Source organism: Condylostylus longicornis, unplaced genomic scaffold (assembly GCF_029603195.1).
Source record: "Condylostylus longicornis isolate FDR11 unplaced genomic scaffold, ASM2960319v2 ptg000085l, whole genome shotgun sequence".
NCBI lineage: Eukaryota > Metazoa > Arthropoda > Insecta > Diptera > Dolichopodidae > Condylostylus > Condylostylus longicornis.
In genome coordinates this window covers 1,012,745-1,257,926 of record NW_026578053.1, presented here as the reverse complement: position 1 = coordinate 1,257,926, position 245,182 = coordinate 1,012,745, and the positions used below count along the sequence as shown (strand labels likewise).

At 24.4% G+C, this 245,182-nt stretch overlaps 2 protein-coding genes across 2 annotated transcripts; both read right to left on the bottom strand.

Moving 5' to 3' along the window:
• Positions 1-21,197: 21,197 nt before the first annotated feature.
• On the bottom strand, positions 21,198-158,795 carry LOC129613661 (cyclin-dependent kinase 14). The gene is made up of 11 exons (XM_055527817.1): positions 158,757-158,795; positions 158,646-158,683; positions 158,473-158,573; positions 156,929-157,147; positions 89,913-90,088; positions 76,117-76,208; positions 49,391-49,565; positions 49,030-49,291; positions 40,661-40,873; positions 39,951-40,130; positions 21,198-22,972 (listed from the first exon to the last, which is right to left on the bottom strand). The coding sequence occupies exons 1-11, from the start codon at positions 158,793-158,795 to the stop codon at positions 22,908-22,910; spliced, it is 1,560 nt and encodes a 519-aa protein (XP_055383792.1). The 3' UTR covers positions 21,198-22,907.
• A 40,751-nt stretch (positions 158,796-199,546) lies between these two features.
• Positions 199,547-200,899, bottom strand: LOC129613668 (tubulin alpha-1 chain-like). Its single transcript, XM_055527823.1, has one exon. The coding sequence runs from the start codon at positions 200,897-200,899 to the stop codon at positions 199,547-199,549; it is 1,353 nt and encodes a 450-aa protein (XP_055383798.1).
• Between the last annotated feature and the right edge of the window lie 44,283 nt (positions 200,900-245,182).

Genomic DNA, 245,182 nt, shown 5'->3' with positions numbered 1-245,182 from the left:
AGCTTGCCTATTACAAAATTATAATAATTATCTTATAAATAATGTATAGTAAAGCATTTAACGCCTAATTTAATATGTTAACGATAAATAAATGTATAAAGCTTTAAAATTATATGGGTGTAGGTATTTAAAGCGAAAAATCTTGAACTTGAAATTGAATATGAAGACGAAATGATTATTATTTCACATACTATTATGTATAGGTCAGCTAAATGTAAGTTTAAGAACCCATATACGAAAACCAGTATAACCTTTTAAATAAACTCTACCTTTGTATGACTGTGTAGCAGATTTTAAATATTCAAGGTTCTAATAATAGTTACAGCATTTAAATTATTTATGAAAAAAATTACTCAAATATTTTAGAATAGAATGAATGTAGTTTTTAAAATTAAAAATTAAAATTCAACATTTTATTTACGTAATTTCAAGTATTAATTAACGTAAGTACATATTTAAGTAGGCTAAGTAATGTAAATTCTAATGACCTCATAATTGGAACGTTAAATATGAAATTAAAACTTAAACTTGCTACTAATAATGCGGTCAATGATATAGTAACTCTTTCACTTTGATAAAGTCAAATCAAAAATTTAAAATTCAGATTTAGCGAAGAACAGAGTGACGTCCAGACAGTCTGCTCAATGTTGATTTTGCCTTAGACAATCTGTGTTCGATATATCTTGGTGTTGCATTAACCCGCCACATTACATCATTGAGAGCCACCACGAAGAGGAATTGCGAGAGTGGGCATCCTTGTCTGACCCCTGATTTTATTTTGATAGGTGCGGCCGTGTCGTGTTGGATTGCGTATTTTCATATATAGTCATAATTATGTTTAAAATATTTGTTGGGACGCGTTTGTGATTTAATGCATTCCAGGATTTTCACTTCTGCTTGATCATATCAAATGCCCTTTCAAAGTCAACGAAGGTGCAGTAAAGGGGCTATTCCATATATTTGACTTCTCTATTATGATTCTTAGCGAGTTAGAGAAATTTATGCAGCTTCTGTTTTTGCGGTATCCTGCTTGTTGCTCCCTCAAATTATGTTTCAAAAATTTTACGTTGTTCGAAAATATCTCGATACTTTTCTTGGAAACTAAAAGTTAAGGTAATTGCTAAATTTAAAAAAAAATCAAAAAGATTATTATAAACCTTTGTTACTAGTCTCAAAGTGGACTTTCCAAGAATTTTGATATGACGTAAAATAATAAAAATCTTATTGTTGCAAACTTTTTTATGTAAATATTTTCACATATAACAACTTTTCAATTCATTTGTCATTCCATTGAAAAAAACTCTTTACAAAAAAGTGGAAAGATTTACGTTAAATTCTAAATTGCGTATACGTATTATTTATTTGAGCAAAAAAAAAAATGCAGGGTGGCCTAAAATTTCTATTTTTAATGAAATTTCATCATTTTATGTAATTATATTTAAATATATCAGATTTATATAATCACATGTTCGGTCAATCATTTAATATTTTAACAAATTAATTTTATAACAATTTATTAAAAACTTATTAATGCTTGTCATGTTTAATATGTTGCTCTTGTAGGTGATATTTGAATGTCTTTTATGTTATATATTTACATATTTTTTTATTATACACATAAGTACAGGAATATTATTATATACACACGCAAATTAGTATATAATGTGTACCTATTATATGTTCATAAAAGGCTTTTAACAATGAGGTGTGGTGTAAACAATAAAGCCGGCTCATATAACAATAGAGTTTTTATAGAAAATTAGCATGCGCAATTAGTGATATTTCTATTGTGGCATAAGTCTAAATATCGTCTACTAAAATAAGACTTATTCAATGTTATTTTTTTTGTTATATTTGCAAATTATGTCATCAAAATGTAAATTAAGTTAATCATATATGAAATATAATATTATATAAATACGAGCATAAATACATGAAAATGATTAATTCTATTTAATAATACTATAATTAATTATATTACTAACAATAATTAAGTGTTTTATATTGCAACATATAGTAGATGTGTGTTTTATAAAATTTAAAGTCGAAATTATAGAGTTAAGGTATCAATATCCGGATTTCGAAATTCCGTAATTCATTCGTTTTTATAAAATTCGAAATTGCATTAGAGAATTATTCGAATTTCTACATCACTCGTTTTCTCCTTTCCAGAATGAACGATTTCGGACGAAATTCCAGCAAGTAACGATTTATTTGAAAATTTCTAGCAATATGCCTATGCTATGAGTAAAGGAAAATTTATGAATTTCCTTATAATTTGTTTTTTGTCTTCAACTTTTATTTTGTGTTGGATTGAATTTAGTCGTCATTGTTGTTAAAACGGAAAATATAGGTCAAGCATTAATATTACCGATATTGGATAATTTTCTGTATTTTTTTTATATAAAATATTTTTATATATACATTTCATTTCCCTAACTGAATTTGACTAAAATTCATAACTAAAAATTAAATTTTATTTAATTTAAAATATTTTAAAAAATTACTTTTCCTTTTGAATTTTTTTTGCAATAATTCTGGAATTATACCGGAATTCCGGATTTCATTTTATGTAATTCCGAAAATTTTAGATTAGTACAAATCGGGATTAGTACTAATCCAGAATCTAGTACAAATTGGTAATATTCTGGCTCACTCTTTTAAAGAGTATAATAATTGTTTTAAAACAGTCAAAGAAATAGATAGGCGGAAACTGTTAAACTAAGATTTTTCTTAGGTTCTGTGTAGAAAATTCGTTAAGAAAAAAAGAGGTAGTCATAACAACTTGAATTTCCTTTTCTATAAATAAAAATTTACCTTATATATTATAAAATATAAATACAAGGTTATCATCACAATATCTTAAACTATGTTCTTTAAAGTTTGGAATGCATTATGTTTAACAGTCTTTAACATACTAGCGTGTATACGATAATGTTTTATTGTTATATGAGACATGTGCTTTTTGTACATGACATTTATCTTAAAACAATAGATTAAGATTGATTGATTTAAAATTTAAGATATTAATAAAAAAAAAATTTTTCAATTTTTACAAATTCTATTTATAAAATAATTTCAATAATATTATTAATCAATCATTGCTATCTTTTGCTAATAACGAATTAATTATTATAAAAAAAATATTTTGATTTTGGTTTGAGCCTCTTAAAGTCTTGTTAATATACAAAATGATCAATTCCAATTGATACTTTGTTTTTGTATCATCATCAAAAATCATGTCTTTGTAAAAATTGCATGAAAATATTTTCTCTATTTCATTGCGATTCTTTTGCGATTGTTTTGTTTTTTAAAGAAACGTGAATTTTTTCTTTTAAATTTCCTTCAATTGAAGGCATTAGATAATTCATTTTTAATTAAAAATGAATTATCTAATGCTATTTATGAGATTTTTAAATGAAAAAGACGATGCACAATGAACATTAAACAAAGATTTTTGCTTATTTATCTTAAATGTCGTGATGCCTTTTGTATTTTTTCTTTTAGTTTTGTTAACCTTTCGATGTCATTTAATATAAAAATTTACGAATTGCAAGACGAGTTCAATTAATTTTTTTTTGTTAAGATACTAAAATATTCTGTTGACATCATAACTTCCTTATGTTATACAATTTTAATATAAATATATAAGTGAATCCGGTGAATCTTAAAAGAGGTATGTTTCTTTAAAATTCGATTTATGGTCGGAATATAAGCGACCGGTTTGTTTATTTTTATAGATTATATTCCCAATTATGAATAAATCTATTCTTACTACATTGGCCAGGGTATTGCACATAAATTCACAGAAATGTATTATTAATACACGTATTTCAGATTTCACAAAATTGGAACCTTTTTTTTGATTCTATCTATTTAATATCCATAATCTATCTATTTACCATAATTATTATTTAAAAATTTTGTTTGTGTTAGTTTGGTTACTCAACTCTAAATGCAAATTTTATCTAAATATTAAATAAACTTAAATGCAAATTTTCGTAAAAATAGCAGAGAATGCACAGACGAACAAAACCGATAAAAATACATTTCGCTAAAAATAGTTGCGTTGACTTTATTATAAAGACAAAGCAAAATGTTTGTCAACGACACGATTGATTGAAACAACAGTTTGCATCGACACACAAAATTTGAGACGATTACAATACCCCCATTATTGTTTGCAAGGCGGTTGATAATAATTGTTAATTTCGTAATAGTATTTTTGTTGAATCTTTTACAAATATGTAAAAAACGTATTTTTTATGTTACAGAAAATATATATATACTTCAGAATATGTTAAATATATTGTTTAAAAATATATTGATGTTTTAAAATTATTAACAAATTAATTATTGTAGATTTTTAAGCACATTTCGTAAAAGAAAAATAAAAAAAACATGCCAATTATTTTTATCTGTTCCTCTTTGCGTTTGTTCCATTCCATGAAAAGGATAGAAATTCCATGTAAAAATCGAAAATTTCACATACAAGTTTATGTATGTTCTTTGCTTTGAATATAAAAACAAAATGTTATGTGTGTACCAAACTAGTTGCAAATGCCTTTTGTTATGTTTTGGGTAAAGTATGCCGAATTATTTTCTTTTTCTAAAAGAATATTGTACAAAAAACCATAGAAGTCTGCCTCAATTATAAAACCGTAATTTTACACTTTCCAAAATAACAATTGCACATTCATTGTTTTGGCTAAAACGTATATTATGTAAATGTATTCAAAATTAATAAAGAAAATTGCGTTTTCTATAAGAAATATAAGAGCACTGGAATAGTTGGTTGTCGAATCTCTACTATGCCATGTGAGTAATTACAGTGGTATCTATGTAATTTACATAACTCGAAATGTAGTATACAACTACTTGTAGTAAAGCTAATAATTTTAAGTAAAATTTAGAAATGTAAAATTTTCCAAATCGACTCTGATAATTTATCACGCTGCCAAACTGTGATTTCTTTTCTGATCTTGACACGTTTTTTTTTTTTTTTTTAATTTATTACAATCTTCTTAAAAAAAATTTTGTGTTTTTTTTCCCTTTTTTTTCGAATTTTAAATGGAATGCTGCCGTCATCACTGTTTTTTCTAAATTTCACGCTAAAATATCACTCTTACAATAATTTGTACTCGTACATGTGGTCGCTAATACACTTATTTTGTTTTTTTTTTTTTTTTGTAATTTAACAATAAAACACAAAATATTTTCTATTTACTTAAAATTTTATTAAATTTTATTTTATCATTTTTTTTTTTTTGTTTTTTTTTTTTTTAATATGTTATTTATTTTTTCATTTACTCTTCAATAATTTTTATAGCTAAATTCATTATTATAATTATTTATATAATAATATTTATATTTTAATTCATATATATATATATATATTCTACATATACATATATATATATATATATACATATGTATAAGGTTGTTAATTGTTTTTTTTTTTTTATTTTTTGTCTTTCTTCAATAAAAGTTTACTTAAATCAATTTCCTTAAATTCACTTTGTGTTTTTTTTCATTTTAATATTTTTTTTTTAATTATTTAATTTTTATAATTAACTTATTTTCCATCTCTTAATTTCTTTTATTTATTTTTCACAATCATAATTTTCATTTCTATCATTTTAATTTTAAATTATAAATTAATTACTTTAATAATAATAATTATAATAATTTTTTTTATAAACAGTACTAAATTTATTTACAATTTTTATTTAATAAAATATTTTTTTTTTTTTAATTTTTATTCTGTTTTTTGTTTTGTTTTTTTATAACTTGTTGATTTTTCAATTTTTTTTTTACTTTATTTTTTTTTTTAATTATTTTTAACAGTTTCGTTTTTTTAATTTTTTTTTTTTTGTCTAATTAATTTAGTTTTTTTTGTTTTTTAGTTTTAAATATATTTTATTTTTTATATTTATTTTTAATAATTTTATTTACTTATATAAACATATTTTTATTCCCACATTTTTTTTTTATTCTTTCATGCATTAGAATCATCGCATTTTATTAAATTTAGAATTAAATAACAAAATAATTTGAAAAAAAAAAAAAAGAAAATTTATATTTATAAAAATTTTATAGAATAAATTTCAATCTTTTGTAAATTTTAAATTAAGAACGAAAACCTCTATCTAATAATAATTTGAGTTTTATTTAATCAAATAAAATATTAATAAAATAAATTGCATACAGATATTTTTGTTTTTATCTGTGTACCTTAATGATATTTTAAATAAGCAGCTTTTTGGATTTCTTTAGAGTTAAAATAATTCGAGTATTTGCGGCAATTATTTGAAAATGCGTGAAATGAAATATTATTATAATATACGAAAAAAATGTCTAATTTATTTTAAAAATATATGAAAAATGTGCTTTATGTGCAATAATAAAATAATTAAATTTTATAATTTAATGCTGTAAATAAAAAGACCTGAGCCATTGAATCATAATATACTCGTACTAAATTTCAAATAAGCAGAGTAGCATTACATGACAAAAGAAAAATCGTTTGCCAATTTAATCAGCTGGCTTATATACTTTCGAAGAATTGGCACATTTAGTGTAAGCTATATTTACACAATTAGAATTAATATTTTTGTATGATTCTAAATAAAATTATAAATAAAATAGAAAAACATCTACAAAATCAAATATTTCGTAAAAGTATAAGATATTAAGGTAATCATTTATATTAAATTTGATTTTAAAATTTTTGAATCATAAGAATTGAAATTTTTTTGCAAAATTTTCCTACATAGTATAGAAATATTACAAAATTTTTAAATTTGGCTTCATTTCTTAAAAAAAGACTAAAATTAATTTTTTTTTTTCTAAATTAAAATTTACAAAAGTGCGAAATTTTTTTTTTAAAAAGAAAAAATTAAATTGAAATTTTAAAATTTTGTTTTTGTTTCGTTCTTAAATTGTATAAATTTTAATTTAGTTTCTCTCTCTTTTTTTTTTTTTTTTTGGTTTGTCAATATTTTCCCTTTTTCATTTAATTGAATTTTAAGTTTTAAAACATATAACTTTTTTTTTATATTTATAATTTTTAATATTAGAATGAAAAATTAGAGTGAGAAAAAGAAGCAAAATAAAATATTTTTAGCTTTTTCTTTCAGTATTGATTCAAAAATATTTGTATAATTAAAATTTTTGTTATATTATTTTTATTTTAATTTAAAAATTTTAACCAAGATTTCTTGTGTTATCAAAAATAATTGTAAATTGTACTAATTTCAAATAATACAAAAAAAAAACGCTATAACAATATTATTAGAGCGTAATTTGAGCGAAATAATATAAAAATTTCGCCGAGCTACCAACCATCACAATTCAATTAAGTTTCTCAATTCCATTGAGTAAAATAATATAAATCAAGATTATTGAGTACTTAATTTAATGAAATTTTATGGAGAACATAAGGTCATTCAATGTGCTATTGCATTTTTAATGTAATCAGATTTTATTGAGTTCCGACTTTTTCGATTGAATTCTACTTTTAGCTCAACTTATTCTTAATTGAAGTGTTTACACTATGCATTTAACTTGAGTTTGAATTGCTTGTAAATTTTTACAAATATTTTTGATCAACAATAATTAGCTAGCTAATTATTACCTAGCTAGTTAGTTAAATTGGTTTTATGTGCAAATGTATATGTAATAATGTTTACATACTGTTTATATACAAAGGGATTAATAATACAAATTAAATAGAAAATATTTCCCAAAATTAAAAATTTTTTTTTTTTACCTTTTTTTTGTTACATTATTATTCTTATGTTATTTTACATAATATACATTATGTAAAAATAAATTAATGTATACAAATATTAAATTTTGTATTTAAAATAACAAACAAGCAAAGTGTAAAATATCTAAAATTATATTATACAAAGCTGTATACAAATAGAATAGTACTATAAGTAAATATAAAAATGCTATTATTAAAAATTTTAACATTTTTTAAATAAAAAAATTTTTTGAACTTAAATTTGTATTTCAATTCAAAATACAACAACAGAAACTAAAAAAAAAAAAAAACTAAAAAATTTAATTTACGCGTGTCTTAATAACTATGGACGAATTTTCGTTTACGGGATGGGACGTGCAGTACTTTTTTTTTCTTTTTATTTTATTTTTATAATTAAATTTTTTATATTTTTTCAAAATTATTTTCATGCATTGTTTTTTTTTTTGCATTCTTGTTCTTTTCCATTTTTATATAGTGAAATAAATTAAATTTTAAAAAAATTATTTTATTCTTTTTTTTTTTTAAAGATATTGCTGTTTAAGTTTCGTTAAATCTTCGTTAAATTTTTAATTAATTTAACGAAATTTCTTTTCTGTTTTATTTTTTTTGTGTGTTAATTCTTTTAAAATATAAATAAGAGAAATAGTTTTGTATATAAAAGTAAAAATGAAAAATAAAATGTTATTTTGGTGCTTCGTTTTGCAATCGTGTTTGTATACGAAAATTTTAGATGTAACATATGACGTGTATGTGCGTTTAAAACGTACAAAAATGTTATCGATGATTTTTCGTTAAAATTTTTAATTGTTAACCTGATTTCTTTTAATTTTGTTTTGGTTTTTTTTTTTATTTCACTTGATTCATTTTTATTTTGCTGTTAAGTTTTTTTTTGTTTTTTTTTTCTTGTAGAATTATTATAACATTTTGTGTTTGTTTTTTTTTTTTTTTGTTTAGTTAAAGGACGAATTCAGTTTTAGTGCATCTAAATTATAAATAACAAAAACAATTTAATTTTAAATAATATATTTTAATATTAGTTTTGCTAATTTAACTATTTAACGAATATTATTCGTTAAATGCAAATATTTTGCATGTATATATATAATAATGATAATGCAAAATAATTTAAATACATATATTAAAAAGTAGCGAAAAATTCAAGCGAGTGCTAAGCTTTAAATGTTTTTATTTTGTATATACATTTATACATATATATATAATTTGTATATATATAGAGGAGGGAAATATGTTCGTTCAATAATGCTTTTTTTTTGTTTTTTTTTTTGTTTAGGTATTTATACATTTTAAATAATAAAATTTAAGTTTACAATTAAAAAATGAAAAATTTTAATTTTTGTTCTTGGTTTCCTTTTTCTTTTTATACAAGTACAATATAGGTTTTCATATCAAGTTTATCGAAAAAATGTTTTTAATAAAATTTTTTTATTAAATAGGGAATGCGGACTCTTCTATTACAGACACTGATTAAATTTGTTTTTTTTTTTCTTCTTATAGCCTTATTAATTTTTTTTTAATATTTTAAATATTTAAATATGTGTGTGTGTGTTCCATTCATATTTTCTTTTTTCTAAAATTTTCATTTAAATTAATTCTGTATTATAATTTTAATTATTTTGTTTTTTTTTATTAGGATCTACTATAGAAATTAACAATAATCGTACTTTCTTTAATTTTTGTGTTTTGTTTTTTCCTATTATAGCTTTCTATTAAATAAATTTTTATTTGATATTCAGTTTTTAATAATTTCTGCCATCTAAATTACAAGGATAGAATATTAGATCAAATTGGAGAATGGAAGGGTATAATAATTTTCTTTCAGTTATCGTGTATACGAATAAAATATATGTAAGTAAGGTATTACAAGTTGTTACAATAGATTTAGGCTGCAATAGTAAATGTTAACTGCAATATTGCTACGAAAGAAAACTAATTTTAACATGTTAATCGCCATGTCAGTCATATTATGTGACCCTAAGAAGTTCTACATGAGCAATGTAATTCATGCATTATGTGTGACATAAAAATTAGTGTTTTTCCGGGAATTTTGGAAAAAAAAAATTTTCCTGTGATACATTAAGTTTCCTTGATACATTTTTAAATAAATTACCTAATGAAGTTACCATTGCTCATGTGAACATTTTTCTGATATTATCGTGTTGATTAATGTGTTAATAGTGTATCGGTGGCTACACTATTAATATAGTGAAAATAAATTTTAAATTTACAGTTTAAGCACAATATTGTAGTTGATTCATTTTTTCAAATAATTATACAATGATTATTTTGAAAGCAATATTCGGATCATGTGGCACTAATTCAATCTTTGCAATATTTTGATGGAGATTTTATTAAAAAAATCATGTGCATTGAAATTTTTTCTTTTGATTTTGTATACAAAGTTCTATGTTTTTTTTGTTTTTGTTCTCTATGTTATTGGAACGATAACAAACCAAAAAACTATTCTGGAATATTTCTACTATTTTAATTGTTCAATTATTCATAATAATTCTAATATTCTAAATTTACTTTTTCATAAATTTATTTTTTTGTTTTACAATTATAATAGTTTAAGTTTGTAGGTAAAAAAGTGTTTTTTTTTTTTTTAAATTTTTTTTTTGTCTACTAATTATTTTGTCACGTTTTGTTTGGTTTCATCAAAAAAAATTTTTTGATTTTCTTTATTTTCAAGTATTTTGTTTTGGTCATTTAAAATTAAAAGAAAATTGAATACCATTAAAGTGATTTTGAAAATGTTTTTAAGAAATTTAATTGATTATTTTTTAATTAAAGCAAATAAAATTCAATTTCTATAAATTCTAATATGAGAGTAATTTCCAAAAACAAAGTTCAAATCTAAGAAGAACAATCAATTTTATAATCAAAGCAATATTATTTTTTGCATATAATTAGGATGAATCGAGAATCGATCCTCAATTTAAAGTTTTTTATTCATATCGGATCTTAAGAATTATACCGCAACATCTCAAAATTGTTAATTTTAATAATTGTAAGCGTAAAATATTACTCTATATTTTTCCCCTGAAATCATATAACCAAATGTCAAAAATTACCGCTTTTATTTCGGACTTTTTTAAGAATGTGCTGCTTATTAAATTTTATACAATATTTTGTGATACTAAAACTAAATTTAATATTTTAAATTAATACTGCGACATATTGAAATAATATACGATTTTCTCAATATATTGAAATAGAACAAGTTTTATAAAAGAAATTGAGATTTAAATTGCTCAAAAATATATAAATTAATAAATGTTGCGGTATTCTAAAGGTTCAATATGTAATTTATAAGAAACATGATCAAAAAAAAAAATCTTTAGTATTACAATTTTAATTATTACAATCTTAAAATTTTGAAAATATTACAAAATAGCTAGAAGCTATTGAAAATGTAAAGTAAAAGTATTCAATTTCCAATGCTATCAAAACGCTTAAATACCAAAATACTTAAAATTTTAAATTTACACATAAGAAGTTTGACTTTGAAATCAATATTTCTTTTTGCAAATATTTTTTTTATTTTCAATAGGGATCAATATTTTAAATTTGGCTTCTAAAGGTTTTTGATTTTTTTTTTGTTCTAATACGATCTAATTGTTAAATTTTCTTTGTTTTTTGTTTTTTTTTTTAAATATAAAAAATTTTTCTAAAAAAAGAACCGAAATTCGAACTTGAATTGGGTAAATTGTTTTAAATTTTTTTTTTTTTAGATTTTTAATATATTTATTTAGTTTAGTTTTTAGTAAAAATTGTATATAATAATATTTTATTGTAATATTTTAATTTATTTTCATTTTTAAATTTTAATTTCATAATTTTCTGTTTGTTTCGAGATATTTGTTTTTTTTTTTTTGATTATTTTATAATTATCTTTTTTATATAGAAAAACTTCAACAATATTTTGTTTTTTTTTTGTCTGATTAAAAAATTTGTTATGTTAATCATTATAAATATGGTGTTAATGTACATAATTTATAATATTGTGTTTTTTTTTTTATTATATAATAATAATAATTTTAATTTAATTCATTTTTTTTTTAAGATATTTTCATATTTATCTAAAATTTTGTTCTAAAAATTTGATTTTGTTAATGAAAACAAAATTAAAATAAAATTTTTTATTAGAATTTAGTTTATATTTTGAGGTTTCTGATATTTTTGTTTTTCATATTGAATTTAGAAATTTTTTTGATTATTTTCTATGAGTAAGTTTTAATTTAGTAGTGGAATAGATATAATTTTAAAAAAAAAAAATAAGATAGAAAAAAGTAAAAGAAGAAGCTGCTAATTTTAACTTTTTTTTTTTTTTTGTAAAATTTTTCTACAATATTTAATTATATTTATTTTAGATTAATTTATTGAATAATTATATTTTAATATTACAATATTAAATAGTATTATTATTTTTATATTAAAATTATATTATTTTTTAATATAAATTTCATATAATATCATGATTGGATGTAAAATGGATTTTTGAAGTTTGGTTTAAGTGTTAATTTAGTATTTGATTGTTGCTATAATAGTTTTGTCATTTAGAGTGTATACAATTGAAATAAATCAAAAATATAAAAGTTTTTTATTTATTTTGGAAATTTTTTTTCTTTTGAATAAATTAATGCAATTAATATTCTAAAAACTGACAATATTAATTAAAATTGGTTAAAATTAAGTTAAATTTTATTTTCAGTTGTGTTGTTGATTCATTTTAAAACAGTTTATCAGCAAAAAATGGTGGTATTACGGTAATTTAAATTCAATGTAAAGTTAATAATATCATTTCTACAAAAATGTGCTTTATTGTATTACATTCTGCATTTTTGATAATTCAGTTCTAACTTGATACTACATATATAGTTAGTTTGACAATAAAGAATTGCGAGCGTTACTTAAAATATGTATTTGATAATGCAGCACACAATTTCACAGTTTGTTTTAATACAACAACTGCATGTTAAGATTTTTAAGATATACGCGCAACAACAAATCAGTTTTGATTTTATTGCAGCCAAAACTATTTTGTACTAAAAACAAATAATGTCGGATTTACAGGATTTATTAGAATAAATTTCTTTTAAATATTGTTATTACTTTATTAAAAATTTTAAATTTCTATTTCAGTGAACTGAAAATAATAAAATATTTAATATTGTGGTTTCTTTTTTGAAACTTTAAAAAACACATGAAAATTTTAGATTTTTCAAACTTTTTTTTATACTAATGTCAAATTTGTTGTATTAGCGTGTCTTTCTGATATCGAAGTTATTTAAATTCTAAGTTAGAAATGCGAAGACATATTGCTTTATAAAAAGCATCAATTATTAAAAACAACTAAATTGCAATTATAATTAAAAATTAATTTAATTACATAATCTATATTATTCGCTAAATTAAAATTTAACTAATAAGAGAATGAATTTTCGTTATACTTTAAATACTTATATGTAATATGTAAGTATTACGGTCAAATCATTTTATTTAATTGTAGTATTTTAGAATATCTATTTTTTATATTTTTATTTTTTTAACTACTAAACTAATTATAGCAACAATCTTTTTTGAATTAATAATTAAAGAAATATGTAACTAGTTTACATATTTTTGATTTTTTAATTTTTTTTTAATTTGAATATTTTTAAAAATATAATTATAATATTATTTTATAGTATATGTATATACTGAATTTGATGTGATGCAATTTAATTTTAATAATTTTGTTTTATGTTATTTATTTTATACTATTAAATTATTTATAAATTATTATTGTATATTCTATTAATTTATTATTTAAAGATTTTGGAGGAATTTGGTTAATTTAAAGAAAAAATTTCTAATTGATTTCAAATAATTTTTTTTTTTAAATAATAAATGTAATTTTTATAATTTTTATTATATTTAAATAATAATAATAATAATTTATTATATTTAAATAATAATTTTTGCTATTAATGATGGGACCTTATTCTATCACACATATTCTGTTAGTTGTATCACTTGGCGAATGAAAATTTTGTGATTTTTTGGAATAAAATCAATTTCGAAATTTGAAATCTTGAACTGAAAATCATAATACTATAATTATCTATCATACCCCATTATCTTAAGTGATGTGCCTAACAGAATATGAATGTATATTTCATCTTTTTATGTACAGAATGAAAGGAAAGTAAGAAAGTATACCGTATTAGTAATTATTTTTCTAAAAATTTAAGTGACTATAAATTCATTCACTTGTATTAACAATGTAGAAAGAGTTGTCTGGTTACATTGAAATTGTCTTACAATAATACTAATAGAATTCTAACAAAAATTTGTATAATACGAATAAAGATTCTTATTTGAAAATAATTAACTTAACAAAAAGATGAAATACAGAATGTGCCTCATATAAATAAATAAAAATATATAATATTTTTTTCAGAATAGTGCAAATAAATATTTAAAAAGATTTTTTCAAATTACAAACAAAAATATTCTTATTTAGAACAAAAATTATGGTTGTTATTTTTTTTTCAATTTACAAGGTGTTTTTTTTTTCTTATAATTTTCTTTTTCTTAAATCAAATTTTTGCTTCGGCTCTCGTGTTTCTTTTTGTAAGTTTTAACTTTGTTTTTATCGTATAAATTTGTTCAAATTTTCATTAATTAATTTTTTTATTTCTTTTTTTTTTTTAAAGACATATCACATTTTAGTTTTTAATTCAAAAAAAAAGATTAATATTTTAATTTTTAAAACAAAAATTGTAGTATAGATACTTCGCCTTTTAAAATATAAATTTTAAATAAAATATAATAATTTTTTGGTTAAATTGCAAAAAAAAAAAAGAATAAATTAAATTTAAATATTTTAATTATAATTAGGATTATTAATTTTTATTTAAATTTAAAATGTTTTATTCAATATTTATAAATTTTGTTTTTTTTTTTTTTTAAGTTTTCATTTAAACAGTGCCTTTCAAAAGTTTCTTAGATATATGGTAATTATGTGGTGGTAGTTAGTTATTTGTAAAAAATAGTTTATATTTTTTTTTTTTTAAATATTTCGGAACAAATACTCGTATATTGTTTTAATTTTTTGTCTACTTATTTTGGGTGTTTTGTTTTTGATTTTGGATTCGCATTTAATATGTGCATAATATATTTTTAAAGAAGTTCATAATATGTGAAATAAAAATTATTAAATTAATTAAATAAAAAAATAAAAACTAAAATTTGATGTTAAAATAAATAAGATTGTTTGTGTATTTTGAATATTTTCTTAATACATTGAAATTTCAGTCGAAAATTAATCATAATTCGATGTTTTAGTTTTAATATTCTTGTTTTTTTTTTTTATTATAAATATACATACATATAATGAATTTTTTTTTGTGCACAAATATATATAATTATATAAATTCTCTTTTAAATTTAAATTTTTGCTTTTGATTTTTTGTTTTTTTTTTTTTAATAATTTTACATTTTAATTATGTTTTCTTTTCTTGTTTTGCTCAGAGTTCCCTAATTTTTGTTTTTTTTTTTTATTTGAATTTTGTAAATTTAAATTTTAAATGGGTATTTTATTTATAGAGAATATAATTTAATATAATAATAATTTATATATAAATAATAATCTCTTTGTTTTTGAAATTTTTTTTATTTTTCAATAATTTTAATAAAATACAATATTTTATATTTTGTTTTTTTTTTTTTTGTAATTTTAAAGTCGCTTTTCTTTATATAATAATTGTGAATTTGTGTGAATTTCTAAAATGGAAATTTCATTTTTTAATAAAATTTTGTTTCTATTTTATTTTATTTTTGTTTTTCTGGTGTATAAAACTGGTGCAAATTTTCCTGATTATTTTTTTATATAGTTATAAATATATTTAGTAGGTATTTTTTTAAAAATATTATATTAATTAATAATTTGTATTTATTTTTAATATTTTGTTATTTTGTTGCATAATTGTTCAAGTTAAGAATCTTAAGGGAATTTTTTTTAATCGATTCTAGAATGATGATTAAATTCTATTGGAGACATAATAATTTTTTATTTTTAAAAAGGGAATGAAACATTATCACTCTCTAAACATAATCGCCCACGATTAAGTATTCGGGAGAATGAGAATAGAATCGAAATTTTACATTCTTCAGGATGCAAGTATGGTGTTCCAAAATTTTCCCGAATTCGGATGCATTACAAATTTGATTAATAAAAAAAAAATATAAATATGGATCCAGTTTTGTTTTTATTTAATGAAGAAAATAGATGAGTGAAAAATAAAAAAGAAGAATAATTTTGTGTGAAATTAGAAGAATAATTCTGTGTGAAGAGGCAAATTTTTAGATCTTCCTGATTCCATGAAAATTAAATATTTTAAGAAAAGTAACTTCAATATAAAAACATTTTAGAATAAACAATAAAATTTAAACAAACTCGTTTAACTTTATATTTTGAATGATATTCGACATAAAAAGAATTTAATCCGTTACAAATTCCCAAAAAAGAGAAATACCGGAACACCATTATTTATTTTCGAAAATTTCATTTTCATGGAGAATACGTTTATTATGCTTGAACACCAATATTCCTATTCTCCTGTCATAGTCTCACTTGGATACATAATATTAATTTTTAATTTAATTTACAATGAAAAATAATAATAATAATTTATTATAAATTGGAATTATTACAAAATTTTAAGTATGAGAATTTCAATATCTATAAGAATTACGGTAAGCAACATATAAAGCATAACATATCAAAGAACTAAGAATAAAAATGTAATTCAAATCAAATTAATTAATATTTTCTATTAGAATGAAGATTTTTAATGTGCTTATTGAAAGAGTTGCTGGTTTGTTTTGAATTCTAATCGGGGTTTGTAAAATACTGCAGAATGTATAAGTATTTATGATTTGAAATATTTTCTACTATGTATTTTAATATAATTACAGTATTATTCAATATAATTAGAACTACCTAATTATTATTTTTTTTACCTAATTATTTATTCGGTATGTTTAATTTTATTTAAAATTTCTGTAATTAGTTAAAATAATTTTATTCTGTTAATTTTTTTTTTTGTTTATTGCGGTGTAAGGTTGATAATATTTTTAGTTTATGTTTTTGTTATCCTTTTTTGTTTTATTTTTGATTAACGTTAATATTTTTATTTTAATTTAATAGTCCTGTTTTTTTTTTTTGCTTTTTTTGTGATTTTTATAAATAAAATATATTGTGTATTTTAATTTATATTTTTTACTTTACCAGATATTAATAATATATATTCACATTTTTGATTATAAATATAAATATATATATATTATATTAATATATACATAAATATATGTACATATACCCATAGATATCTATATATATACATCCATATATATACATGTATATCCATATATGTATATATTTATATGTATATATTCATATGGAGATAAATTTAATATTCGCATACATATATATATATATATATATATATATACACATATATATAGGTACATATGCATATGCATATATACATATATATATGGATATACATGAATGTGTATATATATATCATATATATATATATATATATATATATATATATATATATGTGTATATATATATCATATATATATATAAATATATATATGTATATATATATCAAACACATAAATATATATATATAAATATATATATGTATATATATATCAAACACATAAATATATATATATATATATATATATATATATATATATATATATATATATATATATCAAACATTATAGTCAAACAAATATGATTTTATTTTATTGGGAACTTTGATTTTGTGTTTCGTTTTTGAAATCCATTATTGTTAATTAAATTTACTTTTCTATATAAATTTTTTCAATCACAATGTTACTGTTGTTTTTAGAACATAAAATAAAATAATATTATACAATAAAAAATAATTTAAAATAATTTAAAAATTACTTATAATTTAAATTAAAATAATTTACAAATAAAAATTTTTAATTTAATTCCTAAATTAACATTTTAAAAAATATGTTTTTCTATTATCAAATTTTTACGGTCTGCCGAATTGAATAATAATCAAATTGAATTTGAAAATTTATGAAGATATCGGGGCCCAATTGTAAAACAAACATCTTTATTTCTACTTCTGCTAATACTTTTTGTATTAGTATGGTTAACCATACTTTTGACTCTTAGTGCAACAAAGAAATTACTATTTTTTGTATAAACAGAATATGTAGTAATTTTTATTATTTTAAATGTGGATTTGATAATGTTTGATTGATGAATATGTTAACTGTTGGAATGGCAGTGATTGGGTGAGGTTTTATATTTTTTTTTCCTTATACAAAGAAATATACATAATAATGATAAGACACTTCACAATAATGATATTTTTCATGAAAATTTGAACCAGACTCAAAGGAAAAGGAAGCATTTCAATTGAATGAGTTGAAGCTGCTATGTTGTATGCTTTATGATGACATTTATTTTATGAATAACAAAAATATATTGTCCTTTTTAGAATTTAATCTAGTATTTTTCGGATATAAACCAGTTAATATTTTTTCAGCATCTTTTGATATTATAATGAGTGTGTATTTGGTGTCTTTGTAAGTGAATTGCTGAACTTTTCTTTTTCTTGAATTTTTTTTTTTTGAATTTTGAAAAACTAAAAATAAAATAAAAATATTAATAAAATAATATTGAAATGAAAAATTTAATAAAATTATAAAAATAAAACAAAAATTATAATTTTCAAAAAATTATTTTTATTTAAAAAAAAAAAAAAACATTTTTTTTTTTTCACCTTCTTATCTCATTTTTTTTTCTCTCTTTTTCTCTCATTATTCAAATTATAAATTTTACATATTTTAATTTTTTTTTATTATTATTTCAAATTTTTATAATTACTAAAATTATTACTATTACTATTATCAGTTATATATATATATATTTTTTTTTGTTATTTTTATAAAATAAAAAAAAAATTTACTATACAAACAAAAATTTTACAATAATTTTTGAAAAATTTTCCACTTATTGCTTAAAAAAAAACGAATTAAAAAAAATTTTTTTATAATATAAAACATTATTAAATTCATTGTGAGAATTGATTTTAATTTGAGGTTTATAATTAAAATTATTAAATAAAAAGCAGAAGAATTAAGAAAATAGAATTTTGTTAGTGTTGAGTTTTATTCTTAATTTTAAAATATTCTAAATAACAAAAATTTAGTTTTAATTATAGTAATGTACAAAGGTGTTAAAATTAATTTTGATATTTAAATTTTGCATCACAAAAAATTTAGAATAGAAAATTTACAACACTTTTTTTTTTTTTTGTAATTTAAAATAAAATTCTACTTAAAATATCGAACTATAAATTTAAAAATCAATTCTCATTACTAGATTATTTATTAAAATTATTATTATTTTAATTCATTTTCAAATTAAAATAGAAAAATTTAAAAACAAAAACTTAAAAAAAAAAAAATAAACACATTTTTATATTCTATGGTACTAAAATTAATTGAAATTAAAACAAAAAAAAAAAAAAATGTTACAAATTTTTTTATTAACATTATTTAAAAATTAAGACAAAAGAAATGATAATTTTTTTTTTTTTAATAATTATACTCGTACTATCAAATTTAATAGTTATTAGTTAGAATTTCAATAATATTATTTTCATATATAGTCGAAATTCATTAATATTTTTTGTTTTTTTTTTTAATTGTTCCTAATTATTGTAAATAATAATAATTTCCAAAATAATTAAAAATTCAAAATAAAAATTAACAATTTTAATCGTAAGCCTAAATAAAATTTTGTGGGTATAAAGGGTAAATATATAGGGCGTATTGCTTTTTTAGTAATTTGAATAATATTAAAAAGCAAATAAAGTAAAATATTGTTATTTTAATTTGATTATTTTAAATTAGGTAATTATTTCATGGGTTTCAATTGTATATTAAAAATTTAAAATCATCGAAGAAATTTAAAGAAAGAAAAAATCATTAATTTCATAAATTTGAAAAAAAAATATTTATACTCATTCAATTCCCTTTTATTCGGAAAAAAATACTTTTAGTTTAGATAATGTAATTCGTGCACAACATACGCACTTTAACAAAGCTAATTTTCTTCTATGACTCTAATATTAAAAAACTTTCAGAAAATTTGCAGTTAAATTATGCACATAATTTTTTGTTTTTATTACAATTTGGGTCAGTATAAAATTCAAAAATTTGTAAGAAATATAAGGTTTTACACTGAAAAAAAGAAAATTTTAAATAAAAAAACTAATAAATTGTGTAAAATAGTCTGGAAATAAAATTTTTTTAAATTTTTTAATTAGAGAAAAATAATTTTTTAGTTGTTCTAATAATAATTTTTAAATCTGTTTTAAAATAAAGAGCAACATTAATTGTAGTTTTAATAATAGATGAACTTTCATTAATTAAATTTAATGAATGAGTTAATCACATTTATTCATATTAAAAATTTATTTGAAATTTATTAGAGCATAAATTCAAGATTTTGCTTATTAACACCAATGAACTATTGAATAATGATTAAATTATGAAATATTGAATATTATTGGACAAAAATAATAAATTGGTCAAAAATAATCTATTTAATTTTTAAAGAAATTAATATTAATTCCATTTATTTATGTTTATAAAATGCATACATATTTGATTTGACTAAAAAATATTTTATTTTTTTATTTTAAATTCAAATTGATAAAGTAAAGAAATTGAAATTCAATTTATGTAAATTAAATAATTAAAATTACAGGAGCGACTGGAAAAAATATATTAAAGTCCCCTAAAAGTATGCAAATTATAATATCACTAACAAGAAAAATTAGGTACAATTTCTGCTGATAAAGAAAATAAAAGAATTTTTTTGTTATGGTCTCTTTTTTTTAATAGCTATATTTTAAAATAACAAAAATCGTGGAAAGAATAATAACAAAAAAAAATAAGAAAAAAAAAACAAAACTAATTTTTTCTTTAATTTTTTCGAATTGCGAATCACTTGGATATTTTTGTTTTTTTTCTTTTTTAGTATTTAAATTTTATACATGTACTTTATATATCTTTATATGTATATATTATATATAATATAATTTTTTTTTGATTTCTATTTATTTTCTTTTTTTATTGTTAAGTTGAAATTTCAATATATTTTTTTTATTTTTTTGTTAATTATTTTTAATTAATATTTAAAAATTTAGTTTATTTTTCTCTGTGTATTTTTGTTCCTATATTTTTGTTTTTCTGTATTATTATTCTGTTCACACTTGTATATATATATACGTATATATATATATATATATTTATATTTTATAATTATTTTTGCAATTTTTTGTAAATTTTTCTTTATTTAATTTTTTCTTTTTTTTTATAATAATTGATTTTTCTTCCTTTTTTTCATATTTATAATTGTGGTTGAAATTTTTTAATTATATTATATAATTAAATAAAAATCTTCTATATTTATATATATGTATGTATGTATGTATAATGATGATACCATATTTGATTTCATCTTTTCATCTGTCTTTATTCAAATTTTGTGTTTTATTATTTGATTTTTTTATAAATTTGATTTTTTAAATTTTTGTTTGTTTGTTTGTTTTTGTCTTGAACAATAATTAATAATAATAATAATTACAAATATATTTTTACATAATATTATTATTATATAATATGTAAGTCTATACATACGAGAAGTAACTAAAAAATTTTTACTTTATAAATATAAATTGAAATTATATATATATATATATATATATATATATATATATGTATATATATTTATATATAATATAAAAAAATAATAATTAATTTTTGTATTTTTTTTTTTTTTGCTTCTTTAATTTTATTTTCGAATTTAACTAGAATGTTTTTACTATTTTTTTGTTTCTTTTATTAATTTTTTTTTTATGTTTAAAATTTTCTTACATTTTTTTTTTAATTTTTTTTTAATTTTTTATTTAATTTATCGCTTTATTCCTTTATTTTAACACTATTTATATTTTATATTTACTTAACCTCATCACTAGATGGCATTTTAATATTTTTTTTTTGTTTTTGATTTATTTAAACTTAAAAATTATAAATAATATGGTATACAATGGGTTTTTTGTTTTGTTTTCAAATGTAAAATAAAAACAAAAATAAATTTTTAAAAAATAAAAATTATATTTTTTTTTGTACCTATATTATAAAATTTATGATGGATTTTCTTGAATTTACTGTATTATGATTTGTTGGTGATTTTGTGTGTTTTAAATTTCCCAATTTACTATTAAATGTTTTCCTAATATGCATATACACACAGCCAAACTCCTTTTCCTCAAATTCTCTGTATGTAATTTTAATTATTCATTAGAATCCAACAATTTTTTTACTGACTTGGCTTTTTTAGTTTTGAATTTTCTTTATTTCAAAATTATTTCAAATATTTCGAAACTATTTGTGAATAATGCAAGTATTATTGAAGTTCTACTGCATATACACATATACAAAAACTGTATATATTTTTATTATTTTAAATATTTTTATTTTTTGTTTATATTTTAACATTTGAATTAAATGCAAATAAAAATTAAATTAAATATTTTGTAATTAAAAAAAAAAAAAAATTATTTAAAAAGTTTTTGTTTTTTTTTTTTCTGTATTTTATTTTCCAGTAGTTGATGTTGTCTTTGTCATTAACTGTTATTCTATCTTCTTCTTTTTCTTCTTATTTGTGTTCCATCTGTGGCAATTACTATTTAATTTTTAAAATCGAGTATGTAGTAGTGTTTAAAAGTAACTTTATATATTTTGTATTCCTTAATATTGGATTGATGTAAAATGTCAACATTTTAATATTTTGAACATTTTCCGTTTTTTTTTCTAGTTTATGTTAAAAACAAACATAAAAAAAATTATTAATTATTTTTTTTATTATTATTAAATAATAATAAAATAAGAATTTTTTTTTGTTTTAATTATTTTATAATTATTGTTGACATTTATATATAAATGACGGTTAACAATAGTGACGGACACCATCTAGGGAGAGAACTTGCTTTAATTTTCATTGTTTTTGTCGATTTGGTTCTGGACATAAGAATATGCCTTCTACACTAAATATTGACGTTTCTGAAATTAAAAAAAAAAAAGAGAAAATAAAAATGAAAATTATATAAAAAATTTTTTATTTTATTATAAATATAATATAGAATTAGTTATGTTTTTTTCCTTTTTATTACTTGGGCAAGAAAATTCCTCCACCCCAGCCACCATATCCCACTTAAAATACCCAGGTCCCAAGCAAAAACCCGAAGATATCTCTCAGGGAGCTGGATGTGAGCGCTCCCATATTAAGGGAGCTCCTCCCCAAACCATCTGCATCTCGTGACAGCCAGAACAGAATGTACATGGTTGTCACCCCGCCCTCCTACCAGAACCTACACAAAAGGGTGTCCGATTTACCTAATTTGTGCAAATGATATTTTACCGCACAGTCACCAGTGAAGAAACCAGTAATTGTACGAACTCAATTTCGGTCCACCCCAAGCAATTTTGAGCAGCCACTTTCTCAGCAAGATAGAAGGAATAGTTTCACATGACGACATCCCTCTGTAGCCCCCCACTGAAGATTTGATTTCTCCCCAAGCGGGGCGTCAAGTTTGCTCCAAATGGCAGTCCACAGAAGGGGACGGGTCGAACGAAAGGGATCTCAGATGTTACTATAATTAATTAACATATTAATTCGCGCTATAGATCCTAATTGCTTATAGACTTATTAAGCAATTACGATAAAAATTTGGAAAATATTGTTCAATTTTTAATTTATTATAATTTTTCCTGACATTCGAATATTTTTTTTTGTGTAGTAGCCTTTTATACTCGTAACCTAATGGAGAATAACATAAATGGAGAAAACAATTATTTACTGTGATATCAGATGTTCAAAATTACTGCTCTAAAATTTCAAATCGTTTATTATGTTAAACATTTTTAAATAATTAAATTTATTTTGAGAAATTTCGTTAATAAATTTTAAATCAATTTGCTTTAAAGTCAAAGCATTTGTAATTATCTTCGCTAACTCTATTATAATGTCAATGTATTTGACATTCCATTAGCAGCAAAATTATAAATTTTTAACCATCAATAAGTAATTACTTGAGTTTTATGTCACAAACCACACATTATTTCAAATATCCTTATACATTTTTTTTATAATTACATTGAACAAAGCTATTTTCTCTTGCATAAAATTATTTTGGTATCACATGTGTTCGTTCTTAAATTGCATTTCTCAATTATTTATCAAATTTCCTAAATAAATGAACGTTTATCCGACAATAAAATGTAGCCAATAAGTCAAGTATTATTTGTACTAGAAGTGGAAAATTTTTATTCTATACATACATACATAAAGTGAGATCATAATATAATTTTTAGTAGCATCATAATATTTAATCACAAAAGTACATATGTGTTACATTATTCACACAAATATGCAGTTATATATTATGCAAATTCTGTGAATAATATCAGTATTATCTATATGGACACACTTTTTCAGAAAAACACTGGAAAAAAGAGAACAAAATTATGTAGGTGAATAATAAAAGAATTTATTTTGAAATTCAAATATGAGATATTTAAATTTACATATTATGCATTTGTGTACGTAAATATTTATTTCAGCTCAGAAGATTAAATGTAATTTATAAACCTAAATAAAACCCAATACTGCCAATATAATAAATAGTATGCAGGTAGAAATTGCATAAGAGCGAATAAAAAAAGAGAAGAACACTCTTCAATATTTTGATAGTGGTATTTTTTCATTTTAAAGCTTATAAAGAACACAAATTTTCATAGAATAATTTTAGAATAAAAATTGTTGTAAGTTTGAGTTACCAGTTTTGAAGTGGTACATATTTTAGTATTCCGAAAAGCTATTTCTTGCTCATATGTAATACCGGTTAGATTGCAGGAGAATTCCTTCCGATTACTAAAGACAAAGAGGCGAACGGATTGGCATATTACGGATAACTTAAATTGCTCATATAATTTTAGGGACTGTCTTCTTTCTGCTACAAGTTGTCTCTTTATGATGATTAGGCGGCAGGTGTCAATGTTAAGAGTCGACGATTGAAATTTATTTACAATCAATATTGATTGTAAGAAGGAACATTTAATAATTCGATCAAATATCAAGTTTCATGATACCTATGCAATTGGCGTATTATCTCAAGAAAACGCTTCAAAAATTGAGATAAAATAAATATTTGAAATAAATATCCATACTTCCAAAAATCAACCCGTAAGGAAACAGTATTCCAAAAAAAAAACGATGCTTGTTGATCTCCTCCTTTTCTGAGTTCTCGCTTCCTTCGCTGAGTTCCTATTGTACTTCTTCTAAAGAATTCTAACCTTCCTCTAATATGCTCCATTTTATACATGATAGTTATTTAAATTGCTAATAAAATTAAATATCCTGGTTGGTGTCACTCAAAATGTTTACAATAAAAATTGAACACAAATTTTTGTCCAATATTTTTGTATGTGATAAAGATTTCTTGCAAAAAAAATTTTTGTTTTCGAAAAAGTTACAAAAATTTAAAATTAAAATCGATAAAAAAAATACCATAAAATCTTTTTCATTCGATGACTGTGGGCGTTTATATTAATTCGATATATATGTTTTTTTATATACTGCAGGACATATTGGACATTAAAATGTACAATGACAGATTGAGTGTAGGTGTAGTTACATGTTCATATTATTATATTGAAACATCTCTACAAATGCTATTTTTATTATTTATATGTATACCTATCTATATAAAACCTGTAAAACTACATATATACCCAAATTATACTTATATACATATATACTCGTATAAATACAAAATGCATATAAAAACCTCATATGTTCCATTTTAAAGTTTCCATTTTCAATATACCATAACATTATATATAAAAAAAATAATCATAGTAGCTATTAAAGGATTAAATATAGTGGATAATTTTAATAATGGAAAATGGAAGCGTGTAGTGGTTTGGTTAACAAAAATATGGTTAATATTATATTATATAATATAATAGAAATGATGGGGTTCAGATGATATTTTTAGAGGAAAATGTTTTAATTAATAATGTATAATGGTATAATTTTGACATTGGTTGTTATTTACAAGGATGATTTAATTTACTGAAAAATTTTCATATCTAGTATAAAAATTAAATGGAGTCGCAATATCAGTCAACTGATATACATAGATAAGTGTACTACAATAATTGAAAGTATGTATATGAAGTATGCATTCAATAATAATATGTTTTTTCAATTCTAAAACTTTAAACAAAAATTGGTTAATAAAAAATTTTATATATTTTATAACCGAGAGCATTTGTTACATAGCTTTTTAATTATTTAAAGGCTTAATATAAATTTTATTATTATTAATAATTATTGTAGAAGATTTAGATTAAATCTAATCAGATATGAAAATATTTAAAAATTTGTAAGTAAAATTCTTAAATTTCTAATCATATAATCTTTTAGTAATTAATTTATTAATGCAAGTATTAAATTTTCTTGCAAATTCAAGAATATTTTTGTACTATTTTTAAGAATTCATATTTTGATTAATAAAACTTCATTAATTTACATTCACATTTCTATAAATATATTCCAATACTTGTAACATTATGGTAAAATAGAAATATTACGAATAAAATTTTATAAAATAAATACTATAACATATTATAAATTCGGATCAAATCAATTATTTGTGAAATAGCACTTTTCTCTTAAACGAGTGAAAATAGTTTTTCTAAAAAAATAATCTACTTGCTAATTAAATTACACACATACTTTCATTAATATACCAAATAATATGGAAAAGTTTTTGCATACATTTAGGATGATAAAACAATAAATTGGAAAAGACTCCAACATAATGAGCGAGTTTGAAGGTTAAGTAATTGAGTTCAAATAAAAAATTGTATTATTAATGACATGAAATTTGCTGTTAGTTTTTTGCTTTTATAGAAGTTTGGATAAAAGCTTGCAATTTCGAAAATATAAGACGACAAAAATTCAAATTTAATTAATTTCGAATGCAGCAGATGGAAGTAGAAAACATTTTAGACTAATAAAAACAAAATAAATTTTTATTAGTGTGAAAAAGCTTCTAAAATAAAGTTGGGTCAAACCAATGGTTTGTATTGTAGCACTTTTCCCTTCAACAAGTGAAAATTCTGCTTTTAAATACAGTCTATGTATACCTATCACACTATAAAAATTATTTTCATTCATATACAAAACTATTACTAGGATTGCATATATTTAGGATGACGCATATATGCAGTCTTTGAAATAAAGCAAAAATTAACATAAAAAGGGGTTAACATAATGCTCGATTTTAAGGGTTAATTGTGTGAGTTAAGAAAAATAATTATATTTTTTAGTGTCACGAAATTTACCGTTAGCTTTTTGCGTTTATAAAAATTTGGAAAAGCTTGCGGTTTCGGAAATATAGGGTGTCAAAAATTCAAATTTTACGATTTTCAAGAGGTGATAACTTGAGAGGGGGTGGAGATGGAAAAAAAATTTCTTCTAACGAAATGAACTATTTGTTAATGTCTAAAAGCCCCTAAAATTTCAAAGTTCTAGAATATAGGATCTAGAAGAAAAACGACATCAAAAATTTGGAAAAAAAGGACTTTAGATAACGGTCAATTTCAACGGCCATTTTGTTTTTCTAAAGTTTAACTATAGTATACCGCGCTAGGGGAAGCAAGCCGCTGCCTTTCTGCGTTTGCAAAATTTCAAAAATACTTATGGTTTCATTGCAACAAATATTTAAAAAAGGCCATTTTTAGGGTTTTGGGGGGGTATAACTTCTAGAGGGGGGGAGATAGGTAAAAATTTTGTTCTACGAAAATAAGTTTCTAGTAAAGATCTATGTATATATAAAATTTCAGCTTTCTATCTTCAAGGGTGTAGAAGTTTTGTAAACAGACACACGGACAGACGGACGGACGGACGGACGGACGGATGGACGGACGGACGGACGGACGGACGGACAGAGTGAAACTAATAAGCACTTTTTTCAAAAAATTTTTTGGAAAAGTGCTAAATTATAGACTCCTAAAAGTTACTAGAGTCCCCAGTTTTTGGTTCCCAAAATTAAAGAACTTTAATGGTAATTTTGACCAAATAAAAAGATAAAAAAAAATAGCATTTTTATTATGTACATTAAATTTTAGCTAAAATGGTATAGAGGTTTTGGAAGTATGGATGGACAAAAATTAGTTAGCAATTTTTGTCCAATTTATATTAGAAATGTGCTCTAAAACCATAGGAAAAACAATAATGAATGGAAAATCTTTACATTTTCAATTAAAAAATATTGAAAGTAAATTGCAAAAGTTTTTCTAAAATAGCATTAAAATAATAAGTTTTTTTTTTATTTTATTTTAGAAAAAAAAAATAATTAAAATAAAAAGAAAAATTTACTTAAGGAAATTAACTTTTCCATAATTAAAGAAAAATAATATTAAAAAAATTTTTATTTATTGGAAAATATTTATTTTAAAAATTGAAAAAACTTTTTATATATTGACAAAATAAATTTTCGAATTGATAGCACTGCAAGTTTTATAAATTTGAAAAAAAATATCCCTTTGAATTTAAACCGGAAATAACTGAGAAAAAAAAAGAAATTTATAAGGTCGACGGCACATCAACTTGTCGCATTTTATAAATTTTTCTGTACTATTTAAAAAATTTTTTAAAAATGGCTTTTATGGTCTTCTTTAAAAAAATTAAGAAAAGCAGGCGTTTTCAGTCAATATAGGTAATAAAATATAAAAATGGCTATGTGAAGGTTTTCAAAACATTTCCGAATTTAGTCAAATAAAATTTAGAAATAGAAAATTTCATTAAATTTCATTTGTTATTTTCTTAGATATTGTGTAAAGAATCTACCATTAGTGAAAAATTAATTTTAAAGTCCGGATTAGCCTGAAAATTTTTTCTTTATAAAAACTTAAACTTAAATTTTGAATTCCACATAAGAAATACTTAATAACTATCACTCAGAATTAATTATTCTCAGAATAACAATTTCCGTTAAAAATATATCAAAAATTTAAAGGATTTTATAAGGACTTGAAGGATATTTGTAAATAAATAAGTATTATTATCATATATTATATAATATTGGAAATATGGTTGTACACTTTACCACGATTTCTTAGAAATATTTATAATATCTACATGCAATATATATACATATATATATAAATATATATATATATATATATATATATATATATATATAATATATACAATATATAAAGTGCAGATACATCGATAACAATGGTTTTGATAAATTGAACGCCTAAAATTTTTAATGTGTCTATTTAAATTTCTTGATAAATTGACCGAAAAGGGAAAACTTTTTACTCATATTAGTCTTATTAGAGAATCTATTGTTATAGGAGTATGCGTTCCTATATTTATCAGTTTACATTCAGAGCCCAAATTTCTTTAATTTGTAAAATTATTGAAAATATTTGAATTATTGTTTCAAAATCAACTAAATTCTAAAAAGTAAATATATTAATAGATATTTGCTTTACGCATATGTTAATATTTTTTAACCGTGCTAAGTTTTTTTTTGTTAGCAAATTACGTAGCCCCTGAAATAATGTAATCATATTTTTAAATATAACCTATAGCTTTTATATAACAATTTTAATTGTCGGCTTTATGATATTTTATTTAAATAACTTTAATTATAAAATTTCTTAATCCTTGGCTGCAAAATCTATTACTAGCCCAATTAAAAAATAATACTACTATTTCAAAAAATATGAAATATTCCAATTGAATTAAGCCTTTATTTTCAAAATATCTAAATAGTTTTTGAAGTATATTAGTTAATTTGTTACAATAATAATAAAATAATTGATTATCTAACAAATTGGTATATTTTGATAAGTTTTACAAAAAAATCTTTGAAATTTTCGATTCATTTAATTCACAAAATTTATACAAAAAAAAATATATATTAATAATACATGAATGATTACTTTGAAAAAATTTGAATAATCAAATGTAAATAAAATCGAATTGAATAAAATCCATCTTATATAATCACAAAAGCTAGACAATTGTACAATATTCTATATAGTTAATAGTACTTTAATAGTACTCATATACTCTAAAGAGTATTGTATGGAATTCAAAAACAAATCAAAATAAAATTTTAACAAAATGGAAAATATTTTAATAACTATATTGTTTAATTCTTATTGTATATAAGATTTGTAAAACCGACAAGAAATTAAACTCTTTTAATATCAAATCTCTAGAATAAACAGGGTGTTCGCGATTCAATGTCATTCAGGGTGATAGAATGACTTCAGATGAATAAATACAACTGCTGACATTTTACTTTTTAGGTCCTTGTTCTCGAGTTGTTGGGCGTCAAAGTTGGAATATATGAAAACCGTCTAAATTTTACATTTTTTGTTTATATTCCGGGAACATGACAGATAGAGTCAACTTTGTATGATAATTTTCAAGCTAATGAAATTCTTAAGAACAATAGGGCCCAAAATGTAAAATATCAGTGGGTATTTTTTATTCGTCTAAAGTCATTCTATCATCCTGCTTCGGGAATACCATCGAGTATCGGGCACCTTGTATACCATAATTATAAAAACTATAGCTATATTCAATTATTATAAAATTTTGAATTGTTTTTCAAGTTTAAAAGATGCAAATATAATTAAATTATTTTCAAATTTACAATTTTTCTTAAAAATAAAATAAATATTACAGACGATAATAATTTCGATATAACTATATACATTTTACGATATATATAGAGTGAGTGCATATAATATCCTTTATTTCTTATACATCCTTTCAAAATTTTCTTCTTTTCTTTTATAATATTTTATTGTATTGCGTTTTTTTTTCAGTTTATCATAATATCCAGCATTAAATGATTGGAAAAATATGATGAAGAAGAAACTTTTAGTCTGCTTTATACAGAAGAATTTTCTTTTTTTTTTTCCAAAAAAAAAAAAGTTATGATTGAAAATGAATTATGAAAGAGAAAAGGAGATAAATGAGAAGAAAAATTTTGATTATATAATCTTGAATTTATGGATTTAGTTGCATGTATTTTATATTTTTAGCCCTCCTCAAGTGTATTAGAATAAAGATGCACAAGTTACTTAAGGCATGGAAAGAAAAGTTTCTCTTTTTTTTTTTGTAAAAGTTTTTAAAAAATTTTCTTTATTGTTTTATTCGTGTTTTGTTTTAGTTTTGTTTTTTTTTGGGTAAAAAATTCTTTTGTCGATTATTTACATAAGTTCATGAAAATTTCATGACTGATTTTAATTAAAAAAAAATCTGATGTGGTCAGCACATAACCGACCGCATTGTGTATTGTCTAGTTAAATGAAAGTGTTACAGAATATTATAAAAATGTCTGTTAAATACTTCTTTCCAATTTTTAGGACATTAGTAAGCTTATAGTTAACATACTTAGAAAAATGTAAATTTTGCTCTTAGTAGAGTTTCGCTTTGTGCTACCCGAATTTCCTGAAATGCTCGCCAGTTAGTTTCGGTAACAACCAGAACTCAAATATCAAATTTCAAGAAATTCCATCAATTTGTTCTGTGGATATGGTGAAAAATGTAAAATCGGCCCGCAAATCAGTTCTCGAGCCCTGATCTTTCCAAAAAAGTTATATGTTCATTGGTTTAATATGAGGAATTCATATATTAAATTTCAATGAAATCGGTTGATTATTTCTCTTTATATACACAAAAGTGTATGTTTGGCCCGTAGTAAAAGTCTAGTTGCCGATGCCTGATCATTCCAAAAAATTTACATGTTCATTGTTTTAATACGGGTAATTCATATATTAAATTTCAATGAAATCGGTTGATTATTTCTTTTTATATACACAAAAATGTATATTTGGCCCGTAGTAAACGTCTAGTTGCCGATGCCTGATTTCTTCCAAAACATAAGAAGTTTTGCGGACGGTCGAGCTGAGCTTATATATAAAATTTCAAGTAAATCGGTTGAATATTTTCTTCAAAATGTTCAAAAATGTAAAACAGGCCCGCTAAAAAGTGCAGTTCCCGAGGCCTGATATATACCAAAAGTTGATCGATCCGTGCCATGGTGAAAACAAACTTACATATAAAATTTCATCAAAATCGGTTCAGCCGAACTTGAGATACACGCGTGCACACACAGACCGACAGACGGACAGACCGACAGACCGACAGACCGACAGACCGACAGGTTGCTAAAAATAGTTTATTTACACTTCCCTACTATGGAGAAGTACGTTCCCACCGAAAACTCGATATGCAAAATTTGTTGCCATCACATAACCTACCTATTGTTTACACAATACGGTCGGTAAAAAAAAATTAAAATGAAAACGAAAATTGTCATTTAACTTTTTTTTTTTTGAAAATTGTCTTGAAGAAAAAAAAAAATTTTGTTAAAATTGTAAAATTTTTTGACTTTTTTTTTTTTATTATTTTTTTCTCTTTTTAAAATTGCATTTCTGTCAAGGAAGAATTTAAAGTTTTTTTTGTAAATTTTTAAAGATAAAAATTTTATTTTTCATTTTATTTAATAGAGAATTTTTATAAGAAAATGGCATCACTTTCGTTTAATAAATTTTGAATTTGATTTCCGAATATTATTCCTGATTAATTAGTAATTGACAAGTTGTAGCAGGCTTGTTCAACTAACGATTATAAATATCGGGTCTTCATTTTAAATATCATTAGCTTAATCTTATTCAAAATTTGCAATACCTCTTCTTTTGATATTATTAATATTTAGGTGTTAATACACCGTCACAAATTTTAAGTAATATTTTGATTGGAGAGAAATGTGGTTATAAATTTCATTTTAACGTCTTTGTTCTTTTTTCTGGCGATTCATGAATATAAATGATGAATTCTTAAAAGAGCTCACCCTTCAATTTATTTCTTGTCATAGTAGAAAAAAATTTTCTCTGTGAATTGTTCTCTTTTTATGTAATAATAGACAATTCCAAAGTAATAAAAAATTAAGAACATCAAATTTTCTCTTAAATATTATTTCGGAATCAGCCATTAATAATATTAGCTGTTTGTATAAAGATTTTTCACAAAATGAATTTTTTTATTGAATTTATAATTTAAGAATTTGTCCAATAAATTTTTAATTTTAATAAATTAAATCAGGAATTTGGCAAAATATTTTTAATATAAAAACATATCAGTTTTAAATTGAATTCGAATCAATGGCAGGATGTTGCTTCCAAAAATAATGTGGTCCTCTAAATAATAGTCAACGACTTAAAAGTGCTGAATATGTGAAGGGAAACAATATTTTTCGTATAAACTTTAAAGAATAAGTCTACAAATTTGAGGTATATTTAAGGTAAACAAATAAACAAACAAATAGAGCGAGAAACTAGTAAGAACACCATTTTCCAAAAATTCTTAGAAGTGTTAAAAAAAATTTAAGGTTAATTTTGTAATTCTTTATTGTTTACCTTAATTGGAATTGGAATTGAATTCTTTATTGTTTACCTTAATTGTAATTGGAATTTAAAATAAAATTAATGTGGAACTCACAATGGAACTAACTGATATTTCGAATATATGGTAAAGTTCTTACCGTATATGTATATGAGAAAATGAAAAGTGTGATTTCTCTAGAATAGAGTTACATATTAATATAGGATTATGACAAAATGAATTAAAATTTTAATACTGTGTAGCCTGTAGCGAACCGAATATACTCCTAATATTAAATGCAAATATAATTTCTTATTTTTTCTAAATTTTAACTTGTTAAATACAAAAGTACCGTTATTAAATTTGATTGGTAATAATATTATGAAAATACTTGCATGAGTGACGGTATATGCATAGATTGAGCCTAATGAACAATGAAAAGTTTATGTTATAACATTCGTGTAATAAAAGTGCTGCAAATTTATTGCTTTTTAGTATTCTAAATCTAAAATATTTAAAAATTATAGAAACTCATACAATAATGCCTTTAAAATAATTTTATTTACTTTTTTTTTTGTTTCATAATTTGATGCCTAATTGTTTTTCTGAAATGGAAAGAGAAGAAAACCAAAAATTAGCAACAACCAAAGCCTATACCCAAATTTCATCTATTTACAATATAGATTCTTTCTCTCTATTTTAAAATCACATACATTTTATGCCAACTTTTGCCTATTATATGGTTTTTTTAAGTTTTCCTCTTCCATAGAATAATTTTTTTTAAAGAAATTGGTTAAAAATGCATGTAAAATAAATACAAATTGTTTTTCTTTTTCAAGCCTGAAATTTTTATGCACTTCAACTAAAGTATAGTAAAAATACAAAAAAAAAATAATTCTGGAAATCAAATTTTTTTTTTGTAAAAATATTCTATAAAATGTGTTTTCTTTAGACACACCAACAAAATGTGAAAGACTCAAAGCATTACAGATGCATAAAATTTTTTTTTTTAATATTTTTTCCTTTTGTTCAATTCTGAAAATATACTAGAATGCATTTGTGTGTAAAATTTATTGTAAATTACATAATAATATAATTATATTATATTGTTAAAAAATTTATACATATACATACACAAAAAGAATAAAATAAAGGAGCAGAATCCTTCTATTCTTCGATTTATGTTTCTAATATTTAGAAATTATCCTTACATGAAAGAGCATATACGATATAAAATAATATTATTACGTAATTCTTTAAATATGTATGTTAGTAATACTTTGACATTATATTGGAAGTTAATAATAATAGGGTTACCATATGGTTTGTGTTTTTTTAAAACCCTAGGTTTTAAAAGTTATAGCAAAATAATCGATTTTCAATCTCTTGGAGTATTGTTGGAAATGTATTGGTCGAATCTATAACTTTTGGTCTAGGTTCAGGTCTGTGAAGCAAATGGCTCTAACAAAGTGGTCCAAAAAAATATTTAGTATATTAAAATTTAAAATTTCTGTAGGTTTAACAAGAATTTTGTCAGGATTCACTTTTGAGATCCCCAGAAAATTTAAACATGAACAAAATTTTTGTATAATCATGTGGCTATAAATGGCAAAATCTCACCATGTTCAAAAAATTCGTGAAAACTCTAAAAACAAAAATGAATAAAAAAACTCCACTTCCATTCTTCTTATACCGCAGCAACACACGACAGGTTAGCTAATTTTTTTATAAATTTACTAAAACAGTCGTAAAACGATTGAAATACGAAAGATGATTTTGTAATAATTACCTTGGATATATAGGGTTAAAAATTCAAGAGTGTAATTTACTGATTAATTGAATATGCAAATTAAATTATTGAATTTTGTTGTTTTAAGAGGAAAATTCATGTACAAAACTACAATATTTTTGATAATGATATTCACTACTATTACACCCAAAACTTCCGAGACACCAATAAATCTATTGAAAACAGATTTTAGAAAAAATCTATGTGCAACTCCAATTATAAGATGGCAACTCTTTTGTGTATTCCATGTTATGTAAAGAAATTTAATAATGTAACTAAAAAATATTTCTATTGTAAATCTATATAATAATTCCTATATAAGTATATAGCTTATTTATTCTTATATACATAGCTGTAATATTTAATAATGTAATTTTTCATCTGATTTACTCTTATAAAATCCTTTAAAAATTCATATTCTTAAATCAAAATGTGCATATTTTATGTAAATATGAAAATTTTAAATATAATTACATTCTTAGTACATATAGGTATACATACTTAAATGTATGTATGTATTTTGAACATTTTGAGTGAGTGCAATAAGATATTTAATAGAAAATGCATTTTTGGATATTGTGAACCCTTATTTCTTGAACTATTTATATTATAATTGATTACATTACGTATATATGAATTCTTTTATACTTGAACGAACTTATATGCAATTGCAATACGCCACAAAATTAACAGTAGAACACAAATCATTCGATTTAAATCTAATTCAGAATTTAAATTTAATTTTAAAAAACTTAAAGCTTTGTATATTTTAATTCTTATCTTGGAAATTCGAGTAAAATTAAATTTGACAGGAAATATATATATACCTAGAAGCGAGCTTTCATAGCGCCATTTTGGAATAAAATTAGTTTGTTTTACAGAAACACAAACAGCACACAAATTTCGAATTAGCAATTAAAATAAAAACTACCAAATTCAAATTCAGTGCTCGAATTTATAAAATTTTTCGTTACATCGATATACAAATTTGAGTCACTATTATACGTGTTGAACTAGCGAATATAGGTGTCATAGGGTTAAATGAATCACCATACTTTTTGTGTTCGTATAATGTACTTAATAAAATTTGCCTTATAAAATTTTAATAAAGTCCAAAATATTGAAAATTTTTGATGGAATTATGCAAGCAAGAATTCAAAATTCATAAAATGAGGTTTTTTTTTTTAAATTCTAATATTTATGCCATAACTCTCCTTTTTAGCACTTTTCCAAAAAAATTTTTGAAAAAAGTGCTTATTAGTTTCACTCTGTCCGTCCGTCCGTCCGTCCGTCCGTCCGTCCGTCCGTCCGTCCGTCCGTCCGTCCGTCCGTCCGTCCGTCTGTCCGTGTGTCTGTTTACAAAACTTCTACACCCTTGAAGATAGAAAGCTGAAATTTCATACGTACATAGATCTTCACTAGAAACTTATTTACGTAGAACAAAATTTTTACTTATCTCCCCCCCCTCTAGAAGTTATACCCCCCCAAAACCCTAAAAATGGCCATTTTTAAATATTTGTTGCAATGAAACCATAAGCATTTTTGAAATTTTGCAAACGCAGAAAGGCAGTGGCTTGCTTCTCCTTGCGCGGTATTTTATATTTAAACTTTAGAAAAACAAAATGGCCGTTCAAATTTACCGTTATCTAAAGTCCTTTTTTTGCAAATTTTTGATGTCGTTTTTCTTCTAGACCCCAGCCTGTAGAAGCTTGAAATTTTAGGAGCTTTTAGACATTAACAAATAGTTCATTTTGTTACAAGAAGATTTTTTTCCATCTTCACCCCCTCTCAAGTTATCACCTCTTGAAATTCGTAAAATTTGAATTTTTGACGCCTTATATTTCCGAAACCGCAAAGTTTTCCAAATTTTTATAAACGCAAAATGCTAACGGTAAATTCCATGAAATTAAAAAATATAATTATTTTTCTTAACTCACACAATTAACCCTTAAAATCGAGCATTATGTTAACCCCTTTTTATATTAATTTTTGCTTTATTTCAAAGACTGCATATATGCGTCATCCTAAATATATGCAATCCTAGAAATAGTTTTGTATATGAATGAAAATAATTTTAATAGTGTGATAGCTATACATAGACTGTATTTAAAAGCAGAATTTTTACTTGTTGAAGGGAAAAGTGCTTCAATACAAACCATTGGTTTGACCCAACTTTATTATTATTGGAGTATTATGCATGGGATGCACATTTAGGATTAAAAAATTATAAATGCAAAGATTTTTTTTTGTTTTTTGTATACCAGCAAAAATTATAATAGAAAAAGTTTTTCTATTATTGGCATAAAGCCAAAAACTAAGTGAGCAGTTCATATTTTGCTTTCTCGTTGTTCTTCCATTTTTGTTCATTTTTAAATATTGTTGCCAAATTAAATGAAAATATTTTATACACATTATGTGTATATGTATGTAGGTATAATGTACAAAAATAACAATATTTCCGCAACATTTTTTAATTGAATTGTGAAAAATTTTGAATTTTTATTGAATATTTTTTATTTGTTTTACTTGTTTCAGAGTCACAAAAAAAAGAAAAAAATTTATCAACTTTTAACCAACCCAGACTTATTTGTTTTCCTTTTTCTATTTTTAGGGATAATAAAAATATAATAAATTAAAGTAACATCCACAATTATACAAAAGAAGAAAATGAGAAAGGATTTATTTTTTATAGAAAATAGGAAAGGAATAAAAAAAATTGTTGAAAATAATTAATTATTAAAAACACATTGAGGGGGGCAGGGGAGAATTTGTATTTGTAATAAATTAAATTTGAAATTTTATTTTGCCATCGGAATATTTTTGAAGAATGAGTTGAATTTTGCTACAAACCAAACAGTTTCTCCGGTTTTTTTTTTTTGGTTGTAATTTGTTTTTGTTTTAGTATGGTTACTTATTTAATATTGATATATTTTTTTAACACCATTAATAGCACCATACAGATATTTCAAAAATACAAAAAAAAAAAACAATAAAATTTATTTTGTTGGAAAATTTGAATAGAAAATTGAGGTCATCCACATTATCCAATGTCCTAGATATTATTGAAAATAAAAATTTAATTTTTTTTATTTAAATGGTAAATTTTTTTTTCTTCTTGTAATAGTAACCAAAACCATCCTACTGTTGTATAAATTGTTATTGGAATCGGTTTTTAAATAATTTATTCTTTAAATAATTTTCTTGAAGTTTTTTTTATAACTTAAGACAGATTTTATGGGAATCATCGCCGGATCTACTATATATGCAAAATAAGCATCTGCAACGGGTGCCGGAAAACGGGGCCGGCTAAAAAAAACTAAATTTTAAAAAACAAAAATATTTTTTCAATTTTTTTTATTACATGATGTCGAAAATTTTTGTTTCTATTTAAAGCTAAATCAACTGGATATAGCATCTTTAAACGTAACCTATATACAAACATTGCAAAATATGAAATTTTAATTGAAACCTTCAATTTTTTGACTAATTTTACATTCAGTATGATACAGTTACAAGAAAGTGATACGCAATGTGCAACTTCTATCAAATATTGTTCACTGCTTTGAAAGGGGGAAGGAAGTGTTTTTTTGAAAACCACGTAAAGCACTTAACAATTTAGAGCCGGGGTTGATAGGAATAGACAGATTTATTAAAATGAAACCGAAAATTTTACGACCTTCTTACGATTTATGCTTTCTATAAGGGCTATGAATTAAAAGGAAGTGACAATTTTTTTATAGCTGTACGAACGTACGAACGTATATAGACTCAAGTGTATGTTTTTGAGCCGCGTCGAATTCTGAGTTGATTTAGCAGTTCACCAAATTTTCACAAATGATTTATTGTAGTAAGTGCCAGAACCCTATTTAAATTGGACATGATCGGAGTACCGATTCGGGTAGCTGCTATAAAACTTCCTTCCTTAAAATTCCTTAAAATTGCTTGGTTCTTTCTGGTAGCTGCCATACAACTTCAATAGTAATTTGGCACACACAGTATTTTGAAAAAAAAACAGTACTGAAATTTTGCATAAATTAATATGGTTCTACGGCAACTTAAAGTCATAGTCTGTCCCATAGTCTGTCCCATTCTCGTTTTGATTTGAAAATAATAGTTTGCAAATTTGGAGTGTGTTTACAGGAACTAATTAAATTTTAAGATTTTTATTTGTCTTTCATGAATTACAATTAAAATAAAAATAAAATTGAATCAAAAATAAAATACAAATTGGGGACTGTAACGAAAACGCAGTGCACATCTTTTGCGACTGCCAGGTACTGGCTGTCCGATGTTAAAATTGTTTGAACAGGGTCTCCTAAGCATTTGCAAGCAAACCCCCCGGTTCACCTGAATTTTTTATCATGCGGCAAAAATAGCATCAGAACAAGTAGGAACACAAAAATTATTTTAAAAAGCCACAATATTGAAATTTATTAATTTAATGAAATCTCATTTATTCAGAATATTTTGAGTTAAAATTTATTTTTTATTTGTGACACGTGTTCCAAAAACACAAATTTATATAAAATAATATAATTTTCTATTTTACTGAAATAGTCACCTAAATTATATAATAGAAAACACGAAAAATATCTAATTCATTAATCAAAAGTTGAAAAAAATAAAAAATAAAATCCTTTTCATTAAATTTTAATTGCATTTCTCATTTCAAATTTCCAGTTCATAGTACATACGCAAAATTGCTTGTATTTGTATTTAGAGCAAAAAATAAAATAAAAAAAAAACAAGTTGAATTTACTCACCATCTGGTAATTCATATAATTTTTTTGGCAACTGTGCAAAATATGGATGTCGTAACGCTTCATCAGCTCCTAATCTTTGTTCTGGATTTAATTGTAGAAAAGCACTTGCTATCGCCTCACCCTCAACAATATCATATAACCTAGGAAAACTATGACCTAATTTACGTGGTCTATAAAAACCTGTAAAGAAAAATTTGGAACACAAAATTATTATTTATTTATTACGAAAATGTGTGTCATTTTGTATGTGGCACAATATGTATAAATTGAATTAAAATTATGTACGCGTTTTTACATATATCAAATAATAAATAAATCTATATAGAAAATAAAATTTTTTTTTCTGGAAATGCATCCCACATACACATGTATGTATATGCATATACCTGTTGTTGTAATAATTGTGTACTTTTTTGTGAGGACACAATTATTGCACAGGAATAACATGAAAAATAATATGAAAAGCATATTTTTTTTTTAAATAATGGGAAAATATGTTTCTCTGTTTTTTCATAACCCAAATAATAACCAAAGTATTTACATACATGGCAGCCATGCACCACCGTTACACATATTGTTTCTGATGTTTGTACATAATAAATGTTATGAATATAAATTCAATATTTTTGTGTACATAGTATAAAACCAAAGTATATATAAAATATTGTAATTATTTCATGCAAAAAAAATAACATAAAAATATTACAAACCTAATTTATGCGGCTTATATCCAGGCAAATGTGTTGATCCCGGCCATGTATCTTCAGTTGGTGTACCCAATAATTTAAAAATTTTATCAAGTTGATCATATGTATCACGTATGCCAGGGAATGTTGGCATTCCAGTAACCATTTCAACAAATATACAACCTACACCCCACATATCTAACGACGTTGAATATTCTGTACTACCCAGTAAAACATCTGAAAAATTAGTAATTAAAATTGAAATGAGAATAATTATTGATAAATTTTATATTAGAATTTTATTTTAAAAAATTAAATAATCAGATTTGACTTAATGTTGCAATATTTTATTGTTATATAAATTATTTAACTTTTATACAAAATTTATTTTATCTTGCAAGATTTTCTAGAAATTAAAGTATCCTATATAATTACATAAAAATCATTTACGCTTCCCTATCATTAAGAATGCATTTCAATCGAAAACTCTTGATGCCATAACATAATCTCCCTCATTGATTGCAATGCGGTCGGCAATAATATTTTTTTTTGGTTTAGATAGCATTCTTAAATCACAATATGTAAATTAAAATATGCTTTGCATAAAAAAAATTTTTTTACCACAAAATAAATTTGGAGGTAGGTTAACCTCTAAAAGGATTCATCAATACAAATTCTTGAGATTTATGATTTCCAAAAAAAGAAAATCAGATTTATAATTTTTTCTCATTATGTTATGTAATAATTTTAAAGTGCTGGCAATACTATTGTCATTATCTAAAACAAAGTGAGTTTATTTCGAATATTTCCAGAGTAAGAACGGGAAACGTAATATTGGAAACAATTCCTTCTAACTTGAAAATTTCATTATATGCAATATGCACTTTCATATATCCTATAAATTGATATTCAATAACTTTTTTCTCAGTCCGCGTTTGATGAATAGAGAAGGATTCCAAATGAGACCTTGGAAACTATATCTTAACTACAGAGATTTGGGCATATTTTCAACGGTGTAATATTCTAATATAATTACAAATAATTTCTGTATAATACACGTTTAAGCCTGTTAAAACTATGAGTTCCTCATATCTTAACTACCATTAAATTTAAATTGATAAATTTCATTGAATTTATTTACTTAATTAATAATTTATTTCGGTAATACAAAATATGCGTCCGACAAATTAAATAAAAAAAATTTATTTACTTAAATGAAAAGTTTATTCCAATATTCTTACAAAATTTATAACTACATACATACATACATAGGCAATTTTTAATGAAAAATTTATAGCCATTTAAATTGAAATTTGTCAAATTAAAAATGAAATGAAATTCTTTTCAACTCTTTATAAATATTTGAAATTTCTAATTAAAATGAATTTATAAATATATATATATATATATATTTCCTTACATACATATTGCAGATATATATATTTTCCTTGTGTATATGTATATTGTATATCGATTTATAATTGGCACTCTTCACAAATAATAACTTTAACATAAAGAAAAATTGTAATGAAAGAGAAATTGAAAATTTCCTCAAAATGACCTAAATAATAAATAATTAATTAATACAATTGTATTTTCTTATAATACTGGTGTGTTGTTTCCACCATTATAAAAATTAACTCAGATTTTTATTATCAATTATATAATAATAGAATGATTTGTGTTTATTAGGATAATGATTGTATAACAATAATGGAAACAAATACATTTACAAATACATTAAAAAATGTGTTCCAATTTCTGAGAGAAAAAAAAAAACAAAACAGTGCAAAGTACTTATATACATAGTATATATTTTTTTGTTCTCTTTAAATATTAATTCAATTCAAATTAAATTAGAGTATAACAAACTATAGTAGGTATAACAATTTAAATTTTTATATTCCATTTTGATTCGATATTTCTACAACTATATTATAAAATATCCAGATCTATATTTAAAACATAATATAACAGAAGCACATAACTATTATACAGAGAATAGTACATTTTTCTTGATCTGAAAATCTCATTAATTCGCCCTATTTTTCCTACATAAAGCAGTTTACTTTTTAAACAATTGGATGTTTTTTTTTTTATTCTTTGCTCGTTTTTCATCCTTTTTTCTTCTCGTTTGCTTATTATTTCTGTTTTATTGTTTCTTTTAAAAAGGATAATAATAAAAGTTAGAAGACAATAAAAAAAAATTTTTTTTTTTATAAAATAATTTACATTACAAAAATTTTGAACTTTAGACTTTCTACCAAAAAAAATAACAAAATATAAGAGAATTTTTAAGAGGAAAATTCAAAAAAATCTGCGATACATAGATATATATATATATATATATGGTGTAGATATATATATATATATATATATATGATGTATATACAGTAATACCCCGCACTTACGTACCCTTTGGGACCGGAGCGTGTACGTAAAACAAAAATGTACGTAGAATGAATCTACTACTTTATTGATGAATAATATGTTTGAAACAAACTAAAACAATAAATATATAAATAAAAAGAAAAAGAGGGATATTATGTATGCAGTTTTATACTTTTATTTCATACGTTTTTATACTATATTTAACACTTAACGTGTATTAAAAAAAACAAAACAAAAAACAAATGCATATACATATATAAATATCAAACAAAACTGAAATATAAAACATAAACTTCAAAATTCATCAATACATAATTTAAATATAAATAAAAACACGTTGTTACAAGTGTACATTCTCAATTTGGTATACATAATTTTTTTTTCCATAAATTTCAAAGCCAGAAAGAATGTACTTGTACGTAAGTGTGAATCATTGTACGTATAATGGGCAATTGGGGACAAAAATGAGATGTACGTAAGTGCGAGGGTACGTAAAACGAGCGTACGTAACACGGGGTATTACTGTATACACAATGTACGTAAATAACTGTTGGGTTCCATTAATAAAGAATATTTGAAAAAAAAAAAATTTTATTTTAAAAGTCATAGTATAAGAGAGCACTGCTACGTAACTCTTACGTTGTTATACAAAAGAATTTTTTGAATATAACAATAGGAATAAGAAGAAAAATTATGAATTTTTAAATTAAAAATAAAATTTATAAAAAAAAATATTTTTTGCAAGAAAATATTTTTTTTAATAACTTCATTTTTTTTTTAATAGGTTCTACTAAGCATCTATGTATGCTAGCATCTATCTAGCGCTATTCTAATTGCATATTTTATTAATTTTATTCTATATGTTTAAATAATTGTTCTAAATAATATTTTTTATTTTGAACTTAAATTGTTTCCTAAAATAATAAAAATTTCATTACATTTCATTGTAATTAAATAGTCAAAAACAGAATTGCTTCTTTGATATTTAAAAAAATGCGACAAATCACGGCTAAAATTTGCCAACAATTGCAGTACATTTTTGTTAAATTTTTGAAATTCATTTAAAATTTTAATATTACTTCAATAATTATATTAGAAATTTGAATTTTAAATATTAATACACTTTTGGATTCGTTTTAACTTTTTAGTCGTCAGATCACATCGGAAACGGGATATTTTAAAAGGGATATACAAGTATATATAGTACGACAAAAGCACTTTTTCAACTTCAAGATTGTACTGCGTATACTAAAATACTAACATAGTATTTTAATATACGCAATACAAAATTTAGAACATAAAGAATAGAAATATTAAATGAATACATAAAAGTAAATTTAAAAGTTTATTATTTTGGAGATTAATGACTTTGTAATGGGTGCTATTACAAACTCTTGACACTCTGGACAAAAACCATTATTTAGATCAATATGATTAATGTTATATATTTTTAATACAAGTGCCATTTAAAAGCTACTATGAAGGGCAATATTCATATTTTAAAATTTTTTTATAAAATTAATTTAGTACAATTTCCAAAGTCTTTCTAAAATACATAATTTATATATGTATTAATGTTCATAATGATGTTTCTAATTTATAGTTCATAATCCAAAACAATACAAACACTATATGAGTGTCACATACCCTATGCACCTTGTACACGTAAAATTGTCAAAAATGTTTAAGTAAATTCACAAAGGTTATGAATATTTGCAAAACTTTTTATGAAATTTCCAAAGTTTTTTTTAAAGTTTAAATATTTTGAACTTCTGAATTCTTTTCAATATAGTTTTAATTTAAAATATTTTTCTTTTTTAATTAATTTATGGAAAAAAAAATGAATAGAGAATAATTTCTTTTTTGTTTCCTTTCTTCTCTTTACACAAACAATTCGCACGCTTTGGCGCATTTTGACAAAAGATAAGAATTTTAATTATAAAAAAATTTATGAAATTTTTTATTTTAAAATAAGCGAACAATAATGAAATTTATTTCATGTAGCTGAATAAAAACTTAAAAAATATTTTAAAAATGCAATTTAATTTTCACAATTAATATTCATTAATATTTTAGTACATTTGCAATTGTAAATCATAATAATGTAAAATTAGCAGTATGAGTACATTGTAGTGTAATGCAACATGGAATAAAATGGTATCTATCACTCTTACAAAATTATTCATTAGATGACAATACCAGTAAAGTTCGAAATAAAATAGACTCAACTGGAAATGTCAATAAAGTAATAATATTTACTTTTTAATTTATAATTAAATCATTGTTTAGTTTTATTGAGTTGTTATTGAGTTACTTTCATTGTTCAGTTTGTGTTATAACAGTCCATGTTATTGAGAGGATACTATTTACGTATTAATAATGGATAGTTATGTGAAATAATATTAGAACGAAATTTATTCAAGAGAAATATTTTTAAAACAGGAGAAAATCTGCAAAAATTCAGTACTTTTTCGTAAGAAATTTGCTTAAACCATGGAGTTAATTTTTTAAAGAGAAGATTATTTTCCATAATTCTCTCATAAATTCACGGAAAAAAATTATAATCCTATTTGAAATATGTACTCAATTTTTACGATTTAAAACCTTGAATTATAAAAATGTTATTCAAAACCCAATTAATTATAAAACTTTTTCATTATACCTCGTATTCTAACAACAAAATATACATTAATTTAATAGGGCACTATTAAATTTACAAATGAATGGTACCAGAAAGAAAAATAATTTTCTTTAACAGAATTTTTATTTTTTATAATAGCAACTAAAATTAGAATAAAAATCAGTTTTTTTCCTTTTTTAAGGTTAAAGTTCGAATTTATCAACAGGAGTGAGACATTTAAATAACAATAGATGTTATAAGAAAGGATTTGAGAAAACAAAAATAAAAGAGAGAAAAAATCTTTTAATGCATTTGTCACATTCTATCATCAGGCACATTAAATATTTAAAAAATATGTTAATTTACTAGTATAATTAAATCAATTCAATTCTTTTCAATTTCCTTACAAAACGAAATAAATAAAAAACAACAAGAAAATAAAATTTAATAAAAAAAAAAATTTATATTTGCATTTAAAAAAAAAAGAAGTAAAACTGTTATACTCATAAATATTATAATGAATTCCTATTCAACTTTTATAAATTATAAGATACTGGCCCACATAGTTTAGGTACTTTTATGTAGAAAAACATTGAAGAATATTAAGGAATATGTAAATTTTTTTTGGAAAATATACGAGTTTGAAATAAGATATACAAAAAATTATATAAAGTTTATTTACAAAAAAAGCTATAAAAATTGTGTGGGTTTATAAAAAAATTTTTTGAATTGAGGAACCAAAATTTCGTCAGTGAATTTTTATGAAATATTAAACATTATAATGATTATGGCATTTGATCATTGGTGCAGTGGTTATGGCACCGGTCCTTTATCCGAAGGGTCTCGACCCCGGTCAGGTCACTATAAAAATTATATTCAATATTATTATAACTTAATATACATTACTAATAAATATTATACAAGTAATTTTGAAATATTCATAATATTCGATATTAAAAAGAAAAAAAAACTAAGAAAAATAAACAGTTAATATTAATAACCTCAAAATAATTGTAATATAAATAAAACTGCAGCAGGCTAGTCACCTACCTAGGTAAACTGTATGACGCTATGAAACTAGTGCATGATATCATGCACAAGCCCTATGCTCCCTCTAGGAGTGAATAAGGAGAAAACAAAAAAAAAATAATGATTATGGAATCAAAATATATGTACAATGTAGAAATTGAGAGAGAGAGGTAGAACTAGAACACTGTCTAAAAAGCAGTACTTAAATATTAAGTAAGTTGCGTTTCAAAAAACATCTTTTAATTAAATCTTAACTATTTAGTTATAATATTTAGTTTAGTTTATTCAAAATGCTTAGCAACAATATTAGTGAATTAATGGGAATCGATAAGAAAAAAATAAGCTGTGTTAGTTAATATTCTTCTTCTAATTCGAAATCCAAAAAAGTAATTTAGGAAATTTGCATTTTTAACTTGATATAGAAAAAATTTGTTTTATATTTCTTGCTACACCACACTGTATTCGATCCACATTGGAATAAAAATTTTGGCAAAACTGAAATACCTGAATGTCATTTTCTCTTATACAATTCTTAAGCGATATCTCTCTCAGAGAGCTGGGGTTCATATTATAGCATTAAAAGTTTTAAAGGTGTTTTCATTATTCAATTGTAAATGTATTGTATACAGCTAACACACACGAACACTATATCAGTATACGTAAGAGTTAATTGTGTCAATGGCAAAATAAAACAAAAATTGAATTTATGTATTGGGCAAGACATTGTAGGGCTTAAAATACAAAATTTTCGCATGATCAAATGTTATAGGAAACCAACAACACTCATAAGGTTAAGAAAAAATATTGCAAATCTTATAATAGAGTTATGTTTAATATTTTTTTAAGCAAATCTCAAAAATTTTAACATAAATTTAAAAATTTTAAATTTCATTAAATTTAAATTTCAATGTCAACATTAAATTAAAACTATATAGGGAATTATTTAAAAATATTCATGTACCGTATAAATAAATTATGCATGTATATTTAAAAATATAACTATAATAAAAAAAAAAAAATTAAAAAAAAAAAAAAAAATCACAGTTGAAAAACTTTTATGAATTGCTGTTAAAAATGGCCTTGCCAGATTTTTGTCATCGTCATTATCACTAATCATCATCATCATCATCTCATCATCAGTAAGCAAATGAATTTCATACTAGCACAACACACAACCCAACTTATGTGAATTGCAAATTCATATAATTTAGAAATGATAAAATAAAAAAAGAAAAGAAAAACAAACACTCAAATGTAAAATATGTATGTATGTATGTATGTATGTAAAAAAAAATTAGAGAAAAACCCGTAATAGCATAAAAATTTCTCATTGAATAAATTTTTCATTAGAACGCAAATGAGATTGTTATGCTCATAAATATTATAATAATAATAAAATAAACATGTATGTATGTACGTATGTATGCTTGATAATTCAACAAACAACTACAATGTATTCTTATATCCTTAAATATGTATAATATGCATGTATATTAAAATAAATGCATTCATAATCTAAGAAGGGCTATTCATATTTATATACATATGTAATATGTATGTGTATATACCTACTTAGAAATGTAAAAGGAAGATAATATTTTCAAGTGGGATTTGTTTTGACTACGATAATAAATTACTCATACTTAGTATTGTTATTATTGTTTCATCCTAGCTGCTTATAGCCCTTCGTATTTTTTGTTTTTGTTTTTCTCGGAATTCAGATGTCGCCTAATGATATGCAATTTTTTTTTCTTTGCTTTTTTTTTTCTCCATTAGAAGAGAGATTGTTTTTCTATTAGGTGTGTTTTTTTTTTTTTGTTTTCTCTTATTTTTGAACAAAAAATTCTAATTTATAAATTTATTGTACGTAAATGATAAAAAAATATATGAAAAAAATTTCTATAGAAATTTTTTGTAAGGCACATATACACCAACATGATCGTGTTTATATTTGTGCATAATGTTAAACACAAGTATACGACTAAAATTTTGTTTATACTTTGATAAGAATTTCATTTAAATTTTCGAGGACCTATAAAATGTAAATATAATTTGAATATTTAGCCTTATGTTTAAACTTGCTGTTGATTATTAATAAATTTTTGACCAATATTGCCTCTGCATCATATTGCAAATTTTGTATTTAAAAATATAATGTAAATCACAGAAAGAATGAGGTTTTAAATAAAAAATATGAAGATTTTTTAATTTATGGCTTATTACTCAAGCTCCTAAACAGTTTTCTCAAAAGACAAAAAATTATAAAGTTATTGCAACACCAATATTATTAAATTTATATTTATATAGCAATATATTATATTATAATTAATTTTTAATTAAAAAAAAAAATTACCTGGTGGACGATACCATAACGTTACTACTTCATGAGAATACGTATGGCTTGGAACACTTTTAGCTCTTGCCAAACCAAAATCGGCAAGTTTTAATTCACCTATTTCGCTTATAAGTAAATTTTGAGGCTTAACATCACGATGTAAAACTCTTCGTTTATGGCAGTAGGATAAACCACGTAACAATTGAAATAAAAATAATCGAACATTTCGAAAATCTAAACCACCAGGATGCTTTTCCATATATTGCGATAAATCGGTATTCTATAAAAGAAAATATAAAAATGTAAGAAAAAAAAAATGTTCAAAAGAATTGTGAATTGTATAAAGAAAAAATTTAAAAAAATCTGAGAAAATACTTACAACATATTCAAAAACAAAAGTTAAAGTTTCGCGGGTATGTACAATATCATGTAATGTTACAATATTTGCATGTTTCAGTTCTTTTAATAGCGAGGCCTCACGGATTGCTGTAAATGGTGCACCTTCTTCCTCTTGCAGTCTAATTTCTTTTAAAGCAACTACTTGATGAGTTAAACTGAAAAATATATGAAAGAAAAAATGGAAATTGAATAAGTTAAAAAAAAAAATTTCATTTCAAGAGTCAAGATCGATTAAATTATTTGAACTGAAAGGAAGGATTTCAAGATTGATTTCCTAAACCGAAATCAGTACAAATATATTTTGAAAATTAGTTCAAGGAATTCGTAAGCAAAACTCTGAAAACTCATTGCAATGATTGAAAATTAACCTAATCCGCACCTGAATGATCATAAACACCCAAAACTATTCAAACTGACTGATCATTAGTTTTGCTGTAGACGCGAAAGTGCTGTCATAGCACGTTAGGCTTAATCGAAAAGTCTCGTTTGGTTCGGTCTTTTTATTTCAATTCTCTCCCTTATAGGCCGAAAAGCCTCGTCATTTACATACTGTTACAAACTCGCAATATTTTTCAATGCACAGTTCCTTATTTCCTCACTTACTTGGTTTGATATTGAATAAAAATTCAATTTAAAATTTAATTTAACTAACAAAGACAAATTGATGAATAACGAAGAATAATAATAACAATAAAACAAAAGTTTTTATTCAAAACATACTTAGATAAAACGAAAATCCTTGCACACATACATACGTAAAAAAAATAATTCTGAACCAATTAAATTTGATTTAAATCACTTTATGTAAGTCAATAAAAAACGTGATCAAAAATTTAAATAATCTAATGAACGCCATTTATATTTTACCAAAACACCTGATGATTTCTTACAGTTTTTTTGTTTTTTTTTTTTTCCCCCTCTGCTTTACAACAATAAGCGAATACATACATTATTATTATAATATTAAAGTCTCTTCCTTCTACCATACTTTCGATTCGATTCTAGTGTGTTCAATAAATTTTTAATGGGGCCATAAAATTATATGGCAATTACAGGTTAACTACATATATAAAGAAAAATATAAAATATACACGCGCCTTAATATCCTTATACACACATTATAAAATTCTATGTATGCACATACAAACAAACATTATTGTTTGTACAAAATCAGAGATTTCCTTGTGCTCCGATCATATTGTGCGTATTGTATGTATGTTTCAATGAAAATTTAAGGAATCGAATATATTTCCAATATATTATTGGAATTTTGTTGTTGGTAACATTTTGTAGATCTAACCAGTGAATTATAAAAAAATAAACAAATAGTGATAAAGTTTTAGGAACTTTTTGTGAAACCACATAAACAAAATCAGATATAGTAATTTTTTTTTGTACTTTTTTGGTTTTACATAGAAAACACAAACAAATAAACTTTACATGTATACGAAAATTATTTAATCCTTTTTAAGAATAACAAATATGTAAAACAAAGAAAAAATTTACCCAAATCAAAACCAAATTTAACAACACAAAAAAAAAAGTTTTTCCAACATTTTTAGTCCTTTCAAAACCAATAAATCAATTCATTTTGTTATTTTAATATTTTTTATATTTTTTGGAACAAATATAATAAGTTTTAGGTCATTCTATACTCAATTCATATAGACAGTTATATAGAATCAGGACATTCGAGTGGTAGATAAAGTGAACTGAAAGTTAAATATAAAATTATTGCCTTCATATAAACTAAATTTAATTCAATGAATCTTTTATTACAAAAAATATTTAGTATTTGTAAGTATTATACACTTTTGTTGGCAATAACTTTGGATAGAGAGTTTTGATTATTATAAAAATGAACAAAAATCTTTTGTAATAATAATTCGGCCGAAAGGATTCACTTGTTTTCAACATTTTTTATTTCTAATGAACTGAAGTCACACAATTGAAGTATAACTTGAATTGAAACTGAATTTTCTATTTAACTGAAAGTTCACAAAAAATCTAGATATTTTGGATTTGAAATAATCAATGTAGCTGTGTTTAAGGTAATCATACTTTAAACCTGGGACATTAATTTGATATGTGCTATTATTGTTACGGTTCTGAAATTTAATATTAACTTTGTCAATATTCTTTCATTTTCTCGTTCATGTAATCTCTCTAATAAAACAAGAATATTTCAATTTTTCTTGGTGATTAAGGCTTAGTAAGTGTGCGCACTTCTTGAGTATATCAATAAAATTTGAAGAGCATTTTAAATTGACAATAGTTTGGAGACCGTAAATGACTGTATGACTGTATACACTGTTGAACAGTTTTAATATTATATTCAATAGAATGTTGTCAGTAGAACTTTTAAAAACAAAAACCTTATAAACTTTGTAAAATATTATAAACTACATTTTTAGTCATCTGCTCACATTAATGCTAAATAACATGTTCTTGTATTTCAAATCCTGCTAAACGTAAATTAATTTTTGATAAGGTGAAGTTTTTGTTACTCTTAATTCTTAATAAACAAGAAAATGTGTGTATATATTTGCGTAAATATATAGAATCAAAACAAATACAATTAATACATTTAACAATGTTTTTAAACATCATATTGTTTAAAAACACATACTTTTATATATTAAAAGGTATAACAAATTTTTTCCTAAGTAAATTGTTCAAAGCTCTTTTTCATCATTTTTCAATAGTCCCTGTTTCAAATTTTCAAAATTTTTACATTGTTACATTTGATATCCTTATTGTTTGGTCTCCACTTATTCTACGTTAAAAAACCTATATTTTCTAATTTTCTGCATTTTATACAACGTACTTATACAGGGTGTTTCCACGCATAAGGTGAAAAATAATTTAAGGGATGATTCTTTAATCAATTTCAAGCAAAAAATTGTATGGCTGTGGAAATTCTGACTTTGACGAACTTTATCTCAAAAACTATGACTCAAATCAAATTAATTGTAAAACTGAAAATTAAGAGCAATGGATTGCCTGTGAAACCAGCTCCCGATGGCTACTCTATGTCGTATGTTTGTGAAGTTATAAGAATTTATTTACATACACAAAAAATGTGGTACATTTTTTCGCACTCCCCTGCCGCCAACCCATAAAATTTCTGAGTCGGCACAATATACTGAGATATATAAACTATATTTGTTTACAAAAAATATCCTGCAACTATTCTTATAATATTTGTATGTACGTAGCCATGTATTTAAAAAATATTTTATTGTATTTGTTGTGTAAGTTTCGAAGATTTTTTAAATATTTTACTTGTTATATGTTAACACACGTATACACATTTGTATGTGTAAATTTGGAAAGGACAAAGTTAAATAATAATATAAGAGATCAGATAACTAATGGTAACGGAACTTCAAATATTTATAAAAAATATATGAGTGCACAAACACATATTCACACATACAATTTAGGTTTGTACACGTTCTTGTATAAAAATAAAACATTTCCGTTTTTAGTTTTTCACTTTTTTTTTTCTTTTACCTTAGTTTTGTTTTTATTTTTTTCCCAATAGAGAGGATGCTAGAGATTTGTTTGTACAATACATTTTTCTCTTCTTTTTTCTTTTGGAATTTCTCTTTAATTTTTTTTGTTTTTTTTTTCCTAAAATTTCGAAAACAAAATAAGATTGGAAAATAAAAATTAATGTGGAAAAATTTATAGAAAATTTAATAAATTTATTTATTGACGTCAGAGAGGATTAAAAAATTTATTGAGAGTATATGGAGGGAAGAAACAAAAAAAAAATTATAAGTTCAAATCAATGGTTTGAAAAGAACGAGAAGAAAAAATAAAACATTGTTTTTTTTGTAATTCTCTTTAGGGGTTATTAATTGTTGAATACAATTCTCTTTAGGAACATGTTTATGAAATATGGAGTGAGAGAGAGAGAGATAGAGAAAGAATATAAAATAAAATATTCGACAGTGGTATGGAATGAGTTTCTTAGAAAAACATTCTTCGTTTCCTGGGGCTTTTCTTTAAAATAAATAATATAGAAAAAAGTCAAGAAACAGTACCTTAAAATTCTAAGAAAATTTATGACATTATGTCCTTTGTATAAAGAGGCAGCAGCAAGTATGCCTTCAAAATAAATTAATTTTTTAAAAAATAAAAAAAAAAATTCTTAAAATTAAAACAGTTAAACATCATAATACTGGGGGCGATATTTTTGGAAATATTTTGGAAATCTTATATTCTATTTCAATTTTTAAAAATAAAAATTTCAAAAAAAAAAAAAAAAACACGAATAAAGGACGGGACGGCATTTAGTCAAACAAGAAAAATTAATTAATTTTCAATTTTTTCAGTTCTGTCAAAAAAATGTGATAAAAATTTTTAAATTAGAAATTTCTTTACAGCCTGTACTTATACCTTTATATCCCCCCCCCCTTTTTTCGTTTTAAGTTTCTTCGTGTTTTGATTACACTGCAATTGCATTTGTAATTTTAATTCCTTTATATCGTATAATCCAAATTGATTTAAAAATTATTGCATTGGAAATTTTGTATTTAAAAAAAAAATGTCATGAAAATTGATTGATGGCGATTACATAATATTTTTGGATTTTTGTTTGTGTAGTTTAAAAACTGTTTGCCATTAATTCCAAATTCAATTCACGTTAATTTTTATTTTTTTTTTGGGTATACATGATTTTAAATTCTGCTTCAAGAGAACCCGAAAATTAATTTCAGTTTTTTTTTTCAATAGCATTCATTTTTGTTAATGCACTTAATGTCCTTGTACATAAAATTTGCATATCACGTGATTTGTATTTTAAATTAATTTTAAATTTCATTTTTATATTGTTTATGTACAGATGTATGTATGTATGTATGCATTACAAAATTTGAAACAAATGGAAATGTAAATTTTTCGTTATTTCGTTTTTAATATTGGCATTTAAGTTTAATATTTATGAAGAGGGTTAGAGTTTTAGTTAAAATAAATTCGCCAAAAAATAAATGCGTCATTGCGTAGGGTATATGAAATGGGAGAGAAATTGCAGAAAATTCCAGAAGAATATGATAAAACATTTTACAACAGGAATATGCGTATAGTTTTTTAAAAATCTTTCAATTTTTGAGAATTTTCCTTTTTTTTTTTGATAATTTTTGAGTATAACATGAAAAAATTTCTGTCTGACACAATACTTTACATAATCTATTTGGTAATACTTCATCTATAAAATTGGAAGAAATTAGCTTTAATCAAACAGTTATTATAAATTTATTTGTGGAGTTAAAGAAAATCAATTTGTTACCGACCGTAACAAAATTGAACAATTTCGAATGTCTCTGGTATGGAAGCGTAAATAAACTATTTTTAGAGTCTGTCTGTTTGTCTGTCCCTTTATTTGTCGCGATTTTACATTTTGAGCTTTCATATCTTCTTTAATAACATTTAATTTAATAAGATTTAGATATTTTTTTAAGTGAGTTGAAAAATTTAAATATAAAAAATTTCTATTCAAGCACTAAAGAAAGCATATTTTCTAATGAAAAACGCAATTATAAAATATTTAGAACTTTTGCAATAACAAAAATTGTAGTCATATTGTTTCGATGATTAACCATCCTGTTTCAAGCCAATCATGAAATAAAATACCTTAGGTATGCTTTTCTCATACCAAATTAACAAATTATTCGATTAAGAATACAATTTCTAAATAACACAAAATTTCAATCTTAAAAACTATACGGAAAAAAAATTTTCTCTATATTCTTATAGTTTTTCTATTTATAAAATTTTCATTGAAAATAATTTATCTATTAATTACCTAAATTAACCAATATAACCAAAAGTATTTATGTATGTACAGTGTACATAACATACTACAAGTATAAAATTGAACAATTTTCACAAATTATCCTTTTTAAGGAATGCGTATCAAAGAATATATACAAATGCATAGTGAATAGAGAGAATCCTTTTAATATTACAAAATAACCCTTATAAACTTTTATAAACATTGTTACTATATAAACAAGAAGAGAACAAGACACAAAAAAACATTAAGTACCTACATTAATTTAAGGGCATCGATTAATAACAAATACAAAAAAAAACATAAAGGATAAAAAAAAAACTTCAACTCCATTCAACTCCTCTTTGTTTTTCTTCCCATTTTTTCTCTTTCATTCTTTTGTATTAAATGAAGATTCTTTGTTATAACAATAAATTCAAATAAAATCGTTTGTTTCTTTAAAACAAAAAAAAAAACAAAAACAACCAATATGTAGAGAGAGAGAAAAACGAGAGTACATAACTTTCGATTATGATCCTTTTTTATCCCATTTTATCCTTTTATATATTAATATGGATTTCAAAACTTATTCCATGTAATTTCCGCCCTATACTCTCTCTTTTGTTTTTATAGAATTTTTTACTTTTATTTCTTCCTTTTTTTTTCTATAATGGTGTTCAATATTTTTTGTTTTTATACTTTGATTTTCTTTTATTTTTCTAAACAAAAAAAATTTCATCCTTAAATTTAATTTTTCTTCTCTTCTATATCTTAAAGTGGTAAATGAAAAACAAATAGAAAAGAAAAAAGGGAAAAGACAAATGAACGTGATTTTTATCCTGGTTTTTCTTCTACATTACTGTTTTTCTGTTTTTTTTTTTTTTGTGTTTTGTGAACATCCTTGATTGTGGATAAAGGAATTTAAGAAAAAAAGGAAAACTAGAAAATTATTTTTTCACTTTTTAACTTTATTGTAAGTACATAAAAAAAAAATTAAAATTTGACCAATTTCGAATTTAGTTTTTCATTTAGAATGTCACAATTTTTAAGCAGTATTTTGGAAATTTGAGAGAATTCTGGTTAGGTAAAGGCAATTGTACTTATTATTAATAAGCTAAAAAAATTTTTATTTATCCTACTTTGATACTGGAGGAGGAGCATAAGGTTGTTGCATGATATTTTCGATAATCATATGAACCAGTTTCTTATGTCATTCAGTTTACCCATCACCTAAGTGACGGGTTTATCGTAAAGAGTAGATAACAAATTTTTTTCATTATAACCGGTGTATCGTAGAATTTTGGAAGGCGAACTTGTTTTAAACGTATTCGAAAATTGTAGCCATTTAGTGGAAAAATTTTGTTTGGAGTGAAAACAAAAACAATATGATTTCGAAGATAAAATTCAATAGTAAAACCATTATATTACATTTAATATATTGACTCTCTTAAATCGTAAATCAGAAATTTTATATAAATTTTATTTTAAAGGTAATTGAATGATTTAGAGACGGTAAATACCAATATGAGGCCAAATATCGCTTTTGCTATTTTCTTCTGTACGTTATGCAATAATAATATGTACATATTTAAATTTATATATAGTTTGTTCTTGCAACAGCTATTCTTATTCGAAATTCGGAATTATACGTTTTGAAAGTTACGATTTTAGGCTCCTCATATGGGTAATTGTGGGTAAATTTCTAAATGTAGGTAATTGCGGGTAATTTTGTTAAAAATGTGTGATTATGTGTGGGTAATTGTGAATAATTTTAAACTAAACCTAAAATTAACAAGACCAACTTTATTTTCAGTTGTAATTTTTAATAAAAGATCAGGGCACGAAAATTCACAAAAAGACCGGTAAGTGGAATGATAACAGTAGAGGAAATTTAAGAAAAAGAACAAAAATAAAAAATAAAAAACTAAATAAAATGGTGAAGTAATAATTTAATTAGAAGAAAAAGCAGAGAGAAAAAGACTTTTTAGATTACTTGAAAAGTTTAGAAACAAAAATAAGAACGTAAATTTTTTCACGTAAGAAAACTTTAAATTTAAATAAAAATTGGAAAAAAAAAACTTTGTTTATTTAAAGAAAAAATTTTTTTTTGTTGTTGTTTTTACTCATCTTCTATTTACAGCGATTTATTCACAGATTTTTTTTTTTGGGTCATTTTTACTCCAATTATTTTCGTAACACAAAAGATACAAAAAAAAATTCACTTTAAAAACTCACTTGTTATCAGCTATATTGGAGTAAAGAAGGTGGAAATTTAAAATTAAAAGAAACTTTTTTTTTTTCATATATTTTTGTGTTTTTATAAAAACATCAACTTTTATTTTAGAGTGCTTCTTTTTATACAAAAATACACATACAAGTAATATAGATGAAGATACACGACTGCACTTAAGAATAACACAAAAAATTTTCAGTTCAGGATAAACAAACTTTTTGTAAATATTTACGGTCTGTATGATATTTGTTTAGATTTTTCGACTAATTGCTATATATATATATACATATACAAAGGTATTGAATACTTAAGGTGATTATTAATAATTAAATTTAGATATTATGAAAGTTATAAAAGATTTTAACAAGAATTATCGGTAATAAGTAATCAATTGGGTAAAAATATTTTATTTTAAAAGAAAAAGGGAAATTTTGTTAACATTCTTAATTTTTCAACCATAAAAGAATTTATATATATAGTGACTAGGAATAATAAAAATTAGATTTAGATGATTTTAAAAAGTAAGCGGGGTATTAATTAAAGGGGTGGTCGCCTAGAAAAGAAAAATTTTACAGGCAGTGTTATGGTATTAATGTGTGTGTTTCAAATTCAATCACCGTAAAAATTTTCACCCTCATTGCCCGGGCTAAATGTGTAAAAAAACCCGATATTATTTTAAAATTTATTGAACTATATTGAAACGCCTTCAATTTTACCCAATTAAAAGAATATAAAAATTACCATTGCAGCACTGTTGTAAAATTTTTAACATATTATTTGAATCACGTGCAAAATCGTGAATCATGTTCACGAGATTAAAGAAAAAAAACTGAAATATTACATAAAAAAAAAACTCAATTTCCAGGAGGAAATTAATTTTTTTCTTTTTTTTTCTTAAATATTGATTTCTTCAACAAAAAACAACAAGAATGAAAGTGAATGTAGACTAGGTATATGCGATTTTCTTTTGACAAACCCCATTATATTTTTCAATTGCATTTTGAACCTTATCAAGCTTCTTGGTCATAATTTTTTTCCCGTGTTCAAAGAAATCCACAAATTTATTTAAGTTGTTCATAGGCGAATCACTTGAGGTAAATTTGATAATATTTAAAAGTATTGAGATTTAAAAGTGTAGAATTGCAAATTCGAAAACTAGTTTTATTGAGAAATTTACAAAATTTTTCTATCCCAAACTTAAATATTGCTTTTAGAAAAAATATGAGTGATACTCTGTGCTCTCCACTTCTACTTTGAAATTATTTTCTTTGAAAAATTTCTCTCTTATCGCTAAGTCCTAAATATGTAAACATAATGTGAGTAAAATATAATATAGCAGAATACCATAACACATTGGAAATCTGATAAGTTTCAAGAATAAGTCAGTATCAGGGATCAATATTGTATTGTTATTATTTCGCTATCATTCAATACTCACTTCAGAGTCTATTATGTTTAAAACAGAGGAGGAAACTGTCAAAAAAAATTATCTTTGAAAAAAATGTGTAACAGGCAGTCAACTGGTACTGATGTGAAGGATTTAACCTCCATAAAAGTTTTGTAAACTGCTCCCCCGTGGCTAAAAACAATCAAGAATCAAAAACTCACTTCGAAAAGACTACTTCATTTGTATGAGACCTTAAATCATTTAGAAAAACTTAGCATTAATTTTAAAAAATCTGTAAAATATTCAAATATTTTGATTGCTTTAAATTTTAACCTTGACAAATAAGATAAAAATGTTGTTTTTAAAAATTTATTATTTTCACAATGTCAGAAAAAAAAGACAAAATTTTTAACAAATTGATTTGTTTCTTTTTTTCTCCCCACTTCCAATAAAAACAGGCTATGCAGACCTATACACATGCGTATATATTTGGACCATTAATTTTACATTATAATATATAACTAATTTAAATTATAAATGAGTATGTTTAAAAAAATTATTCAACCATACTTAAGTATATACACACATTATATACATTATATACATTGTATAATAGTAAATATTTTGTTATCGATGGAAGAAATATTATCCTGACAGTGTAAATTCACATAAATATCATTTTTAAATCCAATAAAATATACCTAGTGACAAGTAAAATGCTTCCGACAATCTATTTATTACAAAAGTGTTATACTTTATTATATTTATGTATATTTATGTTTGTATATGAGTACAAGTACATGTTTATCAGAATTACATTAAATATATATATTTATTTGTTATATAACCAACCCAAAAATTCATTTCCTATAATATAAAATATAAATATAATAAAATCATTGTATATGATTATTGAATTTCTTTACAATATTAAATTATATTTTCAATATAACAAAAGAGAGAGAGAGAGAGACAGAGAGAGATAACAAATTCATAACCAAGATATTAAATTGTATTTTAATATCATGATTTATTAGAAATTTGATAGAATATGTAAATGACTATGACAATCTTTACATATGTATGTATAAAATACGAGTATATGTACACAATATATTGTATAGAGAGATCCTATTTATTTAAATTATTTTCATCGCATTGTTGCTATTGTATTCCTATGTTGTTAACAGAAATAATTTTCAGAGGAAAAAAAAAATTAATATTTTTTTTATTTTTTTTTTCAATTTTCTAAAAAAAAAATTAAAAAAAAAATATATTTTTCTTGTTTTTAAATCACATATAAAATTGTGCGAAAATATTGTTGTTATACAGACACCAGAATATTAGACAAACATTCACATTTATAATATTAGTATGACACAGCTAGGCATTATAAAATGAATATAATAAAACAACGACGGAAGTTAAATGACATGTTATCCTTGAAATTTATACAATAAATTTTTTTTCATACGAGTATAATATAATAAAAACCACACGAAGAAATTAATATTTCAAAATAGATTATATTTGAATATACATTAGAAAATTTTATTGAAATACTGTTATGATTACTGTTATACCATAACATTTAATAATATTGTAACAAGTATACATTAAAAATTTAAAGCTTTCCCAATTATCTATTGAAGACTTATTCATTTTTGGTGAACAATAACATTTTAATATCGTGTCATACATTTTATTAAGTTTCCAAATTATCTTGGTATTCACGCGTAAATCTAGGTGTATACAGATTATTTTATACACTATTTTTAAAAAATCAACACAATTGAAATCCAAACCAAATAATTTTTAAATCATTTTTTTATTATGTTTTAATTAATTTATATTTAAAATAATTTAATAAAATAATTTATTGTGCCTACATGTGCAGGAAGATTTCGTTGGTATTGTATAAAAAGGACATGACACATAATTGACAACGGTTATTTTGAATATTATGAAATTTTATACTATATACTCATGTATATGTAATAGTGTTAATAAAATATTTTAAAGAAAAAAAAAATTTTATAATATCTTCAATATTTATTTTATACAGAGAATTACACAATGCTAAACACACAAACTTATAAAATTTTAAATTAAAAAATCAAGTCTTCTTCAATTATTCTTGTTCGAAAAAAGAGAACTAAACAATATTTCAAGTAATGCCGCACACGATCGTGGTGCGGTATTACTTGAAATATTGTTGCACTACGATCGTGTGCGGCATTACTTGAAATATTGTTGCAATATTTAAAATGTTTATGACACTGCGGGAGGCATAAAATGACTTAAACCCAAAGAATTAATATTGAAATCAATTATTAATAAATAATAAAAATTTAACGAAATGTACTATTTTTAATTTAATGGGTAATGGTTAAGAAATTTTATATATGAATAAAACGTTCCTGAATTAAATAAAATTAAACATAAATAAATGTAATAGAAATTTTTGTAAAAATAATTACTTGAATTTCTTAATCAGAAATTCTTAATAAGGTTTCTAATTGTGAAATAGTAGCCAATTAAATAGTTAATTAAGTAGCAGCACAATTATAAAAGTGGTGCTCTCATGCAAAAATTAAATTGTTAAATTATTCCCATATTAAAGGCGTAAGTATAGTATGTATTTACTCAATTAATACAAATAATACAAAAAATGTTTAAAATATTGATATGACGAAATACTACCAGAAAATTACTCTCTTCTAGTAACTCACTGACAATATTGTTCTCTTTTATCCGCGCTTATACTGAGAATATTCTATCCATACTATAAAAAAAACTGCTTATTTGTGTTGTGAAAAATCTCAATTTGCTTACATTTGCATGCAAGTAATTTTTATATTGTCACTTTTCAATATTAAAATTATTATTTGATATTTAATGAAGGAAATTTTTACTATACACTCGCTAGTTACTCTTATAATATGTCAGTGTAAATAAAATTGTGTATTCAAGCTACAAAAATAAAACTTAAATAATTCAATTACAAAATTGTAATTAATTAAATTTTAATAAATTTATTTAAATATTTTATATGCTCATATTCTTATATAAAATTCGAAGTCAAACATGACAGAACATAAAATCAATAATTTAATTGTCAAAATATTTGACAATTTTCATAGCAACATACTCAATGTAAACATGTAACTCAATTTTTTATGATATTATCTCTATAAAACACGCCTTCAGAGATGTACAATTAGAAAAAGCAAAACAAAATGATGAGAGGTACAAGTACATTAAACATGCTAGTGAACAAAAAAAGTTTAAGAGAATGAATGTGTATTGAAATTATATTAATAATAGCCTAATATAATTAAAAAAAAATCTCATTCAGATTAATATTATATTTTTACGGTATGATTGCTGTTACCTCAAATGACTACTGACACTTTAATATTTTTGATTTCTGTATACCAATAATTACCAATCAAATCGTGAACTAAAATAATATTAATATGCTTACGTTACTCATTACATATTTATTCACAGTAACATATTATATGCGTATATCATGGTAGGCATACATATATAATTTACAAGAAAAAAATATTGACAATCTCTGATTAATATTTTTTGGTAACAGAAATGACATTTTATTTATAAAGAAAATATTAAAAAGACAAAATTGAAAACAAAAATTAAAAAAAAAAAATTGTAATCAAATAGAAAATGGAAAAAGAATCCTGTAATTTAATAAAAGGATTCAACAGAATGAAATACACGTATATGTATGTATATGTATAATATACATGTATGCGCACATACTTATATACATGATTTAATTTTTATTTTGTTCTTTTTATAATATGTACATACATATTTTCTTTGACAAATAATAATAAGATTGATTGACATTAAATGTCAGTCAAATATACGAGTATAGTATCCTTGAAAATTAATTCCCATAAGGTTGTCCGATACATATACATGAACTCATCCAGATATATCGTGTATATGTACATGCATGATTGCTATATCAATGTGAATTCATGAAAAATATTTTTTGGATAAATTTAAAAGAAAAATAAAATTAACTTTAAGAATCAATCAATGAAAAATAAAATTTATAAAGGACATAGAATATTCTTTTGGACATTTTTATTGGTTTGTTCACATTACATGTGTTTATAATGAAAACAAAAATGTTAAATTTTCGGTTTAGTTGTCTTATAATAAGTACAAGTATTTGATTGTTCTCGTACTACAATTTAATTAAGGAATATGAGAAAATCTTTTGATTTCTTTAAATTATAATCGATTTAATAGAAATATGACATCTTAGTCATATTGTTAAATTCGTCTCTTGTAGATTCGGTAACTTTTGCTTGTAACCATAATCATATTAGACTAACATTGAACTGTTAAAAAACAATGACTTTAATTAAGATCGCCAACCTTACGCATAATTTTTTTCTCACTGAACTCTTGAAAAGGTCATTGTTCCAAAATATTTCTCTGATAACTTGAATGATTTCAGTAATTATTCCTCAAAATATAACTAGGACAAAGTAATTAGAATAACGGTTAAAAATAACAGCAAAATAAGAAAAAGTAGAAAAATATCGATTAAAAAATTTATCCGAAAATCCTTTTTCATTTTATTTATCTGTCATTTTTCTCTCTCTCTCTCTCTCTCTTTTGTTATTCTTTAATTCCTAGATTATTTTCAATGAAATGAGACATTTCCTTCGGTTTTAATCAACAATACAAAACGATATAAAAAAATACAAATCTGTTGTTTAGTCTGTTTTTAACTGTTAATTCTCGATATTTTCATTATATGAAATGCGATACTCTTTAATATATAAGTTTTAATGATAGAGCAGAGAAGAGAAGGAGAACAAGAGGAGTAAAAAGTGCAAAAAAAAAAACTGTTTTTCATCTTCTACTTTATACAAAAACTCTTTTTTTTTATTATTCTACTATTTTTTTTTATTGCGTTTCTCTATTATTGTCCAGCCCAAATTCTTATTTATTTTGTTTTGTCTCAAAATTTTCAAAAAAAAAAAAAAAAAAACAAATCAATTTTGATTTGGTCGATATTTTACCCAAATTGTTTTTTATCCTTCGGTAATAATAAGAAAATTTCATTTGATTAAAATCAAAAATTAAAAAATTGTTTATCGAAGCAGAAATTTAAGAAAATATCCAGAAAAAAAATAAGAGAATAATGGAAAAGTATAAGGTAAGAATAAAAAAATTAAACAAAGGACAACAGCAGAAATTTGAAAAAAAAAAAAACAATGAAGGTTTCTAAGAAATGTAAACAACACACAGTTCTAACACAAAAGTTCTAGCACAAAAGTCAAAGCATGAAATCTGAGAAAAAATTTAAGAAAATAAAGAAGAGAAAAAAAAAACATCACTCAATTAAATCTGATTAAAATGTCAAAAATTAAAACAAAATAAAAAATTTTGATTTTCCTTATTCCTTTTCGTCCTATTCTTCTGTTTTTGATATTAAAATGACATTTTTTTTTTTTGGTTTTTGTTTGAAAAAAGGACAGGAAGCGAAAAACGATGAAAAGTTAATGAACTGTACAAAATGTTATGAATTTTCTATTTATAAATTAAATAAAATAAAACATGAATCGTTGTAAAATTGTAGAATTTTTTTCTCTTATTTTTATAAAAAAACAATCAAAAACACAAAAAACTTTGTTATAAAAAAATTTCCACATCCTAAATTTTTAATAATCAAAATTTTTAACAAAAAAAAGAATTGAAAATTCCCTCACAAATTGAAATTTCTCTCACAATAGAAAATTAAATTTCACAGCCTTTTCAATGAACAACGGTTTGCAGTACAAAAACTTAAAAAAAAACATAATTTAAAAAAATGTGAATTGAATTTTTAAAAATTAAAATTTTTCCTAGAAAAAATATTTTTAATGATTATTTTAATTATGACAAATTTTTTATAATTTTGTTGTTAAAATTAATTACAATTTTGATTAATTCCCAATTCGTTTAATATTTTCACAATTTCCTCCTTATATAAAAGAGAAATTTCTTATACAAGAGAGAAATATATAGTACATAACTTACTACTCCTATATTTGATTTTCTCTCATCAACATCTCTTGTTCAAGTAATAGTAAGCAAATGAAATAAAATTACTGCTACTACTACATTACTGCTACTGCTACATTAAAGTCGCGATAACACTATATTATAAAACAATTTTTATTTAATAAATTTTGTAGTAAATAGAGACTATTATCAAAGAATAAAGTAAAATGCTTCTACTGTATGTACACTATTACAATGCCTCTCTGTATAATGTTGTTCTCTTTGTAAAAATACCATCATGCTGAAATATTATCTTCAATGTAAAAAGTTTTACTTTATAGCAATTTTCATAATATTGCGATTTTAACTTTTTAATTTCATATTTAAATTTACTTTTTCATTTTTATTTTAGTATTAATATTAAAGTACAAAAAAAGTACACATGAACAATAAAAATTAATTTTTATTCGCTTTAAAACAACAGGAAAACTTTTAATAATGAAAATTTTTTATATTTTAATTTTTTTTTATTGTGAATTTTATGAACTTAAACACCGTATAAATAACAGTGCAAAATTACTTCAATAAGTTAACCAATAGTGTACAATAACAATAGTGTGCAGCAATATATGACTTATATGAGATAAAAATTCAAAAAAATATGGTTTCATAATAGCCAACATTATGGTTTCCAAGAGTAGAAGGTTGCCAAGATTAAAAGAGTTTTTTCTAATGAATTTAATCTTACATGTAATGTGAATTACACTGTGATGCCATACTCACTCAAATTCCACTCACTTTTCAGTGTGTAAAAGAGTAAGAATGAGAATACTTAAGTATAGTGTGAAAAAGGCTAAGAATTATTAAATATGTTTTAAATTATAATTTCATAATTACATGCTTGATTTCGAGATCTATAATTATTAATTTGAAAATTTTGAAGGATAACACTTCTCAATTTCTGCCAACTATAATTATTCTAAGTATAATAAAGCAATTGGAAGCAATAGTTGGATGCAAGCTCATTTTGTTATATAATAAAAATATTGTGTCTATAATAGGATTTTCATGTAGAGCATTCCATTTACAAACTATTCTTAAGTATTGACTCAACAACTTATTTCAAGTATATTGAACGGAGACTACATACATCAATTTTCTGGTTGATTAAATCTACACTTTTTTTTTGAATTTTCGATCCGTCACTCAATTTCACATATACATATAAACAATTAAAATCATAATGTCTATTCAAATATAAATCTATAATATTTTTCTGTAAATATGTATGTAATATTGTAATAGTCATTATTCGTTTCGTGATGCTCTCTTTTTGATATTGAAAAATTAAAGAACATGTCGAATATCAATTTGTACCGAATACCGATTATATACTTAAATATATACATAATATATACATAACTTGTAATATGTATATAAGCTATTGTCATAATCTATAACAGTACATTCATTGTATTTATAAACTCACTTTTACATATTTATATTTTAATAGACATAATTTTTTTTCCAAAAAAAAAAATTCACCACACTTGAAAATCTAAGTTCGTTTGTTATTAGATCAAAACAAAAAGGAAAATAAAGAAAACCAAAAGAAAAAGAAAGTAAATAGAATGTGATGGAACCGTGTATTTCGTGTAGGATAAGAAATTAGAGGAGTATAAAACGAAGTAACCGAAAGATAAATTGAAAGTGCTCATCTATGAGAACGTTTTTATGAAAGCAAATCGGATATGATGTGAATACATAAAAAGGAATTCAACGATTTTTAGTTTTTTTTTTTTTTTTTTTATAATTTTCTTTTGTGGTTTCAGAACATATTTTTCTTTTCGTAGCTAAAATATTGATTTTATTTTATTATCTTTTTTTATTTGATTTTCTTAGCTCTGTTGAAATATTGAATAAATTTCGTAAAGATTTCAAAAATGGTGCAAACAGCAAATTGAAAGATTTATTATAGAGAAAATATTTTCAATGTTGAGCAAAGAATTAAACAAAAAAACAAGTACAAGCTCCATAAGTTTTATCCACAAGCATGGAAGGCAAGAAAATTATTAAGAAAAATAGCACTTATTTCTTTTTGTTCATTATAACAATCAAAAACACTTCAAATGGATTTATTATGGCACTTGCATTTGATTATTGTTCAAATTTATTGTATCTATAATTATAAGATTATTTTATGGATTCCTTTATGAAAAAGGAACTTAATTTTGTTAAAATAATTTTAGTCATTTTTGTCAATTATTTTTTAAATATTTGGTAAGAAGTTCGAAAATATTGTACACAAAAATTACCGGAAATAAATTTAGGACACTCTAAGAGACTCTAAGATTACTAAGGTAAAAAATCTATTTTGATTAATTAATAAAATTTATGCTGGTAGTCAAAACTTTAGAGAAAATTAAATAATAAATGTGTGCATATTGTTCAGCAAAATTATGATTCTTCCGCTATATGGTGTTCAAGTCATTACCACTAGCAATATGTCAGCGACACATAAAATTTCACTCAATTTTTAAATTTTTTCCAAATTTTTAGAATAATTTTTTTAGAAAATATTCGATTAGTTTCGAATGGAATTTTTTATCAATATTAAAATTGGACCCAAGCTTAATTAGACCAACACAAAAAAAAAGGATATTAAATCTTGAATCGCTGATGATATCGCCATAATGTCAAGAAGTAAACGTGATTTAATTGAAATACTTACAAGGCTTGATCAACAGACTCGAAGAATTGGATTGAAAATAAATGAAAATAAAACAAAGTACATGATAGTATCGAGATCAAATACAAGAAGAGTGGCGCAAAATATTACTATTAATGACTACAATTTCGAAGGTGTGAATAATTTTATATATCTGGGTGCACAAATAAATTCAAATAATGATATCCACAAAGACATAAAGCATAAAATATTGACGGCCAATAGAGCATACTATACAATTTCTCATCTATTGGGATCAAGATTACTATCAAGACAATGTAAATTACAGATATATAAAACAATCCTGAGACCAATTCTAAGTTATAGTTCCGAAACTTGGACATTATCACAAAGTGATATAAATGGTCTAAGAATTTTTGAACGAAAAATGTTGCGAAAAATATTTGGGCCGAAAAGAAACGAAAATGACGAATACGAAATTAGAACGAACCAGGAACTGATGGAATTAATTGGCAATGAGGACATTATTGGATATATAAAATCCCAAAGACTGCGCTGGGCGGGACACTTATTCAGAATGAACTCTGATAGAGCTCCAAAAAGAATTTATGACGCAAGGCCCCTACTCAACAGATCTAGGGGCAGACCGAGGTTAAGATGGAAAGACGATGTGATAAACGATTTAAACAAATTACAAGTTAACAACCTAAATAACGCAGTAACGGACCGAGCAGAATGGAGGCGGATAGTCAATCAAGCTAAGGCTCACATCGGGCTGTAAAGCTACTAAAGAAGAAGAAGAAATCTTGATTTTAAGTAAAACAAGAGTCTTTAGTGGTAAAACTGCTAAATAGTTGCTGAAATAGTTGCTATAAAAACATCAACTCCATCAAAAGAAGAATTAATAAATTCTAGCCTAATAAAAATAATTTTTTGTACCAATTAGTTTTGCATATTTTCAGGCGAAGTAAATTCAAAATTTTCACGTTTTTTTGTATATAAAAATTTCCTTTTCAATTTATTTCAATTTGCCCCAACTTACACCTACTTCTTCCTAAAACAACTATGGTTATAAAATATTTGAATGTATTTTACTTTTATTTTTCAATATTATCAAGAGATAGGAAGTTAAAAATAAATTATTTTTAAATAAATAGAAAAAAAGAAAGAAAAGAAAAATCAAAACAAATTAGAAGGAAAAAATATCCTTGTTGTGGCAGAAAATTTATTCGCTTCTTTATTTTTTTTTTTTGAATTTCTATATACACACTTTTATTTTTATTATAGCTTGTCAAATAAAAAAATATTATGAGGGTGTTGTTTTTTTTTTTCATAACTTGAAAGATAAAATGAAATGTTGAATGAGTTTTGAATTCAAATTAAATGACATTTATTATATTTCATTAAGTTTGATTTAAGATTTTTGTTGTTTTTTGTTTTCTTGTTGTAATATTTAAGATGAGAGGTACTTGCAGAAATAGAATATTAAAATTTTAGAAAATCGATAAAGTAATTTTTGATGTTATCAAAGTAATTTATTTGATAAATTTTGATATTAATTTATTATGATGTTTAGACATTAATTTAGTTACAAATATCTATATATAGAAAATTGGCATGCTTTTCGGCGTTATGCAACATATTTTTATTTTGTACTATGAGGTTTAACACATAAACTATTATGATGAATAATTGTTCCGAAAAATCTTGCAAATTATTTCCCGAGTTTCATTTTTCGAATATCAAATTTTTAATTGGCAATAAATTTGGAATTAAATGAATTTTGATTTTAAATTATTCAATTATTTATGATATTTGAGAATTTATTAAAATAAATTAATATACAATGATTTTTGAAAGGCACACACTTTCTAGGATTTATTCACAATTCCTATATTCCTATATTGTATATATAAAGCTTATATAATATCTTCGGTTTGCTAATAATAATGGTTATAAAAATTGGATTACATCAGGTTCTGATCAATAAGAATTTTGTCTCGAAAATATGCAAGCTTAAATGATAATTTTGCTTATAACTATTTTTAAAATAGTGGTCATATTTTTTGACATAAGATCTTTAAAATAAAAATACATATAGTACTTACATAAATAGTACTTCAAATATCCGACAAGCCCAATAGAGGATTTAACTCACTCCAACTAGTTTGGTAGTATCATTCGCATAAGGAATGGGGTGGATGAAGATATCGAGAATAGAATATGGAAATCGGCACACTTGGCCAGATCAACAAAGGCGGGAATATTCCATAGTTGTATCAAGTCAATCCGTGAGAAAAAATGACATGGAGCAACTGCAAACAATGCGTAACAAACAGTTGCGACTTATCTACAATATACACTGGCCCAAATGAATAACAAACGCGGAGCTCTGGGTGATTACGAGTCAAAAATCAGTAGACTCCACTATAAAAGAAGAAAATGTAAGAACTTATACTCCGAAGGGAGTCGAATACGAGAGCGCGATAGGCAATGGAGTGGAACCCACAAGGTAAAAGAGATGTGGAAAGACCACAACTTACATTACCTGGAGAAGAATTAGAAACAACTGGAAAAACGTGTGCAGAAATTTAAACATTGGTGTAAATTAAATGGAGAAGGTTTATGGAAACAGCATGTAAATGAAGTAGGAAAAAAAAGTATTTCAAATCGAGGTTTTTATTATATGGAGTGTGCGTTATACTAGATATACCAGAGATTCCATTATATTAGATATTTCCGGTCAATTCAATTAAAGGTTATAATTATTCAATATTCTCCTTATTAAATTTGTTAATTTTAAATATTCTCAAACTATTTAAAATTTTATACATTATGCAGTTTTTGTTAAATTTCAATCAATAGTACCATACCGTTTCATTCAAAAATTGTGCATCCAAGTACAAAATTTGATAAATTTCAAATTATTTTTTGTTTTATTTGTGTACAATCGCATCTAAAAATATTCTTTAAAACCATATTTAAATTTATCATTATCGTAAAACTATAGTACAATATTGTGTCAGTCGATTTATGTAACACTTTTTTATTTAGAGCATAAATTGAATATTTTAAGTGCACATTAAAGTTAAAAAATTTATATCAAATTTTTCATTATGTCCAAAATATTTTAAAATATTTTAAATAAATTTGATTTTCTTTCTATTTTGTTTTGCGCAAATTCTATGAGAGAAGAAATCGTTTTTAAAATTTAATAAATATAAATTTTATATACAAAAGGCTTGGGTGCCTTTAAAATACACATGCTGTGAATTATTTTCAAAATATTTATTTTCCAAGTCAAAGAATAAATTTTAAACAATTTTAAAAATAATCATTCTATAGAGAAAATAGAAAATTTTAACTATTTACAAATATACCTAAATAAATATATAAAAATTTTAAAATTATTTTCATTCTATACATACTTGAGTATAATAAATAGGAAAAAAATTAAATGTTTAAATGTATTGTTGGTGTTTTTTTAGCACATTTGTAACAAACTTGAGAAAAAAGTGCTTACTAGTTTCATTTTGTATGTGGGTCCAGTAATTTTTGAAAATTTATTCAATTTAACATCTTAATCCCATAAATACCGTAAACACAGAGAACGTTCTTGAAGTTCCTGAAATTTTATTGACTTCTAGGTACTTAATTAAGAAAAACAAATTCATTTCGTCAGAATTCTTCAAAAGAAATTTTTTATCTTCTTCTCCCCCTTCCAAACCCGGACAATTCGAAAAATATTAATTTTCGGCACTGTATTTTTTCAAAACTCTTAAGAATTTGTTAAATTACTATAAGCAGAAGAAGCTAAGAGTAAAATATATCATAATTAAATGCTACTAATTTAAATTATTCATATTAACTAATTAAATTAGCCATCGAATGTGAAAATTCTATGCTAGTAAATGTTTTATTGCCTCTTTTAATTTTTGTTCTCATCCTGAAGGTATGCAATATTTAAGGAATATTTTTTTTATTTATTTGGCATAATGGTCGTTTTCGTTTTTTTTTTGTGCTCTGAATTTGCAATAGAGCAGTGTTTAGAACTAAAAATTCGTGTTCTTTTTTAAGCTCAGAGCGTCCATAGATCGCGCCATACATGCATAAAGAAAATTTTTTTATTTCACCAAAAATGTTAAGTCACAGACCTATGCGTTCGTTTTTAAAATTTCAGTACTTAGATTGTGAAAAAAAGGCCGCCCAGTGAGAATAATTTGAAAAAAGCCAGTGAAATTCCCATCAAAAATTTGTGTAAAAGTGCTACTTTACAAATCATATTTTGGCTCCAAATTTATTTTTATTTTTTTGGTATTCATGGAGAATGGAGCGTAAGAAGGAAAAAACCAACAAAAATAGTTCATGGATTTTAGTTCCAGCAAGCAAGCAATTGTATATTTCAATTTCTTTCACCATTTTTTTTTTATTGTTTGTTATTTATAACTAACTGTGTATAATGTGTGTATGTATTTAGAATTTATGTATTCATTATGCAAATATAAAAATATTATAGAGCATTTTATTTTTAATTTAGACATTTTTTTTTTTAATGTGTGCATCCTTATTTTTATAACATTTATTTTTCTTGTTTTTCCTGTTGGTTTTCTATAAAATGCATTTTCGCTTTTGAAATTAAAAGAATGCAATTGTTATGCCCTTTTTAATGGAAATTTTGGGTTTTATTTCTATTTTCCAAATAAAAAAAGAAAAGAGAAAATTTTAAATTTCAAATAAAAAAAATTTTTTTTCTATTCTCAAAAAGTTAGAGAAAATTGTATTTCTCTTTTTTAAAGAGAATGCATTTTTTTTTTCGTGCAACAAAATTAAATTTAAAATGCATTGTGAATGAAAATTTTATTATAGACAAAAAAAATTAAAATAAAATCTTTATTTTTTTTAAAGAAAAAGAGTTGCCAATCTAAAGATGACAAATAATTTTTTATAAAGAAAATTGTTTCTAGTTAGTCGAGGCCATAACAATGTTTATCGTTTTCCACTTTATAAGATTTTCTATATATCTACAAAGAATTATTTATTGTTGTGGAAAATCTTGACCCAAAAAAAAAAAAAATAAATAATTTTCTCAAAGAATATGTTAATATTCCAATTTTCTTCTTATATTCTGATAAAGATCTTGAACTTAACAAACCATAATAATAGCAAAATTTGCTTTGAACCATAAAAATATTAATAAATTATAAAATCTGGTGCATTAAGGTTTAAAACAAAGAAGAGAAAACAAAAAAAAGAAGTTCATAAATAGTTAAGGTCATTAAATTTAATTTTCTTTTTTATTTAATATCATAATAAGGATAATAATATGTTTATTAGCATGTATTCAAGGAAAATAATAAAGAAAATGAAAATATTATTTGATGTACAGGGTGTATTTTTGTTAAAAACATTTCATTTTATTAAAATTAAATTGATAAAATGTAAATTTTGTGCAGATTTCAATGAAATTTTTTGAATTTACAAGAACTCTATAATATAATAGAAGGCTTTCAAAATTTGTGAAGCCTTTATAGGACAAAGTATAAAAGTTTCGATTTAAATTAAGTTAGATTTTATTATTTGACGGAAAATATGTGCCAATAGATTAGAAACAAAATCTGATTAAAATTAAATTTAGTGCCCAGATAAGTGATACCTTTGCTAAATTTGCAATACAGTGTTTAAGGTCTTAAGTTTTAAAATGGAGTAAAATTTTGAGATTTAAATTTATTAAAAGGAAAGTCATCATTTGCTGTTAGAACTTATAAGTGAAACGTTTATTCTATAGGTGAGTAACTATAATATATTTTTCAATTTTACAATTTCTCGCAATTTTTTTGATTTTAGACAATTCAAAATTTTTTTAGAAATAAAGATTTTTGTGAATTTTTGTGATCTTTTACACAAATTTTCTATATAAAAGTTAGGAAATTCAGGCATAATTAGTTTAAAAAATTCGTGACTTATGCGTTCTGTTACATCATATAATATCATTCATTATTAAATAAGATTCCGTAATGGGTTTTCCGAAATTTACCAAAACTGGCTTAAAAGCGCTAAATGCAATCTTCAGGAAAACGCGTCCTCTCAACTTCCAATCTTATTTACATGTCAATTAGTATAATACTTTGCCATTTTGTTGACTTTCGAAAAATTTCACTAATTATTGCAAAAATATGTATATCGTAAATACTTCACCCTCTAACCCTTTACAATTCAAATGAAAACATTTGATATTTTTCAGTTCATCCTCTTTTTATTTATGAATCACCTAGATTTCAAGTTTTAATACTCTCATTAATTTATACAGAATAACTTTTGAAATATTTCTTTTTTTTTTGTTTGTAATAGAAAGTGGAACATCTAATTTAATAATAATCTGGTAATACCCGCGTAACAATAATAAAAAAAAGTTCCACTTTTAATTCCTCTATATTTATATATACATTTCATGATAGAAGTTTATTTTACAAAAAGAAGAATAACAAAAACAAAAAAATAAGCACAAAAAATATGTAACAAATTCTCTATCTGGAGATCCTTTTCTTTTCTATTATCTATTCATATAATATCAGACATGCCCACTTAACCCCTTCCATCTTAAATGCTAAATTATTATTTTAGTATTTCTTTTATATTTTACTTGGTATATTTTATGTATATACAAATATACGTACATATATATGTATATATGCGTAGGTACATACTCACACACATACATTTTTGCGCATCGTTAATGGGAGCAAAATTTTCTCTAGTACCATTTTCGAATATTTCGATAGTGTTCTTTATATAAGAAAAAAAAAAACATAAAAGTAGGTCAGTGGCATGACATTTTATTTTAGTTATAAAAAAATTATTATTGCATACATACATACAAGTTTTTCATGTCCTCTTTTTGATTTTCATTTACAACTTAGATAAATAAGTAGGAACCCGTTCATTATATCTTTTTAGTTATATGTAAATGGCAAATAACACACAAAATACTTAAGTTTTGTAAAAGGTTATAGAATATACGACACTCATTCTATACGCTTGTTAAAAAAATTTACTTTATGTTTACATCAAAAGCCGAAAAATTTAATTTGAAAATAAAGGACACAATTCAAATTTACAAGAAAATAAAATTGTATGATTAATGCTGGTATGGATGAAAAATTACACTGTGTAGCTGTTAAAGAAGACTTACAATAACTTAAGAATATTGATTTATTCAAAAAAATAAATTAAAAAAGAATTCTATAAGAAAATTATTGTCTCCTTACATAAATTTGTCACCAAAGGATGTAATTTTAAAATTTTTAGATTTTTATTACGAAATGTGCTTTAAATGAGCTTATATTAAAAGCAAATTATCGATTCTATCCGATTAAAATTTATTAATATTTGTAAATTACGCAGAGCATTTATCTTAAATCGATTCGTGAAGAAGTTAATCTTCTACAGAAATATTCTAAGGGCTACAAGAGTCAGCTTTTATAATTTTGTCTTATTACTGGATTCTTGATGAATTTAATGCATATTGTTTGAAAACACGTTGTTTTATATAGTGTGCTTATTACAAGGACAATTTGTAATTTCTTGACCAATAGATTATTTCAAAATTTTTTCATTAAAAAAAAAAACTTTTATTTTATTCAATGACAATTGCAATTTTGTATTCAAGTAGTAGAATCCCTTTTTAAATTTAGATTCCACAATATCTAGTAAAATAATGAACTTTTGTGTATAGTTATTATTAGAATTTCAAAGGAAATTCCTGGATAGCACTGGATAAAAAAATTTTTTCATTCAAAATAATTTTTTTTCCCCTTTTTCTTTCTTTTGCTACTTTTAAAGGATAACGAAGAAAATATGCAATTTTTTTTTTCTTTATTTCTGCACAAATAAAAAATATAATTGCATTACAAATTCCTCCTCTATACTTTCTCCCTCTTATTTGTACTACAGATGGTAAAATAGAAAAAATTGAGGAAAATTTGAAAAAAAAATTTCCTCTTTTTTTTTTTATTTTTGTGTATAAAGCCGTAATTTATTAAGGTAAGGTAAATATTTTTAAGGTATTCTATGGACATTTCTTCTTAATTTTTACATTTTCCACTCTGCAACATTCTTTTGAAATTTTATAAAAATATTATAAATTTTAACGAGGTTTTATTTTATTGCTTGATTTTTTTTTTTTTTGTTTTAGTTAAATTGAGTGCTGATTGCATTTCGAATTTTAATGGGATTGTCATAAATTTTATTTATATTTAAAATTTTTTATTTTATATTTTTACATTCAAAATATGTAGATGCATTTTAATTCTTTATGGACAAAATGACCCAATTATTCAAATATGATTGTACTCGTATCTTTAGTTTTCGATTTTTTTTTTTTGAATGACCAACTATACATGAAATTATTTTTCGTAATTATTTAAAAATTTTTCAAATTATGTTTTAGAACAAAAAGTTATTCTGGTTTTTTATCAATTTAGTTGTAATGATTCCAAGGTAAAAATTTTATTTTATTTTAAATTTTTTAATATTTTATTATTTTCAATAAATAGTTAAAAAAAAAAAATAAATACGATACTCACTTGCTATAACCCTTAAAAACAGTCGCATAAGATCCTTCACCAAGCTGTTCTAATTTAATATAGGCATCTGATTTACCAAACGGAGAGTCCGCCTAAAATTAAATTAAAAATTAATTTTTATATCTGTAAAAATATTAATTTTATAATAAAATATATACGAATAAAAGAGTTCAAAAAATCCAATTCAATTTTCAAATTGTCAAAGAAATTCTGTTTTTATAAAAATATTTATAAATGATTAAAGATGCAATTTTAAATTCAACAGTATTAATATAAGAATTCAAATTTATTTAGCATAACCTATTCTCAACTCCAGAATATTTTTCAATTTACGTATGTACTTTGACATTATCCAAAAATATGGGTTAAAATATTCTCTCCGTTTTGAAACAAGGAAATATTACAAATGAATTGATTTGATTTGAATTTTCACATAATATCTGACAACATCTTTCAATCTGACCTTAATTTTGTAGAGCACTAAGAAAATGTGAGAATTATAGTGAAACAAATAATTCTAATACAATTATATATACGTTGCTTCATTAGTTATAATTTAGGAGAGAAAGTAACCGCTGGCCAGCTACACGACGCCAATGCAAATCAACAAGAAAGCGTATCAACAACTCTTATATTTAACACTTAACAACTCTCTTTACCAAACAACATCTCAAACAAAACAAAAATCTCCAAGCTATTCACTATAAGGAGGGTTGTTCTTCTTTACAGATTTCAGAATCCGGATCAAAATTTCCCCTCAAGAGTACCCCCAAACTATCTAAGAAAAGAGCTCCCAAAATATTTCTCCTCTTCGACATCAGAGACGGGCAGGCACAAGAACATGTTCGATGTTACCCACTTCCATGATATCCTGATGTTCTCGACAGACATCCATTGCAGTAATTCTCAATCTTTTGACCATATTTTCCAAGAGACAATTCTCCAAATGCAACATATATCTCGAGATCACCAAACACCCCCAAACAAAATGTCGAGATGTACCCTATACTATATTTCAACAATATTGTCTTCGTCCTCTTAATTTGAGCTACCGGCCACAACACCTTACACTTCCCTTTCAATTTTTTTACCTGTTATATTTCACGCTACCATATTACAAAATGATTGATTGTAAACAATAAAAATTATAACGCAACACTCGTCCTTATTTAAAATTAATTGCAAAGTTTAAGTGAATTTCATTTGGTCACTAATATTTTAAATTCAATCAAATATTTTTTTTATACAATCATGTAAACCACACCCAAACCTCAATTTATAAAAAGCAGTATAATAAAAATTCAATAATTAAAATAATTTTTAAATAAATAACAATTTTTTTTGTTGATTATTTTAATCGATAACTAATTTTTTTTTAATTATATTTACTTTTGTTAATTTATCATTATTTTTATTACAAAAATTTTTTATTAATTTGATAAATTAATAGTATTTTGTGTTCTCATATCGCATTCATATATGCATAAAATCAATTAATATCCAAAAAATAATTTATGAACTAATAAAATATGCAAATAATTTTGTTGTTAATTTAAAATAATTTTTCAAATATCCTTTTGTTTTACATTAAATTGAATTTATAACAATGTTTTGAATAAATTATAAATGATTTTGTATCTATATGTAATGAATAAAAAATATTAACAAACGAGAAAAAATAGAGTTGATCGTGTCAACTCTGTGATACTCGTACGAATTTGTTATCCTATGTGCGAATAAACGTGTCATAGCTGACTAAGGGACAAACTATGACTTTAAGTTGCCATACTCTCATTTCAACGACTTTTATCAAACATATTGGCCCTACCAATATATTCGCTTGTGTGATTTCAATATCACAGCAATATTATAGTTTCTTAGCTCAATTAGTTTTTGAGTTATCGCTGAGGCGGACGGACGGACGGACAGACAAGGCTAAATCGACTCAGAATTTGACACTGATCAAAAACATACACTTAAGCCTATATCTAAGACAGTTATTTCTTAGCGTTACAAACGGTAAGGCAAATTTAGTATACCCTTCGAATATACGTTCATACGGGTATAAAAACCAATGAATAATTGAAAAGCATCTACATAATATAAAAAACAAGGAGAAAAAACAATTAAAATAAATAAAATAAATCAATTTATTTTAACATAATTTATATTATATAAATAATATTAAAATTTATAAACACCTTAATTAATGTTATTTATTTTGAAAATATTTATCGTAAATATTTTTTTTGGTTGTAAATGTCATTCACCACTTAATTTCCAATTAAAATTGAACATCCCAATAATTTATATAAACATTATGCAAAATAATCTAAATATAAAATCAGAAAAATGAACTTTGCTTACAGTCTATGGGATCCTATACTAATATTGAAAATTATTATTATAGACAACAAAATGATATAGAGGGCGAAACAAAAGATATTTAAACAATATTATCTAAAATATTGCGCTATTTGTACAATAATATAGAAAAGAAATCTCATTGTCAGAAAACGTCTTTAACAAGGGTTTAGAAAAATTTCGAAAATTTTCAAATAGTAAGTGAAATTATGATTATACTATGTAGGTTCAACTGTTATATTATGTAAGCAATTACATGTATTATAAACATTTTCTTGAGTGAACACTTTAAAACTCTGTGATACCCGTACGAATGAATGATTTTAAGTGCTGTGTGTTGATTGCCACACTGTTCCATAAGTGCTTCGGGTTTTTTAATTCGTTTATGCAAAATTTCAGCACTGTAATTTTAGTAGTTTCCATAATATAAAACCATAAAAAAAAATTTTTCATAAAATATAAGAGCCCAAATAAAATATTTTCTTACGTGAAATTTCAATACTGCAGGTTCTATAATTCCTGGGATCTAGCCAAAAAACTTTCGAAGTTTTAGGGCAGCTATCATACGCATTCAAATTATCTTAACAGTTTTTACCGAAAATTATGACCATTTTACCATATTCGTTTATGCAAAATTTCAATATCGTAGCTTCAACAATTTCTAAATTATTATCAAGTAACTTTTGAAGTTGTATGGCAGCTACCAGAACAACCGTACCCATCACATCCAATTTAAATAGGGTTCTGGCATTTTGTATTATAAATGATTTGTGAAAATTTGGTGGGTTTAACTCACTTAGATATCGTTGGGATGGACAAGCGGACGGAGATACATCGTTACATCGACTCAAAATTCAACGCTGATCAAAATCATATAATTTTTTGTCATATAATTTCAATTTTAATGAAAATACTTTCAAAATTTCGCTCTAATTAATGTTATATTCTAAAAATTTAAACTATACTGTTAAAATTTTAACAAAATTAACTAAAAATATTCATTGAAATTGTTCAAATCCGCCCATTAACAATGTAACAAAATATTATATAACAATCTATATAATTGTATAAAAAAATTTTTTGTAACTTGTTCAACATACTACATACAAACATACATAATCAATTTTAAAAACATGAAAAATATTGTTTTAGAATATAATTTGCATAAATAAGGAGTAGAAAGAACATTATGTTACATTTTAGTTTTTCAGCATCGTTTTCATACATCTACAATATACATGTATATACTCGTAATATACAAAATGTACATTATACTCGTAATATTGTGGTTATACAAAAATATTTCATTAAATTTTCGGTAAATATTCAAATGAATCTCTAATATTGGTTTATTTAATATGAATATTTAATGTTATTAAATAAAGCAATATATATACATAATATGTGTATATATATTATGCGTATACTTGCATAAAAAACATAATTAAATCATACACTTACAAGTCAGGTTACAGGTGTTATACGCGTATTGAGAATAATTAAAAAATTTTTAAAATTTCTAGAATGAAATCATAGAAATTACAGCTAGTATTTTATTTCGTCCTTAAAGCATAATTTGAATTATACGTTATTTGTTGTTTCAGCTTTTGATTATGTCGTGACTAAATTGTCGTTTGATTATGTCATGACTCTTTGCATATAGATTTCGAAACTAATAGCTATGGTACACAATAGTGCATTGATTAACATAAAAAAACTGAGAAAATTTTACATTTTTCGGATAATTCGCTTTTATCAAATTAAGCTAGAATTATAGTGAAATTCTTAATTTTGCTATTTCAGTAAATTTAATCTTAATTTAAGGATTTATGTGAAGATTTAAAATAAAATTCTCAATTGAATGTGAAATAATCCCGAGATTTTTAATTTAACTTCAACATAATAAAATTTACTGGGCGATTGTACTGTTTACAATTGTACTGTTTACAATTGTACTCAGCTTATAATTTTCGTTCCTTTTATAAAATTACCCTGTAGGAATTTAATATTAATTTTTAAGAATATTTATTTTTGATGTAATTAATTTTCGCATTATACTTGTATATCATTTTAAAAAAAAATCAAATTTTATTGGAATTATTGTGTGTTTTACAGAAGTCAATGTATAAATTTAGTGATTTGATCACAAAATTTTTCAGAGTAAATAAAAAAAGTAAACAAATGTTATTTAATTTTATACTTCAAACACTGATATGTTCATATATATACATACTTAATGTCAATACATAAATTAATTTGTTTATGTTACGTAATATGTAAATACATCAATACATACATATACATAATAATATATTGTGTTTAAAAAATTGTGGTATACCAGAAAACGTTTTAAATTTTTATAATTTTCCTGGTACATAAAATATCAAATTGGAAAAGTGATAAAATGTGGTATGCAATTTTTGATTTTAAATTAAAACGAGAAAAAAAATAGAGTTGACCTTGTCAACTCTGTGATACCCGTACGAATTTGTTATCCTATGTGCGAATAACTAATGTGCCATAACTAACTATGGGGCAGACTATGACTTTAAGTTGCCGTATTACCATATTAATTTATGCAAAATTTCAGTACTATGTGTTATTCAAAATACTGGTTGTGCCAAACTACTATTGATGTTGTATGGCAGCTACCAGAAAGAGCCAAGAAATTTTAGCAAATTTTATCAAGCACATCGGCCCTACTAATATACTCACTTTTGTGATATCTCAATATCACAGCTTTTATAGTTTCTGAGATATAGTCAAATAACTTTTGAAGTTGTATGGCAGGTACCAGAAGGAGCCAAGTAATTTCAACGACTTTTATGAGACACATTGGCCCTACTAATATATTCGTTTGTGTGAAATTTCAATACCATTGCTTTAATAGTTTCTGAAATATAGTCAAATAACTTTTGAAGTTGTATGGCAGGTACCAGAAGGAGCCAAGTAATTTCAACGACTTTTACCAGACACATCGGCCCTACTAATATATTCACTTGTGTGAAATCTCAATATCACAGCTTTTATAGTTTCTAAGATATAGCTAAATAACTTTTGAAGTTGTATGGCAGGTACCAGAAGGAGCCAAGTAATTTCAACGACTTTTATGGGACATATTGGCCCTACTAATATATTCGTTTGTGTGAAATTTCAATAATATAACTTTTATAGTTTCTGAGATATAGCCAAATAAATTTTGAAGTTGTATGGCAGCTACCCGAACCGGTACCCCAATCATGTCCAATTTAAATAGGGTTCTGGCACTTACTACAATAAATCATTTGTGAAAATTTGGTGAACTTAGCTCGATTAGTTTTTGAGTTATCGTTGGGACGGACGGACGGACGGACGGACGGACGGACGGACGGACGGACGGACGGACAGACAAAGCTAAATCAACTCAGAATTTGACGCTGATCAAAAACATACACTTGAGTCTATATCTAACACCGTTATTTCTTAGCGTTACAAACGGTAAGGCAAATTTAGTATACCCTTCGAACATACGTTCGTACGGGTATAAATATTTTATAACATTTAGGGTTTTTATACCCGTACGAACGTATGTTCGAAGGGTATACTAAATTTGCCTTACCGTTTGTAACGCTAAGAAATAACGGTGATAGATATAGACTCAAGTGTATGTTTTTGATCAGCGTCAAATTCTGAGTTGATTTAGCTTTGTCTGTCCGTCCGTCCGTCCGTCCGTCCGTCCGTCCGTCCGAACGATAACTCAAAAACTAATTGAGCTAAGTTCACCAAATTTTCACAAATGATTTATTGTAGTAAGTGCCAGAACCCTATTTAAATTGGACATGATCGGGGTACTGGTTCGGGTAGCTGCCATACAACTTCAAAATTTATTTGGCTATATCTCAGAAACTATAAAAGTTATGGTATTGAAATTTCACACAAACGAATATATTAGTAGGGCCAATATGCCACATAAAAGTCGTTGAAATTACTTGGCTCCTTCTGGTACCTGCCATACAACTTCAAAAATTATTTGGCTATATTTCAGAAACTATTAAAGCTATGGTATTGAAATTTCATACAAACGAATATATTAGTAGGGCCAATGTGTCACATAAAAGTCGTTGAAATTACTTGGCTCCTTCTGGTACCTGCCATACAACTTCAAAAGTTACTTGACTATATCTCAGAAACTATAAAAGCTATGATATTGTGATTTCACACAAGTGAATATATTAGTAGGGCCGATGTGCTTGATAAAATTCGCTAAAATTTCTTGGCTCTTTCTGGTAGGTGCCATACAACAACAAAAGTAGTTTGGCACAACCAGTATTTTGAATAACACATAGTACTGAAATTTTGCATAAATTAATATGGTAATACGGCAACTTAAAGTCATAGCCTGCCCCATAGTTAGTTATGGCACATTAGTTATTCGCACATAGGATAACAAATTCGTACGGGTATCACAGAGTTGACAAGGTCAACTCTATTTTTTTTCTCGTTATTGTTAAAAGTTATATACGAATCTACATATTATAGAAGTTCAGTTGATTGTATAGTAGATAAGTGAATTTTATATTTTAGAAGTTCAGTTGATTGTATAGTAGATAAGTGAATTTTATAGCAAACAATTTCTTAATTTAAAAATATTTATTTAGTGATTAAAGTGTGTGCACATGAACCGTGCAGAATCACATGGATTCCTTAATTCAAAAGATTTAAAAATCATGTCAACTACAAATCGGAAAATTTTAAACATGAAAGATAAATTTGAAAGTCTCGTAAACTAAGTAGTTGGACATAAGTATGTCAAAAAAAGAAAAAATTGGTAAAAAGAATAATTTCTTTTCAGATTTCATAAATATGCAGAAAATGTCAATGTAATACAGTCAAAAAATTAAACTAATTAATATAAAAGTGTAAATCGACTGAAAATATTGTTATATAGAACTAATCAGGTATTTAGTTCCTTACACTAGTAAGTAAGGAAAAATGATTCACATCATTATGTATTTGTATTATAAGCACTCCTTATATGTGAAAAAAAAAACCAAAAGAAATTAAGATTTCTTAAGAAAAGATATTATGTATTGCACGTATTCTCACAAAAATATAAGAGCAAATATGTCTTACTCAAACTGACTGATTTACTCAAAATTTAAAAATGAGTAAAAATTTTACTGTTAAGAAGAAATAAGATGGCTATCTAATTGAAAATTAATGACAAATTTCATTAAGAAAATGAGAATAGTTGATTCAATATTTTATCCCATCCCATACTGAAAGGGAAACGAAGTACAAAAACGGTCGCAAAATTTATATAAAATTCTAAATTTTGTTTTTTTTTTTTTTTTTTTTTTGTAAAATTTATTTTGAAAAAATTTGAAAATATCTGTTTTTTCTCCCTCTATTTATTCTCTCAATTAATTCGTATTAATCGAACGCAGGTTCTCAATTTTTCTTCTTATATTGCAGTTTAGTTTTGTAAAGCATTCGTCTACACAGCAACAAAGTGACTGGTTTGAGTTCAAGATAAATTTTTTTTTTTAATTTTCTTGGAATTTTTTTGGATGTCTCTATTCATCGGGCTGTATTGCAAGTCATCTTTCACTTAAGTAGTATCTTAATTTTCCTTTAGCAATTAACTGTAAAAATAAGTCAATTATATTACAGAGATTTTTTGAAGTTTTTCCGTCCATTGTAATTTTTCAATTAATGTCTTTAAAATTTTGAAATTAAGAAGCCATTTATTTTAGTATCAAATATTTGATAGTTCAAAGTTTGAACTTATCTTCAATGTTATCTTCAAAGTTTGCTTTGAATTTTAATAAAATTTACTCGAAAAATAAAAAATTCCTAAAACATTAAAAAAGAAACTTGGAAAAAAAAGCTTTGATATCCTATTATATAATTTTAGGGTTGATATACAAATAAAACGAAAATTATAAATCCAATTAGTTTCCCCTTCGTATACAAGTATACCAAATACAAAGTCTTCTAAATCGCTGTGATAAATAAAAAAAACAAAAGCGTTTCTCTCTCTTTTTTAAACCTTCTTTATTTCATATAGCATGCATTTTGTTTTTTTTTTGTAAAGGATTTAGTTTCTCGTCCCCCCACATTTTTTTTTTGGAGAGCAATAGGTATTGCCAAAAACAGACGCCAAAAATAATATCACAAACGATTTTATAATATCTTTTAAATTTTTTTTCGTTTTGTTGAACCACCAAACTACCTCATAAAACAAACATATATTGCTGAAAACAAGAGAAAAGAATAAAACAACAACAACAAGTTAAAAGCACATAGAAACACCTTAAAAGAAGATTTGAGGGATAAAAGGATTTTTTGTTTTTTCGTTTTCTTTTTCATTATGTTTTTTGATCTGTTTGAAGCGATAGTTTTTTTTTTCTTTGCTTTGTTTGTTTCCCTTTTGAAAAATATCCTCTTTTATTTTTACTTTTATATTTTTAACAAGAAGTGTTGTTATTTTTGCTTGTTTTAACGAAATTAGCAGGTCCTTGATAATTTTCAAAGTCGAAAAAAAAAAATATTAAATTTCATTTGTTGCGGTTTAACCTACACTAAATTGTACTATAATACAAGGATTGTCAAGGATTGGATATTTTTTATTTTATTAAAAGAGTTAAACACGGGCGAAGGGTTGAAATACTCGTAATAAAGTCGAAGAGAAAATAAAGATAAAAACAAAAAGTACAAATCATTTTTTTTTTTTATTTTTCCATTTCAAACTCCACTAACCTTTTACTTAGATGACAATGTTACCGAACAATAATATGACTTTGTTTTTTTCAGGAGTCATAAATTTCTATTTTAAAAATATCAAATTATTTTTGTATTGAATTGAATTTGTTTTTAAAGCAAAAGAACAGAAGAGTTTCAAAAGTTTTAAAAGTGTGAACAGTGTGATTTTCAATTCTGAAAAATTTAGCTTTTATTAATATTTAATTTTGATAAATCGAATTTTAGAATTTCATGCTTGGTTTTCAAACTTCTCAGTTTATTAATTAGTTACTGAATTAATTAGTTACTTGCGTTGATAATTGAATCTAACATATATAAGAATCTATAATAAATAATATAGTTTTCATTCATGAACTTATTGTTGGTAAGGTGGTTGCTTTGTAACTTGGCTTAGAATCCCAGTAACTTAAGGTTACCGGTGACGCTTATGTCGCGCGAAATTAACTTGTAAGTAAGAGAGTGCTTAAAGTGAGACTAAACAGTAGCATTAAATTTGTTTAACGCATTTGTAATTTATGAGACGCTTTCTATTAACTCGTCGTACAGTAGTTTTTAGCAGTACGTACGTTTGTTTTTAGCTGTTTAAATTTTAATTTACTTAATAATAATGAGTTAAAAAAAATCTAAGAAAATTTATAAATTCTGGTGAACTTTTTAGGAGCACATACAAATTTACAACTATTTTCCTTTTAGAATCCACTTTCAATTCGAAATTTTTTATGTACTCAATTCAAATAACTCAATTTTTGATTTGACAACAATTCTTTTGAAAGACGTATATCTGGTCACCCTATTTTGCACTTAACTAAAAGAAAATTTTATTATCGTAAATTCTATTATTTTCTCTAAGGAAAAGATACAATCCTTTTTTTTATTTTTGTTGTTGTCACACTTACAATATAAAATGCAGTCTCAAGTTTATTTTTATTAACTTGAGAAGCAAAAAAAAAGAGATTTAAAGTTGCAATCTAAGTTAAAATAAGTTCAAAAGTACCTCGTATATAAAAACTGTTCTGTTGTTTGGTTTCTTTTTTACAGCTTTCTGTAATATCCTTTTCTTTCATACAATCTATTCAATAATGTAATAATAGAGGGACTTTTAGATGCAAGGATCTTATTGTAAATATAGATTTAGTTTTATATTGTGGTATAGAATATTGTAACAACATTTTGATATTAGAGAGCTGTACAATAAAATTCAAATTTAGTTTAAGGTAGAAAAATTTTAAGTTAAGTAAAAAATTATGTAAGATGATGGTTAAATTTACAATTCAAAACAATATAATTAAATTTTTTAGCACTTTTCCAAAATTCATTTCGTTGGAAGAATTTTTTTTCTACCTCTACCCCCCTATAAAGTTACCGTTTCTTGAATTTTGTAAAATTTAAATTTTTGACACCATATATTTTCGAAACTGCAGGCTTTTCCAAATTTCTATAAATGCAGAAAGCTATTCAATGCCATTAAAAAATACAATTATTTTTAATAATTTATGCAATTAACCCTTAAATTCGAGCATTATGTTAAAATTCTCAATTTTTTTTTGTTTGTCTCATCCTAAATGTATGCAATCCTTGAAATATTTTTGTATATGAATGAAAGTAATTTTAATAATGTAGTGTATATCTAGATTGTTTTTAAAGCAGTATTTTCACTTGTTGAAAGGAAAAGTCCTACGTTACAAACCATTAATTTGACCCAACGTATTTTATGTACACCGTACACTTATACCAAATGAACTGCAATTATTTTCGTAAATTTTTAAGTCAAACATTATTTTCATTTGAAATGAATATTTTTCGGCATAATTTACAAGCAATATTCAAAAATTGAAAATACAATAAGCATAGACAGGGGGGTTTCTAATGAAAAATTTGAGTTTTTTTTAAATTTCAGTTAAATTTTCAGTAATAAAACTAGATGCAATTAATTAAAAATTGTAAAAAATTTGTTGTACTAAATATTACCAATATAATTTTACTTTTTTATTGCATCTATTTTCATTTAGTTTAAATTAAGGTTCAAAATTTAATGCCAAAATTTTATTACAAAAACAAAATATATAAAATTTTTATTATTTAACTTTTGAATTACCAATAAAAATAATAATTGTAATTTCAATGGAAAATAGAGAATTTTATTATGTTATTAAAAAAATTTTCACCTAAAATCTGAGTAAGTAAAATTCTCTTTTTCCGGATTAAATAACTATTTTGTATATATGTGTGTGTTAATTATTCAGAAATTTTATTATTATATAATGAAATTTGCCTTAATATTTGAAAGTTAATTAGAGAAAATCCTTGAAATTTTATTATTATATAGAGAAGTGAAAGAAGAACATAAAATTTGAAATAATTTTTAAATTATTGTAATAATATAGAAGTTCAGTGTGGTTTTAAATTTTATACTATCATTATTTTTTAATTAGAAAAGTACATTTCTCTTTATTATTTAAGGATTTATTTTTGCATTCAATTAAAAATTTTCTTTTTTCGACAATTTTTAATGTATTTTTTCTCTTTCGCCGGCGCCTGAAAGTATGCAATTTTACTTGTAACAAAAATTTTAAATTACATTTTATCAAAAATGTTTTTGGGGAAAAAATAATTTCATTTTGGCTTACATAATGCCTATATACCGGCTTCAAAGCTACCACCAATTTTATTTCGTACTCTTTAAGGGCATAAAAACGTACGAATATTATCAATATTTTAAACTTCTAAATTCCATAAAGTATTTACTTTTTGCATAATAGACTCGAAAATTTTATTTAATCCTCTTCTTTGTTCCGTATTGTAAGTATAGTTTTACTTAGTATTCTTTTAGAACTGCAGTTGAATACATTAAAATTATTACAAGGCTTATTAAAATGAGATACAGAGAGTGTCTCGTATGAAAATGTACTGTTATATACCATTGTATAAGCTATTAATTTTTGCATATGTAAGGGAAAATTGGTTGTAAAGTTAAATATTGGCATAACAGAAGGAAGACACCATTTTGAACGATTGTTGCACATGTTTTTAAATCATTAAAGAAAAACTTTTGGTACAAAATAACATTTGCAGTACTTTATTGTTCTCAATAACTAAATTTCGTGCTTCAAGGTCACGTGATTCTGAATCTAGTAGATAATCATGAGACAGCCCTTATTCTGAGGTTTCCAAATCATATATTATTTGGATTTGGATATTATCACAAATCATTTGATAATGTGCCTGTCTGAAACAAGCACGAAGTTATACTTAAAATCTCAAAAAGTAAAAAAAAAACCATTGAGATTGACTTTATGCCCCTGTAACTCCGAACCTGTTGGGCAGTGAGCATCGTCTCCATACAAAAATTTTGTCTATTCATGACACTCTATACAAATATATATAGCAGTGCACTTTAATAGGACACATCCTATATAAACAAATATTATCTATTTTTTGTAGAATCGCTCCAGAAATCAAATAGAGCACTATAATATTACACTATTATTCTCTTTATTATAATATATAAGTCAAAGACAATTAGGTCTGAAGTTCAAATAATTGAAAAAATTTTAAATCTATTATATAAGCGAATATATGAATGAAGAGCGAATATGAAAACCGAATATAAATTTTCTTTAAACCCTAATTACCTTAGACTATATTTCAAATTCAAAAATTTTTATTATTATTTAGTAATAGAAGAACAATACTGACTAACAAAAAGATAATTAAAACTTCCTATAATAATATGATTCTCTCTCTCTCTCTTTATATAAATTGTTTCAAAAGAGAATTTCTAAGAATTCTAAAATTTCAATGTTCTTCTTCTTCTTCTTTTTTAAAATTCCTTTTTTTCATTTTCATTCATTTTCATAATGCTTTTATTCCTCATGTATCCTTTTTGTGTTTTGTATCTAATTTTTGTTTTTTTGTTTGGTTTTTGTACAATAGGAAACTTTTGAAAATATTTTGACAACGGGAAACTTTAAGAAAAAGAAACCAAAAAGGAAAAATGTGTCTTTTTTTGCTGTTGTTCCTGTTGTCTTTTTTTATTGCTATAATTATGCAAATTTTCAACATTTCAGTCTACATTTGATAAAATCTCAGTATAAAACAATAAATTAGTCTATTATACACACATACACATTATCAAAAATATTATGTGTATGTGTATAAATTCATAATATAACACATATACATGTTTGTATAACAAATAAATGTTGTACTTTGTTACTATTGTTTTTAACATAAATGGCATATTTTTTAACAATATACAAGTAAGACTAAGAAGAGAAAAGAAAAGAAGATTCATTAAAGAAGATTATGGTACTATGAACCGTTAAGTTTATTATGTAATTCCTATTCATAAATATCCAAAAATTATGGTGTAATTTTATAATAACAGAAACCGGGGAATAAAAAAAAGTGAAGAGGAATGAATAGAATGGTTTCTGAACATTGTATAATATTTTTTTGGTATAATCAAATTCTTGTCTGTAATCCTTATATACAGAATTGCTTAACAAAAATGCCAAATTATATTTCGAAATTTGTGTATGTTATGTATAGGAAGGGAAGGTCTTGAAAGTCTATTATTTCAAATATATGCATAAGTATGGCGAATGTAAAAAATTAAAATTCTCAATAATTGTGCTGAACTTTTAGATTTTATGCTTATAAGCTAAGTTTTTATATTGTTTACTTACCCCGAATGCACTAAAACGTTTTCGTCTTGGATGCAGGTCCGGTTTATTTAAAAATACTTCTGATTTAGGTCTAGGTGGTTTTTTTGGTCTCATTATGACTATTGTTTCTTCTCTAATATCGTCATCTAATAATTTACTATCTGATGATACAGATAATTGTCTCTGTACCTGCCAATCTGAAATAATTAAAATATAAAAAAATTTTTTTATATATTTTTGCAATTTATAAAATTTAAATGTATGTATTGAAAATAATCTTGATAAATTCAGAAATTTTAATTTGTAAAATAGATGAAATACCTAGAATTTGCGGTGGGAACTTGTAAAATTTTCCACTATCAGTTAACAGGTGACATTAAGTATATAATGTATAGTTAAATTGGCTTATATTTAAACTATTATATTGACCTAGTTAATCTCCAAATTATGCGAATTGATCGAATATTTGAAATCCTGCTATTTCAAAAATGGTTTTTCTAGAAATTTCTTTTAGATGTTTGAAGTTAAAAACTTCATAATTTCAAATATGACGAAATTAATTTTCTGAATTTATCTAATAATTTATTGGCTTATTCTACAATTTTTTGTCAGTTATTCTTGAGATTCAATATTTTCGTCAATTTCGTTTACTGTTACATGATCTTAGACCGAAGATTGTGTACTGTGATCCAGAAACAAGCTGAATCTGATTGAGACTATTCAATTATGGTGCTTTAAACACTTACTCGGAATCAATCTCCCCCAAAAATTTTATAATCCTTTGTAAAATAGAATTCAGACTCTTTTTCCTAGGGAAACTATTAATTAATTGAACCTTCACATTAGCCTAAAAAGAACAACAAAACTGTTTCCTCTTGTCTACAGAACATTCAGAGATATTTCAAATTTTCAGTTCTCAATAATCAGGCTTTCCCTAAGTCAATAATGCCCGCTTCATATGAATCCACAAAAATTTTTACTTGATTTTTCTTCGTCTCTGTGATTCGGAATGTACAGAATAGGCCAAAATATTTTATTTAATATTGTCAATAGATCTATTGTGTTTTCAAATAGAAATTGTCAACTTAACATTTCTTCCGTCAATTTACTTTTTTACAATAAATATTATACACATAAAAATTTGGGAAAAACAAAAAAAAATTAATTTCCATCTCAAATTTTATCGATTCTTTTGCACAATTTATAAATGGAAAACGCAAATATTATGTGTGCACGTATGTGCTTCGAATTTCAAATCTAATAAAATTTAAAATCTAATTAATTTGATTTTTATTTACAAAACTTTTAAAATATTAGATAAAAGAAAAATTAGTATAAAATTGTAACTCCCACACATTTTTGCTCTGACATAAAATCCGGGGAAAAAAATTTTTTTAAAATAAAATTTAAACATGTAGAGTAAATAATAAAATTAAAAACTAAATAAAAAAGAATTTTAAGAACAATGAAACCTACACCCATAAAACTTTTTTGTCACTTCGTTTTTAATCTGGCAATATATGAGTAGAAAATGGGAGTAAAGAGAGGGAGAGCGTATAGGAGTTGAAAATTATCAAATAATTTGCATATGATTTTTAGACTTGCGTTATTTAAGTTGCTCGACAGCAAAATTGCATATGAAACGAAATTTATATATGGAAGATTATTTTAAGTTAGATACATGCGTATACCCGTGAAAATATGTGTAAAATATTTGGAAACGTAAAAGTTTTTTTTTGAAGAAAATATTCGGTGAAAATTCTTTAATAAGAAAAATAAACAGAAAATATTAGAGAAAATGAGAAAAGTAAAAGAAAAGTTTTCTTTTAAAATTCGTGAGTTGTAAAGAATTTTTATTTTTTGGTTTAAGTTTTTACTTCCTTAACTTGTATAAAATAGAAATACGATTTTATTTTAGCAGCATACCAGCACACCGGAAGATTTATACGCAGTTTTTTAATCGAATTCAAATTTTTAAAAAAATTATTAAGACTCACACAACAAAAATATTTGAGTAATTATTGTGATTATGACGATACGTTGTTCTCACATGAGATTCGAGCTTTTCATTAATACATTCCATTATTAAAACCTAGCAATAAGTCAATGCAGTTAATTTAAAGTTTTATTAGAAATTACATACATAGTTGAATTTGTATGATTCCAGCGATTATGACACACGCATATCTCTCAAAAATAAGGTATTATGAATTTCGATTTAAATTAAAGAGAAATGGAAACCATAAATTTAAGATTTAAAGCAACGGCAATACTGAATTCGCTGCGTATATATCACATGAACGACGTATTCAGCTGATTTTACTTTTAATATTTTTATAGAGAAATGTTATTGCGGCTCCTTTTTCATTTTCTGTATTTTACTACAGACACAAACAAAATAAATAGTTTGTCCATTTGTATAACAGTTATAAATCGTTTTATATCGTCTACATTACAGACCCGAACTTACAATTATTACAATTTTCTGTAGTTCAAAAAATTTTGAAAGGAATTTATCGTTTTACATGGTAAACTAAATTTTTTTTTAAATATTTGCTTTAAAATATTGCACGAAATTTTCGGTCTTAATCCGAAAGTAACTTCTCAATAACGAATAAGAGTATTATTAATGTTAGTAAATTCTGACCAAAAATGGATTTGTAAATTATTTAAGCCTGAATTTATGTTTCAGCTTGTATGGATCAACATCAATTCGTAAAGTTTATAACATTACAAAATTGAATACCAAATTTATGAGACCTTTAAATTCCATTTTTTTTTTATTTTGATACTTTTGCTTTATAAAACTTTTGTATGAAAAATAAATAGAAAAAAAAAAGAAAAATTCAACAATAAAACAACCATTTCTTCTTTTATGCGTAAAATTATCCCTTAGAGGGAGGGTTGGTTCCAAAGAATATAAGAAAAATTAAGTAAGTACATAAAATAGAAATAGAAGAAAATTGCAAACAAAAGAAATCGCCACAATTTTCTTGAATATCGTATATAAGGGCGTATATTTTATTCTATTAAACTTGTATTATATAATATGACACTCTCTGCCTCAATGAATTTTGCAAAAACTTTCATACTGGAATTTGTAGAATAATTTTTTAACTTAGTTTTCCTTTTCCTCTCCTTTTTGTTTTTCTATGTGTTCTAAAACTTTTTCTATAATCATTATCATATGTCATCATAGATTTTTCACCGTTTCACCATTTTTGTACATCATTCCTGCTTCGAAACCTCTTTCTGCCATAAATTTGGTACTTATAAATTAAAGATTTTTGTTTTTTTAAATATATGAGAGTGAAAAATATTGTTTGCGCCATAAAGCAATAAATTGTATATTATGCACATAGGTGAAAGTTAGGTAAAAAAATCATAAATATTTCTCACTACTCATACATAATATGAACTCACCTCATTTTACAGGTAAACAAGAAAAATTATAAAGAAGAATGAGAAAAAACAAAAATTTCTTTTTCTTATTTAATTTCAAAAGGAAACTTAAATTTCATTTCATTTTAAGTTTTCCTTTCAAATAAAACTTTTTTTATTATGTGTGAGTCGCACAATATTATTTTTAGTCTATAGAGATTTAAACTTTAAGCGTCATAAGTGACATCTTGTACGTGAATACGTGTAAATCGTGTTTTCTTCTTAAACTGTATACACTATATATACGTACGTTCATTTAACAAGGAAGAAACTTTTTTTATACAAACTTACAAGTTATTTGTTATAATAAACAGAAAGATTTAAGTTTAAATTTATGAGAACAAAAAGTCAAATTAAGAAAGTAAACCAACAAATTACCCTATAGGATATGTACGTTTATACATATACATATATACATTATGTTATTACTCTATATTTAAATAAATTATATAAACATATAGTATGAGGTATAAGATCACATTATACGGTTCAAACTGCATTTGTTTTTGCATGACAAATTTTTAAAAAAAAAATTTTAATAATTTTCATAAGTAATTATTCGAAGCAACAAAGCTGCATGCCTACATATAGTATTTAAAATGGTTCCGATAATTAACCTTTTCTCCGTCTACAATAGAAAATTGTTAATCCAGCAATCAATTTAAATGTAAAAAAAAACAGATGGAGCTAAATTCCCTCACGGAATTGCCCGCCCTCACGGATAGTGTACAATTTTTGATTTATGAAAATTCTGATGGAAAAAAAGCTTAAATATCATATGTATCCTTTGCGACTGGCGGATTGAATTTGGTCATACTTGGTCGTCCAAATTTATGACTATTGGTGGATACTGCCTGTCGATGGTAATTTGAAACGGATGGGCAGAGCGAAGGACGGGATCTGCCGTATATACCTTGAGGAGGTCGAAACAATGGAGCACTTATTGTGTAAATGAGAGGCGGTGGCATTGTATTAGTTTAAATGTAATCAAAATTAATTGTGAAAATATTTCTGTTTTATTTTACGTACGAATTATTAAGTGCGTTATTACGTAAGCACATTCTACAATACCGGAAATAAAATAGAACACATTACCTTACATAATAAATCAATATTAATATGGTAGATATACAATAATATAACATTAAGAATTTAATATTTAATATTTAATATAGCAGATAATATTAATTCCAATTGTTATAATAAATAATTCGAAGCTGCACACTTAATTTAAATTATTAATTAAGTGCATTTTCAATACATAACATGTTCGATAAATAAATATTTTAATTGTTTGCGTAATTTTATGTATATACATTACATAATATGATCATATATGTTAAACCATAAAATTATTACCATAAAATGAGTTTTCTTACTTCTTAACGTTATCAAGGTTAAGCACACAAAAAATTAAATTAAATTTATATTACAAAAAGAACAATAATAGCAATAATTCAATTAATATTAATTAAATTGGAGATATGCATACCTATTTTATGCATATATGTAATAAATTCAAAAATTTTTTGAAAATGGCTATGTTAAATTTTATAACAAATAAAACGCAATAACATTTCACATATCATTTATTAATAAAATTGCCTACTTTTAGGCAATTCATTACGGAATTATGTTTTTACTCTCACTTATTATTAATATATACATAAAATGGTCCCCTAATGGGAAAAAATAACATAATATATATATATATAAGTATGTATGTATAATTTTAAAATCATACACAGAAAAATTTCCTTTTAAGAGAGAGAGAAATAAATAAAAAGTATAATAATAAAAAGGAAAATCAATATCCTTGTTATTTAAAATTTTAAACCGATGACAACTTTATTATGCATGCACATAAACTTCTAAATATAAATATATACAAAATGGTCGTGTAATTACACACTTATACATTAGAACATTAAGTAGTGCATAGCTATATATATGTATATATCACAATTCATTATACATTCCTTGAAATACATACATACATAACAATAATAAATACTTCAGAGCGTAACACAAAATAAAAAAAAATAAATTCATTTAAATTATGTAAAATTAAAGAATATAAAAACAAGCAAACAATGTGATGACATTCTTCTTTTACCGTCAAAACATTCATAAATATTAATGACTTGGCCCCTAAAGTATAAGTAAAGGAACGTTAATATATCATTGGTATAATATATTAATAATAAAGAAAATCAACCACCAAAAAATAAGAAAAAAGCAAGGATAACCAACAACAAAATAATTTAGTATAATAAATAGAATAGAACAAAAAAAAAAACCTTTGCTCCTTAACCATTTCATTGTCATCAAAACTTTTTAACATATTACAAAATAATAAAAAAGAGAAAATTTCTAATAAGACAAAAGGAAAGGACACACAAAAAAAAATTGTTTTTCTCTTATTTATTTATGAGAGCTTGTGTTTTAAGGGAGTTCAGAATTTTATAGATGTACGTATATGAGTTTGTATGTATGAAGATGATAAAATATAATGGCTCATTCATGACATAATGTGACACGGCAATAAAGAGAACATTATAACAATTTAAAATTTTTTCTACATTTTTGTTTTTTAGATTCTCTTCTCTTTCACTCTGATTTTCATCACTCTGTACAATAACAATGCTTTATAAGTGGTTATTGTATAAGCGTAAAATTATGTATGATACGATATCATATATATATATCTATACAGGTATATATATATATATATATATATATACATTATGTAATACAAGAAATAATAAGAATAATAAAAAATAATAATGACCTAGTTATTTTTTTATTGTAAAAATTTCATGCACGTTAAAAAATATTTTGATGAATAATAACTTTTTTTTTTTTGAAATTTAAAATTCTTTACGTTGACTGTGTAAACTACAACAGTTTACAGAACTGGGAAATTTTAATAAAACAACTTTAATAAAGTTATTTTTTTTCCCCCTAATAAAAGTTAAAATTAAAGAAGAAAGACCGTTTTCACATTATGTAACAGAAATATGCTTAAATTGTTTAAAATTTTAAAAAATTTACAATGAAATATTGTTATATAAGTTAAATAAAATATAAAATAAAAATTTTCGTATATGCCCTCACACCACTCAATGTCCTATACTTGTCTTTTATTAAAAATAATAACCTTAAACCAAAAGAAGTGTAAGTGCTGCACGTAATATAAAAGAAATTTTTTATCACATTTATTTTTACCGACCGTATTGTGTAAACAATAGGTAGGTTATGTGATGGCAACAAATTTTGCATATCGAGTTTTCGGTGGGAACGTACTTCTCCATAGGGAAGTGTAAATAAACTATTTTTAGCAACCTGTCGGTCTGTCGGTCTGTCCGTCTGTCGGTCTGTGTGTGCACGCGTGTATCTCAAGTTCGGCTAAACCGATTTTGATGAAATTTTATATGTAAGTTTGTTTCCACCATGGCACGGATTGATCAACTTTTGGTATATATCAGGCCTCGGGAACTGCACTTTTTAGCGGGCCTGTTTTAGATTTTTGAACATTTTGAAGAAAATATTCAACCGATTTACTTGAAATTTTATATATAAGCTCAGCTCGACCGCCCGCAAAAATTCGTATGTTTTGGAAGAAATCAGGCATCGGCAACTAGACGTTTACTACGGGCCAAATATACATTTTTGTGTATATAAAGAGAAATAATCAACTGATTTCATTGAAGTTTAATATATGAATTCCTCATATTAAAGCAATGAACATATAAATTTTTTGGAAAGATCAGGGCTCGAGAACTGATTTGCGGGCCGATTTTACATTTTTCACCATATCCACAGAACAAATTGATGGAATTTCTTGAAATTTGATATTTGAGTTCTGGTTGTTACCGAAACTAACTGGCGAGCATTTCAGGGAATTCGGGTAGCACAAAGCGAAACTCTACTCAAATTTACATTTTTCTAAGTATGTTAACTATAAGCTTACTAATGTCCTGAAAATTGGAAAGAAGTATTTAATAGACATTTTTATAATATTCTGTAACACTTTCATTTAACTAGACAATACACAATGCGGTTGGTTATGTGCTGACCACATCAGATTTTTTTTTTCTAAATTTATATTGCTTTATGGGAACAAACACCTCTAATATGAGAATATATGAAAATTACCACCCTATAACTCTTATTGTAAGGTGAACATAAAGAAAATTTTTTATAATTTTTTTGTCCTTTTTATTAAAACAACAAGTTATGGAATAAGTGAGACATGATTATAGTACGACACAATATAGAGCACGAAAAATATATAAAAAAGAAATATTTTATAATAAAGGACCTTATTAGAATAAAAATGAAAATATTTTAATGTATGAAAGAGAAAAAGATGTGATTTGGTCAGTACATAAACGAACGCAATGTTCTTTATCTAGTTAAGCGAAAAGGTTTAAAAATTTATGCGAATGCCTTTTAAAAACTTCAATTTCAATTCTGAGGAAATTGGTAAATTAACATGCTTAGAAAAGTTTAAATTTGTTTTTAATAAAACATCAACCCCCAGTTCTATTTCCGACCCTTGATCTTTTCAACAAAATTTACAGATTCATTGTTTTAGTATCCCATATTTAAATATTAATTTTCAAGGATATTGATTATTTCTCTTTATATGCGCAAAAATGTAGAATTCATCCGAAAAAAGGGCCAGTTCCCGAGGTCTGATATATTCCAAAAGTTGATCAATCTGTCACATGGCCAAAATAAATTTACATATAAAATTTCATTAAAATTTATTCAACCAAACTTAAAATACATACATGCACACAAAGACCGACAGACCGGCAGACCGGCACCTATGTAAAATTGCGTTCCCACTGAAAACTCGACATCCGAAATTTGATGCCCTCATACAATCACCCTTATTGTATACGCAATGTATTTTACTTTGTGGGGTTTCAAACTTTAGAACACACTTAGTTATTAAAATAAAAAAATTAAATAATTGTCTTAACTGTTAATGTAGCATTTTTAATTAAAAGCTTTAATACTGTTTCATTTAAAAATTTAAGTGGAACGAAGACGATAAGTGACGGACGCGGAAAATTTAAAATATGTTATATAAAACGTTTTGAATCCCCAGTTGAATCCAAGTCTAAACAAGTAAAATAAAAATTTGAGTCGAATTCTCATATTTTTCAAATTTTAATTATTAGTTATCCACTAACAACAATTTAGAAACTACTTTGTGTGACTCTTACGCCTCAGAATATAACTTGATTTTCATGGACTGCAATTCTACATTTAAAAATACTCGCGCTGTTATTATTAGCACGAGTGTTGGCGCGATTATTATTGCAATAATAGTAGTAAAACGTATTGCTTGCGCTTCAAAATTCCAGGATAAAAATTATTCAAATTCTAAAGTGAAATTCATAAAAAGAATAAATTATCCTTAAAATAAAAGAATTTAAAAATTATATTTTATCCTTATGCTTTTTATTCTACTTTTCTTTATTTTTCTTATTCAAAGTTTATTTTTTAAGCTACGTAAAACTCAAATAGGAAATGAATAATTCTTCAAAACATTCTAAAATTCTCTGAAGTACAAAAAATGCAAAGAAAAAGAAAAAGAATAAAAAAGGAAAAATGTTTTTCTAAGAAATTTTATTTGTTCTAAAAAGTTTTTTATAAGTGGAATTTTTAACTTTTTGATAAAAAACGAAAGAAAAAAAGGAAAATGTTAAACAGTTATGCGCACAAGGAGTAAAAATATTAAAAATGGAACCAAATTTAATTTCGCGTGGTCATATAAAATAAATTGAACTTTACCTGAAGGAAATAATAAATTTAGCGTTGATCAATTGAACTTTGAAAAATCTAAGTGAATTACAATATCCCACATGATTTTGGATATATTTTTTTAATATCCTACAACAAATCATGCACAGAGAAAAGTAAAAAGAAACATGTAGGCAATGCTGATTATTGAGTTATCACGTGAACGATCATCTTCATTTTGCGAACTACACCTTCTAGTATAGTTTCAAACTCCACACAAAAGTTAATATACCTTCGCAGGAGTGTAGGCTGTATGTAAATATAGTAAATATATTTAAAACACTTAATTTGGAACTCTTAAATTTCCTATTAAGATTTCAAAAAAAATAAGCTGAATATATTTATAATACTTTTGCATCTTCAAAGATTAGCTACGCAACACGAGAAAGGTGTCGTATTTTTAACTATAAGAGCATTCCAATAAACACAAGAAATTCCTCTCATTACCAAACCATAACGTAAATGGTCATTTTTAAAATTAAACAATGACATAATAAACACGACAGAATATGTGAAAAAAAAAACAACAACAAAATCAAAAAAAAAAAACTCTGTTACACTCCATAATGAAAATTTATCACATATTTTCCTTTTAATTTTTTTCCATATTTATCCTTAATTACATATAAATGTTTACACTTTGAATACATACATGTATATTAACACTTTACAAATAAATTTTGTCCGGAAAACGACCAACACAAAAATTACATTCACAATATTACTATTAATGTCTAAAAAGGACACCTTTCTTTCTCACTATATGAAACCTCAATTTACGCTTACTTATGTACATAATATGCTATATATTTCTAAACATAACATATAACTTGTATATAAGGTTATTTATAGGTAAGACATTTCGATTTGCTGAAAAAAATATAAGGACAAAAAAATTTGAAAATTTTATTCTTTACAGTCAAGGATACAAAAACATGAGCTTAAATGACCTTTTATGTCAAATGATTAAAAAAAAGGACGTAATAAATAGCAAACACACACACACACAAGCCGCAAATGTAAAAATAATTTTAAATAATATTATGGTTAACAGCTAACTTCAATTTAATATTAAATAAGAAAATAAACTAGGGAGGAAACAAAGAACAAAGTGTTCTAAAATAATTGCGACCTAACCTAATATAATTTGAAATGGAAAAGCGGGAAAATTGTAACAAACTGTTATATAAAATGCATTTAAAAAATTTTCATAAAATTCAGGTGAGTATTATAAAATTAATATAAATTTCATGATTAAGTTTTTATGAGAATGACAAATTGCAGGAGGTTCAGACGCTATAGTACTTTGTAAATAGTTGAAATATCTAAGATTTGTACTTGGGTACCCTCTCAGGGTGCATACAAGTTACTACTAGTTTTACATATTCTTTTTTATTTTATAACTAAATTTCAATGCTCTTTTTATGGACAGAAAGCAAAACAATCAGATGACTTCATTTAGCAAGACAATAATATCTGTTATTGAATAAGTCACAATAAAATCCACGAGACCTTACTTATTCAGCTGACTTGGGCAAAGAAACAATACTACAAAACATAGAACACATTTAACTTTTAATCTTACACGAAAACCAAATGTTTCACTATTATTTTTTAGACCAACTTATTTTATACTTGGAACAGTTTTTTATACTTGAAACAGGGATACTATAGGCGAGAGCGTAGAGAGACTACAATAAGTCGCGAATGAGACTACAATAAGTCACACAATTCCCTTGGAACCTACCATTCTAGCAATCTCCAGACCCCACCCGTGTTCTATCAAAAATGTAATGTGTTTTTCTTTTTATACTTTTATAAATTAAGGTAGTTTTGATACTGCATGCTACTTATGATGAATTCTTTCATCTTTCTTGATGCGAATTGAAAACAGCATCAAAAGAAAAATGAAAATTTCAATTTTCTTTCATTTAATGTACTCACTGCTCTAATTTATAGTCAGAAATGTAATTTAAATTTTTTATTTGCAAAAAAAAAAATTATATAAAGCAACAACATAGTTAAGTACTAGAAATTTTTAAATTTGTCTTCTTTGTGAAATCTAAATTAGAAATTTCTCCAAAAATCCAAAAAAAAAAAAAAAAAAATTATTTAACATCATACTAGGAATTTTTTCTTCAAAAATTTTGCAGCAAAGAAAAGTGTGTCACCACTTACTCATAATGCAAATTTAAAAAGAAAAACAAAATAAAGACAAAAAATTAAAAAAAAAAATTGCATAACTTTAGGCTACTCTTTCACTTACCTAAATAAAACAGAACGAACGAAGAGAAATTAGGAAATAAATTTACAAAAAAAAATAAATAAAATTTATGATCATCCCTGAAGGATTTCGCAATACGGTAAATTTTCAAAATTAGTTTACAACTTTGTTGCATTAATAATGTTTGTGAGTGTCTTTATAAAAAACAAGTCAAAATATTTAAATAATGTGAAAATTATAAGCGCAGCATTTGTAAAACTTAAGCAAAATAGATCCAAATTTGAAAAAACAAATAGTAAAACGGTGGGGTATACAATATTATTGTGTGTTACTAGTGAACCCGTACAGTATATGAGACGCTCAGGACATTAGTGGCCTATTTGCAAAAATTATATTTCGAGTAAATTGCAATTGTAATATTTAAATGAAACAAAAACGAAGTTATTGATATAACATAAGATAACAGAACAATTCTTATAATAACAGAACAATATAGAACATTTCTTTAGGCTATAACAGCTCTATTGAACATAATAACTTATTTTTTGCAAAAATGTTGGATATGCCACTAATGTACTTAGCGTCTCATATGTAAAAAGTATTATAAGTTGAAATACTGAAATTATAAATTTTTTATTTCATTCTTGCAGTAATAAGAACAAAACACACCTTATATAGGTCAAGGAATAATTTCTAATTTTAATATTAAATCTGAAATTTTTGATTTTAATTTTAAAAATCTTGTTCAAATAGATGAGCATAGCAATTTCCTAATTTTTAAATTGTGATTTATCAGCTTAGAATTTAGTAAGCTTGAGGATCTTCATTATTTTAAACGAGTAGATTTATTTGAAAGTAATATTACTTTCCGAATATTTTTTATAATGTTAAGTGTTCATAATTTTTTAATTTGGAAAGTAATTATGAAGTGATTGCTATATATTGCTGTTAACTAATTATTAGACATGTTAAGTTAGATATTTCCAATTCAAAGCGATTGAATCTATTATAGTTTACCACTTTTTGGACCTTTTAACTTAAAACCTTGTGTCGATGCGGTATCTAACCAGAAATTTGTCAAAAGCATGCCAGAAGTTAAAGGGTACTTTTTTCAATAATTTAAACCTTTAAAAATTCGAAATAAAAGAAAAATTATTTTAATTTCATATAGTTGATTTAGTAGGATGAAAAATCCTAAAAATATTTCAAAATTTCGAGTGAAAAACAAAATCAGATTAAAATTAAACACAATAATAGAATTTTATTTTTTATATAGTAAGAGAAAAATGGGTACGGCTATTTTGTTAAAATAAAGACAAAATTTATTAATATTTTTTTGGTTGGATTTTACGAAAGAATTTATAATTCGCACATACACACACGAATGTAAATAAAATAAAATTTTATAAGAATACAATCTGACTGTACACATAATTAAAAATGACTCTCCTTAATATTTAAATTATTAACCAAAATATTTTTGTACATATCTACACATATACAGGGTGTTTAACATAAGGTGACAAATAATTTTCGGGATGATTCTTTGATCAATTCCCAGCAACAAATTGCATGGATTGGGGGCGGATTCAGTTATGCTCGTTTTCGAGCTATAGTCTTTTGAAAAAAAAGTTACCGGATTTTTCCTAACCATATGATAAAGAGTAACGATCAGGAACTTGTTGTACAGGCGGTTGATTGCTCCTTAGTCTCAGAACAAATTTTATTTGAGCCACAGTTTTCGAGATAAAGCTCGTAACACTCGGAATTTTTGTTTTTTTTTTTTAATTTTTTTTTTAAACCCCGAAATTTTTCTGAAAAAATCATAGAATCACCCCTGAAATTATTTGCCACCTTTATGTAAAACACCCTGTATAGGAAAGCAAATTTCAAATATTTGTTTAAGAGGCATAAGAATTATAATATTTAGGAAAACAGGACTTTAGAAAGAACAATATTATACGTAGAAAAATTTTATATCCTAGCTAACCTAGTGTGTTGTTGGCACGTGTGAGTTGTAACATAAAACTCAAAATTATGTACATTTATATACATATAAGGCATACATATTTTGTGGGATAAGTATTTTATATAATTATTTAATATTTTAATCACATAATAAAATATGAAAATAAAAAAAAAGTAAAATATTTCCATGTTCTTAATAAATTAACTGTTATACAGTTTATTAAATACATTAAAAATATAAAATCCTTACAAAACATGAGCAAAGCAGTTGAAAAAAGGACAATTTTTATAGCATTTGTATAGGGGCGCAACAAACATTATACATTTGAATTTCAAGTTTAATATTACTACTTTAATTTAGGATTTCTTTTTTACTTTCCACAAAATATTTTAGGAATTAAGAGAGTAAGCACTCAATATCATAAAATTATAATGAATTTGAATTTATTGTACAAGGTATTTTGAAGAGGATGCATCGAAAAAGTGTTTACGTAAATTAATTTTAGTACTTTGTAATAAATTGCTTTGGTTTTAATGGGTTAAGTCCAAAAGATTTGGTGTAAGAAAAAAAGAGACCACTAGGAATCATGAGAGACCCTTTTAGGCCTCCGGAAATCTTAAAATTTTAGTGTAATTAGTGTAATAATTACGAAAACCGCTATAGAATAAATAAATAAAAAAAAATACAATTAATTTCGGCAGAGATCGCAGCAACACGCGATTCGTTAGTTAAATTAGAAAGGAAAAAAAAATCGAAATAATATTAATTTCCATTAGAAGAAATAGAAATTCGAAATCCGCTAAGGCAGGCTTAGAGATTAAGAATTTGTTGCGTATAAGTTTATTAAAATTAAGAACAAATGTGTACAATTTCAAAAAATTTGAATCTTTAAACAGAGCCTGCGTTTTCAACCCTCCCTTTATTGTTAACCTTAAATAATTACAATCTTAAAATCTGAAAATTATTGTGTAATCAAAATAAGTGCATTTTGGTTTTCATTAATTTTATGGCTTAGGATTTTGTTCACATATATTCTATTGTAATACAAAGTAATCAGCATACAAATAATTCAAGGATATTATTTCAATTAATTCTAATAGAAAACAACTCAAATGAATCAATATAGAGCATCTTCTAGAACTAAATATTAAGTAAGTCCTAAAATCTCATTAAATTTAAGAAAAATTTTTTATTCCTCGTTGGTTGGTTAATTAATGAAATTTCTTTTGAAAGTCATATTTTCATTTTCATTCACAAACTATATATAAAAATAAGGATGATTATTGAAGTACACTTTTCCTAAAAAAGAGAAAACTTGTAAAAAAATTCAAGCCTAGCTATATGCATGATATTTGTTAATGAAATTTTTCTTTTAAAAGTAAAATTAATATTCAGAATGAAGATTTTCATTTAAAAGCATAATTAATTTTGTTTTCTTCTTTACATAGAAGTTAAAAGAAAATGAAAAATAAGAAATCAAAATTCAAAACAAAATTTTCATCAAAGGCAGCCTAAAATTATGCAATAATTTCAAATAATTTTCATGTTTAGTATGTGAAGAGCACTTGCTACACCTACAAAGGTTTACATATAAAAATTCTTAAATTTTCAATGTTACATAATTTTCTCTTATTTATTAAAATATTTGCTTTAAGTATTTTAAAGAGCATACAATGAAAAGAATCTCAGTCTAATTAAAAATTTCCTTCAATTCCTTTACTCTTTTTCGGCTTCTTAAAATGAGACGTATAAGTGAATTCGAAAAAAAAAAAAAATTTGTGAAAACAGTGAAAACAAAATCTTCTTCTTTTTTTCCTCCTTATTCTTCTTTTTTATTTTTCACATGTTTTCACATAAATTTTTCACTTAATCCTTTCTAACTAATACCCTGACATATTTTAATCATATCGTTTGTGAAATTTTTCATAAGTCATTAATTAAAGAATAATGTACATAAAATATTAGATAAAAATAATATGAGAGCATAATCCAAATAAAAACCATGAGGCTTTAAAAAGTTAATAAGATTTTATCAAACGAGAAACATAGAAGATATTCCCTTTTTTAGAAAAATAAGATTTACTTAAAAGGATCTATAAAAATACCAAGTCGTATAAGATGAAAAAGATGAAAAAAAAAAAGATGAGCTCATGTCATCAACAAATCATATTTTGATATGGTTTAGCATCTTTTTTTTTTGTAAATATTGCCATCATAATAAATAAGATTTCAGAGAAGTTCAATGTACAAGAATTCATTCGAAGTTGATAACAAAATTCTGAAACAGATTTAGAAAAACCGCACCAGCAAAATGTCTAACATTCTTAAATGTACAAATATTAAAAATTTACCCATGGGTAAATATTTTTCAAAAGGCACAAAAATTTATTAAAAGAAGATTATTAAGATTATTTTATGGTTTCAATTTGATAAGTTCAACACAAAATTTATTGAAGTTTACCAGTACATTGCATTTATAAAAATCAAATTCCGAAATCAAAATATAATCTTCAAGACAAATTCAGATAATTGTTTTAATATTTTAACAACTACATGGTAAGATTTAGATTTTATTTTTTATAATATTGTTTTTTATTTGTCATTAGTGAAGGAGAGGGTCTTAACCATTATTTATGGTCTTTGTTTTTTTCCTTCCGAAATAATTCACGGAGGCTTACCCGTCAATCTTTTATAATAAATTTTAATCTATTTGTAAAAAATTTGAATGATTCATGTGTAAGTTTTGTTGAATAATTTATTAAATTTTATAGGTACATTTTTTTAGGAAATCAGAAAATCCCAGCTATTTTAATGTCAAGAACTTTTTAAATAAATTATTAATTAATCGTTTTTTCAAAAAATGAATATTAAAATATTGTAGCAAATTAAAAAATTTACAAAATGTGGGGCCCTGCTATGTTATACAATCATATTTGCACAAATGGTAAGGTAGTAGATCACACAAATTAATTCGTACAACATTACCATTAAAATTCCGAATACGAAAATCGTTTCACGAAAATCGAATTACACATAGTAAGGCACCTGTATTGTCAATTGCATTTTCTACAATTAACATAATTCCTGAGTCTTTCATATTTTGTGTTACAAACGTGTAATAATAACGGAGTGACAGACAAACTTCTCTTTTCTTTCGACTCAATAGAATGACAACTTAAAAGCAAATAAACATTAACCAGATTAAAAAAAAATGAAAATTAATAATAATATGATTATTTTTTTTTTCGGTTCTCATTTTAACTGCTTTCATTTTCAAATAACTACTTTATAAAAAAAATGTGAGCCCAGATAAAAACAAAAAGGATAAAAAAATCTTCTTTCCTTTATTGAATTAAAAAAGTAATTAATAAAAAAAAATAACCGAAACATTAAGACAAAAAAAAATTTATGAAAACGTCATTGAAAAAAACAAAACAAAAAAAAAAAATTTTTTTTTTTTTTTTTTTTTTTTTTTTTTTTTTTTTTTTTTTTTTGAAAAAGAGTAACTAAAATTCCATAGCTAATTAGTTTAAAAAGAGAATTTTATTTTTTTTTTTTTTGGTTTTCATTTTTAATTTCTTCTTTGATCCTTTTCTAATTATCTGGCAAGATTCAAGTGGAGCATCCTTTTTAATAATAAAAAAAAATTTTTAGTTGGTCTCATTTAATTTTAAAAAATTATTTTTCATCTACTGTATTTCAAGTTCCCCCAATCAAAAATTTTATAATGATGTCAAAAGGGTTTCTGTATTTTTTTTGTTTTTGTTGATTAATGTTTTATGACAATAGTTTTTGTTTATACAGGATGATTCACTAATCAGGGCTTTAAAATACACCATCGTTTAATTTTCAACATCACTTGATCTTAAGGCAATAACAATGAGTTAAAATTTTTGTTTAAACTACGCGTGAAACCTGAATGGTTTTCTCTCTTAATTAAGAAAGAATGAAAACCTTTAAACGATTTTTCAAAAAATTTCTACTTGCCCAAAGTCTTCTTAATTCTAACATGGGTTCCAAAAGAGATAAAAGCTTTAAACAAACAGTTTTTGAAAGACCGAAATAAAGAGCTTGAAATACTAGTTTATTTTGTACTTTATGAACTTTTGAAGTGGCGAACACTCTAATTTTTTACTTTTTTTCTTCAATTGAAATTTTTTTGAAATTTCAAAATTTTTTTTCTTGCTATCTACAATTTAATTTAGCCCATCCCTATAGCCAGTTGATCATTAAGACACCTAGTTCCTAAAAAAAAATTTTAATCATTTTTCATGCCTTGCGCAATGGTAATGTAATGCCATGACTGATTCACCCTGTATGTACGTATTTGATCCTTTGTACCAATAAAAATATTTTGAAAATAATTTTTCTAAATAAATCTTAAATATTTTATTTCATTTTTTTTTTAAATTGTGGTTTATTTTATTAAAAAAAATTATTTTAAAAATTATAATTACTTTTGTCTGTCTCTTTTCTAAAATTTTATAAAATATTAAAGTTGTCCTAATAGTTAAACAACTCTGTATAGCAGACATTTTTGGGTATACTTTAAATTAATGTTAAGTGTTATACAGTATTTATATAAAAGCATGTATATAACTAATGAGACATCAAATTTATAATTTGTAAGGCAATAAACATAGCTACATAGATATAATTTTTGTATTAGGAAGAAAAAAAAAGGATTGATACTCTTAATTTGTGGAATAGTAATTTCAACTCATTTGCATAGGTCAACCATCGGCGAACTTAAGTAGGTTATGAACAAATGTGTACTATGTGAATATAAGTATGACCCACTCAAGTTTCTTATATTACCTATTTACAAGAATCTATGATTGAGTTCTTAAATTTTTTTTTTGAAAAAAACTTTCCAAATTTTAAGAGTCATAATCGAATATTTTGTTTTTCTTGCCAGCCGAATGATAGGTCGCATTTTGAAGTTGAATGCATGCTGTTCATGGACCCCACTTTACCGACGGTTGGCATAGGTAAATAGTTAAAAATTGGAATATTTTATTGAATAAAGAATTGTTAAATATATCAAAGTATAAGTTGTGATTGTATCCACCGGCATATTATTTACAATTCAATTCGATTTAATAAAAATAAAATTTAAATTTATTATAATAATAGTGAATCTGAAAATATTAGTTAATGTATTTTTGGTATTTCATTTAGCGGAAAAATCATTTTCAGTGAGTTATTAATACTATTAACAAACTGTAATCACAGAAAATATAACGTAATTTTATGTCAAATTGCTTTGAACCACCTCTATTATCCTTGTATGTTTAATTATAGCAATTAATAGTTTAATATTTGAAAAATTTATATTTATTTAACTTGAAAATAATTTTGGAATACACATGATACAATTTAGACTAGTTACTTCTTAATAACAATTCCGATATTAGTATACAAATTCATTTTAAGTGCACATATACGATGCAATAATCAAATTCCAAATAAAAAATAAGTTTACAATTACAATAAACCAATGAATTTCTGCTTTACAAAGCAAAAGTTTGAATTATTAAAATATTTTATTAATATTAAATTACACACATTTAACCTTTAATATTTTTCACCATCTTATATTTCATTAATAAAATCATTCTTTTTGTGAAACGTGCCTTATGACCTTTAATCCTTTTATATATAAAATAATTTTTTTTAATTTTACAAAATATCCTGATTTCTTTTCGACTCCCTTCAACACCTTTACAACAAAAATCTTCAATTCTAATATTTTTTTCTTTTATATAATTTTATATAATTATTATTTTATTATACTTGTATTACATAAAAAATTTTGTATAAAACTTGTACGTGTGCAAATATTTAAGTATTCACTACTTATACTTGTATACTTAATTTTCTGATAAAACTACTAAATTCATGAAATTCACTTCAACTATATTATTAAATTTCTTTTAAATTATCATTAAATTTAAAAATTTGCACGTACATTTTTATTTTTCAACCTGCAATATACATACGAGTACATACACACATAATTTTCTGCTGAAATTTCACTTTTCAAATCTAATTATATCAAATACAAGTCTTGTACATTCTGAACATAAGATAATATCGTAATTTTTATTGGCACATTTTGTTTAACACTTAAATTCATTTTATATTTTTACTCACATATTCCTTTAACGTATACATTTATGTATGTTGGTATAAGAATGTGTATATAAGGTAGATGTCAGAGAAAACGTCAAAATAAATTTTGAGTATAAAAATAATTTTTCGGATTTTTTATTTCTTATTTCAAAACTAAAATAATTATGTCGTAAAATGAATGAAATGAAGTTGCACTAAAATTAAAAAAAATTAAATATTTCTAGACTAATAGAAATAAGAGAAAATTAAAAGAGTAGCAGTAAGAGAGAATTTAATTTGTCAACACTTTTGAGGTGAAAAGCTTACTCTACTACTAATACTAATAAGTTATAAAAATTATTTTTTGCTTGTATGGAGTTTGAAAACAGCCCATTAGAAAATTCAATAATAACCGGTCTTTTAGGACATTACCCGCGAAATGTAATTCAGGAACTGCATTGTGGATAACCAGAAAGGTAAAAGTGACTGCTTACCAAAAACTAGTTGAATAACTAGCCTGCGTGTGATGACAAAATTTCCCACTGGGAGATGGCTCTTATGTATACCTATGTGATTTCATTTGCAATTTAAGAGAAATGTTACTAGCCAGCTATTCCATACTAGCTTTTCCAAGCGTATATGAAATTCATGGAAAAATTATTTATATTTCATATTATTTTTTTTTCATATACATTTTTTAATGAGAAATTCATTTGATTTAAAATCAAAAATTTATAAAAATTCTAAATTAAAAAATATTTAAAAAAAAAGGTGTGAGAATAACAGATGTTATATAATAAAATTTTGTAAATTCATGAAATAAGATTAAAAAATTTTGTAATATAAAGAAGGAGAACACAAGGATATTTTTATGAAAATTTTTTATTGGAAGAAAAAAAGTTATTATTTCATTCTAAACCTTTATTTTCACATTACATATATTTTTTTAGCTGCATATTAGAATATTTGATTTAAAAATCAAAAATCTGATATAGAACCCAAAGGATACATAGATTACAATATTATATATGTATTTATATATATATACATTATTATATGTAAGTATGAAATATTTGTGAGGATTTTATTAACATTACAATGAAATTTATTTCATTAAAATCCCTTTTAGTAAAATATCCTTATTTCATCATAAAAATATATATATATATGTATTATATACAAAATAATATGTATCTTGAATGAGCATAATTTAAATATTTTATTAGAGAGAAAAAAAATATATGTAATGTATTTTTTCCTTTGTATTGCTCTCTCTATATACACAGGATGATATAATGCATTTTATTCATTTTGTATTAATAAGTCAAGTTGGGTTTTGATCTTGACGTGAGGTGAATATGGTATTAAATACATACATAATATAAGTATATTACAATCACAATTTAAATAATTGAAATTAAAAATTTTATCAGCATGAAGATTTATTAAAAATTATTGTTATAAAATTATAAAATATTAAAATGGCTGTGTTGACGTAATGCAATTTATGATTTGTATTTAATGGTGAAAATTATCCATAATAATATTTATTTTATATCATATAAACGTTTATATTAGAGCATTTAAATTTATTTATTTATTTTAGGCTCTAGAAGAGCCTAAACTCGCACAGAGTGTCTTCCATTTATTTATTTATTTTTAATTTCTTATAATATAAATTTGAACTAATAATTATTGTATCACAAAATAATTCAGTAACTAACACTTATAAGCTCAATTTTACAATAATACTTGAACAGTAACAATATTATAATATATCGCAACTTAGGTGTCAGAAAATATCACAAATTGAAAGGACTTGAGACCTTACTACGTGATTTGATTTTCGTGAAACAATTTTCGTATTCGGAAAAATGCCAAGGTACTACCAATCAATTTGTACAGTACTTTCTTACAATTTCTGGAAATATGAAACTTGTTTCACGAAAATCGAATTACATGGTAAAGCTCCTGGGCCCTATTACATCAATTGAGCTCTTATTTTAAATCGGTTTCGACATTTTTCTACAACAAAAAAACAAATTAGCAAAATTTATACTTACACATGAGAATAACACGATGTATGTTAAAAAAGCAACCATAATTACATCCATCATATAAAATTAATTGATAATAAACTTTTTTTAAAATTTCTAAACATTTTAGACCCATTTTTAATCTCGAATTAAATTCAAATTTCCTCTATTATTTCAATAAATATTCAATTATTTGTATATGAGTTTTAAGAATCTACTGTTTTCCACAAATCAAATGAGAAATATTTATAATTTTCATAGAATCTTAATAGATTTTTTTATCTCAGAAAAACAATTATTAATTTGACATGAATTATTTTTATCAATATTTTTTTTTTTTCTTATCTACATTAAGATATTCTTATCATTTTCTCAAAATTTAAAATGTTTTGGGACCATAAACTTGCATTGTTTTCTTAAAGAAGTTTTACCGATGCTATAAAATTGTTAAAATTTAGTGTACTTTTGAATCGAATATAGTGAAAGGAAGTTCTAAAGTGATTTTCTAAATTTTTATAATAAATAATAATAAATTTTAAAAATAAAAAATTCAATTAGCTATAGAATTTATAATTTCAGAAAAAATAGTAGAGTTTTTTAATACTTGAACAGTAAATGTTATACTCTCAGAACAGAAAAGTGTCTCTTGAAAAATTAAAAATTTTAAATGTTAATCTTTGTTAAATTAATGAATTTTGCTTCATTTTCAGAGTAAGTTTTATTAATTTTTGATTTTAAATAATAGAATAAAGAAAATAATTAAGATAGAGAAATATTAATTGTGAAAAATCTTCGAAATATTTTTCTCGAATGAATGAATATTGCTTTGTTTTTATTGTAGTAATGTGAAATTATTAACTATTCCCTACAATGGGGTTAATTTTTAAATTTTCTTATATAAATTAAAATTAATTTCTAAATATTATTTTTCAATTTATATGATAATAGGGGATTTTTATTACGGATTAAAAATTTAAGAATAAAATTTTTCTTTTTGAAAATTATAAAGTTACTTTTTAAGCAGATTATTAGAAAATGTGCATGAGATAAACATTATTTCCAAAATTAGCTGCCCTAATTAAATTCATTTAGATAACAGTAGTTCATTTAATAATTCGAAGAAATAGAAATAATTCAAAAGAATTTATAAACCGATAACGATTTCCAAAAAGTTTGTGAAAATAAAAATTATTAGCAAAATTTTCAATTTGTGAAAAAAAACACAATATAACCAAAATTTTCGCCTAAACTTATGCAATTTATATTGCAAAAATGAATCGAAATATTATTATTAGAAAATTAATTAAATTCGAGAGTCGAATTTTATTCTCTCTCAAAAAAATATAAAGAAAATTTTTCTATTGAAAATAATTTTTTTTATTCGCTTGTTTTTCTCATTTTTGTTCTTGTTTAATTACGATTAAAACTTAATAATTTGGATTTCTAGTAAAACTTTAATTTTCTTTAAGTATTAAAAATAAACATTCAAGCATATGTGAAAATGCTGTTTGTGTGTATGAATGTGAATGGCAATCAATGAGTGATTTTATAATTAGAAATCGATTGCATGACAATAAACGATTTGTTTCAATAAAAATTACTTTTCTATAAAAGAATAAGAATTTTAACATGAAAATTACTATTATTTTTTAACATATATATATACAAACATGGATAGAATAATAGACATTTCGGTACATTAGACCGAAAATATTAGATTTCACATTAATTTATATTAAAAATTTATTTTTTGTGGGTGGGTAGGAAGAGGTAATAACAGAAATGTTCCTGTCTTGAATATTTTACTTGCGTTATATATAAGTATATACATACAATATATTTTGTCTATCACTTAAATTTATTATATAACGCTTATTATAATTATTTTTTTATTGGAAATGATGGTTGAAAACAAAGAAAAACCAAAACCTGAAAGGAAATTCTTCTTCTTTCCGTAATTATCTAGTCGTATACCTTTTCTAATTTTCATTGTTTTTTAAGAAAAATAACAAGAAACAAGATATTTATGTATACACACAAGTATATAGAAACTCACAGAACGCTCATATATGTATATGGTAGGTACTTAGATCTTCTATTCCTTCCCATATATAATTTTTGATACTAATTTTAGATATCTAATAAATTTTGAATTTATTTTTGGTTTCTACACAATATTACACCAAAACAAAAAATAGGGTTTCTTACTTTTATTATATTAATGAATCGGTAGGATTCTAGATGTATGAAGATGTTAGACGGGGGGAAGCATATTATACAATTACATATATAATATGGCGTAACTGGTAATATTAGATGAAAGCTAAAAATGTTAAAAATTTATCCTTAACTATAAAAAGTTTTACTTTATTTACCTACTATTTTTAGTAAATTTATAATATTGTAAACTTTTTTATATCTTCTTGCTCTTAGTCTGTGTACATGTATGTACTTAATAATTTTTCACCTCCAACATTAAGTATGTATGTACGTTGAGTTGTGTGGAAATTTTATACATTTTCCTGTTTTAATTTTTTCGTTTTCTTTGGTTTTAATAAAGAATAAAGATAATATCAAAAAAAATAAAATTTTGTAAGGATGCTGCATGGTATTAAGCTATAAATACATATATTTTATTTTAATGTTATTTTTGTCTTTTTTTGTTGTAAATTGAGAATGAGTAGAACCGCATACAAGTAAAAATGTATGGTTTTTAAGTACATAATTGTAAGAGGAGGAGTATGAACCGATAAAAAAAAAAGAAAGCGAGGAAAAATTAAATTGAGTTTGAAATAAGGAAATTGTACATACATATATGCGATATTTTATTAATTATTCTTGAAAATTATTGGAATACATAAAATTTAATTGATAATTTTATTCGTCTACTTTACATTACTTATATAGCATATTTATTTACATTTATTACCATAAGAGATAAGAGGAATAACTTATCAAATAAATAACATAGAAAATGATAATTATAGTAATTCTTTCCCTTCCTCTTTTTGTTTATTCCCATATTTTAGATTCATTTCAAGGAATTCTGATTATGATTATTTATATGTACATTAATTTTGTTGTCATTCCAAAAAAATTCAAATTAATAAGAGCATTAATATACCAATAAAACCAAAATTAAAATCTTTAATTTTTAATTTATTAATTTTCTTGTTAATTGTGGAAGTTTTTACTTAATGGATAAATTATGAGCATATTTATAAAATAAGATATGTATTGAGTGGTAAAATTTAATTTTGAAATATACATATATAATAATTTATTATATAAGGTTGGCAATAACTAAAATTGGTACTATAATTTATTTTTCGCAATAAATTCAAATAACGTACAGTGCAGTAATATATTTTTCAGTATTTTATTTTTGGATTTCATACTTTAAGTGACATAGATCATTGTCATTATTCAATTAGGTTCAGGATTTCTTTATTGAAAAATATACACCTCAGTAATGTTATATTTGTAAATCTAAATTATTTCAAGAAAATTATTTTATGTGTAACAAGAAACACCTAGATCACCTAGAATATTATAATTTTTTAAATTTAAAAAAAATTTTTTCTAATCAGATTAATTTTAGTAATTTCAGAAAATTTAATTTTTATTGGTCTGTAATACTAGATTATAGAGATAAAGTTATATTTTATAAAATTATCGAAATTTATCAATAAAATTTGGGATCCCCAAATACGCTCCTGTGAACATATTAGAAGATACTGCTAAATACTATTCCATACACACATGCATATGTAATTATTGTGTTGAATATAATTTAAATTTAAATATAAATTTTTCTTCTTCCTCAATCTGCGTTCTACATTTTTATTTTAAAAAATTTATAAAGCACAAAATAATTAAAAATTAATTATCATGTATAAAACTTCATTTTAAAATAATTTTATAATGGTGTAATATAAAAATCTTAATAAATATTTGAGTAATATTATTAATCATTAATGATACTCAAAACCAATTGTTATTTTATATACGTAGAAATAATTTATTAAACAAATTTTCACATCATAACAAAACAATTAACATAAAATATTTACTTCATGTTAAAATTAATTGAAATATTTAAGATTAATTGAAATTCTAAATCTAATTTCATCTAATAAATTTATATCAAAAATCTTAAACTTAATTAAAATAATATGCAAAAAAAAATAATAAATTTATTGTATAAATTAAATATTATATAATCTCAATTAAAAATGACTGAAATTATTTCTTAACAACATTTTATATATTAACAATTTTGTAATTTTAAAATTTTAAGGATAAAAAATAATTATAACGAAAGAATTAATATTTCTTAATTGTCCATAATATTGAATATTTTAAGAATTTATAAATATATTTCAATATATATACCAGTACAATATATATATATATATATATATATATATATATATGTATGTTATGTGCATATACATATATTTGTATATAAAATTATAATAATAAAATAATCATCATTATCCTTGAATTTTACCCTAAAGCATCATTAATTAGAAATAAAGAAAAAAATTATCATAGGAGCACTGATTCAGCAAAAAGAGAACAGTAATGAAAAAAAAATTTCAGTTTTTTTTTAAGTGAAAAAAGAGAAGACAATTAATTTATTCTCTTTGCTCATTACCATTTTCTTGATATACGCGAGAACAAAAGTATGTATAACAAATTTTAAATTTTCTTTAATAAATAAATTTCTATTTTAAAGATTCTTTCTCTTTTCCATCAACATTAATTTTATGAATTATGCGTACAAAATTATAATAATTTTTGATTTTTTTTTTTCTCAAAAAAATTCTACAAATTAAATTTTTTATTGTTATAAAAATTTTCAACAATAAACTTTCATAGTCATTTGGAATTTGATTGATTTTGCGAATTTTTTTGAAATCCGATTATTTTCCAAAACGGCAACTTTTTTCAACGCTATATCGCTATTCTAAAATATAAATATATTAAAACTTCAATTAGCATCCAAAAAATTAAGTAAGCCGATAAGGTTTTCCCTGCTCTACTCCTCTCGGCAATACAGCCTTCCAATAAAGCTTTTTCAGCATCTTCTGTTGTGAGCTAAAGTTTTGACGTTATTCTCTTTCTCAAAACATTCTTCTTGGCCAAAGTATTTTTCTTGACAAATATTTCTCAACACATTTTTTCATTAATATCTGTGGCCTATATGGATCGTGTTGAAATCCGATTTAAATTTGCGTAAGACAAACTCTTTTACGCTAAACAATTTTAATAAAGGTAACTCTTTTGTCTGCTAATATATTAGCCGTCATAATTATTTAAAACAGAAAAATCGAGGACGTATGTCATATCCAAAAAGTTAGTTCAATATCTTTGAATTTCATTTGAAATTCATTTAAATTCTAACACTGAGAATTGTTTTTCGAAATTCAAGTTACTTTTTATTAGAACAATTTTTTTTAAATTCTTTCATCTTTTTCTTCAATACTATAATTGTTGTTGTATTAGGAAATAACAAAGTGAGTAGTTTCGGATTTCATTCGAATTATAATTAATGAACTTGATGTAAGTGTAATCTATAAACACACACTGATATACAAGAAAGTAATACTAAACATATTCCCAACTTCATACTATCTCTATTATACTTGGGTACTATGTACAATAAACATACTAAATTTTATGAATTAAGGATAAAATTGATAAGAAATTTCAATATGGATGACCCAATATTTATACAGTATATTGAATGAAAGTCCAAGAATTACTACTCAAACTTAATTAAAATATTTTTTCTTAAATATAATTTCACTCTCTACAAAAAAAAAATTCTTAACTTCAAAAGTGACTTTATTCCGTTTTATTCCTCTCTCTTTTTGTTTATCTATTTTTGTGATTTTTCTCTTTCCTTTTAAAGGGCATTAAAAATTATTCATAATTAGACATTTTATGAATTTTATTGCGATTACCTTGAGATAAAAAAAAAGAGAAAAAAATTTTTATATTTTTTTTTTCTCTAATATATTTTTTCTTCTTTTTATCTTCATTAAACAGTTATCTGAGCCTGAAATTATACTAAGCACCATCTGGTTCATTTAATTTCAACTGACATTTTGATTTTTTTTTTCTTATTCTCTTCTTTTCTTTTATTTTTCTTGTATAAAGCTTATTTTGTTGCTTGTTTTGTTCTTTATTATTATTGTTCTTAATATTTTATTTATAAAGAGAATTCTTAGAAGAATAGAGTATGTACATATAGAATAAAGTACACACATAAATTATACATAGTAGTAGAATTAAAAAAAAATATATAGGCAGGATTTTTCTAGTTTGACGTTTCATATTATTTTGTTCCCGTTATTCTTGTTTTCTTTCTTTTCCTATTTCAGGATATTAATTGGTATCAAATTATTATTTAAAATATACTTTAAGAATTCTTTTAAAATAAATATTTTGTAATTATTTTATTAAATATACTTATGTATTTCACTTTCATATGAATGAAATTTAAAATATTTAAAATATAAAAATGTAAAATTAACTCATATAAAGTTGGATCAAACCAATGGTTTGTAATGCAACACTTTTCTATTCAACAATTAAAGAGCTGCTTTTAAAAACAATCTGTGTACTACATTATTCAAATTAATTTCATTTTTATATGAATAAATTTCAAAGATTGCATACATTTAGGATGAGTAATCTTTCAGATAGGACAATAAAAAATTTACATATGCGTTAAAATATAATGCTCGTATTTAAGAGTCAATTGCCCTTGTTAAGAAAAATAATTATATTTTTTAATACCGTGGCATTAACCGTTAGATTTTTGCATTTATAGAATTTTCGAAAAGCTTGTAGTTTCGAAAATATAAGGTGCCAAAAATTTTACAAATTATGAGTGACGATAACTTGAGAGGGGGTGGAGATGGATAAAAAAAAATTTTCCTAACGAAATGAACTATTTATGAATATCTGAGAGCTACTTAAATTTCTTACTCTTACAATCTGAGATTTGGAATAAAAACGATATCAAATATTTGGAAAAAATGGATTTTAGATAACGGTAAATTTTGACAGCCATTTTGTTTTTCCAAAGTTTAAATATGGTATGCGGGGGTACAAGAAGCCAACCACTACTTTTCTGCTGTTGCATAAATTTTTATAGGAAGAGATATGTAAAAATTTTCTTCTACTATCTTGAAGGTCGTAGAAGTTTTGTAAGCATGTCCATGTTGGACGAACAAACAGAGTGAAACTAATAAACACTTTTTTTCAAATTTTTTTAGAAAAGTGCTAAAAACAAAAAAAAATCCAGAGAATTTAAAAAAAAAACTGAAAATGTACAGTTAAAGACTTTAAGACGTAAAATTTAAAAAAACAAATTTCACTCCTAATTTTTTTTCCTTCTCTCCCTCAAATATTTTTTTACTTATTTGTATATCAAATATAAAAAAAACAAACGATTTCTCTTTGTATTGCGGTTAAAGAGCATTAAAAATATTTTTAAAGATTTTTTTTTTTTCTTAAACAATTATTAATTTATAATAATTAAAGGGGAACTGAAACAATGAATTGAAGGGAGCCCAGGTTAAGTATATAAAAGGAAAAAAAAAATTAACAAAGTATTATTAATGACAGAAAATATTTTGAACAAATGAGTTTCATTTATATAACAAATAAGAATACGGTATAATCTTAATTAACCCTTTGCTTTGCTAAATGGAAAAAAAGTAATTATAAGAATAAAAAATTATAAAAGGAAATTTTTTTTTCTTTGTATTTGGGGGCGAATTTTGTTGTGTTTTTCGATATTTTTTTTTATTTATAAAAGCAACTTAAAAACAATAATTGTCATTATTAAAATACGAAACCGTAAGATGAGGGTATACAAATTCCCTCAATTTTTTTCTTAATTTTCTTTAAAAAGTAGCTATTTTTATTATCTTATGAATAACATTCTTACAGGGGAAAGAGAATGCATGTGCATAAATATGAATTTATATAAAATAGATTAAAAGAATAAGAAAAGCAAAAATTCAAAGTTATTATTCATTACCTTGTATCAGGCACAAATATTTCTAATTCGCTTCTTGATGCATTTGAAAAGTTCATAGGATTTTCAAAATTTAAAAAAAAAAAATGAGTAGTCTTAGCGCACTAACGGTTAATCAAATAGCTACTACTAACAATAATAAATTTTATTTATTGACTAATTGTATTTCCCCTAAAAGTATGCATTTAATCAAATAACTATTTTTTATTTCATACTTTTTTAATGCAAATTTTAACGATTTAATGAAACTTGAAAATAGCTGTATATAATAGTCTATTTTCATTTTATGAAAATATTTAGTAGAATAATAATATTTAACAACAGTTATTAGTAAACCTTAAACTGAACGCCTATCATAATAGCAATTGCAAATCACAAATTATTAAAATGGAAAAATTAATGAATGAGTTTATCCCATAACGCCTCTGATTTAGTAAATAAAAATATTACACATAAAATTTCTCCTCAATCAGTACATAAATTATCATTCATTCTTACTATAATAATTACTATAATACTAAAATATCAAATTAAGTACGCACAAAATTTATTCTCAATTAAATTATATTTGTTGGAATGTTGCTCTACATATATTATCTTTCACATATGTATATAAAATGTAAAAATATTCTAATTTTATTCATTAACATTATTTTCATTATCATTGTAGTATCATCATCATATAATCATCGTGTTCATCATAAAATTGAATACAAAATAATATTGAATTTGTAAGGGCCATATACCCTATAATATAATTAACGCCTACATTATATTATACGTATGTATATATTACAATTATGATATAAAAATTAACAATTCATTAAATTTTATTAACATTAATTTTGTGTAAACATCTTGTGTCCAACACATGTAATGGTAAGTTTAGTGTGATGGGTAAAACAAAAAATATTCAAGAATAGTTTATAAAACATGAAAATGAATAATTATTGGAATATTTTACTCGTTCTATACTAACATATTGTAGGAAAAATAGTTTTCATTTAATTAATTTTCAATTTCAAGTGAAAATTAATGTGTATACGGAAACATTACGTTGGTGTATCTTCTAATTAAATGTACACAAATAACAATTTTCTTGTGCACAATAAAATAGAAACAATTTCGTTAATTTTGTTCTATGAATAAATTTAATTATGCAGAAAATTGTAAAATAAAGAAAATCTGATTTCGATTTATTAAAGAAATTCCTGAAAATAAATGCAGGTTTTATAATAATTTCATATATTGCTAATTAACGAGTGTTGCTTAAAAATTTTTCAAAATTAATATTTTTATTTTCAACTTCACAATAAAAGTTTATTTAATTTCTCAGTTTCTGAAGCACAATATAAATATTTTCAAGCTAGTATTGTTTTAGTTTAAAAATTAAAATTTAAATGGTTATTACTATAGATGCACTGTTAATGAACTGTAGAGACAGGATGTCCCGTATCAAACTGCACTGCGATATACCATTGTATATAGGCGCACATCAATAGACAAAACTTTTATATAGAGACGGCGTTCACAGCTCAACAGGTTGAGAATTACAGGGGCCCAAAATTAATTTCGAATGATTTTTTTACTTTTTGAAATTTTAAGTTTTTAAATTAAACTCTAGGCCTGTGTAAGACAGGCGGGTTATTAAGTATTATTTGGAAAACTCAGAATAAGAGAGGACAGGAAAATCTCCATAGTTAACAAACTTAGTCAATATTATTCACACAAAAAATTTCCCAAAACCCTTATGATTTTCATATAAATGTGGAAATTATTATTGTTTTACTCTCTGAGCTAGATGGTCTGATATAAATTTATGGGCTAGATGGTCTGATATAAATTATGTCCTGTATTTGGCATTTGTTTCAGTTTATTTAGTATTCAGTGAGTTTAAAGTATTTCTTTTAATATTATTTTAAGATACGAATTTTCACTACAAAAACTTTATAAATTTTAAATTGAAAAACTCATGGATATTTTAAATATTTCCCAAGTTCTCAAAAATATTTGTTTTTTTTTTTCTATTCTCTATTTATTATGCTAAATTTTGTCAGTTTCTTCAGTGATAATTACACATTTTTTAAGCAAAAACTTTTTAATCGCAAATTGTTTTAAAAAAAAACTAAAAAAGCTAGCAAACCGAATCCAAGTATATGACAAAGGACACCCATAAATTACCCACCATAATACAAAAAAGTTATGTATATTTATAGTAATGCAACTGGAGCTCCTATATATACTACAAACACAATATGTTACGTACCACATATTTTATGTAAAAAATTGTACACTTAATTAAGAAAATAACAAACTAAAATTTTTGAGTTTTAAATTAAAATTACTTTATTTTTTTTTTTTTTTGGTTTTTTGTTAAGTAAAAAGTAAATTTATTGAAAAAGTTTTATGTACAATTTAATTTTCAAATCTTAAATCATATTGTAATAAAGAAGTCAATGGACGCTTTAAATCAAAAGAAAATTTTCCCAAACTTTTATACTAAGATGAAAATATGAAAAGAAACTTGCAAAATTATTCAAAAATTTTCCATTTTTTTTCTTTTACTCTTAGATCATCAAATTATGAATGAATTTAGAATTATCAAAAAAGTTTTTCTATTAATTTAATATCATCATAGAGAAAAACTTAATATTATCTCAGAAAAAAAAGGACAAAAACAATAAGTATAACCTCATAATTCAGTATAACATCTGAAGGACTAACTGTATAAAAGTTTTTCGACAACAAAACTAATCTATGTATAAAAATACCTATATATGTATTAATATTAAGTATGATAGTGACGTGACAAAATATTTGAGTATATCACAATTTCATAGAAACTACTATATCCAAATTTCGAACTTATCAACAAAATAATTTAATTTCAGTAGAAAACTTTATAGTGATTTAGGTCTTATGACCAAAAAGTTTACAAAATAAAGCCAAAATTTCTTCAAATTTTGAAAATATAATTTATATTTAGTAATGTTACAACATATAATTGTTTTTGAAATATTTTGAATATATTCTTCCCAAAAATAACAAAGGCAATATAAAACGACAATATGCAAGATGATCAGATCTGGTATTCGTAACGGAGGAATTTTAAATTGCAATCAAAGATAATCGTGAGACTGATTAAACGTGATTAAAACAGCAGTAGAGAGAGTAGAGTACTGAAATACTTTGGCGGCAATAAATAGAGCAAAGTCCATTTGAAAAAAATTAAAGAACTAAATACGACGGCAAAATATCATAGACAAAATAGAGCAAACAGACCTGAATTTCGAACAAATCAATCAGATTTGATATTAATATTGATTTTGAATTTTATTCACCGGGGAATAATGGAAGATCTGTAGGGCTTATGTCTAGGGAACAAATAATTTTCAGGGAGTGTTTTTTTTGTATTAAGGTGCGTTGTTATGAAAATTACTCAATAATGAATTCCACGCACTATATATTTTTTTGAACAAATTAATCGCCTTACAAGTAAGTAACATTACCTTAAGAAAAAACAGAAGCACTTATTTTTATATTCAAAATTTTTATGCCACCAATTACAACATTAAAAAACTCAAATGAATATTAAATTTTCATACGGTACAAATTTCCAATAGTACTAGTAATAATTACAATATGTCCCTAATAATTGTCTCCTAACAATCGGGAATAATTTTGATATCATGAGAATAAAAATCCAAATATATGTACACTTAAATTACAATAATTAACTTTCGACTATTCGGAAGTTAAATAAAACGTTTTTGACAGCTTTTGTAATTTATACATTTTATATACTATAATTTAAGGAAAAAAAAAAAATAGATTGTTTTTGCTTAATTAATTTACAAAACGCAACATTTCTACATTCTTGTATAAAATATTCGGTTGTTCTTCACTTATTTTAATTTGGTCGTAATAAATTATTTAGATATATTATTATGTTATATGGTAAAACACATATTTATAGCGAGTATATAAAATATTTGAAGAAGGGATGAAGGAAAAAAATTGAATTCTTTATCTTATTTTATTATTCTCAAATAATAAATTCATTCTTAAATATATTTCATGACCAAAAAATTTACTATATATATGTAGTTGTATATGTAGCTAAACTAATTAGCAGAAATTTTAACGGTAGCATTAATTGCCACTAAACTAAAATGTGAAGCCCAATTATTTGTTTTTAATAAGAATATAAAAAGTATGTTGATCCTAGTACATAATTTTGATCCAGCTGAATTAAATCTATCTATGCCGAAGCTTTTTCATTTATGAGCTTTCTAAGCCTGTTAATTTCTAAACCTCTCTTATAGTTTATATTATTTGGTGGTCATGTCAAAATTTTTTGATTCAGAACACCAAACACATTATTCGAAAAATCTGTTTTTCCATAACTTCAATTACTTTCATTCAAAGGTTTGGCGCATACTCGTATCATCTTAATTAGGCTTAAAATTGTACCACGTAACGCAATTAAAGTATATAAGTGAGTGTAATCAGAAAATTCTTAAACATCTTCAATGTAATTGTGAGGCTTATTGTCATCACAATTAAAAACAGTTACACTACTTCCCAATAATGGCAGCAAATTCACACTTACACTTTTTCAGTTTACAAAAGTCTCAAATATTTTCTAGTTTTAATTTTTATTAGCACAAAAAGCAAAAACAGGACAGAAAGTCCAACAAAAATATTGACAATCAAATAATTTTTAAAATTCTCTTCCTCTAGAAAAGAAATTATATGTGCCCTTAATATATTATATATATATACAAATTTCCATATATATATATACATATTTTTAAAAAGTAATTATCCTTGAAAGCCGTCTCAATTCAAATGTCATCAAATTAGTTGAGACTTGGCAAAAAAATAAATTTCATTTCCAGTTCTTGTTTTTGTTTTAAGTTCTTCTACTCCTTAATTTTAGTTAAAGTAGGAAATGGTGAAGTGTAGGCAATTGTATTACTCAGTCAGAATAATAATGAGAATTAAAAAACAAAAAAAAAACAAATTTTTACTGTGTCCTGACCTCAACATATCCTCGTATTTTCTTCCATTTATGTATAAATAAAAGTCAATCTAAATATAAATAGAATTTTCTACGTATTCAACATTTTCATATACGCACATTGTATATATATACACATATACGTATGTAGACTAATTTATAGGGATTTATAAGTGTAGATGATATAGAAAATTACTATTGTTGGTTATTATAAAAGAATAAAAATAAATGAGAAGAAAAATAAGAAAAAACAAAAAAATAAATAAATAAATTATAGGTCTGATGATAGAATGGCAATGATGGTAACACTTTTTTTTTTTTTTTTTTTTTGTAATAGATCATATCGCCATTTACAGTTATTGTCGTGCTCAGATTACAGATAAGTTTTTGGAGAGAAAAGAATAATATTATGAGTAGAGGTGAAAAAACTTATTTTTTTGGTGCTCTCTCTGTCTCTCTCTCTCTCTCTCTCCATTTTTAAATGCCTTCCTTATAAAAGTCTCTACGTTTCTATTTCCGGTTTGGCACAAAAAAAAAAAAAAAAAAAAAAAAAAACAAAACTATAAACGAAAAATTCCTTTTTATCCATTAAGATAAAATAAAATTGCCTTAAAGGATATTTATGGTTGTACGTGATTTTTATATTAAATTTTAGCTATGACAACACTAAATGATAAAAAAAAACAACCGACAAACTAAATGTATTGTGAGTATAAAAATAGAATATTTTTAAGGAAAAACTATCGAATCCTTAATAAAATAAAAACAACTTTTAGTCTGAATGAGATTTTATTTTTGAATTTTCTATTTATTTTCCATTTTCCATTAAGATTTTTCTTTTTTCTTGTGCAATATAATAAATGCTGATCTTAATTTTTATGTTGATTTGTTCAAATTTTCTTATTGTTTCAGAGCTCAATTTTCTATATCCGCACATATAAGTATACGTGCAATAATATTATGAATTGGGTATTTTGTTTTTGGTATTTTATTTTTTAATACCAATTAATAATAATAATTTATTCTATATTATATATACGTATATTTGGTATTATTATGGAAATATTTCGAGATTATTATAATATTTTCATGTCTGTTTCCTATTTATGTGTCATGTTTTGTAAGTATAACAAGAAAACGTGAAAAAATATACAAAAATGAAAAAAAAAAAATATTTCCTTAATTTCAAGGATCTTTCCTATAATATAAATGTGAATGAATATAAGTAATTAACGCTAAGTGAATTATAAAAGAAAATCCTTTTTTTTTCAAGCATAAGATATAATATAAATATTATGTCTAATTCCATGTATACAGAAATTTTTGATTTTAATTAATGAAAAAGTATATTAATTATATACAAAAATAAAACAAAAGTGTTTACATAACACTTTAAGATGATGATTTCTAACAATATTGAGAGCTTAATATTTTATTTCATGTCTGTTCTTTACAATATTTCTTATTTAATATTTAAAATTTAAAAAATTTTCTTTCAAGAAAGAATTAAATTGAAGTGATCACAGTAACTCTGTTCTTTCTACATATGACCAGAAATTTATCATTTAATAAAATTTGGAATAAAAGTAAATTAACGCATTAAAAACATACTGTATCCGTTCTTTATTCTTCAATTAAGACGAGTTTTGTTTACATTTTGATGTTACAGAACAGGCTCGTTTTGGTCTTTAGCAGATCTTTAAAATATTTTCAGGCAAAAATTAATAATAATGTACCTACATATTTATTCAGCTTTATTCTACTAGACGCTTCGTACATAAAAATATTTGATGTGACAGATTTATTATTCTACTAGATGAGCGTATAACTTATTTTGATTACCTTATGTTATTCTGGCTAGAGGCATTTTTAAAAATTGTCACATTTATAATGATAATTGTCACAGTTACGTATATTTTGTTGTTGACGGAGATATAAAAGTTGCTGACTAATTGATAGGAATTTCAAATTTTAATTGTGTTGATGCAAAATTCATTTTCTTAATTTTTTTCTTTTAACTTTTGCATTTTTACATCTTCTGTCACCATTTTATTATTTAAAAGCAATTTTCTAACTTCTTAACATCAAAAAACTTCAAGTCTCGCTTCTTCTGTTAAATCACATTCGGCGTTTTGTAGAATACCAATAAAAAATTCGAAATATAGAATACCAATAAAAAATTAAAATAAGACTGAATACTTGTGTTCTACTTGAAATTTAAAAATTACATACAAATTTTCTTTTATTAATTTTAAATTTTCAAAAAATTAAGTAAAAATATCCCATAGTTCTTAAATTTTTTCACATTCTTCCATATTTTTATACTCTGACCCTGTACGTTTACAAAGTAATACAAATTTGATTGCGTTCTCATAAGATTAAAATATTTCTGATTGAATCAACAAATTAAATTTTCATTTACGCAATCCACCAAGCAATATAGTCAACATTAAATTATAAAAAATCGCAAAAAAACAAATTGTTCTGTTTAAATTTTTTTTTTAACATTATCATTTTTATATTAAATTTTATTATTGTTATTTCTGTTTTTCTCTTTTAATTCAAAATGAAAACTCTCACTAATATTATATTCATTGCATGTGTAGATGTATGTAATACACTTACTATAAAATTTTATTTTTATTATTTCAATTTTTAAAGTTCATTTCTTTGAAATATTATGAAAGAAAACAAACCATAAAAAAAAAAATAAAAACTCACAATAAACTACACAAAACTACTCAATGAAATCTTATTGCAAACAATAAAAACTTATTACTCTTAATAGTATAAACTTTAACCCCAAGCCTGCCAGAACTTTATTATTACACAATATAGGTACTTTTATAAATACAAAAATATGAAGGAAAATAATCAAAAATAATAAAACAAAACAACAAAAATGTTATTTGATTCTAAAAACAATTGAGCCTAAAATTACCTATTTTTTTTTTTTTTAATACAATTTTCAATAACCTTTAAGTAAATAAAGTACAAAATTACAAAAGGTAAAATTTAATATACAATTTAATATTTACATATTTTATACATATACATGAATATATACAAAGCAATATTATGGAATAAAATTACTTCATATTATAAGGTACAAGTTTTTAGTACCTTTATTCATAATATCATTTGCATACGAACATATGCATAATTTGTATACCCTTACTTATGTCCTCATATACATGCATACAAAGAAGTACATATAATGTAAAAGCAAGAATCAATAAGAGTTAATATACGAAAAATATAACAAATATAATATACTTATATAACAATAGGCTATAGAAAACGAAAACATCCGTTTAACAGTCTTCCAACGTTTATTAGTATAACAGGCAAAACAAAAGAGAAAAAAGCAGAAGAAAAATAAACACATATAAAACCCCATATTGATAATATTCAAATTTAGTTCAGTTTGTTCTTGTTATCATTGTTATTGTTTTTCTTATTTTTTTATTTCTTCTCAGAGCTCCTCTTTATCCATAACCCAATAAAAAATTTAACCTTACAATAAAAAGGAATTTCCTTATCATTTTTATTATCTTTTTTTTTTTTTGTTTTTCTTTTCTTTACCTTTTTCTTTATTATTGCTTTTTATTTTTTTGTTAACCTTATTTTCCAAATATTTTCAAAGCTTTCTGTTTTATTTGATTTTTGTTTTGTTTTGCTTTTCCATAAGAGAAGATACCTACACTTGTTTCTCATAATAATGATAAAATTCAAAAATTAATGTAAGCAACAAAAAAAAATTGAAAAAAAAAAAAACAAAGAGAACGAAAGAGAATAAAAAGAGGGACATTAAAAATATATGAGATGAGCACATAATGAAAACAAAAAATGAGAGTAAAATTTGATTACAATACAATTGGAGTGAGAAAGTAAATAGTTGGAATTGAGCGGAGATAAAAATGAAGCGTCACAAAAATAAGGTTTTACTGTCTACAGAGGCCAAAAAGAAAATATTAAAAAATTTTATAATTTTAGGTAGTAAAGAATAACTACAACTAATTTTTCCTAAACTTCTGTTTGAGAATGAAAAATTTTTTGTTTTTTGATTAAATTGAAATGAAAGTAATTAAATTAGAGTTTGAATATCTTCGAATTTTTTAGGTTCGTTCGAATTTAATTAATATTAAATAAAATTTTTTTTGTTCCAAATAAAATGTGTATGAAACAATGAAGCACTCGAGAGTTCTCAAAATTATTCTTTAAATAAAACTTATTTTTACTCAAAGTTCACAATAGTACTTTTAAAAAAATGTTAATTATGGTTACTAGTTAAGATATTTCGGACGATTTCGTGAGAAGAAACCTATTTATCAGGATTATAATTGTAAAAAATTATCTATTTTTAGCTATAATTAGATTTAAATCTCTTATTATACATATATATAATTATATAAATATATATAATACTTAGTCGTCAGCAGTCGACAAAGTCAATCTTAATCGTTCGGTGTATTGGCGACATATGAGAGTTAAAACACACATATGAAAACATAAGAGAAAAACTAAAAGAAACTGTCGAAGAATGGAGCTAATTCAATTCAAAGAAAACAAAAATAATAAGAATCAATTCCACGAATGCAACAAGATTTGAGATAGAAAACTCGTTGATAGAAGAAATGGATAAATATAACTACCTGGGAAGTATAATTAGTACCTACGAAGGCACACAATTGGATATTGAAGACAATCTAAATAAAACCAGGACAGAATTTGCAAGCCCGTGGAAAATCTGGGAATCCACACAAATATCGAGACGAACTAAAATTAAAATCTTCAATGCCTATGTGAAATCCATCATGCTATACGGGAGTGAAATCAGGTTAGGCAACAAAAAAAACATCGAGAAGTTACAGATATTCAGGAATAAGTTCCTCCGGATCATATGTTAAGTGTTCTGGCCAAATATAATAACAAAAAACAATTTATGGTCAGTATGTGAACAAGAACCAATGAAAAAATAAATAAAGAGAAGTAAATAAAAATGGGAACATTCTATAGTAAGACAGCAACAGAATAGAACCCCCAAGGTCTAAAAATATCCGAAGACCAAAAAATATTTGAAAGAGAAGTGTGCTGAAAGAAATCGCAGAAGTAATTAAAATATGGGTCCAAATTGGAGCGCTAGCCCAAATTAGAGATAGATAGAGTGGCTTCGTTGAAGTTCTATCTAAATTGGAGTAATAAAGAAAAAAAAATTAAAATACTTAATGGCATTGAAATATAAATTGAGTGTAGGATAATCACTTATTTCTTAAAACCTTCTCTATCTACAATTAAATATGAAATCATGATAAATTGATTGAAATCGTAATTCTAGGAATATTGTATATGGTTTTGTAAAACTATATTATTTTAATATTTTTCCTAAAATCAGATTTATATCACAATTAACCGCACTATTTCAAAATCTGATTGGAAAATTAGAATAATATTATCATTTATGATTCTTCTTTTTCTTTGATAGCTCTACAGTCCAGGATGAACCTTGACTTCCTTCACTATTATTCTCCAGATATCTCTGGTCTTCGGAACTACTTTCTAGGTTGTGATGTTCATGATTTTGAGGTTATCTCTTACATTATCTAGTCAACTTTTACGAGGCCGAATTTCAGCTCTCAATCATTTATGATTAACGATAATAAAAACTGTTCGAATCACTGTCATACCGGCCAAGTTTTCCCATAAATAACTTTTACTATATACTTTTAAATACTTTCTTCCCTTTAAATTTAACAAATTCTTTAAAAATTTTCTTCATTTTTAGGAAATTAAATAAATTGAAGAAAATGTAAAATTGTACCCATTCACTTTAAATCGGTATTGCTCTACAACATAATTGAATTTAAAATTCATATTCGTGTATTTGAATACATTTTCTAAAACAACCTTGAAAATTTTACAAAAAAATTTGGGACAAAATCACAGTCATATTTTTTCAATTTGCCAAAAAAAAATTCGTTTTTCTTTTTTTTTCCTAAATTCAAAACCATTGTTTCAATTCTATAAAAAAAATTCTATATGTAATCTTTTGGAAATCTCTTGAAAAAAAACCCTTTTTTGCACAAAATATAAAAATAAAAGGTTAAAAACAAAAATTTGTTAAAAATAAAATTTTATGATATTTTAGATATTTTCTATTAATCGGTCTCAATGGATATATAAAGGACACGACAAGTAATATACATGTATACATTTAACATTTATATTATAACCTGATAGAAAAACAATATATATGAGATAAAAATGTTCGAATTTGTTGACCTAATTTTCAAGCAATCAAACACTTATTATTTGTTTGATATTTGCTCAGATAAGAATGAAATTTCAAAGGATAAAATGATAATGTGCAAAGAAATGTGTTGCTTTAGAAAGTTATCCAAGATGTCTGAGTATGTACTGTTCAATATTATAGCCAGAATATAAAAAAAAAAGAGTTTAAAGTTAATTTTCAGTATGTTCATGGAAATTAGTAATATTGTATGTAGATGAAACAAAATTATTTTCAAATTATGAGTACGAAATTCAATATCCATAAAAACATTTATGTACAAAACGTGTGTATAACAAAAATATCAATAATAAATTTGAAAATATTTTCATGATAACAGTAACATTAACAGAACAATAACTCCCTCTTATATTATGCTATTTTGTTATATTAAAATACAATACAATTAAAATTATTGCCTTCATATAATTAAATCATAAAAAAAAAAATTCCGGAATTCCAAAAAAGCTTTAATATTAGTATGAAATTTTGGCATAATAGGGAAAAGTATTCGAAAATTGGCAACATATGCATTTCAATTAAATATCCAATAAATTGTACTGTGTGCTTCACAGTAAATTATTTAATTTTCAAGCGTTACCATGTAGTGGATTTTCATAGCTATATACTAAATAAGTGATATGAAGTTTTTAAAATTAAAAATAAGTATTTGTCCCAAAACTTTGAAAATTTCTCCACCTTATTTATACAAAAATACGATAAATTTTCCTTAATATTAAAAAATTCCTTAATAAAAATAACTGTAATGGAAATATCTTCATACAACTGCAGAGAAAATGAATTACAGAAACGAGTCAAGACAGAAAACTTTTATTAAAAAATTTTTTTCTCCTCGAATTCTAGGTGGTACTATACCCTAGTACCCTACCAAATGAAATACAGAAGTTTGAAGAAATTATGTGCAAATTTTTCTTGACCCGTTCACATTGTCTTGACCCGTTCCTTCGATTTCCATTAGTTATTCTTATAAGAATTAATAATGAATATAAACAACTACATTTTCTTTTAGTAATTAGTAAAATTCTTAGTAAAATTTCATGCTGCAAATCTATTATAATATAGAGAACATCAGTTAAAAGAATCATAATTATTGTGGTGCGAGAACAAAATGCTATTAATTTTACAGTTTTAATTAAAACACAATTCTTTTATACTTTGTCCATAAGAAAGTCATTCAACCACAAATAAAATACTGTATACACTGTTTAACTTTATTACTAGAATAAGGTCCTGGACAACCATGAGTTTTAAGAGAATCACTTATGTATAGTGAATTTATAAAGTTTGAGAAAAGATTACAAGGAAAAAAATAAAATAAAGAAAATAAAATTTTAATTTTGAATGCAATTTAAAACTGTTAATTTGTTCGGTTATATAAGCATATACGAGTACACATATGCAATCTTTTATTTTCCTCTTCAAAACTTTCTCTATTTAGCAACATAACAATATTTTTTTATTAACTCTTGTATGTATATGAATTCGTTCTTAAAACTTTACAATTAACAAATAAAAATTCATTTTAAACTCCTGAAAAAAAAAAAAAAACATTTTCTAAACCTACCACGCTCTACCTTCTCGTATTCTGGACAGTTATTTTGGGCAATTTTCATTTTGTTTTCGCATTTTAACTTAATGATGAAAATTTTTATCACGTGCTAACTACTGACTATTGCATTCCAAAAGTTTTTCAAATACACAGAAAAATATTTTTATTCCAATTGGTTTTTTGCTTTTTTCAACGTAACCCCAGTAAAATTTACAATAACCGGATATACATCCATATGTAATTTGTTTTACATTGGTTTTGATGTTCAAAAGTAAATACGAAAAACAAAACTGTAAAAAATCATACTAAAATTAAACTCATGTAAAATGGGGTAGATGACCATAATACAAGGGTTACAAACTAATGAATATTTTGCAATAGCCAAAAAAACTTCATAAAAGAGCAAAACAAGAACAACAATTCTACTTCGAAAATTATTGATAAAGAACGGATTAAAGTCAGCGTTCCCACTTGGATACAATTGTATCCATTTGGATACATTTTTGCTTTAAATTTGAGCTTGGATACAAAGATACTCAAATCTGCTAGAATGCCGAAATTGGCTACATTTTAAAATTTTTCTGAAATATGGATACATTTTTTTTCAAACACTAAATAAATATTACAAAACAGTTAAAATGCTGCTAATATTAAATTGCGAAGTTGCTTTATCATCAACAAATGTTATTTGCTGGCTATTCTAAGCAGGTTTCCGAATTTTTTACAAGAAAGTAAAAAAGATACTTTATTAACTGCCTGTTCCTGTATTCAAATTTAGAAAATTCATACAAGAACGTACCAAAAATATTTTAGTGTTAGCTAGATGTAATAGAAAATGCATTGGATGTACATATTTTTTAAAATTTGTCCGTTTTCATAGTCAATCGTCTTTACCGCATAGTTCAACAACTACAGAAGGCATATATGCATATGTTTTTTCTGACCTTAACTTTCACATTTAAAATATAATAGAAGTTGTATGTGATTTCTTAAAGAATTTACTATAAATAACAAAACTCATATTGTGGAATAAAGCAAATTAATATTAGTTATGGGTTAATTTGTACAAAATAAGACGACTTATTATAATAATGCTATTTTACGAGGTTGGATACATTTTGGATACATTTTTTTCTCGAAATTGGATACATTTTGTTTTTTCCGAGTGGGAACACTGATTAAAGTGGAAAACTAACAAAATAAATTGAGAGAGAGAGAGAGATAGAATTAAAAAAAATAAAACATAAAAAACATAAAAAATGTTGTAAGAGTCGAAAATACAATTTCATTGTTTGCTAATTGTCTGAAACCTCAGATATACCACATAAATTTTGAGTTTGTTTTTTTTTCTGTTTTTTATATCCTGTGCCTTTTTATTAATGTATTTGATGTATATGTATATACAAAATAATCTATTTGTTGTATTTACAGTACATGATTGGAATTTCAAAAACAAGAAGCAAAAAAAAAAAATTAGGGCACATAATATAAAATATTAGCCTTCAGTTGGGTCCAATTCCTTTGCGTATAAAAAAAAACAAAAAATGCGAATAAAAATTTTTAAGAATTTTTTCATGGTTACCGCGATTTTTGATTAGTAATTTATTGAAAAAAAAAAAAAAGGTTTAAGACTTAAGGTCAAATTAACCCGAAATGAAGAGAGTGTAATGGTGTCTATCAATCAATACAAATGTAATTACATCAATAACAACTGTAGGTTTTTTTAATAATATATTTAAAATGGACGCCAATCTTGAATTTATTCAAAATTTTATTAAAATTTTTCGCATAATTTTTAAACTTAACACAATTTTCTTAGAGCAAAAGGAGCAAAAGGAAAATTTAATTATACTACAAAATCGTAAAACAAACTCCCAATCTCGTAAAATCTTAAAACCTCTTATAAGTTGGAAAATTGCAAATTCCAAATGATTGTATAAAATTTAATTTTTGAAGGCTCTTCTCATCTTCTCGGAATGTTCATTATCAATAATGACATCAATAATTAAATTTTTGGGAACAATTCTTTACGCTTAATTCAAAAAAATTTCTCTTATCCATGTGTATATAAATGGAAGTAGAAACGTTCATCCAAATTACATACACGTTTACCATACCAATAAATAACACAATACCAATAAATATGTGAAATTAATTCATATGTATGATGCACAAGCATCCTATAAATTATATTTTACTCTTTTACACCGGAATAACAACGGGCAAATATAATAAGCGTAATATTATAATTTTTAACCTCATTAAATTTCATTATTTTGTAATTATCATTTACATTATACAAAAAACTGAATGTTAAAATAACATGTATGACATGTTATATTTGTTCATTAAGAATTTCAATCAATATTGTCATCAACACTGTTTGTTAATGTTGTAAATTAAAAAGTGTACAAGACTTTTAAATGATATTACATTGCATATTTTTTCCCCTCAATTCTATTTTAGATGATGTTCATATATAACTAAATCATAAAACTTATACGGCTTGCAACTATGGAATTGTGCCATATAGACACACATGAAAGAACTTTCCCATGTACTTGTGCCATGTAAACACAGATACAAACTTTCGAGAACGAAGTCAAACGTGATATGGTGGGTACACCTTGATATGTCCGCAATAATGACATACGTAAGGATATGAGTATTCCCCGAGTAAGTGAGGGATTTTTGTGTCAAGAAGCATGTGAAGCCTCTTGACTAATAGGAGAGAGCTTTTGCAAAAAAAAAACCTTCCTCCGCGGACTGTAGACACAAAAACAGGATGGAGCAAAATTAATGGTTACTCAGTTTGAATAATTTTGAGGGTTTATGACTATTCAGATGCGTTCTCGGTTGGATTTGAAGTTCCCCACTATTGATAGGCCTGATGACAGTTTGTGTCCGCCTATTATTGTCTTTTAATGATTTTTAATACATGTATTAAAGAAAAATTTCTTTTAGATGTGGCAGATAGCTTCTTACACATATACTTTGAACATGTTCCTTTAAATATTTGAGTTTACAATATTTTCCATATTTTTATAATATTAAATAAAAATGAGACTAATTTTCAGCGGCAGTAATTTAATTTAATTAACAAATAAATATAAAATAAAAGCTTTGTCTTAAAGCATGTTTCAATTTATACGCTAAAAAATGTGATTTTTTATAGTCCACAATATTCAGTGAACCAAAATTGTATTCCAAATCTCATTTATATTTGATCCTTTTCAAAACAAGAATATAAAAAATTTAATAGTTTTTTTTCATATAGAATTAAAATTTTCTAACACAAATATTCTAAAATTTTACATTCTTAACTAAAACATAAACTTCACCATATCCTTATTCTGATTCAACATTATGAAGTATAAGAAGAAAAAAACTGTTATACTCTTATATCATAATATGCCATGAAATTTCAAAATTCTAGTTATTTTTTGTATAGGTCAAAAAAAAAATAAAAAAATTACATGTTTTGATGACATTTTACATAATAGAACAACTTACTAAATTGAAAAAAACAAACCACATTCATCATTGAATTTATTTTTTTTTTTGTTCATAGTAACATGAATACATTGCGGATACGGTCAGTTGCATTTCATAAAATTAATATTTCGGTACAATTATTTTTCATAAAAGAAGAAAATGCAAAATATTTTCATAAAAGAGAGAGAAATGAGAATTATAAATTTATTAAAATAAACATACATGAATATTTGGAGCACAATATTTATATAGAAATTATTGTAATAAAGAAAAACCTAACAGGATCATAAGCAAGAAAATACAACAACATCTCAACAAAATCTTTAAATCCTGTCTACTACAGCTTCTATACATATAATTATAGTCACATAGTATCCTGTAATACAATTTGAATGAAAAAGATTTTAGGTCAAAAATTCACATTTTGTTTTAAACTGTCATATTTTATAATAATAATACGAAAATAAACTGTCATACTGGAAATAAAGTTACATCATGCTTTTATGTGTGTGCAATATTTATGTAAAAATGCATTGGAACTAAATATAAAAAAATTCAATTAACTAACCAGAAGACGAAACAATTTTTCTCTAATTTTACTGGCAAAATTCATTATGCTTATGCAAAATTACTAAGTTTTCTTAAGTGGGCACATTACTAAGGTTGAGTTTTGCACTTCCTAATTTAATTTCATTTATGAATTTTCCATAATTTAATTCAAGTAATTTTAAAGTTAATTTTGAAATTCGAAAATTATTAAGTTGAATTTAGGTATTAAAATTAATTAAAGCAAAAAATTTTTCCTTAAAGCCGTAGATTTCATATGACAATTTCATACATTTTATTAAAAAAAAACTGTAAAGAAAGTAAAATTTCATAATTTTATAAAACTATATTCTACAATATTCTTGTAAATTTAAATAAAACTTAACCTTAATGAACAGTAAAATGTATAACAAAATTCAGTAAAATTGCATATCATTAGGGGCAGCTTATTAGAAATACTGACATTGTAAAGCGCAACAAATAATTTCCTGTAGTATAAAAAGTATAGGAAGTTATAAAACTAAAATTCATTGTGTTCTGACTACCTTGGGTCTCAGGGCTCTAAAAATGTATTTGTGCTACAAACTATGTTAAACTTTTACCATAACATTACGTAAAGTAAAAGTTTGGAAGCGCCTTTAAGATTACATTCAACTTCCAATGCAATTTGATTAGAATTAGCACTTATATACACTATTTTTCAAAAATTAAACCAAAATTTCGTATTGCATGTTTGGAAAAATTGGCTCTTATGTTTTACTTAATATTTTATTACTTAAAGAAATCTTAAAGCACGAAATCGACGTTTACTTATAAAAGAATTCAAGAATTTTATGAAGTAAAAATTTTCTGAAGTCAAAATTAAGTATACACATGTATAATGAATTGCGAATCCTTAGCAAAAATTTCATTTATTTTTCTATTTTCTTTAATGAATAAATAAATAGCGGCTACGTGCATTAAAATAGAAAAAATACAAAACAAAAAAATTTTATTTGTAAATTGTTATGCAATTTTTTGAAATTTTTCTTTTGTTTCCAGTGCATTCTATATTGTGTTAGTTGCACTTTATGTTATATAAATTGAATACTAATGAGAGTATAGAAAAAAATTTTTATTTTTTACTTCTTACTCCTCTTAAATCGTTTTAAAAGAACTTAAATTTCGTGGTATAAAAAAAAAAAAAAATTGTCATATGAATTTTTGATTTATTTGAAATAGGTGCACTCATTCTTTAATATGCTCTCAAGTATTTCAAGAAAAAATGAAGTAATATTGGAAAATAAGTGTATGTATGCTTAGTTTTAGTAACGTTATTCCATTTACATTTATCATATTACCACATTATTATCTTAAGACGTGATTAAATTGTGTGCAGGCATGATAGTTTTTATATCGCAACTAAAAAATACAAACAAAAAAAAAGTTCCATACAATTTTCATTTCATTTTTTACTTATAATTTTTTTTTATTTTCTGTTTACTCATAGAAGTAACATAACCTTTTATAATAATACGTGATTTATTCAAAGAACATGCCTTTTAATTTTTTATCATATATAGATTTTGAAAATTTAAATAATGACTTTAACGTGTGTAATTTTGCAAATATTTAAAATTTAATGTTGAGTTTTTAAATTTAATTTTTTTTAAATATGTTATTGGTATTGAAATCGAAACTTCTAAATTTAAAATTTTAAAATTTTATTTTATTAAAATATAAAATTTATGTGTGCAGTTTTGGTTCAGGAAAATTTTGGGGAAATTTCTTTTAGAAAAAATTTCAGTAATAGAAAGGAGTTTAGTAGTATTTAGTAGTATATTACGTAAAAATTTTAAAATCCGTATGAGCTTGCTAGCTATACGCCTTCTTCAATTAATCAAATTAGTCTTCAATCTATTGTCAAGATATCGGTGAGGATTCTCACCTGATTCTTGCCCAACCCTATAATTTTCGTACATTGCTTTTGGCCATAATCTCAAAGAAGCTCCTTGGTCTGCCGGAGCCCAGAAAAACTTTTCCAGCGCTCCGACCGGCTAATTAAATCTAATTCCTTTCTTAGTTCCCAACGAATATTATATGGTCCGATTCCGCATAAGGACTCCGGGCCAAAGAAAGGTGTGTTGGCCGCCTCGTTTCCTACCACATTCACATTTCCAGGCACTCTGCACAGGGTAGCTCGGTTGCATCTACTCAATTTGTTGAGCTTTTCAATGCAGCCCAACACCGCCACGGAGGACACTGAAAATGAACTCAGCGCGCTAATGGCACCCTAACTGACCAACATGATCAAGATTTCTTGTCCCCGATATCGTCTTTCAAGATTGTAGTGCGTCAATGATGTGCATACCTTGGCAATTTTTAGAAAATTTTTTAAAATTTTGAACGACCTCCTACCTAGGAAATTTTTTGAAATTTTTTTAAAATTTTGCACGACCCCCAACATTGGCAATTTTTTTTAAATTTTTTAAAATTTTGCACGACCCCCAACCTTGGCAATTTTTAGAAAAATTTTTTAAAATTTTTTAAAATTTTGCGCGACCCCTCACCTTGGCAATTTTTTGAAAATTTTTTAAAATTTTGCACAACCCCCTACCTTGGCAATTTTTTGAAAATTTTTTAAAATTTTGCACGACCCCCTACCTTGGCAATTTTTTGAAAATTTTTTAAAATTTTGCACAACCCCCTACCTTGGCAATTTTTTGAAAATTTTTTAAAATTTTGCACGACCCCCACACCCTGGCAATTTTTTGAAAATTTTTTAAAATTTTGCATTATCCCTTACCTTGGAAATTTTTAGAAAATTTTTTAAAATTTTGCGCGACCCCCTGGGATACCAGCGAGACGCTGGGATACGTCCGCATGGGTTCAAAGAATTTGATTCGTGGCCCAAATACCCCAGTATCCGTTCCCACACAGGTCTTTGATTCTTCCATGTAAAACATGATGGGTCACACGCCAACCGGGCAATGCAAGAAATTAGTTCATATTCACAATGTTAAATTAATTAGAATGGGCATTAGAAACATTTAAAAACAATAATGAAAAATATCCGTCTGTTATTCATTAAAGAATTCTTAAATCAAGTTTAAAATAACAACTTCTTCATCGAAATTTAGCACATGCAGCAATGGAAATTAGAAATTAAATAAAATCAATTTTAACCTCTAGTAAAGTACATAAACTTGACGATTCTTTCATTATTACCCACACATACTTCATCCAATACTGATTTATGACTTTTTACTTTCTTAATTTTTTCATTTCATCAATTTAAAATAATGAAAACAAATTTCCATTATTTTCCAAATATTCAAAATTAACTTTAAACTTGTAAAAAAAACTTTTCTTATTACAACAACTTTTTGATAAATTCATGTTTTTTATGTTTTGCTCTTTATTCAATTTATATTTTCTTTTCTTATAAAATCATTTATCGCATATCCTTTATTATCCTTTATTTTACCCATAATATTTCTTAAAATTATATTAATTTTTAATATTGTTTCATATTGCTCATTTCCAGTTCTTTTTTTTTTCTTCAAAATGTCTGAAAGTCAAACTTTCAAGTTTAGCTTCTGATTAAAACGAGAAAATATGAAGTTGACCGTATCAACTTTGTGATCACCGTACGAATGTTTTCTATAGCTCCTTTTAACATCTTTAAATGTTAAAATTGTTTAAGTTTAAGCACTGTAGCTTTCTTGTTGTATAGCAGCTACCCGAACACATATTTCGTTTCGAAGTCAAATTATAAAAAAGGGTCATTCAATAACTTTTATCAGCATTAGTGAAAATTTGGTTAATCTAATTTAATGCGTCCCATTTGAGTTTTCACTTTAGCGAACATACGAAAGGACAGATATAGTTAAGTTGACTCAAAATTCGTCACTGAGCAAATATACATAACCATACGGCTATATTTCAGATTTCTATTTGTTAGAGGGTTACAAACGTGGTACTAAATTTATAATATATCCACTAAACATTCGTTTGTACGAGAGTAAAGAGAAAATATAGTTTCATATTATGTTGGAACTTGAAATATGAAAAAGTTTTCAAAATTTTAATTTCGCTTTTTGGTCGCACTGGAATAAAAAAACAATAACAAACAATATGAAGAAAAAATCAAATGGATTTTATAAAATTTTGAGTTTTTGGGAGGAAAATAAAAAAATTTCTTCATTTTCCCTTATTTCACTTATTTATGTTTGTCTTAAATAATAAAAGCTATGAAAGAAAATAACAAAAAAAAAAAATAAGTAATAACAGAAAATCGTAAGGAAATTCTAACAGGATACTAACATGCTAAAAAAAGAAACAAATAAAAAAATTAAAAAATAAAAACGGGAAAATTGTGAATTTTCCTGTCAAGTACCTTTTCTCTCTTCTAAAAATCTACTTTATTGTTATATCTGCAATCATAATTTTTTTTTTTTGTTATTTTGTTTGCTATACATTCGGAAATACATACATAATTTATTTATAATGTAAGTATAGTCGACCGGTCATAATTTCCCAGAGCAAAGTGTACAAAAGAACAAGAATACAAGAAAGAAAAATTGAAAAATATGGAAAAATATCAACGATTTATGAGTCATAAAGTCAAAGGTAACACAAAAACAAAAAAAAAAAAACAAACAAAAAGAATAATAATAAAAAATTATAGTATCCTTTAATGGACATGTTTCGTACAAGTTGAAAATATGGGTAGGCACTTCAGTTGTTCTGAGATTCCATAATTTTTTATACTTTATATATTATTACCAAGTTATGGAGGGCATAAGTTATGAGCATTTATATAGGCATAAGAAAAAAACAAAAAAAAAAACAAATTTTTCCTTTTCATAATAACAACAATTTTTCAACGAAATAAATAACAATCCTTTAAGGAAAAAACAAAAAAAACAAAACAATTTTTTCAAAGTCAAAACAAAAAATTACAATAAAAAAAAATATTTATGAATGTATAGCGCAATATTTTTTGTTTCTGCTCAACTTACTGCATGCACGTTATTTATTAAATAAGTTACTTTTATGTATACCTTTGCATATACTTGTACTTCTTGTACAACACAAAAATGTAAGAAATGAAAATAATCACGAATATTATAAAATTCAGTTTTCTGCATTATAGAAAAAAATTTTTTGGAAATTTGTTTTTGAAGATGCCTGAAGTAAACACACAAATGTTATGTGCTTGGAATTTTTGTAAGTTGTGTTTCGGACGACATGAATAATAACAGTTATAGGCACAATAAACCTAATCAATGTCATAATTTCATTTTATTTAAAATTCAAACGAAAGGAAATTGTAATATTTTGGGTATTGAATATGAGTTTGGAGATTTTTCATAATTGTGTTCTAACTTAAGTGTTATTACAAAGCCGAACTGTTAAATCTGGAAAAAAGCATGTTCGAAAATGGCAATTGTGCGCTTAAGAAATTCGAATACCGAAGAATTACTTGTTTTTTTTTTTTTTGTAATTTTTGTGCTGTTTTCTAATTAACATACGATAATACACTACAAATCTGCAAAAGTGAAATATTCAATTTTTGATTTTAGAAACTTCGCAATTTTCAAATCGGATGGCTAAAATGGAAATTGGAATATTATATAAAATTTTCAGTTTCTTTTAAAACAACGCTTAAAAGGTACTACTTTAAAAACGGGGCTCAGATTAAATAAATTTTTTTTATCAGTCATTTAAAAAAATACAGTTCCTACGAACGGGAAGTGAATCAACTCTGTCGCCAACGAATATGAAGAGAATGGTATAAACCAACCTGACCTATCGTGTTGATCTTCTAAACTTTTTACAATTGCAAATGCCATAAATCAAATTTATTATTTTTTCTCCGGTAACTTTTCATTTATTCTCTCTTATAATTTGTAACAATAAACTGCTACAAAAAAAAATTAAAATTTAAAAAAAAATTTTTGAATGACAACTTGCTGCAAAAGCTAGCTTATCCCTGCCTTTAAAATTTGTATTATACGAATATTAGTGTTAATGATTAAAGTTATTAAACTATCTTGATTCGATTATAAAAAAATAATTTTATTTCACACAATGTCACAACTATTACTTAAAAATTAAATTTTACAATTACTTAAATTCGAATTGATAGTTTAATTATAATATTCTATTCTTATTAACACCAATTTTAGACTAAATCATATCTTAAAATCTAACAGTATTTATAGTAATTAAAATTAAGTTCGTTTCCGGCCTCGTGCAAAATTATAGACGTTTCGTCAGCATTTTTGATGGGAACGATAATTTCGTAATTTCTTCATGTTTAAACATGTTCGATTGCAGACGCTGTGTCAGCAATTTTCATGTGAACAGAAATTAGTATCGTACTGAAGATGTAATTTGATACCACTTGAATATGTAACTAAAGACGGTGATAACTCCTCCCCCTTCAAAGATCTGCGTCCCGTAGATCAAGCTGGAATTTTGGTGTGCTCGCTTATGTTCGCTCTCGATTATGCTGAATTTCCTTTCCTCTAGAGCTACGTCTTCCACTATGCTTTGCGTTATACGGATTTTGAATCTGTTAAAGTGATCCTTAAAGACCTTCTGCAGTATGCGGATGTAGCATTCTGGGATCTTTATTCCATTCACGAGGTTAGGATTTAATCTTTCTTTCAGTATTTTCGTGAGGGTTCCTTCATTTATTTCTGGTAGATCGATGTAATGCCTGTGGTACCTTGGATGTGGTTCTTCGTGTGCTTCTATGTATTTTCCTTGTCTTATAATGATTTGATTCTGGAAGACATTTATCGGCGTCTCGCAGTGGAGTATGAGATCAGAACTGTCCTCCTCGCCACTATGTGCTGTTTCCGTTACGCTGTCCTCATCTGAACTGCTTGCCGTTTCGGTCGAGCTTGTTGATAAGCTGTTTACTTCGGTTGGCAGCCTGGATAGTGCATCCGCGACAACATTTGTTCTCCCAGGCTTATATATCAGCTCGTAGTTATATTCCTCAATTTTTGATTTCCATCTTTTGAGCTTTGCATTATGATTCCTATTACTCAAGGTGAAAGTGAGTGGTTGGTGATCTGTAAGTATCTTGATTTTGTTAGCCCCATACAAATAATTTCGCAAGTTGTCTAATGCCCATACTATCGCCAACATTTCCTTTTCATTTGTGGCGTAGTTTTCTTCCGTGGTATTGAGCGATCTGGAAATGTACGTAATTGGCTTATCTTTTCCAATCTCACCTTGTGATAACACCGCTCCAATAGCTGTGTCGGAAGCATCGGTTGTTAGGATGAACGGCTTCTCGAAATTTGGAAATATTAGGACTTCTGAAGATATAAGTAATTCTTTCAGCCTGTTAAATGCCTTTAACTCTTCTGCATTCAATTTGATTCCAACTTTCTTAGATTGATTGGCCTTTATTTGTGCGTTTTCGCCTCTTGTTAAGCTCGTTAGTGGTTTCGCCACTTTTGCAAAATCTTGAATAAATCTGCGATAATATGATGTGAGTCCCAAGAATGATTTTAGGTCCTTCAAATTTGTCGGTGGCATGATGTTCTGAATGGCCGCCACTTTTCTGGGATCGGGTTTGATTCCTTCGCTTGTGACTATATATCCAAGAAATTCTGTCTCGGTGTTGAAGAATTTTGTTTTTTCCAGGTTGACCTTCAGGTTAGCTTTTTCCAATATGCTAAAAATCGTTTCAATGTTCCTTAAATGTTCCTCCTCCGTTTTTCCATATATGATAACGTCGTCGATGTATACGTAGCAGCTTTTGCCTATCTGATCCTTTAGAACATCATCTATCATGCGTTGGAATATTGAAGGCGCATTCCTCAGCCCGAATGGTAGTCTTAGGAATTCGTACTTTCCATTCATTGTTGAAAAAGCCGTCTTGGGAATGTCCTTTTTGTGCATCATGATTTGGTGGAATCCGGATGTCAGATCTAATGTTGTAAAGAATTTGGCCTGGCCTAGGCTTGCTAGTGTGCTTGTAATATCCGGTATAGGATATGTGTCTGGTACCGTTACTGCGTTAAGTCGTTTAAAGTCGATAACCATTCTATACTTCTTCACACCTGATGAGTCGGGTTTCTTGGCTACTACCCAGATCGGTGAGTTGTAAGGGCTTTTCGAAGGGCGGATAATTCCATCCTCTAGCAGCTTTTTGATTTGTTCCTCTACTTCCTTCCTCATATTGGCTGGGTATGGATATGACTTGGTGTATATGGGATCATCAGTAGTAGTTTTAATTTCTGCTTTCACTTGTGTGTCTATTATTTCCCTGTCGTTTATTGGGCCAAATATTTTCTCGTATTTCCTTATTATTCCCATAATTTTTTCTTGGATTGCCTTCGGTAAATGGTCTGCCCCGATTTCGATGGTGTTGACTTGAGCTGATGCCTTTGCCTTTAACGGAATTTTTATATCTGGCTTGATCCTTAAGGTGTTGTTCTTTCTGTCTATAATGGCTTCGAGCTTCTTAAGCGTGCCGTCTCCAATTATACCATCAAAGGTCTTCAATCCTGGCAAAACAAAAAATTCAATGAAGGTGTTGTTTCCCAGACTCTGAAAAAATCTTCCTCCGATCTTCTTGGTGATTGTTATATCTCCTCCAGCTGAACGTATCTTGAATGGTTTTGTTGTTGGTTTGGCATTTGTCGCGATCTCTTCTCTTACAAAATTTTTATTAGCTCCTGTGTCGACTAGAAATTTTAGGAGCTGGTTGTTTTTTGTCTTGAATTCTAAGTAAGGAACGCTTGAAAGGCGTCCGTCATAAAATTTACTTCTTGAACCTCATCATCTGCATATGCTGGTTCTTCGTCATATTCGCTGCATTCTTCTGGGTGGTCATCTACGTCGTCTTCAAGTGTTTCCATATTGAATAGCCTTTGGTGCTTATTGCTAGGCATGTTGCCTATTGATGGTGGCCTCTTGTATATTCCCCTGTAGTTGTCTGGCCGGTTCATATAATTAACCTGACGTGTTTGTATGGATCGGTCAACGTCCATCTTCTCTAACGGTTTTGGCGGTCTAGGTGGAGGTTGCGATTCTCTCTGATGTTGAATGTTGTAAGCCAAGTTCCGTTGTTCCACTGTTAATGGCTGTTCTGGTTGATACGACCTTGGGTTCCCAGCACTTGGTTGTTGTCGTTTCATGGACATTTTGTTGAATGGTACAGTGATTCTGTTGTTATCATTCCTGTTGTGTATAGCGAAGTTTCGGCAACTATAGTTCTGGAGCTCTAGACACGTTGAATATGCTTCTGGCAGAGTTGACGGTTTCTGAAGCATCAAGTACCTGGACAATTCCCCATTGAGCCCTCGGATAAATACGTCCAGTGCTCTGTTTCTTTGTGATTCTATCAGTACGTCTATAGTTTCTTTTGTATAATTCTCGGTCTTGATCTTATTGATTATGAGGGAGAATTGATGGTTGACTCTGGCGTAGAATTCATCTATGGTTGATCTTCCCTGTGTCAGTGTGCTCATTTGGTGCTCCAATGTGCGTATGTCCCGTTTGTCGGCATAATGCAGGGACAAACACTGCTTGATTGCGGCCCATTCTTCGTCGAACAGGTTGTACGATATTAGAGCTGCATCTGCTCTACCTCTAATTTTTCCTCTAATAGCTTGTAATATTGCTCTGTATATGGGTTTGTTTCTGACAACTTCGTAATCTCGTAGAATTGATTCTACGCTGTGCACCCATGATACATACTGCACTGCATCGCCATCAAAGGTTTGTAAATCTTTGACACAGTCCGGAAGTCTCGATATTTGTTTCAGGTCGTCTTCACTTTTCGGTGCTGCCAAATTTGTTACCTGCGGTTGTGGTGTATTGAACTGAGCCTCTAGTTTTGCTAGGCGAATTTCAAACCGTTTGCTTTGTTCAATTTGAGCATTGATGGCTCCATTTAATTTTTTGAGCTCTTCCATTATTTGTTCCATTTTTAACTTTTTATTAAGGTAATTTCACTAATTAAATTATTCTATTACGCGGTTTTAAACTTTTAAATTATATTTTTCTTTCAAATTTTGTCGATTAATTTCAAATTTTTTGTTAAATTTAAGTTTTTAGTTGGTTAATCTTATTAATTTTTCACTGGTTTTATTTAAATTTCTGATTACTTTTGTTTTATTTTTTAATTAAATATTTCTTGGTAATATAAAATTTAATTGGTTAATCTTATTAATTTTTTACTGGTTTCATTTAAATTTTTAATTACTTTTGTTTTATTTTTTGTATTAAATATTTATTGGTTAAATTTTAATTTTTCAATTTATTATCGGTTAATTGATTAATTTTTCAAATTTTCAATTTAATTTTCATTTATCACTTCAATTTTTTTAAATCTTAATTTTTTTAAAATTAACGAAGCTTCTATATTTTTAAAGCTTATTCAGTGAGATGCAGTTAGTTTCCCTCAGTTAAGTTTTTAAGATTAAGTATAATGAAAAACTACTTACAGGAAAAAAACGTAATTCATCTGTTTGAGTCTTGGTGAGTAATGCGAATAGCGGTTGAGTTGTGTTTGTCCTTTTTAGACGTGAACTTTTATTCTCGTAAACGTCCTACTGCGGCACAATCTTCAACACTTTTTTGTAAGTACGGTTTGCTTCAGTTCCTTTTTCTTTTTATTTCACTTCGGATTTCCACAATACGCGCACTATAGTTGGGTACACTTTTATCGCGATATGCTTATTTTTCTTCTTTTCTTTTAAAATTTAACGAAGAGTTTTGCGATTTCACGATTCAAGTCACGTTGGGCGCCAGTTATTAAACTATCTTGATTCGATTATAAAAAAATAATTTTATTTCACACAATGTCACAACTATTACTTAAAAATTAAATTTTACAATTACTTAAATTCGAATTGATAGTTTAATTATAATATTCTATTCTTATTAACACCAATTTTAGACTAAATCATATCTTAAAATCTAACAGTATTTATAGTAATTAAAATTAAGTTCGTTTCCGGCCTCGTGCAAAATTATAGACGTTTCGTCAGCATTTTTGATGGGAACGATAATTTCGTAATTTCTTCATGTTTAAACATGTTCGATTGCAGACGCTGTGTCAGCAATTTTCATGTGAACAGAAATTAGTATCGTACTGAAGATGTAATTTGATACCACTTGAATATGTAACTAAAGACGGTGATAACTTTAATAAGTTCCACTACAAGCTTCACAATACAATAATAATAATTAATCAACCCTCTGTTAATGTTTAAAAGTGAATTTGTTACAACAATATGTTACAAAATCAAATTCAAACTTACAAATGTAAGAAAATAGTAAAATTTGTTAATCGAAATTTAAAATCTTTGACATCTCTGGTAACAGCTAATGATTATAAATTAAAGGGATTTCTTTTAACATTGGAACTTTTGTTATCCTTACAATATTCTTAAAGTGGTTTGGTTTATTTAAGAAATAACTAAAACAATTTTTCATTCAAAACATGTTTTAGAGCCATTAAAATCTGATCTTAATGTAAAAAGTTTAAAAAACAATTAATTATTCATTTCAGTATATGTTTATGTTATTATTGTATTTATTATATCGTAAAGTAACTTTATTAGATTCCACACTATTGTGTATATATTTATATATATAGTTGTTAATTTGTTGTAATATTTTGCTTGTAATATCAACAGGTTTAAAAAAATGTTTATACTTAATAATATTAATTGCTTCCCGTTTTTTTTTCCTTAGCTTAATTTATTTATATTATTAAAAACATAAATTGAAGCATACTTTTAGGCGAATTTTATTTATTTTTTCCCAATTTTAATGCTATAACTTTACGATTAGCAATGTGAATAAAAATGAGTTAGTGTTGTTCTCTTTTAATTTATACTTAACACGCTAATGAAATTTAGGTTTTAATAGGAAATTTAATTTTTTTTTATAATTCAAAAATATTTGTGTCGCAGTGAGGCAGAAGTCGGAGTAACATGATTTTTATCAGTAACATAAAATATATAATGTTGTAATTTATAATCCTATAAAATTTTGTTCAAACCGGGCAATTGCAACAGCTCGGTAAAAATTAATAAATGTTGATGAAAACTGAAAGCAGACAATTTTTTTTACAAAATAACAAATGCAATGCAGCTCAATGGGTAATATTATTATAACTTAAATCCTTCAAACCCTTGAGATTCTTTAAACTCTTACTAAAAATGAATTTAACCCTTTAAAGTTGATTCACTAATTCTAACTAATTTATGATAGTAAAGTGTTTGTGCAACAATGAATTTAGCGTTATTGCGACAAATTCACATTATTAATCATTAAAGAATACTTAAATTTAGCTATTTGAAAAATAAATTATTGCCCAAAGCAATGCTTTTATTGCCCAATGAACGTGAGTATAATTTTAATACAATAAATTTCGGACAGTAAGCAATTTATTACTCCGAATTTAGGCATTTCTACTGCCCATTCAAATTATTAATTATTTTTCACTTACATGCAAGCATTAATTTTCACTTGAAATTTTTACAAAATTTTTACTAAAATTTTCAATTAATTTACTAAAATTAATAAATTTAATTAAACCTTTTTCAAAATTCAATTTTTAATTGATCAAAAATAGAAAAATAATTGAATATATTTAAACTCTAAAAATTTTACAAAAAATTTTTAACGTAATTTATTCGGAAAATATGAAAATTTCAAATCCAATATTGATTTTCCGGCAATAGATTATTTCCAAGAAAAAAAAAAATCTCTTCATATACAAAAATACAATTTAGAGTTCACTTTTCTTGTAATCCTTTTGTTCAATCATCCTAAAAATATTATAAAGAGCTTTACAAAATAACCAAGACAAAAAAAAAATTTCATAAAGATTTTTTTTTTCCAAGAAAATATACAAAACGGTTTATTTTTTTCCTTTTTCAGCATTTTTTTGTTTTGTTGTTACATGTAAATTTAATAAAATCACATAAATACCCCTTCAGGTTCTTTGGATCCAAAAGAAAAAAATAATAAAGAAAATTTTATTATTTAAGTACGGTAAATTAAAGAATTTTACGTTTCTCTTTCAATTCCAACTAGGTATATACAACAAAAAAAAAAATTTCATTCTCAAAAATCTACATGATATTTTTCTTTTATATACTTAGGTTATATACGATCTTAATGTTTTTTTAAATGGGAGGAAATTCTGTATTTACCTTATGTTTCAATAAAGTAATTTCCACATACATATATAAAATATATAAGGAAAAACAAAAGGAAAAGATTGAAAGAACGAAAAAAATTTTGAATAATTTATTGTCCTAGCCTTTTCTACATATATACATACATACATACTCATATATAACAGAGTACAATTTTCAATACGAAACGAATTTCCATCCTTATTATTCAGCTTATTGTATAACTTTCTTTTTTATACCATAATTTTTATACATCCACTATATAAAGAGGAAAAATATTCAATATGGTTCATTAAGTTATCTGATTTGTTATAAAACTTGAAAATTTAAGAATTTTTCTTAAACTATATACTTATTCCCTTTATATACGTATATGTTTATGTATGTACATAAAATGTAAAGAAAGAAAATTTATAAGAGTATAACAATAGTGTTATACAGAGAAAAATGTTAAGATTGAAAATTTATTGCTATCCATATAACATTAATTTTTTATGTAAGTCTATGAATATTTTATACAATGTTTAATTATACATATACATTCACCTATATATAGAATATTAATGTATAGAAATTAAAATTTAATAAATTTTTTTGGTTCTTAAGAAATATTTTATTAAAATTAAATTGGAAAAAAGGGCATAAGGATTTTTGTTTTTTTTTATATATTATTCTAGTAATTAAAATAATGAGAGCATGAAAAAATTCATTATATGTGAGAGAGTAGATGTAGTTACATTCTGTAATACATGTAATTTTTTAGTTTTCATATATTTTTTTGGTTGATCGGTTTGTGGACCGTTTTGTTGCCATTGAACGTATGATTAAAGATGGCCTATCTAAACCGCTCAGTAGGCTCGTCACCTACCAATTAAAATCAATGACATAAGAATATGGTGTTCACGGTTATCTACGGTATCGTACACTAGACCTATGCTCCTCCCAGGAACGAAGTAGAAATAAAAAAAAAATATATAAACAGCCCGGTTCTATTAAGGAATTTATGTAAATTTCCAAAGCTGATTTTTGATATCAGTCCAACCACACTTGGTCTACTCCTCGTGACCAATCTGTCCTCGCCTAAAACCGGACACTCGCAGAGATAGTGAAAAATACTTCCTTTGCAACCGAATTTGTTTGATTTTTTTAATATAAATTTTAAATCTTCCCTATATTCTTAGCTATTTAATAACAAATTATACAGTATGTATATTATTTATATTAAAATTTATAAAATTATTATACCCTCAATACTACAAACGTTAACAAACTTAAAATAAATTGGTTCATTTTCAAGTATAGTCTGGTTTTAAAATAGATAATAAAAAAAATTTTTTTTTTTAAATTCTTTAATTAAAATTTTAAAGGATTTTATAATCGCTTCATTAGTATTACTACATTAAGGGTAAATTTAATGTTTTTTTTTAACTTTCCTTTTGTTTTTTTGAAAATTGTGTTTTACAAAAGCGAAAAAGGTCACAACTACAAATATACATAAAATTATATGTATACAATAAGTATCTATAGAAATCTAATCAAATAGAACGTAAACAAATTTTTACAGTACATATATTTTTTCCTTCACCAGTTTTACTTAATTGTTTCTAGTCTAGTGAACTATTATAAAGTATACTTGTAAACCTATGCTCATACTACATATATTTAAAATTTTTTTATTAAACTTTTAATGTACAAGCTGAAATATAAATATATGCATGTAAATTTATATTTTGTTTTGGAGGGTAATTACTAGAACAAGTTCAATATTTTCACTTTATTGAGCAACTTCTCTAATTATTATGAAAAATTAAATGAGCTTATTGAAAAAAAAATCAACTTGGTTGGACTTCTGTTTCTTGATTTAGGTAACATGTTACATTCGTTTAGTTGAAAAATGAGGTTACATTGAACCGGTGCAAAATTACACCTGCCATAGTACGTCTTGACTCAAAAAACTTTATAATTGCCGCACAAGTAATTAAAATTCGGGACAATGAAATTTCAAATGAGAGAATCATCTTCAAATATTTCAATATGTGAAATCAATAAAAATAAATTCAATTTTCACACAGAGAATTCAATTAAGACGATTTCGTATATTTTATTTGATTACAAACATCAGAACTAAAAGACGACTTTAATACTATTCATAAACAAAGCAAGATACAGCAATTAGAATGGTTATTTGAGACTACCAAATGATCAAGCCATCATTTATATAAATTTAATTTTCATAATTAAAATCGAATCTATAAAAATTCATTGCGGGGGTTTGTCACTGAAAATAAAATTTTGCAATTCTTGCATTTTTTATTTCATTTCCCATCATACGGTGGAAACCTAATTTACATACAAAACAAAACTATTTATAAACAATTTGGATGAGATGAACGCGGTTAGTCCGATTAAAGAATAATTCATTACATTTCCTGTTAAATATAGAGGAGTTTAAATAATTTCAATACTGTTATCATACACCAACAAGTACCAATATACAATGGCAATTGGTTTGAAAAAATTATTCAAAATATTTTTAACCACAAGATTATATTATCACGTATTCATATATAATTTAGAACACCACTATCAAATTATGAATCTGCACGTTATTTTTACACAAATACACACATACATAGATAAAGATTAAAATTAATTTCTGCTATCACCATTAATTTTAAAATTTTTAAAAATTTTAACGTGAAGCATAATATGCTGTGGTTTATTATGGACTCTCGTGTATATTATACTCGTATATATATATATATATGGAAAGATGCGTTGCCCACATCCATTCGCTAATAAATGTTTAAAAAATAAAAGGATATTTAGCAATATTTATTGCATTAAGAAATTCGAAATTATTGATTATATCTATTTTATCCACACATAAGAATATATGGATGCAAAATAAATATAAATGGTTAATAAATATATGTACATTGTCTGGACATTAATTGGAATTTATGAGAATATTTAAAAGGTTTTTATAACTAGCAATTTTTTTTTTCTGTTTTTTTTTGTATATTAATAGATTTTTGAAAATTTATTTTTATTTTATACATAAATTATTTTTGTAGTATTTTTAATATTTTATAAATATGTACTTTCAATTATTCATTCGAAAGTTTACATTTTAGCTCAGTATTCAAATATTTTGCATATAATTTATTTTAATAAAATAAATTTTCGGAGAGCATTGTCGTGAGACAACTGAATTTATTTTCTTCTAAAAACAAAATAAATTAATTTTAAAGTTTTTAAAATACTTAAATTTTAATTCCTTGTATACTATAATAATCTCATTTATCATAACAATGGTCAAAATCTCTAAAATGGAGTTAAAAATTCAAATTTGAAGATTAATTCGAAATCAAGCAGAAAATAATATTTGATTAAGAGAACCATATCTATTATAATAATAGCCCAATGTTGTGTGTGAGTTTGCTAGTCGGTCGGTCACACTTTTGATGATTATTGAATTGCTCTAACATGAAAACGGGTTAACGAAGAAACCTTTGCACAAAGTCACTTACAGTTTGAGTGATTTTATTGAGTGATTTTTTTTTAATGAATTTTTTGAGTGACAATTTTGAGAGATTTTTTTAGTGAGTGTATTTTTCTTAATGCATTTTAAACGGAGTTTTTGAAGAAACTTTTTGAATGACTTTTTCAAGTGATTTTTTCAGATTAAACGGCTTAATGTATAAAGCTGCGATCTGAACCTTTAGACACAGCCTTTCGTCGGAAAGGTTTGAGTGACTTTTTGAAGAGATTTTTTTGAGTGCCTTTTTTAAAGGATTTTTTGAAGGGACTTTTTGAGTGTCAATTTCAAGTGATTTTTCAATTGATTTTTGGAGTGATTTTTTTGAGTGATTTTCCTGACAACGTAGACCTAGTTTTCTTATAGTAGAAAATTAGGGTTCGGTCTTTTTTAGCTGATTTTTCAAGGGATTTTTTTAGTGATTTTTTAAATGATTTTTTCAAGTGATTTTTTTGAGTGATTTTCCTGATGTTGAAAAATAAAAAAATATAACAACCAAGTTTCATAAGACAAGCCATATTATTTTTGTTTTCTTGGATCGGTGACCATCAAGCGTCACAACGAGGCTTCACTAGTATACTAATAATGTTATAGAGCTATTGCGAATGGTGGTAGAATATTTGGAGCCCAGAAGGATATTAATATTAATGTTCCAAATTTCATTAGGTATTGTCTCTTGAATAAAATAATCTGTATAAGATGGAGCTGCTTCTTGGGTAGGTCAGCATCATCACATATTTCTTGGAATTCAGGGGCGTTAGAACGATAGCACACGTAAGCTATATATTCTCTTCGAGTGTTCTGGCCTAACCTGAATGACCTTCTGAAATAATCTTATGTGCAGAGTTTCTAACGGTTGATAGGCTTCTGTCTCTCGCTATTACAACTATTACAATATCATATAATAATAACAATAATTACACATACTTGTGCAATCGTATATTAGTGGAAAAATTTAAACAGAGAAGAAACAATCTAAATTTTTAGTTTTTAAATTATGCATGTTCGATATTACTTATGGTTCTATTTTCACTTTGTTTTATTGACTTTACATACATTTTATTTTTTTATACTATACCACAAAATTAAAAATTTTTAACTTTTAACTTTATCCATTTTATTCTCAATAAAATCCTCATAATTCATTAAATATATTTTTCAATTTTTCAAAAAAAAAAAAAGTAATTCAAATTTAAAATTAAAAATTTCTATAAAATGATTTTAGGAAAGAAAAAAAAAGCTATAAAACTTTTTCAAAAAATTTTCAATTTATTGCTTCACTTATCCTATAAATTAATTTTGACATTCTTATATAATTGAATGTCATGAAACATATACGAATATTATGATACGTATACAATCTATATTATCGTGCATGTAGTTGAAATTTCACATATGTATATTAATTCAATTAAAAGTTGATTCCTCCTAAAATTCTAAAAAAAAAAAAGTTATCCTACATACGAGTACAAGGTTTAAAATTAAAATTTAAAATGTTTTCAAATTTTTCCATTTTGATATTGAAAATATTGAAGAGTTGGAAACATTAATATCGTAGCTAATAAAATGAAATTTTATGAGTTACAATCAAAAAGGATATAAAAAATAATAGAAATAAAATAAAAATATTTTAATAAACAATTTACAATTAAAAACTTTTAAACATTCCTCCATGTTAATGAAAACTTTTCACAAAATTCCTTAATGAAATTGACTTTAAAATTATATTGTGGCCTTTAAATAATTAAAATACTTTTATATACTGTTAATATCGTAATTTTGAATAATTTAAATAAAAATTAATATAAAAAATTTTGAGATAAAATTTAAAATTCAAAATTTTATGAAATTTTATGTAGCGAACGATTAAAATGTAATTAACCCTTCTGTTGATGTCCGCTTACCCGGGAATGTTTTTCAATATTAACACTGAATTTTTAAATATTTTAGAGATTCAAAGTGATTCAAATGAGAAAAAATTAAAAACATTATTGAATTAATTAATTTAAACGTTCAGACCCATAGAATAAAATCATTTTTAAGCCAGAATAGGAAAAGCTATCAAAAGAACAACGTGACGGAGTTTCCATTGGAAAAGTGGTTATAGAAGATGATTACGATGATAATGTAAGGTTTATATTTCATTATTTTGTTTCAAAGAAATAGACTCTATTCATAATAAAAAAAATGAAAAACAAAAAAACTGTTGCAAATTTCTTCAAAACCTTACAGAACATTTAGTAATTTCTGAGATGATCAAATGTAGAACGTACCATGGCAACAGTGAAATCATTAAAAATTTTAATTCTAGAAATGGAATAGAAAGTATGCTAGGATACATAGAAATACCAAATAAATTCATTAGACCAGATAGGAATGGATCTAATTAAATTCAATACAAATTATCATTTATGTCCAAAATGTCATTCTTGCACGGAAATTGCCAAACATGCCAGAAACCATTTCGCTGTCAACATTCAATTAAAATTCGGTATTGTTTTGTAAACGAAATGAAGTATGCCGATTTGGGGGTAAACATAAAGGTTAAAAATAGAAATTTTTATATAACTTATATTGATTTTTCCGAATATGAAATTATTACATAATATTGGTGATTAGAATGACTGTGAGTGTCCTCTGAGTTTTGTCAGAATGAAAAAAACATTATAGAAGATAATTCACAACTACAGAAATTTAAGAAAATTTTATTACCTTGGTGACCTTGGAATAGTTTTAAAGTGTCCATTTATTGGTCTGTTTTTAATTAACTTTTAATTTTGCACTTAATAATTTTGGTTCCTTTAATTTTCGAAAACTTTTCTCTCATAAGCACTTTTTATAGCACTTTAAACACACACCAATCAATTTGTAATAGTTGCATTTCAAATTGTAACAAAAATATTTCAATTATCGTACTCTATACAATAATTTGCAAAACTACTCAATAGTCAAAAAACACATCAATTCAAAATGAAACGTTTTCAAATCATGTAACATTTAAATTGAATGCTTAAATAATATTTTGTAAAATTTTTTGAAATCCCATAGAAATTTGAAATTTTTCCAAAAATTTCGTGTATGCAAATATGTCAGCTAAATATGCTTTTATTTTGTGTGTAAACAAACTGTTAAAACAACAAGAAATCGTAAATTTTCGCTTCTATATTTTCCAAGTTAAATTTACATATGTATATATGTTGCATATCCATATATATGTTGAAAGTATTTATGACACAGAAAAAAAAAACATCAAAACTCAAAATTAAACTGCAATAAAATTTCATTGGAGTTGCATAACCTTATGAATATTTATGGAAAATTTAACGAGATTTTGAATAATTTTATTTGAATTTTTGTTACTTTTTCAGATAATTTTTCCATTAACCCCTTACTTTTGACTACCGATTTCTCATGAGTAACAACAAATGATTTGCATATTTTAAAATTGAATTTTATATAACATTGCATATACATAAATTTTTTAGATTACTAAAAAATCCAATCCTAAATAAATACATGAAAAACTCATTATGTATAAGAGTAACAAAGGACAATCCCATCCCAAAAAAACAAAAAGTTTCATCAAGTACTGAAGTTCATTAAACACATCAAAATTTTAATAATTACTTTTGTAATCGAAACTAAAGACAAATATTTAAAATTTAAAAAAAAATATCGTAAACTTTAGTACGAAATACGTAAAATATAGTCAAAATAAATAAAAATATTACAAAAACTTACCACCACCTCCACATCTATAATTTGATGGGATGTTTCCATTCGGTTCTAATTTATCCAAATATTCTTCTGAATTATATCCATTGTATGGAACTTTATTACCGTGATTACCATGATGATGATGATGATGGTGATGATGATGACCACCTACACCACCTTTATGATGTAAATGATGATGATGCTGTTGATGATTTGAGTCTTCATTATCTTCTCTAGATATTGCTAAAAAAAAATGATTTTTTTTTTTTTGTTAGTAAACTACTTAAATAATGCAAAGTTTATTTTAAAATTACAAATATGAATTAAGTATAACAGATTTACAAATTACAACGTATAACAAAATGCATAAAAAGGACCTTATATAATCTAATGAATTTTAGAAAAAATATTGACAAACTAAAAATGAATTGATGTTTTGATTGTAAAATTGTTATTTCAAGTATAGTCAACTTTTTGAAAAATTGAACCTCAATTATATATAAAGACAAGCCCTAAGGGAATAATAATCCTGAATTCAATATTAGATTAGATTAGATTACAAAATTGGGCAATGATGCACCGCGACCTGAAAGATCTATTGTGCTCCCCCCATCATGAGCGTCTAGGTTCTTAAGCACCTCCCCGAAACCTATGTTTTTGATGAATCGATCAACTTTTCTGAGGAAATATCCCATAACGGGCTCGTCCAAATCCATAATTGCTCAAAAGCCCCTTTGGTTGCCGAAGCTCCCAATTCGAGATTACCTTTAATCATTCAATAAGTAAAAAAATGAAGAACATATTAGTGTTCTTAAGTATATTAGGATATTAAATATTCGAAAATTGAGAATCTTTTGAAAAAAAGATACAGAAATAGTTTTTAGACTTATTTACTAAGCTTTTTAACTTTTTAATTTTGCCATTACATAAATATACGCAAAACTATTAAACATTTAATTTATACAATAATTTTAAAAAAAAATATTATTGTTTCTTCTGTGTTTGGAAGAAATTCTAAAATTTAGTTTTTTTACCTTATATACTGCATTCCACAGTATTATAAAATATGATAGTTTTTTTAGGAGTTTAAAATGAAAACTCAAAAAATAAAGGAAATAAATAAGAAACGAGAAAATAAAATATTCAACGCGGTAGCAAAACTAAGAACACATTGCCAAATTACACGTTTGTATGCAATATTGAAAATGAAATGAACAAATAAGTATTCATTTTCAACTAAAACAATATTTTTTAATATAATTTGTAGTCTAGCTGAATTTACTGAAAACTTCTAAAATAAAATGACAATTTTAATATAAGTAAATAGTTTTGAATACAGTCCCAGCTCAAGAGGCTTTCGATTACTTCAATTCTCAATTACTCGTTCAGAATTAGACGTAGTAAGTTTATTTTTATCACAAGATCAAACTCAGAATTATTTTAAATATTTTTTTTAATTCGATTATAAAACAATGCTACAACAGTTTCACCACGGACCTATCTGGCCCAGGTTAACCTACCTACCTGCCTATACCTTATTCAAGCATATTTACATGCTTAAATTTAACAGTCATATTTATTTTCGGAAATTGCATTAGAAATATTGACTTTTATATGATATTTTTGAGTAACTAAAACTGAGCATTGCTTCTTAACAACTGCAACAGTACTAAAATACAATAATGTAACAATTTATAAAGTAATATATTATATACCCGACAATCTTTCCAAAGTACTCAACCAGCTGTATTCAGCGTATTTGCCAACAATACTGCAACACTGAAAGAAATAGACTTTTTTCATAAAAACTAAAATTATATCTTGAAAAAAATATTCTCTCATTCAATATTACTTTGAATCCTTCCATACCACTACATAAGCATTTTAACATTCTCAAAAAAAATTCTATTTATAGAAACAAGAACCGAAGGACTACTGAATAAACGATGGAAAATTTCTCCCTTAACTCTGAAATGATTTTCTTTCAAATATTTATTTTTTTTTTCTTTTTTGAAAAACAACAAAATTTGCATATGCTTCATAACTTTCAGCATAAAACACGAAAAAATTTGGAAAAATATTAAAACAAAAAAAAAAACAAATAACATTTTCAATATTTTTAAGGTAAATACCGTTATATTTTATTTTTTTTTTTTTTATAAACAACCGCATCAATATCTGATATTCTTAAAGCTTATAAATTCTATTTGATGCAATAAAATCAATTTTGATGGTACCCAGTTGTTTGCATAATTTTACGGCTTCCAATAAAATCCGCCAGTGTATTTTGTTTGCTTACATAAAGGAAAAGAAATACAATGATTTTATATGCAATACTATGGGCGAACATCAGAAAAATAAAAATTTTAAATGCGGACTTGCACACGAAAAAAAAATGGTTTTAAGTAATAAAGTCAGGATTTTTTAAGCTTTAATAAAATAAATGCATAAATTTAATATTAAATTTTTCTTTTTTGTTTCTCAAAACGCGAGTAAGAAAGAAAGCAAAAATGAAATTTTTTTTTACTATTATTCTGTCATAAAAATTTAATGACATTCCAAATTAGTCGTACATAGATAAAATACTTTCGTATACCCAAATAAATTTCAAGACATCTGTCATACAAAATTACTCTTAATTGGTATAAAAGTTTTCATAAAAAGTTTGGGTCAATTTCAAATCTGTAATTAGGGAATTCATTAAATATTATCAAAAAAAAAAAATATTGTGCAATCCATTTTTTTAGATTAGACTCGTAAAATAAAAGTAAATTAATAAATTCTAATGGAATTTTGTTGTTCTTTTCCAGAAACAATTTCTTTATAAATTTTCATAATATTGTTCTAAAAATTTATTTATTTCTTCATGCATTGGCAACCATCATTCTCATTGTGTGAGTAATTTTTAAAGAGTATGCGAGTAAATATCCGGCATCCGCTCTCTTTTAAGTTAAACGTTTCAATTCGAAAAACGCTCGATTATAAAAATTGTATATAACAGAATAGGTAAAATTTTCATTATTCGTACAACTTGAAAATTTAATTATTTAAGGTAAAGTCAAAATTAATTTTGAAATTTAAAGTGAAAGAACTAATCAGCCCCTAATTTGCAAAAAAGACAAAAAAGATAGGCGATCAAAAATTTAATATTTTTCTTTTTCAATGGAATTACAGTAAAACCTCCACAAATTTTCACATTTATAACGATAATTTATGTTCGACTATAAAGCAGTTATCACAACCTGTCCCAATTTTTATCACACTTATACTAAGTCACATTTAAAAATGCCAATTTAATAAGACAATTTCCATATCCCATACATTGACCACTGCTTTCTGTCATTTGCATATTAAAATAAACGCTTCACCTAGACTATATTTAAAGCAGATTGCCCTAACTTATTTATATTAACAAATTGTAAAAATATTCATTTTTTTTTGTTACCTAACTCCTATTAATCTCGTTTGTTACCTAATGTGCACTATTAATCTCGTATTCTATTAAGTTTCTAGCTATAAGAGTAATGAAATTTAATGATGTTCTATATGAGCAGCTCGATTTTCATCAAAATGTTAATTAAACCCTTTGTCCACTTACCTCTTCAATTATTATTGTTATTTTTCGTTATCGTTTAAATAAATGCAAACTCATTCCTATTTAACCCCACAAACCCACTTAAAGAATCTGCCTTTAAAATACTTTCACTTACACTTACACTACACAAACTTAACAGATTGTTAGCTCTTTAATTTTCTAATTAATTTTGACCAAAATATCTATAGATAAAATTGAAAATTATATGAGGTAACCTGTAGTTTTTATATTCCCGAACTCATTCATCATTTATTGTAATATTCTAGTAATAAAATTTTACCAATTCCAATCATATAATTTTAGTAATTTCCAAATATATGTGATTTTACCTTATTCATATATAAATTTATTCATGGAAAAAATTGGGTATCTATATGTAAGAATAAGGAATTCATCATTTTAACACCTGGCTGAATCTGTTTTTATTACAGTATTTTCATAAAAAAAAAACGAAAAAATTACCAAAGCAAAACAAAAAAGGGAAAATCAAGTTCAAATTTTTATTCTCAATAATAGAAAGGGAAAAATTTACTATTTGTTATTTTATTTATACATAAAAAACAAATTTGTTTTTATTTATATTATACAAACACACATACATACATACATAGAAAAATATTTATATTATTTTAATAACTTCCAGTGAAAAATGAAACCCCAATTTTATGAAATCGATATTTTTTGCAATATTTCATTTTTTTATTTTATTATTGTTTAAAATCCTTTTAAAAAAGGATATAAATAAAATTGTATTCATATATACATATAGCCAAAATCGAAGAAAAAATAAAATATGATTTCCCAGAAAAAGAGCTTACTATATATTATATACACAATATATTTAAATTTAAATGACAGAAAATTACATTATACCTTAGAGCTATATCTCCATTCTGTCCCCACAGTGAGATGAAATAAGGTAAAAAAAAAGAGATAATATAAATAAATTCCCAATACACGCACTTATTAAATATATTTACTTATTTGATTATACGTTTTCTTCACATATACATTATAAAAAATATAGGGTAAAGAGGGAAAGATTGGCAATTGAACCCATTCGATTTATATGATAATCGAACGTCTTGATGTAACTATGTTAACAAAATTTCTGCACTGTTCAAGAAATTTATATATTGTAATCTACTGGGAAATTTCTCTTATAAATTTTGCAAATTAAACTAGATAACAAGTTATTATAATATTATTATTATTTACACAGGTTTATTATTATTGTAAAGAAGTCAATCTTACCGGAAACATTATTTCTTTAAAATAATTTTTTTTAGTTTCCCTCCTTCTACACTTATTATAGCTCTTCAAACCGTATGCTCTGCACAAATAAAAAAATATTTGCTAATTATATAACGTAATATTTACGGTAAAGTAAGAAATTATTTCCTATATCACAAAATTTAAAATTTTTTAGGTCAGTCTCTTGAATTGAACAATGAAATTAATTGTTGTTTAGAACGCGTTTTCCGTATCGTTACTTTTACGAATAATTTGATTTTTGCATAAGAGTCTAAAAGCAGTCTATAAACATCAACAAATATTTTACTCTACCATAAAACAAAACTTTTTCTGTACACCTATTTTTGGTATTTTAATTTTACATCGTAAAGTATGCATTTCGTTGGTTCCTGACTTTTATATTCTGATAAATATGACTTTTACATGGTAAAATAATAAAAACTTAGTTCTAACTGATTCAAGATTTTAATTACACTAGAAACTTTTATTTAAAATTAATTTCAGTTTATTGTAATCAGGGCATTTGATCTTAAAATTAGTTGTATTCAATGCGGTCGGTAAAAAATGTGTATTAATTTAAATTCGCCGAATTTACAAAAAAAAACAAAAAGAAAGGTCAAGGTATTTTCGATCAAAGTATGCCTTGAAACCATACATACCTTCAAACATGACATATTTACAACAATTCAAATAATTTGCGTAAACGTCTAATAATTGAACTATAATTTACATTTTAACTGCCAATTGCTTTCCAATTTACCCTACACAATAATGTAAGACACCTTTATATGCTAAAATATAATAATAAAAACGCCGATCTCTTATATGAATTTATATTAAAGTTAAATATTTAAATGTTTAAAAAAAAAAAAACTGAACAAAACAAAATTTGCCTCTTAAAAAACCAAACAAGAAAAATCCTGGAATAAACCAAGTCTACATAGTTTAAGTTCATAGAAAATGCAATTTTTGCTTCTGCAACCAACCAAAATTGAAGTAAGTAAAATACAAAAGAGTCTTTGAAAAAGTTGCGTGCTCGATTTTTATAACTTTATCCTTTCATTTTAATTTTTCTTTAGTCAAGCAAGCAAAACACGAAAAGGAAATTGGAAAATGAAAATATTTACAGATTTTGTTTTTTTTTTTTTTATTTTCCCCCATTTTAAAATAAAAATTATTTTTTTCATATTCGCTTAAGTCTATATAAATACAAAATTTTATAATAAGATGGGAAGCTCAGTTAATAATATTTTATGAAAATCAGAGTATGGTGAATTTAATATAATACACCATACTCCCTATGAATGACAGGATTACAACAACCGAAACCAGTCATTTATTGAAAAATTTTCAACCGGAAAATGAAAAAAAAAAAATTTTGCAATTTAACAAAAAAAAATTTTTTTAAATGATTTTTTTTCTCTATTAGAAGAACAGAAGAGAGAGGTGAAAAGGAAAGGATTGTTTTGTCACAAAATCCTATTTCATTGTTGTACAGGGTAAAACGTAAAGGTAAAAAATCCATATTAGAATTTTTATTTTATTTGTTCTTCTTTTTTTTTTTCAAGTTTCGAATTTTTTGTTTTCCCCCGTTTACAATCATTTAGACAACAAGTCATGTGAAAGTAATAATTTTTTTTTTTCTATTATGGTATGATGTTAAGAATATAGGTAAGAATATTTTATGCAAACAATAGTAAAGACAATTCATAAGAAAAACAAAAAAGAGAAACTATAGAAAATTAAAATTGAAAAAAAAAAAAGTTAAAATAAAACCACAGAAAATTGGAAAATTGGTTTATTTAAAAAGGAAATTTAAAATAGGAAAATTTAAAAAAAAAAAGAAGTGAGCAAAACTTCCATGGAGAAGATAGGACTTCATTTTAGAGATCAATAAATTTCAGATTATGAAGCGGATGTCAGCTACAGTTATAACAATTATAGACACATAATTTCATACTACGCCTATTATAGACACAATCCATTCTTGGCAAAGGCGTACAATCTTAGAAGATTCAGTTATATGTTAACAGAGATTATATGATAAGAGCCGTGTTAGAACCGTTTATGAAATGCAATATTTATCACTAAAGCGACAAACACCGAAAAAACAAATTAATGGGAAAATTGCAAAGAGAATTATTAAAATTCAGTTTCAATAGTTTTGCAGGATAACTTATCTGTATGATTTTATAATATCGTTAAATCCTCTTGCATCAATATAAAATTACAATGATATTAAATCTGTTCAAATTATACAGTTCGGTTAAACCGTAGTCATAGTTTGCAGTAATGTCAAATTTTTTTCAGTTAATAATTTTAAAATTTTCCCGGAATCCTATAGTACGTTTCTGCATTAATAGTAAGTTTAAAGCATTTATAAGAGTAATCATTTTCCTTAAAAAATTCACAAATTTAATTCATAGACGAATTTGCATTACCAAGAATATTTTATTGAAATTTTCGAAAAAAAAAAAAAAATAATGAAACAGAAAATAATATTGAACTTTTCCAATAATCCTAAGAAATATTTTCTATAGCACTCTTAAACTTAACGAGTATATTTTACAAAACACAATGCTTGCACAAATACATCATACAGTCACCATAGATCCTTAAGAAACCGCTTTGAAGTAAGATTATTTTGATACTTCTACTTTTTCTAAAGAAAAAAAATATTTTAAAGCAGTTTAAAGTTTAATAGACTGAAGAGAAAATTTCAAAAGAAAAATAATTCAAAAAGGAGTTTTATTTTTTCTATTATGGTTGTTTAAAATTCCAATAAACTTCACTAAAATGAATTCTAAAACTTTTATATTTCATATATATAGATCGTCAAATATGTAAAACCAGAAATATTTGTTAATTCTAGAAAAATTGTAATTCTAATACAAATAAAAAAAAAAAATTAAATCCACTTGAGAAATTATAAAATCAGTTTAAGGCAATAAAATCCTAGAAGGATACCAACTACTTAATTCTATACGAATTTCAATTGAAGAACGTCATCCCAGTTGTGAATTATATTATGAAGTGTATGCAAAAAAAAAAAAAGAAAATAAAAAATTTATCTTGAAAGTATAATGAGGAAGATAAAATTATTTAAGCAACAGTATTGACATAGGAGTGTAGCAGTACTGCTTACTGAACTGAGCACTTTAAATAGAATAAGATAAGAAATGGCATCTTTCCATTGATTATTTTCCCGACTAGATGAATTTGAAAACCAAATTTATTCGATAATTTCTAAATGAATTTCTAAAGCGGTGAATTTTTAGAACCTTACAAATGAAGATTTCAAAGAAGTATATTTAAATTCGCAATACAACGAATTCATTTTTAATTGAATTATCTTTTCAGACACAATATACAAAAGAAGAATCTGATGTAAGAGCTGACTCTTACTAATTTCTGGAATAATATTTTTAATAGCTTACCTACTCCTTTCTTATTTCACAAATAATATTCCTTAATTAATTTTTCCAGCGAAAAAACCGCGCGAGGAAATAAAATGTTTTATGTAATCTTACTTTGGATTTTAAGATCTATTGGCCACTTGTATATTGTATTGTTGTTGCCTTATTCGCATAGATTTTATTTTTCAAAAAATCCGAAAAAAAAGTCTAATAGAATTAGAATTATTCAAGAGCTGAAACATAATAGTCGGAACGAGATTGAGAGACCCTATACCTCTTACAATTTAACACAGACCTTGCAGAAATCTTATATATTTCTGAAACTGATATATTTCTGGAACTCGATCTCCATGAAAATTTTTATGATTCTTAAACAAAATGCAATATACGTTAAAATATCAAAATGTGATGTTTAAGCTAAATAAAATTTACGTAAGATTGGCACGGATTTCACAAGCATATACTAAGTTTATAAAAATTAGTTAAGATAACACATTCAATATAATGGTGTACGTAACCGGCAGAGAGAAGTAAGATTCAAAAATTATTAAGCAGTTTATTAAGAGAGTATGCTTCGATTAACTTTCCATAACGTTCTCTAGGTTTTTTATTCACAGAATTCAATTTTATTCAATAAAAAATCTATAATTAATGAAGTTCTAATTAATAATCTATTTAAAGATAAAAGCCCTAACTAATTATATAAGATTATGCAACTATTTAGACTTAAAATAAGTACTATTTAATAACAACATTTTATGAATTCAAACAGAACAATTTATTAATTTAGTATGGAGCTAATTTATCACAAAAACAAAAGCTCAACTTAAAGTACCATTGAAATCTTTAAATAAGGTGTAAGTTTTTTAGTCAAAATTATTATGTTTTTATTCCCTATTTCAAAAAAAAAACTTAATAATATTAAAATTTTCTATAATAATAATCCAGTGATCCAATTTTTAATAATATCATTTTAAGTATATAGGAGCAATTAAAATATGAAGCAGTTTAACCAATATTCTGTGTTTTATGTAATTTTTCAACATTTAATATAAAATGAAAGGATAAATTTAATAAAAAAAAAAAAAAGGTATACTACCTATATGTCATTACATTAAATTATTCAACCCTATATTATGAAACACTTATAAAGTCATAATTATTATAAGTATACTTGCATATAGCCTATAGAACCTGCAAGCAATAGAAGTTCAAACATATCCGCAATATACGAGCATATATGGGATAACACATAGTCCTTTTTCATTGAAGTTTTTGTATACATATGCATAAGTATACATGTATGTGCATTAAATTTATTTATAATAATGTGTTACAAATTGTATACATTTAAATTATAAAAAAAAAAAATAATTAAATTTCCCTTTAACATAATTATGATTTTAATTAATTCAAAACCACCGATACAGAGAAATATTATATTTAAATTTTTATTTTAGTTTCAAATTAACACACACACATATCCTTATCATACTTTATATATAAGTTATATAACACTATATATGCGTATTAATATAAATATGAATATTTAATAATATCCGACCTTAGAAAGAAAGTTTTAATAAACACTACTACAGACTCCCTTATGAATTTACAAAAAAAAAAACAAGAGAAATTTTTTTTTTTTAAGTTAATGCCCCAATTTAAATCTTCCCTACATATAATTAATCATTATCATCATCATTATCAACTATAATAATATATAATCCAATAAAACGTAACTCTTTATATAAGCGCGAATAACATACTTAAACATATAAAGTATAAAAATACACTATGTAAAGGGTGATTTTTTTTAAACTACTTGATTTTTAAATTTTAAGCAGTTTAATTTCTAATAAATTAATTATTTTCATTTACTGTCCAATTAATATGATTTCAGGCAAATATTATGGCAATGTAAATTTTTACTAATCAGTTCCAATTATTTTATTTTCTACACACAATATTCAGCCGGAATATTATCTATTACACGTTCAATATATTATTGTTCTAAAGCTGCAATCAATGCTCGTTTGTGCAATATAAGCGAAATATTATAGGCTCTCTAATAAAGCAAATACTACAGACGCGTCAAATCTGATGATATCATTGATCTATTAATAAATTAAAAATGTTCAACCCAATGACGTCAGAAACTGGTTCATGGTTATATACAATAATCATACACCAACCCTATGCTCCTCCTAGGAGCAAAGTAAGATAAAATAAAAACGCTCACTGGACGCATTCAATTTAATATCTTTAGTAATTTTCCCACATCATAAAACGATAATTAATAAAACTGATTCGATTTGACATTGACAACTAATGTAGCGAATCACTTATTAAGTGTCAAATACGAAACAGTAGAAAACTCACCCGTTAATATCATACATATAAAACAGTAAATAATCGCTTATATATTGTATGTATATTATGTAAATTACATGAATATTACAATTTAATGAATAATAATTCAACATTATACAACTAAACATTTGTATATATATTTAATATTATATATAATGTCATCAAAGTTATGATTTATAATATGTCATTATAATAGTTATGTATAATCATTATAAAAATACATGATTATATAAATGAGTTACATGTATATAAAGTGAAATCGAATTGAATTTGACAAAAACGTAAACAATCGCACCTCTAGAATAATACTGAAGTAACATGAATGGGCGGTTATTCATATATGCTTTATTTTGAGCTTCGCTTATACAAAAATCGAATTAATTGTGTTTTACATGATTATTTTTGAATTTGTGGAGTGCAGTTTTGATAAGCCGTATAAGTAAATTATCGTTATTGAAAATTAATATTTCCTATTAAGAAATTAAAAATTTAATATTAAAACTATTTTAAAGAACTATCAAGCTCTACAAACCTATGATGTGCTGAATATTGGAAAACGTTGGAAGCAAATTTGCATGCAAATTCAAAATATATTCAATAGACGTTCTAGTCTGTTGTTTTAAACAAATGTTAAAAATTTGCATTAACAATTTGAATACAGAATTAACTTCAATTAGGATTTAATCTTAAATATAATCCAATTTCGAATCCCTGACTACCTTTTGTAGCTTCTCATTATATAAACAAATTTTGCAAAGTAAATTAAATTGGAAAAATAAATTTATGTAAATTTTCTTGTCCTGTATTTCTATTTTACATATTGCCACTTAATTTTAACCTAAATAACAATACATATTTACAATTCCCATAAAATAATGATGACGCCGCAAATGCCCATGTTGAAGAGGAATTTAGAAAAAAGAAAATTTCAAATAAAATACAAAACAATATTTTGCAACTTATGTGAATAATGTGATTAATTCACAATCATTCCCTTTTAAAAAATTATTATAGGGTATGTACAGATATTTTGCATATACTCGAATGTTGTCTGATGCAAAATAATTTCAAAGGATTTTATTTTAGAAATGCAAAATATCAAAGGATTTTATTTTAGAATATTTTTTCTATTTCTTCTATATTTACAGGATTTATTTTTGTTCATATTTTTATAAACTGTTGTTGATTATGATGCGGTGGTTTCCTCAAAAAATAAAAAAAAACTTTTTCAGATAATCATAATAAAATATTTATTTTTCCTTCATATTTTATTTTTTAACATAATTTACACAAGGATCAACTGATATAACTTACATAATAATTTTTTTTTATAAATTTTTGTAATATACCTATAGGAACTTTAGTATACACTTTTTAAATTTTATATGACGAACTTCATAAAATTCATAATGAAAAATTTGTTTGCTTGCTAGAAATTTTTAATGATGTAATAACATTATCTATGTATAAGTGTATATGCATATGAATATGTAATTATTTAATGCAATGCATATTTAAATTATAATGCATAATATTATGAATAAATATAATATGAAAGGATATACAAAATTTTGATGACTCGATTTCCTATAGCAATAACTTAACATTTACTTATTTTATGACTTTAATGTGGTGAACGCTATAACGAAGGATGTTAGAATTTCTCTAATATTTATTTAATACTTTTAATTCAATACAAAATCTATATCATATATATATTTTAATATTTTAACGTTGTATAACGGTATTTTATCTTTAAAGTTCTGGTATGTACATGAATTTAAAAGTGTTTGCATATATGTTCTACATCCGCATACACTCTCGATGTGCACAAATATTGGATAATATCCATGTAAAATGTCACAGAAAATTGAAATTATTTCAAATTGAAAATTACAACCTAACAAGAAAGACGTTCGGTATAGTAGATACTATTAGTAAAACATGTATATTATGATATGTATATAACAGTGTTACAAATAAATATGGCTTAGCAATTGCATTAGGTTGCATTTACACTACTAACCGTTTTGGATATTATTGCTGTATTGTTATAGTATCAAATATTTGCTAAAATTTTCAAAACTCGTATGGTTTATAATAGATTTTTAATATGCAACAATAAATTTTGTGATTTTGCTCTCTGTAATAGCCCCCAAAGTGCGATGAGTAAATATTTGATAATTTTACAATTCTTTAGACGTAATTATATAAAAAAACGAATTTCTAGAGTTGAACTTCACTTATACCAACTAATTTTAATTGACCAGTTTACCCGGCAAGAAGTACATTTGCTAACAATTTCTAACATATTGTCTGATATTATAAATTTTGCATTCGGAACACAGAAATAACTATTCAAATCATACTTAGGATGTTGTTCGGATCATACTCCATAATGTTGGTTTCATTGGCCCGTGACATACATAATATATTTATGCATAAGGGTCTCCAATTGATGCTCAATTCCCGAAAATATAAGAATTCTTCAACAATTCATTAGAAACTCGTACTTACAATTCTTATAACTCTGCGACAGGTGAACTGCCCAAAAAATAAAGTAAAAACATTTTTTTTTTTTTTAAAGCAAATTCAAATAAAATGTGGAAGCAACTTAAATTAAAGTAGAAACATTTATTACATCCTTTTCAAAAATATCAAAAAGAAAATTTCTATTTTTCTTATTTTTTCATTTTTCTAAAAAGATAGTTAAATAACGTAAAGTATAATTTAGGTCATGACAAAACTAGTTTTCTGGAACTTAAAATGAAAGAAAACTCTAACTACATATACATACATACATAAATGTATATACAAATTCAGGTACATATTTATACAAAATTTATATGATTTACTTAAAGAAGGTCTTTACGGATGAAAAATCAATACTGTAAGTGATTAAGTTGATGAGAGCTACACATATAGTACCTACTGTATATATGGGTTAATGCTTTTACATATAATATTTAAGTATATAAGGTTAGATATAAGAAAAAACATCTTAGAATACATTAGAGAAATTGTAAATGTTAGATAATATACGTAAATAAGAATGTACGTAAATGATGATAGAAAATATTTAAAGGATTCAAAATGTAATTAAAACTTGTCGTGTATATGAAGCACTTATTCGCTTTAAAGGAATTATTATGAGAATTTTATTCAATGTCCTATGTAAAATAACAATTATTATTACATTATTTTTAATTATCTTAAATTATTAGAGGTTAAATAACGATAAAACAAATCATTTAAAAACAGCATGCCCCTAAAAGTATGCAATTTCATTTTACTAGAAAATTTTACTACAGTTACTCTCATTCTTTCTAAAGATTTTCCCTATTTTTTTTTTTGCTTTTAAAATTCAATTTTCATTTAAAATTTTTAAATATTTAATTTTCCCGTATCTTGTTTTTTAAAGATTTTCTTCCCCAAATCGATTAAGAAAAGTGGATTACCTTATTAGAAAAAATTATCACGTTCACATTTTTTATAAGTACAACAAGAATAGTTTCCTGTGTTTTACATCTCTTATTTGTTATCTTATTGATTCTATTGTTAGAAAATCAGGTGTATTCAATTTGAATTATTTAAATAAAAAATTTGAATAAATTTTCGAAAACTGCGTAATAAATTTATTCAATGAAAGTACAAAACTGACTATGTTTTCCTCTTTTGAAAAAAAAAAATAAAGCTTACATTTATTTAAACAAAAAAAAAAGAGAAACGTAAAACATGAATGAAAATTTATCCTGAAAAAATATGAACTTATTCGAAAAGTACCAATTTGAAAATCTATATTTTACGAAAATATTCAAACAAAACGTGATATGAGTGATATTTGAATAAATTTGGGAATATTTTTTTTTCTAAAATATGCATGTACATGAGGTATGTACGCGCATATATATATATTTATTGCATTTAACACGACATGCAACTTCTAATAGAAACCTTAGTAACAATTACATGCAAATTTAAATTCAGTTCACTATCCTGTTTGGTATATAAAACAAAGTATATGAAAAAGTATATTTTTAAGGCTATGACATGCATAATTTGGCAACAAAAAACTTAAAAAAAAAAAAAATTATATATTTTCGTGTATGAACTCATCGAAACTCAAAATTTAAAATCTTGTACCTCTTTTATATTAGTTATAAGTGCTAGATTACTAGAATATGTAGAAAATATCTCTATTAGTTAAATTATTTTCCGGGCCCTTTGATTTTTTCATATAACTCTTACCCTCTACATACAGTTTAACTATGACTGAAATTTTTTAATAAGAACGACAATTGCATGATTTTTTTTTACTTCAAATTTTTGTAGATTTTAAAAAAAAATTTTTTTTTTTTTGATATTTTGTTTCTATGCTGAAATACGCCAAGTATGAAAGAATTATTTTAATTGAAAAAGAAAAATTACTGTAAAAAAAATTTGGTAAAATTAAAATGTTGCATTCAAATTGTCTTTGTCCTCACAGTTGAAATAAATTCTTGTTAGTAGAACAATGAATGTGATCATGGCAATTTTCTTTTCGCAGAAATTTCCTTATCCTGATTTAAATAAATTTATCATAGAAGACATGGAATTCTGATTGAAATCTAGTCTTAAAATTACATTTACAAACTGGTTTTTAGGTTTCATAATTATCAACTGTATATAGTCATCATTTATTCGTAAATTATTCAACATTTATTACAAAACATTTGATTCTATCATATAAAATTAGATATTGGTTCACATTATTTCAGTTAGATTTCATTATCACATTATTGCACTTTATTTCTGAAACTCCCACGTACTTCTAAACCATTGCGAATCACTTAAATTACTTCTAAATTTGAATTATTTAATAATCACTCAACAATTTTTTTCATATTAGAATAATCCAACCCAAACAATTCATTTTATTATTTAATATGAAAATTATAATGATTAAATTTTAAATATGATATTCATGAAGACGTAGCTATTTATGATTTAAAATGATTTATTCTTTTTTTTTTTTAAATTATTTGTATACCATTCAAATATGCATATATATTTTAAATAACCAACTTATTAAGAAGATGACTAAAATATTCATAATTATTATTCGGAAAAACCCCAAAAAAATTATTTCCATTTTTTCAATCACACACTCTCTCTCCCACTCTGCCCCCCCTCCCCCTTTTAGTCTTCGAAGAATTCAATTTCAGCGAAATCGAAGAACCGAAGCAAGCGGAAACCTGAAAAAAAATATGCATAAAAGTTGAAGAATCAAAAGAATCAAAAAATAAATGAAATGCGTGAATTTTCATGAATTTTTAATAATTTTTCTTTTTTCTCTCATTTACTTTCAGTTTTTTCTTTTTTTGAAGTTAAGAATCGTATTCCAAACTTAGTTTTATATACAAGTGTAGTATCAAATTTATTATTACGCTACATATATATTTATTTAAAATAATTATATTGAAAAAAATAATGTATAAATTTATAAAATATAACAGAGAAATGAGTGACAGGGGAAGAGAAAATAAAAATAATTTCCTGTCTTTTTCCTCTCATTTTTTTTTTTGGTTCTCTCTTTTTCTTACTATTCAATTTTCAATGATTTCATTTGGGATTTAATATGGAAATAGATAAAATTATTCTTCTATTTTACATGTATGCTTGTATATTGTAATGTATGAGTATAACCATGCAATATTATAGCTCTATACGATTTAAATAAAAAGCAAACTCTTGAATTCATTTTTATTTTTTTGTGAATTTTTCCCCCTTTTACTACTTTTTTTTTCTTTTTAATTTAAAAAATTCAAATATTATATATTAACTTCAATATTCAACCAAAATCTAATTTTATTGCACTTTGATATGTTAAATACCCTAGAGTAATGATTTATACAAAAATTATAAATATCCTATATAAAAATAAGGATAACAGAACGAAAAAGAAATGAAATAAAATAAAAAGGAAAAGTGAATGGCTGACTTCTTTAAATTTACAAAATTATTATGTTTCTGTTATTTGCCGAAAAAATTTTCATTCGAAAAACTAATAATATTAAGTAAGCAATACATAACAAACATTTAATTCATAAGTAGAAACCCCACTCTCTAAATCACACATAATAAATGGAAAGAAAACAAAAAAAAATAAGCACTTAGACCAGGAAAAAACAATTCCAGACAAATAATAATAAAAACAAAAACTTATACGTAGAAAATAACAAAAAAAAAAAAATTAAATATAAAAAGCCCCAAACCCTTAGTTAGTCTCAACTGACGGAAAATCAATTATAATACTTTCAGACAGCAACATTTCAAATAAAATTCGGAAGACTAAACACACACATACATTTTCCTTGCTTATTTAGGTACTTTTTGCTCTTATAAGGAAGAAGGATGAGTTATAAAAAGAAAAATAAAAATACTTGAAAAAAACAAAATGAAGAGTAAAGAGAAAAAATAGAATAAAATTAATCGAAAAATAAAATGGAGGTGAAACAGGATTTTGCAATTTTCATGAACACAAAAAAAAAAACAGAGCAAAATTATAGAATTAAAATAAATTTTTGTTATAACTCGAATTTTCCAAAAGGCAAAAATGAAACCCATCCTCCAATATTTCCTTGTCCCAATAGCAGTTACAATAAAATTGCCTTTTCAATGACTTTAATTCCATTCGAATTTCCCAAAAATTGAATTATCTTAGTACAAAAAAAAAATTTATCCCTTTTTTTTCAGCGTTAACATTTCAATTTTTCTTTCCAATTTTCGTATTTTCAATTTTCTTTTCCTTAAATCTACTAAGTAATATCCTTGTAAAGATATTCAAAGTTAAATTTAAGAAATATAATAATAATAAGGCGTATAAAAATATTTAGAAGAAGAAACCATGAAAAAAAAAAAAATAGTCTATCGTTTCAACTTTTGCCCTATAATCAAATAATAACGTTAACTTTCTACACACAAATTCTGATCCACAAAATACACTTTCATACAACATGTATATATAATTTTGCAAAATCAATAAATATAAATGAATATATAATATTGTTACCTGTTCCTTTTAGAATTATAAAATATTTGACATAAATATTCAAATATGCACACATTTGAATACAATTACATTTTATTATTATATGTGTATCTATATGTATATTATTAAGCTTAAAGCACACACTGGCTGACACGTAAAACGTATATTTCAGGAAATCCTGAATATGCAAAAAAAAAATGTATACTTTTTTGAGCCTTGAATTCTTGAATCCATTTGCCTCTTTTCTACCATTCAATTTTAATATGCACATACATAGATAAATATATATAGTACATGTACACTTAGCATATCATCCGTGTATACGAGAATATAAGCGAAATTCTGCATATATGTATACAAGTAACAAACAATAAAGAATAATAAGAAATATTGGTAAATAAGTGAAAAAGGATAAATAGGTAGGTAGGTAGGTAGGTAAGCATAGGTAGTTATTTTATTGATAAGATAATATTAAAGAATAAAGCTTAAATTCACATTTTAAATTAAAATTCATTGGAAGTTGAGAACAGAATTAAAAAAAAAAAAGAATACCCAATTTGCATATTTTGTAATATAACATTTTTTTTTGCATTGCATATATGTATGTATGTTTGTAATTTTTTCTTTACATACTTATCTCTTAATGGTATTACGAGTATAAACTTATAATCGAACGAGTACAAGGTGCTTTTTACAATTAAAAGAATAATATTTATTATGTATGCCTTTTATATGCAAATGACAAAATTGCAGAAATCATAAATAGAGTATGGTAGTTCTTATACGGAAACTAATAACATTACACAATCCTATTATTTAATGTTAATGTTTTAATGATTTATGTAAGCAGCTAATAGAACACAAGTAATTTTGTAAGCGTTATGCTCCTCTTTGTAGTAAAGGAAAAAAAAATATTAATATAAACAGCTATTCACACCACCACTTCGACTGAATTTAAATTAAATAAAGTTTGACTAAAAACTATGCGCTATTCAATATGAAAGCATATTTGTAGCTTTATAATAAATTATCAGAGAGATTGACGAAAAGACATAAGCTTGCAGCTAGATAATAAGTTATCAGATAGATTGCTAGAAAGACATGGCACTTTATTTATTTTCGTATGTAATTTAGAGAAATTCATTTAACAAAAACACTCTAGAATTAGGAAAAATCTACATAAACAACAAAACAGCAGCCATTGTAAATTTTTGACGATAAATTTAAAAATGGGTCATAAGATGATCATAAAATATTACAAGTTTGAAAATATATGCTTATAAAATAACCGGCATAAGCAGTGTTAGATTTATTTGTTCATTGTTATTGAATATTGTTAAGAATTACAAAAAAATGTGTATATACCCTGTACTGTAAAATAATTTCTGCCGGTGCTGTACAACATATCTTGTTATAACAAGATGAATGAAATTTATAAAATGAAATGAAATACTTTCTTATTTCTTTCTTATTAAATTCCAGGAAAAAAAAAATAAAAGAAAGTTATTTTTATATACATACATACATATACACATATAAAATACAAATAACACAAAAAAATGAGTGTATTACTTGGAAATTACATATGTACGAGTATATGTATGTTTTGCAATAAAATCTGAGCACTCTTTTGATAATATTTTCTTAAATTTCACATAAGTACAACATATACGATTTCAATTTTTAATAATTCGCCGTACGTACATGCATTATGTACACACATGTATAAATATATGAGAAAATAATTTAAATTAATAATAATAGTATAATAAAATTTTCAAAAATATTTAATGAAAATTGCAAATAAAAAAATAAATAAAAATTATTTTCGTCTCTGAAATTTAGCAAAAACAATCAAAAAATCAATTATTTCCCTGTAAGTATGCAATGCAAAAAGCCAGAATTCAATTTTGTTTTAAATAAAAGTGAATAAAAAATTTTTGTTCAAAAAGCTGAAATCCCTAGAAGTATGCAATAAAATTTATTGAAAAAAATAAGAAGCAGTAATAATTGTTATGTACAAAAATCAACGTAGAAAGAATAGTTTATCTTTTTGGGAAATTAAAATTATCTAGAATTACCCATTTGGCGAAAAATTTTACTTAAAATAATTTTTTTTTTTTATGCAAAATTATTGTAATTAACAATTTTTTATCTTCGCTGTGTATTTGAGTAGTACAAGGTACAAATTTGAGGTATATGAGAGCGGAAATTATTGTTAACTGAGACAATAAAATTTTATTAATTTAAAAAATATTTTTTATGCTACTTAAAATTATTCAATTTTCTTTAATTTTTTTAGGGAAATTTTCTATTTTTATAGTACTTACTTAATAATTTGTTATTTGTAAAAAGGGAAACACTTCTAAAGTAGCAATTAAATTAATTAATTTGCTCTAATATTACATGGCACGTGTATTATACATTTGTAGATGTACCTATATCAGTGGCCTCAAACACAAACCGCCTAACTCGAGTTAAGACAAAAATGAGATATGTTTACCAGCGAATTCTCCGTTTTAAATTTCATATGCTCACAAAATTTGGTGGTTCTACGACTGTTGTAGCCGGAGCTATTGTCGAATTCACACATGACCTGATACTAATTTTTGTTGAACTATCACCAGAAATACTTAGGTTATTTAAACTAGCCTTACATATTATATAAAATATTGACTTACTCTGAAACTGATTTAATGAAAAACAAGCTCTGTGAATTATGTTTTTCCTTCAGCATTTCCACAAATATTTTCTTACTTAACGCAAGTGGGATATCTTAGTAAATATTACATGATATTGGTTTGGATTCATCAGAAAATATCAACAAACTTTTAAGAGATTTATTATATAATTCAATGAAAATATAAAATATTTTATGAAATTTGGTTCAACTTCCTGAAATTTTGGCCAAATTCATTAAATTATGGCTCTGTAATGAATTTTATTCTTAATAATTTTATATCTATGGTCAATTTCTCATTTATTATTCTAGATTTATTATCCTAGATTTATTTAAATTTCTCATTTATTATTATTCTACAGTATTGCGGTAATAAAAAAACATCCTTCGAAATTTAAAAAATTTTTAAATTTAAACTAAAAGCAAATAATCATAGGATTTTATAAATACATTCTCTGGTAGCAATATGCAATAGTTAATATTTTGCAATATAAAATTTAATGTAATTTTATTGAATAGGGTTTGGATATGAAAAAAATCTTAGAATATCCTTTGAATGTTCTATTTATATAGCTTAAAACAACTTACTAATACTTTCTAAGAAAAAGGATATTTTTGTTATGAAGTTATATAGGAAAATTTAGAAAGAAAAATTATTATACAAAAAAAAAAATTTTTTAATAAATCAAATTTATCTTAATAATTGTTTCAAGGTAAAAAATTTAGGACCTTACTTACGTATAACTGATTTCTTAAGATAACAATTTTTATAGTATTTTAATCTTTTTCCTTTTTATTAATACAAATATATATATATATACAATTTTATACTTTTACACTTGGGTAAATTTATATACATTAATACTTCAACAAATATTTTATATATATATATATATATATATATATATATGTATATACAAATGGTAGGGCAAAATATTGAAATAAGGATAAAATTTCGATTGCTTTTACTCATCATAATTGACTCTTTTTAATTTTCTTTTTCTTTAAGGATAAAATATCAATTTGGTAAAGCATAAATTGCACTTAAGTTTCATCTAAGTAATAAAGTTTTAGTTGAAAAGTAGAGTAGTAAATTGTCTATTTTTCTTCCATTTTGGTTTTAGAAAATTTTAATGAGTTTATATAAAGTAAAATAGAAATTTTATGAACAAAAGTGTTTTTTTTTTAAATCTTCGGAAAGAATAATTGACTTTGTATCAAATGTCAGAATTAATATTTTATAGTAGTTGTAAAATTATTGAAAGAAAGTTGAAAACTTTGCCCACAAGTTCAAAATTTTTGGCTAAATATTAGTATTCGTTATACGTACATAAATTTGAACTTTAATGTTATTCAAGCTTACGATTAATATTTTCGATAGTTCAAAGAATTTTGAGTAAAGTTCAATAAATTTTCAAATCAGAACTTTTCAAAAGTTTTCATTTTTCAAAATCTTACTTCAATAAAAGTAGTATTTCTCGAAAATAAATATTTGATCCTGAATTCAAAGTGAGTAAAATGTCCTTGTACATAATTCTATTAATTTTCACGTAATACTCTACTGAAATTTTCTAATTTAAAAAAAAAAAAAAAAATTTTTTTTTCTACTTCACTCCTATTGGAAGCATATGGCTTCCACAAAGTTTTTACATCAAACGCTATTTTGTGCCACACTAACATTCTAATGTGCTATTCTAGTCCTTATGCATGTTACGATGGTGGTTACCATATGATCTATTCGAGTCGATACCAGAAACCCTGTTTCAGTTTCTTGAATCATTTTGTATTTTCACTGGATAGATGATTAGTCTACTGCAGATATCCGCACGGTGGTCACACTTTTCTCTTTCCATCTATCATCATTGAGACAAAACGTGTCATGAGTAGCTGTTGCGAGCTGCTATTGTAATGAAATCATGATAATTATTTAGACCACACAATGATTGTCAAATGTCAGTTTGACGTCTGTCATTCGATCACATGATTTTTTATAAGATTATTTATAATATTATATATGTGGAATATTATTAGCGTGATCATATTTGATACTTGGATTATTAAGGTACATATTTTTCAAATCAAGGTACATGAAATATTCAAATGTACCACCATTTTCAGATTTTAACTAGGAACGCTTTAATTAGGCACCGTTTAATTTTATTATACTATAGGATTTTGAGTTGTATAACTTTATAATAAATTGAATAAATGAAATTTACGATATAAGGGATAATACAAGAGATAATTTAAGGGATACCTTACAGAAAAATATGCGTTTAAAAAAAACATTTGTACTACATTATTTAATTTATTCTACTGTTTATTTCTCAAAAATGTGAAATACATTCCGAAAAGCATTAAAAACATTGTTATTAAAAAATTTATGAATACTAAAAGTGAACGTTTTTCTAAGCTTTCACATCCAAAAATTTTAAAATTTGCTTTAAATAACTTAAGATGTAGGTTATAACCATTCAACTAAAATTACAAAAAAAAATTATAATATTAAAAATTTTAAATTTAATAAAATAGAATCCAATCAGAAAATTCGTTTCGATTAAATGACACGTCTTGCCTTTTTTAATCGAAACGAAATCTCTAATATAGTTGAAATTATTAATACAATCAAATATAATAACCTTAAATAATTCTTCTAATTTATTTTCTCTGATTACCAAGCAGAATTTTGTAATATTATCACTTAAATCCTTCAAATTATTTTTAACTTCTGATAGTATTAAAATTGTTATTATTGGCGTGAAAATTTCATGAAAAATTAAAATTATTGCATTAAAAATTATAGGACGAAATATTTCAGCAACTGAATAATATGTTAGCATAATCACAATAAAAATTGGAAGAGAACGATTAATATATTCAGTGAAGAAATCCCAAAAAATAAAAAAAACTTTTCTTGAAAATAATTTATTAAATATTGTATAATATTTTCTTAGTTTTAAATTATTTGCTATTATTTTATGTAATTTTAATAAAGATTTAGAAGTAAAACACTGATCAGTTCCCATTTCCTTAATAAATTTCTCTAAAAATTGATTTTGATAATTAATATATAATAAAATTAGTTTTAATATTAAAAAAAATTCATAATCTAATTGATATCTGGCGAAAAATAATAAAAATATTGTCACACGATATTCGATTTCACTATCGTACATTGATAAAGCTGAAGCTTCTGGTGTCATTGAAAGATATAATGAACCAATTAATTCAATGAATTTTATAATTATTTTAATTTTAAATAAAAATTTTATATTATTTGGAATTTTTAATATTTTTTTATCGATTCTTTTGAATTTTTTATAAAATATTTTAAAATTATTTAAATTTTTTAATATAATAATTGCAAAATTTATTTGAAATAGAAATCTTAGAAAAGTTAATAATAAAAATGTATTTAAAATTTTATATTCAACTTGATTATCAACTTTATAATTCATTCGAAAATAGTTTTTCCAACTATTAAACGTAACACATAACACTAAAATCGGAAGAAATTTTAAAATTATTTCGAAAATATGATAAAAATTTAAATTTAATATCGTAAAATTTTGTAAAATATCAGTTTGATCTAAAAGTTCCGCTGAACATCCAAGTATTATTTGTATAAAATTTATTAATATTTTTAAAAATATACCAAAACGAACCCACATTTTAATTGAAGAATTTTCTAATTACTAACAATTTTTATTAGAGAAATATGGTAGAAATGGTAATTATTATATTATGTATAACATATTGATAAAATTATTGAAATGACAATTAATATAATTAATTTTCCTTTTAACAAACATTATAAAAATAAATTAAATTGTACACGGGCATAAAGATTTTATCATTACAATTAATTATTGGGAGAAGTTTTTTTAATATAACAATTAATTTGTTATTTATTATTCACTTGAATTTTAATTATTCAATATTTTTAATTATAAAAGAAAACAAAAAAAATGTGTGAACACTATAAAAAAATATTATTACAAATATTTATATTTAATATAAAACTTTTACACGAAAAATTATTTTAACAAAATTCTAGCACGTTTCGTTGGAAAATGTCGAATTAGCCGAAATATGCCGAATAAAATATTAGATATTGATTTTCTCATTGGTTTTGAGTATTTTGATCTACGACAAGTGTTTTATGCTGCATTAGGGAGCACGATTATTAACCCTTTCGAACCGGTTTTCGAATAGAGTAATTAGCAGATGTTTCACATGTGAGATCTATTAGCTTTATATAAAATAAACTGCCTGCCGAATCATGAAAAAATGGAATGGTACAACAGAGAACCAATGCCATTTTTAACTTTAAAGGATGTTTAGACTTTACTGACACATATGTGTATCAGTAGGGTGGAAAGGGTTAAAAGAGCAAAACACAGTAATCTAGATTTTTAAGATTTAAATGAATATAAAAATTTTTGATATTCAAATAAAAATTTTAATTTCTGTATTGGATTCCCTTTACTTGTGTATCAAATCAAATTTTTAACAAATATGGTAGGAAACTTAAAATATTTAGCAAGGGAGGACTGCTTTTTAAATAAAAAAATCAAGTTTATCTTAAACAAATTATTTTTATTACAGTAAAACTAATTTGCAACACATATAGAATACATAAAATATACCTAAGAATAGTAAAAACATTGTCATTAAAAAATTTACAAAAATTAAAATTGCACGTTTTCCTAGACTTTCGCATCCAAAAATTGTAAAATTCATTTTAAATAATTTGAGAAGAATGTTACAGTCATTCATCTAAACAATTAACAAAATTTTAAATTTATTTTTATTAATATTTTTTTTAATTTTTTTATACAATCACCTGAAATGTTGATTTGTCTTCGATTATCAAGCAGAATTTTAAAATTTTAGAACTTAAACATTTTAAATTATTTTTAATTTCTGATATTATTAAAATTGTTATTATTGGTGTAAATATTTCATGAAAAATTAAAATTATTCCATAAAACAATGCATTATTTTCTAGTCTATCAGAAGCAGAATAAATTGTTAATAAAATCATAATAAGTATTGGAAGAGAACGAATCATAAATTCAGTAAAGAAATCCAAAATTATTAAAAATATTATTTTTGAAAATAATTTATTAAATATTGTATAATATTTTCTTAGTTTTAAATTATTTGTTATTATTTTATGTAATTTTATTAAAGATGTAGAAGTCAAACACTGACTAGTTCTCATTTCCTCAATAAATTTCTCTAAAATTTGATTTTGATAATTAATATATAATAAAATTAATTTTAATATTAAAAAAAATTCATAATCTAATTGATATCTGGCGAAAAATAATAAAAATATTGTCACTCGAAATTCTAAATCATTTTCATAAAATGATAACACTGAGGCTCCTGGAGACATTGCAAGATATAATGAACCAATTAATTCCAAATATTTTACAATCATTTTCATTTTAACAAGAAATTTTATATTATATGGAATTTTTAATATTTTTTTATTGGTACATAAAAATTCTTTAGATTTTTTATAAAATTTTTTATGCTTATTAAAATTTTGATATTTAATAATTACAAAATTTATTTGAAATAAAAATCTTAAGATATTCAAAACTAAAAATATATCTAAAAGTTCACTTTCCATTTTATTATCAATTTGGAAATTATTTTGAAAATATTCTTTCCAACTATTAAACGTAACACATAATACTAAAATTGGAAGGAATTTTAAAATTATTTCGAAAATGTGATAAAAATTTAAATTTAATATCGTAAAATTTTGTAAAATATCAATTTGATCTAAAAGTTCTGCCGGAGTTCCAAATATTATTTGTGCTAAATTTATAAATATTTTAAAAAATAAAATAATAATAACCATTTTAAAGGCAAGATTTAGTTAGTACTAATTTTTGATCAGGGAAATGGTAATTTTTTATATAATAAATAAAAATATAATTGTACATAAATAATAAATTTTTACAAATAATTATTTAAAAAACATCATTTAAATAATTAATTAAAATTAAAATAACATACGATAAATATGATAAATTTCGAGTTATTATCTTTGAATTATGTTATATAGCGCCTGCTAAATCATTCATAAAAAAATTTATAAAAAAATAATTTAACATTACATTAATAAATTAATTTTATTAATTAATTTTAGTATGGACATTTTTTGTATTATTATTATTGAATTTTAATTATTCAAGAGTTAGGGTATTAGTATAATATTAAAAAAAAAAGGTTTTTTATTGCAATTTAAATATTCAGTTCCATCTTGTTAATTAAATTTCCTATAATGTTATTCAACAATACAAAACTGTTAATGAAATTAAGAATATTAATAATGAATACCAATGTTTAGTATCCGTACATTTTCTTACGAATAAATTTTTTCATTATACACGGTAAACCTACGGTCGTAATTGAATATATTTAATTCCAAAAATTAGTAGTGGAAGTTGTGACAATTTTATAATCAAAATCGATGCTAGGGGGAAGGGAAATGAATATTTAACCTTCAAAATCCCATTTGAAAATTTTTGGTTTCGACAAAAATGTGTCAGCCTAAATAGGTATAACTTCATAATTACTTAGTAACCGATTAAAAAAAATAATATGAAATCGAAAGGTGAAAAGTAGTTTTAGTATAGGTATTACTTAAGAAGTTATTGAAGAAATAAGTCAAGAAGAAAAAAGAAAACAAACATTCAAAATTTTCACAATGTGCCCAATTACTGAAAAAATTACCCTATCTTAATAATTTTACATCTTAATAATTTTTTTTGTGCAATGCTCCGTTTCTAAGATAACCATCTCCAGGAAAAAACCATAATTTTACTCAAAGTAAAAATTACATAAGCTAAATAAACTAAATCAATTATAAGTATAACCTGTTTGTACCTGCCGTGTTGACCTGTTGCAAGAGAGCATATAAAAGTGAAAAAATTGTTCAAGTAACTAGCAATTATTATTTACATTTGAAAGAGTGAAGACAATTTTTAATTTATGAATACTATGAGTGCATATATCAGGGACTATCAGATCTGGACTTCATTTATGTATTCTATAATGGTAACTCGAGTTTAACTGTACGGGAATATTCAAGAAGATATTCGAATAACCGGTAGTCATGTTCCAAGACTGGATTCATGTATTTCTGGATTTCAATCGTCGACTAAGTGAAAGGGATTTTTTTATCCTCACAATTAACTAGAAATGCAGGGTATAGTCAATTGATTGATGATGAAATTTTACGTTTAGCTCGACAAGAATTCAATGTTAGCGCGGTTTGCATATCAAAGGAGGCGCCTCGGAATATAAAGTTTGCCTAGTACTAAATGGAAATCATTTGCATCTATTCTATTTCACTGCTGTTCAAGAGTTACTAGCAACAGATAGCATATTAAGTTTTTTTAAATCGATTAATAATTAAATAGAAATTATAGCCAAAATTTTTTAACCGGAGTTTTGGAGATTAAATATTCATTTCCGAACGATTTGTAGGATCTACAATCTACCAGTTATTATATAAAAAATTCCGCTTTATTATTAAAAAATACTACCAGTAAACGGGAATATACTTAGGTACAAATTGTATATTAAGAGCAACAAAAAGATAAAGTTTCTTCCCACCTTTAGACCGATCAACACCGGTCATAAAATAAGGTTATATAAGAGATTAAAACAATTTCAAATTATTGTTATCGAGACTTCTGTTTTTTTTTTGTTTTTGTATAAATCAACTATGAACTTATTAGTTAATCCAGATTTAAGTTTAACGAAAGAATAAGAAAAATGAAAAATAAAAAATAATATGGATTCCTTAATCTTTTTCCAAGTTTTACTTTTTATGTCTGCTCTTTATTTTTCCTATTTTTTTTTTAATTCTAATTATTTTCCTTTTACCGCTATTTTGTGTTATGTAAAAGAACTGCAACAAATTTGCATAAAAAATTACAATCACTTTGAAATTTACTTGTAAAATATTTCATCCGAGTGCAATATGCCGCAAAAAAAAAATAATAATAAATTTTTTTTGTTTCTGTAATTTAAAAAACAAAATTAAAATCCTTCAGCAGTGATGTATAACCACCCCCAATTGTCTCATTCTTTCTATATGCATCTGGAATTTTGTAAGGATGTACAGGATATTTTTTATATTCAACATAATTCTTCTCTTATCTCTATTTGTCCAAAAGTTGGAAGAATCAGTCTAAAATATGCATTCGTTACGTTACTCTAACTACACTTATGTATTATGAAAGATGCGATTACAAAATGAAAAGAGGGAAGGCGGAATAAAGAGTGGAAAACATGAAAAACAAAAAAAAATGAATGTAAAGGATAGTAACAAGGAGAATAAAAAATCATTTTTTTTCTTTAGAACATAATCGGTCCTCATAAATTTCTAGTAGACAAAAAAAGAAAAGAAATTTTGTGACATAAAATAATGAAGTTTTACTATGGGTCTTTTTTCTATTAATTTATTTATATATGAGTAAAAAAGTAGAAATATAAGATAAGAAGAGAAAAACAAAAAAAGGAATTTTGAGATTCAAGCAAATAAAAAAAAAATTTCTATAATTTTTTTGCCTTTTTTTCTTTTGTCTTAAAAAAAGAAAATGGAAAATTTTCTATTGCTCTTGTTCGCTTGGACTCATTTAATTTATTATATAAATAATGGTTCCTCAGCTTTTTCATTTTTTAACAGTTTCTGGTCTTGCCTCTTATCTTACTATTCTAGGTTTTTCTTATTTTTTTTTGAAAATATTTTGTAAAACAGAAATTTGCATTATTCCGAAAACATTTTGTTTAACTAAGCACAAATTGGCTTTAATTGTTAAACAAGAGTACAAAAAAAAAAACAACAGGAAACGGTAAACTGTTTTCTGTTTTCTAGAATATTTTTATGCATTTAAGCATAAATTTTATTTTGTCGTTTGTGCTGTGAATATTTTAAATCAAATATTTAAATCTCATTTAAAATATGTGTAAAAAAGTTATTTTTGTTAGTAAAAGAAAAAAAATTGTAAAAACACACAAAAGAAAACCTTGTTTCCTCACGCAATTTTTCCATATAATAAATGCATCCATGTTTACAGTTTTGAAATGCAGCAAATGCATATTACAGCAAAAAAATTTTTTGTTTTTCTGATAAAATTCTTTAATATGGAAAATTTTGTTTTGCAAAATGTGGAAATGTAAAAACAAAACTGATTTCATGATAAAGTTGATCTTAAAATCGAATTTCCACTTAAAAATCGAGTCATCGTTTTTAGTCTACAAATTTATGTGAGCCATTTAATTTTATGTCCACCTTCTGGTCCCGGTTTTTTTTCCTTTAAATTTAAAATCCCGATCATGGCGTTTTTCGCCTTATATTTTAATTAGGAACAAAATATTGACTGCTGCTTAAAAATTCTATTTGAATAATCGCGAATAAATTTTGAAAACTCTAAATTTAAATCAAAATTTTCTAGTCTTGTCTCTTATCTTTACCATTTCTGAATTCATTCATAAATTTTTATGTATCCAAATTTAATTTTAAATAACATTTGAATTAAAACCGCAGATAAATAAGCATTGACCACTATGTCAATTTCAAAAACAGTTGATTGATTCAGAAAACTCTTAACAGATTACAAAACAGTATCTATAAGATTACAATAATGCATAAATACAGAAAATAACACCACCATTTATTTTGATAGCGTTTTTACACATAAATTGACCTGAGAAGGACTTTTACCCTTTCCATAATATTTCGCGTAACATGGAGTATAAAAAAAAGCCTCTTTTTTGTTTAATATATAAAGGGTTGGTTTCGCTTATACTTATTATTCAAATTAATAAACAAGACTTTTGTTTTTTTTTGTTTTTGCCCTGTTTTGTAATCATATATACCATAATTATAAAAATTCTATAATAGCAACAATTAGTTCTATAGAACTAAAAAGAAACCTGTTAAACAAAAGGAATGTAAATACGTACATATTATAAATATCTATACATATACACTTTTTAAAATAATTAATTTTCATTCCAATACACAAAAGCAAAAATAAAAAATGCATAAATTTATGATTAGATTGAATACAATATTGTTGTATAAAAGACACTTTAGCATATTTATGCCAAGCAAATATTATTATAATAGGTATATGAGGAAAAAATTTAACGAAAAAAAAAAAGTCTGGAATACAAATGAAAAATTTTCAATTTTCTCCCCATATTGCAAATATATATTATAATTTGAATGATTCCCCGTACATTACAATTCAAAAAAAAACCTCACTCCAAATATAATTTAAAACATTTGTGGCTTTCGAGTACTTCTTTGCTTGACTACACGTCATGATTATACAATGAACACCCCTTAAAAATATAATTTCTCATAAAAATTATAGTCATTATTGCGGAGAAAACAAAACACAAAAAAAAAAACAAAAGACTCCATAAAAATGTTAAAAAAGTGGAAAATTCTTTTCAAAAAATAATTCTTAAACATCAAAAACAAAAATTTGCTGCTTTGCAAAAAAATTCGATTTTTACCACCCCCATTTTTCCTCCCTTCTTTCTATTTCTTTCTTTTTTTTTCTTTTTGTACACAATATTGTATTATGTGTACTCTTAGAAATAAACACACACACACATCATATTATATTATTCTATATATGTATTTGTTGTGTGCATTTATCACATCAAATATAGCGTTAAAAATTTGAACAGGGGACATTGCCATTGACATCATTCAGGTAATTACAGTTATTAATATGAATTGTGCAAAAATGTGAATAGAAAATTTATTTTTTTTTTGTTTTGTTATAAATTCCTATGTACATGCATGTATGTATGAATACTTGAATACATTTTAATATTCCATCACAAATAATGTAGTACAAAGTGTCTCCTATAATAGACCATTGACATATCTATACTAGCATGTTGGTCTTCACTTGTAAGAAAAAAAAAATTGGTTCACAACAGGCTTCTAATCGAGAACAGTTTACAAGATAGGAAGCAAAAAAAAATTTTGTAGAATCATTTTTCTACAGCCAATTTTATTTAATTGAAAACAGGCTGCAATTTCGCTGCGTTTTAGGTATAAAACGAAAAAATTTTTAAAAATTAATATTTTAAACGGTTGCGTTGCGGTATCTAGACGAAAAGAGCTAGTAAATTGTATTCTTGTTAGGTAGTCTATAATATAACCTTCATTGTGCATATCAGCCCAAAAGTTCTAGCTTGTTTTTAATAAATCTAGCCAAAGAATATGTTTCATTTCTAGAGGTCCTATCTTCTAAAACGATCCTGACATGGACTTATTGTGAAATATTTTTTGGCTTGCAAATGAATATCTCAAAGCTGGTTTAAACCAATCCAGTTACTATAGAGAAAACACCCTGTATAAAGCAAACGTTAAATAACTACAAGACTCTTAAAAATGGCTTCTTGAATTCTCATACAATATGTTTTAACATAATAAAGCAATGACATGGAATGGAAGACTTACATAGGAATTTGTAGGCATAAACAAAAAACTCCTCATTTTAACAAAAATACTACCATGATTCATTAAATTTATTAAATTGATACAAATTATTTGTGACAACCGTTTAAAAATAAATTGTATATAGGCGTATATATAAGTGAAGAAGAAAAGTTTAAATTAAAAAAATATTAATGAAAAAAATATATGATTCTTATTGTATTGTATAATGTTATACAATAATTTATTAAAAATTCCATAAAAATTTCATGATTAATAAATTATTGAGGCGAACAATTGCAAAAGAACTAGCGGCAGCTGGAAAAACCTGGGCAGAAATAAAAATATTGGCGCAAAATAGAGTTCGATGAAGAAGCTTTGTGGAAGCCCTATGCTCCCAAAGGGAGTGAAGTAGGAAAAAAAAAAATAAATTACTAACAGATTAAGTTCCATAACTTCATTCGGTTTTTTTTAATAAAAACTGTACTCACAGTACATTTTTATTATAAAAACTGTACAAAATCAAATTATTTTCAGTATAGAGAAAAAAAAAATTTCAAAACCAACTGCAAAATACGAAAATTCGTAATGAATTCACAGAAACAATATTACTAAAATATGTTCGAATTTTCAAGATCTTTGAGGAAGTCACCATGACTCTATAATTTTTGTATATATCTGAGATATGAAATTTAATATTTAAATCGCAACCCACCTTGAATATTATTTCTGAAAGTACTCGTACAAACTATATCTAAATTGATTTCTACAATTTAACTGAATACAAAATTAAAATTCGTTCTAATTACCTCATTGAGTTGTGATCCAATATAGGTCTATAGAAAGTCCTATATACGACAATTTCTTTCGATTCATTTTCTAAACTCAGTTTTTTTTTGGGCAATATTTTTTTTTTTTTTGTTGATTCATTAAGTTTGCCCATAAGAGTTAAAAGATTATGTATAAAATTTGTAAATTTTTCCCCAAAATTTTTTTTACCAAATTCCAAGTGCATATTATATGAACCCACTTATTATTTAAACGCTTCTTAAAATCAACAAATTTGTAAAAATCAATAAATTTTAAATATTCTTTTATTATCAAATTTAAATTCAATTTCTGATAAATTCTATCGATTTGCTACAAATTAACTTAACTGAGGAATAAGGCATTCATAAGCCACCGCAAGACATCGTCAATCACTGAGAATGCCACTTTGATTTTTTTCAATCTAAATGCAATTCGGTGCATATGGCAATTTCACGTACGATTGGATCAGTGTAAAACTTACATAATATGCAAGTTTCTTCACAAAATTCAATTATTTTATGTAATTTTCAAATATTTACAGAAACTAATTAAGTTCTTATTGGACAATATTGTTGATCATAATAATTTAGATTATAATTTATGTCTTCGTATTTTGAATTTATAAAGAATCTAAAATGGTATTTCCTAAAGCTTTAAAACTTAAATTTTTTTACATAAAAAGCATCTATAGAATAAATTCAAATACCAGTTATTTTAAACTGTTACAAAATTATTGATTTTTATAAAAATAAACATAATTTCATATTCTATACACATACACACATATTCATCCCTACGGCCCTCTATATTATACCAAAAATTATTTTAATGACATTAACATAAAATAATTTTTACAATATTTAAAATTTATTAAAAAATTTATATAAGATCCTTCCTTAACTCAAATGTTATTTTGTTTTTTTTTTCTGTATAATAAAAAGGAATAATGTTTATTAGAATAAATTTCTTGGAAATGAATTTCTAAAAAAATTAAGTCTGGGCTAATGGATTTATAAGCATATTACATATACTTTGTATCTATTTTTAATAAAAAAAAATTTATATGAGAAAAAAAAAATCAATATGAAAATTTTTATTGCAAAAATTTTTTTTTGTGCTTGGTAACTAATTGCTTTAACATGTGACCCAAAATTAGATATTTTGTTTTTAACCCATAGTGTTCACCTCTATTAAATTTGAATCCTTGTATATATGAAAAGTTATGTATTATAATCTAAACCCTAAAATATTAAATAAAATTAAAAACTGAGTGAAATTTTAGTTTAAAAGGCAGAAAATTTTGATATTTTCCAAAAGTGAGAATGTTTAAATTTAATTCTTATTCGCTGAAGGTGGGTAAAATCACCTTCTTCTAATGAAAAATGTCTTATTTCAGTAAATTCTTATAGTTCTAAGTAATTCTTCTAAATATAGTTCCTTTTAACATTTCACAATTTTAATATTTTCCCTCTATTTTCTCTCCAGATTCCCTCCATGTACCTTAAGTTTACTACGTAATTTTAAAACTGTTATAACACATAATCTCCTTCTGTCAGATCATTCTAAATTAATAAGAATATTTGACCTCATTTATGAAATTTTTCTATATTTACTTTCATATTAAAGGACTCAAATTATTTAAAATGATTCATCAATTGGACACAATATTAGTGTTATAATTGATGAAATAAATTTAAATTGGCAATCAATATAAAAAAAACCACCCACAAACTTACGTTTACATATTCTTTCAATGTATTCGTATTCCATTTATTTGATTTTAATCGAAATAAATCGATAACATGCGTGTCCTTCACTTTCATTTAAATCACGAGCAAAAAAAAACCAAATAAAATACCTACGTATAAATATTTTTTTTTTCTCTTCATCCAATATCCGCCTAGTATATAGGTGTATCTTTTAATCTTTCCGAATGAGAAAAAAAAATGGTCTTTTATGCTTATTTCACTCTACTACATAACAAACTAATATTATTTTGATGAAATCCATAAAATTATTTAGATTATCCTTGAATGAAATCAAAAGAAATAAAAAATAAAATGCAGATGAAAAAAAAGAATATTTCAAATTCTTTCATTTAAGCAGTAAAGGACCGCACTTTAAAAATAAAAATCCGAAAAGAAAATTTTTGAAAAAGGAAAGAAAAAAAAATAAGAGAGCATTTAAAATCTACGTTAGTAGAATATCGAATAGAATCGCTTAACTTAACTAAATGATAGAATCAAAAAAAAAAAAATGAGATTTGAATTATTTATACAATATTCACCCGCAGTCGATTACTTTGATTTATTTATTTTATTCCCAAACAATCTTAATAGCTAAATTATATGAGTATACAAGTATATAGGCGCATTTATACGCATATTTAAACGTCAGAAGCTTTTCTTTTTAATAGTTGCGGTATTTCCTACTTTAAAATATTTTTCCTAATTCCTACTTTTTTAAACGATTTTTGTAGAAAAATTTTTTCAAATTATTTTTCTTATTCCGAAATAAGGCCATAATTGCTTACAAAAATAAAGAAAAATTTAAAAAAGCCGAACAAAACCCAACTGTCTCCATTTGTTCAGTGTCCTCACAACAAAGTTAAACATTTTACGTTCAATTAATTATTCAATTACGTTCGAGAAAGGCAACATCGTACACTGTCTGTTCAATAATCTAAGTTAATCACGGAATTTTTCTACTAAACAAGGTTAAACTACAAATAATTTTTCCAACTCATACTTAGTTTTTAATTTTTCCTATATAACTATATAGAATTTCAAGATGACAGAGCTTTACTCAACTTTTTTTACTCAACATAATTTGGAATCCATGTCTTTTCCCAGAAGTTCTTATTCATAATTTTAACTAGTCGCACCCCAATATTGTACTAAAGCGAGGAATTAAATTAAATTATTGAAAATCGTTTATATCACATCGAATTTTATTCACACTGTCTGTTCAACACTACCCAATTAAATAATATTTACCTAATACCAATGAGAGTGAGCATTTTATTATTTTAAACTCGTTCAGCTCTTTTTAAATGGTAATAAAATTCAGTAGCTCTTTTTCTCTTCAGCTCATTTTAATTCATCTATATATTCATACAATACTTATCAACTCATACATGTATATAATAAATTATAAAGGCGATTTAAACAATAAAATAAAAAAAATATAACGAAAAAAAAATGCTTTATAAGCAATATAGAAGAGAAATCAAATAGAAACTGATTATAGATTTAGTACAGCATTTGTGCTTAAATAGAATATTATTAAATAGAATATCGTATTGAATATCAGATATAAAAAGAAAAATTCAATTTCTTTTTTGAAAATCTCGTCCAAATAAATTTGATCAAATTAAATTTGGAATGAATTACATTCTATAGAAAGAGAATCCAATATATTATGTTAAGAAAATTATTCTAAATTTATAATTCGAATTTAAATTAGAAACTTTTGTATTTAAAAATGTACGCACGCACAAAAATTTGTTTAGTACACATATTCATTCATTATGGAAACTCATTTGTATATTTGATCAGTCATCAATTAATTAGAAAAGGAATATGCAAGGATAAGGAGGAATTATGATAATTTTCCATTATAAACTTTAATTACATTGATTAACACTTATTATGTTAGCAGTAATAAGATGTAGAATTGATAAAATATTGTGATTGGTAAACCTAAATTAAATATAAACGATATAAAAACGATTTCTTAAAATTGAATTAAACTATTACTTTTACTACAGTAATGATAAAGCATTTCCAAAAATTAAGAAATTTCTTAATAAGTGTAAGATACCAAAGCCCCACTCACATTTAAAGTTTGGCGCAAAAAAATTAATTTTATTAGTAAACTTTACAAATATTAAGAAAAGTAGGAAGTGCTCATTCATAATCCTTGCAATTACTGCAAATGAACAGAGGTGAACAAAGAACAAATAATTTCAAACTGTACCAGGGCTTATAAAATTATGAAAATTTAATTAAAATTTTTGAAATATTTATTTACAGTAATCTAACTGTACTTCTTACTGAAATAGCTCTTGCCATCTCAATTAATGTTAAAATTAAGTAAATAACAGATTATTAAAATTCCTTAGAGCGTTTTTTCTCCGCATTCACGTATATAATTCCTTAATCAATTTCTTTGGGTTTTAATTTAAGCTATACCGCATTTATCGTAATAATCATTATTGATATTAAAAAATTTTATACACCTGCACACAACCTACATATTATAGTTTTTAATTATATAAGGTGAGAAACATACTTATAACTTTTAAGAATGTGAGTACTATGCCTTTCATTATATAATAACAATTTCCCTCACAGAATAACATACTGTCACTTATGACAATTGAATTTTATTCATAGAAAAATAAAACAACAAATTCAAGCTTCTCTGTCAATCTTTTATAAAATTTTAATAATTTTTAATGAATTATATTGGAGGGTAGCACTTTTATATTTTATACCCTTTTCCAAATTTAAATTTACTTTTTTATTTTCTTAATGAACATTGCCGTCTGCTTTAAAGGATTGATAATTACAGTAAATAATAAAGTGGTGGGGTTACATAATTTAAATAATTATTATATTTTATATGATGAAAACTACAACTTTTCCCAAAACTTTAAATGTTGCATATTATTATGTGTGTATACATTACTATTATGCTATATAGTGTTAACGTTTTTCCAATTAAGAGATTAAAATTTATTATAAGAGACTTTTGCTATTTCAAGTTTTCATATACATACATGTGTACATATACGATATTGTTCCTTTCCCCAAAAAAATCTAAAATATCTTTGATTTTTTATTTATTATTTATTTTATTAATTATAAAAAATTTACTTACAGTTTAAAAAGACTTTTTAATTTTTAAATAATTAAAGAAAAAGATCCAAGAGAGTTAAAAACACTTATATATTAACAATTTGGAATGCTCTTATTTTGAACACTTACCTGTAAAGAAAAGAAAAATAAAAAATAAAAATTAATTAATGTAAGAACATTTGTACATTAGACAATTATTTATTTCAAATAATTAAAAATAGAAAAATAATTATTTTTAAAATACTTCATGTTTGAATTAAAGGCATAGAATAGTATATAAGTCTAAGGGTAATATGCAAAGTATTCTGGCTCATGACAATAACAAATGAAGAACTCTGGATAATTACAGAACAGAAACCAATATAAATAACAATAAAACAAAGAAAACACAGATGGTTAGCTCACACTCTGTGGAAAGCAGAGTGGAATCCGCAAAGATATGTTTGTGGAAAGACATAAATCGGAAGTTAAGTACCTAGCACAGAACAGAATAAAATTTAGGGGATATGTGGAACCCATATGTTCACAACGGGAATGAAGAAAAGATTCAAAAAAAAAAAAAAATAAATAAATGTAATTAAATCGGTTTGTCTTATATTTGAATACGCAAAACTTATTCCAGAAAAACCGAATGATGCTGTAGTGAATAAATCTTTACATAAAACCAAGTCAAAATAAATTTTGAATTTAATAATAGACCAACAGATGTCGTCATAAAATCTGACATTTCGCTCATAAATTTTATTAATTTTGATAACTAAGTGGGTTTTGATAACTCACAAATCCAAAATTCTTCACTTATTGTGATTTAAATTTAAAATATTCAATAGTTTTTTTTTAATAAATTTAAAATGGGTGGGCAACTACAGATTACAATTTAAGTGAAGTAGTTATGAGAGGAACAAAATAGAAATTTTCCTTAAAAATTATTAATAAATTGCTAGTTAAGATTAAAAAGCCAGAAAAATTTCATAAATTAAATTAAAATATTTTTTGGTGACAATTACTAACATCAATATTCAATTGAACTCGCTTGATATTAAATTCTATACAAAACACTTCATAATTTAATCTTCAATCAATTCTATGTGATAACAATGTGCTCAAAAAACTTGTGCCAATGTTATTTAGTGCTTAATAAACTTTTTACACTATTTATATAAATGGTACTCATCCCAATCACTTAGAATAAAATTTCCCTTAAATAAAATCACAAAATTGAAAAATTCACTACACTTTTTGCTACACAAATCGTTCCTATTCCAAAATTTCAATAATAAAAATAAATAAAAGAAAGCACTTCGAATAACTTCGGTAAAACAAATTTTTAAATATGTGTTACATTCAAATGGAAATATGTCTGTATATATACTTATAGGTAATTTATATATATATATATTGTGACTACCTTCAACATAATCTTAGTGGCAAAAATTTTCCAAAAATCACTTGAAAACAAATTTAAAATGAAAGTAAAATAAAAATAATACTTGAAAACTACCTTTTTTCTTCAAAAAAATTTTTGAAACACAAAAATTATTTAAGGTGTGAGTTTTGAGTATAACAATATAAAATAAAAGTGTAATCCAATTTTAAAAAAAATTTAATTAAAAAGCACTTACGTTATAATAATTTCCATATACACATTTAAAATAATATTAAAAATCTTTATATTTAAAATTTTTATTCACTCAAATTACATACAATACAAAAAAATTATTCAAAAATCATTGCTACATAAAACTGAAGAAAGAGAGGAATTTAACCAAAAAAGTTGTATATTCCGTTTAATACTCAAGAGGATAGAGACTATAGAGAAATTTTAAATGAAAAAATAATTTACAATATTTCACAATTATTGAAGAATGATGAGAATTAAAAAATGTTCTCAATAGCTAGTTGTATTCGGAAAGACCAAGTCTGCAACTTAACATTCTTAAAATAGATATTTTAAAATAAAAGATACTATTATGTTCTCTGAGTAAAGAAAAAGAGAATATTTCAAACAGAGGTATATTAAAACTGAAATTTATGTACAAGGTATTACAAATAAAAACTAGGTAATTAAAGCTAAATTTTATAAAAATTTATATTAACCCCTAAAAATATGCAATTTTTTGTAAATTTTTATTACAACTGAATTAAGCCTTCTCAAAGGTTTCTCAAATCCCAAAATATGGGTCTATTCTTGTAGAAGCTCTTATGAAAAAAAAAAATTTATTTTATAAACTTTTTTATTTAAAGTGAAATCTCTTTAAAAAAAAACAACTGTTATCGATTCGCATTCCTAAAGAACTATGAGAACTATAAGAGCTACAATAATAAATTAAATTGGAATAAATATGCGCATATATAAAATTCTATACTCTTACTAAATTTATTCCATTATATTTTAATTCTCTTTTATATTTCGTCTCATTGAGAAGTAGAACAAATTTCTCTTTCACAATATTTTCATATCAAGTGACAATACTTTTACTTTTAACTAAAAACAAAGCTTGTTATACACTCATCTCATACAATATAATATGTTATTTTTATAGTTCTTTACGCTTTGTATGTATGTACAAATAAGTATATCATGCAAATAATAATATTAAACAAATATCTATAAAAAAAAAACAACCAACTTTCCTTTTTCTTTAAATTAAATATTTATTTTTAATGTACATAACTCCAAAAATATAAGTGACATAACATTTTATGATTTGTTTGAAAAAGTTATACAAAAAATAGGAGCTAAAATGACATGAGTGTTAATTAAATTTAATAAAATGAGCTCGAAAATAGCTTAAAATTGCGTAAAACTTGTTCTAATTTGTTATAAAAACAAAAAGAAACCCAAACTTCTCTTGCCAGATTGTTGAATTTTAATAAAAAAAAACAAATCGGAGTACGTGATAATTTTTAATTATAAAATGAAAAAAATGTATACCAAATATATTAATGAAATGAAGTTTTACAGGAGTATACCCTTAGACTGGAGTATGTGCAGAAGTTTACAGAATAAATAGCAATTATATATATATTATTATATGTAAATATAATTGTGTACAACACGTTTTTATTTACAAAAACTGAATTTGAATTTGAAGTGATTTTCACACAACAACGATCATCATTTAAATAAAACAAAATGGAGTTCTTTTATTTCAAATTCTTTTAGAATTTTCACAAGTATTTTTGTTTATATATAAAAATTTTTTGCAGTATAATTTTTTAATATAACTTTAAATTTTTTCCCGTATATAGTATGAATAGTACACAATATACTTTAATATTTATAATAAAGATTTTGTTTTTTTTCCAATTTAGCTTTTATTTTTAATTTTTCTTATATGAAAATAAATATCACTCATGCGAATAATTATTTAACATTCTTTGTATATAATTATGTTTGATTGTACTAATAATAATAACAAAATATGCATTCAATGTAATTCAATGTATGAAAATGCCATGTACATACAAAGTGTCTCTAAAGATTTTTCAAAATGTGTGGTTAATTAAAAATATTATTGAAGTTTTTAAGAAGTACGTCATCAAAAATTAATTATTTTCTTGTTTGTATAGACATAAATCTCAATTTACTCAATTACAAAGTGAGAAAGTAAAAAAAAATTGGATGAAAACGAGAAAAGGGAAAGTTGACTGTGCAGTCAACTCTGTAATACCCGTATGAATGAGTCATTTTGAGTGATGTGTTTTAATTGCCACATTGTTCTATACGTCATCCTAGTATTTTATTCATTTGTATAAAATTTCAGCACTGTAATATCAATAATTTCCATAATATCAAGTGCAATGACTTGTATGACAGTTATTAGCACAATAATAAAATATTTGGCTAAAACCCATAATAAAATATTTCTTTTAAAAAATTTCAATACTGTAAATAATTTGAAATAAGAATATGCTGGTGGACATAATAATGAGGAAGAATTATAGGAACAACCTACCTGTTGAAGAGAATTTCAATTCATACTCTCAGAGATTGTAAAATACTAGCTCACTCACAAATGGAAAATTGAGGAATATTTGAATGGTATAAATTTTCATTTCATTTGCATTTGAAATACTTGCGGTATAACACTTATATTTTTAAATATGACACTTATGACACAAAACTTATATTTGAAAATATTTTCACTTCATTCAAATATTTTCACTATTTTAATTAAACACTCTGTATTCATAAAGCCATTTTATGTATTTAAGATTTTAAGATATTGAAGAATAAAATGTCTTATGAAAACTCATTAAGATAAAAACTTAAAATTTATATTATTATTTGAATAGAATTAGACGGTTTTAATGGTTTAAAATATTTTTTATCAAAACCACAAAAATTGCTATTATAAACTATAATTAAAATTTATTTTTTTAATTAAAATTAAAAATTATTTTCCATTTAAACATTTTCAACTTTAGGAAAAAAAAATTTTTAATAATAAAGTTTAATATAACACAATTTAGGGAAAAAATTCTATGAAAATTGCTTATATACAAAATTCTTAATGTAGTCTAAGCAGACTAATATAAAATAACCTTGAATATGTCAAGAAATATTATAATTGTAGAACTCATTGAGAAACACTGAAAATACACACACGTATATGTGTATAAATGTTATAAGTGTACAAAAGTAAAAATTTTAATTTTTTCAGGTCCCACTATGATAAAATTACTTTTATAAGTGTAAAAATTGTAATTGTTATGAACAGCTTCAAGAATACTTAAAATAGTTATGCGATTTCATTTGAAATGTTTGATAATAGCCTGAATTCCAAAGAGCACTTTATTCAAGTAAAAATACAATAAACTTAACGTGATATTCAGAAAATTTCATTGTCAAAATCTTAAAATATATCTGTAATTTTGCCCTAACTGCTATGATAAAATTCTCTAAAATAAACTCAACGGAAAATTATGTTAATAGAGAACTTAATTATTTAATGGTCCCGAACAAGATCTTGTTAGAGCTACATTTAAAATTTGCTAAAAAATTAAGAAATTAAAATATTTCATTGATTTATTAAAATCGTATCATGAATTAAATTGATTTACACAAATATATAAATTCATTTCATAAAAATTCTTCTGTGCTGAATAATTTTGTCGAAACTTAATATTCTTCGGCTCCTTCACCTTCACCATCACCAGAATCCATTCCAACTTCTTCATAATCTTTTTCTAATGCAGCCAAATCTTCACGTGCTTCAGAAAATTCACCTTCTTCCATACCTTCACCAACATACCAATGAACGAAAGCACGTTTCGTATACATTAAATCAAATTTATGATCGAGGCGAGCCCATGCTTCTGCTATAGCAGTAGTATTTGCTAACATACAAACAGCCCTTTGAACTTTAGCTAAATCTCCGCCAGGAACAACTGTTGGTGGTTGATAATTAATACCAACTTTAAAACCAGTCGGACACCAATCAACAAATTGAATTGATCTTTTTGTTTTAATTGTACTGATAGCAGCATTAACATCTTTTGGTACAACATCACCTCGATATAACATACAACATGCCATATATTTACCATGTCTTGGATCACATTTAACCATTTGATTTGCTGGTTCAAAACATGCATTTGTTATTTCAGAAACAGTTAATTGTTCATGATAAGCTTTTTCAGCTGATATTACCGGTGCATATGTTACTAATGGAAAATGAATTCTTGGATATGGAACTAAATTTGTTTGAAATTCAGTTAAATCAACATTTAATGCACCATCAAAACGTAATGATGCTGTTATAGAAGAAACAATTTGTCCAATTAATCTATTCAAATTAGTATACGTTGGCCTTTCTATATCTAAATTTCGACGGCAAATATCATAAATTGCTTCATTATCAACCATAAATGCTGCATCAGAATGTTCTAATGTTGTATGTGTTGCTAATACTGAATTATATGGTTCAACAACAGCTGTTGATATTTGTGGAGCTGGATATACTGCAAATTCTAATTTTGACTTTTTACCATAATCCACTGAAAGACGTTCCATTAATAATGATGCAAAACCAGAACCAGTACCACCACCAAATGAATGAAATATTAAAAAACCTTGTAAACCGGTGCATTGATCAGCTAATTTTCGGATACGATCTAATACAAGATCAACAATTTCTTTACCAATTGTATAATGACCGCGTGCATAATTGTTAGCTGCATCTTCTTTACCAGTTATCAATTGTTCTGGATGAAATAATTGACGATATGTTCCAGTACGTACTTCATCGACAACAGTTGGTTCTAAATCAACGAATACAGCTCTCGGAACATGTTTACCAGCACCGGTTTCACTAAAAAATGTATTAAATGAATCATCACCGCCACCGACAGTTTTATCTGATGGCATTTGTCCATCTGGTTGTATACCATGTTCTAAACAATATAATTCCCAGCATGCATTACCAATTTGAACTCCAGCTTGACCAGTATGAATTGAAATACATTCACGCATTTTTGTTTCTAAATTTTTATTTTTTTTTTTTCTTTCTATTGCAAATTTGAAATTTTTATTGATGTAGTTCTTCTTGCTTCAAAATTGAGTTTAATGATTCCTTTACGAGTTAGATTTAATTTAAATTTTTTCAATTGAAATTTTTATAAGATTCTTTTTTTTTTTTGTTCCTTTCGTTTCGATTTCAATTCGACAATTTGAAAATTTTTTGAATTTTCATTCAAAGTAATTTTTTAAAGGCATCTTAGATTTTAAAAAAAAAATTTTTTATTTTTTTTTGTAGAAATTGAATATTACAATCAAATAAGAATTTTGGGGGTTCAGTAAAACCATTCGACATAACAATACAAAAGAAAATGGCAAATCTTTAAAATAGAAATTTTTCAAAAAGGACAAAATAGAATCACTCTATTTTTAATCCTGAAATATTACGGAAGATTAAATTTAATGTATAGTTTAGCATAAAATGTGGATACTAAAGTATACCATTGTGTATTAAAATTAGAATATGTACGTGTATAACAGATTTGATGTGTACACTTTATTTGATTACATTCTGGTGCTCAAATTTTGGTAAAATCTTCATACATACGTGCATTTATATTTGCGATTATAATTCTGAGACCCTATACGTCGTACTACAAACAATAGAAACTTTCATTTTTATTATAAATTCTACATACTTCAAGTATAACAATATATATAATATATTAAAAATATAAGTACAAAGTACAATCCATTTAATATATCTAAAAAAAACTTTGAGAAAAAAAGAAACAAACAAAATGCCCTCTGTTGCCTTTGAATGTGCCCTAGAATACATTATAAAATTAAGAATTAATCTCTTCACTTCCCCTATATATTAAATTCACTACGTATTCAATCGTATATGTTGTAAAACAATCCTCTAAAATCCCATGCTCCAAGGATAACATTTTTGTATAACAAAAAAAAAGCAGAAAGTTGAGTTTTACATTAACATAATGAAATGTTTTTATTTTCTCTTCTTCTTCTCCTTTCTCACTTTTTCTACTTTTTCTAGTTTTCCCCCCCTTTAAGCTAGCACCTTTCAAGTATGAATGGTACTTGAGATTTCTAACAAGAAAAATTAAAAAAAAAAAATATTATTTTCACTTTTTGTATAACAATTTATTTTTTTTTTTTTTGTGATGAAGAAAAATTTCTTTAAAATGCGATAAGACAAAATAGGTCTAAGGAATAAAAAATAAGAAGAAAAAAATTTATAAATGTTAAAACCCTTGAGTTGAATCAAGAAAAACAAAAAATGAAAATTAAGAAATGAAAGAAAATATAAAAATTCTTGATAAAATGATAAAAGGATTTTTTTTTTGGTGTAAAACAACAATAACAAATTCATACATACAAACATTTCCCATCCATATGTATTAAGACATTCAAATTACAAAATAATTTCGTTTTTCGCGATATACAAAAAAGTACTTTCTTTTTTTTTTATTACACTTAAGAATTCCTTTAATTTTAATGACGTCAAATTAAGATTTGAAAATAATTATATGTAAATATGTAAGAGTACATACACAGATTTATATAAAATGTATACATAATATAGAAGGAATACATAGAAGATCCTTAGAATGTTTATTAAAGTAATAATATTAAAATAAAATTTTAAGTAGTTCAGGATGGAAAGGGTAATTTAAATAATTTTGAATATAATTTAAAAAAGTTTAATTGTTTGTAACTTATACATAGTATGTAATCGTATAAAATTGTAAGACTTTATTTAAAATCAAAATAGAAATTTGAATTTCTTGACAAATTTTGTAAATAACGAGAATAGGTAGAGTTGATCGTATTAATTTTGTGATATCCTTAAGAATGAATGATTTTCAGTGTTACATGTTAATTGCCACACTGTTTTACACGAGCTCCTAATTTCCATATGGTTTTATACATGTATAACAGTTACCACATTAACTTATACTATCTCAAAGAAATTTTATTAAAAATAATGGCTACATTACCATATACGTTTATATACAAAATTTCAGTACTGTGATTTAAATAGTTTTCATAATATTACAGCAAATGAATATCAAAGCTGTACGGCAGCTACCACCACAAGTAAAAATATTTCAGCTAATTTTATTAAATATAAGAGCCCTAATAAAATATTTGCTTATGTGAAATTTTAATACTGTAGGTTCTAAAATTTCTGAGATCCAACCAAATAACTTTCGAAGTTGTTAACTGCTTTTTTCAAAAATAATGACCATTTCATCATTGTTGATTTTGCAAAAATTTCGGTATTGTAGCTTTAATAATTTCTAAATTATGACTAAGTTGCTTTTGAAGTTGTATGGGCAGCAACCAGAACCATTCGATTTCGATCTCAGAAATACCTCGATCACAACCAATTTAAATAGAACTCGATCACCTCGATCACAACCAATTTGAATTTAAAAACTCGGAGTTGTTATTTAAGTATTAATTATTTTCTGTTAGTGCAAGGCTTTCCCCCGTATAGTATAAGTATTCTATTTTGTTATTTTTCCTAATTTTCAAATAAAAGTACCCCAAGCCAAAGTTTCATTTCAAAATCACTTGAAAAAAAGCTCTAATTAACAACAAATTTTGCATAATTGAAACCAATTCAATTAATAAAATAAAAAAAAATAAAAATTATTGAATTTACCTATTCTGATTAAAAAGGATTTTTTTAAAGGCCACAATTATATAAACATATCAATAGATCCCTTAAAATCAATTATTAAAACACTTTCATTTTCTGTTATAAAGTCTTTCTTTTACAATTTTTTTTGTATATTCAATTTGTGGAAATTTGGAATTCTCTTTACAATCCCAACAATAAAATAATTAAATTAATTAGAATAATAAAAAATTTAAGTTTTTTTTTCCCTTATTTTATCAATAAAAAATGCTTTTTTGTAGCATACTACACTTGTTTTGTTTTTTTGTTGCTTGGATTTCAAATTTGAATACGTCAGTCTTTTTTTTTCCTCATTTATTATTATTACTGTATTCGTAAACCTTATGTAATGGAATCGGCCTTGATATTGGTAATTTTTGTAATTTTTCCCTCAATATGCCAATTATCCTTTCTAATTTTGATTGAACAACTTTGTTTTTACAATATGTTTCTGTTTCTTTATTTTATTTCAATCTATTTTATTTTCAAGTAGATTTTCAAGAAAGAAAATATTAGAAATTAATTCAGAAAATTTTTTTCTGTTTGTCAGATGATTGCTTATTGGTTTTTCTCAATATTAAATTTAAGAATCTATTCTAATTTGAGAAAAAATTTGCGTATTATTTAAAATGTTCGGGGGTTTTACCATAATTTAGAAAAAAGTCATACCATGAATACGAATTTGATAGTACGAGGAACTATTTCTTATGAACAATTCACCTACCTAAGGTTGAATCCACGTTTGCAGTTCTGACAAAGATCTGTAATGGCAGATGATATCAACTGCATAAATTTTTTTTATGCTTTTATATTCATAACCTCAATTACTAATATTATTGAGAGAGTAGAGAGATATTATTAAGATTACACCAGAGTTTTTGTTGGCAATGCTGTTCTATTGCAGCATTAGTAGTTCTATTGAAGAATTTAGTAATCCTATATTGCAGTGTAGTTTTAAATAATAACATTTCTTACAGTCAGAACTGCAAACATGAATTCAACCCAGTTCAGCTCATAATTTGACATAAATAACCTTAAATGTAATACATTAAGGATAAAAACATTTGAACTAAGAGTAAATATTTCAAAATACAACACAAAAGCTGTTCCATTCTAGCTTTTTTCACAAGATCATCTTGCAAATTGTTCAATTTCATCTTATATTCTTATTATTTTTATTTGAATATAGGCTACTAATTTTGCTGTAAATGAACACTTTAGCTTGAAATATAACTTGTTGCCTATATACTTATGTAAATACAAAAAAAAAAGTATATGAGCATTTGAAAATCTACAATCAATGGTACCTATATGTATACATAAAAGAATGTATTATATTTTTTTCAATTAAATTATAACAAAAAGGTTCAGAGAAAAGAAACATAATACATATTTGTACATTTGTATGTATCTTTTGTTTTTACTTTCTGTTAAATAAGCCTAAGGCTTATTCATTGTTCATTCTTTTGGTATACACACACACATAAAGATAGGAGGAAACTTAAGACAAAAAAAAAAAACAGAAAATAAAACAAATGGAATTAAATCTAATAGACATTTACTTATATAATCAGAAAATAATAACCATAATAATTACATAATGTACATGCATATATGTACATATTATATAAAAAATATATTCACAAAGGATAAAACTTACATAAGAGGAAAATTAAATAATGTCCTTAGGTGTACAGCAGATTTATTTGAAAAAGGAAATATATAACATAAAAAAGAAAATACTTTCATTATTTTAACCCTTTACTGCGTACCATACTAGTCATTCTGCTTACATTCTATATTTATATATGACCGGTTCTTCAAATTATTGAAAACATAAAAATTTCATCATAAGGAAAGCAGAAATCGATTCGACAAATTTTCGGATTTTAAAATTTTCTTAATAAAATCCGTCTCGAGTATGCAAGCAATTACTTTCTAAAAATTATTTAATATTATAGCGTAGCAAGTGCATTTTTTTATTTCTGTATTTCTACATAAAACTACATAGAATGATTTCAATAGGGTGATGAGTTCAAGACAAATGCAAAGACTTAGAGCATGAGTTAAACAAAACTCAAACTCAAAAATTGAACAGAAATCCAACCAGTAACAAAAAAACCACCCATTTAGTATTAACTTTAGCTTCAGTTTAAGCTTTTAATAATAAAAATTTACGATGTTTTACGAGCAAATAAAAAAAAATTGATAAATTTTCAAAAGATGATCAAAACGCCCTCCTATCTGAGAATGGTATAATTTGTTTTCATAGACGAACAAATTCGCGATAAATTAATTAGTGTTTCCAATTGCATAAAAGGACTTTATCACATAGGTCTGTGTGCAAATAAATTGCACATTTGTACCATAGTTTTTCATAAGCAAATTATCAAAAAAAATCGTGGAAAAATAAACTAACCATTGGCTATAACAACGGTTGAATAAAATCCAAAAAAAAAATTCTTTATCCTTTTCTGTTTTTAACACATCCAAACCTTTTAATCTTTTAACTGAAACGATAGAGATAAAAAAAAAAATTTTTCTGCTTTAAAAAATATTTTTTTTATTATTATGACTCTTTTTCAAAATATAAAAATTTTTAAACGCATATAAGTCATAAAAAAAAGAAAAAATTACAAAAAACAGAAAAAAGCTGGAAAAACCTCGATGATACTAATTTAAAAAGCTGGGATTGGTTAAGTTATTCGAAGAACTTCAATTACAAAAAAAAAAGAATTGTTTTACTTAAAAGGCGAGGAAAAATATATTTCATGTGCTGTTATAAACTCTTATACTCTTCTTTCTTTGTTATATTATAGACAAAATAAAGTGTAGAGGATGAAAAACAAGAGCTATAGAGAATTGAAATAAATAAAAGAAAAATCATTTCTATGTTTTTTTTTTATGAAAATTTGTCTGTTAGGTTAATTGAGATAAAACCGTTTTATTAAAATATTATGTACGAACACATATTCCAAGTGCATAGACATACAAAAGAACTTCCTAACGTTGAACATAAATAAAGGACATTTAAATTGAATTTATCACCATTTCTAAAATGATTTTGAATTGAAACGAAAATTATAAAGAGTATACACGTACGCGTTTTTTAGAAGGGAAATTAAAGCTCAACTTAAATTTAAAATTTGATCCTGATTTAGGAACTTTTTCTGAATTGATTGCATAGTATTGTGTATACGTCATTGTAATCGAGAAAAGCAGTTTTCAACAGAGAAAATTGTGTTTAATACTTCCGCTTCATGCAAATTTTTTTTAGAGCTGATGTGACACGGCGTATATTTAAGAATCAAGTATGGATTTTCAGTGATGATTTGCCTTCAATTATAATAGTAAGTAACTAGGCAGAAAATTTAATATATTTTCTCAACCTGTTAAATTGACACTCTATGGTTTAAACTAATTTTGATTCACGAATAAAATAATTTGATTTATTAAAAAAAAGCTAAAAATTAAGTGAGAATACTAGAAATAATTCAATCTTCAAATATTAATCTTATTATTATAGTGTAACTTTGACTTAATTAAAATAAAGTTGGATCACACAAATCGTTTGTAATATAACAGTTTCCTTTGACAAGTGAAATGCTTTTGAAAACAATACTTCTGCATTATTCAAATTAGTTTCATACATAAAAATTATACAAAATAAATTTGAAATTATATACAAATTGCATACATTTAGGATGATCAAATGTATACTATCTTTGAAACAAAGCAAAAACAAATTAACGCGTTAAAAGAAGCGTTAACATAATATTCGATTTTAAGGATTAGTTGCTCGAGTTAAGAAAAATAATTATATTTTTTAATGGCATTTCATTCATCATTAGCCTATTACATTTACCGAAATTTGAAAAATCTCTCAGTTTCAGAAATATAAGATGTCGAAAATTCAAATTTTTCAAATTTCGAGAGGTATTGAGATATAACCTGAGGGGGAATGAAGGTGAAAAAAATTTCCTTCTAACGGATCTAGCTATTTATAAGTGTCTAAGAGATGATTTAAAATTACAACAGCAAATGGTATTTCCTTGGATAATTTGTGTATATTTATGAATTTTTTATTTCTTCAGATTATGAACTTCTTTGATTTTCCAAAGGTATATAAAACCTCAATAATTCTTCAACTGAATTTCAAAAAAAAAAAACATTTATTTGATAAATTAAAATCAATTTATTTCTATTCTACTAATTCTCTTATTAATAGACTTATATAAAATTGCAGCATGACTCTTGGAAGGTAGGCAACATTTTATCAATTTGCTTGAAAATGGTATATACTCTTGTTATTTCGTATAATTTTCGAGTCGAAAAATTAAAAGGCTTACCTATTATTAAGTTCAAAATTTTATTCTGCTTCCGTTGAAGATACATTATATTCGTTTTTGCAGTTGAACACCATATACTAGAAGACCATATATAAGAGGCCTTGGAAAACTCCTTTAAATATTAATATTTTATTTTCTTTATTCAACAGAAATATTCTATTAATAAAAGGATACAGTATTTTTATAAAAAGATCTAATTTATTGACAGTTCTGTCAGTGATATATGAATGTGTGAATCCCTAAATAAGTTATATAATAACTTTCCCATTCAAAATGGTTTCCATCCAAAGTAAGAGCCCGTTTCGGTAAAAAGTGTTCTTTATATATTGTCTATATTTTAATTGTGTATCAAAAATTTTATTTGATTAAAAAAGTTTTGTTTTAACAATTTCTTCATATTATAGGTTTTCTTCACCAATTCTTCACTCAATTACATTTTATAGCATAATATTTTAAATAATCCAATAATTTTATTCATTTGAAAATCGTTAAAATCACAAAAAAAATCTGATATGGTCAGCACGTAACCGACCGCAATGTATATTGCCTAGTTTAGTGAAAGTGACACATCTTAATATATAAGATTACCAAAACTTGATGTTATCATATAACCTACCTATATTGTATAGAATTCGGTCGATAATTACGAAGAACATTTACTTTATCTTTAAGATTTTAATAAATTTTTTAAATACATATGTACATAGATTCCTTTTGAAAAAAATTAAAAATTTAAAGAGTACATTTAAAAACTTAATCTCCATTTAAGGGATACAACCTTCTAATAAATAGAGTTTAGTACTAATACTTAATCTTAAAGCTCCATTATATAAACAATTCCTTTATAGTATAATACGTATAATATAAAAGGTTTACTTTATGTACCCTATACTTTTAAAGTGACTCTTCTATAAATATCCCCACATATAAAATTAAATTAATAATTTCAAAATATAAACGGAATGTTCTTACTATAATTTTATCTTTCATTCTCTTTTTTTTTTGTTTTTCGACATTTCAAATTATTATTGCAATATAAAACTTTTTCAAGCTTATAAAAATTCCTTTCTTTCCCTGTGTACCCATTATTACAAACACACAATAAGGTATTTTTATACGTATACCACTTATATTACCATAATTATATATGTAATCTTAATAAATATATGCGAATACGAAATATGTATGTGCATGTATATTAAAATATTTATACAAAAACTCCTGACAATTTATATAATTGACGTCATCTTGCATATTTTCACAGCCATAAGGATAAGAAGGAAAAAAAAAATGCCATTACATTTCAGGTTTTTAATTACTTAATTTTTATTATGTTTTTCTACTTTGTTTTAAATTTTTTTTATTATTTCTTCTTGTTTTTTTTTCTTGTACTCCCATTCTGTTGTTGTTATTTAAATGAAATGCCATATAATAAATTTCCAGGACAATATATTTATATTTAAATCCAAGGGAAAATTGCAATCATAAATTGAAAGAGAGAATAAATTGTATATGAAGAAAAATTGTGTATAAAAAAAACCGGGAGTATTGTAATAAATTTGACAGAAAATCAGGCAAGGATTAATATATACTCGCATGTATATACATAAAATTTCAGATTACCACAGATGACAATAGTGAGAATCAGAAATATTTTATATTTTTAAAATTATTTTAAATTTATATTCGAAATGAATGATTTTTTGCGATGGATTTAATATTAAATAAATTTAATATAGTGGAAGAAATTGGAAGGATATCAAATTTTCTGGGAGACAGGACGATACTAAGTTTAAAAAGTGCAAATGCTATAATTGAAGTATTTCAAATCATCACAATTTTTTTAATAAAAAAAATCCGAATTAAATCTGAATTAAATTGCATTTCTTAACAAAAAATTGTAGGAAAATGTGTCAAAAATCCCTACCATATGATTTAGGAGTTTGGGAATTCAATTAATTGAAAATTCACTTCAATTACTTATATTTGATAATAAAATATTTTTGAAACAAATAAATTCATTTTAGGCTTGCCTGCAAATTACGCACTCTGTCAATCCCTCAAACGAGTACAATTAGTAATTTACCCTATAATTTCAATTCCTTCAAAAATTCCATTTTCTCTCCTAAATGAAGAGAATTATTTAAAATTTAATTCCAATGGAATTAATTATTTTGGAACTAATTTCATATGACCAAAAGTATAATATTAATGCTGGTTTATATTTTTGTTAATGGAGGCAATATGAGGGTTTTTAAATTAATAATGTTGACATTTTAAACGTATAAAAAACCTGCTTAAAACTTCAATTTATTCGATGCTATTGCAGATTTTTATTTGTTTTTTTTCTTCGTTTAACTGCCATTTTCACTTTTTTTTCTCATTCTCTTATGGTTTTCATTATTTCTGTGTATTTTAAACCTTGAAAATGATTTTCTGTTTAAACTCAAAAACCCCTAATGTACAAGAATTTTTTTCACTTTTTTAACACGTGAATATAATAAAAACAAGATATATATATACATATATAAAAATATATATAATCCTTTAGTTATATAGACTTAGAAAATTGTTATGGTTAATAATTGCTTTCAACATTGCCATTGACTCTAAAAGGGGAATTCTAAATGACAAGAAATTGAAATATATATATGTGTACGTTTATAGAATTAGATTTATATACATACATAACATTTATATCAAGTATATAATATTATATAGGACCTCCATAATCATATGGGTATATTTATATTTACGTTGTTTGTGCATACAATATAAATACATTTTTCTATTTAAAGCTTAAGAGATGAGAATATTTCTTGGATTTCTTTGTTATTAAGAGAAAAGCAGAAAAAAAATGCATTCTATCACAAACTGAATTTTTCTCATAAAAAAATTTTAAATTTTTTTTTCCTATCCTTATATTAAAATCTACTTTAATAAAATGAGCGTTTCAAGTGAATTAATAAAGAAAAGTTCAGCGAAGCGAATTTGATGGTACAGTAAAAATATTTTACTTAAATGCTCCAACATAATACAATTACCACAGTTTAAGATTTTTTATTTATAATTAGCAAAAAAAAATTAAACAAAAATACTAAAATTATTTCCGAAATTTTAAGGAAATTTGAAGATCGCGGCTTAAGTAATACCTATAGGAAATTGCAAATATTAGGAGGCATTTAAAATTTACCACAGACCTTTCTTAATTGAAAATTCTTGGTTAAAATTTAAAAAATTTTGTTTACACCTAAAAATATGCAATTTTTTTTTAAATATCTGACTTCATAATTGAAAATCAAGAACTGTGGAACGATTTTTGAATAAAATATAAAACATAATAAAAATAACTAACACAAATCGATTATTTGACCGATATACAACTTCAATCTGCAAACTTAGAATAAGAACTTATAAGAAATCAATAAATTTTAATATTTTTATAAAGTCAAGAAAAAAAATTAATAAAAATTTTTTCGCATTAAATTTTTGTCACACATAAAAATCCTTTATAATTTTTTTTTTTTTTGCAAAAACCCATATGCCATTGAAACATTTTTTTTTTTATTAACAATATTATTGATTTGATTCATGTCACCTTTACGATATTGCAGTATCAAAAGCTCCACAAAAAAAAAGAAATTTTTTAAAATCAAATTCAATTTTATTTCAACTTTTTAACACTTATGTACATGCACACACACGTATATTAAAGGAAAATCAACATGAAGTTGACAAAATTATAGCTATAGATGTGTGTCACCAGAAAACAAAATCATCATTCGATAACATTATTGAAACTATCGAATATCAATATCATTCAACTTTTTACGAATATCAATAGTAATCATTGATACACACTATCACAGAAGTCAGTTTAAGAGAACACCGAAAATAAAATATAAAAAATTAAAGTTAACAAAGAGAAAAGCTATTGAGAAAAAAAAAATTTTTTGTTACTCTTGAAATTTATATTTTCACATAAATTGATTCGTTCTCTTCAATAAAAACTATTGAAATAAAACCGTGTGGTTAAATCAAATATCTAGACTCTTAGAGAATGCTTTATACACTTCAGGCAATTTATAAACTTTTGTTTTTGCACAAATTGAGAGTAAATACTTTAAAATTAAGTATTTTGTTTAAAACTGGGCTTTATTTCAAAATATGGAATTATTTATTGGAATTCCAGAATAGAAAGAGTTTAATTATCAATAGAAATTAATTGGTATGGAACAAAAAAGAAGGATATCATGACCTATTATTTAAACCTTAAATACATTTTAAAATATAGTCGGAATCCGAAAAAGTAAAGGCTTAAAATTTGAAAATAAGTTTAACACAGGCAATATGAACTACTAAATTTGGAGGGAAAATAAGGCTTTTCCTTGAAAATAAATATAAAATAAATAAAATAAATCCAAAAGTCATAAATCAGCCAAGATTCCCACATTTGACCAATTTATCCTTGTCCTCAAATAATCCCTCTATTGAATCGATTCCTCTAACCTCAGAGTTATGCTGCAGTTGTCTGCCCTTCATGCTCCTCATTAAAATTTTAATATTACAACATTTGATTCGGTCCTATTATCGAAACAAGTTTTCCATAACTGGAAATCAGTAAGCATCATATTAAATCAAAAAAAAATTCTTAAACAAATCAAAGTTGAAAATTTTAGGTACCATTTCTACTTTGATTTAAAAAGGAACCGATGGTAAAGAATTATATAAAGCTACATTTAATGCTCTCAACTGTGTAACGTAAAATGAAAAAAAAGGAAATGTCAGAAAATGGAAATAAAATAGAGAAAAAAAAAAACAAAAAACTAACAGAATAAAATTTATAACGAAAAAAAAAAATAACAGCTTCACTTGAGCCCGTCACTCAAGTTTTACAAGTGCAATTTGACAAGATTTATGAATTTTCTTCTATACTTTTATGTGAAAAGGAAAAAATGAAAATGAAAACAAAAAACCAACATCATTTTTTTTCTAATATAGAAGAAGTTTTCCTTTTCATTCTACTTTTCATAATAGTTTTTCCTACATTTAAGAAAGGGAAATTTTTAGAAATCACTTAGAACTAATACCATAAAACTTTCATTTTCATTTATTATACGAGTATAGTTACAAAATTATAGATAGCTGTGTACATACATATGAAACTCCTTTCAAGATTTTTTATATTCTATAACAAGAAAATGGAAGGTATTTTATTGTACAGTTGCATAATATTTGAAATAATTTTCAAATTCTATTAGAATTTGCTTGTGTATACTTCATATTTCATATGACCAACACAAAACCTATAAAATTATGAAACAATGACGGTAGTTTTCAATAACATCTTACACAATTTTATCATTAATATTTGCAAGTTCTAAAATCAGCTCAAATGCAATATATGTTCATTCAGATCATAATTTGACGTTGAAGATTCTGTATATAATTGAAATATTGCTCCATTTTGCTTTAGTATTATTTCTTTTATGGATAAGTAATCCAAGTCTGTTACCTCATTTCATAATGGAAGAATAACTGATACGAAACGCAACTACTTTAAAAAAAATGAATGTTAATATTTGATTATTAAACATTGTCAAGACAGCCACGTTATCTAATTAACTAAGAATAATTAATAAATCTTTCAATGAAAATAACACTATCTAAATTCAATTATATAACTATATAAGTGCGGGTATTATACAACTATATATGTTCCATAGAAAAAAACTAGTTCATTACTTTCCTCTGTTAAATTATACGCACTATATAACTTTAAATTGCATTCGACATTATAACAAATAAAATAGTCTATTAATCACATTCTACTCACAAAAGTCACATAATTTATCCAATAATATTTTACGATATGCAAGTTGTACGAACATTAATAAAATTCATTTCATCATCTAGAAATTTATCCAAGAGATTTACATGAATAATAAAATTGATAAATAAACACAATTAACTAGTAAGACCAAATATATGTATGTATGTGTATATATGTACAATGTTATAATATTCATCTCTTTACCTATACTATTATTACAAATATTTATAATATAGATAAAATTTTATTAGCATAAATTCTTAAATAATTTTTCAATTTAATAAAATCCAATTAATTTCCAAAACTATAATATTAATTAAATTTATCTTAGACCATATATCATATTTTTATACATACACACATTCATACATGTATTATATGTTATTTACTTTGTTATTTGAACTTTTATTATTTATAGACATTATTTAATATTTATTATAAAAAAATATATATATACATACAAAATGTGCTTTAAAACTCATAACATATTCTATTGATGATCCAAACTCTATATATACATACACATGAAATCCAATATTTTATCATATATTAAATATAAAAATGTATATATATCCTTATCTCAAAATTTTAATATACATATATATAAAAGAATCCTTGATTATTATAGCATAATGGATTTGTGATTTTTCACGTATTTATTTCTGCACAATTAATAAGTTTTGAAATAATAATTCTTATTTTAAATGTTGCAAGAGGCCGAGACCAAGCTATTGTTATGAAGAACAGCACAACCTACTATAAGACTTAGTCTTTTAAATTATTTTCCCGATTTAGACGGAGTTAGGAATTTAATTTTTTAAAATTTTGCAAGCTTATTTAGAACTCTATAGAATTAGAGAAAGCTAGAATTAGAGAAAGCTCTAGAATTAGAGAAAGCTGAACTTTAATAACGCGTTAGTAAGCATTATAGATAATTTTCATTTTATTTAATGCTGGAATCTGATAATTTTTTTAAAGCCAAACGTGCACAATTTATTAAAAAGTTTCTAGGCGGAATTTTTCAAAATTATTTATTATATTAAAGATCTTGAATAAAATTACTTAATAAATTTAAGTTTTAAATTTAATAGAAACCAATCATTTTCCCTTGAATTTTCCCTTGAAAAATTGTCATTAAATATAGCTATAACTCTATAACTATAATAATAAGTATTATTTAAATAAATATAAATAAATCTCAGAAGTATTTTAGAACAGAAATTCAGGATTTCGGAATATATTTGTGAATACTACTATAGAAATTTCTAAACAGATGTACAGACACATCTTCTTAAAGGATAATATACAATTATACTAATATTATAAAATGTATGGTAAGAGTAAAGAGGATTTGAAGATGACTTTTGTTATATTACCATAAAACAAAATATGTACAGGATGTTTCGTATAAGGTAGCAAATCATTTCAGGGATAATTTTTTGATCAATTTAAAGCAAAAAATTGAATGGACGGGACGGGGTGCAAACATACTCGTTTTCAAGTTACAACCTGTTGAAAAAAAAGAGGTCCCAAATTTTTTCTGTCTATAAATACCTATAACTTCGGAACCATGCAACATAGAGAAACCATCGTTAGTTTGTTTTACAGACAATTAATTGCCATTTATTTTCAGTCTTACAATCAATTTGATTTAAGCCATAGTTTTCGAGATAGAGCATACAATTTTTTTTTATGGAAATCGTTCAAAGAATCATCATCACTGAAATTATTTACCATTTTATCCGAGACACCATGTATAAATGTATTTATGTATATTTGATTTTGCATATTATAAGATAAGAGACAGACAATTTATTTTAGAGTTAAAAGAAAAATAATTTCAATTTTCATACTACAATATGTATACCTCCTAGATATTACATGCATATATACATTAAAAGGCCTACTTTGAATATTATTGTTGTGCATACATATATGTAGGTAATATTAGCATTTAAAAAAATAAAATAAAATAACAGTATTCTAGTCTAATCCTTATTATATGCTTATATAAAATGTGGTTTGTTCTTTCTTTTTAATCAGTATAAAAGAATAAAATAGATAAGCCTCTTTTTTTTTCTTCAAATAACTTCGGTGTTCTTTTATATAATACATATATATGATCTATCCATGAGTCTGCATCAAAATCTCTACACAGTTCGATGTATATAGATATACAAACGTCTATGTGTAAAGATGAATGAGTGCTTTTAATTTTATTTGAATGAATTTTTTTTCTTAGCTTTAATTGCAATAATTAATTCAAAACTAAATTGGCTTTTTCTTATATAAATATATATTTATGTTATAATTATTATTATTATGACAAAATATTGTATATAGGAACAGCACATTACTATATACTCGTGTAATTAAATAATGGTATAGGTACACGAGTACCTAAGTATATGCATAATAGAGGTAACAATGTATGCATATTTGTACATTACATTCTCGTATAAAAGAAAAAATTCATGGTATAGAAATCATCATCATTATCATAATCATTATCATCATAATATTGTACAGTGAAATTGGGTTATAACAACAATATCCTTTTTTTTTTTGTTTCTTGTTTTTGGTTTTGTCTACTCACTTACTTACGATATTGCTTATATCACACATATTTGTTATAGTTTTTCCTATATGTTTATATTCTCTCTTGTATGTGAGAGAGCCAGACGCATTAAAATTATTATAAATATTTTTCTTTTACCCCTTATTTGATGTTCCTTAAAAAATATATACAAAGAATATATGAAAGACAGGAGGAAGAAAAAAAAAATTTTTCTATTCACTTTTTATTGCCAGCTAGACATCTTTTTTCTTCTCTATTTTTTTTTTTTTGTTATTTTTTTTCTTTGATTTTGGGTTCTTTGTTGGTTTACAATTTTACTATTATATACAATTAGAATTTTTGATCTTTTACTAAGTAATTTTTTTTTTGTTAACGTGAAAATAAAAAGAAAATTTCGTACCCAAAGGCATTCTTAAAAAATAAACCCATACCCTTAAGGCATACATATACATATATGTATGTACGTACGCAACATATTATATTAGGAAATGTGTAGAGTAATTCACATATGCACATATGCAATATTATGAATAAAGTGTTTTTCAAAAAAATACAACAAAGATTACGCAGAGATTATTACAGGAGAATTGACCACCTTGCAAATGATCCAAGCGAAAGTTGCTGTGCGGAAGATTAGTACCTCTTTTACTCGTGCCCGACTCTGGCAAAGAACAAACAGAAATGCCTTAGGTAACTTTTCTTTTTATTTCTTTAAGGACTACGGACCTTACGAATGTAAATCGTAGGCACCTTAGTCAATTTTTGAAAAATTCGAGCGGGTTATTTGTCGAGAATTTGGTCGATTATGCGGAATCTGGCCTATGTGTTCCTTATAGTTGCCGCGTTAACCTAACCTAGAATTTGAAAAATTTTCTTAAATCATCCGGTTTTGTAATTAATTATCGAAATTTCAAACTTGCCAAACTTCTGGTTGTTCTTGTTTAAGTCCTGGAAAAATCTTTATTAATTCAGAATTATAGATTTTCCCTGTCTTTCCACAATTAGTTTATTTAAAGAATTCGGAATGGAATTTTTCATACAGAATTGAAAATGTATTTGAACTTTAAACATTAAAAATAAAACTTTTGCATACAAACTTGCGCCTTGTAAAAATAGAATCTTATATTTTTAGAATTCACACAAAAATTCTTATCACAAAATTAATACTTTTAATAGACTAAAGATCTATGTGAGTAACTCTGCTGCTATACAGAACAAATATTCAAAATTAAATTTTCTAAATTTTGATTTATAAGTGCGCGCAGTTTTAGAAGAAATCTACACCAAATATAGTGTGGATTTTTCAAAATTCTGTTAGATTTTCGTTTCATATATCAAACTTTATATTGAGACACCCATTAAACAGTACGCAATTTAATTTTAATGCAAAAAAAAAGGCAAAACTCTCATATACATACAATCAATTCAACACGTCATGTTTGAGAGTATTTTTTAGAGTAAGTATAGGATTTTAACAAAATTCTTATCTCCTCATCGATACAAAATGATGTTTTCTTTTTGTTATCTTCAAACCCATATTTTTTCATATACTCGTATACAAGAAATTAAATCATTTAAATGAACATTTTTCCATCCTTTTTTTCCCCTTTAGTACTTATTACTAACACAAAAATAACTTTAAAAGTTAAACTAAAATAACTTTTTTCTTTTGTTTCTTAAAGGATTTAACAAAAGTATTTATACATTATATTGGTAAAGGAAGTCCAAAAAGGACATCATAAAGTAATATCCTTAAGCTAAAACTATTTGTTTCTTATTACATTTTTATTTTTGTTTAATACTTTTTACAAAAACAATAATAATAAATAGAAAATAAAAAAAATAAGAAAAAATTCAAAAAAAAAAAACTTTATTCATAGGGGAGTGTTTTGTGTACTCAATACAATTATAAATGTTTCTTCTTTATACATACATACACCTAGTTGTATAAGTAAGCAAGTCGTCTACAGGATTTCGTTAAAGATCCTTTAATGTTTAAATACCTATGTAGAACAACCATTGTTTTTTTTTTCTTGTTTATTGCCTTATACATTTTAAGTAGAAAATCAATTCTAATTTACAATAAAATATTCAAAAGTAATATATAGAAAGTTTTGTAATTCAATATTGTGTGTACAACTTTTATTCATTGTAATAGGAAGAATGACAAAAAGATTTAATGAAGTGACAAATATAAATTACGATTATGCAAAACATAAGAGTGTTTTAATATAGCCGAAGTTTTATGTTCAATTTTGAGGAGTTTGTGTAAGCAAAAGGCATAATTTAATTTAAATTTTAAATTAAAAAAAAAAAATGCAAATTTCATAATTACTCTATTATTTTATTTATTCGTCTATTCTAGTCGAAGTGTTGAAATTTTTAGACTTCATTTCACTTCTGATTTCACTTTAACTTAAATAAAATATTACAACACTTTGAAAATATTAAATTGGTAGGTTTGGAGAATTCAGAGAGCAAATTATAGAAGACAATAACAACATTCTTGTAAATTTGAGTAGAATAAGAATACCAGTATTCGCGGTCCAAAAAAATGCATTATAAAAACAATAGAGTTACATTCATGCATACACCATAACAACTTCATAATCATCTTCATAATTATAATTATACGTAATGGTAGACGAAAAGTAAGCTATTGTAGTCTTCAAGTTTTTTCCAAAATTAGAATTAAATATTAGAGAACATTAGGATGAATTGGGAACAACGAATATCGCGATTTCTAATGCAATATTTTAAATCAAAGCCTAAAATTGTGAATATCTATGTGAACTATGTAGATTTCATAGAAAAATGCTTTAAAAAACAATAAAAAAAACTCAACAATTTCAAGAAAAAATCCTTATTAAACAACAGAATTTTTTAAGGATTCTCATGTCTTATCCCTGCAGGCACTAGACTTAAAGTTATATTAAAAGGTAACCAGTAGATTATAGAAGTACGACACATAAGAATATTAGAAACAAAAAAGATGTTCCCATAATAAAAATTTTTAAATACTAAGTTGACGTAACCCAAAATGTTTGGCTTGTGATCAGATTTGAAAGAACAAAATTTAAGAAAAGAAAAAATTAAAAAAATTTCTAGTTGAAAACACAAGACAATTTTTTTGTTCGGTTCTTCTGTACATTGAGTACAACAGCTTCTTAGAATATTCAAAAGAAAAACACAAATGAAAAATCAAAAATGAAATTAAGAAAGACATGACAGTAGTGTTTCTAGAGTGACAAGCATGACAAGTTTTGCTCTTGTTTAACATTTTCTTTGTTTTTTTTTTGGTCTGCTTGCGAAATCGTTATTATAATCTTAAGGGAATTTTCCCTTTTTTATTGCATATTGTGTATTTGTCACATCCATTTAATGGCTTATTGAAAAAGCGAACAAAAAGAAATTAACAAAATTATTCAAAAGTTGAATAACAATTGAATGAAAATTAATATAAAGAAGAAAATGCAAAAACTATTTTAGATTCTTCCCTTAAACTAACATACTTAATTTAGATTCAATTGAATGCTTTTGAAATTGAACAAAATTCTCATATGAGAATGTGACGTTTAGACACAGTCATCTAAAATAGTCATATATAGATTTCAATTAATAAGTAAGCAATGTCAGAGAAGGTTCTCATATTAAAGAGCAGAATAAGTAATATATTTTATCCTGGTAAACAAGAAAATATGGAATCATAATATGTACATATACAGTAAATAACGGGAATAAAAACATAAGAATTTTAACAAAATTTTTTATTTACACACAACAAATAATGAATTTTTCCATAAAAAATCAAGCTACCGCAATAATTTAACATCTGTAAACAAAAATAGCAAAATTAAACCTTCCTTTTCAAAGAAAATTATCTTTCAAAAAAAAAATTACTCCTTTCATAACCTAAAAACTTCCAAGAAGAACCCAAATTTTAAAATATTTTACTCTGTGTTGAGAAATCATTTTTTGACCAATCTTATTTGCCAGAAAGAATAAAGATTTTTATGAATACATAGTAAGTGCATAAGTAAGTGCATATAGAATTCTTTACACTTTTCTACTTTTCCAAATTAAATGTACACAACTTGTATTTCTACGAGCAATTCTTTATTTTACTGAAGTACATTTTAAAACTTATACCGTCACCAACTCCTTATATATACGAGTTTTTTAATAAATTTGTAAAAATGTTTACATTTATTCATGCAATATGCATGCATACACCCTCACTTATACACATACAAGTATGCACAATAAATTTATACAATTATTCAACTTTACAACCACATTATTTTTTGTTTTTTGCTTTTGTTTTATCACAGCAACTTTATATTTATAACTTTAATTTAAATTTGTTCAACACTTACAATTTTATAAAAATTTCTATCGTTTTGATTTTTAGTTTTCTATATAAGTATACGTGCAATCCCGGTTCTCATTTTTTCGGTGCCCTATGCATTTTCCAAAAAGTGCTCCAACCCCCTCTCTGGCTCCTACTTTGAAAGTAAAGAACAATATACTATAAAAACTTAAACATTTCAAATACTAAATCCCCTTCTTGAAACTTTATCATACTAAAAGCAAGATTAGTCATGGAATAAGAGCTTTGAATTAGACTTTCAATTTTTTACTTTACAATGTTTGTATATAATTAATACATGTTATCAAGTCAATTTAGCTGTAAAGAAAAAAGAAATTTTTGGAAAACAAGTGATGGAAAAAATTTTTATTTTTTAAAAAAAATTTTTTGTTTTTAGGTATCAATGGCGCCCATAATTTGCGATGCCCCTTGCAAATGCTTCCTTTGTATATGTGGTAGATCCGGCACTGTTTATATGTATAAAACTTGTAATTTATTAACTTGTTTATTTAAATTTTTTTTCAATTTTATTTAAATTCGAAATGTAAACTAAATGTTCTTTGGTTTTAATGTTATTGTGAGCAATATCAAAAGATAAAAGTTGATGAAAAAAATATTTTTGCCTTTAAAATATCTTACGAATTATAACCAAGAATAGTTTTAAACGTAACGAAAATGTAGTTTCAAGTATAACAAAATACTTACTCTACACACACTGGCATATATAACAAAAAAAAAACTCCATCTCAAAACTTAGAAATAAATACCACACAGAAGTTATTAAGAAGACTTAAAAGAACTTGTAAACTGGAACATTCAAAAACAAAAACGAGAAAGAAATAAAAAAAAAAAGGACTGGAGCAAAAAAAATTAAAAACAAATTTAAATTTCTTTGCTTTCGACTATTTCTCCTTTTTTTTTTGTTTCTCATTTTGTTGCATACATTCAGGGGCTCATATATGCATAATAAAATTTTACACTAAAGTACCTGTATGCAAAGAGACTTAAAGTGCAATGCAAAGTTTTTTTTTTTTTTTGTTTTTTTTTTTTCATTATCCTTTTTTCAATTGCTTTAAACAAATGACACTAGCTGTATAAAAGTTTTAAAAACTAAAACAAAAAAAAAAGTATTAAATCCAGAATTTGTAAAAGGAATGAAAAAGAAATTTATTTTTGTTAGGAAATAATTTTTAACAGCTGTACAGAAAATATGAAAGGCATTTGTGGATTTCTAAATGCAATTGAAAAAAATGCAAAATTTTCAGTTTTTTTTTTTGTCCCAAAAGGACATGTACGTATGTATGAATGTTTAAAACAAAAACTCTAAATCTCAAAGTATCTTTATAGAAGGGGATCAAAACTTTAACATTACAACCAACTATATTATCTTAAGAAAAATTTTTGCCTACAGGTATGCAATTTGCTAAATTGACTTAGTATCCTTAAAAAAACCTTAGTATCAAAAAGTTTTGATCTTTTTTTTTTAATTCTCTTCAAAAACGAAATTGAAAATTTACTATCAAAGAGTTTCTAAAACTGGGATTAGATAAAATTAAATTTAAATTTTTCTTTTAAAAAATCATTCAATGATCTGAACTAAGTGTAATGAACTGCTCCGAAAATTTAAATTTTCATTTACCTATTCTTTATAACGCGAAAACATAACATAAATTTTGTACTAAGTTCACAAAACTTCCTAAAGAATTGAGGCAATTTTTAGTTCAAAGAATTTTCAAACGATGCTTTGATATTCTAAATTTCGTGATTTACAAATTATAGTATTCAACCATAGAGTTTATTTTAAACTCCAAAATTTTTGTATTAGAGTTTACGACAGTCTTTTGTATTTTTTTTAACATATTAAAAGCCTAACTACTATACAATCAATTTTGGTTTTGAACAATTTTCATTTTTCATTCAATTTCATTTCTTTTCCTTCATTTCTCTCTCATTAATTTTGAAAAACAAATTCCTTACTTTCAAAAAATACAACCTATTATACGAACGGTTTAAAATTTTCTTTTTCTGTCTCCTTTACTTTATATTTTTTCTTTTCTTTTCCTGTTACGACTTTTCTTGAAAAATTATTTTTTTCCTTTTCTTCCTCTTTCTTCCAATTTCATTTTTTGTTTTTTTTTTTGCTGTCTTGAATTGAACAACACGAGAGGTGTGTTATTATATATCTCGAATTCCTGAAAAGATATCCTGCAATAATGGGTAAAAGTTGACTTTTTAAAAATATTAAACGATAGCAAATTATATAGTAGAGGAAAGCAAAAAAAAGAAAAAATTCATATATATAAAATGAAACCAGGACAATGTACTGTGGTATTATTATAAACAGTTTGATATAAAGAATGAAAACATACTTAAACTGTAATATTAACTGCATGCATTTTCTTTTTTGATATTTTTCTATAGTTTTTTTTTTTGTTTCAGCTACAATATAAACCAAGCAACGATATAAAATGTTAAAATGTCCTTAAAGAAAATGAAATTTTATCGCAGTAAAGTGCATATATGAGAACTGAAAAGATGTCATAAAAAGATATTATAACAGTTATAAGAAAAATAAATGAATATTGTAAATTTTGACTTTAACTTACAAAGATAGTTTTAAATTTTCTGTAATTATAAAAAAAATACAAAATTGTATGATTCATTTAAAATTATTTTAGAGTGATGCTAGAGAATCTGTGGTCATTTATGATTATTATAATAAAGTTGACATTATTGATGTAATACCTCCCTGAAATTTGAGTAACTATCCAGATACTTATAGCAAATACAATAAAGATACAACAGAGCAGCAAAGTTGATTAAAATTACAATACATCCGAAATTACTAACAGTTTTTTTCGAAAATTTTCCAAAACTAAAATATTAATAGTTAAAACTCTTAGATCAGTTCTACATTTATGTAATCAAACAATCGAAATTAACATTTATTCAGTTCATTTAGGAAAAATTACTGATTCATAAACAAATTCGTAAGGAAATAAATTGAATATTATTAAGTTTACGCCTATGACATATGCAATTTTTCAGAATCTTTTTTTTCTTATATTTTTCAATTTAAAATAAATTCAGAAAAACTTCAAAATTATTTTTAATTAATATTTATTAACCATTCTCCTCTTTTTAGATTCTGCTCATATTTTTAATAATATGGTTATTAATTTATTTCAACAATTCAACATGCTATCTTTAATATTTATATACGAACTCGAATTTGTTTGAATATTCAAAAATTAAATTCTGAACCATTATTTAACAAAACAAATTTAATTTAAATAAAGGAGCACTTTAAGAAAAACTCAAATATAGTGAACCCTTCTCTCATTATTTTGCCATATATACTTAAGTTACGTACAAGGAAAATTTCTTCATAATTCAAAAATTAAAAGTGAAATTAAAAACAATAAAAAATACAAAGAGACAATAAAACAATTCAGTCTGTCAACACTTTTATATATATAAGAGAACTACAGAAGCATACAACTAAGAAACTTTCATGAGAAACTTTTCATTTCAATGCGCTCATTCATTTGCTTTACACTTTCATTTTATTCATTTTTATCCTAAATTTAAAAAAAAAATCTTAGAAAAATTAATTTTACTTTATTGTAGGCTAGAAATGGTATTTCAACTTAAAATGGTTACAACTTATTAAGTACAAAGTATATAAGTCAAATAGTAGAGAAAAAAAAACAGTAAACTTGTCAGCAACTTTCTTCTAATCTACTATTTTAATCTTATGTTAGGTTTTTTTTTATTTTCTTCGAAAAATTTCCGGAAAATTATTATTTTTTTCCTCATTATTTATTTCACATTTTTTTTCTACTCTTTTTATTTTTTTCTAGTTTTCTGCTTTTCTTACATTTCATTTTCACTTATTTTCATATTTTTTAAAGCTTAGTATCATATTTAAAACCATGCAGAACATAAAAATGAAACAGAAAAAAAAATAATTTACAAGTAACTTTGAGGTAAAAATTATACGTACAAAATAAGCTTATTATAAGGATTTTTTTTATATTTTTGTCTTCCTTGTTCATTTTTTTCTTCATGTTTTTTTTTTTTTGCTAGAAATCCAATAATGTAAAACGCAAGAAACCTAACCTCAATTCTAACCACATCAACCACAATATTAAGCATATATATTAAAGATAAAGAATATAATGTGAAATACCAGAGAGGGAAAGAAAACAAGAAATTCTAGGCATAGCCACCTATCGGATGAATTAAAAAGGAAAAAAAAAAACGAAATAAATTGAATTGATCAGGTCAACTATGTGATAAACGTACAAACTTGTTTTCCTATAAGCGAATAAATATGCCATAGTTGACTATGAGACAGTTTAATTAAGGTTTTGCAGAAAGTTATAAACGGAGTGGCAAATTTATAATATTCTTCGAAAATACGTTCATATGAAAGTAATAGATTCTTTCTAAGACATGACCAAACAATTTGTTGAAATTTTATGGCGATTACCGCAAGGAATCAAGAAATTCAATGATTTTTACCACACATAACAAAGCCATTTAGCCTTTGCGAAATTTCGATATTTCATTTTCAATAATTTATGTGATTTAGCCAAGTAATTCTCGAAATTATAGAGCACCAGTGCCTCGATCACATCGATTTCAAAAAGAATTTGCGGGATTTATTATAAAGCATTTGGGAAAATTTGATGAACATTGCTCAAATAGCTTTTGACATAGAACAGTCATCGTTTAGCCGGACGAACAGACATGATTTAATGGACTCAGAATTTGACGCTGATCAAAAACATATATCTTAGTGTGTTGTACTTATGTTTACTTTTCAGACTATTATTTTTTAGTCTTACAAACAACGAGGCAAATTTAGTATACCCTTCGAACATACGTTTGCACAAATATATCAAGTAAAAAAAAGTAAAATGAAAAAGAAAAAAAAAAACAACAATTTATTTTTTCTCTCTATTTTGTTGTAAAGAAGGTAGAACAGACCAAGACACAGGCATACAAAATGAGAAAACATGTACCGTCATTCATACGCCATTATTTTATTTTTCGATACTTTGTTTTTACTTTACCGGCGCTGAAAAAGTTACCTTTCTATATTTAAATTTTTTCTTCTCTTTATGCACATATTTGAAATTAGGCCAAGTATGGGGTATAAATGCCAAACTGTACTGAATTGTGTAAGAAATAAAAAAAAAAAAAACAGGAATAAAAATTAACTGTTATATTTTTAGTTAAAATGAAAATTGCTTCCCGTTCCTATTTTTTTTCTTAGCCATAGTTTGTTTTACTTTGTTACTGTCTTACGCCTATGGTATATGCAACGTAATTCTAAAAACAAAAATAAATTTCTCATTTTCTAATTTTAAAAAAGAAAAAGTTAACAGAACTCACGAATTACAACCAAACAGAAGTTGGAAAACAAAATAAGAACCAGAAAAGCTCAATTATATTCGCCTTTCTACTAAATTGAATAAAAAAGGACACAAAGAGAATAACAGCTAGACCAAAAATAAAAGTGAAAGCAAAATCTACTTCGTTGTTTTGTTTTTTTTTTTTGCTCCATTTCATTTTGTCTTTCATATTTTCTATTATTTTTTTTTTGTGTGTTTTGTGGTTTGTTTTGGAATGGGATTTCATCAAGACGTGGAAATAACACCTATATTGAATGACTCGTATAAATATGGGCCCAAAAACATATCTAAACCGTAAGTATTTTAAGATAACAAAAGAAAGAACAAAAAAGTAGGTATAATGGTACGTGATACATTTGCCCCTGTTTGTAATCGTTGTGACACCTGCCTGAGTAACTAACTAGTGTACCGTCAAAAAAAAAAAAAAAAGGAAAACAAACGGTATAGTAAAATAAGTATAGTTACGTTGATTTCAAAATAAAAATTAGAAATTAAAAAATAGAAAATGTCTCTTGCGTCCTATTCTAAAAGTGTCCGTAAAAATCTCAATGGTGCTATAGTGGCTGCATATAGAGAGGTGATGAACTAGAAATGGAAAATAAAAATGTGTTTTTCATAGTGGGTTTTTTTTTTTGTTTTCCCAATTTTCCGTATGAATATTCGCACTTAGTTGCTCACATCCGTCAAATTAGACGAACTACAACATAACTTTAAATACGTAAATTTTGAAGCAAAAGTTTAAAAAACCAAGGGCACAATTTACTAACTACGTGAATCTAGACTCTAGAGGAACAAAATCCATGTGCAAAATTTCATGTTGTTTTAAAACAAACAATCAATGTCATATGTCTCTTATTTTGCTCTGTAGAGAAGTTTATAAAAATTGGTGAATAAATAAATTCAAACATTCTCATTCCCGTCACATATTTAACTCACAACCCATGACATATTACGATATATTCTATATACGTATTTTATATATCAAGTATTAAGGTGAAGAGCAGACTTGGTGCAAAAAAAAAATTGAGACCGAATATTAAAAATTAAGATAAAATGGGAAACAAAATTTTTATTGAGATTATTTTAATTGAGATTGACATACTTGCAGAAAGGTCTCCTCTGAGTAATATGTAAATCATTTGTGCTCCTTTATTAAATTCAATATTCTATCGTTTTTAAATTAATGAGAAGAATTTAGTGAATTGAAGAGTCTAAGGTTAAATAAAGTTAAATTCTCAATTTATGCAGCTCGTGTCACTACAAAATATTGTCACATGAAGAACTGTAGACCTAAGAAGCTTCTTTAGCTAGTCTTAATCATACAATTATAATAATATACAATATAACAAATAATTTAAGTAAAAAAGCAAAGCTGATGTTGTTATGGCAACTAAGAACAAAAGAATTATGAGAAATAAAATTTTTTCGTCTATGTACAAGTAACGAATAAGTAGTACCTTTCCTTTCATTATGTAATCATTATGTAAAACAAAAATCTAATTTTTCCTAGATTAACGTCTATCTTATGATGACCCCCTTATATATACATGTAGTATTAGACTTGCTTGAACATTTTTAAATTTATTAGAAGAAAAAAATCTTTACATTTACTTTAAATGTCTAAGAAGGATTTTTTTTTTTGCATTCCTAAGTCCTTAAGTTAATGAAATTTAGAAAAAAAACAAAATTATTTTTTATTTTATTTTTATTTTTACGTCTCTTTTCACTTTTTATTTTAAGAAACCTCAAGCTTTCTGGTTGATGGTTTTTAATATAAATTAGATGAGCTATTTTGGATATCATTTTGAATTTTTCTTGTTTTTGTTTTTATAGTATATGTTTAAGAGAACCTTTTCCAGTTTAATTTTATTTATTTAACTTTTTTTTTTTTTGTCTTGCAAGGATAATATATTAAGGAAACAAAATTAGTTACCATTTAGAAAGATTTAAGCTCCGGAAATTAAAATAATTTTTTTTTCTCTCTTTGCTCTGCTAAAGCTATCATCATGGTTATGATTGTGGTATATTTTTTTTTTGAAAATTATTTATTTAAGTAAAGAAGCAAATTAAATTGCATATATCTACGTCATATGAATTTTTAAGAAGATTAAATGAATTTCAAGTTGAATATGAGTAGAATAATACTGAGAATAATACTCTTAATACTATACATACTATATAAACATGCATATCTATGTGGATAATAATATGTACTTTACATATATGTACATATATACAAAGAGCTTTATTAATTAATGAAATATATAAAAAGGGTCAAAACATGAGAATTTATTTGAGTGAATTTTTTCTTATAATTACACACGTAAAACAAATTGGATTTACATTTTTTGTGCAAATCTACTAATTATATATATGTAAATAAAATATTTCACTTACAATTAAATATTCTTTACTTTTGTAAATTCTCAAAGTATTATGTTACATTTATAAATTAAGAAATCCAATAAGAATTCCTTTTGATAAATTAATAAGAACAATCTTAAGATCAAACAATAATATTCTGCAAGAGATTAATTGCAGAAAGTATAATAATAATATTGTAAGCATTATGTTCACATATAAAATTTGGGGTAGAGAATTCAAAGTCAGTCATTCTAGTAAATGAAGTCGAAATTAGAAGCATAGATTCAGAATTCAAATTCTATAACTAGCAAAATTTTGGAAATGCTTTTATACTCTTCTTTATCATGGAAGATTATAGACCACATTATGTTGCAAAAAAATCTTGATTTGCTTCTCAATTGCAATTGTTGTTTATTACTTACTATTTTGTACTTACTGCTATATCTAATTTTAAATTGTAGGTTTTTCAAAAACACTCAATATTGTTATTTAATACTTAATACCCTTTTTAAGAATAATTGGCTCATGTTCGAATCAAATGAAAATAAAGAGACACACCCAGAATTTCACAGATTTCAGTTCAGAAAGTTTTCATAGATTCCTTCGAAGGTAAGACGTAAGTATTAATGATATCTTTTTAAAAATTTTACACTAGCTCTAAATCTTTTCAATCATAGAACAATAAAATTTTTTTTTTTCGAAATTCAAAACTAAATTAAACTCAATAAATTATAGCTACAGAAACCTTACAAGCAAACAATGAAAATTTAGAAAAACTAAGATTAAATGCAGATTACAAATAATACTTTCCATTAATATTGTACATTTCTTAGCAACTTTAACTCTATTTTCTTAAATATACAACCACTAATTAATTTAAGAGCTCAATTGCATATTAATTTTCAAAACAAATCTCTAATTCACTTTCCTTTAATTCTCTATTATTAAATATTTTCATTTATAATACCAATCAATATTTAATTAAAAGTTTTGCTCTCTATATTAATTATACACACAATTCTATATTAAACAAATATTCAATTCTTTTAATTTTAATTAAAAATTTAAATAAAAGATTATAAGTTAATACAAATACCATAAATACTAAACAATTTAATTTATTTAATTTTGAGGGAACAAAAGAAAAATAAAATCTAACAAATATATCAAAAACATACATACATATATAAAAATATTCTTGAAATTTTATTAAAATAAAAATTACTTGTTTGTATATCTTATAGAATAAAATAATTGTAAAGGATATTGAAAAAAAAAGTTCAATAAAGTTTTAGAATTATTAATCATTCCAATATAATATTAAATTTTTTCTTTCAATATTATTGCAGTCACATTACATATAAATAATGCTGAGTCAAACTATTGTTATGTAGTGTAGCACTTTTCCTTTCAACATGTGACAATACCGTCTTTAAAAACAATTCAGCTACGTACTACATTGTTAAAATCAGTTTCAATCATATACGTTACTATTTCAAAGATTGCATACATTTAGGATGAGCAATGCCTGCAATCTTTGAAATAAAACAAAAAAAAATTGAAATATACGTTATCATAAATAGTATACCATTTACCGTTAATTTTCTGTGTTTATAGAAACTTGGAAAAGCTTGCAATATTGAAAACATAAGGGTGTCAAAAATTAAAATTTTACGAGGTGGAAAAAAGTTTTCTTCCAACGAAATAAATTATTTATAAGAATCTAAAAGCTGCTAAAATTTCAGACTTATACAACCTGGGGTCTAGAAAAAAAATGACATCTAAAATTTTTTTAAAAAAGCTAATTTTAGATAACGGTAAATTTTAACGGCCATTTTGTTTTTTTAAAGTTCAAATATAGAATGCCGCGGTAAAAGAATCCAGCCACTACTTTTCTGCATTTGCAAAATTTTAAAAATGCTTATGATTTCACTGCAATAAATAGTTAAAAAATGGCATTTTTAGGGGCGCTATAATTTTAAGAGTGTAGAGGGGAAATATGTAAACTTTTTTCTTTAAATACGAAAATAAGTTTATAGTAACAATCAACGCACCTATGAAATTTCAGCTTTCTATTATTAAGACTCTAGAATTTTTGTAAACATGTCCACGGACGTACGGCCGGACAGAATGATTTCTTTTCAAAAAATTTTTTACGAAAAGTACTCAAAACAAAAGATAAAAATATAAAAATAATCAATTTAAACCTTAGATATTGTTCTTAAAGGACTAATACTCTGTACATGCTCTTTCATTAATAATGAAAACAAAAATAAAAAAAAAATCCTTTCAATTATGTCAAAATATACAACTACATATTATATGAGTAATACACACATATATATGCACACATTTTGTAATTGATATTATAAATAACGTTATGATCTAAATAAGTTTTTAAAACAAAAAAAAAAAAACAAAAATTGAGGACAAAAAAAAAGCAAGAAAATAAAAAATTAAAAGGACCTTTTCTTTTTAGTTTTTTTTTTTTACTCTCTGCATTTTTCTTGTTCTTTTTTGTTGCTGTTATTGAAAAGCTATTCTTAAAAAAAAAAATTTTTATAGTCAATGTAACCTTGGCATTCAAAAGTGTAGCGTTAGTTCAAGGGATATTATAAATTAAGTTGATTTATTATAAATGCATACGTGAAATTTGTGATGCAGTATAAGAATGTCTTCATATTATATTTATATGTACATATGTGGGTGAAAATTTAAAAGTTAGCACATTTGCGTCACAAAAAAGTAAGCTTAAATAAATACTTTTTTAGAAAATAAATCAAATTTTAATTAATAAAATAAAAATTATAAAATCTTTAATTTTAAATAAAAAAAATTTTTAGATTGCAAAAGTAAGTATTTTTGGAAAATTTTGGAAAATTGTCGGAGCGCGTTTTCTGTTTTCATATAAATGAAACTTGTCACAGACCACATTTTTAATTTTCAATTTAAATTTTCATGAACTTCCCCCACAGAAGGATATATTTTAAATTACATTGCAAAATTATTTCATTATTTTTAAATAAAAATCAAAAATTAGTTTTTAAGTTTTAATTTATTTTAATGTAATTTTAACAGAAAAAAAGTGTGTCACAAGGATGGTTCAACTGCGTTACTTCAACTATGTTACATCATAAAATTTTTTAAAATTAATCATTTTTTTAATTTTTTTTTCATCATTATTTGTTTTAAAGAATACGCAATAATTCTGTTCGGGCTTGTGGTGAATGTTGTTCCAAACACATCGCTGGAGATAGTTTGAATTTTTTTTGCCGTGAATGTAAAACGCTTTTTTCAACTGTGTTACGTGGTTTTTGTTTAAAAATTTTTTTTAAAAATTCAAAAAAGTGGCATATTATTAAGCAAACCAAGTAAACTAACCAACTGTATACTTTAAAATGCAAAAATATGTTGTAGTTTTATGTTAATATACTTTTTATTTTAAAATATTCTACTGCGTTACTGTTCAACTGTGTTACTAAATTTAAGTAACACTACTGAAGACATGCTAAGAAAGTTGATTTTTAAGGCAGTTTACTCTAAGTTGGTGAATAAATTCTTAATAATTTTACATACAAATAGGCGATAACATATTTTATTGATTATTATACAAAATGCTACTATCTATTTATATTTTAAATATGTATATTGTTAAAAATGCAAATGAAAAACTTAACCGAATATATACAACTTCATCGAGAGGAAAAAAGTTAATATCTTAGCATATTAAACAACAGCATGAAATTTACTGTTTTTGTTTTAATTTTTTTTGTTAATATACTGAAGACTGAATCAAATTTTTCAACAGTGTTACTATATTTTCCACTGCGTTACTGTTTTGTCACAAAAAAAATCAAAAAAAAATATTGTTTTAAACTTTTTTCTTCAAATTTAAGCTCTTAATTTTTTTGTTATGGACATTTTTAGAATAAAAAATTAATTTCTAAAGCAGTTATGTAAAAATTCCTGCAAGAAAAAAATTATTAAATAGTTTTATTTTAAAAATAAAAACTTTAAATTTAAAATTAGTAACACAGTTGAAATAACTTATAATTTATTTTTTTATAAAAATGATTTTTCAATATTACAGAATAAATTTATTTATAACTTTAATTACAAATGAGAGTAAAATATGAAAATAATCATTTCCATTGAAGAGATCGAAAAATTTAAGATATTTTTATCGGTAACGTAGTTGAACTAAATTCAAACCTGAGCTTACTTTTTTGGTTATAATTTCTAAAATATTTACAAAACCTCCGGACCACTTGAGGAGATTGTACATTATATATTAGGCAACTATAAAAAAATTATTTTAATAAAAAATTCTAAAAAAATAATTTGGAAAAAAAAAAATTCATTTGTGCAAACTTTTAAATTTTGACCCATGTATATGACTTATTCTTACATATATACACATCCATAAATGGTCACAATATACGTGATACTATTAGGAGCATTTTCACATGAATTTAAAATTCATAATTTGCAAAAAATTTCATCTTATTTTTTTTTTTTTTTTATTAAATTAGAAGCTCTCATATGATCTTTTGAGTGCAATGTGAAAAGAGCAACAAAAAAAACTAGTACTTTTTTACGACCTTAGGCATTCTTCTTAACATTGAGAGTAAAAATTTATGAAAATTTTTATGAAATTCGTTTAGCACATTCAATTTTAGGATAGTTGGAACTGAAAAAGAGACCGAACATAATTAAATTGAAAACTTTTGTAGAATTTGATTCATGTTTGAGTTGAATAACTCAACTGATCAGCATAATTAATCAGCATCAACAAAATAATATTTCACTCAAGAAATCGATGTCTAACATTCGATCTAATTATGAAACACCATTTACAAAATGTCGTTTTGCAATTATTTAATTTTGACTTCATTTGATTGTTTTTGAGTTTAAATAAACGCCACTTTGATTAAAATTTCTAAAATTGGACAGTAAAAAATCAAAAATTATGGGATCGTATTATCCCAATTTTATTATATTGTTCTGCCAAAGCAAAAAACACAGTGAAAACGAATATATATAGGCACTATTTATAGAATCCCAACCGCAAGTCTGAAAAGGCCTACTTGACGGTAGCCTACACAAGACACTGGTCGTTGGAAAAGCATACGGCTAGACCTATAACCCAACATCTCACAGATAGACAAGAAGTACATTTATGCCGTGAGGCAGTGATTGTGTATCGGGACTGGACGAGATATCGAAAATTGGAATCAGGGATTTAGATAGATTCCTCAAGAGGACTGGCTGGCTTAGATAGGCCACCTGCAATCGTACGCTTAATGATGGCCTGGTGATCACGGGGTAGTAGTAGCAAAACGACACATTTGCAACCGTAACCCAAAACGGCTTAAAACGGCTTATATCGATCTAACAGAAAATCAAGACATTGTAATATTTGAGTCATTTTATTTAAGTCATTTCATTGTTGATCTTCTTACATTTCCTTTTATTTATTACTCATAATATTTTTTGCACAAAAATAAGTAGATTTTACAATTCAGTCAAGATTTCTTTCCTATACCCATGTATCAAAGCTGTAGAACAAGATGAACTTGATTATAGATTCTAAAATTCGTTTCTTTTGTCATTTCTTCCATTTAATATATTGGAATTCTTAAATGATCTTAAATATTTAAACTTGGTTTACTCAAAATTATAAATGTTCACTTAAGACCATTTTGTCTAATTGTCACACTTTTAAAATATTGTAAATGTGATTGATTAAATTTCAAAAACGTAATTTGTTTTATGTACCTACATATATACTTCGATATTTATTATAATAATAAAATTATATATAATTATTAAAAATATACATACTATTATATATATATAAGTACGTAATCATATTCAATATCGAACATGTCAAAGTACAACCCACTCATCATTTAAACATTTTTCTCATGTCATGCGTTACAAACGATATGACAAAATATTCTCTTTTTGAAAATACAAAATATAATATACAGGTATGCACAAAGGATATAATGATTTGTAGAATACTATACATATTATATACCGCAATTTGTATATGCAACTTGTATGCTTCATACACTCATGTTATAACTTGAACTTAATTCTACTGTACTTGTAGGGTCAATTAAATATTGATTTTCACTTAAATAGACATTTTCAAAACGAATAAAAATATCAAATAAACTTGTATCCTTAATTTTGTTTTCTATGTCATACCAATTTAATATATATATATATATATATATACACACTTTTGTTGTAGATATTGATATCTTCGAAAGTCTGTATGTATATCTATATGTGTTAGGTACACTTAATGAAATTATCCTTTTCTATGACAAGAAAAAAATCAATAATAATACGATATATTCTATTTTTTGTTTCTGTTTCTGCTTCGTTAATAATGCCACATACAAAAAGGATATTTTAAAGGACTTTATTGTACATGTCGTATACATATGTACATATATATAATATTATTGCATATAATTATCTATATTATTAGATTTGTACATGTATGCTCATACGAAAGTAGATTACACTTTTTGAATTGAATCTTTTAAGCAAAATTTGTGATTCTATAATTTTCTGTATGAAGAAATATCCCATATTCTATATATGGGAAATTTAATTTTGAAACCTTACTAATTGACTGCCTTCAACATGTCTAGAGTTAAAATTTCGGAATTCAATTCTAAATACTGATGTCCGAATACTAACTATTCGTTACTTCAGTAATCCTTACTTCGAGGACTCGAAATAACTGGTTCCTCATAGATCAAGAACACTCGTTACTTAATACTTGCTCATAATTTTTCATATTGTCACATCATATATATTTAGTATTAACCAGCATTATTTCTGTTATTGAGTTAATGGGATAGTCAGAATCTGGACAGATTTGTATTAGAATTGAGTCATGTATTGTTGTTGTTGTATAGGTTCAGTTATTATGTTATAATGTTAATTATGTTAAAATATTGTGCTTATATGTACAATGGGAGAGAATTTTAGAATTTTTTTTTACATTTAAATACAGTCAATTATTAATGTATGTAAATGCAAGTGTAAAATTTAAATTTAGTTGGCATAGCGTGAACGTCACATTAATACTATAATTATGATTCAAAAATCATATTACTGGATTTGATGAATATGCTTTTCTTAAGAAGTTTTTGTATCTTGGGGATCATAGCTCCTATTGGCTAATTTCAAAAAGCATACTACCCAATCCTATAATGGAAACTAAAAAACCAACATAGAAGTAAAGTGGTCCCAAAAAGTAGCATAATTTTTTTTGGACCATAATGTTTGGGCAAATTCGAACGACTTTATTTCTCTATTTTTTTTTTCGCAAATTGCTGTTCTTTATCAAAATCCAGAAGCACATCTTTTACTCATGTCTCTCCGATTTCTGATTCCCAAGATACGAAGTTTTATTATAGAGTCTTAAAAAAAATTTTAGATGTAACTAGTAACGAGTAAAATGTAACGAGTATTGATCTGTAAAGTAAAGAGTATTTATGAATACATCAAAGTAACTGGATTGCACATCCCTAATTTCTAAAGTAGATCTAAATTCCGATTCATTTTAGCACTCTATATATATAAATTGCATATTAAATCATTTTCAAGGCGCTTCAAAGCTCAATCAGTAATATAAAAAATTCAACAATCTTTCAATAGAAATGAAAATTTTTTAAATGTTACTATAAATTCCTTTAGAACAGCGATTAAAAATCTTTAAATGAACACATTATAATACCCGAAATCAATGAATAAAACCAAGGAAGCTGAAAATTTTAAAAACCAAATCATTTCTAATGTCACCTTTTTAATAACTATTTTATTCAAAATCAAAAATGACACGTCACATTAAAAATGATTACAATCTCATGCTTAACCAACTCTCAGCTCATGACTTAACCATTATAATCTTAAAATGCTACAAGAATATTTCATTTTAATAATAATTTATTACACGAGTCCTTGCTCATCCTAAAACTGAATATTTTTTTTTTTAATTTAAATTTAAATTTCTCATTAATTCCATATTGCAAAAATAACTACGCGCTTTAAGGATATTATAATGAAAAAGAATGAAGCGAAAAAAAAGACACTTAGTCAAAAATAAAATAAAATTTCTTCTGACTATAGAATACTTAATAAATTCTTAAGAATTTCATAAGTATTGAAATTTATTATGAGTTCCATTAAATTTAATTAGCATTAGGAATTTAGCATGGATTTTAAAAAAGAATTCATTAGAATTTTGTAAAAATAAAATTTTTAAATGTTTTTTTTAATTAATTTGACTTGTTTGCGGATGAAAATTCAAAGATTTCAATATAATTCAAATTGAAATGTGAACACGCAAATGATATTTGAATGAATGATTTTAGCAATTCTAAACGAACACTCTTAAATAGGCATAATTTTCTTTAATCTCTAACGAATATTATTTGCCGCAATCTTAAATTTAATTAATCTTAATAAACAATATGAATTCTTAAAAAGGTACTTGTTCCAAACTGTAATTTTAGGATCTAATGTTCTATTAAATTCTATAAAATTACAATGAAATTCCCAAAAACCGGTAGTAGCACAGCTTTAAAAAAAATTAAAAATAAGTCTTAAATAGATAATTTTCTCAAATTTTCCTTAATATTGAATGTCCTTGCAAAATTTCTTACAAAATACATAAAAAAAAAAATGATAATTCCCGCTCTCTATAACCCAATTCCAAATATACATACACACATATATGTATGTTGTACATATAGGCAAAGAAAAATTTATTAAATTAAATTTGTCTTGATGTTTAAATGAAAACGACAATACTGAGACCTTCATTTGATTTTTATATTTCCGTTATTCGTTTATTGTATTATTCCTTTACAATTTTTTCTTTTTGCCTTATTCATTTGTTCCTCAATTAAAGAATAAAAATTTTATTTGTCCTGCTTATTACGCAATAAAAAATGTATATTATTATGATATTAGGTAAAAATAACACCAAAGTATATGATATGATTGTGTAAACATCCTTATATACTACAAAATTCAAAATATATACAGTTTAAGTGTATGTATAGTTAAGTGTACGTAGTAAGTAAAGGAATTCTTATAATATTTTGTAGTATAATTGCTACGATTTTTCTATTTTACAAGTATAGAATTCATAAATTTTGAACTTTATATGGAAATTATGCCGGAAATGTGTTCTCAGTATCTGAGAACATCAAAGCCTTAAAAAAATTTGTGATTAAAATTATATTTAAGATTCCAATTGTTATACACAAATTATTTTAAATTTTTCCCTTTCATATTATATTGGTTAGTTAAAAATGTTGTCCGTCTTACAATTATTTTCAAAAAATTATTGTAATTGTCACAGCTATTATCACAGTGGTGCAGTACATTCAGGGCTGTTTTCATTTTAAGGCTAGATTCTAATAATTTGTCAAAATATTCCAAAGTATTCAGTTGTACAACAAAATATTATACAAATATATTGGTTTTTAAAAATTTAATTCTAAATTTACCTGACACAAAAGTTCAAAATTTGCTTTCAATTAAAAAAAAATTAATAAAACTGCGAACTCACCTGAAAAAAACAAAAAAGAAATTTGTTAATTAAAATTATAAAATGAATAAATATTTAAAACTTTTAATTTAAATTTATTAAAAATAGTATACATACAAAGTAGATATACGAAAAACAACCTATAGAACAAAAGGAGGGAAACTTTTGTGGGTTATTGCCACTCGAATCTTGACTAGCTACTTACAAGCTAAATAAAAAACAAATAATAAATTTGTATTTAATTTTATGTACCTAAGTCTAAATGTTTTCGCAATCGAATATGTTTTTTTCTTGCTAGCCGAATTTTAAAGTTCAATGGATCACGGCTATGTTGCCCATGGCTGCTATAGAAGATATCCATATAGTTAGAAAACTATAAGCTATAAGTCAAACGGTTATATTTCAAATTTAGAACTAATTCTGAATACTATATAGGTTGATTAACCGGTAAACACTAATAAATAATTGAAGAGTTTATGTATAGATATTAAAAATATTAATGAAATCAGAGTCAGAGTCAAAATTTATTGCAAGTGTTTATAAAATAAAATTTTATTAAAATACTACAGTGACAATTTAGGATTTCATATTATTCCAATTATTTATAGACTGACGATTTTGAACAATAAATTCGACATATCTATATATTCAGTGAAATATTAAGCATATCGTAAAACAATTCACAATATTCAAAATACTTCAATTCTCCAATTAAAGAAATATAATCTTGGTATGTACTTCAATTACTACAAACAATCAATACAATTCAAAGTACAAGGTACAATATGTCCAATGACAAGTCCAATCACTATACCTTATCGAATTTTTATGTCTTTAACAAACAAAATGAAAACGACAAATAAAAATCAAACGAAACACAGGCCCTTTTTTTCTTCCCTTCATATTTTCATTTTTAATAAAAAATCGATATATTGAAATTCGTGTTCACTATTAAAGTAAATATTATATAGAAAGAAAAAAGGACCAAAGTAAGGATCTTTTTTATACTGGAATTTCGTATTGAAGAACTTATATAACAAAAATAAAATTAAATAAAAAAAAAAAAAAATATGATGATAAGAAATGAGTCAGCAATGTTATGACCACATCGACTATTTTACCGTTATTTTATAATATTGGTTTTGCTTTTTTTTTTTTGTGGATGGAGAAGATTGGCACGTTTCTTGAACATTTGTGAAAAAAAATTTTTTTTTTTTATTTTGTTTAGAAAAATTCCCATGTATATTAACAATGATTTTCAAAGTTTTATTTATTTCGGAAAAATATTTTTCACCTTTTGGTTCGTTTGCACGTTTTTTTTTCTTTATTTTGATATTTTACAATTCCCTTGTCATCCATATAGAAAATTACAATTTATACGAAAATTGTCGATTTAAGTATATTGTTAAGGAAATAAATTGGGAAATAATTAAAAGTTTTATGTATGTCCAAGTATTCGACTGAATCTTAATTATAACATCAATTTGTATCAATTAGTTTTTATGGATTTGTAATTATTTTCCAATTAATTGTTAGAAATCTGAAATATAAATCTTTCATTGAATAAATGATGTGTGATTTACAATCAAAAATTAATTATCATTATTATAAAATGGAAAAGATTATTTTTCATACCAAAATATTCAATGGAATATTTTTTGGAAATCCTTTGTGTAAATATGAGAGCATCATTTTCTACCAGAAAATATTATAAAATTTGTGGTAATAGACGAAAATTTTGAATATATTTTTTTTAAGTCCTCATAATGCAAATTTCATTTTTTTTTATTCATGGGGAAGAGGAAGGAAATAAATAAGAGTAAATTGTTTCGAATTTAATATTTTTTTTAAGAGAGAAGAGATATTTGCTAAATTACGAAAGCACGTATCTTTAAAAAATATGAGTAAAATATATAAAATTCATTCTTTCTCTATTGTAAATTGTGGACGGGAAAATTTAGTTAATATTTTAAAATTTTTAACCAAAGGAGTCTACCCTTCGATAATTGAGTGAATAATAATTGTATTTGTTTTGAGAAAATAATAAAAGAGAGAATATTATTGTATTTTAGTGTTGAGAAAAAATTAAAAATTTTGAGAAATTAAAGACATCCTTTAAATCTTGACTATTTTTCAGAAATGTCTTGCAGATGATCAGATTCTTCACCGATATTATAAAATTTCCCAGATTTTCTTCCTAAAAACTAATAATAAAATTTCCGAGAGTAAGTATTGTCAAATTGTAGTGTTACTGAAGCATAATAAAATATTTTCCTACTTTGTAATTATCACACACAACATATTTGACAAGCATATAAAAATTTATATTTTTACATATTTCAAGTTATAATTAAACAATTTAAATAATTCTTGAAGCATAAGCAATCTATGAAACCATTAATTTATTATTTCGAAAATTTGAAAGCAATTTAGAAATCTGAAAATTATTCTTAAAATAAAACTGCAATATTGTAAAAAATTTTCTCTTTAGTCAAACAGTTCAAATCACTAATATTATTCCAAGATAAAAAATTACTTTATGTAGTTATGCTCATAGAGTCTTATATATTATAATTGTACACATTTGCAATGAACTTCTCATTATAATATTGTTCATAAATTATTCATTACGACAAACAAGTAGCAGAAAGCTATATAGTGTTTAGTGAATTCAATTTTATATGCTTTAAATGAGTACATACATTCTCTGAAATTTCATCAATATTTTTTTCAAAAATCTTTCATACAAAACACAACGTTTTCTTTTTTTTTTTTACACTTTGCAAAAATCTTGCATAATGAACATCATTTAATTTTTTTCCCAAAAAAAATTCAAATTCTACATAATTTTCGTAAAATGAAAGCAAAAATGTAGATTTACTTGATTTTCCAACATTTGTTTTAATTTCAGAAAAATGCACAAAAAAGCAAAAAAATTAAAAAATTTTAAAAAACAAAAAAAAAAATCACCTTAATTTACATAAAAAATGCATACATTTACATAAAATTCGTATAAATTTTAAATTTTAATGAAATGCATAAATAAATTAAAAAAAAAAAAAATCTTCTTTATAATTTCATCCATATGTAAAAAATCTCATATATAAAATTATAATGCACGGCATTTTATACACAACAAACTCTTACAAAATATATTTTTCCTTACCCTACACAATTTTAAAGGACATTGACCTCAAAATACTTAACGATAATAGCAACAGCAATACTTCTATACACAATGAATTTTTTAAAAATAGGAACGAATCAATAACTAAGAATGGCAGAACAAAAAAAAAAGGAAAATAAGTGAAGAGTACGATGGTGGTAGTTAAGTTTACCTATGTCGCACATATGCATAATATTAAAAAACAACAAAAAAAAAAATCATCGTCATCATCACTAGATTGTGTTACCATCGCACCAACTAACCCACCCTTTTTACCTACATTTTATTTTTTAAGCGTTAAACAAAAAAAAAAAGTGTATACTTGCAAGGGTAAAATAAAAAGAAACTAAAAATATACTTGTTTTTTTTTTTGTTGCCATCATTACCACCATCAACCACCACCCCATGTCGAATTCATTATGTTAAATAAAAATACTGTAAAAATATTGTGCAATTTAAAAAGAGTAGAAGAAAAAAGAAGCAACTTTCGACTCACTGATTTTCACAAAAAAACAAGCACACACTAAGACACAAATAAAGGTTGGGTGAATTTTTTGTTATGTTTTTTTCTTATTATTTTTGCCAACACGTTGTTTTTTTTTTCCTTTAAGGTATTTAAATCAATTTTATAACGTTTTATTCTCTTTAAAGTGAATCCTTGCTATGCCTTTTGTTTTGCCTATTTTTTTTTGTGTTATACTGTTGCAATTCCTATTCTGAAGAAGAAAGGGAATGTGTTTTTATAAAAGTAAAAATTCTGGCAGTTTCTTATTCCATTCCATTTTATTGAATATGAACAAAATGAGAAAAAAAGGATATTTTAAATATATTTTTAATAATAAAAATAACATTTCATTCTCTTCTTCTCATTCTTGTTCAAAATTTCTATTGTTATATTGTTCTTATTCATTCTTTTATGATATTTTAATATTGTTGCAAATATTATGTATGTATGTATGTAGGAAAACTGAAAAAGAAAAGCATTAAAAATTTTCCGTCTCTTGTTCTTACCATATATGCAACAACAAGGAAGAAAATAATCGTGAAAACGAAAAGAAAAACAAAATACAAAAATTTATAGAGAAACAAAAGAAAAAAAATATTTAATAATAGAAATAAGCAGGTTATGACAATTGCGTAAAATTACCGGCATATTCAAAAAAAAAAAGTAATAATATATGCACTCCTTAATATACATAAATAATTCCAAATAAATACACACACATTTTATAATTACATATTTCTAAAATATTAATGTTTGTTCGGCTTTTGAAAAAATTTTATACGGTCATAATGACTATATTCATTAATTTACAGCATTAGAGGCTTGCGTCAGATTTTTATTTGCGTATAGCACAATAAGAAAAAATGGGAAAAACACAATATTTTATTTTAAATATTACCGAAAAGGCAATATTTACGATACGGAAAATTCTGAGTTTATTTTACTAAGACCGAATTGAATTAAATCGAAAGTAATTTAATAAACGAATTGTTACTATTATCCTGAGTGTCTTGTATTTAAGTCCACTGCTATATACCATTGTATAGGCCATCATGAGTAGATAAAACTTTTTTATGGAGACGATGTTCACAGAAACTTAACGAAGATATCGACTGATTTTTTAAATATAATTTTAAATATAATTTGGAAACCTTAGAATAAGGGCTTCCTCGTGAATATTTTTATTAGTTATAATCTGTTCAAATTTCGGAGTCACATGATTTTAAATCCCGAAAAATTTGAAATTTTAACACTTCATTTTTAAAAAACGTTAATTTTGTGGCATAATATTGCATTTTTTTCTAGTTTAGGCACAGCTGGCAAGTTTATCAATTGAGCTTTAATTTGGTATACTTATCAGTCATCTTCCTACCTATTTTCATTTTAGAGTTATTGAGAAAAATCAAGTATTGCAAGTGTTATTTTGTATCAAATTTTTTTTTTTCAAGGACTTTCAGCAACCGTTCAAAATAGTGTCTCTCTTATGTAAATGTTTTCAACCAAGTTTCCCTTGCAAAAATCAATGAGCTGGAGAATATCATATGGCATCTTTCACTGGAGCAGTCCCTTAAATCAGCTTTAATACCATTGAAATCGTTAATTATACCGAATTATTAAAATCAAATTCAAGAATCAGAAGAGATAAAATTATTCGTTGAATAGGTAGTACCTATATACATACTTATTACTATTTTATTTAATAAAATTTTAAAAATTAATTTCAAATTTTGTACATTAGTTATAATATGAAAATTTAATTATTTCAGATTCATTCAAGGAAATAAAAATTTTCTGGCACTATAATGAATTTCATTAATTTTCGAAATGAAATACCTTATGAATACTTACGGGTAAGTATAATGAATAAAAAACATTTAAGAAGGATTAAAATAAAAAAAAACTATTGATAAATAAAAAGAAAGCTAAGTGTAAAATGCATCAAATAAAATTCATTAGAATAATTTTAAAATTTTTATTTTAGCCCTTTGTTTTACCGTGTCCTATTCATTCAGAAATTATTTGTACCCTTTTCATTTTTGCTACAATTTTACAAACTGCTTTAAATCTTTTTGATTTTAATATATCTATAAGATTTTGTAAACGATGGCGATAAAGTATAATATGTTACGTTTTATGAGCCAAAGAGATAAAAAAATGAAAACAAAATCTAAATGGAATATCAAGAGTATTGTAATACAACGATTACAATATTTCCACCCTTTTAACCCATATTTAAAGGATGAACAATTTTTATTTTGTTTCCTTACTGCCGTCTGCCTTGTTTTTGTTTTTTATGATTATTACAATTATTCAGTAAATTTTATTCATTCTCTTTTTATGAAAATCATTACAACAATAACTCATTCAATATAAATATGAAGAAATATCATGACAGTATATATACAGTGAGTGCAATGTACAACTGAGTCCAGAAAATAACAATAAAATAGCAACAAAACAAAATTTTCTAATTTCAAAAAAGTCCCCTTTGTTTTTTAATAGAATTTGCCACTGTCACGCTTAAACAGTAATAAAATTAAATTTGTAGACAGATACATACGTTACTCAATGTTTTCATTATTTCCAATTGGGAATGCATTACTTCACTCTTCATTCGCTCTTCCCATTTACTTTGTCCAAATAATTTAGAAGAGAAGATCAAGAAGTTTAAATATGGGGAAAATAGGAAATATGAAACGAAAAGGAAAATATTCTCGATGAGAAATTGCCTAAATAATCGGAATTATATTACATAGCATAAATACTATTTAATGACAAGTTATAGCAAATGCCTACTATGTTCATATAAATGATTTTTATGTAGTGCGTATATAGTGCGTTTATATACACATACCCACATGCCCATGTATTCATGTATTATTTTTATCCCTATAAGCTGTTATTTTAATAAATCATAAAATATTATTATGTGAACTATTACATTCGACTATAAATACTCGTACCTACGTACATATGTCTGTATTTAATGTATAAGGACCTTAGTTGCAATCACATGCTAAATGAGATTTTTTATCATATAAATCTATAAATTTTCGGTGTTTTTTTTTCTTTCTTTTTGGATTATTTATAATTTGAGTACGAGAAATTTTAAATTATATACGTATGTGAACGTATATTTTGTGAAATTTTGTATTGGGTCAAAAATTAGTTAAAGTATTTATATAACTTATTAATCAATGTCCAAAAAAGAAAAAAATATCTAAGTAAATAATGTGCACTCGTATTATGGCAAATAAAGATTAGGATACAATTTCATATTTAATGGTTTCACTATATACATATATACTTAAGTATATTTTAAGTAAGATTGATTGACATAAAACTTATATACGGAAATGTTAATGGTTTGTAAATAGATTTTCTAAATATTTATATAAATTTTCATTTTTCTCGTCCC

Bases quoted from the DNA above. Each gene is read 5' to 3' on its own strand.
- LOC129613668 (XM_055527823.1), bottom strand. From the start codon at position 200,899: ATGCGTGAATGTATTTCAATTCATACTGGTCAAGCTGGAGTTCAAATT.
- LOC129613661 (XM_055527817.1), bottom strand. From the start codon at position 158,795: ATGTTAAAATGCTTATGTAGTGGTATGGAAGGATTCAAA. The intron at 49,566-76,116 runs GTGAGTATCGTA...TATATTTTTCAG, and splicing joins GTTTTTAAGGGTTATAGCAA to TTTAACTCATCAAGTAGTTG. The intron at 22,973-39,950 runs GTGAGTAAATTC...TTTTAATTTCAG, and splicing joins ATTATATGAATTACCAGATG to AAACGTCAATATTTAGTGTA.